The 288358-nt window shown below is 47.0% G+C and overlaps 1 protein-coding gene and 4 long non-coding RNA genes across 7 annotated transcripts; 3 read left to right on the top strand and 2 right to left on the bottom strand.

The window, feature by feature from the left end:
- The first annotated feature begins 50926 nt into the window (after window positions 1–50926).
- LOC125757875 (uncharacterized) lies at window positions 50927–62397 on the top strand. The gene is made up of 5 exons (XR_007415553.1): window positions 50927–51344; window positions 52182–52303; window positions 54012–54151; window positions 57413–57513; window positions 62045–62397. It is a non-coding gene; the product is annotated as an uncharacterized LOC125757875 (long non-coding RNA).
- Window positions 62398–76573: 14176 nt separating this feature from the next.
- On the top strand, window positions 76574–79374 carry LOC125757870 (uncharacterized). Its single transcript, XR_007415550.1, has 3 exons — window positions 76574–76663; window positions 76732–77144; window positions 78601–79374. It is a non-coding gene; the product is annotated as an uncharacterized LOC125757870 (long non-coding RNA).
- Window positions 78702–80554, bottom strand: LOC125757871 (uncharacterized). Of its 2 annotated transcripts, none has more exons than XR_007415551.1 (3): window positions 80178–80554; window positions 79655–79727; window positions 78702–78787 (listed from the first exon to the last, which is right to left on the bottom strand). It is a non-coding gene; the product is annotated as an uncharacterized LOC125757871 (long non-coding RNA). The 2 variants fall into 2 exon arrangements; XR_007415552.1 differs by having other exon boundaries at window positions 79655–80272; window positions 80335–80554.
- A 1645-nt stretch (window positions 80555–82199) lies between these two features.
- Window positions 82200–83451, bottom strand: LOC125756985 (uncharacterized). Its single transcript, XR_007414972.1, has 2 exons — window positions 83083–83451; window positions 82200–82354 (listed from the first exon to the last, which is right to left on the bottom strand). It is a non-coding gene; the product is annotated as an uncharacterized LOC125756985 (long non-coding RNA).
- A 6363-nt stretch (window positions 83452–89814) lies between these two features.
- On the top strand, window positions 89815–205775 carry LOC119390671 (E3 ubiquitin-protein ligase parkin). Of its 2 annotated transcripts, XM_037658328.2 has the most exons (10): window positions 89815–90116; window positions 109971–110118; window positions 118555–118670; window positions 124636–124835; window positions 128565–128695; window positions 137985–138046; window positions 156540–156677; window positions 169488–169568; window positions 199371–199485; window positions 205111–205775. In XM_037658328.2, the coding sequence occupies exons 1-10, from the start codon at window positions 89844–89846 to the stop codon at window positions 205218–205220; spliced, it is 1374 nt and encodes a 457-aa protein (XP_037514256.1). In that variant the 5' UTR covers window positions 89815–89843; the 3' UTR covers window positions 205221–205775. The 2 variants fall into 2 exon arrangements, with proteins under 2 accessions (XP_037514256.1, XP_049270074.1); XM_049414117.1 differs by lacking the exon at window positions 156540–156677.
- Window positions 205776–288358: the final 82583 nt, after the last annotated feature.

The following is a 288358-nucleotide window of genomic DNA, read 5'->3' as shown; positions in this document are numbered from 1 at the left end:
GCCAGTGATAATTGTTTGGCACGGTCGTGTTGCAATAGCACAATCTTGTATCTCAAGATACACGATACATTCTTTAATATATCGGAAACACAGATACTCGTTTTGCGAGTCGTATCGCGATACAGATACAAGATACCCAAACAGTATCTAAGAGACTGTCTAAGATACATATAATGTTCCACACTACCCAGCACTGAAGTCTGAAATCAGTTGCACACAATGTTAGACTGGCTACGCTTTCGAAAATATATCACTGGAAGGTTGTCAACTTTTCATTGCACACTTTTTTGAGAAAACTGTATGGGTAGGAACGAATAAAACCACTATAATAGCACGTTTAGGAACTCGTGAGTACGAAATAAACTTTGCAAGCATACCGCTTATCCTGAAACGGGTGGAGAGAGCGCCAAAACCTGATGAAAAAACGATACAGCGCGTGCAAGCGGAATGGTTCGCTTGGAACACGGCTAGGTGCTGGAACCTTGCGAATAACATAGAAATAACTACCAAAACCGCTTTCTAGAACATCCACGCGGCCGCACTAAAAGTCTAAAAGCAATCGATTCTGTTGTTTTGATCTAAAAAAATAGAATATGGCGAAGAGAAAAGTGGGACATCAGTACAGTGGCTAGAATACTGTAACATCAGCGTCCCACTGCCCCACAAAGGGTTAAAGCTTCCCACGCACTACAAAGTGCTCAGCCCATAGACGTATCTACCGGGGGGCAAGCAGGGGTGCCAGCCCCCCCACTTTCGACAGCGGTTATTGTCGGCTGCAGACTGGGAAACCAACAAGTCAGGCAAACTTTTACTTGAACGCAGCAAGAAGGTAATTATGTTATAAAATTTATCCTGCGATTCTGCTGTGACGACTGTCCTCCGTGTGTCATGACCACGCACTGTAGGCTACCAGCGGTGCGGGCTGCCTATTCCACGTATGCTTGCGCGCCTTGCGCTCGAGCATTGCAGAGGAGGCTATCCATATCGCTCATCCATATCCATAGGCTAATCCATATTGCTCAGCAGGGGCTCTATAACATTATGGCAATGTGTGACGATTTTATTTTGTTCTGGCTGGCCTGAAATGTAAGTAATCGGCGACGCATATATGAGCGGGAACCAGTAAACGTTTTGTAGCCCGATCAAACGCTCTCCTTATTCAGGAAATTCAGTTTCTTTCTTTGAAAATGAATGGCATCGCCACTGCTCCATATCCAAGCTACTGTGAGTTGATGAGTGTGCAGAAGTGTCCAGTATTTTAGTTGTGCCTAGCCATGACAGCTAAAATACATTCCCACTTTAGTCTCCGATTAGCCTGCTTCAATTCGCTTATCATATGGAAGCCTGCAGCGATCGCGGCGGCTTGTAACAAGGCAGTGGACTAGAGCACATTGAGAAGCCCAGCTTTCAAGTGTTCCCCGTTACTTGATCTACCTCATCAGGGAGATGATCAGCGTCCACGGTTTTCTGGACTAAGAAGGCTGCCCACCTGCAAAGGATTGTGTCTGTTCCTAATAATGTTTATTTCTCTCTCTACCTCTCTGTCAGCAACGATGAGTTCACAGAGAGTTCACAGCGCAAAAACAGCTCAACATCGTTATACTACAACTGAAAGTATCTGTTTATACACAATTGCACATACGAATCCATCTCGCCCGCTGCTATAGGCAGCCGCTGCCAATGTGATTGCCGGGCAGCCTCCTTAAATTACGTTCAGAAAGAGACACTGTCTGGCTATTCCGAAAAAAAATTAGTTATTGATCAGCACAGTAATGTGCTGCTTATTTTGCACACTTCATTTCAACGCCGCTATTGCTTTCGCAGACTTGTGATGTCGCGTAACAAGGAGGCGATTCTGTGGCACATTGAAAATTTTTAGGAATAGCGAAGAACCAATGATGAACAATACGCCGTATTGAAAATAGTTCATCATTATTATTTTTACCCAGTCATGCGTACGTGGTAATTACGCGGTGGATCACTTACGCGTCATTTGTTGCGTCGTTTTACGAGCAAGGGCTGTGAGCATGACCCAGAAAATTTCGACCATTCATTAGCAGCTAACGACCTATACGGAAGGAAACAATGCGGGGTAGTTTAACGTTATAATCGCACATTTTTTCAAAGAAAATTTGAGCTTACACAGTTTACGTAGGCTATTTACTTCGAGGAACCGGAGGGGAGGAGTAAGGGGCCACTTCACCGCTTTCCCGTCCACCCCCACCCAAACTTGGAAAAGTAGGAGGGCAAGGAACAACACCTAGCACATAAATTCGTAGTCATTTATTACCAGCTCAATGTGGTTTCCTTAAGTATTAATCCACTGAACTTGGTCTTCTTTGTTAGAAAGACTTTATATTAGAGGGCTCTAACAGTAAAGAAATTAGCACTCGGCTTATCGTGAAGACTTCTGCGAAGTACATTACTTCATCAGCCACATGTTTTGTTAGGTGAGAATTTAGGGTACTAGAGTTGTAGCAGGTTCTTCATACTCATCGTATCTACTACGCCAAACTAAGACTGGGAAGTTTGCTGATGCGATGCTCAGATGATCAGGTTAAATTTGGGTGTACTTTTTAAACTTAATTCACGGTAACATTTCCAAATTGGTATTAAACACTGCTGTGTTGTCGCGGTTTAGGGCAGCCCAGACTGCGCAGTAACTCTTTCTGTAGATTCTTCCTTCATTTAAAACAAACAGTTTTGAAAAGAAAGTCATCTGATCAGCTCTATGAATATATAAATCACCTCAGGATAACTACATATATATATATTAATGACACCTAACAGACAATAATGCCAGGGAAAGTATAGGGGGTGTTATTTGTAACAATTAGGATAGAAATGTGAAGAAAGTAAAGTGGACGAAAAGATAACTTGCCGCAGGCCGGTTCGGCGGGATATATATATATATATATATATATATATATATATATATATATATATATATATATATATATATTGTTAAGGTGTTTAATAGACAGCACTCAACGACAATGAGTAATGGCGACAGTCACGGCAAGGCACGAACTCCCTGCGCGAGCGGCGTTCTTTCTTCAAGCAGCCAAAGAGGATGACCCACTAGAAGGCGCTGGAGAGGGTAACCCATTACCATGTCCCAAGGCTTCTCTACAATTACCCCGGGTACGAAAAGGGAGCCGTCCGGCGACCTAACAGCTCGTCACTATGAGTGGGTCATAGTAGGCCTTGAGGCGCTCCACGTTGACAATGTCCCAAGGCTTCTCTACAATTACCTACAATTGTAGAGAAGCCTTGGGACATGGTAATGGGTTACCCTCTCCAGCGCCTTCTAGTGGGTCGTCCTCTTTGGTTGCTTGAGAAAGAACGCCGCTCGCGCAGGGAGTTCGTGCCTTGCCGTGACTGTCGCCATTACTCATTGTCGTTGAGTGCTGTCTATTAAACACCTTAACAATTTGGTGGAGAGGGTAACCCATTACCATGTCCCAAGGCTTCTCTACAATATATATATATATATATATATATATATATACTGGCTCAGCCATAATTCTTCATCGTTATCAGCCACATGCAGCATCAAAAAAGTGCACATAATGCCTTACAGATCTGTAGCGGGTACCTCGCTTATGCACAGAAAGGCGAATAATGGCATAGTGGGTGCTTCCCTACTTCATAAAAATTATGATTTGTGACGTAGTGCATGCGTACATTGCATGTGTACCCTTATGTGTATTAATTTCCCCAAGAGAGTTTCATACGGGCTCTAGAAAGGCCACTCTTCCAGCTTTCGCTGTGACTGTGCTGAGAGCTCCGCGCAGGCCTGGCGTTTTATTTCTTTTTTTTTCTGTCGAATAGCAAGCTTTTTTTTTAATAAGCCTTGGGCCTGTGCTTATAAACCTCAGGTTTTGTTTGTCCAAACTCTAATAGAACCTTTAAATGAAAATATACGCGAGATCATTCCGGCAGACAAACCGATGTTCAATGTAAAAACAAAATACGATGACATATATTTCCATAAAATGCCAAACTCCTGCCCTATTAGGTATTTGATTGGCATGTTAGAAGACCACCTCTCACAATTAGGAATTAATCATGTAATTACCACTGATGCATCTATGAGTGATAATAAAGCATGGGTTGACATTTTCTCACAGTCATTATCCTGTTCATATTCATTACACCTCCCGAATTATACACCCATATTTGAAGCTGAGTTAATGGCAATTATTTTAGGTTTTCGTAAAGTTTTAGTAAATCATTCGACAGCTGTTAGAGCGACTTACTGTTTTAGTATGTTCATCGCTCACTTCATCTTCAGGGACAGGTATACTGAATACATTCAAATCAATAATCCCTGTAAACATACGTATAGTGCGCAGGCCCGTAGCCAGGAATTTTTTTCGGGGGGGGGGGGGGGGGGGGGACTTGAGAAAACGTTGACTGTTTGAGAAAAACACCTATTTTCATTATTTATTTTTGGTAAAAACACCTACTTCACCAAAATTTCGGGGGGGGGGGGGCCTAGCCCCCCCTCCTGGATACGGGCCTGATAGTGCGCTTGCTATGAATACCAGGATATCGTGGTATATTTTTAAACGACACGCCTAACCCACTCGCACGAATATCTCTTGATGGTCCAGTTTTGTCTGTTTGGCCATACAGTTAAGTTATTGCGGCTAGGTTCAGCAAATTTTCTCTGCTTGGAGACTCATCGAAAGTTAAAATACCGAATCCAGAATTTTCGCAATTGTATTTTGCATGGGATAATAAATTATGTTTCACGCGTAAATTGGAAGTATCCATCACAAAGTTACGATACGGTACTCCGCCGCTTAATTTTTATTTCAACAGGTCTGGTTTGGTGTCATCCCCTTTACGTCCTAAATGTAACAAACCTGAAAACATCGACCATTTTTTTACTAAGCTGCCGTCGTTTCAAAAGTCAAAGAAAAAGTACTTCGACATTTTATTCGGAAATTTAGGAATTCCGCTAAGTACTCAAAATATTCTTTCCTTTGAGGCTGCTTCATTCGCATATAGTAACGGGAACGTCTGCGAGGCCCTCTGCGAATTCCTGGGTGACACAAGGAGGGTACCTTTTTAATACATTATTAAACATCAATTCTTCGGTACTTCAAAAAACCACCGATTTTTTAATCGTGCATTAGGGCTTATTACTTCATTTATCGTAATATTTTTATTTATGTAATTATTTATTTTTCCCGTATGGCTAAAATACGATGTCCCATTTCTATAAATGGGAATTTTCCCCTTGGCCTGCCTTTGTATTAACGTTTACATTTACAATAAACGTCGGCTTCTTGGACAATCCCCCATAATGGGTAGGAGCCAGTACTAAGGAGCAAGCAAGCGAGCCGCGGGGCCGCTGCCACGACGTGGTTCTCGTCCGCGCAAGCTGGCGAGAAGGCCCTCATCGCAGCCGGCAGCATGGGTCACGCGAACACCATGCTCTACGTGACGCGAGTCAGCTTTTGCATCTTTGTCTTGTTTGCCATGTACCTTCTCGGCATGTTGTTCTACGCGCGGACAAAAGCGCGTCCATCAGCTCCTGTGATCGTCTACCAGAGGGCCGCTCCATGCCCGTCCGTCGTACCGTTAAAGACGCCCACGAACACTACTTCGACGCCCCTATCCACCACTTCGAGTGGCGCACCGACCCTTGCATTGTTCTCTGCACCCGAGCAACCTAAAAACGCGGTGCCGCTGTATCACCTATTCTGCTTCTTCAACCGGTCGGAACAAGAGTCGGTCACGAGCTTAGACGTCTCCCAGATACCGGTGGGCTTGTGCACTCATCTTGTCTACAGCTCTGCGAGCATAAACTCTAGGGACTTTACTCTCAACGACGCACACCGAGGTGCGATCGAACGGTTCGCCGCATTTGGACAGCCTAGCAAGCTGTTGATTACAGTGGGAGAATCGCGCCAAGATTGGCGCGCTTATCAAGACATTGCCTCGGACCGCCACATTGCCAGTAATTTCGGGCTCAAATTGCGCCACTGGCTTCACGATCGAAAGCTCGACGGTGCAGTCATTGACTGGCCTGTGCCCGCTAAACAGAAAGACGCGACCGTGCTTGTGCGTCAAGTGAAGCAAGCTTTGGATGACGATCAACTGCTCGCTATTCTCCTGCCTCACGATCAGAAGAGACGCCGTGCGATGTTCGACGTGAGACGACTGGTCATGTTTGCAGACTTCCTCCTCTTTCGCATGTACGGCTCACACGGGCTCCACCGCACAGAGTACCCAATCACCGAGCAGGACGTCTCCCTCTTCCCGAAGGCCGCGCGCTCGGAGACCGGCCGCGAGGCCTTCAAGAAGGCTTGCATGGTTCTACCGTTGTCAGGTCTGAGCTTTGTGCGCGACGTCTCTTCAGCGTCGCTTGCTCCCGGAGGTCCGGCCAGGGGACCGGGCCCCGCAGGTCGCCAGTCCCGAAAAGCCGGCAGCCTCGCCTACCATGAGCTGTGCACCGGTAACTGGACGCAGGTTCGCGCGAGCCATTACGGCACGGCGGCCTCTCGCGGCTCCATGTGGGTCGGCTACCACGATTCCACCCAGCTCGCCCGGATCGTGCACGTCCTGCGGCGACGCCATGGCGCCAGCTGTTTCGGCCTGTGGACGCTCGAAGACGATGACTTGACCGGTTCGTGTGGCGCCACCACTTTCCCGCTCCTGCGGGCCGTCGCAGCCGAATGCAGGGCCGCGTCTGCTTCGTAGCGAGGTGCATGCGCTAGACAGGCGTGGTTGACACTTATGGACGAGCGCCACTCTCTTCAGCATTCGCGATGCGGCTCTTTTCCAACACGCGGAAACGCTGCTATAGGGCACACAAACCAAGGCGCGTCCGTGTGAGGAAATTTTCAGTTCTCCACTACCGCTGCTGCGTCTGTATGTCTAGTTGTCCATGTACAATGGTTCTCAATTCATTCGTGGCAAGTTAAGATATTTTAACGCCGCTTTCATAAAATTCTGTTGCTTGTAATACTTCTGCTTCCCACTTTATGCTGCTTACAATTTTGTGAATTAGCGTCCCTGTGTGTTAGTTTTTTTTCTCTGCTATTATGGCTCTGAGAATTATCGCGATTACCGATACAAACTAATCAAACCAACAGACAATTAAGCAAAATGGTTTCATCAGGTTGTGTCTAACCAAGAAGCGAGCCCTCGATCAATCCCCCCAGTTGCGTTCGTGATTACTGAAGCCGTTGAAGCCTATAGAGTCATGCGGTTCTAACGTTTAATAAGCTTTTAATAAGAAAACCTGTAACGCAACCTCATGCGTTTCCGATAGGGCTTCACAGTAAAGGTATGGGGAACATAAATTGGTCTGTTTAATAAGGACTAGAACCCAAGATTTACCAATTCTGCAGTCAGCTGAACCCTCTACCATCCCAGAATGTATGGCATCAAGCCAGGCCCGTTGCCGGGAGGGGGGGGGCGCACCCCCCCCCCCGGAATTTTTGTGATACATGGTGTTTTACCGAAACTAAATAATGAAAATAGGTGTTTTTCTCAAATGGTCAAGGCTTTCAGCAAGTGCCCCCCCCCCCTCCGAAAAAAAATTCCTGGCTTCGGGCCTGCATCAACCTTATAGGGAAAATCCCTGGAACCTTTCGGCGTATGTGCGGTCAAATGATGGTCATTACTAGATAAAATGCCGCAATGCGTACGCACACATTGGCGATTACCAAGTTTATTTCTATTTTGATTATTTTCTGCCCGTAGGCGGCGCCCTCAATGAGTGTAAAGACCGAGACGGTAAACCGGATACAAAGGATGGAAACAAAGGTGAGGGAGAATGTGCAATAACGTAGGAAACTTTTGCGCAATACCAAAGATCAGGGCCCTATTATTTGAGGTTATTATTTGAGCACAAAGAAAAGAGCATAAAAATTAGAACACCTCACTCCAGTTGTGTATTTCCACAAGGCTGTTCACACTCGTGAGCAAGAGAAAAATGATAATTTTAACGAGATAGCGTTAAAGAGCTCTTTTCGCAGAAATACCGGCGTCGGTGTCGGCGTCGGCGTCGTCGGTCGTGAACGAAAAATTTTGTCCGTGACCGAAAAATCGAGAGAGGCAAATAAAATAAATAATAAAAAGCTTCGGGGTCGAGTGAGAATCGAACCCAGGTCATCTGCGTGGCAAGCAGGTGTTCTACCACAGAGCTACGCTATCTTTCGAAACAGCACCGGAAAGCTATATATATATATATATATATATATATATATATATATATATATATATATATATATATATATATATATATATATATATGAATGTCATGTACTGGAAGGAGTCTCCTTAATGCATTTGATATTGCCTGGCAGAAGCGTAGAATCGCGCCAGGCGTCGAAACATGCGAATTGCGCAACGAGTGGGTGTTTTAAAAGCCCACCCATTACAAAGTGCTCAGACATATTTATTCATCATCATCAGACAAAGCATCAACAAAGCGAACAGCTGCCTGTAGGATCGCGTGTTGCGTTACGTATATGCGTTTTTTTTTGTGCTTGAGCTGACGAAATGTGGAATAACTGTACCGAAAAAATAAAAAAAGTTCCTCGAAAGGGCGTAGACACCACCTTCACTGCCGGCGTCATCTGCTACGGCCACCGATATTGAAGCCACGGGGGCCGAGCGCGCTGTTTTGTAAAAGGTAAAGAATCATTTTGGGTCGAAATCAAACTAAACATCTATGGGCTTTTTTAGTGTGTGCTTGAGGCAAAAAAAAACATATTTTAGCTGCATGAAATGCGCGCAACGTGACCACTGTGTAACTTCAGTCATTTAGGTTCGCACCTAAAGACAGGTCGCAGTTGACACAAGAAAGAAATGGCATGAGCAAATTGGCATTCCTCTTTAGAACGCATAGCCTTATAAAGCACTATGCAAGCTCTTACTCCCCTTTGTGGGAAGCAGCCCAACGTGCTTATAGCTAGATGCAGCCGCAACCTATCTCACATTATTGGAGGCAAACGCACAAGAGCTATATGCACGCGCTCGACTCATTCAGAGTTGTAACTAGATAACATTTTACATGGGCACAAGTTTGTCTGCGACATAGTTTTAATATTTATATGTTGCTCCTTATACTGCGCCACTTTTCTATGGTTGCCACAGGGTGCATTTTAGATCGCCATCGAGCCACATCGGTACGAAAATTCTTTACGATTTACTCCGTTCTGAAGTTTGCATAACGGGGTCAATCGCGATCGTAACATACGGTCCCGATAGGGCTCGATTGCGATAGTAAATGCACCGTGTGCCAGCCGGCCGTGTTACTTTGCGCATTTGAATGCACTAGCATGCTGCAAGGGGCGGTGGCGTACTATGGCCTAGATGGCAATATTATGCTTACGAAGCGCGAAAAACACGGGGACGAAGCAGAGGTACACACAGGATAAGCGCTTGTCCTGTATGTATCTCTGCTTCGTCCCCGTGGTTTTTTTTTTTTTTTTTCAATTGCGTGCTTCATAAGCATGAACCGATTCCAACTAAGTGATATAGGTGTGGTGTCAATTTTATTTTTCAGTGAAAATACCAGTGTCCGGCATTTACAACTTCATTGATAAGCAGTACGACACTTCGCGGCTGCTGTTAGACGGTGAATCAATGCTTGAGGCCCGTGCTCTTAGATTGAGGGGATCGTTAAAGAACCCCATGGAGGTGGCCGAAATTTCGTGAGCCTTCCACTACGACGTCCCTCATAATCATATGATGGTTTTGGGACGTGAAACCCCAACAACTGTAGAAGGTGAATCAGTGTTTGAAGCTGGGCACGTTGTCGCAATCTAGCGCAACATAAATAAGTCACATTGGATGGGCTCATTCTAAAGACATCCTCTATAAGCACGGAACCCCATGAGCTCGAAATAACAATAAAGGAATGCCAGGTGATAGTGGTATCACGCTCTTGCAAAGCAGGGTGACGGTAAAAGTAAAAGCTCACGCTAGGCTCGCACTGTGGCGCGGAGCAGTACAAACTACACCATGCGGCCGATAATCTTGACTACACTTTCCCTGATTGCGTAGTCTCTAGGTGTCCGCGCGCATGAAGTGAGAGCTAAACAACGCTGTTCAAAGGGGAAAACGCCAGAAATCGCGGTTTAGAGCAACGCGTTCAACAGTCCGCTTCCCTTCGCCGGAGCAACGCGAGATCACGTGATCCAACCCTGCACGTCACAATGACCGCAGCGCCCGCGTCTCCAGTGGTGGGCCTCGCGCCCAATACCGGCGGCGTCGAGGTGTCATTCAAGACCGGGACGGTGTACCACGAACCATATGTAAACAGCACGACGCACGAGCTTAGAGCCATGGAAAAAGACGTTTCCCATGGGAAAAACTGCAGATGGGCAAACCGTATGAGATCACCTTAGCGGGGTTATCACTCTCGCTCACTTGTGATCACGGTCGTCTGTATGCCAACTTTTGTTTGTTTGTTTTTTTACTTTCGTTTTAGTTAGCCGCTGCTAAGGTTATGTTCTTGGAGTGTTATCGAATCGGTGAATCGCTCGCTGTCCTAATTTCTGAATTCAACGCTAATTTCTTGGTCGTACACTTTAAACTTGGTAACCGATAAATGTGATTTTGTGCGCAGTTAGTAACGGTTACCAAGTTTAAAATTTAGGCACTCAAAGCTAATATAACCTTTGCTTTATAGGTGCACAAAATTGAATTTATCAGTTACCACGTTTAGAGTGCATTGTGCCCTAGCCACTGATCAATCTTGGATACTTGTGGGCTAATTGTTTTCTTGTTGTTGTTGTTGTTGTTGTTTTTTCATCATTCGCATTATTTTTGCGCATCGCTGTTTCGCTTCCTAATCCAGTCTTCGCATAATGAACGTCCAACTAACTTCAAGCTTGTCGTTCCTCTTCGACGACGCCGAGTGACCGCGACGCACATTATGGTCCAGACACTCAAGTTCACACACCTACATATGCTGACACGCCGGGGACGGTCACCGTCAGGAGCACACTGACAAATCAGCAACAGGGTTGAAACGTTCTTTCAGCACAGCAGTATATAATTTATTTTCATGATGTTCCTGTAGTGAAGATGGTCTTCCGTGCGGTAGGTTCTCTGCGGAGCAAGCCACCTACGCGACGATTTCCTGCCTTGGGCGCCAGCTTTTCGGAACAGGCCATTGCTGAGCAGAGCCTCTATAACGTCAACTTACTCCTTCCTCTTTTCATTTCGTTCTGCATGACGTCAATATTTTACATCACCGGCGACGCAAGAATCGGGGCGACGCGAGAAACTTCTTATGAACATGATAACTGAACGCTTCTCCTGTTTACAATAAATTCTTTTTTCTTCTTCGGAAACACTGCAGATAGCCCTGCCTGCCCCAACTCAGCGGCTGCTGGGAGTCGATCAAGTGTGAAGGCGCGCAGAAGTGTTTCAATTACGCCGACTTCGCAGAGGTAAAGCAAAACACCATCTCTAATTAATCTACTTGACCTTGCTTGTTATGCATCAACTCGAAAAGATAGCGGCGGCTTGCCACAAGGCGTTAAAAAGATGCTTCCCCAGCAAATAAGAGTTCGCAGGACGTGGTCATATATGCACTTAAGCGAATCGACAACATTATGCAACCATTCAATATGTTTAAGATGTATAATTGCATTCCGGCAAGCTGCTATGACTAGCCGCTGCAAAAATGATCTATAGGATGCCATCTTCTAATACATTCGGTACTAAACACTGTCTGGAACTTCGCGAAAACTTTAGGCGCTTCTTGGCATACTTATACGCATATTAATACGCTGTTAAGAAGCACTGGTGTCGTTTTGAAGAACATACGACTTGGACAGATCGATTAAATGGTACCTTAAATAAACTTCCGGAAATTTCAGGGATGTCACAACTCGTGAACGGGGTGCAATCGCCGATCAGATTCCAAGAACTTAAGAATCGGTTCCCCGAAACGCACAGCGAAAGCACAGACAACTTAAGAGTAGATCATTTTAGTGCGCCAGCGAACGCTGGTTGTGGTCCGAAGGGTTCGAAGTCCGAGTCGGAGCATCTCACCGATCGCGGAGGCAGTGCAAGACCAGGTGAGATGTAGAAAGCTCACAACGCCCCCGATCCCGGAGGCAGCACAAATCCACGTTCATACCCAGCAATTCGGGACGTCGCTCACCGTTTTTCACACCACGTAACCTTCTCCTTTAAAGCATTTTATCTAAGGGGATTTAGTTTGAACTACATTCCTTTCGTTTCGCAAGCTCATAATAAAATGCACTGCAAACAATTTTTTTTACGCAGTTGGCACGCTACAGAGCCCAATCTCGCGTTTCTTCTCAGTGTTTCTGAAAATACAATAAACGCGAGTAGACTGTCGTATACACGACCCAGAAACTCACCTCGTTGCCACAGTGGATATATATGCAGATTTGTTCGAAGTCGTACATTGAAACCGCGTCGTCGCGGCCAGTACGAACAAGACAAAAAAAAATCGCAGCATATCTACGTGGTGAATGATGATGAGTGGGGCGAAGCGAACTCGCGTCGCAGCACGGCGATGGCATTGGCGCGAGCCTGGTCCTTCTTGATGGAAGATATTGCGACTAGATTGTTTGAGAACCACAATCTGTTGCACACACCGCAACTATGGCCGAAACCGTTATCAAGGAAGCAGGGGCGTAGCCAAGGGGGAGGGGGGGTTGAAACTCCCCCCCAAAATTTGTCAGTTTTGCTTGCGTATATATACACGCACACATACAAACGCACGCACGAACATACATAAAGTATGGTTGAACCCCCCCCCCCCGAAAAAAACTCGAACGGCGGGGTCCTCGCGCCGCGGGCGTCCAGCTTGTCGAGCAGCTTCGGCCTCGCGGGCTCGAACGGCGGGGTCTTCGCGCCGCAGCCCTGCAGCTTGTCGAGCAGCTTCTCCTCGCGGGCTCGAATGGCGGGGTCTTGTCGCCGCAGCCCTGCAGCTTGTCGAGCAGCTTCGGCCTCGCGGGCTCGAACGGCGGGGTCTTCTCGCCGCAGCCGTGCAGCTTGTCGAGCAGCTTCGGCTTCGCGGGCTCGAACGGCGGGGTCTTGTCGCCGAAGCCGTGCAGCTTGTCGAGCAGCTTCGGCTTCGCGGGCTCGAACGGCGGAATCTGCTTCGCGGCGTCGACGTGCAGCTTCGGCCTCGCGGGCTCTCACCTCAGGATTCTGTCTGCGAGCGCGCGCTGCCGCCGCCTTCCGTGCCCTCCCACGGCCGCCTGGATCATCGGCGTGCGGCGGTGAACACCGCCGCGCGCCCCGATCCAGGCGGCCGTGGCCCTCCGTTCCGCAGCCTTGTCTTCCATCTGGCGACTCCGAGCTAAAGAGAAAGCGTGCCAAGAGGGAGCCTCATGGCGCGTTACTTCTGAAATGTTGTCTTCGGGTGTCATTGAAAACACGAGACGTAGTAAAGAAGAAAGAACGCCACTCAGGCGAACACGCACGAGAGTGTCACTCGTCAACCTCGTCTTCTTCTTCTTCTACTGCATACCAGAACGCGCGCAGTAAGGAAGAAAGAATGCCACACAGGCGAACACGCACGAGAGTCTCACTCGTCAATGTCGCCTTCTTCTTCTACTGCATACCAGAACGCGCGCTTCTCACGTGCTAGAGGTGGCTACTACAACGCTACAAACAAACGGAGGATGGACAGACCCACGGCATAAGGAGCTTCGCCCCTCAAAAAAGCGCAGCTTGCACGTGGCGCAACGCTGGTATACTAACAGTGTTCGAACTATCTTTTTTTTTAAGTTTTTGATAGTGATGTCAAGCTTTTGCCAGAGATGCTACAAGTATTTGCTATTACTACAAACTATGGTTAGGCTTGGCTATCCTACTCCAGTATCGTCCGGTTCATACTAATAAGCAGCGCGAAAGAAACGGAAGACAAAGACGAAGAACTACACAAGACAAGCGCCCCTTTTGTTTCTCATTTTTTTTTCGGCTGGTTCCCCACACTACCTACGCACGTGTCACGCGGTTTTGGCGGGAACATGTCACGTGCTAGCAGTTACGTGATGTTGTGGTTTTAATCACGTGACTTGCTGTTAAGTGGTTCTTGGCGGGAACATATCACGCGACCGGCTATTTTAGTCACGTGACTAGGTGTTACGTGATGTTTGTTACGTGATTTTAGTCATTTGACTAGCTGTCACGTGATGTTACGTTATTTTTAGACACATGAATACGTTACGCGATGCAAAGTGTTTTTAGTCGCGTGACTATAGCTCTTACGTGGTTTTGGCGGAAACATGCCACGTGAGTCGATGTTACGTGGTTTAAGCGGGAACATGTCCCGTGATTAAGTGTTACGTGATCTTAGTCGATCGTGACTAGTTACGCAACTTTATTTGTGTGACTAGTTGTTGCGTTATGTTACGTGATTTTAGTCATGTCACTACCTTTTACATATTTTTGGCGGAAGTCATGTCGCGTGACTGGCTGTTTTGTGAAGTTGCGTGGTTTTTCTTACGGTGCTTAAATGTTACGTCTAGTCACGGGACTACATATTTATTTTTATTTATTTATTTACAATACTGCCAGTCTCTACTGAGACCATAGCAGGTGGGCACTATGTACAGATACTATGAATACTCATCATATTGACCAATCAGCAATACATAAAAAAAGAAAAAAAGAGTAACATCAACTTTTGATCTCTATACATATGCAATTTACACTACATAATATATAAACAAAATACGAGTAGATGTAAATGACAGATAAACATTACAAGCTGCATACACGACTACATGCACAATGTACAAGTACATATGCTTGTTGCATGAATGATGCTACTGACAAATTGAACATATTATAGGATTTTTCGAGTCAATGTCTGACTCAAACTGAGACAGTGACTCAGTGTTAGTGACGAAAGGCGCTAACATATTCTATTCACGGATGGCAACCGGAAAAAAAGGAATATTTAAACACATCACTGTTGCATTTGTACTGTACTAATGTGTTTGTATGTTTGTGCCTGGTAGCTCGAGTTTGTGAGTAGGAAATATAATTTGAAATGTCTATTTTATAATAATTATGTAGGAGTTGATAAAGAAATTTTAAACGTGCCTGTTTCGCTCTAGCTTCTAGTGTAAGAAGTCTAGAAATACCTAGAAGGTTAGTGGGCGAGTCGTCACGTTTAAATTTGTTGTGGATGAATCGTATGGCCTTCCTTTGTACTGCTTCTATTTTCTTTATGTTAGTCCGGGTATGAGGAAACCATACGGTATTTCCGTATTCGATGATCGGCCTGACAAATATTTTGTAAGCTAGGAGTTTTGTTGACAAGGGTGCCAGTTGAAGTGATCTGCGAAGAAAAAATAATTTTTGCATGGCAGATGAAGTAATGTGATTAATATGCTCGTCCCACCTTAAATCTGACGTTATCGTTAAACCTAGATATTTATGTTTGTGTACTCTGGTCAAAGCTGTGCCATTTATAGTGTAGCAAGAGCTTCAAGGGTCCCTTTTCCTCGTTATCATCATGCAAGCTGATTTTTTTTTACGTTGGTTGTCATCTGCCAGTCTGAGCATCATTCGTCAATAGTATTGAGTGATTTGTTGAGCGAGTAGTGATCTTGGTCATTTTTAATTTCTCTATAAATGATACAGTCATCCGCGAATAACTTTATTTTACAGTTTACATTAGTAGTTATATCATTAATATAACGTGATTTTAGTTATGCGACTGGATGTTACTTGATGTTACGGGATTTTTAATCACGTGAGTAGTTGTTACGTGCTGTTTCGTGATTTAAGTCACGTGACTACTTACGAAATAATACTTGAATTCAGTCACGTGGCTAGTAATTGCATCATGTTAGGTGATTTAGACACGCGACTAGATCTTACGGGATCTTAGTCAAGTGACTACTTGTTACGAAATGTTGCGTATTTTCGCCATAGGACCACTTTTACGGGATTTTCTGTCGCGCGACCTCTTACGTGATTTTAGTCGTATGAATACTTGTTACGCGATGGTACGCTATTTTTTGGTCCCGTAACACACTCGCCGATCATAGTGAGTGCGTTCCGCGGCCGGACAAATCGGCGCACGTGTTGCGCGAGCGAAGCAGAAGATGAAGAAGAGGAGGAAGTGAGCGCATGCAGGTTGATTTCTATTCGCACTACCCGGCGCAACGAAAGGCTTTAACAGCTCCGTACGTTGTGAAGCACGTGAAAAGGCCTCTCACCAGGACCCGTTGGTTGTGTTTGGAAAAACGTTATTGAAAATTTTTTAATACATTCTGAAGGTTTTTTTCTGTTGCTGATGTAAACAAGAGACCTGTAAGGGTGTCGAAACGTATTTGTTCTAGTTCCCTGTGATCAATGTTTGTTTACCGCGAGGAAAACGTATGTTCTGTGCGAGAGGTTCCTTCGAACCCTGGATTACACCTTAAGTTGAAGGAGGCAAACAGGTAAGTTTTAAGCATATGATTTCGTAAATCAGTTGATTATAGGAAGAGTTGCATGATTTCTAACTGTACTGTTACCGCATTTCCAGGAGACGAACTCCACTGACAACACAGGCACTCTGTGTCTTTGCCTCGGCAAGAGTCCGCAAGCGGAGTTTCTTTTTCCCGGCTTTCTGGTAGACACCGCAGCCTCGGTACTATATTCACGTGACGATCCCACGTGTTTTTTTTTTTCGCTGTTTTGCTTCGGGGCGCAATTCTACTGGCGGCATTGAGCGCCTCAGATTAGAAGGTTAACAGAAGTTGCGTGTCATAGTCAGTGACGCTAAAATCACTGCGTTGAAGTGCGTAACTAACATTCGCGGGAAACTCGGCTCCCTCGGAAAGGCATGACCTTGTGTTTGAAATGTTGGCCACCTTTGTGCCAGGCAGTAATTTCAGGTTTTAATATTATCTGGGGTTTTACATCCCAGAACGACGATATGTTTAGGAGAGATGCCGTAGTGGAGGGCTCCGGAAATTTGGACCACCAGGGGTTCTTTAATGTGCACCGACATCGCGCAGTACACGGTCCTCCAGCATTTCGCTTCCATCGAAATGCGACCGCCGCGGCGGAGAATGAACTCGCGACCTTCGGGTCCGCAGCCGAGCACCGTAACCTCCACAACACCGTGGCAAACCAATTTCAGGTTTTGTGCTCTTGCTCCCAACGTAATGATGTGCACTACCCCTTTATTTGCCTGCGGTGCGCAATCGTAGCGAATAAATTCAAAGTACGATACTCACGGATTCAAGCGCGACATCAGTTTTTTTTTTTAATATAACGACTGGTGTAATAATAATCCATAATAGCTTGCAGCGCACTCTGACACACGGACGAAGAAGAGACACGAAGACAAGCGCTGACTTACAAGTGAATTTTATTTCGATGGAACACACATGTATATATACAAACAGAATTGCACATGCGCGAGTACGTGCTGTCGAAAGCTTCTTTTGACAATGATAACACGTAATCATTTATGTCACTCAATGTTAAGAAATGCGTGCATGACAGTTCGCTCCCCGCAAGAATGATAACTCCTTGGGGGATATAGCACGATTGAAGGTTTACTAATCGCCTTTTTTTCCTTCAGTTGCCGCAGCTTCAATAATCAGACTTTTTTTTTCTCACATGACGTTTAAGCAATAACAGTAGTGTCACCAAAGATAGAGTGCAGCCGCACTCAGAGCAATGCTACGCCAAAAAGTCATCTCTACCTTTTTCCGTGTTTTGACGGTGCTCTAGCCGACGCACGTTGAGACATCTTCCTGTTTGTCCCACGTATGTCGCACCGCATGAAAGGAGTATGTAATATAGACCACGTGTTTAGTACACTCAGCGATCGGGTTCCTACGCCTAATATTGCAGCCTTCTTTCTTATTCAAAGGACAGGTTTGCTTACATAACTTTAACAGCTTATTGGGAGCGGAAAACAAAACCGTCACGTATGATTTCTCACCAATTTTCTCTAAGCGGTGCCAGATCTGCCAGGTTCGAAAAGCTTTCGGTGGGTGGTAGGGCAGGATCTAGATTACGATTCTAGATTACGAGAAGGCATTTGATTCGATCGAGATATCAGCAGTAATGCAGGCACTACAATCAGGGCGTCAAAGAACCATATATAAACCTGCTGAAAGAAACCTACAGCGGCTCCACGGCCACCATATATCCTCCTTAAAGAAATCGACAAAATCGCAATAAAGGAGGGTGTAAGGCAGGGAGACACGATCTCCCCAATGCTATTCACCGCGCGCTTACAGGAGATTTTCAGGGTCCTAGATTGGGAAGAGTTAACGATACGAGTTAATGGAGAGAACCTGTGATTCGCTGATGACATTGCATTGATGAGTAACCCAGGGGACAAATTGCAACTCACGAAATATGCAGGAAACTAAAGTGGTGTGTAACAGGCTCGAAAGAAAACAGCGCTTTGCGATATATAGGTAGCGAGGCACTGGAATTTGTAAATGAATACTTAGGGCACGTAACCGCGGAGCCGAACCATGAAACCGAAGTAACTACATGAATAAGGATGGGATGTAGTACATTCGGCAAGCATTCTCAAATCATGAATGGCAGTTTCCACTGTCACTCAAGAAGAAGGTACACAGGGTGTTTTTTTTTTAGACAATGCAGATTTTTTTATAAAAATCCTATGACAGTAAGGCTCTTGTCGTTTTCGCACACTCACCCCACGTAGAGGCGGAAAAGCTTTGCCGTAGTTAAAATGACACTGTTACCAGTAATTAACAAAAGCTCGTTAATTAACTTTTCTTAATTACTGACTTGAGCGCAGGTGTTTATATTAAAAAGTTGTAGCGCGTACCAATTTGTGGCATACCTATTTTTTACAAATCACAAAAGTTTCACGTAGTTCGAGATATTCTTCATCGAACGTAAGGGCGAAATCAAAACTGATCGCGCAAAGCGCGCACGAAGCGCGATCGTTCTGTTACGTCAGACCGTAACTGCCCTTCCGTGATAAGTGAAGCAAGTGAAGTGCGCGTTTCAAAAAGAGTGACCAAAGGCGCCGGCGCAAGAAAAGAAAACACGGGGCTGAGATGTGGCCAAGAGAAGAACGTGACCAGGGCGTGGGAGTGGCGACCGGCAGAGTTCCTGCATCGAGGCCGCTGCGGGCTCCCACCTGGACCCAAGGTTCTTCAATCGTCTGACGTTGGCCAGGCTTCTTCTCAACGTCTGGCGTTGGCCAGGCACGTCTACGTCTCCTGCTCCATCTCCAAGCGTGGGTGGACGAACGCCGAAAGGTTGCTGACCTCGATTCGCCCGACGCCACTTTCCCTCCGTGCGGCGCCTTCATCCAAGCCTAGTCATGAGAGCGTCCCAACCGCATCTTCCAACATCGCCGTCTGCACTACTACGTCTCTTCTGTGGGGCTACGTGTACGGAACGGTGAACAGTCTTTTCCTTCTGAACTTACAACATTTGTGCACGGTTACCATGTATTAAGCGTTTCATAGCCCTGTTAACCTTCTCTATCTCTTGCATGTTTTGTTCCCTTTTCTATCAGTTTCTCTCTTTTTCCGTTTGTTTAAATATACTGAGTGTTGGTTTTTATTTCGGCGCAAATGGTCTGGTCTCTCCTTTCTGATGACGGTTGTGTCACCAGGTTTGGCTACATGAACCTACACGAGAGCTTGTTGATTTAGCAGCCTCGTGACACCGTCATAAGGGAGCGGCGAAATTTGAACGAGGGCGCGCCGCGGCCGTATGTATTCGTGAAAAGCTGCAAGTCATCTCACTTGCGCCCGCGCATCGCCTTATTCTCGCGCGTAGTGTTTGATGCTTATCCGTTTCTTTCTAACTGTACGCAAGAAAACTGCGATATCAACCTTTTTTTCTTTGTCCGGTAAGCATAAAACACGGGGGCTGCCACTTCGGCACTTCTTCTTGCAGACACGCCAAATAGTTTAGTTTAAGAAAGAAACACAAAAGTACCACCCATCGCACACAAACATTAAGCTGTCTACTTCTGTATTTCAGAATGTTTGCCGATTTTCCTTGCCAGATTCTGCTTCTGCGAGCTTTCATTCGAATTTCGTCACTTCCCTATCACGTGTCGTCCCGGTGTTCCGCCGCACTTTGTGCGCGCTGGGCGCGATCAGTTTCGATTTCACCCTTGAAATTCGATGATGAATATCCCGAACTACGTGCAACTTCCGTGTTTTCTAAAAAATGGGTGTGCCATAAATTGGCACGCACTACAACTTTCTAATATAAACACCTGCCCTCAAGTAAACACTTGCCTCAATATAAACACCTGCCTTCGAGCATCTCGAGCGCCCACAGGGACCAGACGTTGGTGTAGTTCTTGTTGGGAATTTTGCATGAACGAGCATATCTTTAAAATTGGTGTTGCGTCTGTAGGCGACCTTAGGCAGTTCGGGGGAAATTTTTTAAAAGTTTTTGGTTGGCTGTTAGAATTTCATAGTATTTTGTGAGGATGTTGTTTATGTTCGGAAGTGCGTTTGAAAATTTTGTAGTGAGAAGAGGCGTTGTTGTTGTTGTGGTTTTAGGGCGTGGTTTGAGTGTCTCAGTGTGGTCTAGTTTTAGTGCGTCAGTGTAAGCCTTACGAAGGAACGCGTTGGGATGGCTTCTGTTTGCTAGTGCCCCCTAAAAGGAACACTAGCAAACAGAAGCCATCCCACAGCGACAAGCGCCACAGCTGGACATGACGTCAACACTAACCCTTTAAAACTTAACACGCCAAGGATGATAAGGCGTCTTTGACAAAGATAGCTCCACCTATCGAAACGTCGGCCAGCCTGCTCTGAGGCACTTTCTACTGTTTGAAACCTACCCCACTCCGTGTATTCATGTGTCGGCTCCCTTCTTGACCTTGGAAATTCTGTCCTAGGTGTTATTTATTCTATGGCGTCTGCACGAATGAAAATTTTCTATATCTAATCGCAGTTATACTGGCCTCTACAGGAAGGACAGAAAGAATTGGACCATTCAATGCAGCTCGCGCTAGTGAGTCAGCCATTTGATTTCATTCTAAACCAGAGTGGCCAGGTACCCAAATAATTTTAAGAGCTTCAGCTGTGGAGGAATTAGCGTAAGCAACGTCTTTAGGGCAGTTGCTTTTAATGAGGCTGTAAGCGACGTGCATACTGACATGGAGTCTGTCATTATTATTGCGCTATGGGCGTTCAAAGCTAGTTTACGCAGGGCTAGAATAATTGCCAAGAGTTCAGTTTCGAAAATGGGGGTGAAGTCCGGTAGTCTTAAGGAAAATGACCAGCCAAGCGAAGGGGAGTAAATGCCTACTCCTGCCTTTTCGTCTATTACTGAAGCGTCTATGGCTAATACATTGTTTCCACGTGTGCAAGATAATATTGCCGCCGGCTATTTATTACCCTGTATGGTTGAAATTTAGGTTTGGAGGGGAAAATCTCATCATATTCTATCTTTAGGTTCTGGTTGGACACATTTAATGCAGGCACATCTCGAATTTTCGAGTTTATCCGGTCTAGCTATTTCTGAACAAAAATAATCTGTGGTGTACGAAAACGTGGCCAATTAGCAAGAAAAAAGGAGTCTTGGTCTTTTATAGAAGCATATTCAGATCGTCTTAACGAATAGCTATAAAATTTTCAAAATGCCTGCACCATTAGGATGCAGAATCGACAAGGCAATGTTGGCAATCTAGCTTCCTGATACATAACATTGTTACCTACAAACCTAGGGAGCCCTAGACATAATCGCAAGGCTTCTCGCTCCAGCATAATCAGAGGCTTATGTTTGTAAGTAGGGCCACCTGAGAACAATACACACCCAAATTCTAATATTGGGCGCATGTACATTTTATATATCATCACCATTGTGTCCCTACGTAGTCCATGTCGTCTGCTGCTCAGTCTGCGTAGTATGCCTTAGATGCAATGCTCTGTACGTGAGGAGTCCAGTTTAGCTTGCCATTATAAATTATCCCCGAATATTTAAGCGATTCAACCTGTGGAATGAGTTCTTGTTTATAGCATATTGAAATTGAGATAGGGTCTGTTAACGGAAATATTAACAGTGCGCTTTTATTTCCATTTAAGGACATGCAAATTGACTCTAGCCATATCTATAGCATATTAATATATGTCTGTAGTTTTTGATATAAAGAATGAATGTCACTATCTGACGCGAAGAATGCAGTATCATCTGCATAAGCATATACTTGCACGTCCTGGCAATTGGGGATTGAGCTCATTAATATGTTAAATAGTACAGGAGACAAGACTGGACTCCGCGAGTCTGTTTAAAGTTTCGCGATGCGCATCCATCCTTAAAACAAGAAAATTCTCTAGCCTTCAAAAATTCCCTCAACCACGCAATCATATATTGTGGGAGATTGTGGCTCTGTAAGATGTCCAATAAAACTGAATGTTCCACACTGTCGCATGCTTTGGCTATTTAACTGTGGATATATCTACTAGCGCGAAAAACACAAAGGAAGAGGTAAAGACGGCAGACAGGACACAGCGCTAATACGCACCAAATAGCCCAACTCACTTCTCTAATACTGCTACTTTCTAGTACAATTGGGCCCTGTTTAGCGCTGTGTCCTGTCTGCCGTCTTTACCTCGTCCTTTGTGTTTTTCGCGCTAGTAGATATGTCCACAGTTAATACGCACCAACTAGCCCAACTCACTTCTCTAATTTGGCTATTTCTAGTGTCACTATAGAGCAGCATGTTGCCTTCTTTTTCGAGCAAGTTGAATGCGGCTGTCTAAGTGTGCGTGTGCACACCATATTGAGCACTCTACTCTAAAGCCAATTTGATTTGGATTTAATACTACGTTTTCTGCCAGCCAGACTGTAATTCTCTTTATGTAGCACCCTCTCTGTGAGTTTTACCATATTCGATGTAAGAGAAATAGGTCGTATATTTTCTATGTTATAGCCTAATCCATGTCGTTTTTGTATCGGAATTATTTTAGCTAGTTTCCAATCGTATGGAATGCAGGCGTAATTTAACGAATAATTCACAGTGTTTAGGAGGTCACATGGTGACAATTTGAATAGTATTTTTATCATATTAACTGTTTTCCGTCCGGACCTGGAGCTGACGAGGGCACATCTTGAATCACCTGAGCCAATTCTTCCAATGTAACTTTGGTAAAATCTGTCATTAACGCTGGTATTCGCAAATTGTACGGCTTAGTTGACGTAAATCGACCCTCCAGGCCTTTAGCTGCAACTTCCGAAGATTTCTTCATTTCCTTTGACGACATAATTTCACAATCTATATTAGTTGGGGATGGCAGAATTTTACGTGATCTCATAAATCTAAACAGCGCATTTTTGTTCTAACTTCTTAGGTTTTGAAAGGTATTCATAGTGTTTCCTATCATATTCCTCTTTAGCTAAAGAAACTGTGCGTTTAAAACTTGCAGCGTAAAACTTGTAATCAGACCAATTTTGGGGGCACTGGTTATAGATAAGTTTTTTCCAAGCTGCCTGTCGTCGTAGGAAATCACGTGCACAGTCTAAATTCCACCAAGGACTATAAGTTGCACCCTTTACAGATTCGACAACAAATTCTGCCTTTTTGTACGTTTTTTTATCAATGCACTAAGTCTCATAGCTTTTGTGTCTTCTTGTTCTTCAGAATGGGTGGTCAAAGCAGTTTCTAGATCTTTTTTAAATTTGTTATAATTAATAAACACTCGAGTCTGAGACCATGACGGTGTTATTGTGCAAACAATCTCAAACATCACTGGAAAGTGATCGCTGTTGGTGGCACACTCCAAGGCTGTACATGATACACTAGTGAGTGACGAACTCACAAAGCTTACATCCAAGGCTGAGCGAGATATATCACAAATAAAGGTAGGCGTTCGAGAGTTCAGGCAACGCAGGTTGTTATCTGCTGTCCACTCCCACAATCGTTTACCACACCGATCAGTGCGAAAACCCCAGCACGTATGATGCGAGTTGGAATCGCCAACCCCAATTTCATCCTTACAAATAGATGTTATTGCGGCGTCCAAGCATCCAGTTTCTTGCACACCTGTAGGGATGTATGCAGTGACTAACAAGAGAGGCTGGCATCCTGGCAACGTTATTTCCAGGGCAAGTAAACATGCAAGTACAATACAAGTAACATGCAAGGTACCCACTACGCCATAAATTGTCGCAATTTTTCTCAAGTAGCGAAGTTCCCACTATGCCATTTTTCGACATTCTTCGGAGAATCGCGGTACCCGCTACACATCTGTAAGGCATTATCTGCACTTTGTGCTGTGGCTGATAATGAAGAATTATGGCTGAGCACTTTGCAGTGGGTGGGAAGGAGTGTTGCAGAATGGGCGCCTCCATTCCATTCCAATTCCATTCCGGGGAATTAGAATTTGCCGCAATTCCATTCCTTTCAATTCCTCGGAATGAAAAAAAAACTTAGCCCATTCGCACTCTGGGAATGGCCTGGCAGTTCGATTCAATTCCTGTAATTCCTCAACGTAGGAAAGGCATCTTGATAGTTTTATCGAGTTAAGAATGAACGCCCCATAAAGCTGAAGTCATCAGACGCATTAAGAACTGCAAAAGTACGCAAAACACTTTACCAAGGTCGAGGGATAGTAGCTTGGTGACATATTGTCACGTGGTCGTGACGTCGACGAAGACAGCAGTCGGCGTTTGCAGGATGAATTTGTTTATTTGGCCGAACTTGTGGCCGGAAAATGAGAACTAGAACTACAGCAATACACGCTGTACAATGATAGCGGCGAACAGGGCGTCGTCCGTCGATCAACTGACAAGCGGTCAAGCGCGTCGGCTTTTATACAGGCGCTATGGAACTTTCCAGCAATATCGCTGGTGGCGGCGTTATCTCTCGACAAAGCTGGAACATTCGCGTGCGGCGCGCAATCTGAACAAAACGATCTACCAAAATCGTGAAGCTTATCCAACACTGCTTCGGGGCCAGCGTCAAGCGTTGATAACCGTCCTTGCTGGTCAAACTCGAACACATCAAAATAAAAGAAGAATCGGGCGTGGCATTGCCCCCCTCTGAAAAAGCATCGTCCCGATGCTTGCAACATGGAAAGGAAAAAAAAAACAACTGCATACACAAATAAATTACAATAACAAAGGAAAAAGTAGTGCCCAGGTTCGCTAACGCGCAAAAAACGGCTTAAGGCGCACGACATGGACGACTTCAGGTCGTGCGCGGCGTCGCTGGGAGTTCGTAATTCCGTCCGGGACGACCTCGTAGTCAAGAGCGCCGTGACGTCGAAGCACCTTGTATGGCCCGAAGTATCGCCGAAGAAGTTTTTTGCACTGAGCCCACGTCGGCGTATCGGCGTCCAGACCCACACACGGTCACCGGGTTGGTACTCCATGTGGCATCGTCGAAGATTATAGTGACGGCTGTCGACCCTCTGCTGGTTCTTGATGCGCAGGCGGGCGAGCTGTCGAGCTTCTTCGGCGCGTTGCAAATAGGCGGCAACGTCGAGGTCGTCTTCGTCGGTGGCGGTTGGTAGCATTGCGTCAAGCGTCGTTGCCGGGCTCCTTCCGTTGACCAGCGTGTACGGCGTCATTTGCGTCGTTTCTTGCATGGCCGTGTTGTATGCGAAGGTCACATACGGAAGGATGGCATCCCACGTCTTGTGTTCGACGTCGACATACATGGCCAGCATGTCGGCGATGGTCTTGTTTAGCTGCTCGGTGAGGCCATTGGTCTGTGGGTGGTACGCTGTGGTCCGGTGGTGGCTTGTTTGGCTGTATCTCAGTATTGCCTGAGTTAGGTCAGCAGTAAACGCCGTACCTCTGTCGGTGATGAGGACCTCTGGGGCGCCATGACGCAGGAGGATGTTCTCAACGAAAAACTTCGCTACCTCGGCGGCACTGCCTCTGGGTAGGGCCCTTGTCTCGGCGTAGCGGGTGAGGTAGTCGGTAGCTACGACGATCCATTTGTTTCCGGTATTGGACGTCGAGAACGGCCCCAGTAAGTCCATCCCAATTTGCTAGAACGGCCGTCGAGGTGGCTCGATAGGCTGCAGAAGTCCGGCTGGCCTAGTCGGCGGTGTCTTGCGTCGCTGACAGTCCCGGCAGGTCTTGACGTAGCGAGTTACGTCGGCGACAAGGCGCGGCCAGTAGTACTTTTCCTGTATTCTTGCGAGCGTGCGAGAAACACCCAGGTGTCCAGACGTCGGGTCGTCATGCAGAGCCTGGAGAACCTCTGGTCGCAGTGTCGAGGGCACTACGAGAAACCGTTGCGCAACAAAAACGACGTCAGTCCTCGCGTGAATACCCTGGGAACAACGGTGGTCCTGCCCTCGAGGTATTCCACAAGGCCCCTGAGTTCTGGGTCCGCTCGCTGTCGTTCGGCGAAGTCTTCGGCACTTATGGTTCCCAAGAAGCAGTAATCCTCCATGTCGTCCTGCGGCGGTGGGTCGACGGGGGCGCGAGACAGGCAGTCAGCGTCGGAGTGTTTTCTTCCGGACTTGTAAACGACGGTGATGTCAAATTCTTGAAGTCGTAGGCTCCACCGTGCGAGGCGACCTGAAGGGTCCTTCAAGTTAGCTAGCCAACACAAGGCGTGGTGGTCGCACACAACTTTGAAGGGCCGGCCGTAGAGGTGGGGGCGAAACTTCGATGTAGCCCAGATGATGGCCAGGCACTCCTTTTCTGTTGTGGAGTAGTTGATTTCTGCCTTTGATAGCGACCGGCTAGCATAACTGATGACCCTTTCGAATCCGTCGGTCTTTTGCACAAGGACGGCGCCGAGTCCTACGCTGCTTGCGTCGGTGTGGATTTCCGTATCGGCGTATTCGTCGAAATGCGCAAGTATGGGAGGCGTCTGCAGGCGTCGTTTAAGTTCTTGAAATGCTTGAACTTGCGACGTTTCCCACCTGAATTCGACGTCGGCCTTCGTGAGTTGCGTCAGTGGCTCGGCGATCCGTGAAAATTCCTTGACGAAACGTCTGTAATAGGCGCACAAGCCGAGAAAACGGCGTACGGCCTTCTTGTCGGTGGGCGTCGGGAAGTCAGCGATGGCAGCTGTTTTCCGCGGGTCCGGGCGAACACCATCCTTGCTGATCACGTGACCCAAGAACAAGAGCTCCTCGTACGCGAAGCGGCACTTTTCAGGCTTCAAGGTGAGTCCGGAGGTCTTGATTGCTTGAAGTACAACTTCAAGGCGCCGAAGGTGTTCGTCGAAGTTTGAGGAAAACACAACGACGTCGTCCAAGTACACGAGACACGTCTGCCACTTCAAGCCGGCCAGTACTGTATCCATAACCCGTTGAAAAGTCGCAGGTGCCGAGCAAAGACCAAAGGGTATGACCTTGAACTCTAACAGGCCGTCTGGTGTTATGAAAGCAGTCTTTTCTCGGTCTCTCTCGTCGACTTCTATTTGCCAGTAACCGGTCTTGAGGTCCATCGACGAAAAGTACTTTGCGTTGTGTAATCGATCCAGGGTGCCGTCTATCCGGGGAAGGGGATACACGTCCTTCTTCGTGACTTTGTTCAGGCGACGATAATCGACGCAAAAACGTAGAGTCCCATCCTTCTTCTTCACTAGCACCACCGGGGATGCCCACGAACTCTTCGACGGCTGGATGATGTCGTCGCGTAGCATTTCGTCAACCTGTTTCTTCACGGCCTCGCGTTCTCGCGTCGAAACTCTGTACGGGCTCTGACGGAGTGGTCTGGCGTTTTCCTCTGTTATGATGCGATGTTTTGCCACGTGAGTCTGCCGAATTCTTGACGACGACGAAAAGCAGTCCTTGTATTGCAAGAGCAGGGTTTTGAGCTGTTCATGTTTGTGCTTCTGAAGGCTGGGATTGATGTCGAAAGCTGGTTGCGGCGCTTTATTCGTCGGAGTAGGCTCGGGAGAATCGGTGAGGCCGAAAGCATTGCTGGCTTCTACGATTTCTTCGATGTAGGCGACCGTCGTGCCTTTGCTCACGTGCTTGTACTCGTTGCTGAAATTCGTGAGCATAACTGTTGCTTTCCCTGCCCGCAGCCTGCTACTCCTCTTGCGACGCAAATCTTGCGGTTAATCAAGTGGTGCTGGTCGCCTTCAACAACGCCTTCCAGGTCTGCTGATTTTTGAGTGGCGACGGAAATGATGACGCTGGAGCGAGGGGGAATGGTGACCTGGTCTTCCAGCACATTCAAGGTGTGCTTTCTTGGCGGACTGTGCGGCGGTAGTGCCTTTTCCGTGGACAGTGTTATTGACTTAGACCTCAGGTCGATGATTGCACCATGAAGGCCTAAGAAGTCCATACCAAGGATGACATCTCTCGAGCAACGCGGCAGGATTACGAAGTTCGCGGGATAAATCCGGTTGTTAATGGTGAGTCTCGCTGTGCAGATTCCCTCCGGGGTTACGAGGTGACCTCCAGCTGTCCGGATTTCGGGGCCTTCCCAGGCTGTCCTAACTTTCTTCAGCTTCGTGGCGAACGGTCCACTGATGAAAGAATAGTCGGCTCTCGTGTCGACGAGGGCTGTGACGCTGTGGTCGTCGATAAGAATGTCGAGGTCGCTAGTTCGTCGTCTTGCGTTGCAATTAGGTCGTGGCGTCGGGTCACGGCTACGTCGGTTTGTTCCGCTGCTTCCACGTTGCGTCGTCAGGTCTACTTCGGTCCGCGAGGTTTCGTCGTCAGGGGTTCGCGTCGTGTCCTGAAGCCTTCGTCGTGGCGGCGGCGTCGGCGGCGGAGGGTCTTCGGTATTTCGTCGTACAGCAACCGCACCTCCATCGGTTGCTGCCCTTAGTTTTCCGGATGCGGGCTAGGTGACCGGCCCCGGGTTGGGCCAGTGTATGGTCGGCGTTGGGGAGAGGCGTAGCGGCCTGGCGACGGCGATCGGGAAGGTCCTCGGGGGGTCCACTGCGCTCCTGCCAGGTAGTCGGCGATGTCACGTGGTCGTTCCCCCTGCTGTGGACGTGGCGCGTCGACGGCGAACCCACGCAGTCCCATCTGTCGATAATGGCAGCGGCGGTAGGTGTGGCCGGCTTCTCCGCAGTGGTAGCAGAGTGGACGATGGTCGGGGGCGCGCCAAACGTCGGTCTTCCTCGGTGTGTATCGCTGACCGGCTGGCGGGCGGTATGACGTCGGTGGTGGCGGCGGTGGTGCCTGGCGGCGGAACTGCTGGGGCGGCGCGGCGTCTTGACGTGGGCGAGGAGGGGGGGCGTTGCGTCGGGCTGCAGCAGCATAGCTCATAGCTTGCAGCTGCGGCGGTGCCGGTTGAGGAACACCCAGTGATTGTTGGATTTCCTCGCGTACAACGTCCGCAATCGACGTCACTTCGGGCTGTGCAAAAGGTGCGAGCTTTCGCAGCTCCTCTCGCACGATGGCTCGGATCGTTTCGCGCAAGTCGTCGGAGCCGAGGGCATGAACTGCTGCGCTGTCTTGGAATGCGCGGCGATTGTACTGCCGAGTGCGCATCTCGAGCGTCTTCTCGATTGTTGTTGCCTCCGCGAGGAATTCTTGGATGGTCTTGGGTGGGTTTCTGATTAGTCCCGCGAACAGCTCCTGCTTGATTCCTCGCATGAGGAAGCGAACTTTCTTCTCCTCGGGCATCTCAGGGTCTGCGTGGCGGAACAGTCTCGTCATTTCTTCTGTGAAGAGTGCCACGTTTTCGTTTGGCAGCTGCACGCGGGTTTCGAGCAGAGCCTCGGCCCTCTCCTAGCGGACAACGCTGGTGAATGTTGCCAGGAACCTGCTGCGAAAAACGTCCCATGTTGTCAGGGTTCGCTCTTGGTTCTCGAACCATGTTCTAGCTGCGTCCTCCAAGGCGAAGTAGACATGCTGTAGCTTGTCTTCACTGGTCCAGGCATTGAAAAGGGCGACACGGTCGTAAGCTTCGAGCCAGCTTTCTGGGTCTTCGAACGACGTTCCGCGGAAGGTTGGCGGCTCCTTGGGCTGGCGAAAAAGGATTGGCGCAGGCTGCACGTGGTCGGTCATCGTTGCTGTGGTCGATGTTGAGATCTGCGGCTGCCTGGGTTTTTCGGGAAGGAGCCCGTGCTCTGGCTGCAGTCCCTTCTGCCTGCGGCTTGTTCGACGATCCGGGATTTCCTTGCCGTCGTCCTCGTCGCGGTTTGGGCTTGGGTTAGCGCTCGGCGGTGGCGTCCGGATCATGAAGCAGCACCTCCACCAGATGTCACGTGGTCGTGACGTCGACGAAGACAGCAGTCGGCGTTTGCAGGATGAAACTGTTTATTTGGCCGAACTTGTGGCCGGAAAATGAGAACTAGAACTACAGCAATACATGCTGTACAATGATAGCGGCGAACAGGGCGTCGTCCGTCGATCAACTGACAAGCGGTCAAGCGCGTCGGCTTTTATACAGGCGCTATGGTACTTTCCAGCAATATCGCTGGTGGCGGCGTTATCTCTCGACAAAGCTGGAACATTCGCGTGCGGCGCGCAATCTTAACAAAACGATCTACCAAAATCGTGAAGCTTCTCGAACACTGCTTCGGGGCCAGCGTCGAGCGTTGATAACCGTCCTTGCTGGTCAAACTCGAACACATCAAAATAAAAGAAGAAGCGGGCGTGGCAATATCTCGTGCAGTACAACCACCCTACTAGAGTGTACTAGAAAGGTTGAGTGGCACGACCGCCGCTCAACTTCTGAGGCGCGGCGCGCGGAAAGAATAGAGGGCGCTGGGAGCGAGCTGGCTTGGAGGAGCAGGGTAAGTTGCGCTGCGGCGCCGCGCTCATCGGCTGCGTTTCTGCAGAATTGCGTCGGCGACTGGCACTGTTCATGAGAGCCGACACCTGATAAATAAAGGAAAAGTGCTCGTGCACGGCAGCAGAGGTTATTTCTAGCCAAATGCGACCCAACTGTTCTTGCGAGAGCTGCTTGGCTGTAGCGTCTGCTACGGTGTCGTTTCAGTGATTATTCTAACTTGGTTCAGCCTCAGCAGTCACCCACACAAGCTTGCATAAAGATTGGCTGCGTCTTTGAAGTGCAAGCGCAAGTATATTTTGACCCTGCGGAAGGGACAAACTCAAACAAAAGCAGGCATGTTCTTTTCACTCGGTGCACCGATCGCTGGGTTCACCGAGTCCCCCAGATAAAAGCTTAGAAACTTAAAGTCCATTACGTTTCCAGTTTCATCTTTTGGCTAACTATAGCTACTTTAGTCCAATTCAGTTGCAATATGCCGCTTACTGTAATGTACATGGGCCACAGTGAAACGCTCAGTCGCGGCCGATTCAAAGCTTATGACAGACGTTTCAACTTTCCTTACCCAGCTTTCACTCGACATTCCTTCAAAAGCTAAAGAATAATTTTTTATTTGTTACTTTATCAGACTTATGTGCTAATGTCACCAAAACATAACTACTTGGAATTATTCTACTTTTTAATACACGCGTACAAGACGTGAACTCATTTAAATGATTGCTATGGTGTATGCAGATAAATGAACAGACATGTGCAACGTGTATAATTCTGAGCATTATGTGACAATCTTTATTTGAAAGCAGCGCTTGTGCAATAGCAAACACACAAATGAATTATCACAATAACATTATTACAAGGTTACAACAGTACTGCAATATTATAACAGTACTAGAGAAGTATATCATACAGAAAGCAGAACAAAAGACTGTGGATTAGAAAACACAGACATTTGCAGGTCTGGAGCTGAATGAAGTAACAAACAAATGATACACCTATGCACTTTCACGTCATTTTAGTGATTGCTTAGCGTAATGTCATCAGATCAATAAAAATGTGGGCAACATGCATGTAATTCTGAGCATAAAATGACCGTTTTTTTTAAACAGCACTTGCGAAACAAAAAGCAAAATGAATTGTCACCATTAAAGAGCTAGAAAGTAAATGTCACCAAAAAAGTATATCATACAGCAAGCAAAAAAGAAACTTTTGAACACAAGAAACAGAAACATCTACAGCTTTGAAGCTAAATGAAGCGATAAACAAAATCACACACACCTACGCACCTTCAAGTGCTGCAGCATCTTCCGCCGCTCTTCTTTGGCCTTGTTAATTCCCTTAACAAAGAAGTGCAAGCGCGTAACAAGATAAAACTTGACTACGTTTGCCTTCACTTCTGCCTCATGCAGAATACAGCCAAGGCTCTTGTCTTCAGCCCTAATCAGGGCAAGCACATCTAAAATGCTCTCAGTGTGAAGCTTGTTTACACTGAAGCAGTCAGTGAATGCACTTTCCAGGTATGCTACAAAATCAAAAAGCTGTTTTGATGGGTATAGCAAGCCACCCTTGTCACAAAAGTTAGTGAACTCAGCACACTCAAGAGTTTTGCCCTCAGCTGAAGGAATAAGAAGAAGGGAACAACAAGTGCTACAGCCAGACTTTCTGACGCATTTTCTGGCCACATACCCTGCCATGTAATACACTAAGCGGGCGTCGCTGGATTTTTTTACAAGGCTCAGATGCTCTGCGGGAAGGCACTGTTGCGCAGCACTCTCAACACTAGCAAGATTCCCTTCGGAAATGTGTTCATCTATTGCTTCAAGCATACTTGTTGCCTGAGCAGTGCGCAAGTCTGTTGTGTCAAGAAGTGATGTCAGTACCACTGGCTCAACGCTTGTACCATGTACTGGCTTAGCCAAGCTATAGAAGCTCAAGCAGTTCACAGTAATTAGGAACTGTTCAGGGGTCGGGTGATCATTGCACCCTGATGACTGACGTACCACACCGAACAAGTTCTCAATAGGGTCTTGGCTGAGCCTCGAAGTCATTAGGTATTGGTAGCCAAGGTCTTTGGTTACATAATTTAGCAAAGAAAGCACGCTGGAAATCGTAACCCTCAGGCCTGTAGCTGTTGGCTTGCTCAAGAATCCATTGCCTTTGTTGGTGTGCTGCTCCCACTTGGAGATGTAGTCAAGGAAACCGGAAAGCACAGCAGCACCATCCGAGTCGGGCCAAAGGGCTTCAGACTTGAAACGAGAAGTCATGGCTTTAATGAGGCGATTCATCATCCTGCAAATGTAAGGAATTGCTATTAAAATGGATGAAAATGACGCATACAGTCACACTGGGGCTATAGAAAGGCGCACATTCAGAATGCTTAGGTATACCTAAAAAATGACTCCGTTGCATCAATAGCGCCCTTTCCATAACTTGCTTCAAGTTGGCTTTTGTAATGCTGCAGGCCACGTAGAACCGAGTCCCCGAAAAGTTGAAAAGCGAGTGAAACTCGCATTTTCTCAAAACCGTTAGGATTGAGGTGACTGGTCGTCAACTTCGGCATTGCCTTCAGAGTGACGTTCTCTTTGTCAAGGTTGAATGCTTCGCGGACGAAGTACATGGACACCTGCAACATTAAAAAAAGTCAAAATAAGTTGCTTGACAAAGTGTTACGCCACGACACATAAGCACAGTATGAAAAAGATTGTACCCGGCCACTTGGTGTGTCAAAGCCGCCTTTCAGGAGGCAATTGCGGAGGCACTTGATTAGGTGAGGGAAGTCTGAGAGAAAATGGAGACTCCTCTTTTTATCGACGGGGTGCTTCACCTTGCAGACAGTTCTGCTTGCAGTTCCCTGAATACCCATCAGTGTCCACATTCTCCTATTCCACGACGCCCCATCACAAGTGATGAAGTCCACGAACAGTCCTGCCTGTTCTGCCAAGATTGTGGCTTCAACCAATATTTTGCAGAGCAGTTCACCTTTTACATTTGCATGCGAAGCAAACACGGCTAAAATTTGAGAGCATTTTCCAGCAAATGGTACGAACATAACTACCATTCCATGGTCACACGGAAGGTGTGCATCTTCGGGCTGTGTAAATGGACCAATGTCCACAAAACCTTGCAGACGCCCACATTTTTGAACGGAGAGATGTTCTGAGAGCTTTAGCTCATCAATTAGAATGCCACCATGACGGCTGAACTCGTCCATTGTGCTTGTTTTCAGCTTCAATGTTTCTAGGACTTTCTTGTTGAAGCCAAACCCACTCCTATATGAGGCAGTGTATTTTCGGAGTGTGGTGTCACCTGGGAGGACAAGGATGTTGTGCATTCGGATGTGTCTGTAAAGCTTCGGACTTTTCATTCTCATCATGATGCATTCGAGCATCCATTCATTTGTGAAATGCATCCCGTTGGTGCTCTTTCTTCTCGATGCAGCAAAACAGTGTCGTACACTCTCTTGTTGCTTTAGTGGCAACTTGGAAATTTTCGCTTTCAGTGCCTCCTCTTCCATAGCAGCATTCTGGACTCTCATGTTTTCAATTTGCGCTTTTAGGCTCACCACCTTTCTAGAGAGGCGCCGGTGTTTTTGTAGAGTCGACCTTAACTTCTGGGTAGCTGTCCTGATCTTCTTGCGACGATGGCACTTTAGCCAGGAGATTCTGGTCAGGAGAGCTTTTCGGAGGTAGCGGCAGGACAGGCAAGGCATACCTGAAAGAGTATGACATTGTAGTGTGTGTTAGTAGTTATATTGTGGCAAGCAAATGATCACTAAAATGTACTAGAACAGTGTCCCTGTGAGGGAAAGACATTGCAACAGCTCAAGCATAAATACCTTTGCCTCTTTAATGATGGGCAAAGTTGACAACTGTCATATTTTTATGAGCCCCCTATACACTAACAGACACCAACGATGCATATTCCCATGCAATTAGTACTTCAGCTGCGTTTTCAAGCTTACCTTCTGTTGTTGTTGTGGCCACGCATTTTTTGTTGTATATGGTTCCCTCCTTGACGTCTGTCTTATTCAGAAGCGATTTTGTCATATCGTCTGTGAAAATTGCGGACGCGGACATGGCACCAGGACACGTAATTAAACATTCGGCACGAAGTAGAGCCTCTTCAGCTTGCTTTATCGTCGTCACAGCTCCCTCAGACACCAGTTTCCCCTTGAGAAAGATCTGGAAGGAGACTTCCTGTGTTGTGCCGAGCTTAAAAAGGACCGCTCTGTCCGAATGCACTGTCCCTGTATGTGTTTCTAGGTTTGTCAGAGCATACACAATACCTTCGAAGTTTTGAAAACGATGCACAGACCAACAGGTTGACGGAGCTTTTAGCTGTCCTAAATTCTCAGCGTCAATCCTTGGCGAGCTGCAGTCGTCGTCATCGTTGTCTTGTAACGCTGTTGTTCCGCACGGGCTGGCATCTCTCTTTTTCTTCCGCCTTTCACTTTGCAACTGTGCAGACGGTTCCCGTTTGCGAGGTGCGCGTTCGGCCGGCACTTTCTTGGTCAAGTACTTTGGCGCATTTGGCAGTATTGTTGGCACTGCATCACACGTGAGCGCCGGCACTCCGCGTGGTATTCGGACTTCTTCCCCGTTCACAACATGGATGTAGTCACGTAGAATGTATCGGTCTTCGAAATGTAGCTCACAAACGGCACATTGGTCGTCCAATGGCTTGTCGCTGCGATGCAAGTTCTTCTCCCACAGCTTCCGGCGGTCTTCGTCCTTTGGGACGCTGAACAAGGACACTTTCCGCGTCACTTTAACGCCCGAATAACCGGTGCGACAGCCTGGAGCATAGCAGTGCCGATGACGGTTCTTCGGCATACTGCCAGCGGCACGGCGAACACAAAAAACAATGAGCAGCGAAGCTTCTTGCACAGCTACTACCACAGCTACCTTGCATCTGAGCGCGCGCGACTCGGCGCTTCCCAAGCCACCTCGACCGCAGCGCCCTCGCGTCAAGTGTCCGTGTGGAGAGAGTCGTTTGAAAGCATGGGCGCCGGCAGGGGACCGCGGCACTCAACCTTTCTAGTACACTCTAACCCTACTAGTTGCCATAGGGGCAGCGCTACCTATAGTATTTGCGCGGTCAACATGTTTGAACGAATGGTGGTGTTTCGATATTGTTTAAGCTTAAATCTGTTAATGCTAAAATGACGAAATAGCGTATTTTTATGCTGACAAAAGCGCCTTTGCATCAAATACGGAACACTGGGCCGCACTGCCCGTCAGCACACACGCTTGTCAAGCGCGCCTCGCAAGCACGGATGGGGTGATGAGAACTTTCTGTGTTCGCCTGTGCGCAGGTATGCAATGTCTTCCTTGTCGCAAAGGTTATTTACGTGTGTCAGGTACTAAACTGCTCGTGAGATAAAGATCAGGCTGTTCATAGAGTATTCGCCACTTTCGTGTGGGGGTATCAATGGAAACCAACGCGAGGGGTAATTTGTTTCTCCCTTTGGTATCTGCTGGGATAATGCATTTGTTTATACACTAACTTACGCCTCCGTTTGTAGTAGGCGCGTTGCTTATAAATGTACCGTGCTTGTAATCAGCCAAGCCATTTTAAGAATACTGCTCTAGTGTTAATTTGCGAGGCTCTGACTTACTAACGTACGAAGTTTGAAAAACAGCGCGTAGACAAAAACGTCCTCTATTTTTGGAAAAAGACGTAATTCCATTCCAATTCCATTCTTCCGAGCGTTGTCCCCATTCCATTCCGGGGTCGCGAAAATGTGGAATGATTCCGGAGTCATTCCAATTCAAGAGTGGCAACTCCGCAACACTTGTGGGAAGCATTAAACCACACACTCTTTGCGCTATTAGTATTGTGTGATGACTGGTTGTTATTTTACTCTTCTGCAACGCTATATTACATATGTTAACGCGATTCGCTGCCCGACATGACGCGTGTATAGAGTATTTTTGCGATGGAGTTATAAGCAGCAGCGTGACACTGTGGTGGAAGACGCGACTGCCACTCAGAGGGCGCGGATCCTAGAAATTTGTTTCTCATTTAATTTTTTCTTATATCACCCGATGGCGGTCACGTACACCGGCGGCGGCGGACAACTATGGCGCCAAAATCGGCTGTTGTGATCTAATAACAGCTTTCGCTGTAACAAACTTTAGCGCCGACAATGCCCTCTCCACTTTGGCCTGCTTGACAGACGCGCAAAAGTCCACTTGCGTTAATATAAACATCTCTGGTTGCCACTGTTTTCGTTTTTCACACAATTTCAACATATCTTTGCTCTGGAATTCCTGTCTGAGGTACGCGCTAATACTATACCCTGAGATATGCTTACACTGCATGAGCTCAGTTGTTCCGGATTGCGAAATTTTCTCGTGAACCGAAAAACGATTGAAAAAATTTCGGTTTCACTCCGGAACGAAATAATAAAGTTTCGGTTACGTTTTTGTTCCGGTCAAAAATATCGTTTTTTTTTTTCGTTTTTCGTTTTCGGTTTTCGTTCCGTTCCGACACTCTGATTTTAAGTGACCCTATGGTTTCGCTAAGATTGACTTGGCGACTGCCTTGCTTAAAATACTTTTTTTTTTAGAAAATCGGCTTTAGACAGGCTATCCTTCTGGTACTTCTTGGTGTTTGAGTTGATTGGTGTAGTACCTTTTTTAGCCAAAGGGGATCGTGGACGCTTTAGCGATCGGGGATCCGTCTCCATCTCATCTGAGTCCTGCACGTCATCCCTGATAACCTCACTTTGATCATCATTCACTTCGTGGAGATGCGTTCGATTTTTTTTTACTGCAGAAGTGGCACCTTGCGCCGTCCGCATCGTTTCGAGATGCGCGCCGTTGAAACGAGCGAAAGGGCAGGCTGCCGGGTGATATGGGACGAGCGTGCGCAGTACGCGCTCCCGGACAGAGCCGTGCAGCCGCCAGAAGGCGCAGCGACGCGCCTCGGCACGCGCTCCCGTGGTCTCTAAAATTATGCACTCGACTGTACAATCTTTTATATATCGAAACGTATTTGCTGGTGTACACATTTTATAACCTGCCATTTATGTTCGTCACGCACTCATGTCATCATGCCATACCAATTTTCGCGTATATCCAGTTAACAAAACGGCCGGAACCACACCAAAACAGTGTCATGTAAATCATGCCTACATGACATGCATGTTAGATTTATGTGTAGGACCTGTCATTTATGTTCGTCATACATTCACGTCACGCAATACCAGTTTTGTTGTACGTCAAGCTGCGCAACAGCTGCGAGCAGACCATGAGCGTGGAATGTGAATAATGCTGTACATGAAATGCATGTCATGATTGTCATGTAACCACCTGTCATTTGTGTTCGTCGTACAGTCACGTCACGCAATACCAACTTTGGTGCTTATCAAGGTAGTGAAACAGCCGCGAGCGCACCATAAGCGTGGCATGTAAATCATGCTGTACATGAAATGCGTGTGATGATTTTCATGTTAACACCTGCCAATTATGTTCGTCATACAGTCACAACACGAAATAGCAATTTTGGAGTGTACCAAACTAGCGAAACGGCCACGAGCGCACCATGAGCATGGTATGTAAATCATGCCCCACACGAGATGCATGTCATGATTTTTATGTTATCACCCGTCATTTATGTTCGTCATACAGTCACGTCACGAAATGCCACTTTTGGGCTATACCTAGCTAGCGAACCGGCCGCGAGCACACCATGAGCGTGGCATGTAAATCATGCTCTACATGACATGCATGTCATGGTTTTCATGTTACCACCTGTGATTTATGTTCTTCATACAATTACGTCATGCAATACCAAATAAGGTAGTACATGTCAAGATAGCGAAACGGCCTCAAGCGCACCATATGAGCACGGCATGTATGTCATGGTGTACATGACATGCACGTCATGATTTTCATGCTACCACCTGTCATTTACGTTCGTTATACAGAAATGCCTCGTCGTGCCAATTTTGGCATATATCCATCTAATGGAACGGACGCGAACGGTTCATGACATGCATGTCATGATTTTCATGTTCCGGCCTGTCATTTATGTTCGTCATACAGTCATGTTATGCCATACCGATTTTGGTATATATCCCATTAACAAAACGGCCATTAGAGCACAAAGTCATAGATAGATAGATAGATAGATAGATAGATAGATAGATAGATAGATAGATAGATAGATAGATAGATAGATAGATAGATAGATAGATAGATAGATAGATAGATAGATAGATAGATAGATAGATAGATAGATAGATAGATAGATAGATAGATAGATAGATAGATAGATAGATAGATAGATAGATAGATAGATAGATAGATAGATAGATAGATAGATAGATAGATAGATAGATAGATAGATAGATAGATAGATACGCTCAAAGTCGCAGAAGTTCGCTAAGAAATGCTTCGCATTTAATGTCTGCCTCTCGCAACATCACGCTAACATCCCAAGTTCGTGCTCATGAACACACCGAAAGGACTTTATGACAGATAAGTTTTCGTGCCTTCTTTCTTTTTCCGCTGTTTTGCATCTATTCAGTTGTTAGTCGGCGTTTGTGGTGTCGTGACTTCTTTCTTGTGTCCGTGTTTGCACGCCCTGTCTTTTTAGAATGAATACTTACCAACTAGCTCAGCTCTCTGTTATTCTAAGACTTTATAAAATCCAAATTGTTGTTAGAACGAACGAATCATAGTTATGTAAACGCAATACATGATACTTGACACTTAGAGTGATCGCTGTAAAATTTAAATCTGCCCAAGCGTTCAATACGCGAACCATACAACTCCTTTTTTCAGCGTATCAAAATGATTTCAACGTTTGTGCGCCTGAAAGGGCCACATTGCACAACGAATAATAAGTCTGTGTCAGTGGTACGGTTGGGACACATGTACACTGTCAATTTTTATGAAAGGGAACACGCGAGCGTGTGGCCCGCGAGCTCCGGCGGCTGCTTGCAGCGCCTTCAGGCGTGCGCGAGAGCAACCACGATCTCTTTTCGCGTCATCTAGTGATGAATAAAACAACCAGTCATGGGTAATATGCAGCCAGCTGCAAGATTGCAACCCCCTCCCCCTTCAAGCCGATTACGCAAGAGGCCGGTCCAGCGGCGTGTCGTCTGCTGCTTGTAAACTGTTTGGCACGCGGGAGCAATCGAAACGCCGAAGCTCTGCCGCTTGGCTTTCGCGCGTTGCACTTCGGCCGATTTAGAGCGATTTAAGCGACAGCGGTGCAGTCAAGTGAACTTTCGTTCCTGGTTTCCGGTTTTCAAATCTCGCATCGAATGCTGTGGAAAACATTTTTCTGAGTAGAATCCCACTTGGCCGAGAACGTGTCACCTGTCGTTAAAAAATGTACTGGCATGTCTGAGCTCGATGCTTTAAAGTCATGCATAGTGACTTTCGCTGGGTTCGTGATGAGAGCGCGAAATGGCACTGCACATCAAAGAGAAGTATAAAAGGCTTTGTCATGGTTGTAATGATTTTGATCGATAATTATCAGTAACATAAATGACGTGAGCATGAAACATGAAAAAAATTTCAATGCGTTTATTGAAACTGGAAAAACGTCGTCTTGCTTTTGACGTCAACATTAAAAGTAAAAACAGATTATGTGAATTGTTAGTACCTGGTGGCGTCACCGTTTGCGGCCCTGACAGCTGCCATTCTAGCTGGTAGGGATTGATAAAGAGCGGCGGTTAGGGACCTGTCTCTTCTCAGCTTCTCCCACTCCTCTTTAATGACAAGCGGCAGAGCTTCGGCGTTTCACCAAAAGCCAAGCGGCAGAGTTTCGGCGTTTCGATTGCTCCCGCGTGCCAAACACAGTTTACAAGCAGCAGACGACACGCCGCTGGCCCGGCCTCTTGCGTAATCGGCTTGAAGGGGGAGGGGGTTGCAATCTTGCAGCTAGTTGCATTTTACCCATGACTGGTTGTTTTATTCGCCACTAGATGACGCGAAAAGCGACCGTGGTTGCTCTCGCGCACGCCTGAAGGCGCTACAAGCAGCCGCCGGAGCTCGCCGGCCACACGCTCGCGTGTTCCCTTTCATAAAAATTGACAGTGTACGTGCTGTAGAGAAAGACAACCGAACGGCGTGAATCCATGTCTTTCCTCGCTGGGGTTCTAGCCACCCTATCCATGTACACCATTGTATACGTACACTGTAATGTGCGGCATAGAGTTTCTTACTATGATGTGCGGAATGTTGCTGTTGGAAGTACTGCATTTTCTATAGATTGCAATGTCAAAACGTGGTGTTGTCGAAGGTCAGAGTGTCCTTGCTGTCGAGTACCTCATTTTTGTTGTCGCGAAGGGCAAGGTCGATGATGAAATAAATGTTGTTGCACAGTTCATGTGAACGTCCGGACGCACAATTCCCAGTGCGGCTGCGAAGTGTTTTTACTAAGCCTGTGATCTCCGATGGCCAATGCTCCTGCACTGCAGGTTTTTTCGCAAAGTGCGAACACGTATCGGCCTTTCTCATCCGTTGCAAGGTAAATTCTGCTGTGCTGTCGCAGGCCGTGTTATTCAGCAAAGCAGACAAACTGTTCGGCATTGTTTCGTAGGTAGGTGAGCTAACGCGGTCGGCAGTTGTAAGTGGGCATCGTTTATCAAGTGCTGATCGCCTAGAGCATCACGGCTACACGTCATTATTTTGAAGCGATTAGTCTGCCGATTACTTCGTGAGGCGGTGCCGGTATACACTGAGCGATATAACAAGGTTTCGTGTTACATATTCGGCGTGACTACAAGGTATACGAAGAGAAACAGTCACTGCTAGCTGCTAAAAAAATGATGGCAGAAAACTTGTCCACCATTTATTTGTTATGGTTATCATCTGCTAGTCATGCCTTGCACTCGGAATACACACGCAGCAGTCCACGTGCTTTATTCGCCGACAATCGACTCAAACCGCCTACGGCGGAGCGCCGCTGCGTACATAAATTTGTACACACGCCGCCGACCGCCTATCCACACAAGCGCGGCGACGGTGCTGCCACCTATAGGTGGATCTCGCCGCCTCAAAATTCTAGCGCCACGATGTCTCCGACCGAAAGCACAGATTCGCCCAGCGATAGTCTAGGCATGTTCAAGTTCGACTGTACCGAAAGCCACGTTTTACGCTGTTCGCCAGGGGCGTAGCCAAGAGGGGGGTTGGGTGGGTTCAACCCCCCCCCCCCCCCGAAATTTTTCAGTTTTGCTTGCGTATATAGGCACGCACACATACAAACGCACGCACGAACATACATAAAGTATGGTTGAACCCCCCCCCCGAAAAAAATTTCTGGCTACGCTCCTGGTACTTTTGCTTCCTGTCGTCTTCAAAGAACAACCATCGGCCTGTGTGTAAGCTTACGTAAGGCCACTGCATAATTTGTGAGGCGTCATGCAGGCCGAAGCTGAACACCTTCGGCTCCAAGTTCTTCGGTTTGTCGTGTCGTGCCGTTATAAAAATGATAAACGTGTGCCCTCTTGAGTGCTTCTCCATATATCTACAATGCTTCGCTCGCCCGAAATTCGTGGATACCAGCGTGACAAAGGTATCTTCAGTTGGCCGAACGTATGTGCATTCTATGCGCGTATGCCATGGGGCAATTTTAGTAATTTCTGCCGCGAGCTGCACGCGTCCAGTGGTAGCAGCGTGTTCTGAGCTGTTCTAAGACCGCTTGTGTTTGCATTGTAGGGGTCTGGGCCGGCCGCCGCGCAGAACCCCGCAGACACGAGGACGAGACACTGAGCAACACGTCTTTATCATTCCAAGCATAGGCGTACCTACCGGGGGGGCAAGGGGGGCGCTGGCCCCCCCACTCCCAGAAGTCGGGGGGGCTGAGCCCCCCCCCCCCCACTTTTGTGAGCGTTCACTGCCGGCAGCGCAGTGGCAAACTAACTTTGACGAAGTTTTCGTTCGGCACAACTGTCAAAAAATTAGATTAGGTGATTTAGAAGTATCCCCAGCTTCTGCAGTGAAGATCGTCTTCCGTGCCTCACCACGACGGACCGTAGATTCTGTGCAACGCTTTGATACCCTGCGCTGTTGCATTGTGGAGGAGGCTACAGCTGAGCAGGGGCTCTCAGGCGTCTGTCTTCCGTCCTTTGTTTATTCCGTTCTGCTTGAAATCAAATTTGCAACTCCGCCGACGCAAGCTATAGGGCGGGAACCAGCAGCATTTATGAAGATTTCAGTCAATAAATGTTACTGCAATTCACAGGAAATGCATCTGTTTTTTCTTCGAAAACGTACAGCATTGCCTGCCATATCCCCTTGGCGGAAGTGAGTCGATGAGCGCGCAGAGGCGCGAGTGTTACTTGGGCAGAGCTGACGCGGAGCGGCGGTGGATGAAGGTTCCGCCTGTGTTTCCGAATTAATATTATTCGCCTGTCTGATCGTACCGTAGCTTGCAACAACCTTAGCAGCTTAGATTTGGGCGATAAAAAAAAAACGCATCCTCAACAAAAAGAGCTTACAGAACGATGCCGTATACGCGCACAAACGGTTCAACACCATTATATAAGCCCTGCAATTATTTATTTTGCGCAAATAAATCCATTCTCGCCGCCTGCTACGACTATAGCCTCTGCTAAACCATCGTCGCGATGCCATCTTCTCTTTCGTTCGGAACAAGACGAAATAAATCAAGTTTTGCTCGACATATTAACACTTAGGATGACTGCCGGTTGGGCATGTTGGTAAAGGTTCATGATGAAACAAGCGCAATAAGCACAAAGACTCAGAAAAGAGACAAGACGGAGCGCTTCTTTTCCTTTTTTATCGCATGAATGCACGTCACCGCAAACCTCTTATTATCAGAAACAGCGTGAATCAGCTAAATACCGCTATGATAACCGATGGCATACAGCAGGTAAGCACGTGTTAACCACAAAAAAAAACAAGAAAAGAAATGACCGAGTCATGTCACGTCCAAGAAGGCAAATTCAGAATCTGTTAGCAGAACAGACGCCTGGCTGACGCACTTATCGCCTCCTTTCTCAATTCGAAACGCTTCAATTATTTCTCTTGTTGTTCGCTTCTCGTGCTTGTCGATTATTTCTGTTTCTGCGCTCCGTCTTGTGTCCTTTCTCAGTCTTCGTGCTTATTGCGCTTGTTTCATCATGAATATAAACACTAATGCGCGGTTTAGTGCGTACTCGTAATTCTGACGTCGCCAGTTTCGCGGTTTTGTGGCGTTGCGTGACAGGCAAGCTATTTTAGCACCGACCAACGATGAATAACCAAGAGCGAAGTAATGGCGAGGAAAGACAGTATCAGAAATAATTTAGTACCTTGATCTTCTACCTAACAATACGTGGGGAGTCACTTAGAGATGGGACGTTTTAGCGCCTTTGGTTGCATCGCGTTACGAACAGGCGCTGTGGGCATGACGCAGAAGACTTAGACCGATCATAAACAGCAATTGCCTTATACGAGACAGAAAAAAAAAAAGAAACGGACAACTTTGTTGTTATGCCAGTCCAGATCTAGTCGATGCAAGTGTGAGGTTCTGACGATAGCCATGTTTACTGAGAGGAAGAGTTGTAAGGGCACACTTGCCCTCCTTGCCCCCGCTCTCAGAAATAAAAGGTGAAAGTGCGACGCCGAAGGTGCCATTCGTTGACCTTTATAATCTTTTAGTTCCCATTCAATACTTTTTCCGTAAAATCATATCGACGAAGCTTGCTCTTCTTGCTCATGAGGTTAATTACAAAACTCAATGTCACAAAGTGGCACACGGCCTATTTTTAGACATCTCCAAAGTCGTTCACTTCGTCAACCACAATGTTTTTTTTTTTAAGAATGTTGGAATTTTATGGTACTGGATGCATAGCAAGTTTTCGAACCTCATCGTATTTACAACGTGGAACTCAGATTGTAATATTTGCAGGTAAATTCTCAGGTGGGCAGTACCACACAGGGAAGCGCTTTGTGACCTTTCCGTTTACACTCGCTATTTACCATATCCTAAACATTGATAGCAAAGCTAGATTTGTAATCTATGCAGATGGCGCGACTTTATCTTTTCTTAGAAATTAGTGTTCAGGGCTAGTAACAAGGGTTAACACACCCAAACTGGTATTAATCTGCCTTTACGAACACATGATATGTGATAAACACATCACGAGTATGATGAGTAAAATCTGTAAAAGAATTGATATTTTACGCAAAAAAATTTTGTGTGCCCTACATCAGTCGGCGCGCTTCTGCACAAGGCACGTCTTTACAAAATAAATATTTCGCATTGCTCGTTCGAGCAATAACCACCAATAAAAATATTACCACGTGGCGCTGTTTCAAAACCGCATAGTTTATGCAATATGAAATGCGTCCTACATACCCTTTTCAGTGGCCTTTTTATAATAAACCCTGCACCATTTAGGTTAATTCCATGTACACTGATAATGTTCCAGAAAATACAAAGTTGGGCTAGTTGATAATATTGGTGAATATATTAACAATAATTATAACATGACAGAATCACTAGCTGGACTAAAAGCAAACAAAACAAAATGTAGAGGCAAACCTCTAGACTGGCAAGTAGTATGTCAGTACTAATTGAGCAAAACCGAGGCTGCCGTTTTTGTTACCTCTGTTACTAAACACAATTAAATGTAACGACTTATTGATAGAAAAGAAATGTCACCAATTTATCTACGAAATGTACTACTGAGAGCGACACAAGTAACATATGCTCAGTCACTTTAAAATGCGTTGCTGGGATAGCTGGTGCATGGATAAATTCTAGGAAAGCGGCGCATCAAAAGACAAGTAGAAGAGATCAGGTGCACTTGTTGCCCGATCTTCCGTGCTAGTCTTTTCCTGCGCTTCTCACCATGCATTTTTTATCACAGAGCGCCCCCCGTGTCCTTTCTTGTGAATGTGCTCCTTCGTGCTTAAAAGCAAACATGAACGTACACAAACTCGCCCAACGAAAATTTCTATATATATATATATATATATATATATATATATATATGTGTGTGTGTGTGTGTGTGTGTGTGTGTGTGTGTGTGTGTGTGTGTGTGTGTGTGTGTGTGTGTGTGTGTGTGTGTGTGTGTGTGCGCGCGCGCTTCGAGGCCCCCCCCCCCACTCATGAACAAGTTGGTACGCCACTGAAATTTGCAAGACTCGGCCGCGACTCACTGTCAACGGCCAATGAGCGCGAGCGTGCCCGTGTCCATCCTTCTACCGTCGGCGCGCTCGCGGCTGCCGCTCCCATAGTCATAAGCAGGGTTCCCCATCAGGCCGGTGGGGGGCGATTTGGTTCGTCGCAGCGCCACCCCCCTCTCCTACTAAGTCGATGTACGAGGCAGATTTTGCGCTGTTGTGCCTCAGCACAAAGGACACAATGTCGCCGACTTTCCGACAAGGAGGAGTCCTGGAAAACGGCGTCTTGGCCCAGCCGGCCCCGACAGCTGATACCAGTCGTCATGCTTTCACGCTGCCTGACGACTGAGAACAGCATTCCTGAGGGCGATGGAGGGAGCAGACATGTTGGCGCATCCCAGTTCGGAGAAGAGTCGACACCTTCGGAGAAAAGTCGACACCTGCGTGTTGCTAATGCCGGCGCATCCCAGTTCGGAGAAAGGTCGACACCTGCGTGCCGGCGGATGGTCAACAGGACAATGGACGGCTAGAGGATTGAAGGCCGTGCCGGTCAGTCGATCGGGAGGGAAGAGACTCGAAGGGAGTCGAACCAGCCGACGTGGTCGGGCTGACAGTCATGTTGCCTGAGAGCGAAAATATGTAAATAGTCTGTATATAAAATCTTTTCCTTCTTCACCTTGCCCTTACTGGCTACTCCGAGCACGATGCACACCCGTGTTCGCACCGGCCACGCAACCCGAGTCCCAACAGCGGTTCCAGAGGTGGGGTACAACGACGCGTATTCCCAGCAACGAGCCTGAGGGACGACATCGGACCATAAAGGTGGCGGTAGCGATGGGCCACGCAACCTCATTCCTAACAGTGGTGGCAGCGGTGGGATGCCACGCCCTCGGATCCTACGCCGCGCACTCGAGGGGCGCTACCCCAGTCGTAACAGTGGTGGCAGCGGTGGGATCGGCCAGCGTCAGCTACCCTGGTGTGGTGAGTGCCTGAAGTTTACCTCTCTTATTGCCAGACCTAGCTAGCCCAAGTTATTGTTAGCAGGTTTTGTTGCAGACTTGTAACTTTGTTTGGTCAGCCAAGAATTGGATGGTCTGACCGCTTAGTTTAAGTAGAGGGTAAACGAGGCGGAGTGCAGTGTCAGTATGGAAAGTTCAGTGTGCAGGACCTCCTTGAAATTTGCAAGGAGCTGGGCATTTCGGTTGGCTCTGCTAAACGGAAACGGCAGATCCTCCCGATTATGGAGGCAGAGAGGGTAACTGTCGAGGAGGCCCAGGAAGCTCATGAGGATATTCGAGCTAGAAAAGAGGAAATAGATCAATAGAACAGAGAGAAAGAGAGAAAAGAAAGAGAGAAGAAAGCTGCCGAGAGGCAACATGAGTTGCACCTAAGAGAGCTGGAACTTCGTATATCCGCCGCAAGACAGGTTCCCATAGTGAGGGAGTCCGTAAGGATGAAAGACCTTTTGCAGCCGTTCAAAGTTGGCGAGGACATCGCACTTTTTCTTGTTAATTTTGAGCGAACGTGCGAGAAGGCAGGATTCTCCCTCGAAAGTTGGCCGCAAGAGTTGCTAACTCTTCTTCCGTGCGAGGCTGCCGATGTAATAGCGAGACTCAATAGGAAGGACGCTGCATCGTATGACAAGGTCAAAGAGGCGCTGTTGCGCAAAGGTCGCTTGTCAGCAAAAGCATTCAGACAGCGTTTGAGTCATACGCGCAAAGCTAGGACATCGGACGAGGGCACGCATGGGGGAAGAGGAAAGATGGCCAACAGGCACGCAGAGTGCCTCGGACGTGGGAAAGGCTCAGTTTTAGCCTTAGTGTCAGACGGCCTGCAGGAAGTAACGGAGGTTAGGGATACGTTGTTCAGCCAGTGTGGTAATGTAGGTTCGGCCGAATGTAAAGGTCAAAGAGAGGGGTCTCTGAAAGGCAGTGATAAAGCCCGAGTAAGGGAAGAGACTCTTCAGACCCAGCTGACTAGCTTAGAGAGCGTCGCGGCTGTCGTTCAGTCACAGGACATAACTGACGAAGACCGCGAGGGTAGCTCAGTTCAGCCGTTTGGAGCTTTGACTCCACAGAGTTCCGTACATGCAAGTACACTGCAAAAACTGTCCTTGAGATTCCTTCAGATCCACGAACAAGATCTACGTAGAACTTACAGATGGTTCACATTATATGGAAATAGGGAGTACATGTTCGTAACTGCCAACGGACATATTGCTTTATTTTTATTTAGGGAGAGAGTGTTCTAGAGTCCTAAAGAAAAAGAAAGTCCTAAAAGTCCTAAAGTCGAAAAGTCTTAAAGTTGACTGCGCTGTTAAGTTATTTTCCAACCAAAGACCGTCACGTGGCTACTTTTCTTGCGATAGCAATTATATCGGCACTCTCGACGGGTTTTTGTCGTCGCCGTCATGTTCAGTATAAAGTCCAAATTGATAACATCCCACCACGCATCGTAGGTTCTACCCGTGAGCAAAAGCTCGCGAGCAGCGGCGACGATAGCGGCTGATGCAGAGATCAAACGAGCTGGCCTATCTGCGTCACTCGGAGGGCGCATGCGATAACATCCCCCCGCGTGTTAGACCTGCCGCCGATGCTGCTCAAACAGAAACGAAACGCCCCGCCCGTCTTGAATGAGCATGGAGGGATGCGAGGGGGGGGGGGGGTTGAGCAGCAACTGCGAACTTTGATCCTAAAAGCGCGTTCACGATCGCTTGCGCGCTCGCTATCTCGCAGGCATCAGCAAACGGCTCGTATACTCTTTTACGCGCGCTCTCAACGCGAAGAGACTGCGAAAAGCGCACCTCTCCCTGGAGCGGCCGTATTCTCTTACACCAACGTTTTGTATAGTTACGCGAGATCGGATCCAAAAGAGTTAGCTGCCAGCCTTCCTTCGTATAACATTACAACTTGTTGCCTTCGCATTCATTGCTTCGCGCTTGCGGTGAAACTGTGATCTTTTTTTCTTCAGACACGATGCGTTTACAGAAGGCCTGGGGAGCGTGCAACTACCACTGTTCTCTATGTGAGCGGTTTAAATCTTTAACCTTTTTTTCAGGTCAACCGAGAGTGGTTAAATTTGTTGTTTCGTGCATGTTACCCTCGCGAGCAACGAGGGTAGACAATATTTTGCTGCCGTCCTGACATACTGGCAGACTGTCTGCGTCTGTTTGCCGCGAAGTAGGCATGTGCGAATATTCGAGCGCTAGGAATGTTCGAAGGAATATTATAGTATTCGAATTCGCTTCGACATGAATTTAAGGTTCCGAAATTTCAAAGTATTCATAATGAACGAATAGGCGTATATTGGACGGCATGTAACCCACCTGTGAAGGTGGTTTCACTGCAGCCTGAAAGTGCAATGCCGTGAAAGCACCTAACCAACAAAATTGCGCAATGCCGCGAAGCCCCACTTCAAGGTTAAATTAACATATTACTCCGACATAGATTAATCATTTTCAGGAGCGTAATCAGAAATCTTTGTCAGGAGGGGGGGTGTTCAACCATACTTTATGTATGTTCGTGCGTGTGTTTGTATGTGTGCGTGAATATATGCGCAAGCAAAATGGAAAAATTTCGAGCCCCAACCCTCCTCTTGGCTACGCCCCTGATCATTTTTTAAGTTTAAAAGCTTGTTATACGGGCTTATATGTTATAATATGTTATATGTATAGTAATTTTTAAAGTGTGACGTATTTTATCGGTTATAACTTGCATCTTACTGAAATTGAAATTCTGCTGCTATTTGATGCTACTAAACGCTACTAAACGTAGCATTTAGTAGCGTAACGCTTAGTTTAGTAGCGTTTACTTGCAGCAAAAAGAATGACAGTCGCACATGCCTCGTTCCAATTAAAAAAAAAAAACGCTGTGCAGGTTAGTTGGGCCTCGACAATATTTATGCTAATTTTTTTTTTTTTTTTTTATAATGTGTGATACATACTATTCGAACTATTCGATTCAAAATTATTCGACGTAATCACTGTTCGCTTCGAACCTAAAATTTGCTTTTCGGACATCCCTACCGCGAAGGCTTCTGTGCGGCGTTCCACGGTGCCTAATAGACAAGGACACAAGGAACATGCGGCGCTGCTTCGTATTGGTGAAAAGCGTCCCTTTATGAAAGCCTCCTTTCGGGACTGTGGCACGGGAGTACAAACTGGTTCGCTGCAGCGGCGGCGGCCTGCGCATCAGCTTCTCTGCAGTGCACGATTGCTAGCGGCGTTTCGAAAACAGATGAGCAACTCCGCCACATAAGAGTAACATTTACAGTAACTCTAGGCTGCAGTAAAGCTTTAGGGTGCAGGCGCTCGCAGCGACCCGTAGCGGCCGCCGCTACGGTCGTCGAAAATTAAAGGGGGGGAGGGGGTAAGGGCACCGGTACCCTGTTCCTCTTAGATCCGACCCTGGAATTTTCGTGGTTGTTGCAATTTCATTCCGAGCTGCGTCTTGAGAGGTTCGTGCATGCTCGTGTGCGACTGCAAATCTTTCTAGCCTCTCCAACGCAACATGCTTAAAAAGAAAAAGACAACCTGTTCCATGACGTTATGCAAAAGAACTCGTGCAATGAAAAGGCATCGATGCTCATTCAGAACTTCTACGGATCCAGTATGTCTGCAAGAGTGGGCGTGAAACATCAAGGGAGGTCCCTCATGCGTACATAAATTTCATTTGACTGTTCGCTGATTCTTACTTTTAATTAATTATTTTTCTTTTTTATATGCACCTATCTTTTCCTTTCACTGTTTACTCACATTCTGCGCGAAAATATCTGTCTTTGCGTCTCATTCACTGTTCATTTTATTTTTGTTCTTGATGTAACCGCTATAATTGTCAATGAATATTTCAATCATTGTACTCAAACATTACTGCGTGAAAAAGAATGTTAATCAACTAGAACGGAAACCCCGAATCTCCTACATGTTTGTTCTCTACGCCAGCATGTGCCGTTCAGAAGAAGCTAACCTGCCCGCATAGTCTCCAGAGTTTTCTTTTCTTCGTTTTACAATTTATCAGCGCCATGTGTGGCCTACACAACGAGCTTATACCGCAACTACAAAGCTTGGTTGGCTTGGTTTCAACGGGAAACTCCACAGAGCGCAGGCTCACACGCGCGAAAGCACGCCAGCGAGCGGAAGCGCCGTCTGCACGCTGGATCGCGCAATCTTTCCACCTGGCAGGCGCGCTCACGACACTAAGGAGACCTTCCTAGCCCGTATAGTTCTGCGTTCGTGTGATCGTCGTGCCGAGTTCTGTTTGTGCGGTCGACTTTTAACGCGCTGCCTCGCATAGTGTGTATTGTGTGTTGTATTTCGTGGTTACTGACGTAAGCGCAACTATACGCGGTACCAGGCAAATAGTCACCAGATGCCGACCGTGCGACTTCAATCTCTGCGACTGCTTTGTTCGGTGTGACCGACGGACGCGATTCATAGTTTTGAAGAACACCTTCTTCAAATGTTTCCGCACGTCAGTGAGTAGCAGCGCCGCAATTCTTTGTCGACGACGCGTTCTGTGGCCCTGGAAAATGCCTTGACGCTCGGGGACGGCCGGTAGCTCGGCGATTCCTCGCTTGGCGCACCATTGAAAACCGGCGGTCATCCAGCAGTGTACGCTGCCAGCGTATTTTTTATTGCCAGAGGTAAGTGAACGTTACGCTTCGTACATTGTGAGTTATTGTTATTGTAGTACGCCTTGTCGCCGAAGAAAATCGCATAACGTGTTGGTAGTGTATGCGGTTGTAGTTGTGAGGATTGTGCTCGCGCATGACATTTGTCAAGAACGTAGTCGGTAGCGTTATAAAGTTTTGGTAATTAGCTCACTTGCACGCACTGCTCTACGCTAATATTTGCTGAAAGGAGACAACATTTTTGTCAGGCTCACCACTGTCATGCGTTTTATGCATGTCTCTTGACAAATTACTTGGAGTAACGCCGTGAAACCGAAGCTTCAACATCCATTTCGTTCGCACGAGCTCTGAAGGAATAATCATCAGCCACCGTGTGAATCGTGAATCGGTACAGTGGGAGAAATAAAGTGTATTTAGGGATGTTTTCTTTAGGCGTGCATTTTATTTGTCATTAAGTAACGTGACCTTCAAAAGCGTTTAGGTTAGCATTCTTGGACATTGCTTATCATCTTTCAAGCAATAGATAACATAGATTTGCTAAAAATGCAATTTCTGCAGCATGACATTGTATTTTGTTCAGTTGGTTTCTTTATGCACGTTGACCTAATTTGACAAGCCGTACTTTCAGCTGAATTTTCAATTGCTTTTAGCACTATATGTGCGTCCGTGTATTGAAGTCCCACCTCTCATCGCATAATAATAGCTTGTGAAGAACAACGCTTGTCTTGAACTAGCCATTTATCAGAGCTCTTCCTCCCTCCTCAAAGGGCAAGGTGCTGCTGGCACACCTGGTTCGGCTTTTCTTAACCTTTTTTTTTTAATGCTGAATTTTTTTGCAACATACTGCAGGTAGCAAACAGCAGTGCTACAACAAACAGTGGAGTGCTGACCATGCAGTCCAGAAGGTGGCTGAGGCAAGTATGCTATAGGAGGTGCTTATTCAGGCAGAAGCATCTGTAGCCAACGTAAAGGTAATGTACAAAGTTCCATTTAATGAAGAAGAATCTTGTTTTGAGCTAGTCATGTCGAAGGGAAACAATGAGCGCTAGATAATTGAGATGGAAATGCAGAGTAACAATGTTATGTATGCAAGCAACCAACTTAAGTTTTTTCATGCAAAAGGGTTATTACCAACTGGTTCATTTGGGGGAAGAGCCCACAGTTTCCACAATGGGCATACCTGGTAGCCGTTGCACATCCTGTTACTGTGTTCTCGCACTCATTATTATGTGCCACTTACTCTTGTGACGTTCCACCAAGGTGAAATTACTTCACATAAACAGCAGCGAGAAGGCTCTTGCTAGCCAGTTCAATTAAGACAGCGTTACCGTAGCTTTTAGTTCTAGTAAACCAGCTAAGCTGTATAGAAGAGCGTACTCCATGTTTGTCACCATGGACAGTGCATTTTGCCTGGGAACATGGCTTAGTTTTGCAAAGGAAAATGTTGCCTTTCTGTAAAACGTGGTACTGGGAAATGGCATTGTGCCAAAAATATTAAGGTTTATGACTTCTTGCAGCATGCATTGTTGTACAGGGATGTTAGCGTTTTCATAAATGCAATGCATGGTGCCTGAAGAATATAGCGGCCCACTTCAAAATTTATAACTTCATGATTTCGGTATCTGGGACAGACTTTACTGTATACGGTTTGTTTCTGGAAAGCTTCAACCTATCTTGCAATTCTTCAAGGCCAATACTGAATTTGCTGTGTACATTTGGCTGCACATTCTCATCACTTATGCTAAACAACAGGCTTGAGTGATGTGTGGAATTCTTGTCAATCAATTTTATTGATTACCTCGGACGATCTATTCTGCTTCCCACAGTTATTGGGTGCTTTGTGTGCATGTGCTATGCATGCTGGAAATGAAAACAGGGAATGCAGCTGGCAGCATCAACGAGTACAATGCCCATAGGCTATTATGAGGTGCGAAATGTTGCCACTGTTATAATTTACATTATGTGTGCATGGTACAGCTGATTGTGTAATTTAGCACTTTCCAGCTACTTACGCAGTTGGAGCAGATGTCGATCATGTTTACTGTGGTATGGCACGGCCACCAAGTTCGTGCATTCTGCATACCAGGAAACCTGACACGAAGCAACGTATTACTGTGATGGCAGCTAAGTGAGAACGAATGAGTTTGTCTTCTCTGTACATTTGTCAATACCATTACACAGGCTTGTTAAGTGCATTCAAGCGGCTTTAGCAATGCACTTGCAGCTACAGAGCCAGTAAAGGCAGCCAATTTCATCATCAGAGTTCACTCTGCAAATCCCACTTTCCATAAAGTGCATTGTTTTGTGATAGCTTAAGGTCAAAACTTGCTCAATTAAACACTTCTTGGTGTCTGACATTACATGAATTATGATAATTGTTATATCTTATGTGAAATTATGCCATTGTTTTTTTTTTTCATATTCTTACTTTGCATACACACTTTACGACTGCACCCTCCCCAACCGAATCTTTACTAGTGCTACATTCTGTTATGGGTGAAAACAATTATTGAACTAAAAACCAGGTCAAGGAAAGCAGTATGATGCCCTGTAATGTAGGAGGATGCCGCTATTGCAGTGTTTAGTCTAGAGCTGAATTTAATGAGAAAGGGCAGCAATGTAGGTCATCTGTCGATATTTGCAGACCATAATTGTGTTGTGGTCATTTTGTTATCGCAGGAAGCATCTTCAAAAAGCAGTGCTGCAAGGATGTGAGCAGCAGTTTCCCTTCAACGAACGGGTCAAATTCATGGAAGCCACGTGCCTGCTGCTTCTGGCCTACACAAACATGCAGCCACCATAATAAAGTTCTTGCAAAGGTGTGAGACATCCCTATGCTGCATCGATTGAGCATGTTAATTGCCTGTTTTTTATAGCTTATAGTAATATGTCTACAAGTGTACTTCCTTCTAGTGTATATTTACATTCTCTTAAAGGGCCAGTCGGCAGGCTCCGACTTCTTTTTTTTACACCTCCCAAACAAGCTCGCTAATTCGTACAGAGGGCCGCAGGAATCACATTGTGCGAATGTCAGACACTCCACTTCTAAAAACAATAACCGCGCCTCCTCTTCAGCGCTTGACCAGTCCTCTTTGCTAGCGAAGTGGTGTAATGTTGCCTATGAGCAACATTAAGTAACGCTGACTGTTGAATAGTCCTCTGCAATACGAAACGGCATTTTGGCTTTGTGATGATGCAGTATCTATGGTTGTCACAAGTGTTGCGAATTGGTTTATCTCGCCAGTGCTTTGACTGTGCTTCCTCACCGCATCGCTCTGGCACAGTGGCACACCGAGGAAGCCCCTCTTCAGGATGGTCAGGCTGAGCGAGAAACTGAAACCAGCTGGAATGTTTGTTCTATCCCCTGTGGCTTCATTATTACACCACTTAATCAAAAAATTCATGTGACAACATGTTCACGTTGTACAAGCGTGCAGTTGTCACGAATTTTAGACTCCGGGGTTGTTTAGGGGCCCTTTAGCCTTAAATTACGAATGGTAAATTCACACGTCATGTGGTGTTCTTGCTTTATTTTTTGCAATGCTGATTTTTAAAATAGCATGTCAGGTTCTGTGAGTGGTAATTTATACATTTATCATACAAAACATCCTGCTATATTCAACAAGTGTTATTATAGATTTTTCATGGCACCAGAGCCACCTGCTTTTTGCCGTGTGGCAGCTACATGGAAGTTCATTGCTATGCTGCTTTGTTTAACTGATATCTTTTCAATCAATGCGTTTCACAGTCCAGGGTGTTTGGTGTATTTGCATCTTGATGTGGTTAATATCGTACAAGTGATGGATTTTTTTCTGTCTTCTAGTGTTTACTTTGCAGCTATTTAACTGTGGTTTTCAGGGGCATATCTAGACAGGAACATCAATTCTGCTAAGCTTTGGTTCGAAAAGAGACGCTGAACAGGAGTTCCTTAGGTGCATGCCCTGAGCACCAGCCCTTTGGATTACAGAAATATCTAAACTGCATAATGTCTGCAGCTCCTTGCTTAATTGCATGTCTTTCTTCAACCTACAGCTCTTTCCATAATCCTTAACATTAACCTACATTACCAAGTGAACATCCCCCGCTGCAATACAGTGGTTATAATGGTCAGCTGCTGATCTGAACTGTGCGGGTTCGATCCTTGATGGAGTGGTTGCACTTTCGGTGGAGGTGCAAATCCTAGAGGTTCCTGTGCTTTTAATTTCACGTTTACATACAGAACCCCGTTGTTATTATTACATCAGCAAGTGGACAGAGTGGTAATTCTAGATTGTATACATATTTAGTATAACAGACAGCTGAGCTGGTTGGTAGGTATTCATGTTAAAAAGGCAGGGCATGCAAACATGGACACAAGAGAGAAACCAAGACACCACTAACGCCAACTGGAAAGGTGGACAGTGGCACAAAATAAAGTAGACACAGAAACTTATCTGTGCATGCCCAGGCAAGAGGCGATACCTATCAATCTGGCACGCACAATAGTCTACGTGAGAGATAACTGCTCAAGCATTTGATTTCTTCTTTATGCTAGTTAATCGACGGTTTGCTCTCTTGTGCACTGCCATTATTGATATGCCAGGCCTCGACAATTGGACGCATTTCTTCATTCATGTGCTTGTACAAAACTGCATTCATCGAATTTTGGCGTGCATTTACGCTCTCGACAATGTAAAGGTAGATTAGGTGATGAGCCTCCAGTTAGTGATCTCAGCGTTTTAGGTGTCTTGACTCTCTTGTGTCCATGTTTGCATGCCCCATCTTTTTAACATGTTTTCATATAGTGCGTAAGAGAAATAGGTTATCTAGTGAGTTATTTGGAAAGTAAGTTTAGGGCGAACACCAATATAGCAGTGTAAATTAAATTTAAGCGATGAATGCATCGGGCTGGATTAGGAAACGATATACAGTCGCCGACCGTTTATTCGGACTCGGCGGGAACCACCGAAAAGTCCGAATAATCGGGAGTCCGAAAAAAAGGATTCACCAGAAAAAAGCACTTTTATTGGCCCGGCGGCCGGAAAAAACTTGTCAGTGCGCGTCTGTACACATGTACGCTTACGCGCGACCAAGTCGGCCTGTATTTCAGCCAATGTTTGGCCACCCGTGATGGTCGGCAGTAGCACTGTAACGGCCTATGCTAAATCCGCATTTGATGACTGGTGTGGGTGGTGCGTCATCACGGCAGTCACTGTCCACATGCGCTGGTTCGAGTAGCTGACTGATATCTCATCGCCCAACTCGGCGAAAACTCCCAAGGAACTTCCACCTGGTGAATAATCGCCGCTTTTTTCGCCATCGTCACGGCTTTGTAGTTTCCGCGTTTCTTTAGTTCCGACGGCGCACATGGAACGGGCAGCGCTTCTGTTGTCGTACTCTCTTTGTCCGAATTAGGATCCGCGTCGTACTCGTACGCGCTGTCATTCTCCTCAAACGCCGCACCGAGCCGATTACAATCTTGGCTTGGCTTGGCCTGCTGTTCGGCCGTGATAGCCGTTCAATGGATACTTGACTGGCTAAAGCCAAAAGGCAACCGTTACGTGTAGCCAACAAACATAGCCTTCGAGATCGGTAATTTCTGCGTGGATTTTTGACACTGGCACGATCTCCAGTTATAGCCAGTGCAACATTTCAGTGCTGGCAACCTATCAAAATTTTGTAAACATTGATCAGCCAGCCGGAGTCCGAAAAATCGAACGGCGGACTGTGGGGCGTCCAAATTTTCGGTCGTGAGTTTACATTAGTTCAATGGGACGAGTGGCGGTGCCGCGAAGGTGTCCGAATAAACGAGCATGTCCGAATTTTCGGCGTCCGAATAAACGGTCGGCGACTGTAATGGCGAAATATAGCCGCTTGCTCTTTGCTTATACTTGTCTCAGTTTCTTGTCTCGTATGCTTTGACAATGACCAGGTGTCGTGTTGGATGCTACTAATTGGTTATGAGCTATACATAGACAATGCAGCGGCTGTTTGGATGCTTTCTAAACAGCTACCTTATGGGGAGAGAAAAGTTAATTTGGGTTATGTGAGGCATGCTAAAAAAAGTCGACTTGTTTCTGATGTTTTTGTTTTCCTGGCAGACATTCTACACGAACTTGCCCAAAGGCGGAAGGAAAACACGCACAGATGGACGCACAGAAATCATGGGGCTGCCGAAGAAGCTGTGAATGAGCATTAACCTGTGAGTATGTGTCTTAAACATTTTGCAGAAGCCTTTTATTTTGGCTGAACATTCTTATTGATGCTTTGTATTGTCTGATTTGTAGTGCAATATTGTTACACCTTTGCTTTCACAACAGAGCTCTTTACTCTGCTACAAGGCCCAAAAAGTTCGACCTAGATGACCAAATTGCGGCAGCCAGTTGTTTCCACAATTAATGCATTAGTGTAAAAAAACGCAATAGACTGAGCACAAGAAAAAGGAAGACACAAACAGTGCTGTGCTCGTGTGCTCAGTCTTCTGCACTGCTTTGTTTACGCTCTGTCATAACAACACACACAAGCATCCATTTTAGCTTATGTAGTAGTCCAGCTCATACACTTGGTAACGTTCTCCAACGGCAGGATTACCGGATATCTGGCTTGTGAAGTCAATCTAAAGTGCATGCCTGTTCGTGTAGACTTGTGTGCATCCACCATTGAGATGGAAATGCAGCTGTGTTTTAATATTTTAGCCAGTATAGCTCGTGAATGGAATTTGGAGCTGTGACAGCAACACTTTTATAGGGGGCGAGTTACTAAATTATTGTAGACTTGTGTGCATCCACCATTGAGATGGAAATTCAGCTGTGTTTTAATATTTTAGCCAGTATAGCTCGTGAATGGAATTTGGAGCTGTGACAGCAACACTTTTAGAGGGGGCGAGTTACTAAATTATTGTGTATTTCTCGATGTTTGCATGTTATAAAAACATAGCTGGTTAAAATTAGTCCAGATTTTACGCTATTTCTTAACATATGACCTTCCGTACTGTTCGAAGGCATTGAACCACATGAAATGCTTTGTGCCTTTGTGTGTGTGCCGAAGGTTAGGAGTCATTATACTAGAGATAGATAAAAATAGGTCAGAGGTTAAAGTAAATTTTTCGCAATCAACTTCTTGTGGGCAGTTATTCAGAGCAGGGTTTTGAAGTAATTTAGCAATACAAGCAGATTAGTGCTTCATTTTAGTGTGACAGTGCACACTGTTTTATTTAGTACCTATTTGGGTCATTTCACGCCAGTGTGCCAGGTCGTTTTTTTGACCATTTCCAATATTTTGTAAAACTGGTGCTGTTATGTTTCAGTGTGGGAAGTAGTCATTCAAGTGTTATTTTCGGGGAAAGAATTGCATGATGCAGCAAAGACCTTTCAAACTTCGCATGCAGAAATGAAGCTGTGTCAGGCAAATTAATTGACACATGGTTATTGCGTCGAGCTATTACTACAAAGCATTTGTTTCTTTAACATAGTCACCAATCTTTCATGACTTTGATAGTCGAATTTATTTCGATTTCAATTTATGCTATTTGCAGTCATGAGGAAACATTGCAAAATGCACCATTTTTAGGTATATTGTAAAAAAGACTGAATGTTTTATGTGAAATATATTCACAGTATGCGTTCAGTGCATATACCAAGGGTTGAAAATGCTGCTGGCAAAAAGAAGCAAAAATGTCTTCAAAATTGGCACTTGGAAGAAGTAGTGTTTGAACCCATATTGCGGGCCCTCTTTCACTGTGTAGCAATCCCAGCTAAAATGTTGCCTACACATCATAGTGTGCTTTCCTCGTGCGATAATTTAGACAAAGTTTTTAAGGTGTAATATTATCTTCAAGCGAAAAATAATTTTTTCAAATGAAAAATAACAAGGCTGTGGGAAGTTTCTTGGAGCTTTGCCTTCACTGCACAGCACATCATTGTTCTTGCATGGTATTTCAGACAGAAGTATTGCTTAAATCTGCAACATTTAGACTTGCACTATATGAGCACAGGGGCACCCGCGTGAATCTTGTGCCAATGTGCTGTGCAGCGAAGGTCAAGGAACGAGACTCTGTGCAGGCTAGGGATTATTCACTTCAGTAAATTTTCCTTGCTTACAACCAAGCAGTATATATTTTTTTTAATGGAATATAAATTGCCAGCAAAGTATACCACACAATAATGTCTTGGCGACATTTCTGTTTGGAATGCTACATAGCAAAAGCTAAGCTGCAATATGGGTCAAAAGCTATTTTTTTCGACTGTTGCAGTTTGGGTGGAACATTTCTGATTATTTTATTTTCATAGTAGTTTTATGACAAAGTGCATATCTGTTTACTTATTTATTTATTACTTGACAATACTGCTGACACCAGTAAGCAGTATTGCAAAGTGGGCTACAGTGATAAGTTACACATAAAATGATCTTGCTAAGCAAAAACAGGAGCATAACATATACAAAACACAAGATAAACCAAGAACATCTATACAACCGTCTTAAGGAAAATGATAAGGTAACAGCACGAAATACAAACGCAATGAACTTTAGAAATCAACCTTCGGTATTCCATACGAAAGAATTAGTCTTTCTCCTGATAAATGTTAACATTAGAACTTCAGCATTTTGCAGTGTTTCCTTATGGCTGAAAAAATGTAACTTGAAATGCAAATTAGTAAACTATTTTAGCCATGAAACAGTGCCATCTTCAGATTAAAGAAAGAAATATTCTGCATTAAAACGGGAACAAACAGCGTTGGACACGGGACGAAGAAAGAACAATAGACGAGGGTGCTGTCGCCTTCGTCTACCTTTTTTTTCCATCCCGTGCCCAGCGCTGTTTGTTCCCGTTGTAATCATGTACTAACCAGCCCAGTTAGGTGCTCTCCTGAAATATTTTGCTCTAATTGCTCAAAGCAATAACTTTGTATAAGTTATCTTGCATGACGCAGTTTCACATCTGTAGATGGATGGATGCTATGTGTGTTCCCTTTAAAGCGAAGCATTGACATGCAAGTGGCCAAGCTCAATTTTTGAATTGGCTTAATGCCTTTCCTACCTGAATTAAATTTCTTTCCTTAAAAAAACTTATAATAGGTAGCTTATTTTTCGGCATTGTACATAAAGACCCTGCAAGTTTGTTTTTGGCTGTTCTCGCTGCTTTTCCACTACCAATCCTCCATCTGTCTTTTACTGATTTCTCTTGTGGATGTGTTCATCTTTATCAAGCTTTCTCTAAGCCTAGGGCTTCATGAGAGCTAGTTCCCAACACGCACATGGGTGGACATTTTTACATTTATTTAAAAGGTGGTCCGTCATTTCCATATCTCTCTCACAACCAGTGCATGTGACGCCTACTTACTGGATCTCACTTTATGACTGCATATTCTAAGACAAGATTAACTCGCGTCAGACATTGCACTAGCTTATCATATGCTTCCCTCCTTACTTCGTCCTTATTCTTGCGATAGTTACTCAGAGCTTTTCTTTTTTAGTATTTGCTATCCATTAAATCATCTCCACCTCTCTGACATTGCACCTAACGCTTATCGTGCATAAAGTTTAATGCATGCTCTCAGCATCACGAAATTTCGTCCTGGAAATTATCACTTGACTACAGGTATGATGTTTTTAGCAGCATGATCTTTTTCAACAGCAAAGGAGTTCGTTAAAAAAACACCTTTTATACTTAAAATGGGGATGACTAATTCCATACCTTGTTTATTAAAGTTAACCTCTTTCAATTTCCTTACGCTTGTTCTTTGTGTTGTGCTTGCCTCATGGTTTGCACTCTTTATGAATCTGGTATATTTAAAGAGTTGAATAGCCAGTCACCTGCTTATGACACTGCAGCTTAAGTATTGCACCCACTATCATTGCCATAGTAGCATTTGGTACAGTAGAGGTTTGTAATGAATGTAACGAGATGTACAGCTCATGAAATAATTGTTGAACAACGAATGTTGTTGGAGCTAGTGATTCAACAAGAGGACTCCTCTTTAGAGGGGCAACGAATTGCATCAAGGTTGCTGCAACAACTTAGACATATCAATTTGTTGAAACATTGGCTCCAACAACACGCTTTGTTCAATGGTTTGACATTCATTCAAGCCGCCATCTTCAGCTCAACTTTTGTCGCGTTAAGATCTACAGGATATACAACTGTCATGTTGTTTTCTGATAGAATTCAAGAGCTATTGACAGCAAGCCTTGCTTCTCAATTTAATTCTCATCCTTTACGTTTGCGCTTTAATCTTTGTCATCTTCAGCCTTATTATATGTGCACTGCAGCAGTAGCCCTTCGCAGTGGTCTACAATTTGCCTCGCCTTGTGCGAGCTGATTCCATTTTACACATGCGCAATTCTTCATTTCTTCACCCACATAACTCTCGGCCTTCTCGGCAGCATTAAGTACAAAAATTGTAACTGTTAAGACTTTTGCTTCAACATCATGACAATAATTGAATAGAATTGGTAATGCACGTAAATAAATACTCTTGCAGTTAGAACGTAGTGTGTTTAACCCTGAATTCTTGTGTACTATAGCAATAAGTTTTCGTGAAATCATGCTGCTTGTTCTTCATATGATCAGAACGAGTCCAGAAATATCTGCAAAATACCGTTTCTGCTTTTTTGATTTCTGAAACAGTGATGCTAAGGGAGGCCATGTGCACATGCACCATGGAAATGTTTAAATGTGTATAAATTCTGAACATTGCTGTTGCTCTAGGTGTTTTCTTTCACTTCCTTTTCAGACGTACAAAAAGGAGCGAAGTGGAGATGTCCATGGGCCGTGCACACAGTTTCATAAGCAAGCTTGCAACACTTTTGACAAATATGTTCCTGAATACATCTGCCAAAGTGGCATTTAAAGAAGCATGTAGTAGTGTACTTCGCTGTTTATTTGGCATCAAGCAGCAGGTATGCTTCCCTCATCAGCAAGTTCACACAGTACAGTGCATCTACACATGGCATGCTACCCCCACATCTACCAGCTCGGGATGTGTAGCTTGATTGTAAAATGTTTACTTTGACTTAACACAACAATTATTAACAAAATGACATGAAAGTTTTGCCACCTATGCAGGCGACATTCTCAGTATACGCTGCCAAATATAAGCGGAGTTTGACCAGTCCATTAGTCGCACATTTCCTTGTAAACATCTCGTAGAGGGCCGCTGTTGTTGTTGCAAGCCAATGCGCCGTGATGAATGAACCATGATTCCAAGATTTTTCTTTTCCTCCGACCTTTGTACACGAGGTAGCATCATCGAATTGATTAGGTCAAAGTTATGCCTTGTCATTCAGCAACGTTCAACAAGCTCCGTTTTAGAACATGTTGCATGGGTGGTTTTCACAACATCCTCTTTGTGTTCTTTAACCTTCGATTACCTTCTTCAACCCATTTCGCCTATGCAAGTTGTGTCGCAATCCCCACATTGTACTTCGTAGATGATCCCGCTCTAATCTTCGGCGGTGTTTGTGTATACCTTGTCCTTAGGACATGTGTTCACAAAGCCCAAAGACCACACACCTGCGGATGATTAGAGCAGGGTACTCTACAGAGTACGTTGTGGGGTTCACGACACCACTTACATCGGCGAATTGGGCAGGAAAATGCCAAAGACGTTCAAAGAACACAAAGTGGGAATGTTGCTAAAGCCACCCATGGAGCGCATTTTAAGACAGCTTGTTGAATACTGCTAGACGACAGGTTATAGCTTCGACCTTAACAATGCGACGATGCTGGCTCAGGAACGATGGTGGAGGAAAACTATTGGAATTATGGTTCATGCGTCATGAAGCATCTGCTTGAAACAACAACCACAGACCCATACCGAACGTGTACGTGGACGTATGTGGCTAGTGGACTGGTCGACCTCCGCTCACTTGTTGCCAGCGTATACCGAGACTGCCACCTGCATAGGTGGCAAAGCTTCTATGGGATTTTATGGTGCAGTTGTGGTACAAAACCATTATTTTGCATTAAGGCAAATGGGCCGTATTATATTGGACAGTACGGGCAGACCATTCTTTAGTATCTTAACGTAGGAGGTACGTAAGAAGACCTTCTTTGAAGGAAATTGTTTTATTCTGGTCACGGAACAGTGTTCTCATTCAAACAAAGGGACGGAGTGCTTTGTTTTATCTGTGGTAACGAAAGCACTTCGTAAGAAGACTCATTTTTAGAGAAATCGTTTAATTCGGATCGCGGAAAAGTGCTCGGCACCGCTATACCTTCAGCTTTGTCCGTGTTTAGGGGCCAGATTTTTTGCAGTGTACGAGGGATAAGCCGCCTAGTATGGCGAGACGCTAGAGGCTAAGGCCAGCAGTGAGGCGTGTGAGGACGAAGCGCGTCGAAAAGCGCAAAACGAGGCGCGCCGCAGAGACCAAGAGGTCGAGAAGCGTCGCGAGGCACAGGAGGCTGAGGCCCGTCGCGAGGCACTTCAGGACGCAGAGGCGCGTCACAAGGCCCTAGAGGAGGAGGCGCATCAGAGAGAACGAGAGGCTGAGGCGCTTCGAAAAGCGAAAGAGGCGCGAGAACAAGAGGCACTACACATAGCGCAAGAGGCGGAGGCACATGAGGATGAAGCACTTCGTAAGGCGCAAGACGAGGCGCGCCGCGGAGACCAAGAGGTCGAGATAAGTCGCGAAACGCAGGACGCAGAGGTCGCCTTCGGAGGCCTGAGAAAAGGGGCTATCCAGGATAGTGATAGATCACCCGAAACTAAAGAGACATCTCAGGGCGAGCTAACTGAGTTAGAGAGTGTCGAGACTGTCGCTATGTCAGAAGTACAGACACCTAGCGACGACACCGAGGATAGGCTAGTTGAGCCGCCTGAGATTTTGGCGGTGAATATCGAGGGCAGCGTACTTGCGCGCGCGTGCGTCGAAGCTGCCAGCATACCGAGCCGTTCAGTGAGGAAAAGGCGCCGGCGAAAGAAAAAGGAGAACGACTCGAACGGAGTCGAACCAGCCGACGTGGTCGGGCTGGCAGTCATGTTGCCTGAGAGCGAAAATATGTAAATAGTCTATATAAAATCTTTTCCTTCTTCACCTTGCCCTTACTGACTACTCCGAGCACGATGCACACCCGTGTTCGCACCGGCCACGCAACCCGAGTCCCAACAGCGGTTCCAGAGGTGGGGTACAACGACGCGTATTCCCAGCAACAAGCCTGAGGGACGACATCGGACCATAAAGGTGGCGGTAGCGATGGGCCACGCTACATCATTCCTAACAGTGGTGGCAGCGGTGGGATGCCACGACCTCGGATCATACGCCACGCACTCGAGGGGCGCTACCCCAGTAGTAACAGTTAGCGCCCACCCCCCTCTTAGGTGACTAGGCGGGTCAATATATGGGGTAGATATTGCGCTCCCTCTTCCTTAGGTGAATAGGGGGGGGTGGGGGGGCGCATCCCGTGCCCCTGCCCCCTTCCCGTGCACACGCCTATGCCCATAGCACATAAAATTTTCGCTACGGTCTAAGAAGGGTCTGTTACCTTATGATAAGGTAACAGACCCTTCTTAGACCGTAGCGAAAATTCCCAGCAAACATGGTCAACTCAATTAAAAAGCTCGGTAACATCTAAAAACTGCAAATCATCATTGGCTGGTTGTTCATGAGTGAATGATAATGAACTTCAATCGAGTAGACCATGTTTGCTAGGAATTTTCGCCACGGTCTAAGAAGGGTCTGTTACCTTATGATTGATCTCACAGTAAGCTCGTAAAAAAATAGCTATACTGCTATTTCCTGCCTTAGTTCATTGCTGAAGAAATCTTGTCTGTATAACATAAGAGCATAGTTTCCGCAAGCAAGTCGTCTGCTCAGCTCGGATTACCCTGACAGTCTGCTAGTTGCAGTAGGTGGCACGTTGTTAAAGAGGACAAATGCTACCAACACCCAGGATAAAAGGAAAACAGAAAAGATTGTGGTCACGTTGTATTGGCATTCTGTGTAGCATGCACAATTTGAAGAAGATTGGTCGCAAGCACGGGGTTGACGTCGTGCTCACAGCCCCCTGCAAACTGGCCAAGCTGTGCTCCATGGTTAAAAATAATAGGAAGGGAAATGTGAACCAGAAAGTTTGCACAAAAACACGTGCCGTGTACTTTGTTCCCTGTACCGATGAGGTCGTGTACAGAGTTTTGTTGATCTGCCGAAAAGTGTACATCCTCCAGACGGGCCGATGTCTAAATGACAGACTCAGATAACATGCATCGTCATGGAAGGTTCTCGCAGGGGGCACGCACCTCTCTCTGCACTGCAGAGATTGCGGGTGCAATCTGCAGTTTACGAGCACTAATGCTCATAGCAAATCAAAACACAGACTGACCACCGAGATCACGGAAGCTGTACAGATTAAAGCGAACTCAACCACGTGCATCAGTGCTCCCTCGGTAGCGCTGAATGATAAAGAAATAGGCTTTCTAAATAGTTAAAGGGCGGCAGTTCGGATAAGCAACTTTCCTGTTGGCCATGTCTTTCTTGTGATAAGGTGGCTGCACTTGTGAGAAAAATTTCCAATAAACTGCAGTAGGAAGTTGAGCATCTGTCCTGTCCAGTTCTTTCCTTCTATTCCTGCTGTTTTCCGCTTATACAATCTACAATGTGTTGCACCAACTGGCTCAGCGTACCATCTTATTGAACATTTTCATCCTTCGTGCAGAGGTGAACACACTTGTCTAGAACACACGAACGGCACGCTTTGGACTGCGCTGACGACGTTTGCGTGCATGGCTGCTTAGGGTGAATGCTCGAGCGTGGGCTATCTGAAATTGAGCGTGCTGTTACAACATTTTAGACAAGTGTTAACCTCTGTACTACAGCCATGTAGCTCATTTTCCTCAGTCTTGTCATATTTTTCTTTCACGCAGCATGTCTGATTGCTGACGCAACGCGGAACAAAGAAAGAACCCTAAGCAACGAGAATATATCCGCGACCTCGTTCCCTGAAGCTGAAGCACAACGGGCAACAGTTTGACAACGAATAACCTTGGTAGCAGGAATTGTAGAGCTGTACTATGAGGCCCCCTCTGTATGAGATGTTTTCACCGAGCAACTGTTGTGTAATAAAGGCTCTTCGTGTTGAACACCACCTAGTTTCAATTGGGTGACCATTTACGATTAGCTGGATTGCCAGTTGAACACAAGTTCACTTTAACTGGTTTCCCATTTGGACACCAGTTAGCTTCAATTGGATTACCACATTTATTCAATTGGTTAACCGATTGAACACCACCTACCTTCAACTGGCTGAACAGTTGGACACCAGTTCTCTTCAACTGGTTACCCATTTGTGCACCAGCTAGCTTCAACTGGATGACCAGATCTATTCAATTGGTTAACCAATTAAACACCACCTAGTTTCAATTGGGTGACCATTTACGATTAACTGGATTACCAGTTGAACACCAGTTCACTTTAAGTGGTTACCCATTTGGGCACCAGTTAGCTTCACTTGGATGACCATGCGTGTTCAAGTGGTTGACCAATTGGACCCCAGTCTATATCAACTGGTCAACCAATTACCACTAGCTCTACCCAAATGGTTTACCAATTGGATATGAACTGGTTTACCAATTGGATGTAATTGGTACGTTCCAACGGGTGGCGAAATTGCAATTGGTCGAAAACCATTTGGTGCCAATTGGTATTTTTCCAATTGGACCACTTGACTTTTTTTGACTGGGCTTCTTGCTTCCGGCTGTTGAACTTCGCCCGCTCATATATCACGTTCGTCCGCGGCACAAAATGTTTCGCGAACGCTCGTGTTACCGCGTTGTAGTTGTTTCTCAAGCGTCGGAAAGTTTGAGCGACGCCAGGATATCTTCTTCTTCACGGACCATCGCGTAAATGAGTGTATTCACCTGGGTTTCGTCGTCTTGTTTCTTCAAACCTGAGATGACGCGGTACCTTTCCCATCGTGTAAACCACCGCCTCCACTCCTCTGGTCTCCGAAAGTCGAGCTTTTCCGGCAGTTCGACGACGAAAGGGTTGAGCGGCGTTGCAGGCTGAGCTGCGGGCACTGTAGGCGTTGCCATGGGTGCTGCAAAGTTCCGTGTTGCGGTGCCGGCGTTTGTTAGGCCTACTTGTCCTGCTCTTATGTGGCTTATGAGACGGTGGTTGTCGAGGCGTTTGAATTACCCCTTGCCGGCGCTGACGTTCGGCTTCCGGAGCCTTCCTCTGCACCGCGGCGGTGGCGCTGCCGCTGCAACTAGCGCCGACGTTGTTCATGGCGTTTCGCACACAGCTGTACAGAGAGAGAATGTAGGACGCACAGCGAACGCGCGCTTTCGCAGCCTCGCAGCTTCGAGTTTCGCTAGCCGGCGTTGCCGTTTACGTTCAGCTTCGCGAGTGTCCATAGCGCTGCTGCGAAGAAGAGTGCAACGGGAGCGAGCGCGCGCCGCATTATATACGAGCGCACAGCTGTGGCGGAGAGAGATGAACGGGAGAGGAGAAACGAAGCGGAGGCAGCGCTCACGCCACCCCCTCCACCCCACCTCCTCGCGCTCACGCGCGGAGAGGGGGGAGAGTTGGCGCATGCGCAGTATTAGAGTCACTAGAAAAGTTTCAGAGCATCGCATTTGTTTTCCGCGCGCCGCCGCCGACGCGATTGGCTTACTCGCATCACGTGACCTCTCGCCGCCATATCCCTTCCAAGCGCTTTGGGTGCAGGCGCGTTGAATGCAGAGCGCGGCCGGACATTTAGCAGTACCACGGTCCCTAGAAGTACTTCGTCGCTTTTTTAAACGCGCCATGCAGATGCCAGAGAGTAGCTCACCAATAACCGAACGTTGCTGGTGAGCTACTCCGGGAATTTCGTATATTTTTGCATTCCGTGTGGAAAACATTAACGTCAAAAAGCGTCGTTGTACGTGGCTGCATAGTTGGCCGCGGAATGAATTCGCCCCCCTCGAAGAACACTCCTTTCTGCAGTGAACTACACAAACTTTGCTGGAAAAGCTCTCATGCAACGGGATAATTCACCTTTTCGGTTCGCTATGTTCAGCGATATTGAAAACTACATACCTTTCTATTTGCTCGCCTGTTTATATTTTATATCTCAATCTGTTGAACAGGTTGTGCACGCATTTCGAGTTATAAGGGTGTCACGCACGAGAGCGAAATCGAAGACTTATTAAAACAATAACTGTTTACTGTATACCTTGAAGGCAATTGTCGCATGATCATTTGCCAATGCGCAAAAATGAAGCGTGGAACTCTATTGATAAACTTGGTATAAGGCAATGTTATTAAGCGTATTTTACTTTTTTTAAATGTTATTAATGCCGAATTGCGCCGAGCGTACCCTTACAATACTGTTTAGTGGGTGAGAAATGGTCACAGCAAAAAAAAAAAAAAAAAAACAAATCGGCTTATCTCCTCACGCATTGAAAGAATCGATTTCATGCGAGCCCGATCAGGGTTGCCGTTGGGTGGTTTTGAAAATGAGCCTGAATTCAATGTAAAGGTAGCCAAAGTAGCAGGGTCATCTAAGTAGTGTGTTGCAGTAGCATGCGCGTTACAAATTTTCGGGATGTGCTATTTCTGATCAAAATAACATAAAGCACTGCGCCGAGGAAGTTTTAACGAAAGTGCACTACAAAAAAAAAAGAAGGTTGAAAGTAAAAGTAGTGCAGAAACCGAAGCGCAGCTGTTTACGCGCTGGCAACGCAAAAAAAAAAAAAAAAACTGTCGGAACACAGCAAAATTGAAAATTCACTGCAACGTTGGGAATATTAAGGAGACAAAAAATAGGAAATGAAACTGAGTAGTGACGTCAATAATTTTTGATGGCCTATTTTCTACGTATCTGTTAGGAAATGACAACGTATTCGCACAATAAGATGCACCTTACCTACCGCACGCCGATTCGCCCGTGCGTTCGGCTGCTGGCGTTCCGAACCGAGACACATACTTCACGCACAACTTCCACTTACCGTACACACACCACTTATATTACAGATAACACCCAGCTGAACAGCAAGCATGGTGCGCAAGTAAGGTATGCGTCAGCGATCAGTCGAAGGACGCAATGCTGAATGTTTTCGATGTTCGATAATGTTCTCGAATGCGCTATGAAGTGAACCTGAACACTGACTGCAAAGCTAGCGTAAACAGTCAGCATTCACCAAGTGTCGAAGTAAATGGCATCTCGCACGGTCATTACCCTAATGTTTACAACTCCGGACCTTGCGAACACACCCGGCCGTGAAACAAAAAGAGACCGATGAAGCCACGAAGATAGTTCGCGAGCACATGGCAACATTCGCCGCACGTTTCTATTAGCTACACCGCTTACCGCACATTCGATTCATGACTGTCGATGACTCGAAATCACTTCGGATATCCTTTTGAAGAAACACACACACACACATATTGCAGTTACGCGGAGCGTAACACGGCATCGAGGCGAAAAGATCGGTCACTTCTCAACACACGCTACCAAGGCGCCGGACGGTCCGGAAGGGAAATGGCCGCCGCCGCCCAATGTTGCCCGCGTGCAGCCTACCTTTGCGGTACTATGAAATTTTCCAGTGACTCTACGCAGTATGGGTGCGGACGCCGCAGAACGGACACTGCCCCAAGCATAAGATGTCGCATCTAAAAATGAAGGCAACAGTAAGCCCAACAAATGGCTGCGAAGCGACGGCGGCCCCGAAGCGACGGAAGGCCTACGCCAGCGACGACGTGCCCGTAGACTCATGAGAGGTGCAAACGCTTGGTTTCAGCGCGAGGTTCTGTCTCTGCAAGTTCACATCCGCATCGTGCCTGTGACTGTCCGTGGTTTACCTCGAACCTCTTAGCGCTGAGAATCAACGTAGAAACAACCTAGCATCACCTAGCTAAAGCCTATCAACGACAGAAGCGACCTTGAAACAACCTGCAACACCTACCTAAGGCCCAGAAACAACCTAGAAGCAACCAGATTAGTCCTCATAATCGTCCAGTTTCGCTGTTTCAGCCTTGCGCGGCTTAGCGCAAGCTTCGCCAAATTTTTTTTTATGGTACGTGTTTTGCAACGGCACAGAATTGGAACGCCGAAAACGCCGAGAAACCTGAATATTCTATACGCAGCGCATGCCGCAACTTGTAGCATGTGCTCCAAATAACCTAGAGTTACGTTTCTAGTACACTCTACTACATAGTGCACTCCCTAGCTGCAAACAGTGGGAGATGAGCGCGATAGCGGTTCGTTTCTGCGCGGCGTTTCGCTGCGCATGCGTGAAATCCGCGCATGCGCCGCGCCTCGACATGTTCCACTAGTTGCCGGGAAGCCAGCGCCGCTTCTCAGAGTCCAACTCCTCTAATCTCGTAAAACAGCAGAGAATAGAGCGGGGATGGATAACATACATACTCTAATTTTGAGCAATAAATATGGCGCGCAATAAAGCATCAGCTCGTCAAGGCTATTCCGCTAGGCTGCAGGACACACCGGTTTCTTGTAACTTCTAAACGCGATTTAAAAATGTAAATCCTACTCGTATCGCGAAAAGGATGCTTGAATCTGTCACTATAATTCACGGTCTTTTCATTTCCACCAGCATTTAATTACACGTCCTCGCCAGTTGTCGAACCCTTTAAGAGCGTGCTATCCGCAACACGGAAGACGACGGGGCCCTCAGGAGGAACGGGGTGCGCTTTTTGAACTTGATGGTAAGCCCGGCCTGCTTCCCTGGTGATCAGCACAGATACATATCCACCGCGACCTGCCCCCCCCCCCACGCGCACGCACACACACACACACACACACACACACACACACACACACACACACACACACACACACACACACACACACACACACACACACACACACACACACACACACACACACACACACACACACACACACACACACACACACACACACACACACACACACACACACACACACACACACACACACACACACACACACACACACACACACACCAACCGCCCATCCCACAGACCTCTCTTTTTTGGCTACGCCTTTTTGTGCGTATTTTTTTAACTGAACAAGCGCCAACTAGTTCAACTTGCCATTTTTTACACCATCTTATAGAATAGGCAGCCTGTCCTGAGGTGGTTCTGTTACTTGGAAAACAAATTCGTGGTAGTGGAAAAATGGTACACTTGCAAACGGGATCGATAATATACTTCGGTAAATCATTTTTATTGGAACAGTTACAATAACAAAACGACCGAACGCAACATAATCAGCGCTCACTTTTCATTGGGTCCATCACTCCCCAGCCCCTTCAGACTTTCCGCAATTCCATCCACATCCGTGTTCCCTGATGCAGGCTTTGCATGGCGGAAGAGGTCGGCCCACGTCTGTACAGAAGTCGCAGATGGCTGGCCACCTAGGGGCTGGTTATTTTGTGTAGCATGGGCAACCCGCGGACGGCCAGCCTGGGCACCAGGGGACTGTATGACCTGGGTGCCGCGGGGCTGGCTGGTCTGGGTACCATAGAGAGGGCAGTCCTGGGTGCCGAGGAATGGGCTGTCCTTGGTGCCGCGCAAGGGGCTGTCCTGGGCACCACGTGCCTGTCTGTCCTGGGCACCACGGGACTTTCTGGCGTGGGCGCCGCCGGTCTGTCTGGTCTGGCTGCCGCGGACCTTGCTGGCTTGGGTGCCGCCGGGCTGTCTGGCCTGGGCACCAGGGGTCTCTTTCGCCTGGGCACCACGGGCCTGGTTGGCCTTGCTGCTAAAGGGCCCATTGGCCTGGGTGCTACGGGGCTGTCTGTCGGTAGTAGAGGCAACCACCTGGGCCCAAGATTTTCGGGTCGGAGCGTGGCCGGACTGGGCCTGAGCGGTCTGGGCACAGGTGGGCCAGTTGACATCGTCGAGAGCTGTCCTAGGAGAGGCAGGTTCGGCGTTTCGAGGCTTTCTGTCCTCGGCCTGGGCCCGAACAGCGTAGGTTGACTGGTTGTAGCAGGTGGCCTTGTCCTTTGGCTGCTTTGGAGGCGCATAATCCACTTGATTTGCAAAAAGCGAGCGGTAATAAGCACGTCGCTCCGAAGAACTCAAACCGTGCACTTGTCGGAACACTGGGGGCACAGACGGCTCCCGTGGTTCGGATGATGTAGGGGCCCCCACTTCCCATTGTTCTTCGGGTTCATGAACAAAAGGGCTAGCGCAACTGGCAACTGGAACCACATATTCGCTCTCAACGCTCTCCTGGCTTTGCGGCACCGGCAAGGTCGAAGACCTGTCTGGGCATGTCTCCAGGTGTCTGTAGAACTCAGTTGCCTTGGACGACACGAGATGACCAGGGTTGAAAAGGCACGGCCTAAGACATGGGCGACCCACTTGTCTCCTGCACCTTGATACGTGGCTATCAAACCGAGAGCGCTTAACCTTGTGCTCCGGGTTATAGGGGCACTGGACAAGGCCCAGTTGATCGTCGCTGAATGAGGACATAACCTCTCAGAACTGGGGAATAACTGCAGTGTGTTCAATGCTCGCCTTTACACTCAGTAGCCTGGTGCCTCGAGACAACGTGGCAGTAAAACAGGATGGCGATAACGATTGATGATGATAACGATGCTGATGCTTCTGGGATGATGGGACATACGAAGGCTCTGCATGCATGTGCAGAACACTTGTTTTCTCTTTGAACATACCCTTCCCGATCAACTGTTTATTTTTAAAATATGGTTTAATAAGTAGCCCTTCAGAAGGCACAACTCAAAATTTTGGGCTCCAAGGCATCGTCTAGGGAAAGTTTTACAAGAAGAAAATTCTCCCGCACCCCAATAATGGTTCAAAAGGAAAAGCAGAGCTGATCTCTAAGGCTGCGCTTCTAATAAGTGCTTGCGCCGGAAGCGATTTTAGCGCTGAAACAGGCCGAGGCAATGATCTGAATATCAGCTTTTGGAGGGAGAAGTAAAGAAATCAAGTATCATACTACCATGCCACAAGGTGGCAAGAGTCACTAATGTACGCAGCGAAAGCTTCACAAAAATAAAATTCTCGCAAACCCAAGTGACCAAATCTGTCGGGGAAGAAATCTCGAAGGCTGCGCTTTTGATAAGTACACGCACCGGAAGCCATTATGGAGCTGAAATCACGCTATAGGCATGCCCTGGAGATTACTTGTATGATAGATATACATATATAGAAGTTCGAACAGTCATTTTACCATGCCGTCAGGCGCCGAGAGTGCCTATAATAGCAATTTCCTAGAACCACACCGGTGCGAACCGGGGCGCCCAGGCGCAACAATGATTTGACGAGACGATGCACCAGGGCACAAGGGTGCGATGTGTCAAATTTCCTATAATGTAACACCAAAGTACCTGCGGTTAAAGGGACTGCCTTCCGCTCGGGAAAAGTTTTCTGATTGGGGTAAAAATGAGAAGATCATTCGTCACATCGGTGGCAACAAGCATGATTTTGCCCCATAAAAAGCGAATTATATTTTTAATTTGATGTTGAAAATCGTGAAAGAATGACCGCTAGCGTCACCCAAGAGCGAAGTTGTCAATCTACTGGTAGGACAAGAAATCCTCGCAGGTAGACTCATTTTGCTTGAAAACAAACATGTATAACTTGAAACTGTATTTTATGCACTTGAGGCAGCTTTCGGTTGCGTCAGAGAGTGATTTTTTGCTTTCTTTTACTCACGTATCCAAAAAGGCGCCCGGTGGCGCTGCTTGCGGCGCCGTCTTCGATTTCGTCTGTTTCAACTGATGCGCTATGCCATGCGGCGCTCCACGCTAGTCGTACTGTGTCGCTGTATTGTTGTTAGAATTGAAGTCCCTGATTTTAGTTAGGATGTCTCACATGTACTGCGCTGCGAAGACGTGCATTTATCGCCTCTTTTTGGTGAATCCACGTAGCTTCGATTGCGGCAGCAGTGCTAAAATAAACGCATAGACTACGATTACAGCAAAACAAGTGTTCCGTAATCGTATAATAAGGCTTCATTTAACCGTTAGCGCATTGAAAACGACTGTTACATTGAATACATTGGTGTTCAGCGAAAATAAAGTAATCCTACAGAAATCACATGTGCTTTTGGTTTCAATTTTTACCGGCAATACAATCGTCATCACGTCCACCAACCAGTGTTAAGGATATGTTTCACGCCAATGGAAGAAGACCGAACGCAGATCGAAAAATTCTGTTTTAAAAATTTCTACTCACTTTCCAGAGAAACCGCTAAAAGGTTGGACAGTTCAGACGGTATTCTTTTTATTGCTTTAGAAAACAGAAAAGCGATGAAGGACGGTAGACAGTCGCTTTTAAAAACGCCACGGGACACATAGAGTTTCCTATGGAGGGAGAAATAAACGTACATTCGGCGGCTGGTAGTATTCGAGCAAGGAAAAAACTTGCTGGAGTGGAAATTATGCCTCGAAGAGGAAGCTTGGACCTCTGCCATCTCATCAGGGGCACGATAACTTGTTAGCGTGCCGCAAATTAAGAGTAGTGATTTCCTCATACTGGTTTATTATGTGTCTATTTTGCAGATGCGCACCGGGATCTGATAGAGGTCGCGTCATCAAGTCGGTCGCTAAAGTCACTGGAACGAGTCTCTTCGCCGCCGCGCGCTCCCCGCTCCGCCCCCCTAGCGCGCTCGCTCGCTCGCCATTCGCTTTCCGCGGTCACGTGGTCATTTCCATAAATGGTCCGGCTCACTCGCCTCGCTAGAGTGACCTAGAATAGGGGGAGTGTCCAAAGGGGCGATCGGAGATCTGTTCGTTCCGCTTGTTCGTTCTCCTGGGGGAGAACAAGCGCGCTGATTGGCTGAAGCCGGACAACTCACGCCATTCTAAGGGGCGTGGCCATTTCTTTTTTATCCTTGATGTTTTCTTTTTTGATGACGTCATGCCGCGTCATAACGAGCATGTCGTCTGCTAAAAGTGAACGGAGAGCGAGCCCGTTCGCTCGCGTTCTCTCCAGCGAACAATGGCGTCGCACGGCATGTATTTCGAGTGATGCGGCGGTTGCGGCTGCCGCAACAGCTGATTTTGAGGAAATGGCGCTTGCAACGGTGCTTCCTTGCTACGTTGGCGTTTCTCGAAGCAGATGGTGCGAAATGCGTTTGAAGAGATGAGCGAGTGTGAATTCCGGCGTCGCTTTCGTTTCTCGAAACATACTGTACCTTGGTTGTGCGACGATCTCGGCCCCGTCATCGGGTGCCAACGAACCAGTGGGATTTAAACAGAGCGGAAGGCGTTGTGCGCGCTGAGATTTTTGCGATCGGATGCTTCCAGCGAGCTGTCGGCTGCGAGGAATTCAGCGGCCTGTCGCAGTCGTCCGTCAGGAACACGCCATTACTGTCGCTCACGGGCAAAAAACGGTGGGTGGCCTTTTCCGGAGACCACAGACGCGAAGAGCGAACAAAGGCGGCGTTCGCGCGGCTCGGGCAGATTCCCGTTGTGGTCGGGTGCGTGGATGGTACGCTCATCGCAATCCCGAAGCCCCATGGCCTGAGCTCCGCGGACACGACGCATTACATGTCGGGGAAGGGACTCTACGCATTCAACACCACGATCGTGAGTATTATTCATGCATTGTATGCGTAACGAATTGTTTCATTTATATCGCTTAAACTTTCCGCTTTACTGAGGCTGTTGCAACTGAGTATAAGTGGGAGCGGTATTTTCGATCTATCCAGAACGGGAATTGGTTCGTTTCAGGGCACTTCGCTTAGGATAAGCGATGAAATCATGTGACTCGGAGTACACTTTGGTTCAGCGGCCTGCACAGTGCATAATATTACCGTTGCTCGTTCGCCATGTGTACCCGAAGCTTGATTCTCGATTTGTATTTGTTGAGATTAGCGCTCCCAGAATGTGCCGTAGTATGTCCTTATTGTTCATTGTCGTGATGGACGTTACATGGATCAATACATGGATGGATGAATAAACTTTATTTCGGTCCCTCGGAACGCGCCCTAGCATGTACATTAAATACGCATTGTTTCATAACCCTTTCTTCAGTCGAAGTTTTTCGTGTTGTAGATATTTTGTGATACATTGCCTTAAACATACAGCAATAATTTGGTTAAAAGGCTTTGGTGGCTGAAAGATGGGTTGTTCCAAGCAGTAAACATGCAGACTACCCTTTGACACTGCATTGTCCTCGTGTTAGAACTTATGGTACAAGTCCTACCCTGTCGATGATTTGTCCATAGCTATGTTTCAACAGTCAGTAACGGTGAAGACAGATGTAGTTACATTAACATAATACCCAACATTGTACCCAAGGTCATTTATGGGTACAATTTTGACTGAATTGAATTCTGCAGACATGTGATGCCGACCTCTGGATGCCAGTCCATGTTTCCTGGGGTCATGTCATGACTAGTGGGTATGGCGGGGGAACCCTCTCCGTCAGCACCTGGAAGCAAAACTTCGGCTTGCTTGGTAAGTGCTGTCAATGCTTGCCACATTCAAGACGTTATCACTACAGCTGTCATGCCGACCTCGTGCAGGAGACTCCAGCTATACATTAGAACCGTGGTTCCTGACACCAGTGCCCGGACGACCAGCTCGTGGCACCCCTGATGACCACTACAACAAGGCCCACACCGCCATGCGCAATGTTGTGGAGTGGTGCATCGCTGTAAGCTTGTGCACAGCTGCTCAAGCATCATTGCTGCTTGTGCAGCTCTGCACGACATTGCGTTGGCGGCACATGAGCCTGTTCTCGAAGGAAACGATGACGACACCGACGATGCTGACTGCTGCCAGCAGCAGCTGAGCTACCACCACCACCACCACCACAACGGGAGCCAGCAGCAGCGCAACCGTGTAGTGAACCTGTTTCGAGAACTACAGGGCCTGCATGCTTGAGCACCTGCGCAGAGTACGCCGCCGCCTGCAACGACCTCGGCAGCATTGCGTGGTGCGTGTTTGTCTTTGTTCAATGTGTTTGTCACTGTTTTTTTTACTACGCTTCAAATGTTTGCTACACATATCAACGAAACAGCGTTCTCCTATCAATGAATAACCCCCTTGAATAGGTTGGCAAAAAATGTGAAGCTCACCCTGACTCACTCGTGAAATATATTTTGCTCTTGGGGCTCACTCAAACTCAGACTCACCAAAATTTTCCTCAAGCGGATTCACTCGGACTCAGGCTCACTAAAATGTTTTCACCCGGACTCGAACTCACCAATGTATTACTCACTTGGACTCACAGCTCGATCTGAATCTGAGTGAGTCGACTCATGAGTGATTTTGCCGACCTATGCCCCCTTGTCACACAACGCCATGCTGATGAAATGCTTCGACCAGGTTGTAAAATATGGCGCTTCACACTAAGCACAAGTGAGAGCTCAACTGTGAATGGCACATGGTGCCATTCACAGCCAAAGTGGTAACCGGAAAAGGCTGTTTGAATCAGGACAGCAAGATGCGGTAGCTTTAGTGCAACAAGAATCGTGCTTGTAAATGAAATGAACAACAAGGGTGGTGTCAGAATTGAAATTTTATTACAAGTATCACGAGCAATGCACATAAAAAGCAAATAAATAAATATCCTTTAAATTTAATGCCAAGGAAAAGAATACAAAAGTAGCTTCCTTTTATAATATACAAATGGAGTTATTACAAAGTGCCTGCTGCTCCTCTGCAACAACACACGCGTCTCGCAGCACGAAAGTCATTGTATTACATGAAAACCAGGCACAGTCGAACCGGTATTAATTGAACTCGCTAAAAAATGCAAGTTGTTGGTTGCTGATATGTCTTCCTCTATTATTGATTTCTGTTTGTACCCAATCCTGTTATCTAAACACTTCTAAGCAACAGAACACGTATTCGTCAACTGTTTTTTGGTCTTGCAATATTTCAAAATTGTGCAACCTAGACCTTTCACAAACGCTTTTCTTTTTTTCTAGGACGTGTAAAAATCGATAGAAAACGTACAGTGTGCCACAATATTCTACACGTATACACTATAAACATAAAGATACACTACAGTGCACTATGTGCATATACTACAAAATTGCTCAATGCATGACTTTGTATAATGAGATTTTAAAAAATGACATGGCAAAACATGATTTATAAATGAAACCACACTGTGCTATGCACATGTACTACAAAACTGCTGAATGCATCACCTCGCACGACGAGATTAAAAACAAATGACATCGCAGGACACGATTTACCATTGATCTACACTTTACTATGTACAATGAAACAGCACATCAGTGCTTCTGATATGCAGAAAAAGAAAATTAACTGAAAGAAAATTGCAGGGCACCATTGAAGCAAACCAGCGTATTATAGCTCGTGATGTGAACAAAAATAAATCTACATATATGTACAACTAGTCTTTACAAATCACTGTGCAGGTGCCTTCCGCTGCAATGAGGGCCCGGGCGAGGGTACCAACGCCTTGCAATTTGTGGACCGCGTCACCGAGAAGTTGAACCTGGCGCAGCTTTCCAATGATGCCTGGCCCTGCCGCCTGGTGTTTGCGGCTAGTAACTCCAGCGCCTCGGCCTGCCGGTTGCCCCCATCTCGCAGCTGCGGCATGAGCTGGAAACCAAGAAATGTGTTGCCATTATCATCTATAAATTTCCTGCTACCGACTCTTCGCTGGAAGCTTCTGTTCGTGAAGAGTTTCAGTGTGTGCAACAATTTCCTCTCTGTTGAAAATCCACTGACCCAACGGCATCCATGAATGGTGCTTGGTTCACCGCACAACCGCACCCCAAGTGCAGGGTAGCCAACCGAGCCAAAGCTTGGTTAACCTCCCTGCCTTTCCTCTTCGTATCTCTCTCTCTCTCAACGCACTTCGTTTGGACGGACCAAAGCGGTGCCGGAATTCATTTTCGCTCATCTCATCAAACGCATCTCACGCCTCTAACCATCTCTGCATGAGAAGCAACCAAACAGCCCTTTTCAGGGCTACACAATCGTTTGCCCGGCTTTACGCGATGACTGACACAATCTCCTTCCGAAACCCTAGCTGCTGCAGTATGCAAAACATACAGCAAGCAGGTGTAACACAGGTGCAAACATGTGCATTTGTGTATGATGGTATGTGAAAAAGTTATATAACGAGCTTGCTTTTTGAACAGTATATTTAGCAATAGCACATTTTCAGTTTCACTTTTGAAGCAATTGACAAACAGGGAAACATTTCAAGATGTTGAATATTTTTGCAATGCTACCTTTTTGCTACATTTCACCATAACTGCAAGGCAGGACACCTGTTTATTCCATCTGACAGTTATGCATACAACTAGCTCCTGCAACCGTTTGCCAAATTTTTTTTGTGCAGCCTTTTGTCTTTATGCCCACAGATGTCATCTCTTCACAAACATATGCCTGCACGCATGAGCATCACCTGTGAGCATGTAACACCATCTACAGTTAATCAAAAACATCAGCGAAACTTACGAGTTGGGGCACGGGAAAGATCCTGGGCCACATCCTCTTCAGCCACACCAGTAGCAGCTGGAGCAGGGCTCACCTGTTATAGTAAGAAGTTTCTTGATTGACACACTGAGTGCAATAAGAAGTATGGAATGGAAGTGGACAATAGCAATGTTTTTTTAGAATGTTTCAACAGCGGCATGCTATGACACACAGACTTCGGAGAGAGGGGTGGAGGGAGGCAAGCCTACTGGCTACGCACCTCACTCGACTCGAGGGTCTGAGAAATGGGTTGGAACACGTAGGGTGCTCTAATGAGCTTCGAAATATAGTTCGCGGCTGTTCTTTCGTCATCACCGCAAATGTGGCTGTTTCGCATTCTGTTCTGGGCGGCGCAACGTGTTAGCACCTCAGCTAACGCGGCGGCCGGGTGATCCACTCGATATTGTTTGAAAAAGTAAAACTAACAGCGCGTAATGGCTCGAAGCAAACGAGCCCACTTGTTCGCAGCATACAAGTAACAATGATATTCTAAGCCAGTGCTTACCGATTCAGACCACACGAACTATGGGCCTCGCACACTCGTCCCTGTCAAGCACGACGCGGCCGCGGTAATCCGAAATCTGGCCGCCTCGGGTGCCGCTGTAAAGCACAAGCGGGACGTGTAAGATGACCGACCACAATACAATTGTGCTCGCACTCACCTCTGCTGCCCTCCATCGGGCCTGCCACTGGGCCCTGGTGTTACGCGCAGGGACTTCTTCGTTCAAAAGCGCTACTAGCTCCTGCCACATGTCGTCCCGGTCCTCCCTCGTGAAAGACGGCTCCAGCGGGCACGACAGCGTCGCGATCTGTGGGTGCTCTTTCACAAAAGCCAGCAGAAGCTCCTTTTGACGATCCGACACCCGAGAACCAACGCATACGTTGCGATCGGACGACATTTTGAAACTACGTCAGCCGCTACTTTTCTCTTTTTTTTTTCGCGTGCGCGACACCATCTAGCGACGACGTCAAAAAAAACTACCATTATTAAATATCATCACTCAAAGCTGTTGCTGTTTGAAAGAGTGTTTGAGCTTGAGAAGCAAAAACAATAATTTTCTGTAAAGTAATTATATTTATTAAAAGGCGAGAAACGCTTCACGGTCCCTGTGCCGACGTCACAGGATGCGCGTCTACTTCCGGAAAGCTGTCCGCTTCACGATTGGCTGTTCTCTTCCTCTCGGCGGTTCTAGGCGGGAGCGCTGCGCCTCCTCTCACTTCTGTGACGTAGGCACCGCAGAACGAACGCGGAACGAACAGATCTCCGATCGCCCCCCTGGCGCGAATACATTGGAGGAGTGAGGGCATTTTGCGGTGAACTTCCGCCGCTTCCGCGCCGCGGCGCTGCCGTGCCGGACCCGTGGTGCCCGTGGGCTTCCTCCGCGGCGGAAGCCGCGTCAAAGCGGCGAGCGTCTGCTACGCGCGTGATATTTTGGCCGCTATTAGCTAAAATTGCGGAAATTTGGGCAATATTTAATACTGCGTCACTGCAACATAATACTGTAGCGACTCATCACAGAGAGAACGCGTTTGTTAGTTTGTGTGTTGTGAAACGGGGATTTTGTATATATCCTTTCAGCTGCTTTGTCACCGCATTGGTCCACACTTCCGCGGCTGTTTGAGGAACGCATCCTGCGCGCACTTCATCGTGAGAAAAGGCGCTTAACTTACCTTCGTGTGGAATGACGAACGTAAACTTGCTGCAGGAGAGAATAATCAGGAGATAACCAGGAGAACGTAGCACATAATGCACGTAGTAACTAGCGATTGAATACGGCTACAGCGCGCGCCCAAAATGGCTCTCCGCGCCGACCGCGCCAACGGCATGCACCGTGGTACCTCTAGGGACCGTAATACCGCTGCGCTAGAGTGTACTAGGACCGTTTTGAGTGGGCTGAACGACCACCTCCGCGCCAGCTTGGGTGTCAAAATATTATGGTGGCGCTACGGTCAAAGTGGATAGGGATGCGTTGTGTCACTGTTGTGCGGGCACGCGCTTCTCGCCAAACGTTCTTTTGGGACCGGGGCCGCGCATGGCAGGGACGCCGATGGGCTTCTCTCGCGGCGCACTCGCAGGTACCGTGCAGTCCCGCGTTCCTCGATAGGTGAGGTGGCCATGCAGATTGGGTATTTCAGGCCCACGGTTCCCAGGTGAAAATTTGCAACTGGGAATGCAACTGGTCCCAACTGGTCCCAGTTCAAATGGTTTATGGAACAATTCCCAGTGGGGACCAGTTGGGTCCCCACTGCAACTGGTCCCAGCTGATCCCAGTTGGGACCCACTGCAACTGGTCCCAGTTGCTTCCCCACTGCAGCTGGTCCCAGTTGTTTCCCCACTGCAGCTGGTCCCAGTTGTTTCCCCACTGCAGCTGGTCCCAGCTTGTCATTGTTTTTTGCCCGCTTGTCCTATTGTCCTTTTTTGCCCTATTAGAATTAGCCTTGAGTAAGTGTTTCATGGGTGTCCCGTCGTCATGCAGAAGGCCTGCAATATAGCAGCGCCCATGCAATGATAATCACAGTGGATGAATGAGGCATACGTTCAAATATATTTTCATAATCAAAACTACAAATGCTTATGCTGGCCCTTCATGATGTCGGCGACCATTTTGCCAAGGCAACTATGTCTTGTGTCACTTTCTTCTGGGCAGCTGCAGCGGCACTTGAGGAAATGCCTCCAAAATTCTGAAAATAAACAGAGCCATGAAATCAGAAAAACTGTAACACTTCTTTATTGAACTTTAACTTTGATAGCAATGTGTACAAAGTTGGGGGTACAGTGAAAAATTATCCAGACCAAAAATTATCCAGACTGTAGTCAAGGCAGCCTAGTTTCCATATCGTTGCAAGCCCAACACAGCAGTCAGGCTGCAATGAGTTGGCTAAAACACGTGCTGCACGTTACATGCTTATGCAATTAAGCCAACAGCATTAATAAACCGCACCAATGAACATATGTTACGCACATTTTGTAACGAATTATATCGTTCTTATGATGTTATGTTGAACAAGTTTGATAAGCCGATTGGTGCGCACGCCAACGCACACACCGCATCGACTAGAGCGTTTTATTAAGAGGCGATAAACGCGTTTTTGGCTCAACACACACGCAGCATAAAGTACACAAAGGGTTTGCGAGACTTCAACTACACTCACGAGCAGGGCACCGGTCCTTCAGCTCTGATCTACGCTTATGTTTCTTTGTGCATAGAGTCAAACACAACAACAAACTGCAACAATATATGTGTGCAATAATTCAACCTCGCTGGTCTCGCTGTCATCAGATACCAGAGACGGAGGACGAGGGACTTGTTTTCCCGATCTTTCTGCTTCGTCCCACGTTTTTAATACAAAAAATAAGGGCAATATCAAACAAAGACTAAATAAGAGTAAATATCATGCACTCAACTCACCGAACAATCGGAGCACATGGGCCTTGACGTAAGCTTGTTGCTCGTCTTGCCATTATTCTTGGTGCCACTTTGTAGAGTCATAATCCAAGACATTTGTGGCTGAGTTCTTATGGTGCACGTTGAACATAGCCTTCACGTTCTCGTCGCGGAAATACACTAAACCAAACACCGTGTAAGCAGGCTTACGTGTCGAGATTACACAAAGCGTGCGCCGAGTTAGGCCACCCTAGCCGAGTTAACTATTTGGCTTAGCTTGGCTGGCTTGGCCGCAAGCTCGGCTTGTCTTCGTATCGGGCGAGCGCGGATGGCGCGCCGGACGCACGACGTTTGCACCTGATTTGCACCACATTATTTTCTCCTGTATTTTTATAGCGCTACTTGTCTTGCTTAGCATAAATTGCTGTAAAAATTTAAATATTATTCAAGGCTTCTTTTTAAGGTTCGGACATTCTGTAGAAGCAAGGAACGTGAAAAAGTTCATAACAATTACCACGCAGCATCTCTGACGCCACGTCGCGCACCGGTTCACTTTTTTGGTCAATCGGCTGTTTCTATGCCGGTTGCGGTCTCATGGCAGTTTCTATGTTATTATTCTATGGTGTTTAACAACACCTTCGCTATTTAGGCGCTGCTGTGTCGTCGATTCATTCGCAAGCATCGTGCGTTTGCACATTTTTCTTTAGCGTGCTTTACCAGTGCCTGTTTACCGCAGGGCAGGTACGGAGACACTGTACTGTCGTGGTAGACACGCAGTTTTTCTATAACATTATAGCCGCGCGAGTTGCTGACAGCGTACGTTAACGTGAGTAGATTATCAAAGTGGCATGATTAGAAAAGCTACGTGCCAACCACGACGGTAAGTATTTCCGAACGGTAAAGCGGCGCTGAAAAACCCTTTCGTTGCGCCACGTGTGTCTCGTCACCCTCGCTCGATCATGATCTTCGTTTCAACATGAGAAGCCGATCGAGTGCTCTGCTCAACCGCGGTTAATGAAGCGGAATCACTGTTTATTTGGAGCCTGGATATCAGGCCCATAGCCAGGAATCTTTTTTTTTGGGGGGGGGGGGGGGGCACTTGGTGAAGGCCTGACTATTCGAGAAAAACACCTATTTTCATTATTTTCGGTAAAACACCCCCTTAGGCAGCGCACAATTGGGACCACTTGCTTCCAATATAACTGGTTAGGGTTTCCAACTGGGACCCGCTGCTTCCAGTTCAACTGGTCATGGTTCCCATTGGTGGCCAGTTGAGTTGTAACTGGGACAGCTGCTAACTGGAACCAGTTGCAACTGGAATCAACTGGGACCAGTTGAGTTGTAACTGGGACAGCTGCTAACTGGAACCAGTTGCAACTGGAATCAACTGGAACCAGTTGAGTTGTAACTGGGACCAGCTGCTAACTGGAACCAGTTGCAACTGGAATCAACTGGGACCCATTGGTTTCCAACTGGGGCCAGTTGGACTGCAACTGGGACCATTTGATCCCAGTTAACACCAGTTGAAACCAGTTGGATTCCCAGTTGCACATTTTCACCTGGGTTGGGAGTGACGCGACATGTGTAAATGAAAGAACGCGCGCGTCCTCCCTCTAGCCCGACTACTATAGTACGCTCTAGCACGTTGGGCCATGTTCGAAGCGCATTCTCACAGTCAGAGTTCGTGTTTTGGCAACAATGGTACTCTTAAGCTACATTTTTTTATTCTGCATTTTGTAACTGCATTTTTCGCCAATCCGAAATGGCGCCCGGAATACAGTTGTTATTGAAGTCCCTATTCGCCACCGTAAATCAGATTAACGTGCATAACATCTGTACGACAGGTCTCTTGTCATTGTTTCTCCGTCTGATCAGTTCATCCGGATAGTAAGCGTGGTCTTCACTAGCGCGTTGACGTATGACCTCGACGCTAGCGGATTATCCTCCCACGGACGCACACTGCCCATTAGCGACACCGACCGAAATGGGCGTCCATGACGTGCTGTCTACGAAATGGACAGACGCGGAAGGGACGGCGATAGTCGAACATTCACACCATGCCGCGCGCCGAATCTCAGAGCGAATTAACCTTAATGTAAGCATTACCACTCTGAAGACTGGGCAATGAAATATAAGAAATGCAGTGGTGCAAAACCTCGTACCTCTGCGCCGGCGGTTGCCAATCTATTTACACGCCTCGGTCGTCGAAAGCGGTAAAAGAGGGCATGCGAGCTTGGGCCGAGCTCGTCTGGACAGTGCGAAGTGAACCCTTCCCCCCTACCCTTGGGGCAGCAGCGCCCGTTGCTGCTTCGGACCCCACGCGCTCGTTGCAATACCAGCAACGGTACAGCGCCCGCGCCCGTGCAATACCAGCACGTCCCGGCGCATCGCCTCCCGGAGGCCGTCGTATCACCAGCGACAAACGAAGAAACTATTTACAAATATATACAACTGGGTTACTCCGCTGTCCGTTTGCAGCTCTTCCGGCCACTACAAAAAAAAAAAAAAAGACAAACCCAGAGCCCAGATGGGGATGGTTTGTCTTGTCTCCCCCCGGCCGGCTTTCCGTCACGACAGCCTCCTCGTCATGGTCACAGGGTTGCAGGGACGCGTCCAGGGGCGTAGCCAGAAATTTTTTTCGGGGGGGGGGGTTCAACCATACTTTATATATGTTCGTGCGTGCGTTCGTATGTGCGCGTGTATATATACACAAGCAAAACTGAAAAATTTCGGGGGGGGGGGGGGGGGGGGGTTGAAACCCCCAACTCCCCCCTCCCCCCCCCTCCCCTGGCTACGCCCCTGGACGCGTCCCCTTCTGCGCACGCGACGGGGGGTGCCTGAGGCGCTCGCCTGTTCGCGGACCGGGCTCGTTTTATGACCCGTCTTTGTCCGCTCGGCGGTTGTTCCGCCATTTTCGCCCTTTTGCTGGCATGTGCCGAAATCGTGACCAACAGCAACACGGTGCGCGAAATAGTGCTCAGAGAAAATCCGTTGGACTCACCGAATCGCTGAATCAAAGGCAGAACAGGGGAGGTCAGTCTCCCCGGAACGGCATGACGAGGATCTCAGGTTATCCAACGAACTCCCGCCACCAAGAACGAATGTTGGATCTTGGTGGCCACTTGCAGCACTCCTTTCCTCGTCCGCGCTTCGCAGCAGAAAGTTTGAAGCGGGTGCCCAATACTTCTTGAAAAGTGGCGCTTGCCTCTTTCCGTACCACGTTACCTCAACAGAGACCGGGCCTAGGGTAATTTACGCTCGAACGATTCATAAGACAGGCAACTCTCAAGAAAAACGGCGGATGAATGCAAAGAGAGAGAAGAAAGATACGAATGTACACGGACGCACTGAACTTGACGCGACAACCGCACTCCGCGTAAAAGCTCGGTTTTTCAGCGACCAGAGGCTGATGCCCCTGGCCCCACGTTGGGCGCCAGAATGTGGTGTCGTCGTCTTCACTCCCGGCGCGCACGGTCCTCACTATATACTCTTTAGCCGTACGCCCCAAACACCACCGCGGTTCGAGCACTGCGAACTTCATGCAGGCTGCCGCATCCTCGTTCGTCCCGCGCCCGTGTACCGTTCGAACTGCTGCGCGCGAGAACTCGGCCCGTCACCGCGAAGGGACGGCGAGCCGTCGCGCGCAGCGAGGGAGACCCTAGGCGACACTCTCCAGATTAGTGGTTTATTACGGGGATTTTAGTACAAGAGATCAATAATTCGATACAGCCAATCGTACGTAACATAATTACACATGGCACCAATTAGCTAATACAAGTTACAACCGCGAATGGCACACCTATAAAACAAGCAACCAAAGAACCAGGTTTGGAGAGCCGACCTACCCTTCGGCCAGCGCTCCCGCGATCGCGCACCCCAGAGCAGAAGAAACGGAACAGACATAGGAACACTTAAAAGGAACATATACGGTGCACGATCGCGAGGCGCTGCCTCGGGACTTCGAGACCGCGGAGGGGAGCGCGCGCCCGCCGAGGGCGGAGCCCCGACAAGACGATGTAACCGCCGGCCAGCGACGAAGAACAAAGAACAAAGGATCGCCGCCGGCTGGAGCGGCCAAAACGCGTACACACCCTTCGAGGTCCCCAAGTGGTCTCCCGGAACCTCGGCGCGCGCCCCCGCGTCTAGGTGAGCGCGAGCCAGGTCCGAATCCCGCCAAAACTGGGCCAATGGGACACCGTGTTTAACCTTCGAGGGCGGGGTGGCAGCAAAGTGACGGCGATTTATGACCAGCTGCCACCCGTCCGGTCGAGAGGAGAGAGACACGAGAATTCTCCAAACGAAGATGGCGTCGAGCCACTGGGGCGGACGCCTGGATTCCCGCAACCTCAACTTGTTTTTGTAGTGAAATGAAGCCCCGAAATTATTGCGAGAAAAACGTGAAACTAAACAACATGATGAGTGAGCGAGTACACAAGAAAAACAAACCTGCGGCAGCATTCTCGGGCGAGCGCTTTCGAGATATTTTGCGAAGCCCAATACGCATGCGCTTTCGTAATCGTGCGCGGGGCTTGGTACACTGGCAAGAACGCTGTCCGCCGATCGCGGATGTATCCGATGCAAATAACACTTGTGGAGGCGAAGCCATTTTTTCAAGGAATCGCCCGTGAGCAACGCAACCTAGTAATGTGAATAATGTGTCTTGCGTGTCAAGACCACATGATTGTGAGACACGCTGCGGATTAATTTTGACCGCCTCGAATTCCTTAACGTGCTCCTGTATCTAAGCAGAGGAATGTTGCTTCTCACACCCGTCGGAATGCGGCTGCTGTGGTAGGGAATCAGACCCATCCCCGAAGTTAGCTGCGCGACACAACAACCACGGCCGCTCGGTCTCCCGTAACAACAAACCTGATGACCCCTTTCAAAGTGTGCACGACGGCGCGCGGGCACCGTTGGGGACTGTGAAGAAAAAATGCATATAACTCTTTGTCGTTTTACTATGAACATTATCGATGCTGTTTTCGTCATTCATCTGGAGCTTGAGACAGGCTAAAAGCGAACGTAAACAGTGCAACAGCGCACGAAGCAAGCGCGTGATATGCCGGCGCGTCACGGCGGGCTTGACGGCGGGCGTCAAAGAGTCCTTGCCGCGACGTCATCCACGCCTCCCGCCAGGTGGCTCCACCCCAACTTCTCGGGGCTAATACACCTTTAAATACACCACCTACACCCGGCCGATTGCATGCTCGCAAGCGGCCGCTACAATTAATCTGAGGGGACGTCTAAGAGGCAGTTTTATCCATGCAGCCACATGAAGCGCTCCGGAACGCTAGAGTGTACGGAACGCGCCAATTTTACTCGGTTAACGCAGCACTACGTCAATCACACGTTTCAATGAAAGCCTAATCACCCAAATCGCAGCCCTCTGATCTGTCGACGGCCGCCGCCTCACTTTTAACCCCTTCCGTTCGGCCCACCCAAAACGGTTCTAGTACACTCTAGCTGCGCTGAAACCTGGAAACAGCGTTGCCAACACTTGGCGGTTCTGACGTCATTTTTTTTTTCGTTTTAGCGGTTTACTTTGCAAAAGCCGTCCTTCAGAATGAGTGAACAAACTTTATTAAAAGTCCGGTCCTCCACGCGAGGCGGGGGGGGGGGGGGGGGTGGAGGGGAAGAGGGGATTAACCGCTGTCCCTTCCCAACCTCCGTCGATGATGATGGCGTCAGGTGACGGCTCATCATCATATTTTCTCTGAAGGTCAGGGGCGTAGCCAGGGGGGGGGGGGTTGGGGGGGTTCAACCCCCCCCCCCCCCCCGAAATTTTTCAATTTTGCTTGCGTTATAGGCACGCGCACATACAAACGCACGCACGAACATACATAAAGTATGGTTGAACCCGCCCCCCCGAAAAAAATTTCTGGCTACGCCCCTGCTGTTCGCGTTTCTTTTTATCGCGATAGTGCATTACCACGAGCCGTTCGCGAAAGCTAGGCCCCCAAAGACTCAGTTCTGAGACAACGTCTGTTGCAGTGCGTCTTCCTGTACTCAGAGCCTCGATAAACCGTGCAAATCAACATTCTTGACGCGGACGCCGGGGAAATCGATGCAGCCAGCTGCATCTGAATTTACGTATCCTCCTGCGTCTCGCCGAGAAAGTTCATTGACTCTTAAAAATAGAGCCAATTCTGAGAGGGTCATCAAAGGTCCAATATCAAAGGGCAGTTGTAGCATAGGCGTGCGCAGGGTTCCCCTTCAGAGGGCGGGGGGGGGGGAAGGTTCGTCGCTCGCTACCCCCTCCCAATTATGTCAATGTATGGCGCTGACATTGCGCCCCCCGTCCCTATTATGTCTATGTGTGGGGCTGACTTTGCCCCCCCGCCCCCCCGTGCGCACCCCTATGGCCTGTAGACAGGACCACCAGCAGCGCAGCAGCAGCAAGTCCAGCTGTCAGGAGGCCGATGGGGAGGCATACTCGCTTGCCAAGTCGGTGCAGTCATGGCATATTCAAACGGCGCGCCTAACCGGAAAATTCATGACGTCACTTACGTGCGGTGGAGCCGTTTGTGGGAGCGGCTCATGCCGCTCATGCACCGCGCGAGCCATGAACCAAAGTCATGAACCAAAGCAAGTGCAGTGATGACGTCATAAAAAAAGCAGTTGATTCGCTTATTGAGTACGTTGAGTACCATAGAGTTGGTAGCATTAGTAGTCTGTACTATGTTGAACACATTTCTCGTTCACTCACTGAGCCCTGACAACGCAGTGCTATTGAACTAGCCAAATCCAGACCCATTTTACGGCTTTGTTTATGTTGGAAGAAGCGCATGGCGCTTCGTTCGTTGCTCGATGCTTTGGCGTCGTACCTGTGGCGTCGGCTAGCCTTCTGGTCTTTTCTTCTGAGGCAGCCAAAGATACCGATGAACGAGATCACGATTAACGTGCGTTTCTCGGCGGACCTTGTGATACCGCTGAGGCTTGAGCGGGATGCGACCGCAAAGGATGTCAAAGAGCGGCTCGCCCAACAGCTTTCCGTGCCTGTCCACGAAATTCACATCATCTTCGCTGGCAAAGAACTGCTGGATCAAGTCTCCATCAAGGTGACTGGCATGCGCTTCTCTAGGGCGGGTTGCGTTTCATTTCAGCGAAAAAGGTGTATTACATGAGGTTGGTGTAACACGATAACTGGCAAGTTAGATTAAATCTCGCTCCAGTCTTTTGCTGCTCTGGGAAAAAAAAAGAAGCAGTACGGGGCGAGGAGCTTGTAGTGCACGGTTAGTGCGGTGAGATCATGTGAAAGAACGTGTGACGTGACACTCGGCTCTGAGGGTGGAAGCACTGATGTCATATGAATACGGAGCACGGTTGTCAATTGGTTCAGGAATATTTGCGAGACCTACTTCGGGTAGGTTCCAAATGGGAGATCCATACTTTGACCTGATTGGTAAGCAAGAAGTTTTACGTGACCCGGAGGAGCATAGGTGCCGACTACGGAAGAAACGCGTCTAGCACAGCCATAGGTCGGCAATAAAAGCTGGAGCTCACTCAAGAATTATATGTTGCACTTTAGGCTCACTAGGACTGAGACTCACCAATATTTTGCTCAACCGGACTCACTCGGAATCAATCTCATCAAAATATTATTCACCCGGGCTCACTCAGACTCACGGCCCGATCTTAGTCTGAGTGAGCCCGAGTGAGTCGACTCATGAGTGAGTTTGCCGACCTATGAGCACAGCTGTGCAGCGGACACAAAATGCACAGGAAAAACAACAATGTAATAAATGAAGGCGGATTAAGTAAGAAGCATGTGTATTTACTAGAAAGAAATGTCTGGCGATTATGATACTCCTTACTGTGAAATTGGAGTGCAGCTGTTCACGTGCTTTCGTTTCATGATGAATTGAGGCAAAGAATTTCAGAGATACATGTGGTGCGTACGGCCCCAGAAACCCTTCATATTAAAAAGTGCATTTTCAGTGCCATTACATTTTTTAGCTAATGCGGTCTAATATTGACTCTGTGACCTGCTTTCTGTGGTGCCATATTTATTCAATGATAGGTCCACCTTTTCTTTCCGAAATTGTCACCCGAAATCTGCTGTCTACCTACATTTGTGACCAAGGGAACTTGACCTATATTCGAGATTAAAGCTACTCAGTGGACTGCCCGCCGTTCTTCAAGCAGTGCACTGGCACATTACATATGAATATTTGTGGTAAAGGGGTGCTGACATAAAACTTTAAGCTCGAGATGTGCCCTTCATTTCATTGCTCGGTATGCATAAGTCTTTTTGGCCAAATTTGAGTCACGTCCGTCACCTGGAAGTCATTTGACTTCGCGAGCAAACAGCCAACAAAAGCTCAGCACTCTGTGACATTGACATTACTGTGACGTGTTTGGTGTGGCCCATACCACCTTGAGTGATGTTGACGATCTCAGTGTTCTTATTGTGGCGTTAATTGGCGCTGCTGCCTGGCAACACTCACGCTCCCAGAGGCTCTCCTCACTCCCCATGCCTGATTTTCGTCGCACCGCTTCGAATGATTTGTCGTGTGCTCATCGTTCAGCATGTCAGTGAACCACTGTATGCTGCAGTCGGGCTCTTCGAAGCACGGAAAAGCCAGAAAGAGTCTGTCGTTTCATTGCACGTATGGTATGGTACATGCCAACATGACCACAAGCCAGTATAGGAACGTAGGGTACAGAGAAATATCATCGCCAGCAAGTAACACGCAGATAGCATTAATAGAGAATTTTAGTTTGTCCGTAGACTTCCTTACAATACTGTAATACTGAATTAACGTTGTAAATGTGAGAGACCAGGGACATGGGTCAATCTGGCGGTCCAAAAGGGAACCTGGCAAGCACAGAATTGTTATTGTAGAAAACTAGTGCATTCTACTTCTGTGCTGGCCTACATTCACGGCAGTGGCGTAATTTCGAATGCCTTGTTAAACTATTTTTCATCATGGAAACTCTGCAAAAACAAAGAAAAGTATATATCTATCATTGTGGTTGTCCAAAGCGTCACAACATTCCGATATCATAGTCTGGTAACCCGATATTCCCTAAACCCCTTTGCGTATACCGCATTGCCCCTACACAGTAAAATTCTCTAGTACAGCTGATTGGGACATACCAGCGAGCATAGCCCAAGCATGCGTCCCCAGGCGCCTCCTCATCGCTGCTTGGAACGGCGTTCATTTCTGAATCACTGCTTTGCAAACAGTCCAAGCACAAATGATTTGTGACGTTGCGAATCGTGGCAATTCCTAATTACAGAATGTTGTCTTCACCACTCGTCGACACTATTGACGGCGACGACGGGGATGCTGTTGATGACATGACTGCACATGGGCACCCAGTAGATGAAATGTCAGCTGTACTTCGCATTACTTCTTTCTCTGGTCACATGATCAGCTGAGGCGTGATCTGGAGGTGACCGCTACAAATAGGCAGGCTGGTTTTGCATCGGGCTCAATACTGATTATGTTAATCAATATAACAGCTACTTATTCGTCCCTCCGTTGCATTTTGAATTGCTACTAGGAGTTCAGTAACTACTCGTGTATGCAAAAGTATTGACATACGTACATTTGATGTCAGTGCTCCTTTAGTAACTCTAGTTAAAATGTTTGGTGTCTCTAGTAATAACTCTAGTAAAAACGTTTGAATGCTGCTGAATACAGTTCCGACTTTGCCACCGTAGCTGCACACACTGGCACACTCAGCCAAGATGTTGTGTCGATGGATAAAACCATGCAAATGAGAGCGGCGTCAGCTACTGTATGTGATCCCGTCGTCACGAACAGTTGGAGGCATTAAAGAACTAAACATGGCAGCACACTTTCATGACAACTCAGAAAGACAATGCAGTCAGACCACGGGAAATATTGAAGCACCTCCGATGATGACAAGCCCACGCCACTGCTCTGGACAATAGGCACAGATCTAAAAGGCCATGTACTTGCACATGGGAATCTGACTCGTCATGGGTTTTTGCATGCTTATTGTACATAAGCCATGGTTATTGTAAACGAAAGTGCATCCACCTTTTCCTCTTCTCAAAAGATATGGATCGACCTATATTTGAATAAGCTTTTTTATTTCTTGGAGAGCACTCTATATGGGGGCCAACTTATATATTAGAGTAAATACGGTAGATAAGCATTTATCTGGCCATTTTAGAAATGGTACGCTGGCGTTGTGTCCATGATCTGCTTTGTGTGACTTGTGCATGGCTTCTCAAAAGCCACATCGTGAATGGAACACACCCTGTAGTTTATCCTACCTTCTCTTACTTCTCTCAGCCTACCATCGGCAGCACTAGTGCAACTTTTTTTCTTCTCATTCATGCGAGTGGTGCACGGAGTGAGTCTGGTGATGTTCAGTTGGTATTGGCCAGTGCAATCAGCAGCTCATCAAAAATCCACTGTCTTCATGTCGCCAGAGTTGAACAAAAATGCTGTGTGCTCTGAGCCTGATATCAAAAGTAAGAAGTTCTAATTAAAACAGCTAAAAGTGCTTCACATACTTAAAGAAGACTGGCTCCCATGGAGTGTTTTGATTGCTCTTTTTTGTATGCAAAGATGTTGACAGTACATGAACAGTCAATATTCACTGTTAAATTTTGGCACTTGAAGCGTGTATGAACCCTGTGTGTATATGTACATTTGCACACAGCCCTTTATTTTCCACATATACTCTTTCCTTCCAGCTGTGGTGATTAGCTCTTACTTTGGCGGTGTGTACCTCTGTATTCTGACGTCAGCACCACTCGTTGCTCAGAAACAACTGGTGAAAACCTGATCTGCGGGTCAAGCGTGTCAGCTTTTATATGTGGCTCGTTGAAGGTTCCAGAGTAATCATGTGGCTTCCAGAAAGTGCTACACAATTCATGTCGCGCATACAGTCATTACGAACACTATGGTGCCATCTTGTAGCCTCGTGCGGCACTCTGCCTTTGTCCTCATCTTTTTGCTGTACTCTTTGTGCTCCATTTTCGCTTTCGTCTTTTCTCTGTGCTCATTTGCTTGCTAAGGGACAAAGAAAGGCGAGGCATGCCGGTGCTTACCGCAGGAAGGAGTGCTTAAGAGCTACACACTCCAGGCCTGCATGGTACACACAGCACATTCACAGCTTAAGTTTGAGGAGCAGCTTCTATGAGCCCATGGTAAACTCTTTTTAAGGCACCTACTGCAAGTGCGCATCATAGTGTAGCATTCACACATGTGCGTGCATCAAAATACTGTCAGCTGTGCCTTGTGATCTGAAAAGTACTTTGCAAAAGATGTTGAGTTTGACACTAAGGACAAATTGTTGTTTATTAACATACAGTCTACGAATACCGACACCTCAGCAGGGGCATGACGATAGCATATATAGAAGAAATCTTGGCCGTCAGCGATGCGTTTGCCTTTTCAGGTTCTGACAAAGCTACGACAACCCCACTCAGGGTGTCTACCGACCGGGAAAACCGGGAATTCTCAGGGATTTTGGGTAGTCTGGAAATTCTCAGGGAAAACTCAGGGAAATTGTGCTCCCATCAGGGAAAATCCACAGTAACTTTATTGAAAAGCAACTAAAGTCGCGGTAGCGCTGGCTCGATATTTTGCGAACGCATTTTTCAAATCAAACGGCCGCTGCGGCTGCGGGGAAGTGGCGCATCTCGATGCTGTCATCGCCTTCGGAGCGGTGGAGTGGGAGAGAATCAGGCTAATGCGCGGCATGCGGGAACCATGAACCACGACACATCGTATCGCGCAATGTTGTCAGGGTGTTCTGTGACTACGCGGTGTAGTTCTGTATTCTTTCTCGCGCGTGGTGTGCGTTAACGCCCAATATGGTGTTTTTGTTATCGCCGCGTGTCAAGTAACAAGCATGATCAGTTGTAGAAGCGGTAGCAGTAGATGTAACGAGCTTGAGTTATCTTGCAAGCGATCGCGATCGTTCAGGAAGCGGATGTCTTCGACAAGGCTGGTATCTGGCAAGCCATCCCGATCGGCGAGAAAAAAGACGACGCTTGTTGGCTGTTATCGGAGAGCCCACTCGCTCGGATCCCGAGCTTCAAATATGCTATTTAGGACTCCGTGAAGAATAGAATAAATGTCCAGGCAAGAGCTAGCGTAACTCACTGCAAGTGAAAGCTTTTTTTTTTTTTTTTTTTTCCCCGATGAGGGCACATGCTGAAACAAGTTTTAGGCAGTCGACCGATATTTTGGGGGGCTGCAGCTCGCAATTACCAGCCACACCACGTGGATGTTTGCTACAAAGCCGAATTACAAAACTTTTCAGAGCCAAGGCATAGCGGCGACCGAAGTTCGCGACACCAGCACGGGTCCCATTGGCTCGATTCGGCGCGCGATGTCGGAAAACAGTAACGTTTCCACCATAATCGGATGTGCCGTAATTCAGGCTGTTACCGTGCTTTCATGAGATCTTAGCCCGCAGCTATATTGCTTTTTTTTTGCGAAAGCAATTGTACAGACACTCCGACGCGAATTTTATGCCTTCGCCATGATCTTCCTTATCAAGTCCAAATCGCGATTACATCACCCACGCGTCGTATGCTCCATGCGCGAGTGAAAGCGCGCGAGCGCTGCCGACGAACGGGGACCGTCTCGTTCGCGCGATGGGCACATGCATAGGAGCCAGCGGGTTGGGGGGGGGGGGGGGGGGCTGCGTGAATCCGACAGGAAGTGCGTACTTTGTACCAGCGGGCGTGGTCGCGTGTGCTGCGGTATCTTTATTGGGGATCAGCAGACGGCTCATACCTTTGCAGGTGTTGTGCTCTAATTGCAAAACTTCCGTTGAAGCCATAGCAGTGGCGGATTCAAGGGGGGGGGGGGGGCGTAGCGGCGATCGCCTCCCCCCTTAAGCCAGTCCCCGCCCCCTTCCTTCAGTGCCTGTCGTCCACCTCCTTTGTCAGGCTGCCTTTTGAGTTTGCCCCCTTTTTCAGGTTGCTTTGCCTGCCACTGCCCAAAAGGGGTAAAGAGAATCTTGTCCCTGCTCTCTACCTCTCTCATCGCTCTACCTTTTCCTGCTTCCCTATGCACATTTACAACGAAGGCTTCTTATGCATTGCCATTTTCCCCTCTGGGCTGTTGTAAATATGCGTGACCCACCAAAATGCACTTCTGAGCGGGGGCTTCATCCTTTGTACCCCCCCCCCCCCCCCATTAGGTACCTGAATCCGCCCCTGAGCCATAGATAGGGCACTTCTCTCAGTGCAGCGGCTGCGTTTTCTGAAGGAGCGAGCTGCCAGCCTATATTCATATAAAATTCCTCTTTGTTGCTATCGGATTTATTGTTTTGCACTCGCGGTGAAACTTTGACTCTTTTTTTTCTAACGTGGGATGGTTTTCGATGTTTTGCATTCGTGGAGGGAGAACAAATGGTTCGGCTGGGCAACATGGTAGCAAAGGCGTTACACTGCTCTGGGCAACGCGCTTTGATTTGACAACAACCCGCAGCAGCAGAACAAGCGCAATTCCACAGTGCATTAAACCCGCATTTTTTTCGTATATACATGTGCCACTCGGCGAGGCATTTAACTGTGACTGCTGCACTTCACGCTTAACAAAATTGATTTTTTTTTCACGCAAAAAATAAAAAAAGTTTTTTCATGTTGCCATATTAGTTGAGCATTCTTGTGGCATTTTCAGTTTAAGATTAATCCTTCAGTTACTATGCCTTGCATGAAAGGTCAAATTTCAGTTTAACGAAGTTTCTATATAACGAAGCGAGTTGCCGCTTTTACCAACTTCGCTATATTGAGGTTTAACTGCTCTATGTACTATTCAAATGGGATTAAGTCGTTTTTATTTTCTAACGTGCGTATTAGAGAGTGACATCACCGAGCGATATGGTCTCTACCCATCTTGACATAAAACAAAGTTCTGCTTCACTCAGGGAATTTTAGCAAAAACACTCAGGGAAAACCTGGAAAACTCAAGGAATTTAGAAAAGTCAACTCGGTAGACACCCTGCCCACTGCCTCAACCATCCTTCGATGTCAACCCGAATCTTCCCGCTCACCAACAGCAACAGCTCTGATGCTTTTTGCAGCGATACAAGTATTGTTTCTCGTCGTCATCAAGGGTTCGACAAACACCACTTGCTAAACACTGCATCATAACGGAAGGAAGTGCCTGACCATTTCGCCAGAGCCTGTACCGAGTTTCGATGCGAGAACACGAGGCCGTAAAGAAAGAAGTTGACGAAATGCTACATGGCGACATCGTCCAGCCGTCCAAGAGTCCGTGGGTGTCTCCCGTGTTGCTAGGGAAGAAGGATGAAACCCTACATTTCTGCGTCGATTATTGTCGCCTGAACAAAATCATGAAGAAAGATGCGTATCCTCTTCCACGGATAGACGACGCCCTGGATTGACTACACAACGCGAAGTACTTCGCATCGATGGACCTCAAGACCGGCTACTGGCAAATCGAAGTCGACGAGAGAGACCGAGAGAAGACTGCCTTTATAACACCAGACGGCCTCTTAGAGTTCAAGGTCATGCCCTTCAGTGTTTGCTTGGCACCTGCGACTTTCTAACAGGTTATGGATACAGTACTACGGCTTGAAGTGGCAGACTTGCCTCGTGTACTTAGACGACGTCGTCGTGTTTGCCTCAAACTTCGACGAACGCCTTTATCGCCTTGAAGCTGTACTTCAAGCATTCAAGGCCTTCTGAACTCACCCTGAAGCCAGAAAGTGCCGCTTTGCGTAAGAGTTCTTGTTCTTGGGCCCTGTGATTAGCAAGTCTGGAGTTCGCCCCAACCCACGGAAAACAGCTGCCATCACTGCCTTCCCACCACCCACCGACTTTGCTGATTCACAGTATAATGAATTATGGTGTAGTACGCACTTCGTAATTACACTTGCAGTAGGCATGCATTCTAGGAGAGTTTCAAAGGCCAATGTTACATGCACAGATGTTTCTTTCTATGTGCCATAGTTGAGATGTCCACTAAAAAGCAAAGCCTCGTAAGCGAATGAGAAAGATGAGGCGAATCGTGCCCAATCGTGCTATCACATTATACTCTTGAAAGCAAAGCTCAAGCATCCTTCAAGTTTTGAGGTTGTTTCCCGTGCTAAAGCTGCTTCTTGGGCGAGTTGGTTTCCCATGCTAATGCGTAGTTAGGCTTAAGGCATATAGGATGTTGTAACTGCAATCAGACATGTTGACGTACTGTAGCTAGCAATCAGACATGTTGACGTAAACTTATGAAAGGTTCGCGACACTTTTCATGGCCCCCAGCAACGTATTTCTTCTTGGAACTCGCGTTATCAGTTGACGATAGTGCAGAGAAAACAAATGGGCAAGCGTGTTGGGAGTGCAGTGAGCATTTGACGCGATCAAGTGATAACACTCAGTGGTATTGAGAGCACGCTTTGCTCGTATTTTCAAAATGCCTGGCGAAACATAACCTGCAGAAGCGTGCAAACAAGTACCCTGTGCATTCTGCACGATGAAAAAGGGTTTTTTCTTCCTGCACATTAATTCCAAGCACTTGAAGAAAGTTTTCATCGGTTATAGCCTCCCGGTTGTGGCTGTACGTGGCACTCTATTGCGGATGCCGGTGCTTGTGGATCTCAAGGCGCAGAGAATAATGTTGAGTAATGTACCGCTTTGCATCGTGGCAGCATAAATGGTGATGTGTCCAATGCAGCAATCCTTACAGCACGATGCTCGTAAAAGAAAAGTGTGCTTGTTTGTAATCCCCTTGTGCTCTTTCGCAGTTTGTTCTCCTTGCAGTTTTCCTATTGGGCTTGTTGAGGAAAACACAGAATTTGACAACAAAAATCACTTTTTTTTTTCTTTGCAATTTGGGAAGTGTGTCTCTTTGTGCATATTTTCCATATTCGTTCTTTTCTTAAAAAGTATTTTTTTGTGGCTGAAAACTAGTTTTTCCCAAAGCAAGTGGTGAGTAAAGACACATCCCAGGACAAGCCCCCCATATGCGCTTTGTGCTTACGGTCTATTTTTAAAAGAAAAAACTTAGTGTACGAAAGCCAAAATGCTTGTCTGGAGTCAGCTGTGTATAAGAAATTGCTGGGTAACTTCTAAGGCAGTCCAAAGACACTGTGCTCTTTTTTATTTGCACCTGTTCTTCGGAACATGTCTGCTCAAACACTCGCATCTTCTATAGCTTCATTACACCTTGTGTCTGTCGTGCCTGTCGATAAGTTGAGTTGTTGAGGGTAAAGAGTGTCTTCAGCAAGTGTGAATTTCCGAATAAATGCCGGCGACGTGCTGATGTGGCTGAATGCTGAACCATCATGCTCTTCATCGTTGAACCCCTCAGCCTTTTCAGCGTCCTTCGAAATGAATCGCGTGCAGGGTGACAACGGGTATGCTCTAATTAATGGACATGAATATTATTTGTGATGCAATTAGACTGAATTGCGGGTGAAAACTGTGCGGTGCAAGTGCTGAGCTAATGGGAATTGCGTCGCAGAGTCCTTGCTGTCTTTTTTTAGGCTTTAGAGTCATCAGGATTGTGACATTGTATGTTGTTCTTTTGTTTAATGATGGCAGTATCGAACAAGCCAAAATTCTGAAATAATTAAGATTGAAGCCTGGCCAACATACGGTCAATTTGCTGGAAAAAGTTGGCCACAATCGAGGATACATTGCGGATAGAGCTGCACGAGTGCTCTCAAAATAAGCAAGGCAAGCAAAACAACAGGCTCGAAAGTGAAAAAATGACTTTGAGAATGATTACCAAGCTTGTACTTACTAAATAAAATAGTTGAATGGTGTTTCTGGCAAAGTATGTTCGCTTTCCAGCTGTTTTCTAACTTTAAGCTCTATTACCTCAAAGCTATTTTTTTATTACTTATGTACCATTATTTCCCATGCATTCCAAGACAACCAGTTGATGATTTTTCCTTGTATTCTGCATAAGTGGATACAACTACTGTACCAGAATTGAAGTTATGCACTTGATAGTTTTTGTGTTACAAATTTTGAAAGATGCAAGTTAACTCAAAATTTAAATGCTAGTGGTAAAAAATTAACCAAATTTCTAATATTATAGTCAGATTTTAATAAATCTGGTACGGTTAAAAGATAGGAAAATTTGGAAAAAAATGACAGGTATTATGTGGATATCTCTTTCAGTCACTGAGAAAACGGTTCCTCAAAACGGTCAAAACTGCATGGGACGTATGGGGCTTACCCTGTGCCGCATTGTGATTTGCATATTTCAGCTGACACTGACCGGTGGAACTTCGCATGGCAACAACAGCAGTGTACTTTGGTGCCACTACAATACAAGAGGGCTGCTTGCATTCACGAAATATTGACTGTGCCGCTTTATTCTTGCTTATTTTTTTTATTGTGAAAAATAAATAGTTCAGTTCACAAGGTGTCTTCCGTCTATTTTCCGGAATTGCACGTTGCCCAGAGGGCAGCTGCAATGGCAGCTTGTGAATAATCCTGGCAGTCGTGTGTATTCTCACGATGAAAGGAAATTTTCTCACTTTAGCCATTGAGGAAAATAACCCAGAGACGGGTTCCAGCAAAGAGAAAAAGAAAAAACTCAGCCCAACGTAGCACACTCCAAATTTCAAAGTGTGCGGGCCTGAAACTGAAAATGAAAGTTTCGTACTTTCACAAACGGCCACTTAGTGTGCCCAGTGCATTTTATTGGGTAAGGGAAGCAGACCCACAATTTTCTTTCTCTCTAGTTTGGCTGCATGGCTCTATGGCAGTGACCGCTCTTTACACTGTTTCCCTTTCTCTATGGCCTGCATAGAAGGCATTCTAGGCACTATAATAGGAAGTGAGCCATGCGGACACAGATGTGCCGTGAGCCACAGTTAACGTGATCGCGCACTCGTGTCCCTAACAAAACGCTGTTTAAACAGCTAACATCTTCATCACTCAATAAGTCGCTGTCAACAAGACATCCCAGCTGATTCACACTTGCCACATACTGCACTTGTGAGAGCTCACAGCTGAGTCGTGGAACCCAGTTTGAGAACCCCTGTTCGTGTAGATGCGACTCGAATGAATGGAGGGTCGTCAGGTATGCAACCCCCTACCGAAAACCCGTGACTGCATTCCTTGCCATTCGACCGGGTGCTTGATTGCCCAAGTGATAGCGCTTCAGTTGAGTGACGTCAATGGTATCAGATGATCACGCTATGGTGGTGTCAAGAGGTTTGACTTGATACGTGACGTCGGTCACTTGGTGCAAGACACGGTACGGACCGGAGTACGGTCAAGTCAACTTCTCGCAAAGGCCAACTTGCCGTGATGGTGTGCAAAGAAGCACCATGTCGCCAGGGTTGAAGTGGATGTTGCGGTGGCAGGCGTCGTTGCTTTCATTGCGAAGTGTTAAAGGGGTCCTGCAACACTTTTTCAAGCAATCATCGCATGGCTTCATTAAAAGAGCTTATTGCCTCACGAATCGACTGCCACAAAACTATTATTGCGACAGCAATTATATGGACACTCTCGGCGGATTTTTGCCGTCGCTGTCATGTCCCGGATATGTATATGTATATATATATATATAAAAAAGGCACAAAGAAAAATAAAGCAGAAGAAAAAAATTCTGAAGTACCCGACCGGGAATTCAAAACCAGCGACCCTTCGCTCCCCAGTGCGCTGTGTTAGACAACTCAACCACACGCCATGTATGCGCCAGCGAAATAACAGCGAGCTATTTATGTTCACCATTTACCGCTGGCGGTACGCAGATCTCGGAGGAGCTTGAGCGTGTTTTCTATCACGCAACGCGCCTACATTTTCTTTCAGTTTGAAAACTGCCCTTGAGACGCGCACGACAAAGTAGCCCCTTTCTGTACCCACTCATGCTGTGGAACGGAAAAAAAAAAGAACACCGGGAACACCTTGCGTCAAGACGCCCCCGTTTGGCAGAATATGCAGAGGGGTCAATTGACACGCTGCAGTTTAAAAGAAAAGAAGTAACTAAGAGCGTCTGATTCTCCATTGTTGACATGCAGTCTTGGCCACTCCCCCAGAGTGGGTATGTGCCGTAATATTGAGGAAATAAACAAACATTGTTGACACTTGCAGCGCGTTGCTCGAGCACAAAGACTTAACAACTGTGACACTTGGTTCTTCACGCTTGTCCTGTGTATACCTGTGCGTTCATTTCGGGCGTCCTTCTTTGTGCTTCAGTGGTTCGCTACAAGCATCGAGCTGCTTGTCGTTCTTCGTGTGACATTCCAGTTTCTTGCTGTCGCATTCATTGCTTTGCCCTTGTGGCGTAACTGTGACTTTTTTCACAGCCCAAGTACGAGCGGAGTTACGGGGTTTTGACGTACGCTTTAAGCGCTTTTTCTCTGCTTTCGTGCCAGTGAGCGCGCTGAAAGCTATGGAGGGGAGATGACACGGGGCCAACTCCGTTCGTCAGGGCACGTCATGACCTTGAACCTCTTATTTTCTTTTGTTTTCCTTCGAACACGCGGCTTACTTTCAGTGTGATCGCGAGCGCATGCATGGGTATTTGGCGGCATCCTGTGGTAGCTGTGCAGCTCGCGATGCTCAAATCAGCCAATGGCCGTGGACTTTGGGTTTATGGCATCATTTATAGAGAGTTTAAGAATTAATATAGTTCCAGGCTGCTTGCTGCACTATAATGTTTGGCTCACATGTTCGCAGGAGCCGCGACTACCAATCGGCAGCGTTTTTTGACCATGCTGAAAAAGTGTTGCAGGGCTCTTTAAGATGAAGGTGGGCGATCTCGTGGGCCTCTGCAGCTCTAGCGATGGCATCTTGAGCATATTCTGATGTCGTTTGAAGAACGGCAGGAAGGAGCGTGTCGAAAGGCGGCGTGGGTTCTCGTTCGTACAAGAGAATAAATGGATCAAAACCCGCAGAATCATGCTGAGACGTGTTTTAGGCAAATGTTACGAGCTGGCGCTCTTTGGCCATCAAATGGCCCTTGCACCAATAAATACCATATATCATCATCAAATGTTACGAGCGTGAGCGCTTCGCCCCGCCACGGTGGTCTAGTGGTTATGGCGCTCGATTGCTGACCCGAAGGTCGCGGGATCGAATCCCGGCCGCGGCGGCTGCATTTTCGATGGAGGCGAAAATGTCTGAGGCCCGTGTACTTAGATTTAGGTGCACGTTAAAGAACCCCAGGTGGTCAAAATTTCCGGAGCCCTCCACTACGGCGTCTCTCATAATCATATGGTGGTTTTGGGACGTTAAACCCCAGATATTATTATTATTATTGAGCGTGAGCGCTTCGTCCCAGTCATGATAGTCTGGAGAAATGTACATGGCGAGCATGTCTGTTATAGTTCTGTTCAGCTGCGCTGTGAGGTCATTGGTCAACTTGTGTCTTGTAGCGCAAGAGTGCGAGATGTCTTGGACCACCTTTGATAATAAGTATTGACCCTTATCTTTAATGAGTTATTGAGGAGCAAAGTAGGATGTCTTCAAGGAGAAAGTCAGCGTCGTTGGTTGCACAACTGGTAGGGATAGCCCATGTGATCGCATACCGAGTGGTATAGTCTGTGGCAACTCCTATCCACTTGTTTCCACTGATGGACAGAGGAAAAGAGCCGATGAGGCCAATACCAACCTTGCAAAATGGTTCAGATGGTATCTCAAGGGTTGAAGGTGCCCTGCTGGAAGGTTGAGGCTACGAAGCGCTACTAGAGATCAAGAAGAAGACTGTATGGAAGAAGACAATGTTTCCTGATATTTGCATGGTTTTGTCAGGATGACAATGCTGTTAGTGTCGGTTGGTTGCGGCGCGGTTGGTCGAAGCACAGTTGGTACAGTTTCCGATGCATTCTCGTTCTCTTGTCTTGAGTCGGCATCGCAGATGCAGCCAGGGAGCATCCGCTGCATAAATCTGTCGTGAATGTTGAATGTGGGAGTACCCGCACTTTCCACCAAAATGTTACGGGGAGAAAAGGCGTTTCAGAATATTATAAAGGTGATTTATTGAGTGTGTAGCTGGTCGCTGGTCGCGCAATGCACCGAGAACAGTTCGCTAGCTCGAGCCTCTGCTGCACACTCGATGATGTGCAACGTCGAAAGAAGGGCGATAGTGCTGAAGGATGGTGAGAAGCTGTGATCGCTGCGAAGGTGTCAAATCTTTGGCGATGAATGGTCGAAATATATCTGTAGATGCTGGGTCAGGCGCGGAGAGGGCACCCAGTTCACAGGCGGCCGTAGAAGACACCTCATCGGGGACGGAAATGATTCGTGAGGAGTTGACCGTCTCAACGTGGCCAAGGCATTCGTGACAAAACAGGGACAGTGCTGATGAGTGATGATTATAAATGGGCATCGTGGTGAAATCTTCGACAAGGTCAAGAGCAGCAAAAGGCAACGGAAGGTCTCGTCGGGTAACAAAGATGTGGGATGGCGTGAAGACCGTCCCGTCGGATATGGCGCTGCACGAGACTGGTACGAATGCCGAAGAGCACGGAGGGATGTAGGTGTCGTCATGGACGACAAGTTTAGCGGAAGATTGAGGGTCGACGGAGGCTGGGTCATCGAGTAAGCATAATTCAACCTCAGCCCGAGCACAGTCGATTACGGCGTTGTGGCGCGACAGAAAGTTCCATCCTAAGATAATGGCATGGGAGCACGATGGAAGAACGATGAACTCTATCGTGTACAGAACGTTCTGAATGGTCACACGGGCTGTACAGACTGCGGTCGGTTGAATGGGCTGAGCGCTGGCTGTACGAAGCGACAGTCCGGGGAGAGGCATCGTGACTTTACGAATTGCGTGGCAAAATCCAGCATCGATGACAGAAACAGCAGCACCGGTATCTACAAGAGCGACTGTAGTGACATCTTTGACAAATACATCAATAACATTGGCAGGACAAGAATGAAGACTTGGGCAAACCGAAACTTGTGCAGTTCTTGCCTCGGGAACTGCGTCGTCTAGTTTCCCTCGTCGGTAGGTGCGGGCCGTCAACGCATAGGAGAAAGCGAGCGGCGGCGGGGAGAGGGCGAACAAAGATGTTCCATTCTGGGGCGGTGATCAGCCTGGTAGCGAGCTTGCGCTGGCGCGGAGGGAGTGTAATGCGCGTTGGAGTCAAATGGGAAGTAGGGCTCTCGGGGGTTGTCATCAGTGGCTTGAACCCGGCGGCGGCAGTACCTTGCGACGTGTCCGGGGCATCTACATGCGAAGCATATCGGACGATTGTCGAGCGTGCGCCACGGGTTGGCGGCGGCTGTACTGGCCCAGTGAACAGGAGGTGGGTGGTAGTTCAGAGGATGCTGGAATGGTGGTGCAGGTGCTTTGCGAGTGGGCATGGCAGCAACCGCAGCGTATGTGAGTGGAGCAGCCACAAGGTTTTGCTCGCGGGCAGCTGGCAGCACCTCAGCGACCTCTCCTTGAATGATGCCACGGAGGGACGATGGTAGTGTTGTGGTAGGTTCCTGAGTGAAGGGCACCAGAGAGAGCTGTCGCGCGACTTCTTCGCGGACAAAGGCTTTGATTTCGGCTATCAGCGACACGTTGTCATGGCCGTTGGTCAGACTTGACAGTGATGCCAAATCGTGTGCGGGAGGACGTCTTGTCAGAGCTCGCTGCTTCCGCAATTCATCATAGCTCTGGCACAAGCTAATAACATCGTTGACTGTGATCGGGTTCTTCGCCAGCAGCATCTGAAAAGCGTTATCATCAATCCCTTTCATTATGTGCTTGATTTTTTCAGTTTCCGTCATGGCAGCGTTCACGCGTCTGCACAGGTCGACAACGTCTTCGATATAGCTGGTGAACGGTTCACCTGTGTCTTGTGCGCGTGTGCACAAACGCTGCTCGGCTCGGAGTTTTCGGACGGCGGGTCGGTCGAATACAGCCGTGATTGACGTTTTGAACAGCGGCCATGTTCTGACATCTCCCTCGTGTTTCTTGAACCAAAGACTGGCCGCACCTGCGAGATAGAACGACACGCGTGTTAACTTGTCCGCGTCCGTCCATTTGTTTAGAGCGCTCACCCGTTCGTAAGTCGACAGCCAATCTTCAACGTCGTTGTCATCTGTTCCGCTGAAGATTGGAGGCTCTCGCTGCGGAACAGTGCCAGGACAGGTGGCAGGTGGCGATGGAAGCGTCTGCTGGTTGGCGTCCGGCATAGCAGAAGGTAGCCGCCGAGAACGGAGATCCAGGATGGTAGGGCGACAGTAGAGGGAACGTTACCCCGCACCTCCACCAAATATAAAGGGGATTTATTGAGTGTGTAGCTGGTCGCTGGTTGCGCAATGCACCGAGAACAGTTCGCTAGCTCGAGCCTCTGCTGCACACTCGATGATGCTGCCTCTGCGCCGGAGTACTTCCTCTTCGTTACAATATATTTACAAGGTACGCACAGCGGAGCCCTTGGAAACAGGCATACTAGATAGAGCCAAGTCTGCGTGAATATCAGGGAGCGTAGTCGTCTTTCGTGCTGTCTTCCTCTGCAGTTCTGCTAGCGCTTCGCAACAATATTATGGTCTCGTGATCAGAGTACCTCTACTCAGTAAATAACATAGCCCCGGCCTCGCTTCACTGCTGGTTGGATCTGTCACAGTTCTTTCAGCTCCACAGATGCCCCACAATTGTTTTGCTTGAAATCTGCTCCAAATCCTAAACTAACTGGACCACCACTTCAAACGCACTTCCCTTTCAAATGAGCACGTCCATTGCATTTCTCCAATAGTTGATACTGTGTATGACAAGAGTTACATTAAGATGACGAGACCGTGAAAGTGCTTGATGCAGCGAATTGCCATGATCCACTCTTTCCACTTCTGCTCCTTGCACCACTTGCATGGTAAATGGTAGAACTTGATGGGCGGTTTTCGGCTCTTCGTTTTTTAGAAACTTTTGTGACAGTTCACAACGCTGCATTATTGCATGCCTGCTTTTGAGGATGTCGAAAGAGCAGCAGCCATAGCTAGAAAAACTTCATATAAAAGCCTTGAGAAGCACGTTTTCCACACGCGTAATGGGAAAATCAAGCATGCGTGACGGCTGCGAGTTACCAGTAGTTCGATCTCTCTCCGCTGGGGTGGCAGACAGCTCTGCACAAACTTGAGCGTGGGCTCCTTGCAGGGTCTTTTTTTCACAGCAGTTTCAAGTACACTTCCACGGAAAACACCTAGGTTTGATTCTGGCTTGGAACTTTTTTCTGGCGCTCCTTGCTGGTGATGATGTTAGTGGTGTTTGATACCATAGTCGGGTGACTGGGCTCGCGGTCATAGTGCACGGTAGTGAGGACACAGTAGCCACTTTCAGGGGCATAGGCACACTTACGACACAGGTTACACGCTCTACCTTTTATTGTACAGTTTAGTATGTGTAATGCCACCTGGTGGTGCCAGCTACCGCTATTCCTCTCCCCTAAACACAGCAATTCAACAGAAGTTAAAACAGTTACAGTTTAGGAAGAAAAGTTACAGTTCAAGTTCATGTTGGATTGCTCCAAGGTGGCCGACAAAAACAGCAGCATGAACTTTTTTTTCCCTTATTGCTGACAGACTCGCACCCGTATCAAGTACCATTTCTAGCGATTTCTAGCGGCAAGCCCTTAACGATAACTGTAATACTTGGAAGGATAGCGCTGGTGGACACGGACTAAAAGAAGACGCACGGACACGCACTTCCGTCTGCGTGTCCGTGTGTCTTCCTTTAGTCCGTTTCCACTAGCGCTACCCTTCCAAGTATGAATTTCCAACTCGCCCAAGAAACAGCGCTCCTAAGGTAACTGTAATGTTCGCTGGTGTGGCCGTCCTAAGTGCCCAAAGGGGGTATGATCCCAGCATTTCACCAGCATCGTGTGCCCCAAGCATTTTATCCACAGTATTCACGTGCCTGAAGTCTTCGTGGTGCAATTAGCATTCCCCACACATTTCTGCAGGTGCGTTTGTCATCACAATAACTTGCGGGGATTCTTGAAGGGATTAGCCCGCTCTATAATACCTGGCGTCACTTTCCTCTGTGTGAAAAGTCAGGTGGGGGACAAAGTAGATTGTACAGCACAACGAATCGGCGGAGAACAAGAAAGATACACACACAACAGAGCACTCTGTTGTGTGTGCATCTTTCTTGTGTTCTGGTGATTCGTTGCGCTATACAATCTACAATGGTACTACCCACACGCCCAGTCTTCAACTTGAGCCACTTTATCAGGTGAGAGTAAGAAACAAGTATTGTACGAGGCCTGCAGTGCCTAGTTAGCTTGCCATGAAGGGGCACACTTTTCAAGCCCCTTATTTTTTATTTTATGGCAATGTAGACTAATATAGTTAGTTCTTTGCATAGGTAAAATCATTTATATCCACATAACATATATAAAATATTTCATATAAGTATTTTAATCATACAAAGAAATCCATTTTCGATGGAGGCGAAAATGTTGGAGGCCTGTGTACTTAGATTTAGGTGCATGTTAAAGGACCCCAGGTGGTCGAAATTTCCGGAGCCCTCCACCACGGCGTCTCTCATAATCATATCGGGGTGTTGGGACTTTAAACCCCAGATATTATTATCATACAAAGAAATCGCTACATTTCAGGAGTGCATAGTGGCACTTGCTGGAAGCATTTTTCACGAAAGTGGCATCACCAAATCTTCATTCGCAATTGGTTAAGAACAAAGATCAGTAGAGCCTTATCCTTGTGATTTACAGCGGACTGCAAATATCAATTCTTCAGCCATGTTTGTTCCCATTGATGAGGTATTATATCTGGAAAAAAAATATATATTTTAGGCACTAGTGCTAACGTTTTTAATGCCTGCAACCAAAAATGAATTGTAAAATAGCAGCCTGAAGAAAATTATTGCTCTGGCCTCATGCAAATAAACTTTTCACTAACACAGTTAATTTTTACCCTAAGAACACTTATTTAGCATCTACTAATTAAGCATTCACCAAATAGCAGTTTATTAGAAAAAATTAGCCAGGCAGTATTTCTTGGTTTGGATTCAAAGCATGACAAAACTAGCACAGTGCACAAGACACAGGTAAAAAGGTCTTTCATTCGGTGCGTTCATTGTCGAAAGAGTGAATTATTTTGGAATTCAGTATTACGCCTGTTGGAAGGGGGTGAGTACGTGGCTGAAGGGCAGCTTTTTGGAGAACAAGGAATATAAATGGGAAAAGGAAAACAAAAAAGCCCCAGATAACAAACAGAAATAATGTGAATCAATTAAGAAAATCTTCAAATGAAACAATACAAGAGAAAAGGAAAGCCGTCGATAATGAGATATGTAGTGTATAAAGTTTTGAGTTTATCGTAATTGACACCTACTATGTTGAAGTGTTAGTGAGAACCACTTGTCCTTGGTTGCAGTGATATTCACGTCACTTCAGACCTATGTCTTGTTTGGATTTCTACTTTTGTGGCACACACATGAAGTAACCCTTCAAACTTTCTGAAAAATAGCTGCTTTGTTTACATTATCTTTCCCCACTTGTTCACATTCTTCCATAAAATATTCCATTGAAATTAATGGATAGTGTTGAAACTCCCTGAAGTAGCGTGCACTTTTTTTGTGTGTATGTGTATTCGAATCCCTGTTTTCTCTTCTCTTCCCAGTTTGTCACTGGTTAAAATCTTCAGGTGCTTTTGTCACATCTCAGAATGACCGACTGTGCATACACGGATATGTGGAACAACATTACTTAGTCTGCCTCTATTTCCAAACCGTGCGAAGAATGCCTCTCTGGCATGTAAAGGGTAAATATAAGGATGCCCCTTATATTTTCTGCACAGCTCACGCTACTCAGTAGCAATTAAGAAATACAGAAGGTTTTTCTTTTGGTATTGTGCTGGATAATGTGTGCAGTGGTAGCGCTCTTTTCATCTATCTGCACAGCTTCTGCTGCCTGTGTATAATTTTTTGTGCAGTAAACCTTGGTTCAAGTTTGTTAAGGCACCATCTCAGTCATGTTTCATCAAGCGTGTAACCAACATCTATATGACTTGCTACTCAATTTTGGGGCAGGACTACAATGTGGAGGAGCAGACCACGGTGCATGCAGTGCGCTCAGCAAATGACGGCGCTTACATGGACGCAGAGGTGAAGTGCCCCCTTGGTGAAGGAATCATCACATCACAGCTCACTGAAGAGGAGCATCTGGCACGCAAAACAGGCATGCACGCCATCATTACTCTCTATTTTCCCACTTATGCAGTTTTTCAAATTCTCAATCCCTGCAATGCTATCAAGAAAGCTGGCATCATTTCATTGTGGTGCTTTTATGCACTTTGTGAGATAAGATAATAATTGTTGGGGTTGAACGTCCCAAAACCACAATATGATTGAGGGACACCATAGTGGAGGGCTCTGAAAATTTTGACCACCTGGGGTTCTTTAACGTGCACCTAAACCGAAGCACTGATTTTTATCGAAAATTCGGTGGCTGTGATTCGATGCGGCTACCTTTGCATCAGCAGCATAAGCACCATAACCCCTAGACCACTGTGGCGGGTACTTTGTGCAATGCCATTGATGATCATTCAAGGTGATGTGCTATTCGTGTCACAAAATATTAGTGCTGCTGAAGAAGAATTACAGCATTACAATTTACAGCTATTTTAAAAGTTCTGTGTAATTTTCGCACCACGGGCAATTTGTTGCATTCATGGGAATGATTGCGTCGACATGCCAAGCATATGATGCACAGGGGTTCTACAGCTGTGCCACTTGCTCCGGAGCACTCCATTTATGACTTTCTTTGCCAAGTTGAACCAGAACTGCAATAGTCCCTGAAATTGCATCACACTGCTCCACAACACCGAAACTGGCAACCGTGGATTTGTTTTCGTTAAGCTTTAGCAGAAACAGACAGCTGTGTCAATGACTTTGCTTTGTCTCCGATTCCGGAGGCAACGTTCTGAATGAGTAGGCCTAAGATATGACTGCGCCGCACTGACTTTTGTAGTGTTGTATAAAGCCACATTTTTGGCTTGACAAAAAGCCACCAATTCCATGCAGACATGTTGCACTCACGATCCCAGGAACGTTGAGAAATTGGCCGGATGAGTGGATTGCCATGGCTATGCATACGGTACGCCATCTCTGTGTGACAGTGTCGTCTGCTTCTTAAGCAAGCTCTTTCAAGTTCATGCACCAGTGAATGCACGAGGCTAGATCATGTCACGTGATTGCCGTGTAGTTTGGGCTCAGATTCACTGGCCGTGCTCAGTGCACACACTTCTGGAAGAACAACTTGCACTGCAATGAAGACGATGAACATACATTGTAATAAATAACCACAGCTGCTGCTGAATCTTATGCGGTCCAATGAACAGTTTGAAAAGCTACCGAACAAGTGTGTGTTGATAATTTAGTGTTTTTAGTGCCATAATTCAGTGTCTTCGGTTCGCTAAGAAATGCTTTGCACTTAAAAAAAAAAAATTGTTCTCTTTTAGCTAGGTATCAACCAACCCATCAACATTTTGTTGCTGAGTAGTTTGTCTAATTTAAAAGTTTTTCTGCAACACCTTGTGAAAGACTTTGGAGAAATCCATCGGTATGGCGTTTGTTTAGTTGCCATCGCCAGTACATTTTGCAAAGTCATTTACAGCTAGAAATATATTGCAACAAGGTGGAGAGCTGGGCTATTTGGTAAACATTCAGGATCAAATATTATTTTGAAGCACACCGAAGATGCGGACACCGAAGTGCTGTCCTGTCGACTTACGTTGTCCACGTCTTCGGTGTGCTTCCAACTAATATTTTGTCCCGAATATGTACGGCATCAACAAACTGAGTGCAGGTTGAAAGACCTTTTATGAATCTCGTTGGGATATTGTGTTGGATGGGATTGTGCGTTATATGTGCCATTATTTTGCAAGACGTTAGCGAATTTGGTGGATAGTTTGCAGTGTGGTTTTTGTTTCCTTTTTTATGTATTGGGTTAAATGTGGCAGTTCCCAAATCTTGTGGTGGTTCACCATCATGTACTGATTTCCAAAATAGTGGAATATTTAAATACTTAGAGGCCAATTTAGCATATGGAATGATGAAAAGGGCATTATGGATGCCATCAGGTGATCTTGTTCGTATTTAGTTTTAGTAATCATAATAAAACGAGGTAGGCATGCAAGCATGGACACAGGAGAAAAAAATGGGACAACACATGCAGGCTATTAACTGAAAGGGTTCGCTGCAGTGGAAAAGAAGGTAGACACAAAACTTATCTGCACATGCTTAGGTCACTTGTCAACTGGGTACACGTGCGGAATTGCTCGAGAAATAGCTGCTTAGGCATTTGAATTCTTCTCTGTGCAAGTTGATCGGAGGCTAGCTTTCGCAGGAGTTCCTGTAACTATGCTTAACCACTTTTATTTATAGCTTTTCAACTATTTTTGGAAATAACAAGCTGTTACAATGAGATGATGCAGCATTATACACCTTCCCTGTATTTGTACCGCATTGTGTGCGCATGCGTCCAAGGTTGCCTGCGCCTGTGTCATGCGTGGCTTGTCCCGGTGTTGTTACTCTCTTAGAGAGAGAAACAACTTTATTGACGGCACAGCGAGGTTGTTGAATTTAGCTTGCCGGTGGTTGGAATGCACGAGCCAAGCCAAATCATCGAAAATGTCACTACGCATACGCGCGGCCGTGCCGAGTAGCAGCGCGCATCCTTTCTGAGACGCAGTGTAGGTAGCAAAACTATGTCGCTCCAAAATCTTAGCGACCTGGAAACTGCGTGCACGGTTGCATGAGCACGCTGAAAAGTTGCTCAATACGCGCTGACGAGCATGGGATCATTACGTCACGCGAAGGCAGCGCCACTTTATTGCATACTACTAACGCAGGCGTATACTCAAACCTCGATATAACGAACACGGATATAACGAATTATCGGTTATAACGAAGTAAATGAAGAATAGTCTTGTCATAGATACTGTATTACAAATATACGTTTATAACGAATTTTTGGATATAACGAACTTATTTTCGTGTCAGATGCGACTTTGTTATATATAACGAGGTTTGAGTGTATGTACATTTTTATGGAGTAATACTTTTTAATAGAAAGAAAACGAACTGCTTGTAATAAAAAAATTACATTTCATACATTGCAAGACGTAATAAAATGCTGCTTGTGCATTTCTGTTTCATTCATGGAAAAAAAGAACTTGACGTTACCAAGGAGAACAGCGCAGGTGGTTTAAATGTTCCGTTTTGGCCGGGCTGCTCTCTGCTCGCGCGGTCGTGTCTCAGTCGCAGTTTCCTTATCGCGTACTGTCGCGTTTGCTTTGCATGCTCATGAAAGTCGCTCTAACGGAAAGTTTGACAAAATGTCACGTCCCTGTTATAATGCCAGGTGCCTGAATGGTGTGCGCCACTTGAGCAACAGCAGCCACAGCAAAGAAATCGACGTGACTTTCCAATAGGTGCCGCAAATAAAAAATAAACCCCTACGCCAAAGTGGCCGAGTGCCGTGCCTCTGCGACAGTGTGCTAAACAACCAAGAAATTTGCATGTTTGCTCACTGCACTTTCGTGCAGAGGATTACGAGATCAACCGCAACTTGGGCAAAGCTTGTAATGTGCCCTTCAGAGCAGAAACCGCAGCGTCGGCTGCGGGGCAGTAAAGGCAGGCAACATTGGGCGAGGCAATCGCTACGTCAGGAGGCCCTTTCCAGGCGGGCGATTTGAAGTGCACTAATGCTGTGCGTACCACTGAAATGTGATTTTCTTTCAAGATAAGCATTTCCTTAGCACGAAACAAGCACTGCGAGGTTTCTGGAACGCTATTTCAGCAATCAACGTTGACTTAACATTTGCCTTTAGTGTCCCTTTAATACAGTCTTTAACACAATTGAGCTACCCATCATGCGGCAAGGAGTAGTAGAGGTCTTCATTGTCCATACTAAAAGCTGCACCACCGCTGGGATTCTCCTCAGTCAAAAACTGAACTAATGCAGTGATTCCACTCCTGCGCCAACTGCGCCAAAGTGCGCCAAATTGTATTTACTGCGCCATCCTGATAATATCCACGAAATTTGCGCCAAACTGCGCCAAAGTCTCTGGTTTGGGGGCGTCTATCACCGGCAATCGCACCGCCGGCGCGCCAGAACATGTGCAGCTCGATCTTGGGGCTGCCAATAAAGTCGCAATTACGGACCCAGAATTATTCCGCTGAATAAATAGCGCTCGCGCGTGCGTTCCGATCGGAACGCACGCGCCACGATGCCATGCACGGTGCCGACGCAGCCAACGTTACTAGAACAAACTCAGTTTCAAAGCTCCGTATCTCCGCCAGCGGAGGAGGGTGGTCCGAACGGCGGTCGCGAGAACTAGCGGCGCTGCAGTTCCGTCTTGCGCTACTATCGGCGCGTCGTCTGCTGCCACGGCATAACGCTGCGGTCGCCGCGCAGTTGCTCGCGGCAACTGCGCGGCAACTTTCTTATTGTACTAGTTAGGTGGATACTTAGGTGGATATGCATGAGGTCATCTGAACGCATTGGCCCGCGTGCGTTGTTCATTGATTGGCTAAGAATCGATGTTCGGTCTATTTGCCACGCCCACTTCTTGTTTTATTTTGATGTATTCGGGTTTGACCAGCAAGGACGGTTATCAACGCTCGACGCTGTTCGCGAAGCAGTGTTCGAGAAGCTTCGCGATTGTAGTAGATCGTTTTGGGAAGATTGCGCGCCGCACGCGAATGTTCCAGCTTTGTCGAGAGATAACGCCGCCACCAGCGATATCGCTGGAAAGTTCAACAGCGCCTGTATAAAAGCCGACGCGCTTGACCGCTTGTCAGTTGATCGACGGTAGATGCTCGGTTCGCCGCTATCAGTGTATTACTGTAGTTTGACTTTCAGTTTCCCGGCCACATAAAGAGTTTCATCTCAGACCTGCTGACTGCTGCCTTCGTCGACGTCATGACCCTGTGACAATATTTGAGCTGTCTACATTGCGCTTAACTTCCAAGCATAGGAGCGTAATTAATCGAGATACAAAAACGTCCTAGAAAAACAGTATACTCATGTCGTCTACAATTTATTGAAAAAAACTTTCTCAAAAAACATCACCAATGCTTTGCAATGTTTACAAAACACGTTTTCGCGACGGCTAAAGAGATACTGACCCTAAATCGGAAAATTATACGAGAACTCGGTAAATGAAATCTCAATGTGCGATTACATCAAATAGATGTCGTCTCTGAGCAATTTTTTTAGCGGATAGTTGTATTTTCGGTGCCTCATCTTTCTACGTCGCCTCCTTCTACGGTGCCTTAAACAATTCGAACAGATCGGCCGTCGCGCGTACTCTGTCGCTAGAAGAGTCGTCAGTTTTCAACTTCAGTTTTTCAACTTCACCGAGCAGATGTTCCATGCCCGCAGCGCTTCTTACACTGTGCGACAGCCGTTTGCGTTTCGTGCTGTCGCCGTTCACTACGCAGTTAAACTGCTCGTCAACTACAATTATCTTTTGCACAAGTAAGTCTCCGTTCCCGAAGCAACGTGTGGCATTGGGCTAGTTGGTATTAAATTATTAAACTGCTCAGCGCAAAAAAATCTGACACGGTACAGATAGAAAAGACGAGGACCAGCGCTGGTCCTCGCCTTTTCTGTGTGTACTGTGTCAAATTTTTGCGCTGAGCAGCCCGTTCCCGAGACGGCGAGTGTAAAATATTCCGCACATCTTGTTCGATACCTCGTCGTAAAATCTCTCGAAAATCTACTGCTTTGAAGGCATAGCGACAGCTGAGAACTAATCGAATGTCAGTGTGATGCAACTCTCAGTCTCGGTAGCCTATATAGGTAATCGCCTGCCTTTCGTTTTGCTGTTCTAATTCTGGCGGCTCCTCCAAACTAGGCACTGAGCTTTCGCGGGACGCCGTGCGTTTTGTGGGGGATTTGCGCCTAAACCCCGAACATTTTGGCTTTGAAATCTGGGGTGGAAGTGCTGGAAACAAGCGCGGCACGGCACCGGGCGCGAGTTCCCACTTTTCACGTGCGATCAAAACTTCTTGTCCCGCAACGACACGACCATAGTGCTTTACAATGTCGTCACCCTCAAAATGAACATCACAGACCTTGCATTTCGCAGCAAGCTTTCCAGCTTTGCGATGCAAAGCTTGAATGGCGTAGGGTCTTTTGGAGGTCCGAAGAAGTGTCGTGAAGCGGAGTCGTCGTTGCGGCGCAAAGCAAGTCGGCATACCGCACTGTGAATCTGTTCGCCCTCGTTACGCTTCGTACATCATGCACGTGTCTTCGTACAAGACGCTAAGCTTGGTCAAGAACAGTCGCAAAAATGACGAGCTAACAAAGCGCAGACGACGCTGTAACCCACGTCCGCTCGTACATCGGCGGCGCCGATCACAACAAGCGCCAGCCGCGGGAGCTAGACGTGACTGCAGCGCCACTAGTTCTCACGACCGCCACGCGGACCGCCTCTCCGGCGGAGCTTTTAAACTGAGTTTGTTCTAGTAACGTTGGACGCAGCTTCTGTTCTGCAAGTCGGCTCGACAGCAAAACGCGCTCTCCGCAGAGGCTCGTGACGTCTAGGCCTATCGGTAGCGAGAAAGTGCGACGGCGATTCATCGGCGGACGTCGTCTGTTCCAGAAACGCTGCTGATAGCTCGTTTCAAGCGTCGCACGGCACGTAAGGAAAGCAATATTCAGTAATAACTACATGTGTTCTGCTAAGATGTCTGTCACTTCTGTTTCCGGACATCGCGGATTGAAATCTGGGATCGCTCGCAGTAGATATATGGGACAATATCGAATTTTCCTTGCTTCGCGTTTATGGAAGAGCACGCGAACGGTGGAAACGCGTTGACACTTTTCCTCAGATATACTTTATCCATGGATCTTCATCCAGCTTTTTCGTAATTCCTTCCGCCAGCACGTCTGAGTTTGTAATCACTCTGGGGTAAATATCCCCTAAAAGGCCCTGCCCTTTCGAGCTCACGTGCTAGGGTTCCAATTCGAATTTTTTGCTTGCTTTTTTTTAAAAATCATTAGTAAAATCATATCTCCTGGTCGGAGCAGTCGCAAATGCGCAGCTGTCAGTAGCGGGCCCGTCGCTCCGTCGCTGACGGCCCACATTGAAGCGGCTACGCCATGTTACACGTCCGCCCCTCGCTTTCGGAGGTCAATATAGCTAACGGTTAAAAAAAGCCAGTTTCGCTTAAGAGCGAAGCAATGAATGCGATACCAAAAAATTGTATTGTGAAACGAAGTAAGACTAGCAGCTAACTCTTTTGGATCCGATCTCGCGCAACTCAACAAAACGCTGGTGTAAGGGAATATGGCCCCTCCAGGAACCGAATCGTTTTCTTGCTCTGAGTTCTCTAAACACGAAGTAAGCGTTGAGAGCAAGCACAGCAAGTTTACGAGCCGTCTCCTGATGTCTCGAGATAGCGCGCGCGCAAGCGACTGCGCCCTTCGAACGATGGGCGCTGAGCCGTGCCCCCACGACGGGAGGCAGAAAATAGCGCCCCTTTTCATTTCTTTCACGAATCACTCTCTCTTCGAACGATGCAGTCCCCCCCCCCCCTTCCGCCCCCCTGGCGTCCCTTCATGCTCCTTACGAAAGACGGGCGGGGCGTTTCCTCTCTGTTTGATGAGCAATCGACGGCAGGCCCGCACGCGGGAAGATGTTATCTCATGCGCTGTCCGTGCGGCGGAGACAGACGGCCGGCTAGTTTAATCTCCGCTTCAGCGCGTTCGTCGCCAGCGCTCGCGAGCTTTTACCCGCGGCTAGACTGCGCGTGGTGATGTTATTAATTTGCACTTTATACGGAAAATTACGACAACGGCGACGGCAAAAATCCGCCGAGAGTGTCCATATAATTGCTATCGCAAGGGTCAATGTACAGGGCAGATTTTGCACCACCCCCCTCTTAGGTGATTAGGGGGAAGCGGCCGCCCCCCCTGCCCCCCCCCCCCCTGAGCGCACGCCTATGTTCCTGATATGATTTTTTCCATGAGATTTGCAGTGAATCGAAATATTTCTAGCCTTCATAAGAGCCCCATAATAGTACTCAGGTGCTTGAATGTTAATGCAATATGCTTCTGTATTGCACTCCAGGATGTAAAAGTGGCTGCTCCAAAGTGCTCCCAGATGCAAAATTATCTGCTCCAAAGTGCTCCAAGTTGAAAATTTTGCTGCTCCAAAGTGCTCCAAAACGGAAATTTTGCTGCTCCAAAAATTGCTCCAAATCAGAAGTCCTTGGTAGCATCACTGCTAATGCCTCTAAATTACGCATGTGAAAAGGGTCTGAAAATTTCAGTGAAGCTAGGCATTTCTGCAGGTAAGTAGAACTAAACTTGAAATATGTCCCCCCCCCCCTCCCCGCCTGATCAGCAGAAAACTGACTCTATAGATTAGAGTTGCCAGTTCCCCTGATTATAAGCAAATTTGGCCTTTTTTCATGGAGTTGCTTGTAGAATCATCCAGTCGCATGCCACGTTTTTTCTGCAAATATAGTTATTTTGCCTATATATAGATTATTTTAGCTATATATAAATATATTTTGCCTATAAATATAATTGCCTTTGAGCCAAAAAGATACCTCCACATGACAGAGGTTGACCCACTAACCTCTTTGTGTGTTGCAGAGGCAGACAAGGCCCTGTTTTTCGTCTACTGCAAGCAGCCATGCAACCGGGTTCTTCCAGGCAAGCTCAGGGTCTGCTGTGCCTCCTGTGGTGAAGGCTCCTTCATTCTTCAAAAGGTTCATCTCACTTTCTCAATTTAATACTGATAAAGAGCTTGTCTATATATGTATTATCGTTCAGGGTCACCACAACCATGGGTGGCAAAATTAATCTGGTAGTGTCTTGTGACAGTTTGTTAAATGTCTTGCAAATGTGTTAGTTACATGAGTAATAATGGTAAAAGAAAGGCTTCTTGTTGATGACACATGATATTGAAAGCTACTTGTCCAACCGTGCCTTCAGCATCAAAATCAGGAGCATGTTGTCCACCCAGGAAACATGTACCCTCTTCATCATTACCATCAGCCGTCTTCTACTTTGTCCATGTTGATGATGTACAGATAGGTTTCAAATAATGCAACTGTACAATCTGCAAGCACCATATCCATCTCTCCTTAAGGGGAGATGCGGGTCGAAAAACGCGAGTTTTCTAAAAAATTATCGATTTTTTTGTTTTCACCTGTTTTGTTAAGATTAGTACCTCTACTGTTCTGAAAAAAACAAATCAATGTCGAGACTCAACTGGAAATGCTTTAAAATTGCGTCTAAAGAGCACAAGGTGGCTGTCAAAAGGCCGAAAGTGTGTCATCTTCGAGCACCTTGCCGCTGATAATGCGCCGCCGCTCGCCATTGTCGACCGCATGAGGCGAAGAGCCGAGCCTCACTCTTCAAATAACGACGGTTTGCCGCGCTGCTGCAGCACAAGAAATAATAAAGAGCACGCTTTTGCCGCCTTTTTCGAGCGCCGCGACTGGCTTTAAATCACGTGGTACGGATCGGGAGCCGCCATTGGCCACTGCGCGCCTGTGTGTGCTGTGAAGCCTACTTGCAGGATCCGTGTCTCGTCGAGCAGCGCTTTTCTCGAGTGCTTATCCGTTATGGATGAAGAAAGCCGTAGGAAGTGCGGTCACCGGCCTGTGAAGTTTCACGCGGCACACAAATTTCGAGGACGCCGGCGCAAATCAAAGCCGAACACTCAAACCACGAAAAGATTGTCTGCTGCCGCAAGGCGTAGTGGCAGTGACGCCGATGTGTCCGACGAGTTTGCCGCAGCATTCGAATATGTGAGTGCCTCCCAGAAAAAGATCGGACTCTTCGAAGACGAAGAAAAATCACAGAGCGACGAGTCTTCATTGATTGCTGATATGACAGCACTGAACATGTTGGTTTAATCAAGGGCACTCCAGTTTTGAACGTGTTCTGGAAGAGCTTGGCGTGCTACCACCTCATGATCTGGTTGCTCTTGGCTCATCACGGGACAGCACACGCCAGAAAAAAATGTCTCAAAAACTAACAGGAGAAGCAAGGGCTCGTCGGTGTGCGCTGAAGAAAAAATCTCCTGTCGAAGAGTCAGCTCGAAAGAGCCGTGAGGGCCAAACCTATGGTGCTGGCGCATTTTAATGGCAGTGGCCACTACAAGGAGGATTGTTCTTTCTTGTGTACAAATTTCGTTGCAGTCAATGACATCTTTGATAAATAAACATGCAATTTTGACTTTAAAACTCGTTTTTCTCAAAACACAAATTTTGCCATTTTTGTCAATGTGCCCCTCCTTTTTCGGGTACTTCTGGTGCTCAGATCTGCATGAAATTTTTCCCAGATTTTTTCCAATGTACGAGAAATGCAATTATCTTGTTTAAGTTTCAATATTCTTATTATATAATAAAAAAAGGTTATGTAAACTTTTACTAGGGTAGGAGAAATATGAACTTCCCACGTTAAAATTTTTCACGTCTAGTACATATTTTGTATGGACTTCCTAATTAGTTATTTGCATTTGACACCTTATTTGAAACATTATGAACTATCAATTGTAAAAAATTATTGAAGTTTAGGTCTGAAAAGAGGGGGGGCAAAAGGCTTAAGTTTTTCACTTTGTCATGTTGCAGAACTAAAAGTATGCAACTTGCGAGAAAACTAATTATATATTTGAAATCAGCATAAAAAGTTCTATAAGCAGCTCAAGTTTCATTGCTCTAGGGTGAATATTAAAGAAAAAGTGTCTTCGAGTAGCATCTCCCCTTAAACAAAGTGGCCAAATGGGCAGATGAAAATTGCTTTCGACTGAACTCTCAGAAAAACTCCTGCATACTCATTACAAGAAAGAGAGCGCTAGTTCCAGATACGAATACTACAATGCATGGGCAGCAACTTATGACGAACACAGAGCACAAGGTTTTGGGCATGATACTTGATTCTAGACTGACTTTTACACCACACATAAAGCACCTCATGGAAAAATGCTTAAAGGCAATGAACATACTGAAAATCCTTTCACATCTGTTGTGGGGAAGTGACAGAACATGCTTATGAAACCTCTACAAAAGCCTCATTCAATTGCGATTGGACTATGATACAATAATCTATGAGTCCGCTGCGCGAAATGTTTATAAAATGCTGGATCTTGTTTACCATCTTGAAAGTCTCAACGTAGAGTCGAGTAAGGCGGCAGTGCATCTGCAGAGGGCATGTTCCAGCTTTACATACTTTTTGAAAGTTAACTCCGAACATGCTACCCATACAACAATACCACAAGTGCCATGCTTCTTCGTAACCGACCTCGAGTGAGGGAGCCCTTCAAAGTAGGGGTGTTGCTTCTTGAATACAATCTAATCTTTTCTTTCTTTCTTTTTATTATGCCGATCCCCCTTGGCTCGCTCCCCCCCCTCCCCTCCGCCCACTGCCGTACACCGTTCTTTGTTTTTTTTTTCCATCTGTGCGCTGCACGTCCCTCTCTTTTTGTACTTGTTTTTTAAGTATCCGTGCGCCACAGCAGGATTCACGAACGGTGCGAGTGTAGAGACATCGCGGCTCACAAGCACACAGCGAGCGAAGGTCATGAAACTGCCCACGCCAGCCAACGGTCGCCTTCTGCAAATACGAAACTTTAAGGAGCCGGCGGCAACTGGCGGCGGGAGCGCGCAGAGACAGCTTGCAGAACATAGCGCCATCTACCACCAAAGCGGCTCAGTTTCCGAGGCCGGGTGGGACAGCCAATCAAAACGACGCTAGACAGTGACGCGTGCTCTCTAGCATTCTAGCCATTCTAGCCCTACTTTTTTTTTGTTCCTGCCAGCTATTCTCACTTCGTTGTGAGTTCGTTTTTAGCCTGTCTTGCGTTTTGCCATGGATGATCGACCGAAATGCGAGCTACACAGCCGGTTTCAAGCTGCAGGCTGTGGAGTACGCTCTTAAGCATGAGAATTGTGCTGCCGGTAAGCATTTCGGAATTGACGAAATCTGTGTGCGATACTGGCAGAAGCAGCACGACAAGCTGTGTGCTACGAATATAGGACGCGGCATGCCTTTAGGGGACCGAAGACCGGAAAGTTTCTTGCTGTGGAAGAAAAAGTCTTAGAATACGTCCGGGACCTGCGGAAGGAAGACTGTGTCATTTTGCACGAAATGATCAGGACGCATGCACGAGCCACAGCCAGGAAGCATGGCCTCGCGACCACCCCTTTCAAAGCGAGTAATGGGTGGACGACATGCTTCATGCGGCGCAACGGACTGTGCTTTAGGAGGCTCACATCACTTTGTCAGCGACTGCCTCATTGCTACAAAGAAAAGGTAGTGGACTTTCACAAGTTTGTGATACACCTGCGGTGGGACCGAGAATTTTTTCTCTCGCAGATCGGGAACGCGGACCAGACACCCATCGATTTCGACATGCTGATGAGCAGGACGGTCAATGAGAGAGGAGCACGCAGCATGCTCATTAAGACAACAGGCGCCGAGAAGCAGCGTTTTATGGTAATGCTGGCTGTCATGGCAGACAGCAGGAAGTTGCCACCGTACATTATCTTCAAGTAGAAAACCGTGCCGAAGGTCAACTTCCCAGCCGGCATACGCCCTGCTTCTCCCGTCTCTGCTTGCGCTCGACAGTTTTCGCGGCCACCTGGGAGAGAACGTACGCCAGGAACTGAAGGAGCTGCGCACCGAGATAGCCATCATTCCAGGTGGACTCACTTCGGTGCTGCAGCCCCTTGATGTTTGTGTGAACAAGCCCTTCAAAGACAGTATGCGCCAGTTGTATACAGACTGGATGGCCCATGGAGGGCACGCCCTGACGCCGACCAGCAAGATTAAAAGGCCATCCGTCGAGCTGGTGTGCTCCTGGATCTTGGACGCATGACGCTCGCTGCCAGCTGCTTTGATGGCAAAGAGTTTTAAGAAGACTGGAATTGCAAATGTGCTGGACGGCAGCGAGGACGACCACTTGTGGGAGAAAGATAACTTAGTGGCCAGCGACCTGGACCACGGGTCTAGCGATTCTGACGAAGAGTGAATGGCAATAAAAAAACTGTTTCCAAATAGTGTACGCATATGTTTACTGCAAAAGGTAAGCTACCTAACTTTCTTTCTTTACCGTATTTCTTGCTCATCCCGAAAAAGTTGTCGTAAAATTTACCCCGCATAATAAACCCACTCCCCAACTTTGCTTCGGTTTTTTGAAAGAAAAAGTGCATTCATACGCGAGTATGTATGGTATAACATTCCAGTTTCTTGCTATCGCATTCATTGCTTGACCCCTTGCCACGAAACTGTGACTTTTTTCTTTTTTAGCTCTTACTGAGCTGGTGTTCGCTGTCAGGAGTTCCACTGCTGATTGCAAGAGCGGCTCCTCCATCAACAGTTGACACTCGCATAAGAGCTGTGCATATGAAGTGTTGATTGTTGATGGCACCATATTGATTGAAGAGCTACTGTTCCAATCAGCAGCAGCACTCCCGATGGTGAATGGCAGCTTGGCAGGAATTCATTTGGGTGGGGGGGGGGTACTGGAAGTCTATGGAAAAGTTCTTTTTGACATGTTTTATTACAGTTAAAAGTGTTTTGTGACAGCCGCATGCCAAGGTTTTGGCGGGCTGAATCCTGGACACTTTCGGGAGCTTGCAGCACGCATGAGCAAACTATGTAATTGGTCTCTACTAGTGGCATGTGAAATGGTGATGCAAGGAGCCTGTGTCTTCACTCTGGAAACAGTAATACCGAGGATTCATTTCAAGGCCAGCAGGGCATCGACGTTCATGAAGCTTGACAATGATGAGTGAGTGTGTGCAGTCAGCCCAGCAACTACGTTAACAGTTTTAGAGCGATAGTTCTACTCCTCCAGGTACAAACCCAGAAAATGGCTGGTTCCACGAATCTGACCTTCAAGCTCAAGCAAGGTTATGCCAATGTCTCTAAGGTTTGTGAGCGCCACAGAAAATTGTTTACACATTGCTTGCAAGACTGCACAAAGTTCTCGCCCATGAGTTCGTGCCGACTTTTCTCCTGTCTATGAGCACGTTGAACGCCTTCTTTGTTCTGCACAGCTCGCGTGGACTCCGTGCAGGAGGGCCAATGCTGCCGAGCAGCATCTGTGTGCTGTCTTCTTGTGCAGTTGTCGATGCTACTACAAAAGCATCTGTCTGGCACCCGCTTTGCCAGAACCAGGCGAGGAGGAAGAATGAGAAGGAGCAGGGCGACCGAGCCGCGAGACTCACAATGAGTATCGCTGGGAACAGCAAGTCGAATCCGATCACCCAGCCAATAGAGCTTGAAAGCCTCGAATGTCTTGTCCTTTCCCAAAGCAACCAAAACTCAGCCATCGCTCGACAAACTTGGTTTGACCACATTCAACCACGACAGTTTTTTACGTTAAGGAATGTGCTCACATGTCTTTTTTTTCCTTTTCTGATGTACGATATAAGGGGTCAATCTACATTCAAGTCAACTTACAATAGTCTAAATAAGGTATGTAAATTCATTTATGGTTCGTGTGTTACAGTGCCACGTACCCATTGGCCATGAATGGGCACAGTGGCACACTAGAGTAGGGTAGCTGAATCGGGAGAAAATCACTGTTGAAAAAGCTGCGCCATTTAGAGGTCTGTGTGCTTTGGATATAGTACTTCTGAGCCGATGAATTTACCAGTTACATCTGTCCTCGTGTGATGAGTAAGTCATTGTACGCAACTTAAGTGGCATTGTGCACAGGACCCATCCTGCTGGAAAGATGTACTCGAACCTGGTCGGCTGTCGGGACAGTGCCAGATCTGTCGCCAAGTGCGGGCTGCGCGCTTCTTTTTCAAGTGCACGGGCACGATAGGTTCGCACGAGGACCAGGTGCCGATTGTGCTACAGATGATACGCTACAACTACCTGCAGGTGCCTTGTCTCGCCTGCCTGGATGTCAGGTGAGACTCCTCTCGGAGGAATCGTTGATTTTATCACTCGGCAGTAGTTTCTTTCTTGCTTGTCGTGCTATGGCTGCATGCTTTCAGAAATGCATGGTCGCCATTTGTGATCACCTTTGAGTATATGCACTGATTGAAAGTATCGCATAGTGAACTCTGAAGAACGCGGGTTAGCAGGACGAAGCACCACTTCCGACTGTTTTATTTTCCATACGATGTTCACATAGAGCATAAAGTGGACAGGAAAGCCATAGGAAAACACCACCCTTGCCATCATTCTTTTGTGCATCCACCGCCAGAACAATTTCTGCATATGACGTATTTGTGGCTAACACACTGACGTACCTTCTGGCTCCCAGAGAGGCCATGGTAGCTCCTTCATCAACTACTCTCTTTTTGTCGTTTTTCATTTGTTTGATATTTTTTTTTCTAAATTCATGAGTATTGGTTACATAGTGTGGCTAAATGTGTGGGGCCAGATGTTTATTTGCAATTTTATTTATGGTCGCTAAGTTGTGTTCAGTTTTTTGCGTGATTCCTTCAAGCAGCAAATACTCATAGTTGACATGAACCAAGTGGTTCTAGTCATTGCTTTATAGACATTGATCATTGCATTTTTGGTGGCCCAGGTTTCACCGGCACAACTTGCACCAAACACTAGTTTTGTTTTGACTTGGTGCACATAGGCCATGTCTGTGCCTTCAGAACTGCATGGACACTGTCCAGGATTGCATTTCTAGTGACAACAGTTTCTCCTACCGCAGAAGTGCCAGTCAGTAATCTTGTTCTGACCCAGTACAGTGAGCTTGCAATGTGACAAACAAGGCAGAGGCTGTTGAGGAGGAAGAACAATTCTTGTGCACTCCGCATGCTCGTTTCAAACGGTGCACAAGTACTCATGGGAACAGTGTGTACACCACAGCAGCCGCTGTGACGAGTGCGCGGACCTCAGGCTTTAGCTTTTTACCTGTGCTTTGCCAGCACTTCTCAGATCAAGTATTTTGGCAAGGTGCAACATATTACTGCGTAATTCAGTCATGAACTTCTCTGTGTAGCCGCAACAGCCTCTTTACGATTTCCATCTGTCTAGCATTTCCGCATGCTCCTGTTGGACCAGCTGAGTGGCTCCAAATTGCTTTTTTTTGGTGCCAGAATGCCCTACGGCATAAATTAAATAAAAAAAAGATTCAACTCGATTTGCTAGATGAAGTCCAGGAGCTGCCTATGCAGTTTACGGGTGCATTTGCAATCAATGTCCGTCGACACTGTTGACGAGCACAACATGAGCTTCCGATATTTAACCCGTTGAGGGTCGAATTTTTTCGCGAAATGCACTCCGAAAATGTGTATTTTTTTATTGATGAATTAAATTCTTCAGATGATTCTATTTTTGAAAAAAATTGTCTAAAATTTTCTTGCGTGACCGTAAAGTGACAAAAAAGTCATTTTTGCTGTTACATACACATGGTTTATTCGTGATTGACATCAAGCAAGATCCTAAAGAAACACTTGTACGATTTTTTATAAATAAAAATTATGCGTTGTATAAAACATAGCTCACAGACGTAGAGAAGTACACTTGGGAAACAGTCCACATCGGATGAATCGCCGCTGGACTCACTAGCAGCACAGCAACCGGCGTGTAAGCCACCATGCCATGCTCGGTGCCGACGCATCTTCTGTTGTGCAAGTTGGCTCGATGGCAAAATGCGCTCTCCGCAGAGCGCTCTCCGCAATGCGCTCTCCGCAAAATTCGCTCTCCGCGTGACGTCTAGGTCAATCGGTAGCAAGATAGTGTGGCGACAATTCATCGGCGGACGTTGTCCGTTCCAGAAACGCTGCTGATAGCTCGTTTCAAGCGTCGCACGGCACGTAAGGAAAGCAATGTTCAGTAATAACTACACGTGTGCTGCTAAAATATCTGTCACTTCTGTTTCCGGACATCGCACAATGAAATCTGCAAACGCCAGCAATAGATATATAGAACAATATCGAATTTTCCGTGCTTCACATCAATGGACGAGCACGTGAACGGTGGGAATGCGTTGACACTTTTCCTCAAATATTCTTTTATCCATGAATCTTCATCCAGAAGAGCTTTTTCGTCATTCCTTCCACGAGCACACCTGAGTATGTGATCGCTCTTGTGGTAAATACCCCCTAAAAGGCCCTGCCCTTTCGAGCTCGTGAGTGCTAGGGTCCCAGTTCGATTTTTTTGCTTGCTTTTTTTGAAATTTCATCTCATTATTAGAAGCATGCCTCCTGGTCGGAGCAGCCACAATTCGGTTTGAATATGCGCAGCTGTCAGTAGCAGGCCCGTCGCTGATGGCCGTGGTGTTGCAAGGCCCACTGTGAAGTGGCTACGCCATGTTACACGCCCACCCCTCGCTTTCCAGGGTCAATAGCTGACGGTTAAAAAAAAAAAAGTCACAGTTTCCCTTAAGGGCAAAGCAATGAATGCGATACCAACAAATTGTATTGTTATACGAAGTAAGGCTAGCAGCTAACTCTTCTGGATCCGATCTTGCGTAACTCAACAAAACGCTGGTTTTAGGGAATATGGCTGCTCCAGGGACCGAAGCGGCTTTCGTGCTGTCGGTTCTGTAAACGCGAAGTAAGCGTTGAGAGCACAGCAAGTTTACAAGCCATCTCCTTGATGCCTCGAGATAGCAGGCGCCTCCGACTGCGCCCTTCGATCGATGCATGTAGCCCCCTCCCCTCCCTTGGCGTCCCTTCATGCTCCTTACGAGTCCCTTCAAGCTCCTTACAAAAGAGGGGCGGGGCGTTTCCTCTCTGTTTGATAAGCAATCGACGGCAGGCCTTGCACGCGGGAGGATGTTATCGCATGCGCCGTCTGAGCGATGGAGACGGCCGGCTCGTTTCATATCCGTTTCAGCCGCATTCGTTGCCAGTGCTCGTGAGATTTTACTCGAGGGTATGTGCGGGGTGATATTATCAATTTGGATTTTATACGCAAAGTCACGGCAAGAGCAATGGCAAAAACCCGTCAGGAGTGTCCATATAATTGAAAAAGAAAAAATATTTAGGAGCCATTCCACTCTGTGAGGTAGATGACTAGCGAAGCTGTTTAGCGCGCGGCACAGAGGTAGCAGGGTGGAGGCCAGTTTGGTATGTAAGGCCAGGTTGTTGACAGCCAAGCTGTTAACGTACAATAGTAATTATTTTTTGCATTGCTCCCTAGAGGGCACTAGGGGGTTTTCGGCGTTATGGTATATTGAATGTTCATGAGTGAAATTCCAGCTTGAAATTGACTCACCCGCAAATGTTCAGCATACCATAACTCTTGTTCAAGTGGGTTTAGAACATCCATTTTTGTTGTGGTGCACACTGCTCTGATTCCATGTTATCATGATACACTGATTTACTTTTCAACTCACTCAGTTTAGAAAATATCTTGCTGCCCAAAAGGCACATATTTTGTATTTTAAAAACTACACATTATACCAGAAAAATAATTGCATATTTGAAATCAGCACACAAATATACATAAAGTCACCAATTTTCATCAAAATCGATCAAAAAATAAAGAAAAATTTTTAAGAGCAGTGTCCCCCCTTAAAACACCTTGCTCTTGACGTGTCTGATTTACAGTCGAGTCGGACTGGGCAGGTGAAATTTTTTTCTGTGCTCAGCTCGGGTCTCTTGCTCGAATCATTGCTCGAGTGTGAGTACTGTGTTGCCCATGCATTTTGCTGAATGTCCATGCAGCCGGCTTGTGTTGGTGTTCAAGTGTGCACACGTCACCTGCCTGGACTGCTTTTGTGCATATTGCCGGAGCCGACTTGATGAGCGTGCCTTTGTCCAGCATCCAACCTTGGGCTGGACACTTCCCTGTCCTGGTGAGTGCCATATCATAAGCAGCTGTAGATCTTATTTCTAGTGAAGCCATTTTTTTTAGCAAAGTTTAGCAGCACGAAGGACGAGGACGCAAGAAACATGAACACACAGGACCAGTGCTGAGCTACCAACTGGTCCTGTGTGTTGATCTTTTTTTGCATCCTCGTACTTCCTACTGCTTTAACTTTGCAGATGTCGCACCAACTTGCCCAAGCCAAAGCACTCCTATATCATTTTTTTAGGTATGACATGATAGGTCATGATCCCCAGTTATATGTGTAGTTATCTCAGTATAAAAGGGTTTGATATTTTTTTTAGGCTTGAATTATGACACTCTGTCAGAAAAAAATGAAAAAAGCTTTCGCAACTTTATTTCAAAATACTCAATATACAATTACAAGGAAGACTATGGTGGTAGTGTGGGCATACCTTGGAGTTTGTACTTATACTTAGAGCCATAAGTACCGACTACAGGAGGTTGGGAACTATCCTTCCTCCCTTGCAGAGATTATTTATGTATTTATTATTTAAATCGTCATGGCCAAAGGAGAGTGATTAGCGCAAACAATAGAAAAAACAGAAAACAGACAGAATGTTTCAGTACAGAGGCTTCCGATTATGTAGTTTTAGTAGAGTTAACAAAGGCATAGTACGTGATCCCAGAAAAGTAAAAAAAAGAACTACGGTTACAAACATGTACACTTCATTTCACGCATGAGGTGCAACACTGTTGAAGCTTTGCAAAAAGTTTTGTCGGTTTCTCACAGTTAAGTCCACAACTGTGGGAAACACTTGCCACGCTCGCCACAAAAAAAAAAAAAGGACCTTTGGAAGCCAGATAGCATAGGCTTTGTTAAAAGCCCATGATTTCTTGTCACAGGTGCAATTATGCAAGAAGCACTTCTTACCTGAGACAGCTGTGATAGGGCTGCTAAAGTGAAAGTACACGATAGTAAGGCCACCAGTAGCAGTGACAAGGGAGCAATGGTGGCCACTTCAACCGGGGCCTGACAGAGCAACACCAAGTTGCCAAGTAGCTGGGTTAGTGTGGGAAATTAATTTTTGTGTCATAGCCTTGGGAAAGACAAACGCTGGCACGCAAAAGAAGGACCAGGACGTCTTAAGGGGCTAGAGTTAGTTCATTCTATGCAGGGAAATAATTGCGCTAAACTTAAAAGGGACACCACAAAGAAGACACACGAACAGATCGAGTGCATTCTTCTTTGTGGTTTCCCTTTCAAGTTTCGCGCAATTATTTTCCTGCATACAAAAAAGGACTCCGACAGCACTGCTATAAACCACAGGTTTTTAAAATGAGGCAAGCCAGCAGGGGACCTTGAGTACAGCCTGTACCTGCTGTTGGGCCAAGTGTTATTGCAGGACAATAACCAATTTTTGGGTTATTAAATATGCCATGTGCCTTTTAGACTTAACGTTTGTGTAATATTATTTGTCTACAGCAAAGGCACTTTATTAGACAATTATTATATTTCTTTAGCTTGCAGGGCACTGATACAGGCCTGTGAACTGGTGAATTGTAGTTTCTCATGCTGGTCCTGGGTGCAGTACATGGCTTTATAGCAAGATTTAACAACAAAGCTATAAAATGACATTGCTGTAGCTACATTCTAGCCAAAGTTACAGTTGTGTAAATCTTCAGATGCATTTTTTTCATTTTAATGATGTTTTTGCTCACAGCCTTATGGGCTTTTTTTTCTCCGTGTTTTTGTTAAATGAAAATGACAAATTTGGTATCATTGGTGTTGAAACGATCTAAGGAGGGATGATGCTATTTGCATTACTCTAGCATATTTTAGCAAATTACTAATAATTAGGGATGGGCAAATATTCGGGCGTTTCGAATATTCGAACGAATATTACAATATTCGAATTCGCTTCGATACGAATTTAGATTATCCGAAATTTCGGAAGTATTTGAAATGAACGAATATACGCCTAGTGCGCACCGACGGAAGCGCCATAGGCGGCGAACTCAATCATTGCTCTCGGGAAAGCAAGCGGACGGCCGCCGTGGTTTCCTACGTCGTTGTACGTGTATTTCCGCGTTGTTCACGTTTCCGTAGTGAAATAAGCAACGATCGTCGTATGTGTGGTGGCCGAAACTTCAAGGGATGTCGAATAACAATTGCTGTGGAGTGGAGTGCTCAAACACCTACAAAAACGCACCCGGAACACTGTTTTACTCACTTATCGCAAGGCCTCCTGAGCAAGAGCGATGGAAGCAATGGATCGCCGCTGTTCGCTGGCAAAGACGAGCTGCTTCGTCATTGTGCGGATTAACACGTTGCTTGTTGTTCTAATGCTTTCGTTCTTTCATATCGGTGCTCGCTGGATGCACTCGATCATGTTGACACTGGTAGACGACCAAAGTTATCAGCCTGAGCATGCGTTGGTTCGGTTCGACTGCCGTGCAGGGCACTTCGCTCAAACGTTCTATATTTCAGAAGTGTTGTAGTTCGGGCGAGTTGGTCATCCATGAACTTAGCGTGTACTAGCGCGGTACATGTACCGTGGTATTACAAGCTAAGTTCTATATTTATTATTTACAGAAACAGAAATGCAGCAATGGTTGACTTCAGAAAGAACAAGAAGTGATTGAGACGTCACCTTTGTAAACAAAACAAAGCGGATGTTCACCACGAGCTGCACCTCATAGCTGGATCTTGTTACGCTGGTCTGCGCGACGCACCTTTGATATTCACCGGCATGACGATTCACTCCACGCGGACGTTCGTTCTCCTCCGCAGTCGGTCATCACATGTCTTCTCGGCGACCCTCTTCAAAACTTGTCACTGTCATCTCGATACTTAACTCACAGCACTAGATCATCAAACGTGTCTTCTGCGGTCGAGCGGACGATGCTATCACTAGAACGACATAACTTCATCGCCGACTAACTCCTCACTGACTGACTCTGCACCCGCGCGCTTGCTGCGCTTGCATTGCCTGTATCTGCTCGCGCCTGGGTTCGGGAAGGTGCGTATTATTCGTCTGTGCGTAGCACAGGGAAAGCTAGGGAAAGGGCGAGATTCTCTCACCGATTCGTCTGCAGAATCAGACGGCGCCGCTGGCTCGGCTTTGCTTTCTCGAATATCCCGATCTTTCGCGTTCGTTGGCTGTGTCGGTGGCGTCTTCTGCGGAGGGGGTAAGAGGCGCGCGGGCGCGCTCCCGGCGCCTTTTTATACTTGTTTTTTCGATGCGCACGCTCTGTCGCGCACGAACCGTCGGCGCCATGCTTTCATGCCGTCATTCGAAATCGGCGACGTGCACTTAGTTAAGCGCTCGTTCGTGACAAACATCGTGCACAAGTCCACTTTCGTAGAGGCCCGCGCCTTTCCTGCAGCTGCCAGTGCAGAATTAGTTGTCTGGCACCCGCATGAAGGGGAAATAGCAGCCGCGAACTTCATTCATTTCCTCACAGCAAAGCTGTGCAAAGCGCTGTCGTCTGCTCGGCTTCCCGCACGTACTGTCGGCGGCGCCCGCTAGGTGGCTATCAGTGGCGCCTCTATAGGCGGTGCACAAGGCGTATATGTATACATTTGACCGCACATAACCCCCTGTAAAGGTGGTTTCACTGCTGCGCCTGGTTGCTGTGCCGTGAAACAACCTATCCAGGGGAAATCTGCACTGCCGCGAAGCCACACTTCAAGGTTAAATATACATATTTTTTAAAGTTTAAAAGCGTGTTATATGCGCTTATATGTGCTAAGTACTATAGTAATTTTTAAATTGTAACGTATTGCACCACTTATAACCCTACTGCTATTCAAATCTTGATACTATTCAAGGCTGCTTCATTTCAAACCAAAAAAGTGACATTCACTCATACCTAGTTTCAGTCCTTAAAAATATTGTGCAAGGGTCATGACAAAAATGCTCATTTTTTTTTAATAATATGCGGTAATTACTATTCGAACGACTCAATTCGAAATTATTCGACCAAATCACTATTCACTTCGGATTCGCTTCAAATCTAAAATTCACTGTTCGCCCATCCCTACTAATAATAAGATTAATTTAATTAAATAAATAATTGAAATTTACAATAATAAATGATAATATGAAAAAATAATCACAGTAAGTGTTTGTCCATTTTCTTATTTACATAATGCTTTCAAAGGAATAAAATAGCATTACCTTCTACAGCATGACATTGGCATTGTGGCCATACGCTTACATTTTGGGTTTAGCACAACAAAATTGCCAAAAAGCCCTGTAATGGCAGGCACTAGTTATTTTTTCACACCTCAGTTTTTTGAGCCAGTGCAGTTATTAAAAAAACCTAACTAAAGATTTGAAGTCAGCATGAAAAACTGGCCAAGACATTGAAGATTGGTTTGTATAGCATAAAAGCTTTTTGCGACCCCCCTTAATACTGCAAACTCTAGCAAAAAATTATTAGACTCATTTCCTGGACCTGAAAATTTAATGAAAATTGATCCACTGAAGACAAAAGTGGTTGGGTTCCGGTCAAAAAAAAAAGCATCCTATGAAAACAATCTTTAATTTGTCCTAGCAAAGATATTTTAGATTTTCTTCCAGTTGAGACCAACACATCGTTAACATTTGAAAAAACTGTGGTTAATGTTGACATATCTTGCCCACAAAGATTAAACCACGCATGCCCTCTTTTATTCTGGCGTAACTTACTGCAGGTTGGTGTGGGCTACCTCATCAAAGGCTAACATATTGAAATTTCAAACATTACAAAAGAAAGTGATAAGCCATGTAGTTGCTAATGTAGATTACCTCACACAGTGCAACTTGCATGCCGATGTGATCATGTTATTAAAATTCAAAGCATATACAGTATAACCTCGTTACAACGGATCTGTTTACAACAGACATTCGGATATTACATACCAATTTGCGGCGTTATGCCGACCTCCGTATTAGTTCCATTGATTGAGCTTCGTTTACAACGGATTCTGGTACAATGGACATTCGGATATAATTGACTAAAATTTCAGGCCAGCAAGGTGGTCAGGACTCCTTTAGAGCGGACTTTTCTACCACGGTCATTAACTTCCGACTTCAAACATCGCTTAGCATACTTTCGGGACGGGAGCAGCGCACCGCTGATATCGACGTACCGATTTAAGAACGAAGGCCGCCGATCCCCGGTCTGTCAATGATCAGCTATGCCTAGCTGTGGCGACAAAAAAACGGCGCGCAGCGTGCTTGGTGTTGCGTTTGGGACGCTGACACGCGAAATTGCGAGCCGCTGCCACCGCTTCTCCGCGCGGTCGCTGCGTGGCGAGCTTGGCCGGGGGGTCTGCTGCCGATGCGCAAAATGCCCATCCGCGGTTCTGAGGAGCCAGCGGGCAATGCGATTCGTTGCTTGAGACGAAGGACATTACGGGTTCTTCGCTTTCGCATGTCCGCTAGCGCGATGTTCTTGCCCGCAAAGTTCGGATTTGGCTCGTACATCGGTACCGTGGACGGAGTTAGGCCTAACCACAACATCTAGTAGAAAGCTCGGTTGCGATGTGCGTGGCCGCGGTGCCCGATGTTTCAAAGTACGTCATGCTCGTTTGCGAGTACAAGGAGTTGTCCCGCGGTGGTCTTCGTCATAAGCTTCGAAGTGCTGATAAGAAGAACCTCAGCGGGTCCAACGAGTCAACGCTATTAGTCGCACGTCTGCGATGTTCGCGACCAGTGCGGCGCGCTATCGTAATCTGATGATTGAGCTTCCGCTTGCAGCTGCCTAACTAAAGCGTTCCAAATTATCGTCGACCCGTAAACACAGAACGAGTGCGAACGCGTCACTAAGTAGCGCAATTTTTGACAGCCACGACCTCGCGACGCACAAGCAGCAGACGACGATCCCGAAGCGAGCGTTAACACGTTTTGGCTGCTTCTGCGGTATTACCGCAGAAGCAGCCAAAACGTGTTTCGTACGCTTGTTACTGAATGGAGGAGCCAGCTGAAACGGAGAACTTGAACGCGGAGAAATGCTCTTTACGACGAGCCCAAAATGGTGGCGCCCAGTTGCGCCGTTGCCGAGCTATAATTTTGAAAAACGCCTTTTTTTATATTTCCGCAATTTTCGCCAAGTCGGCAGACGCAAAACAAATTTTTTATAGCACTTCTACGTAGTTTTCATTGAAGATATTTTGGAATCAGAAATGGGCTACAGAAACTGAAAATGCGATTTTCCAAAAATCGCATTTTTGGTCCCCCGTTAAAAATAAGACCATGTTTGTGACTCGTAATTCTCTCCGGTTATAACAGACCCATTCAGTGTTTACATGAAAGTCTGTTGTAACAGTACTTGGATTTTACATACTCCCTTTACAACAGACCAAAATCCTCTTCACTATGAAGGTCTGTTGTAATGAGGTTATACTGTACGTTTTTTGCCTTCTTTGATCCTGTTACTTCAATTTTGATTCGTTTAAAGGGGTCATGAAGCACCCCTTGGGCTTGTTGAAAAAACACATCCTGCGGAAAGCTGACACGGCCATGAACTGCTCTGCCAAATATCGCAGTCGTGCGCGCCGCGTAAAGGCTACAAGCGGAACGCGAAGTTGCTGTTTTTTCAGAAGCCCTCTTTTCAAACAGAGGCCGGTTCTCACTCTCGTCGGTGGGTAGGGCGTCTGCCAATTGACGTCGCAATCTGCATCGACACGTCGCAAGAGACATAGCGTGCTTATTGGCCGATAGCCGACGTAAATCGAGAGCGGCGTTTGGATCAGATGCACTTCTTGCCACGGGGTGCCGCCACTTGCCGGCGCCGCACTCCTCAGTACACGGTAGCCGCACTCGCGCATGCGAATCACAGCGGGAGAGCGATCGCGTTTCATGACGCGCGCTGACGTAACTTCTTTCCCCCATGCCATCCCTCCCTGTCTAGCTTCCAGTGCGCTCGTCGGCACGAGAAAAGAGAGAAAGCGCTGAGAGTGTGCGCCAGATCCCCGTAACTCCGCTCATTCTTGATGGATTCGAGAAATTTTTGCGGCAATCGATTCGGGAGGCAGTAAACTCCGATACTGAGGTCATTAGATCATTACTTGGAAAAGTGGTTCATGACCCCTTTAAGCCAGCTATATAAAGATACTACGCGTCTAGCTGCCAGAAGTGTTACCTCATACACAAGAAGCACTGACATTTGGCTTTTTCAAAGATTTCACAACAGTTACAAATTTAAAACAATTCACTACAGTTTGCCAATAATTTTCAATAAATAGAGTCTTGTAAGGTACTTCTCACTGAAGGAACTGCAGTTTTTTTTTTCTAAATAAGAAATGAATGTGGTAACATAGACTACTTTGTGAGATTTCCTTTTTCTTTTTCTTTTTTGTTTTGTAGCTTCATGATTTTATTGTACATTGTATCATACAAAACACATATAAAGAAAATGGCATTTGTATAAATATATTACTTTGCGTTGCCTGCTAAGCCCATGCTGTGCTGAACCTAGATACATTTAAACCTCATTATAGCACAGTTGCATTTGACACGAAAATAACTTCGCTATATCCGAAAATTTGTTATAAGCATATATTCGAACCACTGTATCTATTACCAACGCTATTCTTCATTTACTTCATTATAACCGATAATTCGTTATATCCGTGTTCGTTATATTGAGGTTTGAGTGTACTAGGTTGTGTTGACTACGTGCGTGTTTGCCATCACAGTGCCTTTGTGCCGCTCCTGATGGGTGCGTTGTGTATCTGGTTGGTCCAGTGCTGCTTTTGTTTATGCAGCTGATGCATGCTTGAAGCAGTCCCACAAAGCAGTCGGGTATTAAAGGTGTGCATTATGCTTAGAGTGTAAGGTGCGTTTGTTGGTATTATCTCGCTTTTCGATGCTTGTCCATATCGTGCCAGATCACTAGTCGACTGGTCTCTGAACTTACCGAAAAGGCCTGAGATGTTTTCTGGCACTTTGTGGCTGAGAAGTGCAGTCACTGGTTAAAAGTGTTTGCTGTACGCACTAACCAGTGTTCACTTACTACGAACGAGCCACTGTGGCTTAAAAGTGGATAGTCATTATTTAAGCTCAATGGAAACCGAGCCAGACATTTGTCTCAACTACATTTAATGAAAACCTATGGCTTAAGTCATTGAACAAGGTTTTTTTCAATGTTACTTGCCTCAGAAATGTTGTTCTCAGGAAAAAAAATTAATGACTTGTTTCCATGCGCTGTCATGCAGTACACAAAGCAGATGATTAGTCACACTAATAAGTGCAGTACATACTGCGTAAAGAAGGAGACTTTATGTCCTTTTAGTCCACATCTTTTTTACAGCATAAGCTGTTAAGAGCTCACAACAACAGCCAATTTTGCTGGCATTGTCGTCCGCCGCTGCTGCTAGTATGGCCACAGGCGTTCGTCGCAGCTATCAGCCTCATGTTCTGGTATGGTGGCTCGACACGCCCTGTGACTAGCGAAGAGAGAGGCGGTGGCGAATGCACCGCGCTTGCACCGCCAGTGATAAGGAGGGAGTGATGAGTCAGCGCGCATTACCAGATGTGTAAACTGAGCCATTGCTTGGCGCGTAAACTGAACAGTGAACGGCGTTGGCGGTAGCTCTCATCGTTCAGTTCATCGCCTCGTCTGAGCTGCTGTAACTGTTTACAGCAGGCCACTATGCCAGTTAATGCACTGCATGGCCCTCGCAAAGTACCTACTTTTTAAAAAACACACAACTGACCGCACTTACATAAATAAATGTATGCACATTGAACTGCTACTTTCCTGGCTCTGTGCTTGCAGAGTGCTTCCCAAAACAGCTGGTGACGTGCATCTATGAGGCCGCTCCTTGAGCTTATGCCGTGACAACGCTGCATCTGCCGCGCAGACCTCACGTTTTTTTAAATTTATCTCTTAAGGCCCCTAGTAGGCATTTTAAGAGCAATAGAAATACGTGGTCACAACAGAAACAAATAACACGAAGTAATGTGTATATTGAAAGAATGCAACTAGGGCCATTACATAGCATTATCAGACTGCAAGATATGGTGAGTAACTGAACATCAACTGGGGTATGGTTGACTGCGTAGATGGTTAAACAATGCTTCTTGGAAACTAGCAGGGTTATGTTCATTTACAATTTAATTATTGAGTTTATTCTACTCAGCAGTAGCAACTGAAGAAATGATTAGCTAAAAGCATTAGTTTGGCTTGTATGAAGGTTATAAGCGTATGTGCCTTGCAGACACACTTGTTGATGTGTTTGTATAAAAGTTTGCTTCATACTTGACTGCCTTGTGTTTGATCATAGTGATTCTTTCCAACATCTCTGGTGTTGTTCCTTGCAGTGGGCTGTGCAGAATCGCTCATTGAGGAGAGTCACCACTTCTACTTGCTAGGAAGTGAACAGGTGAGATTTTTCAATAGTAAATGCAGGGTGCTTCCAAATGGAAGGTGGGGTTAATGCTCTTCTCCGCCGCATTTTCTTTGCCACTGTAATGAAACAGAACACTCTCAGGCTGATTTGTTGGCCTGTGTAAACTTATTTAGCACAATTGACGGCATGTCGCAAAACAGCTTCTTTTGAAGTTGTTCCACTGTTGAGCAATGAATAAAGATGGCACGACTACTGTAGACAGACATTTGTTCCTTTTGCATTGCCTGTAGCAATTAATATTTGGAAGCCACAGTCAAATTGAGGCCAGTTGTAATTGTCATTGAACCAGATTGTGTTCAAAGGAAAGGAAGTTTGGCATTGTGGTATTTTGTTTTACACTCAAACCTCGATATAACGAACATGGATATAACGAAATATCGGTTATAACAAAGTAAGTGAAGAATAGTCTTGCAATACAGTGCTAGGAATGTACGTTTATAACGAATTTTCGGATATAACGAAGTTATTTTAGTGTAAAATGTAACTTGGTTATAATGAGGTTTGAGTGTATTGTGATGTCACTTACAGTCCAAGCAAAAATTCAGTGGCCTGTACAAGCTCTATGTGCGATAAGGTGCGGTCCAGTCGATAGAAAGGTGCTGACAGCACCTAGGCAAGTAGGGGTAAGGGGTGTTTAGTCAGCTTGCCATGGAGCTGTCAAAGTCATCAAAGGTGGTGCCTTACTTGCAAACAATCAGATTTTTCTCTGCTTCAAGCTGAACTTAACGCCATATCTGAGTGGTGTAACCAATCGCACTCAACTCAACTAAATGAAAAAGCATGACTATTTGTTGCCCCTTCACCACTCCGAGTTCTCTCAACTACATAATTAGCGGAAATAAATTAGAGCGTGTGTCATGATGCAAGAGATGTGTCCTTTGTTCGATTGCTCAGCATGCATAAGTATTTTTGACCAAATTTGAATGGCGTCCGTCACTTGGAAGTTATCTTATTTTGAGGAAAAGCAGCGTACGAAAGCTCAGGGGGTGTTCAGCACCATGTGACATCGGCATTACTGTGACGTGTTCAGTGTGACCCATACCATCCTGAGTGGCAGTGTGCTAGTAGCGATGACATTATTAACCTGAGTGTTTTTATCATGTTTATCATGGCGCCAACTGGTGCCGACGCCTGGAAATGCTCTCACTCTGAGTGGCTCTCCTCACTCCTCGTGCCTGATCGTCGTTGTGCCGCTTCGAGTGGTTTGTCGTGTGCTCATCACTCAGCACGTCGGGGAACCACTGTGAGCTGCAGTGTTCTTCGAAGCACAGAAAAAGCGGAAACAGTGTGTCATTTCATTACATGTACGGTACACGCCAACACGACCACAAGCTATCAAAGTGGAGTAGAGTATAGGATAATGTCATCGCCAACAAGTAACACGCAGACAGCGTTAATAGAGAATTTTAGTTTGTCCGTAGGCTTCTTTACGTTAGCAGTATACCGAATTGCCGTAGCCGTAAACGTGAGAAGCCATATAGGTAGGGCCATCTGGCAGCGCAAAGAAGAACATGGTAACCACGGAATTGTTATTGTGGAAACTTGACTCCTATTTATGTGCAGGTGTACATCGCGGCAGTGGCGTAATTCCGAATGCGCTGCCTTGTTAAACTCTTGTTTCATCACAGACACTCTACAAAACAAAGGAGCGTATGTATCTATCATTGTGGTTGTCCAAAGCGTCACAAAATGTTGATGTCATCATTTGGTAATTTGATATTTCATAAACCCCTTTGCACATACCAGTAAGCCGTGCATGCTAAAATTCTCTAACATAGCTAATTCAGTACAATGCCTTCTAAAAAATTATGCCTGGAATGTGAGACGCAAACTCGTTCTCCTGAGCACTTGCCATCACGTGTTTCCATGTGTCAGGAGGCGTGGCCTCCGTGATTGGCTCCAGCAGGAGGCTTCCTATGGAAAAGAGAGCAATGTTCCAAGCATGTAGAGGAGGTGTCTTTGAGTCATTCCAGCGAGCATGGCCCAAGCGTGCGTCCCCAGGCATGTCCTCGTCTCTGCTTGGAACGGCGTCCATTTCTGAATCGCTCTTTTGCGAGGGGTCAAAGCAAAAATGATAGGGGCGTGCGAATAGTGAATCTTAGAACCGAATCGAATACATATCGAATAGCGATGACGCCGAATCGAATATGAATATGAATCAAATACTATTCGAATAATTTTCTAATTGTAAGGCAACCATTCTCAAAGCAGCCATAGAATGGCAATGTAGTCATTTTCAAAATAACCCAAGAATTCCACAACATTTTATTTGAAACAAATATTCACTAGCTTTAATGAAAGAACATTACGATTGCTTTTAATCGACAAAAAAAAATACAGTAGAAGCTCGTTATCACGAAGCGGGATATAACGAACTAATGGATATTGTCACGTGGTCGTGACGTCGACGAAGACAGCAGTCGGCGTTTGCAGAATGAAACTGTTTATTTGGCCGAACTTGTGGCCGGGAAAATGAGAACCAGAACTACAGCAATACACGCTGTACAATGATAGCGGCGAACAGGGCGTCGTCCGTCGATCAACTGACAAGCGGTCAAACGCGTCGGCTTTTATACAGGCGCTATGGAACTTTCCAGCAATATCGCTGGTGGCGGCGTTATCTCTCGACAAAGCTGGAACATTCGCGTGCGGCGCGCAATCTTAACAAAACGATCTACCAAAATCGTGAAGCTTCTCGAACACTGCTTCGGGGCCAGCGTCGAGCGTTGATAACCGTCCTTGCTGGTCAAACTCGAACACATCAAAATAAAAGAAGAAGCGGGCGTGGCATTGCCCCCCTCTGAAAAAGCATCGTCCCGATGCTTGCAACAGAACATGGAAAGGAAAAAACAAGTGCATACACAAATAAATTACAATAACAAAGGAAAAAGTAGAGTCCCCAGGTTCGCTAACGCGCAAAAAACGGCTTAAGGCGCACGACATGGACGACTTCAGGTCGTGCGCGGCGTCGCTGGGAGTTCGTAATGCCGTCTGGGACGACCTCGTAGTCAAGAGCGCCGTGACGTCGAAGCACCTTGTATGGCCCGAAGTATCGCCGAAGAAGCTTTTCACTGAGCCCACGTCGGCGTATCGGCGTCCAGACCCACACACGGTCACCGGGTTGGTACTCCATGTGGCGTCGTCGAAGATTATAGTGACGGCTGTCGACCCTCTGCTGGTTCTTGATGCGCAGGCGGGCGAGCTGTCGAGCTTCTTCGGCGCGTTGCAAATAGGCGGCAACGTCGAGGTCGTCTTCGTCGGTGGCGGTTGGTAGCATTGCGTCGAGCGTCGTTGCCGGGCTCCTTCCGTAGACCAGCTTGTACGGCGTCATTTGCGTCGTTTCTTGCATGGCCGTGTTGTATGCGAAGGTCACATACGGAAGGATGGCATCCCACGTCTTGTGTTCGATGTCGACATACATGGCCAGCATGTCGGCGATGGTCTTGTTTAGCCGCTCGGTGAGGCCATTGGTCTGTGGGTGGTACGCTGTGGTCCGGCGGTGGCTTGTTTGGCTGTATCTCAGTATTGCCTGAGTTAGGTCAGCAGTAAACGCCGTACCTCTGTCGGTGATGAGGACCTCTGGGGCGCCATGACGCAGGAGGATGTTCTCAACGAAGAACTTCGCTACCTCGGCGGCACTGCCTCTGGGTAGGGCCCTTGTCTCGGCGTAGCGGGTGAGGTAGTCGGTAGCTACGACGATCCATTTGTTTCCGGTATTGGACGTCGGGAACGGCCCCAGTAAGTCCATCCCAATTTGCTGGAACGGCCGTCGAGGTGGCTCGATAGGATGCAGAAGTCCGACTGGCCTAGTCGGCGGTGTCTTGCGTCGCTGACAGTCCCGGCAGGTCTTGACGTAGCGAGTTACGTCGGCGACAAGGCGCGGCCAGTAGTACTTTTCCTGTATTCTTGCGGGCGTGCGAGAAACACCCAGGTGTCCAGGTGTCCAACCTGCCACCCGTAAGCATCTCGTAGACAGACAGCTTTCCTTCTGCGTAACTGTTTGCAAATAATGTAGACTACTTGCCTATCGTATCATATTCACTGCACGCGGTGGCATCAGAAGGAGCTCAATTGGTTGTGGTCAGATGAAAAGATTGTTACATATGCCGCATGCTGCATAATATGTATGTTTTATTTACGACAAAACGCCAATTAAATTTTGCTCGTTGGCCGTGGTTTCCACTGGTGGCCCTTACTATCGAATGAATCTAGCAGACACGCGCAATTCGGTTTAGAAACCAGCCCGACGCCACAAGGCATACTGTGCTCGCCTGACTACCGGGATGCAACGCCGCATCCGTTCCTATTCATGTTTTAGAAGGAAAAACATAGAAGGATATATCCTCCCTCATTTCTACGTATTGTAGCACTTGAACGCGCAGCAGTACCGCCAGCAGTTTTGTTTTGTTTCGGCGATACGCGCCCGCATCGCCTCAACCAGTCGCCACTCTCGTCCGCGGGAGCGGCTGGAGTATGCGCGCTTTGACCGCCAGGGCGGCACTGCCCACACCGCGGAAACTCCAGCGCTGGTTCCCTATTTAGCGGCCGACTTTTAATTTAGCGACCAGCGACTTTTTTAGCGGAATGTTTTGAGGTTTTGGCGAAAATTTAGCGACTTGAGCTTTTTGAAATAATTTTGGCATTTCGAAGTGGCACTCTCTTACCGCCCTAAACTAATAATAAAAGAAACCTGTTTTTCACAAAATACACCAGAGGGCATCACATGCTGATGGGCTACATGCAAATTGGGCTACTTTTTTTTTTCGAGTTGGCGGGATTTTTCATCTTTTGCTATTTGGCTATATTTGGGCTATTGCCTGGCTTCGCCTCCAACACTCGTATTGCATTGTCTTTTCATCTTAGTCGTTGTTTAGCTTTAAGATCTTCGTGAATGTGCATCAGCAGACATTTTGTGCCCCTTCTTTCTGCCAAGAAAAGCAAGGCGTGCCTTACTCCTAAACAAATAAGAAAGAAAAAAGAGGGGGGTGCTGGGGTCGTACAGTTGGCGCTAAGTCGCTCTGCAAGCTGAGCGTGTCCCTCCCGGAAAGGATGAAGGGGGAACGGAATGTGCCGGCTTTTAGCAGTCGTGTCGTGTGTCAGTGTCGCTGAGCCGTGCCCCCCAACAAGAAGCAGAGAATAAAGACTTCCTGGGGCAGAGGAGCAAAGAAAGGGAGCGTGAGTCCTTTTGCCGATGCATCGGGACAGCCCACAGCTTGCTCCTCGGGAGGGAACAAGAGGGCCTTTTCACGTGTGCATGAGTGTCGAATCCCAGCTTTGTGGAGAACGAAAAATGAGGACCTTGTTTACCGGAAACTGACTATGGCATTGTGACCCCAGTTAAAAGAAAACAAATAAATCAACCAACACTACCAACAACATTAAGATACGAATACTCGTGCATTCTCAAGCAAGCGGCATGTGCGTGTAGTTGTGTGCATATGGGCGGCTCACTACAAAAGACCGCCTTCCCGTAGGCAGCGAGGTGCTCTCTGCCCACGCCTTTTGTATCTTTCGACCAACTATCGCCGATGCCGCAGAAGGACGCTGTGCAAGCTGTTGCGGGATAGCATAGGCGGGTAAACTTAAGTGCCACTTTCCTGGCCGACAGCATTCACGCAACTTTTCTGTTCTTTCTCTTGCGCTTGCTTAGAATTGTTTGCACGGCCACCCGCAGAGGATGGAAGCGAGACTATTTCGACGTGCGGGTCGAAAACCGAAACAACGTTTAAGTGCCTCCATATGCACACTACCTGTGCTTGTAATTAAACGACCCTCCTGGCCGCACCGTACACAGCTCACCTTTCTTTCCGAAAGCGTGCATACCTTAGAGGCATACACACATGTTGGAACATTTGTGTAGAAGCGACGGTTATTTCTCTGGCGCTTAGAACTGTCTGAACATGTGTGGCTACCTGAAGGGGATGGAAGCGAGGCCATTTCGACGCGTGAGTCGAAAACCGAAACAACGTTTAAGTGCCTCCATATGCACACTACCTGTGCTTGTAATTAAACGACCCTCCTGGCCGCGCCGTACACAGCTCACCTTTCTTTCCGAAAGCGTGCATACCTTAGAGGCATACACACATGTTGGAACATTTGTGTAGAAGCGACGGTTATTTCTCTGGCGCTTAGAACTGTCTGAACATGTGTGGCTACCTGAAGGGGATGGAAGCGAGGCCATTTCGACGCGTGAGTCGAAAACCGAAACAACGTTTAAGTGCCTCCATATGCACACTACCTGTGCTTGTAATTAAACGACCCTCCTGGCCGCACCGTACACAGCTCACCTTTCTTTCCGAAAGCGTGCATACCTTAGAGGCATACACACATGTTGGAACATTTGTGTAGAAGCGACGGTTATTTCTCTGGCGCTTAGAACTGTCTGAACATGTGTGGCCACCTGAAGAGGATGGAAGCGATGCCATTTCGACGCATGAGTCGAAAACCGAAACAACGTTTAAGTGCCTCCATATGCACACTACCTGTGCTTGTAATTAAACGACCCTCCTGGCCGCACCGTACACAGCTCACCTTTCTTTCCGAAAGCGTGCATACCTTAGAGGCATACACACATGTTGGAACATTTGTGTAGAAGCGACGGTTATTTCTCTGGCGCTTAGAACTGTCTGAACATGTGTGGCTACCTGAAGAGGATGGAAGCGAGGCCATTTCGACGGGTGAGTCGAAAACCGAAACAACGTTTAAGTGCCTCCATATGCACACTACCTGTGCTTGTAATTAAACGACCCTCCTGGCCGCACCGTACACAGCTCACCTTTCTTTCCGAAAGCGTGCATACCTTAGAGGCATACACACATGTTGGAACATTTGTGTAGAAGCGACGGTTATTTCTCTGGCGCTTAGAACTGTCTGAACATGTGTGGCCACCTGAAGAGGATGGAAGCGATGCCATTTCGACGCGTGAGTCGAAAACCAAAACAACGTTTAAGTGCCTCCATATGCACACTACCTGTGCTTGTAATTAAACGTCCCTCCTGGCCGCACCGTACACAGCTCACCTTTCTTTCCGAAAGCGTGCATACCTTAGAGGCATACACACATGTTGGAACATTTGTGTAGAAGCGACGGTTATTTCTCTGGCGCTTAGAACTGTCTGAACATGTGTGGCCACCTGAAGAGGATGGAAGCGATGCCATTTCGACGCGTGAGTCGAAAACCGAAACAACGTTTAAGTGCCTCCATATGCACACTACCTGTGCTTGTAATTAAACGACCCTCCTGGCCGCACCGTACACAGCTCACCTTTCTTTCCGAAAGCGTGCATACCTTAGAGGCATACACACATGTTGGAACATTTGTGTAGAAGCGACGGTTATTTCTCTGGCGCTTAGAACTGTCTGAACATGTGTGGCCACCTGAAGAGGATGGAAGCGATGCCATTTCGACGCGTGAGTCGAAAACCAAAACAACGTTTAAGTGCCTCCATATGCACACTACCTGTGCTTGTAATTAAACGTCCCTCCTGGCCGCACCGTACACAGCTCACCTTTCTTTCCGAAAGCGTGCATACCTTAGAGGCATACACACATGTTGGAACATTTGTGTAGAAGCGACGGTTATTTCTCTGGCGCTTAGAACTGTCTGAACATGTGTGGCCACCTGAAGAGGATGGAAGCGATGCCATTTCGACGCGTGAGTCGAAAACCGAAACAACGTTTAAGTGCCTCCATATGCACACTACCTGTGCTTGTAATTAAACGACCCTCCTGGCCGCACCGTACACAGCTCACCTTTCTTTCTGAAAGCGTGCATACCTTAGAGGCATACACACATGTTGGAACATTTGTGTAGAAGCGACGGTTATTTCTCTGGCGCTTAGAACTGTCTGAACATGTGTGGCTACCTGAAGAGGATGGAAGCGAGGCCATTTCGACGCGTGAGTCGAAAACCGAAACAACGTTTAAGTGCCTCCATATGCACACTACCTGTGCTTGTAATTAAACGACCCTCCTGGCCGCACCGTACACAGCTCACCTTTCTTTCCGAAAGCGTGCATACCTTAGAGGCATACACACATGTTGGAACATTTGTGTAGAAGCGACGGTTATTTCTCTGGCGCTTAGAACTGTCTGAACATGTGTGGCCACCTGAAGGGGATGGAAGCGAGGCCATTTCGACGCGTGAGTCGAAAACCGAAACAACGTTTAAGTGCCTCCATATGCACACTACCTGTGCTTGTAATTAAACGACCCTCCTGGCCGCACCGTACACAGCTCACCTTTCTTTCCGAAAGCGTGCATACCTTAGAGGCATACACACATGTTGGAACATTTGTGTAGAAGCGACGGTTATTTCTCTGGCGCTTAGAACTGTCTGAACATGTGTGGCCACCTGAAGGGGATGGAAGCGAGGCCATTTCGACGCGTGAGTCGAAAACCGAAACAACGTTTAAGTGCCTCCATATGCACACTACCTGTGCTTGTAATTAAACGACCCTCCTGGCCGCGCCGTACACAGCTCACCTTTCTTTCCGAAAGCGTGCATACCTTAGAGGCATACACACATGTTGGAACATTTGTGTAGAAGCGACGGTTATTTCTCTGGCGCTTAGAACTGTCTGAACATGTGTGGCTACCTGAAGGGGATGGAAGCGAGGCCATTTCGACGCGTGAGTCGAAAACCGAAACAACGTTTAAGTGCCTCCATATGCACACTACCTGTGCTTGTAATTAAACGACCCTCCTGGCCGCACCGTACACAGCTCACCTTTCTTTCCGAAAGCGTGCATACCTTAGAGGCATACACACATGTTGGAACATTTGTGTAGAAGCGACGGTTATTTCTCTGGCGCTTAGAACTGTCTGAACATGTGTGGCCACCTGAAGAGGATGGAAGCGATGCCATTTCGACGCATGAGTCGAAAACCGAAACAACGTTTAAGTGCCTCCATATGCACACTACCTGTGCTTGTAATTAAACGACCCTCCTGGCCGCACCGTACACAGCTCACCTTTCTTTCCGAAAGCGTGCATACCTTAGAGGCATACACACATGTTGGAACATTTGTGTAGAAGCGACGGTTATTTCTCTGGCGCTTAGAACTGTCTGAACATGTGTGGCTACCTGAAGAGGATGGAAGCGAGGCCATTTCGACGGGTGAGTCGAAAACCGAAACAACGTTTAAGTGCCTCCATATGCACACTACCTGTGCTTGTAATTAAACGACCCTCCTGGCCGCACCGTACACAGCTCACCTTTCTTTCCGAAAGCGTGCATACCTTAGAGGCATACACACATGTTGGAACATTTGTGTAGAAGCGACGGTTATTTCTCTGGCGCTTAGAACTGTCTGAACATGTGTGGCCACCTGAAGAGGATGGAAGCGATGCCATTTCGACGCGTGAGTCGAAAACCAAAACAACGTTTAAGTGCCTCCATATGCACACTACCTGTGCTTGTAATTAAACGTCCCTCCTGGCCGCACCGTACACAGCTCACCTTTCTTTCCGAAAGCGTGCATACCTTAGAGGCATACACACATGTTGGAACATTTGTGTAGAAGCGACGGTTATTTCTCTGGCGCTTAGAACTGTCTGAACATGTGTGGCCACCTGAAGAGGATGGAAGCGATGCCATTTCGACGCGTGAGTCGAAAACCGAAACAACGTTTAAGTGCCTCCATATGCACACTACCTGTGCTTGTAATTAAACGACCCTCCTGGCCGCACCGTACACAGCTCACCTTTCTTTCCGAAAGCGTGCATACCTTAGAGGCATACACACATGTTGGAACATTTGTGTAGAAGCGACGGTTATTTCTCTGGCGCTTAGAACTGTCTGAACATGTGTGGCCACCTGAAGAGGATGGAAGCGATGCCATTTCGACGCGTGAGTCGAAAACCAAAACAACGTTTAAGTGCCTCCATATGCACACTACCTGTGCTTGTAATTAAACGTCCCTCCTGGCCGCACCGTACACAGCTCACCTTTCTTTCCGAAAGCGTGCATACCTTAGAGGCATACACACATGTTGGAACATTTGTGTAGAAGCGACGGTTATTTCTCTGGCGCTTAGAACTGTCTGAACATGTGTGGCCACCTGAAGAGGATGGAAGCGATGCCATTTCGACGCGTGAGTCGAAAACCGAAACAACGTTTAAGTGCCTCCATATGCACACTACCTGTGCTTGTAATTAAACGACCCTCCTGGCCGCACCGTACACAGCTCACCTTTCTTTCTGAAAGCGTGCATACCTTAGAGGCATACACACATGTTGGAACATTTGTGTAGAAGCGACGGTTATTTCTCTGGCGCTTAGAACTGTCTGAACATGTGTGGCTACCTGAAGAGGATGGAAGCGAGGCCATTTCGACGCGTGAGTCGAAAACCGAAACAACGTTTAAGTGCCTCCATATGCACACTACCTGTGCTTGTAATTAAACGACCCTCCTGGCCGCACCGTACACAGCTCACCTTTCTTTCCGAAAGCGTGCATACCTTAGAGGCATACACACATGTTGGAACATTTGTGTAGAAGCGACGGTTATTTCTCTGGCGCTTAGAACTGTCTGAACATGTGTGGCCACCTGAAGAGGATGGAAGCGATGCCATTTCGACGCGTGAGTCGAAAACCAAAACAACGTTTAAGTGCCTCCATATGCACACTACCTGTGCTTGTAATTAAACGACCCTCCTGGCCGCACCGTACACAGCTCACCTTTCTTTCCGAAAGCGTGCATACCTTAGAGGCATACACACATGTTGGAACATTTGTGTAGAAGCGACGGTTATTTCTCTGTCGCTTAGAACTGTCTGAACATGTGTGGCCACCTGAAGAGGATGGAAGCGATGCCATTTCGACGCGTGAGTCGAAAACCGAAACAACGTTTAAGTGCCTCCATATGCACACTACCTGTGCTTGTAATTAAACGACCCTCCTGGCCGCACCGTACACAGCTCACCTTTCTTTCCGAAAGCGTGCATACCTTAGAGGCATACACACATGTTGGAACATTTGTGTAGAAGCGACGGTCATTTCTCTGGCGCTTAGAACTGTCTGAACATGTGTGGCTACCTGAAGAGGATGGAAGCGAGGCCATTTCGACGCGTGAGTCGAAAACCGAAACAACGTCTAAGTGCCTCCATATGCACACTATCTGTGCTTGTAATTAAACGACCCTCCTGGCCGCACCGTACACAGCTCACCTTTCTTTCCGAAAGCGTGCATACCTTAGAGGCATACACACATGTTGGAACATTTGTGTAGAAGCGACGGTTATTTTTCTGGCGCTTAGAACTGTCTGAACATGTGTGGCCACCTGAAGAGGATGGAAGCGATGCCATTTCGACGCGTGAGTCGAAAACCGAAACAACGTTTAAGTGCCTCCATATGCACACTACCTGTGCTTGTAATTAAACGACCCTCCTGGCCGCACCGTACACAGCTCACCTTTCTTTCCGAAAGCGTGCATACCTTAGAGGCATACACACATGTTGGAACATTTCTGTAGAAGCGACGGTTATTTCTCTGGCGCTTAGAACTGTCTGAACATGTGTGGCTACCTGAAGAGGATGGAAGCGAGGCCATTTCGACGCGTGAGTCGAAAACCGAAACAACGTTTAAGTGCCTCCATATGCAGACTACCTGTGCTTGTAATTAAACGACCCTCCTGGCCGCACCGTACACAGCTCACCCTTCTTTCCGAAAGCGTGCATACCTTAGAGGCATACACACATGTTGGAACATTTGTGTAGAAGCGACGGTTATTTCTCTGGCGCTTAGAACTGTCTGAACATGTGTGGCCACCTGAAGAGGATGGAAGCGATGCCATTTCGACGCGTGAGTCGAAAACCGAAACAACGTTTAAGTGCCTCCATATGCACACTACCTGTGCTTGTAATTAAACGACCCTCCTGGCCGCACCGTACACAGCTCACCTTTCTTTCCGAAAGCGTGCATACCTTAGAGGTATACACACATGTTGGAACATTTGTGTAGAAGCGACAATTATTTCTCTGGCGCTTAGAACTGTCTGAACATGTGTGGCCACCTGAAGAGGATGGAAGCGATGCCATTTCGACGCGTGAGTCGAAAACCGAAACAATGTTTAAGTGCCTCCATATGCACACTACCTGTGCTTGTAATTAAACGACCCTCCTGGCCGCACCGTACACAGCTCACCTTTCTTTCCGAAAGCGTGCATACCTTAGAGGCGTACACACATGTTGGAACATTTGTGTAGAAGCGACGGTTATTTCTCTGGCGCTTAGAACTGTCTGAACATGTGTGGCTACCTGAAGAGGATGGAAGCGAGGCCATTTCGACGCGTGGGTCGAAAATCAAAACATCGTTTAAGTGCTTCCTTATCACACTACTTCTGCTTGTAATTATGCGACACTCAATGGCCGCACCGTACACAGCGCACCTTTCTAGCCGAAAGCGAGCATACCTTAGGCATGCGCGCATATTTGAACACTTAAGTAGTGCACAAGGGACGGTTCTTTCTCTAGCGCTTAGATGTGTTTGAACATGTGTGGCCACCCGGAGAGGTAACTTCCTGCCAGAAAGGTATAAAAATCGGAGACCATTTCGATAAACTGCACAGACCTCTCTTGGTAGTTTTCTGTGATCTCTGGCCTCGTGGCGCTCACGTTTCCGACGCAGAAATGCCGAAAGTCAAGTACACTCAGAAGTTCAGAGATGAATGGCTCAAGGATCCAATGCTATGCAAGTGGCTAGTTTGCAAGACAAAGCAGGATGGGACTAAAGTAGCTGAGTGCAAATATTGCAGATGTGAACTTGGAACCAAGTACTCCGATCTCGGAAAGCACCGACTCACTGAGAAACACAAAGCCGCCGCAACATCCACGGCAGCGACGCAGTCACAGATCACCTTTCCGAGGGCGGCGACCTCTTCATCAAACGTGGCTGAAGGTAGAGTAGCACTTTTCGTTGCCGAACATTGCAGCATTGCCACTGCCGATCATTTGTCCGGTGTGATCAAAAAGTCGTTCTCGGACAGCCATACAGCAAGGAACTACCGCATGAAATGGACTAAGTGCGCTTCGTTGTTAAAGAATGTGCTCTACCCCCATTTCAAGGATGACCTTTCTGCGGACATCGGAGGCAGCAAGTTCAGCGTCATCATCGACGAGTCGACTGACGTGAGTGTGAGCAAACTTTTGTCTATCGCCATCATATACTACAGCACAGCGAAAGCGAAAATCGTGACAAGCTTCCTTTCCCTCTGTGTCCTTGAAGCATGCACTGCCGACGGTATAGTTGAAGGCATCAAGCACACTTTGAAGGACTTCAAGATTGACTTAAATAACATGGTTGGCATTGGAACAGACAATGCAAGTGTTATGACGGGAGTAAATAATGGGGTGCATCAGAAGTTAAAAGCAGAAGTGCCGAATCTCATTCTTGTACGCTGCGTCTGTTACTCCTTACAGTTGGCAATTTCCGCCGCTGTGGCAGACTGCCTCCCTCGAAGCCTTGAGTACCTTGTCAGTGAAACATACAAGTGGTTTGCAAGGTCAGCTTCACGGCAGCTTGCCTACAAGAGGCTGTATAACTCGCTAAACAATGGAGAAGACCCACTGAAGATTGTACAGGCATGCTCTACACGCTGGCTGTCAATCGAACCGGCTGTCGCAAGAATTGTTGACCAGTGGCTGGAGCTGAAAACTCACTTTGAAATTGCGAGATCAAGTGAGAGGTGTTACAACGCCGAAATGCTGCATGCAATGTATGCTGATGACGCCAACTTGGCATACCTACATTTCTTGAAGCCTGTTCTTGCTGAAGTTCAAGCAGTGAACAAGTCATTTGAAGCAAAGGATGCTGACCAGACGAAGCTGCTGCAGGATCTCGAGCGCCTCTTGGTATCTCTGATACAAAAGGTCGTCCTTCCGACAACAAGGATATCCATTTTAACCACAAATGTAGAAGACCACTTGGATCCCCAGCCTTATCTGGGTTACCTTTTTGAGAATCACGTCAAGGAAATGCGAAAGAAGGGTTTTCTTCCTCAGGATGAAGACACACTCCGAAAACGGTGCATCAAGTTTGTTGTTTCTCTTGTGCAGCAAATACGCCAAAGGCTACCTGACAACGTAGACACCCTAAGCGAAGTAGCACAGCTGTCAGTTAAGAAGACGTTGTGCGCGGTAAAGCCATCGCTTATTCCACTGCTCGAGTCAATGGGGCTGGATGCTTCTGAGATCCAACAAATCGAGAACCAGTGGAAGGCGATTACAAGTGTGACGTGGTCGAAGACTAGTAATACCACAAAAGATTTATGGAGTGAAGTCAACACGTACCAAGACGCAAGCGGACAAAACCCATTTGGTGCTCTAGCTAAGTTTGCATTGACAATGCTTGTGATGCCGTACTCGAATGCGGAAGTTGAGCGCTCTTTCAGCGAACTCAACTTGGTGAAGACCAAGCTCCGGAATAGGATGGCTCCCATGATGGCAAATGCAATCATTACAATAAGAGCAGGCCTTAAAAGACACCAGAAGACATGTTTTTAATATGAACTCCCAGAGGAAGTTGTGCGTCAGATTGGTTGTGTTCAAGTCTACAAAAGCGCCAGCGAACCGACAAGTTTGGTTAGTGATGATACTGTCGAGGAAGATTGTATTTTGGATGAAGCATTTCTGTAGCCAATTGCCTGTGGAGTTTTTCTGCCATGATTAACATGACAGGTAGCGAGTTCTCATGGCCTTAGACGTCATGATATTTGTACGCACATTCCGTCTATTTTTGAAAAATAACACAATAAAAATGTTTGTTTGCGTGAAGTGTGACGTGTGACTTTGGGATACGTGCTAGGATAAACAGATAACTTGCCGCCCAAGGCAAAAAGAGTGAAGGAAAGGTCAGCTGTACCTTGGCTGCAACCAAAACTCGGGAACTACCAAGCATTGCATCGATAAGTATGTGATCACGACGCATGCGGATTATACGCGCGAGGTCCAACACGTACGCGTTAACTGTGTAAACCTTAAAAGTTGTCAAAAAGGACTGTCACGTATAAACTAACCGCAGTGTCGCGCACGTGCACGCACTACCGGAAAGATATCGCCTTTATTTTGAGGTCTATTCATCCCTTGATCATGCGTGAAGCAGAGTTCTTCAATTATACCAGTTGCGAAACTGCATTCCAAAACCCGGATATGCCATCGGCCGAGATTGTGGGAGCCAGCAGATATTTGTGTCATCTGGGAGCGGCACGCCGCACACAACGCTGGCGTCGTTTTGCGTTTGTTAGTTTGTTTTTTGGCCGAGAGAAGACGCCACCATCAGCAGATTCCCATAGTTTCGGCCAATGGCGTGTTCGGATTTTGATACATGGAGTGAAGTTCACAAGGAAAATTAACGAGGGAATTTAATTCGGCTAGCATGGCAGGCCACCGAGTACCAGACAAACGCGCAAAACATGAGTAGATCAAATAAAGCATACTTAACCCATTCAACGATGCAGCGTTGGCTACAATTTTTTTTTTTTTATCAAACTATCATAGTCGTCACAGTTTTGATAACAGATCCTAGTTCTCATCTTAGGGCTCTTAAACACAGTTGGACTTCAAATTGACTTGAAATGTGTTTAACTATAATATAGTTATAGCTTTTAGAATGTTAGCGATATTTTAGCGACATTTTCGAAAAATCTAGCAACTATTTAGCGACTTTCCGACTTTGGTTTAGTGCCACGTGTAAAAAAAAGATGGCAACACTGACCGCGCGGCGCGGGCGCCGGCCTTTTTGGCTGTTGTTCGCTGCGTGTGCATCAGAACAGCGTCTCTCTCGGTTCCCGCCGCTAGACAGGAGATGGACAACGGCAAACGAAAGCGCGAAATGATTACAATCGAGCATAAGGCAGCTATGTTGAAAGCCGTTGAGTCCGGCGTCAAGAAGAAAAAAAGTTGCCGAAGATTTTGGCGTAGCGTTGAGCACGGTACCGCAAGCATGTAATTGACCGAATTCTACTCAATATGAGCATGAAGCGCGTGACTACAATCGACCTCTACATGGCGATCGAGATGCTACAGGCTGCTTGGATGTCTGTAACAGCAAGCACGATCGCAAACTGCTTCCGGCATGCCTCATTTGGCGTCAACAGCGGCCGTGATAGCGAAGATATCGGTGCTGCCGCCAATGAGGGTGCCGCGGGTGACCAAGACCTGGCGTCGTGGGACGCTCTCCCTGACGCCGGAGTTGTGCCCGACTGCGACACCTTCTGCACATACGTCAGTGCCGATGCTGACGTGGTGACAACCGAAGAGCTGACAGAGGCTGAAATTGTGCGCGCGGTGACAGGGTTGGTGAATGACGACAGTGACGAATGTGTCGACGACAGCCCGGAGTTGGTGAAACCGGTGGTCGATGTCCGCGCAAGCGCTGGGTGCGGCAGACCTGCTGCGCCGTTTCTTCGGCGCTCACGATGACGGTGAGGACGGACTCGACATAGCGGCAGCGGCCGAAAAAGCCATCATACGTCTGAGGAAGACACGGCAGAAGTCTATTAAGGACTATTTTTCTGCTAAGTGAGCCGCCAGCTGGTGTGCCGAGTTTGGCGGGAATAAAGTAGCAGTTCTTTGCTGTTCTTTCTATTTTTTTTTCTTTTGCTAGTTTTTCTCCGTGCGACGGCCGTTTTTCATTTGCGTGGCGGGCTGCTGTGGGATTTGGTGGTCAGTACATCCTCTCTTGCGTGCTAATTGTCGGTAGAAATGGATATTGGCTATAACGAACTAATGGTTATAACGAAGTAATTACGACTCCCCCTTCAACTTCGTTATAACGAGGTTTTACTGTACCACAATATTTGTAAACTGAGGTAAGCTTGTATACAACAGCAACTAGAGCCTGAGAAACATTTTGTAATTGCAGGTTGAAATACAGGAGTGACTATAGTACTCATTACAAAAGAAATGAGTGCTATGTGTGATTTTCTGCATTAAACTCGAACGGCCCCAAGTTGGTATAAAGCCTCAGTCGCTTCTGCCGAAGGTGAAGAGATGAAAAAAATCCTGGAACCAGGGGTGCCAACATTTCGACAAGTGCACTTGTCTTCATTAACCCTGCCGAGCTTTTTGGCCAGAAACGATACAAAAATATAGATTTTTTAATTCACCTATTTGATTTTACATGTCTTGAAACTATAAAGAAACTGTTTATAGGTGCTTTGTTCGCAAGATACAAGCAAAATAATTTTTTTGAAAACACGCAAAGGAATGGTTTCACTGCACTGCACCACAAGAAAGTGCCCTAACCTCTCCTGTCTTCGATGCAGAAAATGTCTCTGAAATTTAAAAAATAATGCGCAGGAACAAGGGAGCCTGCGAAAAAAAAAAAAAAACCTTGGACGTGTCTGTGGGGTTTGTTTACATCTACTGGCGTCCACTGTCGATACATTGGGATGCGGTCGGTATCCGAATCTGATTACGTAGAAAAAATATGCTCTGTGTAGTCGCTGCTATACTCTCAGGATAACTGAAATAATTTCATTCCACAAAACCTCGGCAAAGAGGCGTTTTCCTCTTGTTTCTGAAAAGAGCTGTGGCCGGTACGCGTGCGCCGCTTGTGCCCAGAGGAGGACGCCATTTTCTAATTACGGTTACCAGAATCCAGTCCTTTCCGACTAAAATGCATCGTTTGAACGCGTTTGCTGCACCATCTGTTCAAGCCAAGGATAACTGAGCAAAATGAATCGGGGTAGCTTAATTGCGGTGCCCCCAAACGCTTCTTCCAGCGTGGACGAGCCCAGCTCATCTTTGGCAGGGAAAGGGTTAAGGCAGCAACAAGTACAAAAGTTAAAAAGGCGTATCTTGCATCTTAAATACTTGATACTTTGTACGATGTATTGGAAATACAGATACTGATACTCCACCCAAGCAGGATCTCAGATAGAAGCATCTCTGAAGATACACGTATCTTCAATACTGCCCAACCCTGTGTCAAAGTAAGGTTGAAGATAAATAGGCAGAACGCAAAGATAATGCTAGGTGGTCCTGTGACTGAACGAGAGTGCTTGATAGATAACCGGACGCTTGAATCAGTAGAAGAGTATGTCTGCATCTAGGCCAAATATTAACAGGGGAACCTACTCATACAAATGATAGTAAGGATGGGTTGGTGCAAATACAGCAGACATTTTCATCACCAGTAACTTACCACTGTCACTAAAGTGTAAAGGGTACAGCCATTGTATTTTGCAAGTTCTCGTGTGGGTAGGAAACCTGGGAAATAACAAAGGAACTCGAGAAGAAGCATGGGACCACACAACGTGTTATAGGACGAAAAATTATAGGTGCAACAGGAAAACAGCAGAGTGGATCAGAGAAGGAACTGGGGTATCCGATAAGAGGGAAAAAATGGACCTGGGCAGGTTTCGCTGTGAGGACAGGGCAGGGTGGGTTGGAGGTCATTAGGTTTGCCCTGCAGTGGACATAAGATGATGATGATCAAAATTTCACAATTTTTTCGTGAAAATGCAGTACCAGCGATACCAACGCTTTGCTGCCGAGGAGTGGGTCCTTCAGGCAGGAGGGGTGCTGTGTCCTCGGCCCGGATGTGGGCAGGGACTGCTGCCTGAGCCTGGGTGTGACCGAGTGAAATGTGATCGTGGATGTGGGGTGAGTAACCCTTAAAGAAAACACCATCTTGAATAGTGTAGTGTTCCCGAAGGGCGGTACACAAGTAGTCATCACTTGAGAAGTCCGCAGCGAGACCACCAAACAACGATTACTTTTTGTTAAGTACAAACCCTTGTCACCTTGATGGGGGCAGCACTAACACATTAATGATTGGCGACCTCACTCGCCGTGGTGGTCTAGTGGTTATGGTGCTTGACTGCTGACCCGAAAGTCGTGGGATCGAGTCCCAGTTGCGGCAGCTGCCGCAACTGGGACTCGCCTTTCGATGGAAGCAAAATGCTAGAAGCCAGTGTGCTTAAATTTAGGTGCCCATTAAAGAACCCTATGTGGGTGTAATTTCTGGAGCCCCCTCCACTACAGCGCCTCTCATAAGCCTATCGTGGTATTGGGATGTAAAACACCTACAACAGATAAAGATTGGCGACCTCTATACCTCCCCCCCCCCCTTTCATTAGTTCAAGCGGTCCGGTTGAACAACACGTCGGCCACTACACGTGCACAACACAATCACGATCCCATTTCATTGGCCATTTCAGTGGTTGCCATGAGAGCTGAATTAGCTACTTACGGCTCAGCTGGTTCTGAGGACGCCTGTGATGCTGACAAGGTGACATCTGTTGCACCACGAGACACCGCCTTCCCGTTTTTAAAGGACCCCTGACACCGAATTTGGAAACTCGAGATGCTTGTGTTGTTCGATAGTCCTGCGTGCGGGCGCACTTCTGACCGATTATGAGTGACGAGCGTTGCCTTTAAGATATTTTCATTTGGTTTTAAAGTAAGCCTGAGTGCTCATCTGAATTTTGAACTCCTATCAACATAACCACTAGTATGACGTAGACGTAGGCCCCTTGTGACGTTGCAGAGGTAAAGCAAGTGTTGTCGACGTCACAGACGGAAATATGCGCGGTGCATGCACTGTGGTATATTGCGAAGCATGTTTGCTTTCCCACCTTCTCCTTCTTCGGTACGTGTCGGCAGGCAGCGTGAACTCTCCGTGTGTGTGTTCTCCAACTGGCAGTTCAACAAGCGCGTGGCTGACGTCACCCAATACTGAGCGCACGTCATCACGCGTGCCCCGAGGCGCGACCGCCGCGGCGCGGCGCTAGTTTCTTATCCTCGTTCGGCGCGCGTTTTGAACCTACACTAAAAATGACCACAATTAACGCTGCTAGGATTATTTAGACATCACGTTGGAGGATTTACGGTGTCATTCCGTGATTACAAGACATAGACCTACTTATTACAACATAAATGTTCCAAACAAGAAATCGGCTGTCAGGGGCCCTTTAAGATGTAGCTCTTGGCCCTCGGCACTAGGCTTAGCACCGTTCCTTTCACGTTTTCCGACTGCAGCCAGACGATGCATCATCCGGCCTGCTGGAAGATGCATTTGATGTCTGGTTTGTTGGCACTTGTAGCTCCTTTCCGGCTTCCTTTTGTAGGATGCATCTCTCAATGCTGCCATGCTTGGCAGTGGCCAGTTCAGGGGCAGCAAGTTGTTCAGGGGACCGAATGACTGCACGAGTGACTCTGCCCGTAACAACAAGAAAAGCCTTTATTGCTGTCTGCCTGTGAAGTATATAGGTGTCGAAAGGTGCCCCCCCCCCCCTGCTCACAGCTCCATCTCATAGCTGCAAAGTACAGCACATAACAGTGACCACGACAACTTTCTTCCCGAGATAGCCTGCACGGTAATCCCACTAAGAGATTTTATCACGTCTGCTTCCATTCATGTAAAGGCGAACTTGCTTCCCCAGGCAGCCCCTGTAGTTCAAACGAGGGGCGGGTCCCTTAGTTCACTCAGGTGATGCACAAGAAGAACATTGTGGCGATGTTCCTAGTATTGAGGGCGAGGCCACTGCCACACGTCTTTGAATATTCTGATCTGCTGAGAAAGGCACCAGATAGCGACAATTCCTCTGCAGAACGCTGCCAGGCATTTCAACCTGTGATGCAGGTTCTTTTTTACCATTTGTAACAGCGCTCTATGGCTGATCCTCTGAGAGTCTTATTAAGGATAAGGCCATTTGTTTCACAAACTGCACTAAACTTTTAATTAAGCATTAAAGCGGAAAAAATCGAAATAAATCCAAACACTGAGCAAAAGGTTCACACGTTAACATACCGAGCACAACTAGAACACAAGTTCAGAGAGTTAAGCTGAGCTGTACAGTTCGGCGCAGATGAGCGGCAGAGCGGTGGCAGAAATGGTGGTCATTCTTACCCTGTCGTTGAAGACTTTGCCAGCGCATTCACAACCAGAAGCGGTGGCTCTGGCTTATGTAGTGGGTGCAGGCTGGCTGGTTATGATGAGGGAGTGCTGGCTGCTGGGCGACACGCTGAGATGCCTGGGGCGGCCTGGCCAGGCAGCTCGACGCACAGCTCAGACTCATAGCTGAACTGCTGCCGCTATGTTGCTTGCCAGCACTAAAATTCGCAGGCCATGAGCTGGAGTTCGTGTACCATGGTTGAGGTCTCCTCGCACAGGAACGCAACGGCAGGAGGCTCCGGCCACAAAGAGCTGTTACAAATGGTAAAAAAGAACCTGCATCATGAATTGGCATCCTGTCGTGGATGTCATTTTGGGACAGGTTTGGTTATTGAAGCAAGCTGAATTAGATCTGAGATCCTATTCTCAAACAAGAGATGGAGGTGAGCGTTTGATTTGAGAAACGAAAATATATTTGCATACACTGGAAAAAAACGGAAAGCAAGCACTACAATCAACAAAAGGTGAACTAACAAGTGTAAGCCTGACCAAAAATAGATACAGTTCTCATTAGTTGAGCCGAGCAAAATTAGTCTAAATAAAGCAAACCTAATCGAGGCCAATTAATCCAAGTCGACTTCCCCATGAGCCTCGAGAAGCCAAGCCCAGGAAGATACTAATTACTAGGGGTGTGCGAATATTCGAAATTTTGAATATTTTTCGAATAGTGTTTGCTATTCGATTCGATTAGCACTCGAATTTTAGTATTCGAACTATTCGAACTTCCCAAAGACAAATACAGTCAACGTCCAATTGAAAGTGACCCCTTCAGATTTTCAATATACTTCACCCCATCGCACCCCCCTATTGCGGCAAAGCTGCCTTTCAAGCTCCGTTACGGTCGAACTTAGCCAAGAGACAGTCAACGTCCTATTGAAAGTGGTCCCTAGATTTTCAATATGCTTCACCTCATTACACCCCCGTATTGCGGCAAAGCAGCCTTTCAAGCTCCGTTACGGTCGAACTTGGCCAAGACAGTCAACGTCCGATTGAAAGTGGTCCCTAGATTTTCAATATGCTTCACCTCATCACACCTCCGTATAGCGGCAAAGCTGCCTTTCAAGCTCCGCTACGGTCGCAAATGTATTAACTCAAGAAAACGCTGGTTCCAGCAGGGAGATAAAAGATGTGGCAGAGGGGGGGGGGGATCAATTAATGCTGTTTTGGACCTGAAATTTGGGCAGGAAGTCAGAAAAATCGGACGCCGAAGCTTTTTAGCATCCAAAATTTCAGATGCTACATGTAGGCTGCCGGAGTGCATATTGTCGGCACGCGCGTCGACAATATGCACTCCGGCAGCCTACATGTAGTAATATCGATATCTACGAGGCAGATTTGGAACTCCGGACTTGGAGGGAGCACACCCTTGTCCGCCACATCAGTTGGGCTTCCACAGAAGTTGATGGCATCTTTGCCTATGACATGTAAAGTGTTGTCGGCAACACTTTGGTTGCACCAAACCACGTACATAAATACCGTTCGGCCTCTACATTGCCTCATTCTTGATAAGACAACTATGAAACACCACCCCGCCAGCGCTTCATCTACCTAGCGAAAAGAAACACTTTAATGTTGCTATCTCATAAGAATATGCTTAGGAATCCTCTCCAACTTTTTTTTTCTGCAATTTTGCTTTGAAGTATTCGAGAAACATTCTAGAAATATTCGAGAAATATTCGACAAATATTCGACAAATATTCGATTCGATTCAATTCGCACTCAGACTTCAATATTCGAATTCGCTTCGCACCCATAATTTTGCTATTCGCACAGCTCTACTAATTACTCCTTACCAACTCCATACGAATTAAGCTCATTTATATCTAATTAGTGTTAGTTAAGAAGAATACTAAGTGTGCCTGACTAATTAGCCTGAGATCCAACCTAACACACCCAAGATACTGGAGCATCACGTGGCAATTACCGTATTTATTCTATTCTACCGCGCCCTCGATTGTAACGCGCACCCGTTTTCCGTGACCAAAAAAAAAAAAGTAATACATCGATTGTAACGCGCACCCATTTTACGTGAGAGAAAAGAACAAAAAAAAGTCCGTAGGTGTCAAACTTCGCACATTCAGAAGAACAAGTATGAGTTTTAAAGAACTAAAGTTTCAAAAAAGTAAAACACAAAGTCAAAAAGCGGGCCTTGCCGCTAAAACTGCAACACTACGGCGGCGATAAGAGTCGCGTAATGGATCAGTCCTCGTCGCTGTCGGACAACTCCTTGTCGCTGTCAACGCTCTTCGATTTCGGGAAACCGGCCCTGCTTTGGTCCACTGAAACCTTTTCGTGAAGCTTTGCTGTAAAAAATCTTCTGCTTCTGTTTGCGCCAGTCTCGCACGCACGTTTCGGGAACTCCGAACGACCACGATGCGGCCCGATTTCCGTCCGTCTCTGCACACGTAATAACTTTTCTTTTAAATGCGACATCTTGGTGCACTCGTTGAGCATTTGGAGTCGGCACTTCCATGCCACCGATGCGAACGCAGAACGGGATGAATCTCCTCAGCACACGAGAAATGGCCAAGACGCGTAGGAGGCGGCCATTTTGAAACGCCGATGGCAATATGATAACCGAGTTTTTTGTTTTTTTTTTCGGTTCTCGATTCTAACGCGCATGCGATTTTCGGACTCGTTTTACCGGAAAAAAGGTGCGCGTTAGATTCGAGTAAATACGGTAGGCTAATTATGCATAACTAAGCTAATTAGGCAGCGCCAAGGTAAGTGTAAATAAATCTGATTAAGTATTGTTGATCATGGCATCATCAAACTAATCAGATCATAATTGGGTCTAATTAAGCAATACCTCATTAGACCTAATTAATTGAAGTAATTTAAGTCAAATTTCCTTGAGCTCAGAGAATCCAAGCTCAGGAAGATACTGATTACTCCTGACCGAGTCGAGTCTCATTAAGCTAAATTAAATCTAATTAGCTTGAACACTAATTATAATGATCACTGATTAATGTGTGTGACATCGAAGCCCACCCGAGGTACTCGAGTTCGATGTCACAGAATTATGCAAATTATGCCTAGTTATGCATAATTGAGACATCTGCCCCTCCACATCTCCCGCCGTGGCAGTGGCAGTTTATAAACTGCGATGCTTCTTTCGTGGAAGTTACCAAGCACGCGCCAGTTGCACATATCCGTACACACTTACTCGAATTACAACACAAATACTCATACCCTGAATTCTTTACAGATGCCTCAAAGTCTAACGCTTCTGTGTCGTACGCAGCGGTTTGTCCATCCTTTTGACATGCCAGCGTTCTGCACCCAAATACAAGCATCTTCACAACAGAGGCATACGCCGTACTTGCGGCCGTCAAACACATTAAACAATTAAAACTACAAAGTGCAGTGATATACACAGATTCCTTAAGTGTAGTGAAAGCTTTAAAAACTCTGAAAAAACACATACAGTATAACCTTATTACAACAGACCTTCATAGTGAAGAATATTTTGGTCTGTTGTAAAGGGAGTATGTAAAATCCAAGTACTGTTGCAACAGACTTTTATGTAAACGCTGAATGGGTCTGTTATAACCGGAGAGAATTACAAATCACAAACATGGTCTTATTTTTAACGGGGGACCAAAAAAAATGCAATTTTTGGAAAATCGCATTTTCAGTTTCTGTAGCCCATTTTCTATCAGGTTCCAAAATATCTTCACTGAAAACTACGTACGAGTGCTATAAAATTTTTTTTTTTGCGTCTGCCTACTTGGCGAAAATTGCGGAAATAGCAAAAAAAACAGTGTTTTTTTTTTAAATTAGAGCTCGGCAACGGCGCAACCGGGCGCCACCATTTTGGGCTCGTCGTAAAGAGCATTTCTCCGTGTTCAAGTTCTCCATTTCAGCTAGCTTCTCCATTCAGTAACAAGCGGACAAAAAGCACATGTTTGAAGTTCAATTCAAGGCCTCCGATTGGCTGCTTCTGTCGTGATGCTCGCTTTGGGATCGTCGCCTGCTCCTTTTGCGTCGCGAGGTCGTGGCTGTCGAAAATTGGGCTACTTAGTGACGCGTTCGCACTCGTTCTGTGTTCACGGGTCGACGATAATTTAGAATGCTTTAGTTTGGGAGCTGCAAGCGGAAGCTCAATCATCAGATTACGATAGCGCGCCGCACTCTTCGCGAACATCGCAGACGTGCGTAGAACGTAACAGACGTGCGACTGTAATAGCGTTGACTCGTTGGACTCACTGTTAGAGGTTGTTCTTATCAGCACTTCGGAGCTTATGACGAAGACCACTGCAGGACAACTCTTTGCACTCGCAATCGAGCATGACGTACACTGAAACCTCGTTATAACGAACCCGGATATAATGAATTATCGGTTATAACGAAGTAAATGAAGAATAGTCTTGTCATAGTCAATGTTACAAATAAACGTTTATGACGAATTTTCAGATATAACGTAGTTATTTTTGTGGCAAGTGTGACTTTGTTATAATGAGGTTTGAGTGTACTTTGAAACATCAGGCACCGCAGCCACGCACACCGCATCCGAGCTTTCTACTTGATGTCGTGGCTAGGCCTAACTCCACTCACGGTGCCGATGTACGAGACAAATCCGAACTTTGCGGGCAAGAACATCGCGCTAGCGGACATGCAAAAGCGAAGAAGCCACAATGTCTTTCGTCGCAAGCAACGAATCACGTTGCCCACTGGCTCCTCAGAACCGCAGATGGGCATTTTGCGCATCGGCAGCGGACTCCCCGGCCAAGCTCGCCGCGCAGCGACCGCTCGGAGAAGCGGTGGCAGCGGCTAGCAATTTCGCGTGTTAGCGTCCCAAAACGCTTCGCCAAGCGTGCTGCGCGCCAATTTTTTTGTCGCTACAGCTACAGCTATGTGCTACAGAGCACATGTGATAGGCACACACAATATAAGCTACAGCTTATCAAGCCGCACCTTGGTAATTGGCCGCCAATATCAAAGTCACGCCGCACAGAAGTAACACTTACAAGGCTAAGGACAGGACAGACACGCAATACACACTCATACCTTCTGGTCGGTGGCGATCCACCGTTGTGACAGATGTGGTGAAGCACTAACCGTACTTCACATTTTAATACAGTGTAAAGAATTAGACACACTTAGAAAACGACAATTTCCAATACTCTACCAACAACAAATACCATTTCACCCATCATTTTTCATCGGTAGGGAACCGGTTTTTAAACATCAGTCACTATTCGCGTTTTTGGAAGAAGTTCACAGCTTTCACGTTGTATACCCAGCCAATCCGTAGCACGACCACTGAAAAGAGGTTGCTGCGGTAGCTACCTTACAGAAAGCACCTGCCTCCCTGCCTTTGGCCTCAAAGGCCTTGAGGAGGCATTCGTGCTATTTTCCCATTTCTCACTTGTAGATATCATGCTCACTTGTAATTAATTCCACATCCACAGATCACATCACGTATCACTGCCATAATTTTATACTCTATACACACCTTTTACGCTTCTATACAGCGCGTGATTTTAGGCCTCTATACAGCGATAATACACCCTGTCATCGTAATCATTGGTCATCGCTAACACCGTATCAAAGACATGGCACTCTTTGGCCACCGATGGCCGTTGCGCCACAAAACCCCACTAATCTTCATCAAGAGCCCCTGCTTTATTTCTCGCATGAGGAAGCGAACTTTCTTGTCTTAGGGCATTTCAGGGTCTGCGTGGCGGAAGAGTCTGGTTATCTCTTCCACGAAGGTTGTCACGTTTTCGTTTGGGAGCTGGTGTTTCCAGGAAAGCGGTGGCTCTTTCCTTTCGCACGACGCTTGTGAACACTGCGAGGAAGCTGGTCTGGAAGATGTCCCACGTTGTCAGGGTAGACTCCCTGTTCTTGAACCAGGTCCTGGCGCTGTCTTCCAATGCGACGTACACAAAGCACAACTTTTCGTTGGCCGCAGTCCTCTCGTACGACTCGAGCCACGTTTCTGGATCCCCACACGATGATCCCCGAAAGATCGGCGGCTCCCTTGGCTGCTGCATCACGATCACGGGCGGTGGCGCAGTGGCTGTCATCATTGGCGCAGTCGTGGTCATGGCCTTGGTCTTCTGAGTCTTGTTGGGTAAAGGCCCGTACTCCGGTGGTAGACCTTGTTGCCTACGGCTAGCTTGCTGGTCGTGGTTGGCGTCAATATCTTCACAGTGACGTGGGCTGGGTTCACGGCTTGACGGGGGCGTCCGGAACATGAATGAACAGTGCCTCCACAGGTGTCACGGGCTCCTGACGTCGATGACGACAGCAGTCGGCGTGTCCAAGATGTACCTATTTATTTGGCCGAACTTGTGGCCGGGAAACGGAAAGTCAAACTACAGCAATACACACTGTACACTGATAGCGGCGAACAGGGCGTCAGCCGTCGAAAAACTGACAAGCGGTAAAGCGAGTCTGCTTTTATACGTGTGGTATCGAAGGTTCCAGCATTTACACTGGTGGTCGCGTAATCTCTCGAAGAAACTAGACTATTCGTGTCCTGTGCGCAATCTTAACGGAATGATCTAAACCAATTGTGAAGCTTCTGAAGCATCGCGGTGCGGTCTTCGCAGAGCGTTGCAAACAGTCTTTGCGGGTGAAGCCCAAATGCATCAAAATAACACGCGTGGTAGTAGTATGAACGTGAGTGAGTGCCTGTGAGTGTAGGAAAGAAGTGTTATTTCAAGGGCTCGTTTTCTTTGTTATACACAATATTAATGAGAACTAACAGACAATAATGCCAAGGAAAGTATAGGGGATGTTTTTAGTAATAAATGTAAGGTAATTGCGAAGAAAGAAAAGTGGACGAAAAGATAGCTTGCCGCGGGCAGGGACCGAACCTGCGACCTTCGAGTAACGCGTCCGATGCTCTACCAACTGAGCTACTGCGGCGGCCATCCCCCCGTCCACTTTATAGGGTATATGTGTGCATTTAAACGTGGGAGCGTCAGTCGGCGCCGCCAGTAGCCATGACGGCGAGTGTGGAACACTCTTTTTCTGCCTGTTGGCGTCACGTAGCACGTGAACTTATTACGAGCTGGCAGCTGACCAATAATCCCTCGCATACTACCTGAAAGCATCAAGTCTGCCAGAACGAGACCCTCGCTATGAATGAAGGAAAGAAGTGTTATTTCAAGGGCTCGTTTTCTTTGTTATACACAATATTAATGAGAACTAACAGACAATAATGCCAAGGAAAGTATAGGGGATGTTTTTAGTAATAAATGTAAGGTAATTGCGAAGAAAGAAAAGTGGACGAAAAGATAGCTTGTGAGTGTGAGTACACATAAATATGAACATGAGCGAGTGCCTATGAGGATGAGTACACGTGAGTATGAACATGAGTATGAACGTGAGTGAGTACCCATGAGTGTGAGTAAGAGTGAGTATGAAAGTGAGTAAGTGCCTATGAGTGTGAGTACACGTGAGCATGAACGTGAGTGAGTACCCGTGAGTATGAACGTGAGTGCCTATGAGTGTGAGTAGGCATGAGTATGAACGTGAGTGAGTGCCTATGAGTGTGAGTGGGCGTGAGTATGAATGCGAGTGAGTGCCTATAAGTGTGAGTAGGCGTGACTCTGAACGTGAGTGAGTGCCTATGAGTGTGAGTGGGCGTGAGTATGAACGTGAGTGAGTGCCTATGAGTGTGACTTGGCGTGAGTATGAACCTGAGTGAGTGCTTATAAGTGTGAGTAGACGTGGTGACTCTGAACATGACTGAGTGCCTATGAGTGTGAGTAGACGTGACTCTGAACGTGAGTGAGTGCCTATGAGTGTGAGTAGGCGTGAGTATGAACGTTATACCCCTGTCACACAGGGCAACTTAAGTGCACTTTGAGCGAGTGCACTTCGCCGGTAGTGTCATTTGCACGCTGTCACACAGGAACGCTTAGTGACACTCGCTGCAAAGTACACTTGCCGGCAAGTGCGTTCGCCAAACTCACTTCGCTACGACGGAGTGTCTATCCTCGGCAGCAGTGGCTCGCAAATAAATACGCTAATGCAAAACGCGATGATCATGGTATTTTTAAACCATCGTTCTCGTTATTAGGAATACTGCCATGTATTCAAACAAATGATACTACAACAAAAAACCTCGCTACTCTCGCCCTCGGCAGTTTGCGGTCACGTCCGCTAGGGGTATGCGGGAGCACATGTCGTGCAATGGCTGCATCCGTCCCGTTGTTTACTTCCTTGCACATGTGCAGGTCAGTCATTCTTTAATGATTCGCGATGGCGTGTGCCACGGGTGCCACTTCCGCGAAGACAACGTGGTCTGACGCAGAGACGCGGGCGCTCATACGCCTTTGGGAGGAGCAAATGATTACTGCCAAAACACGCTCCAAACGCCCGTCACCACTACGCGTCCCTTCTGTACCGGAGTCTGCCATTTTTGTTTTCAATTCGTCTTGGATATGATACTGTCTTGTCTCGGCTCGCGATGACGAATGACGTTATGTGGTTGCAATATTTACTTCGTTTACGCGCAAAGTTCATTGTAAATTATGTTCATGCCTATAATAAGCAATTAAACTGCGAGCATTGCCAAAAATAACAAATATATGTTGCGCTACTGAACCACTAATTGCCACTGCCATCATTTCCAAAGCACACTTCTCTTTCTCGTGTAGCAGCGCGCCACCAAAGTGACACCTCTGGTGACACTCTGTGAGCGTAAGTGCACTCGCTCAAAATGACACTAAATTTGCCAGTGTGACCGGGGTATTAGTGATTGCCTATGAGTGTGAATAGGCATGGGTATGAGCCTGAGTGAGTGCGAAGGCTGAAAAAAAATTTGGATGAGTCAGTATGAGTGAGTATCTCTTGGAGTGTGCCCACCTATGGGGGGTACATTATGGGTTTTGGCAGATTCAGAAATCATCATCATCGGCCTGTCTACGCCCACTGCAGGGCAAAGGCCTCTCCCATGTTCCGCCAATCAACCCGGTCCTGTGCTTTCTGCTGCCACGTTATACCTACAAACTTCTTAATCTCATCTACCCACCTAATTTTCTGTCTCCCCCTCACGCGTTTGCCATCTTTTGGAATCCGGTCAGTTACCCTTAATGACCACCGGTTATCCTGCCGACGTGCTACGTGCCCGGCCAATATCCATTTCTTCCAGATTCAGAAATGGGGTACACTTTTCATTTCAACGTATACACGGGAAGCTACCTAGGGTGCCCAGCACCAACCACAACAAATTGAAAAATACCAGAACTGCAAACTGTGCTACGAAGAAAAAAAAGTTGAACAGAAAAAAAATGTTTTCTGCGAAACACATGTAGCCAACCTTTGTTTCACCACGTCGAGAAGCTGCTTCGCGCGGTGGCACGATAGGCACTAGTGCTTATATTTTTGTATGTATGTAAATAACCTTTGTACTTACAGACCTTATATTTGCAGTATTATTCTATAAGGGGTTGTGTTCAAGACGTGTATTTCCAATTTTTTTTCTTTACCCTGTGCAGAGTAGCGATGATGTTTCTATGAATTTTTTTCTTTTTATTATATTTTGCTTTGTTTTCATAATTTTTTTATTAGAAATAGACCTGTTGTTTGAAATCAACTCTGTTGGAAAGACCAATTCTTCCTCATATGATATCATATGATACCCTACACTTTAGCATCAACCGACTTCTGTGACAGGAAAGAAAAATATTTCCTGGACTACCAAAAAACAACCGATTTTTTTTGCGGTCACGAAAGTGTGAAGGGAGTGATGCCATAGGTCGATCGAGTGTTTGTCAGTGGCACAAACTGTTTGGGGAGGGAAGAGAGCATGTTGAAGATGAGCAACGGTCAGGACCGCCCTTCAACGGCAAAAAGTCACTAAAATGGGCCTCGCCACACCGCATTTGCTGTCATGGACTTCCTGAACAAAAATAGCATCACACAGCTTCCCCAGCCAACACCACCTAGAAGAGAGGTGGTGGATTTAGGTGATGTTGCCCCAGCCCAGATCTTGCTCCTTCAGACTTCTTCCTCTTCCCCCGACTGAAAAGAGCCATGAAAGCATGGCACCATGGCTCTGTTTAGACCATTCAAGATTCCGCAACGAGGGACCTGAAAAGCATTCCAGGGAGCCTGAAGTGATTGGCAGAGTTGCTGGAAATGCTGTGTTGATTCAGAAGGTGCATATTTTGAAAAGTGTTATGTCGATGTGTCAAAATTGCGGATAAATGTATATTTTTTTTAAATTCAGTCCTACTACTTTGCGGACAAACCCTGTATGTGCCTAGTGTTCTTTGTAGTTCATTTATTTCGTTGACTTTTGCAATGTTCCTCATTAGGCATCTTTTTCAAGAAGCTAGATGACCTTCTAGTGTGCTAGATGCGAAATCCTCTTAGTTGCATGGAGTCCACATTTTGAAAAATTTACAAAGGCAGAGTAGTCGGAGCTGAAATTTTCCAATCTGTTTTGCAGCTGTGTGAAAGAAATGTGCTGAAACCAAGTTTGAACGTAAAAGAAGAAGGCTGGAATTGCCAGAAAGTGAGAGAGTGATATTATTGACCACGTGTCCTTGCAGTTTGTGTTTTGCCGGCTGTGCCTCCAGGGACACCACTTGGGGCCTTGCACTAGCAGCAGGGAAGCTGGCGAGGAACGAGCCGTGAGTGTTTTATTTATTAAATGTGGCAGGTTAGAGCAATGTTTGCTGTTGACTCCCACTAAGCTCAGCTGTGTAGTATGGAAAAATATATGGCCTACATAAAACACAGGCACACATAGATGTGCCACTTATACGGCAAGGCCACACACTGTGGAAGAGTACTTATTTAATGTTTGGTGTGGAGAACTGTAGTAACCAAGCTCAAGAAAGAATTTATTGCTTCTTTGTTTGGCTGTTACGTTGACAAGCATGCACTCGCATGTAGTGCTGCGAACAGTTGAGGGTCAACTACCCCGCGGTTGTGTCCACACATATGCAGGGTTCGTAGCGGTCCTTGAAACCCTTGAAAACCCTGGAATTTTCAAATAGCATTTTCAAGGCCTTGTAAACCCTTAAATTTTTGTAGGTCCTTAAATGTTCTTGAATTTTGTCAATACACTTTTGTTGAGCCAATTTTTAGTAGTTGCACTTTGGGTAGTTCTGTGCGAATAATTGAGCTCATATTACACAGTTCCAATTCGCTAACATTAATTTAATATTTGAAAGTATTTAAAAAGAACGATTAGACATATTCTACCATGTGTAACCCTCCTTAAAGATTATTTCACTGCAACATGGAACTTCTGTATCGAGAAACCACCTTGTCAGGGGAACTCTGTCCCAGCGCGAAGCCACACTTCTGCACGTCAGTCATTCTTTTTATTAGCATCTTATATTGCCTAAATATGAGAAATTTTAAAGCCTAAATTATTTTTTCACGTATAATTTGCATCCTACTACAATTGAAATCCCACTGTGATTTGAATTCACTTCAAAATTATTCGACACTAATTGCCATTCACTTTGAGTCTAGAAAGTTATGTTCGCACGAGCCTACTTTTGATCAGAGGCTGACACCCCTGTCACACGGGGCAACTTAAGTGCACTTTGAGAGAGTGCACTTCGCCGCTAGTGCCATTCGCACGCTGTCACACGGGAACGTTTAGTGACACTTGCTGCAAAGCGCACTTGCCGGCGAGGGCGTTCGCCAAACTCACTTCGCCGAGACGGAGTGTCTAGCCTCGACAGCAGTGGCTCGAGAATAAATGAGTTATTATCCAAAGCCGAGTTCATAGCATTTTTGAACTATCGTTTTCTTTATTAGGAATATTCTTATGCATTAAAACATACTATAACACAAAATACTACTTTGCTATTCTCGTTCTCAGACAGTTTACAGCCACAACCGCCAGGGGCATACCCAGCGCACGCCGTGCAATGGCTGCAGTTACCGCGTTTGTACGTAAAGTTTATTTTAAGGGCTGGTTATAGCTGTAACACAGTATTTCTTAAAAGACATTGCCTGAAAAAACAAATATCTGTTGTGCTACTTTATTACCCATCGCCGTTACAGTCATTTCCAAAGTGCACTTCCCTTTCTTGTGTAGCAGCGCGCTGCCAAAGTGCCATTCTGGGGGCGTAAGTGCACTCGCTCAAAATGACACTAAACTTGCCAGTGTGACCGGGGTATTAACGAGGATTTTATTTTGTGGCAGTGGAGAGGGAAGGGTGCCCGACCCCTTTGCAATTGTGTGAGTTTGTGTGCATATATGCTCATCAGGTGAACGTGTTCATCGCCTAGTTGGTACTTGCTACAGTATGTGACATAATTGCCCCTAGAATGACACAAATTAAGTTGGAAGCACTGCCCGTGTTGTCATGTTTGTGCTTCTTCCTGCGTTTTTGTGTTGTATTAGCGGCGATTATGTCATCTATATATTAATGTAAGGTTAAAAAATTCTAAGGCTGGCAATGCACATTTTGTGTGTGTGTGTGTGTCGCGTGCACACGCACTCACGCAATACATCCATATTGTGAGGTGAATCAGTTTAAGCAAACTAGCAGAAGAATACTGAAACCTGCAGTAAACAGCGTAAACAAAATATTAGCGAAAAAGGAACTGTGAGAATTCCTTTAGTTAGCTATTAATTGTGAAAAAGTACCTGCTTTGGCTTGTGTGCCATGAAGGATATACTTCATGCTGTACAAGCTCGTGTTTCCTTTTTCTACGATCTCGACAAGTGTTGTTTCAAGTCCTTGAAAATTCTTCGTTAGGTGCTTGAAAGTCCTTAAAACCCTTGAACTTTTTTTTTCAATGTTGCTATGAACTCTGATATGTAACTTATCTGCTAAATTAGTGTAGGCTGTAATTTTATTTCACGAGTCATGCCAAATGCACCAGCCAGAGGTGTGGTTATATCTCTTCTATTTCTCTCTGCATTGTTTCTGCTCAGAAGCACTTTACACGCGTAAGCATGCCTCATCTGTGAAATTGGTGTCATAGAGCGTGTCCGCCACTGAGCAACATCATCTCGTCGCAAAGTGAAAAAAGAGAAAGACAACAAAGGATTGCGGAAGAGGCACGTGTAATCCAAGAACAACAACGCGGATGTTCTCATACTAATTAAATGAACTAGAATGGTGTCTGGTTGCACAGTTAGGCAAACACGGAACACATTTCTCCGGATGACCCTCCCAATGCTGGGTTCAAACAGCCAGTCCGCTACCAGCAAAAACTACAGGGACTCTATGAACTCGGGCAACACACAAGTGAATGGGTGCGGTCGCAACTGCCAGAGGAGGCCAGCAGAGCGCATCCACCTACACGGACCTTTCCCCCTCTTCCTCTCTGGGCTGACCAAACTGGCACCTGCGCTGTGGTGTCGCGTTAACAGCAACAGGGGGCCTCATTGTTGTCTGTGGGATCATATGTGTGTGAAACATCATTTCTGTCAATGATGCGTGGGTTCCCGTGGTGGAAGAGAAGTTTCCCTAGGCTGGCATAACAACATTCATCATTTGAAGCACTTGCCAAGGCTCGCTCTGGAAAAGTCAGATCCCTTTTTCTCTTCTTCCAATGCATACGTGTATCTGCACAAGTCGCATCACTTGCTGAAGCTCAACTCGGTTGTGGAGTGGCTGATGTCCCCCTGGATGCTGCTTACACAAGTTTGGCAGCTTCTCTGCAATGGCGGCCGTTGGGGAACATGTCCGTAGAAACTGATACCATGCTTCGTGCACCCACTCAAACAATGAGGACGAAGCCATCCTGGTTAAACTAAAGAGGGGAATGCACACGAGGATAACAAGGGGAATGCACATGGGGATAACACCCATTTGCTTGCGCATCAACTGCGTTCACGAAGCGAAATGACACACTTTTGCAGCGTTAGCTACACTTGCCTAGCCGGAGCCAATTTCGTGTGGATCCTCATGAGCCGTGCTGCGCATGCGCGAGGATCAGTGATGTCACACAGCTGGGTCACCGCTCTCCGCCACCACCGCGCGTGACTCGCTGCTGCTGGTCTGCGTCTTCGAGAGGAGTGACGTCGTAGCCATGGAAGACACACTGGCGCCAGCATGCGCGCAGCTATTTGCCTTCGCTGTGCAGTCGCCGTGTGGCACTGCGCTGGAGCCGATTGATAGTGCCTCTGACTGGCGTTTGCAGGTGGGTAACGCCATGGAGAAGGAGAGCGCAAATGCTGCTCAACGGCGCAGAAGAGCCCAGAAGCTTATCTCATCGGATCCCGAAGTAGTTGCCTGGCAATTAGCGGTTCAGCGTACGAAGAATGGACAGAAGAAGGCTAATAACCCTAGACAACCTGGAAAGCTAAGAATAATCAAAACCTTTGCTAACGCTACGTATATCCTGGCATAGCCAAGCTAAGCCACTGCAAAATTTTTTTTTTAGTTGTCTGAACTAGTTGTACTATTTTGTTGGTACAGTGCTGTGAATACTGAAATTGAATTGTGGAAAAGAGAAACTGTCGTTCGAAGAGTAGTTTAATTTAATTTAGTTTTAATACCTTAAAAACCCCACTCGGGACACAAACGCAGGTGCTTCAAGCATGTTTGCGCAATAAAAAGCAGGTGTTGCAGTGACATGTTTGCACAGTGTCCAGACATTCGGAATGACTTGTTCGGCAGCAGCATTGTGGGGCAGGTCATTCCGGTCTCTGGCAGCTCGAGGAAAAAAAATTAGGCTTGAAATGTTACAGTTTGTGTTTGAGGATGGGTAACTTGCAGTTGATGGCTGGTGCTCTGTGACGTGCATGAAGGTGAAGGCATGATGTAAGGTGGGCGGTTTAGCGAGCTCTAAAGAATTCATGAAAAAAGAGCGCGTGGCAACACGACGACAAAAAGTGAGGGATGACAAGCTAGATTCTGCCCTTAACCATTTGTATCTCAGCATCCGCATATGTGGATAAAACATACCAGTGAAGTGGGATCAGGCTAGCCAACACATTGCCTTGACAATTGATTTGAAATGTTGGCATTACTCCAGCATTTCATAAAACCATCTATATTTGTCACCTTCTGTGAACAAACAGCAATAAGTGCGCACAGAACAATTGCATTCTTCTCAAGTCACCTGTAGAGGTGTATGCCTACATTTTTTTTAACACGAAAGTGTTTTATGCCGGGGTCCACCACGGCTCCACTGACGTATTTCCGTCACGGATATGACGTTGTAAAATATACTCTAACAGATGGCAAAGAAAAAAAAACTAGAAGAAAATGTTCCGTAGTCGGGAGTCAAACCCACGACCCCTCGCTCCGCAGCGCGCGGTGCTAACCACTCGACCACAGAGCGTACGTTCTCCAGCTTAATAACGGCAAGCTATTTATATACACCATTTACCGTTCGCGGTACTCGGAGCTCCGTGGCTTCAGCATGTTATTGTTATCACTAGCGAGATGGCGCGAAGATCGCGCAGAACGCGCTTTAAAGGTCGTAGCCCCGCGTGTCGCGATGCGAGCCCGCTTCTACAGTGGGTGCCTCTTGCGCGCGCGCGTTTACCTCATGATGGGGCAGTTTGTACCTCTTGTGTCCTTTCACCACAAGTTTCCGTTGACGTTAAAGGAGAGCGCGAAGGTCACTTCACTCGCTGCAGCGGCCGCGTTTCCGAAAGGAGCGCGCTGCTCACACGCAAAGAAGTAACAGTGGTGACAGTTGTTAGTTCGCACTCGTCCAGTGTATGTTCTTTTCGTGCGTCCTTTCTTCTTTAGAGCGCGCTGCAAGTTTCGAGCTGCTTGTCGTTCTTCGCGTGACATTACAATTTGCTGCTGTAGCATTAAATACTCTGCCCTTGTGGCAAAACCATGCACAATAAACGCTCAACTACCCCTGTGAAGACATGTTTCACTTTCGTGTTACACAGATTCCTATGAAAGGGGGATCAGCCATGTTTTTTTCATAAGTTCACTCTAAATTCGTGAGAGTTTTTAAATGATTCGGCCTTATTCCAGAAAAGGAAGAGTTTAGCTTGTTTTGTGACTTTTGTTGCACTGTGAGCTACCAAAGTTTGTAAATTCAGTTGTCGCTGTGGCGTCCACGTTTGTAGAGGTCCTGCCATACCGAATTCGTGTAAGAAGCTGATAGAACGCCGCATGGTGGTAGGATCCGCTTCGTTGCCGTGCGGCTTTGTAGAAAACGTCTGTAATGGAGCTAAATATGCCTTTTAGAAGTTATTTAGAATTGTATTTGCTTTATTCGGGACGTGGATTAAGTGGGGAAGACATGCATGCCATAATTTTCTAGCTGACTAGCGGAAGCGAATGTTCCGATTTGGAGAGCACCGATAATTAGCGCGTTGAGGCAGAGCCATCAACAAGCAAAGGCCTCTTGAACAATGCTACTGCTAATGATGAAAGCATTCAGTTAGAACGTAACTGTTGCGAAATGCTCAGGAACGAAGCATCGAGGAGCGTGCAGAACTATCGGAAACATGAGAAGTTGAGAAAGGCACGTGCAGAAAGGGCAGTTTTCGCCTCCACGATTGATAAACTGGTCATCTCTCTCTAGCGTCGGCTGAACCAGTTATTCGTTGCATTTTTTGGTGCCGAAACCCGGGATCCGCCCCTTCATAGACTTCCCTTCACGTCACGGTCATGGCGAACTCGGACCAGCTGCGCAAGAAGCATGGTGTGCTCAGGGCTGGCGTCACAAGAACGCTGACACTTTTAACGGACCTACTGCAGCAAACGGATCCCGATGGCTCTCAAATTAACAGCCGCATGGATTAGCTCAAGGACAATTAGGTAGCACTGTAGAGGCTCGACGACGTCATCCTTGCAAGCACGGACGAAGAAAACCTTGACCAGGAAGTAGAAACAGCACACGAATATAATGAAAAAGATTCTCTACGCCGTGTCACGCGCCAAGCTCTGACTACAAGAATGTGAGAGGACAGCCAGAACGCAGGCTCGAGCAACTGAACCTGAGCCAAGCAACCTCGGATCTCCAAACTCCGGCGACGCAGCAGGCCAGGTGAGCGAGCACCGTCAACTACCGAAGTTCAACTACCGAAGTTCCAGATACCAACTTTCGATGGTAGCCTGCATGGATGGCAGTCTTTCTGGGACAATTTCGACGCCACAACCCACAAAAACACTGAGCTGCCGCGCATTGTAAAGTTTAAGTACCTCCTCACCTACTTAACTGGCAGCGCAAAGCGGGCTATCAAAGGCATCCGCTTAGTCGAGCAAAACTACGACGTCACGATCAAGACGCTTACGGATCGCTTTGGACGCCGGGGTCTGCTTGTGAATGAGTATGTCGATCATCTCACGCTGAGCCCCGTGAAAAGCTCATCGGAGGTCCTGAAGCTCCGTCTGCTTCACGACACAGTGCAGTTCCACGTCATTGCCTTAGAAGGCCTTCACCAGACCACCAGAACTTCACCAGACCAGTATACTGTGGTGTTAAACCGTGTCTTGATACAATGTCTGCCAGAGGATCTTGCTATCACGTACAGGCAAAAGACCAAGGAAACGAACTGCGCATCCAGCATCGCCGAAACTCCTGAAGACGGAACGCGGCGAGCCAAGGAGATCTTAACTTTCCCCCGTATCCAGGTAGAAATCCGGGAGGAGGGCCGGCTGCAGTCGCATCGAGTACTGCAAAATGAACACAGGACCCACACATCTGAAAGTATTTATGGTGTAGAACATGTACCATCATCGTCAGCCCTAACCGGGTCTACCTTGCCAAAGCAAGGATCATGTGATCGCTGCCTGCAACGCCAACCTATTGGCTGAAGAGAAGCGAGCAAGGCTTGAGTACGCCAATTGCTGTTTCCGCTGTGGAGCACGCAATCACGTCACCAGATTGTGCAGAAAATCCATCAAGTGTGGTACCTGCCAGCGACGCCACCTGACGATTCTCTGCGAGTTAGCGAGGTCAGCCGAAGATCCACAGCCAGACGCTGGATCCCCGGCGTTTCATGAACCACCGCCGCCAGACATGCAAACCGTCACAACTGCCCAGAGTCGTCTCGTGGAATCTACTCCTGTATTGTTGCAGACAGGCCGAATTTGGGCAGAGTCTGAAGACAGACAACTCCTTCTGCGGATACTGTTGGACTGCGGCAGCCAGCGCACAGACATTCATGCAGACGTGGCAAAGATTCTTAAGTGCTCGGTAGTAGGTAAAAAAGAGCTCTCCCTCGTCACCTTCGGAGGGTCCAAGTCACGAAGACGAATCTGCACCGAGCGTGTCAATGTGCGACTCCGTGGCCAGTTCTACGAATCGGCAATAACCTTGGAAGCGTTAACAATTCCTGATGTATGCACTGTAACAAGCCCACCGCTCGACCCCAACATTTTGCACCTGTTTGTCGAACGAGAGTACAACGTAGCCGACAGCTTTCAACCAAATACATGGCAACCAGACGAGATAAGTGTCCTCATCGGATCTGACGCGTATTGGCAAGTTGCCTGTGGGAAAATTGATCGCATCAGCACAATTATAACAGCGATCAAAACTACATTTAGATGGATGGTGCAAGGCCCTATTGAGTCCAACATCCGCTCCCCATCAAGTGCACTGTTCGTCGCAATTGACAAATCTGAATCAGAGAAGCACGACGTATCGTCACTGTGGCGTCTTGATGCCATCAAGATTGATGGAGCCTATTCACAGACCCTAGAGAGCGACCCTCACCTGTCTGCATTTAAGCAGGGCATCTCCAAGCAAGATGGCTATTATCAAGTGCCACTGATTGTTGAACCGCTAGTGTTACCATCCGGAAGCAACAGTCGCCGATTGGCCGAATGTCGACTGCGAATTCAGATCAACCGGTTCCAGGAGCAGTCATCACTGCTTGAAAAATACGACCAGGAAATTTGATCTTATTTCAACGATGGACGTGCGGAGCAGCTGCCCAAGGACATCTACTACATGCCCCATCACGCTGTGGTTTGTTGCGAGACTGTAACGACAAAGCTTCGTGTCGTATTTGACGCGTCATCGCACGAAGCTGGTCATGTTTGCCTCAACGACGTACTCTGAAAGGCGTGAAACTTAGTGCTGACGTCATCCAGCTCCTACTTAATTTTCGCTGCCACCCTGTGGTTCTCGCCAGACATAAAGAAGGCATAGCTACAGCTTCTTATTCGGCCTGAAGACCGAAACCTGCTACGATTTCTGTGGCTGGAAGGATTACCAACGAAAGAAGAGCCCATGCCACCCACTACGACATGGAGAATCACGAGGGTTCCGTTTTGAGCCGCATCAAGCCCATTCCTTTTGGCCGCTACACTTCGACACCACTTATCTTCATGTAGGCAGAACTACCCAACCACAGTAGCCCTATTAGAACCCGCATTCTATGTGGATGACCTCATTGGACTACCCAGAGCCCAGGAGGCATTGAAATTGTATGACTTTTAAGAAACACTGCAGATATTCAGGGAGGCCAGCATGGAGCTTCGCAAGTGGGCTTCTAATTGCGACATCTTGAAAGAGAAATTCCTCCGCGATAAATGTGTCATTGAAGATGAAGCGGAAGACGGTCACACAGTGGAGGTTTTGGGAGTTCCTTGGGGATGTTTTGGTGACTGCTTCCTCCTTAAGGCTCAGCATGCTGCTACTTTCACAGCTGTGGATCCTGCTACTAAACGCATAGCATTGCAAACGTTGGCAAGAGTTTATGACCCCTTGGGATACCTCACCCCATTTACCGTAAAGGCCAAGATTGTATTCCAAGATCTCTGGAAGAACCTTTCATGGGACGCTAGCATGCCAGATGAACGAATCACGTGGAACAGCTGGTGCTCAGAGCTAAATAGCGCCACGTGTGTCCGCATCCCACGATACATATTCTTAAGCGACGACATCAAGCCATTTACATTTGAGGTGCATACCTTCGCGGATGCCAGTCCTAGAGCATACGGCACGTGCATCTAAGTCCGAGTAAGCTCAGAACCTGACACATGCTTCTCACAACTGTTAATCAGCAAAGGCAGACTTGCTTCTCTCAAGATGGTATCTCTTCCTCGCCTGGATCTCGCATGCGTCATCGCAGCGTGGTTAAGCTGCTACGTGAAAAAGGTACAGTTCCTTCAGCATGCTCCAGTTTTCTTTTGGACAGACTCGCTGGTGGCGCTACACTGGATAAAGGGCTCATCAACTAAATTAGATCCCTTTGGAGCACATCGGGTCCCACTGTGGCAGCAAGGACAATCCTGCAGACGTTATCACTTACGGAGCATCATTTGCTAATCTAATCGAATCTACCATGTGGTGGCACGGCTCAACTTGGCTTTCTGACAAGAGGAAACAATTTGAATGTGCAAGCATCAAGAATTTCACCGCAGTGTCAGAGATAGCCTTTTTGGAGGGACCAAGCAGTGATCAAGGCTCGTCTACGCTAGATCCATCGGGCATTTTCGGTCGTCAATGCGTCTTGTGTTTGGAAGACTGCAGCTCTATTACAAGGCTGCTTCGAGTCACAGCATGGATCAAGCGTTTCATCTGTAATGCTTCGCCGCAGCTCCCATCAGTATCCAGATCTCTCACAGCGGAAGAGTTATTACAGGCTGAGCGTTATTGGCTGCAGACTATTCAAGACCACTCCTTTCCAAACAAAGTTCTTGCGCTACGTCAAAGTCAGCTGTTACCCACAACATTTCGTGTTCTTCGCATTTGTCCGTTTATGGATGCGTTGTCCACCTACTTCGCGTTGGTGGACGTCTGCACCAGCTTGATGCTGATCACGACATACGCCACCTGATTCTCCTGACAGATGATCGTAAGCTCACAAGCCTTTTCGCATCAGCGGCATACGCGGCACTATTTATGGAGGTGTTGAAGCAACATTAATTGGTTTGAGAGCGTTTTTGGTTGCTGACGAGACGTCAGACAGTAAAGAAGATAGTTTCCAAGTGCAGAATGTGTAAACGATTGAAAGCAGCAGCAGCATCTGCACTAATTCTCTCCCACGCGAGAGAATTAGTGAAGCAAGCCCATTCACCGTTGCCGGGCTCGATTACTGTGGGCCCTTATATGCAAAGCTAGCAAGTGGTTCAAGGTCCTACATCCTTCTGCTTTCATGTGCCGTCGCACATGCCATCCATCTGGAGCTCACCTCAGGCATGACCGCCGCTACAACATTGCTCGTCTTCCGCCGTTTCCTCGCACGGCGCGGAGTTCCTTCGATGGTATACGCTGACAGCGCTGAAACTTTCCGTAGCTTTCGCTAAAACATTTGCATCTGCACTACCAGCTCTTCGGGAGCACACGGCAGAGCTACGGATCCAATGGAAGTTCATCGTAGAGAGAGGTCTATGGGGGGGAGGGGGATGGTGGGAGCGCCTTATTCGCTCAACAAAAAACTCCCTGAAACTGTCACTGGGACGCAGCAGCTTCGATGTGTAAGCCCTCACAACTGTGCTGTGCGAGATCGAAGCAGTAATCAACAACAGACCTCTAACGTATCTTGAGAGCGAGCCCGACAAGCTCCAGCCATTGACTCTATTGCATTTGCTTTTGGGAAAGTGCAGTATTTCCCTGCCGCAACACATTCGCGTCTCGGAGCTTTCGACTACGGTTGACTTGAAACGCAAGGTTTTTCATCGCCAGCGTTTAATGGACGAACTTTGGAGGAGATGGAAGCGAGCCTACCTGCTACGACTGTGGTCAGCGCATAACAGCCCAAGTCGCTCATCAACCAAGCTAAAGATTGGTGATGTAGTACTAGTCTTAGAGGATAACACACCTGCAACGTACTGGAAGTTAGGCCGAGTGATCACTTTACTTCGAGGAAGAGACGGCATAGTGCGCACTTGTTCAGTGCGTCTCGCCAATGGTTCAATAAACGTCCGGTGCAAAATATCTGCACCCTCAAAGCATCAGATTAATCTTAACCCGCCCCAGAGGATGTTGCGAAATGCCCACGAACGGAGCATCGAGGAGCGTGTGGGACTATCGTGAAGGCGAGAAAGTTGACAAAGGCACGCGCACGTGCAGAAAGGGCAGTTTCTGCCTCCATGATTAATAAATGGGTCATCCCGTCTAACGTCTGCGGAACGAATTATTCGTTACAGTAACCATGAACGCATTTCTAATGATGATCAACGACGATAAAGATGATGACGAACACGTTGAAGTCGAGCTGTGGGCAAGCAAATGGGCCTTGAATGGGGATGATGGTGATGATGAAAGCGTTGAACATGATGATTAACGCGTTGATGGCGCAATAATGAAAGTATTGAATCAGCGCCGTTAGCAAGCAGCTACATGAACATATGTTATTATTATGATGATGATGTTATTAATGATGAACGCATTGAACTGATGATGAAGCCGTTGATTACAGTAACTAGTGGTGATGATAATGAATAATGCGTTGAAACAGGGCCGTCTGCAAGCAAAGTTCCCATGTATGACGAAGAAGGATGATGGACACAGTGTAACTGGTGTTCCCAGCGTCCACATATGTAGACGCTTGTTTTCTTCTATAGAACTAAAGCTAAAATTTCCTGGTTTTCGGTTTATTCTTGCTTTGTGATATATTGTATTTGCATATATGCAAAAAAAAAAATACTTGCGCAACTAGATTGGCCATGGGATACAAAGGGTTAAGAGATAAATGCTGATGTTATATGAATATGAGGAATGGATGAATCTTTTGGCACGATTCTCAACTGATTCAAGTTCATTGATGATATATGCTTTGTGAGGGTTCCAATGGCAGCAGCATATTCTAGTTGTGGTCTGACAAATCACTTTTGCAGGAGTAGTTTAACACACTGCAGAGCATGATGGAGGTGGCGTTTCACAAATCCTAATGCCTTGTTCGCTGATGAAATGACATTAGTCGCATGTGCATATTAGGAAAGGTCGTGAGACAGGGTTATGCCGAAGTACCATAACTGTCAACTACGGGGGGAACGGCTTCATGGCCTGGGTTGGGATTTGTTTTTTAAGAGCTTGGCTTGTGTCCATGCCCATCGAAATTGGACTGTTGGCCATCCTATGGGGCAGCTATTTCACAGGGGATTGTTTATTCCCACTTCTTTTCCTTTCAGGCTTTCAAAATTTAGATCTTGGGCCAGTGATGGGTCAAACATTCAGTGGGAAAGGCTGCTCAAATGGATTTATATGCGTGGAATATGTTGTCCGGGTGAACAGCTGAAGTCCCCACTTCAGCTATGGCAGGCAAAAAGTCTTGAATCACATAACGACATTTCTTGACTCTAAGAATAGAAAACATCCCCAACACAGTGAGTCAGTGAACACTTTCAAACAGACTTGCTTGCCAAGAAAAGTGTAATTTCTTGGATGTCTCGTGTCTACAAATGGGTGCCCTTTCGACCTTCCCATAGAAGTACAGAGAAAAGAAGATGGTACGAATTTTCGATTGGTCAGTAAAGGGTTTTACCACCAGTTCTGTCACCGAACGATTGTTCAGAAAACAACTTTTGGCGAAAAAACTCATAACCCTGGCTTCACACCCGGTGTGTCATGCCAAATAGTATTTGCAACCATCTGAGAATTATATTTGCCCATATTAAATTCATTACACTCGTATAATTAAAGCTTGCTGTGCCCGCATTACCACACTCTCCCCTTGCTGGTGCATGTTTTAACAAATTAAGCAAAGCATGACAATGAAAAACACCCGAGAAGCCGAATAGCGGCATCGCAAAACACAACAAAAAAACGTGGCTGATCCCTCTGTCATAGGAATCAGTATAACACGAAAGTGAAACGTGTCTTCACAGATGTAGTTGAGCTTTTGTTGTGCATTGTTTCGGCGCAAGGGCAAAGGAATAAATGCTATAGCAACAAATTGTAATGTCACGCGAAGAACGGCAAGCATCTCGAAACTCGGAAGGCGCTGCTCGAGCAAAGGACGCACGGAAAGAACATATAGGATGAGCATGAACTAGTAATTGTCACCATAGGCGTGCGCACAGGGTGGGGGGCAGCCGCCCCCCCTAATCATCTAAGAGGGGGGGCGCAAAATCTGCCCCGTACATTGACCCTTCTATCACCTAAGAGGGGGGGGGGGCGCAAAATCTGCCCCATACATTGACTTAGTAGAGTGGGGGGGAGGCGCTGCGATGAGCCTTTGCCCCACCCCCCCACCCCCTATGGGGAACCCTGCGCACGCCTATGACTGTCACAGCTCGACATTAAAGCCCGCTGCTCAAACAGAGGACGCACGAAACGGACGCACAAGTATACGCAGGATGAGCGCGAACTAACTGTAACAGTTGTAACTTATTTTTGTGTGAGCAGCGCGCTCCTTTCGCAAAAGCGGCCGCTGCAGTGAGCGAAGTGACCTTCGTGCTCTCTGTAACTTCAACGCAAACTTGCCGTGAGAACACAAGACGTACACCCTCACCCCCCCCCCCCCCCCCCCCCCCCCCCCCCCAATTCGAGATAAGCGCGCGCGCACGAGCGACCACGCCCTGTGGAGGCGCGCGTTCATCGCAACGCGCGGCGCGGGGCGACGACCTTTAAAGCACGTCTTTCTAAAGTCACGGAAAAGTACCGCGACCGTCATACCCGCCGCCATATTTGGTCAGCGCGGCAGAAGCTGCGGCGGCGCGGTGTTGATTTCATGCGGGGTAACGCATGTTTTACGCATTGCGTGCGCTTTTGCAGCCCCGAATGAAGCATACCGTTGTTCTCTGACTGGTTAGAAAAGAAATAGCGGCAGTTTTCACTTGCCTACACGCGCACGCACGCGTACTTACGCGATAAAGTAATGCCAACTGCGCGGCATTTACGCGCTCGGCTGTCGGCATTTATCAAATGCGAAGCATTTCCTAGCGAACTTCTGCGATTTTGAACGTATCTATCTATCTGTCTGCCTGCCTGCCTGCCTGCCTGCCTGCCTGCCTGTCTGTCTGTCTGCCTGTCTGCCTGTCTGTCTGTCTGCCTGTCTGTCTGTCTGTCTGTCTGTCTGTCTGTCTGTCTAATCTAGCCGCCCACGACTTTGTGCTCTCCTGGCCGTTTAATGCAGTGATTCCACTCCTGCGCCAACTGCGCCAAAGTGCGCCAAATTGTATTTACTGCGCCATCCTGATAATATCGACCAAATTTGCGCCAAACTGCGCCAAAGTCTCGGGTTTGGGGGCGTCTATCACCGGCAATCGCAACGCCGGCGCGTCAGAACATGTGCAGCTCGATCTTGGGGCTGCCAATAAAGTCGCAATCATGGACCAAGAATTATTCCGCTGAATAAATAACGCTCGTGCGTGCGTTCCGAGTAAGCCACGATGCCATGCACGGTGCCGACGCAGCTTCTGTTCTGCAAGTCGGCTCGACAGCAAAACGCGCTCTCCGCAGAGGCTCGTGACGTCTAGGCCTATCGGTAGCGAGAAAGTGCGACGGCGATTCATCGGCGGACGTCGTCTGTTCCAGAAACGCTGCTGATAGCTCGTTTCAAGCGTCGCATGGCACGTAAGGAAAGCAATGTTCAGTAATAACTACATGAGTGCCGCTAAAATGTCTGTCACTTCTGTTTCCGGACATTGCGGAATGAAATCTGGGATCGCTCGCAGTAGGTATATGGGACAATATCGAATTTTCCTTGCTTCGCGTTTATGGAAGAGCACGCGAACGGTGGAAACGCGTTGACACTTTTCCTTAAATATACTTTATCCATGGATCTTCATCCAGAATTCCAGAACAGCTTTTTCGTAATTCCTTCCGCCAGCACGTCCGAGTTTGTAATCACTCTGCGGTAAATACCCCCTAAAAGGCCCTGCCCTTTCGAGCTCACGTGCTAGGGTTCCAATTCGAATTTTTTGCTTGCTTTTTTAAAAATGTCATCTCATCAGTAAAATCATATCTCCTGGTCGGAGCAGCCGCAAATGCGCAGCTGTTAGTAGCGGGCCCGTCCATGGGCGTCCGGAGGGGGGTGCAAGGGGGGGCAGCTGCCCCCCCTTGGAATTTTGGATAATTATTTTCTATGCAGTAGCAGTAAGCTACACAGCTTGATTAGCACACTCCAGTCCCACATATCCGCGTGAAACATCATTCAGGATTACCAGCCAACTTTGCACGTTACATACTGCTATGGACTAATCTTGCCGGTCATGTCACGGCAATGAAACAAAAGCTACCTATGCTACATGCCCCCTCTCCCCCAACCTCTGCTGATGCACCCCCCTGGAAAAAGTTCTGCGGACGCCCTGGGGCCCGTCGCTGACGGCCCACAGTGAAGCGGCTACGCCATGTTACACGTCCGCCCCTCGCTTTCGGGGGTCAATAGCAGGGGCGTAGCCAGGGGGAGGGTTGGGGGGGTTCAAACCCCCCCGAAATCTTTCAGTTTTGCTTGCGTATATATACACGCACACATACAAACGCACGCACGAACATACATAAAGTATGGTTGAACCCCCCCCCCCCCGAAAAAAATTTCTGGCTACGCCCCTGGTCAATAGCTAACGGTTGAAAAAACTCAGTTTCGCTTAAGAGCGAAGCACTGAATGCGATACCAAAAAATTGTATTGTGAAACGAAGTAAGACTAGCAGCTAACTCTTTTGGATCCGATCTCGCGCAACTCAACAAAACGCTGGGATAAGCGAATATGGCCCCTCCAGGAACCGAAGCGTTTTCTTGCTCTGAGTTCTCTAAACGCGAAGTAAGCGTTGAGAGCACAGCAAGTTTACGAGCCGTCTCCTGATGCCTCGAGATAGCGCGCGCGCAAGCGACTGCGCCCTTCGAACGATGCGGTCCCCCCCCCCTTCCGCTCCCCTGGCGTCCCTTCATGCTCCTTACGAAAGACGGGCGGGGCGTTTCTTCTCTGTTTGATGAGCAATCGACGGCAGGCCCGCACGCAGGAAGATGTTATCTCATGCGCTGTCCGTGCGGCGGAGACAGACGGCCGGCTAGTTTAATCTCCGCTTCAGCCGCGTTCGTCGCCAGCGCTCGCGAGCTTTTACCCGCGGCTAGAATGCGCGTGGTGATGTTATTAATTTGGACTTTATACGGAAAATTACGGCAACGGCGACGGCAAAAATCCGCCGAGAGGGTTCATATAATTGCTATCGCAAGGGTCAATGTACGGGGCAGATTTTGCGCCCCCCCCCCCTCTTAGGTGATTGGGGGGGGGCGCCCCCCCCCCCTGCCCTCCCTGTGCGCACGCCTATGCTCCTGAGATGATTTTTTCCATGAGATTTGCAATGAATCGAAATATTTCTAGCCTTCATAAGAGCCCCACAATAATACTCAGGTGCTTGAATGTTAATGTAATATGCTTCTGTATTGCACTCCAGGATGTAAAATTCGCTGCTCCAAAGTGCTCTCAGATGCAAAATTATCTGCTCCAAAGTGCTCCAAGATGAAAATTTTGCTGCTCCAAAGTGCTCCAAAACGGAAATTTTGCTGCTCCAAAAATTGCTCCAAATCAGAAGTCCTAGGTAGCATCACTGTTAATGGGATGTGCACCAAATTTGGTATGGCATAACATGACTGTATGACGAATATAAATTACAGGTGATAACGTGATAACATGAAAAAAAAACTTGGACCATCTTCCCGAAGGCAACCCTGATGGGATGCGAAGCAGCAGCGGTGCGCACGGCGTTGACCCGGTTGAAACGGGTGTCGACGCGGGTGCTGGAAGAACGGTTTCGTTTGAAGCGAAACTCGGTGTAGCGTTTACTCGAGTAAACGTTTGTTTGAAACGCAAAGACACGGGAGGCGGGTTGGGTTTCGTGTAAGTTTCATTAAAGCGTTTGGCAAGACTTCGTAGTCGTTGTTTCTTCAGAGCCAAGACACGGGCGCTGGACTGGAGCAGGCGCGCGTTTCGCCTTGACTACCACGGGTGAAGCGAGAGAGAAGTGACACGTTCAGAGGTGTTGCGAGTGGGCGGAGAAGCCGGCAGCTGCGGGCGCTACGGCGAGCATGCTGCGGGCGAGGGGAGAGAGTGACGTCAGCGCGCACCTGCGAGGGAAGCGTGCGAGGGGAGCGTGACGTCAACGGAAAGCTGTGGCGTGACCTACTTGGCAACGCTCCAACGCCTACGGCGAGGGGAACGCGTTGCGGCGCATTCGTACGGGCGCACGTAACGTACGGCGTTACACACGTGAGTCAAAGAGCTGCTTCGCATCTAATAATGACATGCATGCCATGTACGACATGATTTACTTACCACGCTCATGTGCGTTCGCGGCAGCTTCCGCTGGCTTGATACACACCAAAATTTGTATGGCGTGACAAGAATGTGTGACGAACATAAGTTACTGGTTAAAACGTGCAAATCATGACAGGCATGCCATGTAAAACATGACTTATATGACATGGTCTCGGGGCGCTCGCAGTCGTTTAATGAAATGCATATATACCAAAATTCATATGACGAGATATTTCTGTATGACGAACGTTAGTGTCAGGTGGTAACATGTAAATCACGCCTTACATGACATGCGTGCCATTATTTTCATGTTACCACCTGTTATTTATGTTCGTCATACAGTATCGTCACGCAATACCGATTTTGGTGCATATCAAGCCAGCGAACCGGCCGCGAGAGCATCATGAGCATGGCATGTAAATCGTGCCTTACATGGCATGCGTGCCATTATTTTCATGTTACCACCTGTTAATTATGTTCGTCATACAGTCACATCTGGCAATACCGATTTTGGTGCATATCAAGCCAGCGAACCGGCCGCAAGAGCATCATGAGCATGACATGTAAATCATGCCTTACATGGCATGCGTGCCGTTATTTTCAAGTTACCACCTGTTATTTATGTTCGTCATACAGTCACGTTACGCAATACCGATTTTTGTTCATATCAAGCCAGCGAACCGGCCACGAGAGCATCATGAGCATGGCATGTAAATCATGCGTTACATGACATGCGTGGCAATATTTTCATGTGACCACCTGTTATTTATGTTCGTCATACAGTCACGTCAGGCAGTACCGAGTTTGGTGCATATCAAGCCAGCGAACCGGCCGCGAGAGCATCATGAGCATGGCATGTAAATCATGCCTTGCATGACATGCGTGCCATTATTTTTATGTTACCACCTCTTATTTATGTTCGTCATACAGTCACGTCAGGCAATACCGATTTTGGTGCATATCAAGCCAGCGAACCAGCCTCGAGAGCATCGTGAGCATGGTATGTAAATCATATGCCTTACATGAAATGCGCGTTATTATTTTAATAATTATTATATGTGGGGTTTAACGTCCCAAAACCACGATATGATTATGAGGGACGCCGTAGTGGAGGGCTCCGGAAATTTCGACCACCTGGGGTTCTTTAACATGCACCTAAATCCAAGTACACGGGCCTCAAACATTTTCGCCTCCATCGAATATGCAGCCGCCGCAGCCGGGATTCGATCCCGCGACCTTCGGGTCAGCAGTTGAGCGCCATAACCACTAGACCACCGTGGCGGGGCCGCCATTATTTTCATGTTACCACCTGTTATTTATGTTCGTCATACATTCACGTCACGCAATACCAATCTGTAGCAGTCAGTTTTCATGGCGCGCTGATCGTTATATGTGAGCCCAAAGGCGTCAGTTTTACGTCAAGCATAATTAAGAGCTGCCCGGCAATGTTATTGTGCATGAACCTTCTGTGGCAACCACGCGAAACAAGCTGCACTAGTGCAGGGGAGATGCAAGCATTTCCCGAAACAACATTCGCGAATTCTCAATGAAACGCTTGCATCACAAAGACGGGAATCAGTCGTGGGAACAAATTTTTGCCGCCGTATTCTGTGCAGCCACACAGCCCGTCGCTAGGCATCCTTTTTCCCTCTGGGAATAATAAAGATGGCTTTGCCCGTTTCCCGCTGGTTGCTGCACCTAAAAGCGCAGCACTCAGGCATTCTTCGATGCCTCGACAGGCTTGCGATGAAGTGTCAAAACGATAGGGTATGTCGTAATCTTCCTGCACGCTTTTCTGAGGCCATGAAAACAATCGCCCTACAAAGCGCCGTGCGTAGGCGGCCGGGAGACACTGGCGAGGCGAGCGAGCTGGACCATTTCCGTGGCGAAGCCGCCAAAAGGGCGCGGCGGCGAAGAGAAAACGAATGCGGTACTTTTCCCATTACAGTGACTTTACGCCTTTCGGGCCCTTCGCGCCATCTCGCTAGTGATAGCGAAAACATGCTGAAGTGCCACCGATCTCAGAGTACCGCCAACGGTAACTTGTGTATATAAATAGCTCGCCGTTAGTATGCTGAAGAACGTGCCGTCTGTGGCTGAGTCGGTTCGCGCTGTGGAACGCGGGTCTTAGGTTCGACTCCCGGCGACGGAACGTTTTCTTCTAGTTTTTTTCTCTAGCATCTGTTAGCATAGGTCGGCAAAAAAAAAAAAATTGGAGCTCACTCAGACTCGCCAATATTTTTCTCAACGGCACTCAGACTCAAACTCACCAAAATATTGCTCACCCGGACTCACTCAGACTCACGGCCCGATCTGAGTCTGAGTGAGTCCGAGTGAGTCGACTCATGAGTGAGTTTGCCGACCTATGTCTGTTACTATATATTTTACGACGTCATATCTGACGGAAATACGTCAGTGGAGCCGTGGTGGACCCCGGCATAAAACACTTTCGTGTTAAAAACAAAGGGACACTGCTTTCAAACAATAGCCTGTTGGGAAGCGAGCGGATGGCTCTCCGGATGATGCGCTACTCATGTGCGCTACGCTTTGATCATGCGCAGAACTAGTTACTTCCATGGGATAAAAATAAATGTGGAGTCTCCCACTAGAGCGCTTGATAACGAGATTGTGGTGCCGGCACGTAAGACACTAAAGTTAAGTTAAAATTGTGAATTTGGATGATTCAGACGCTCCAAAAATGTTGTCGCATTCTACTGCTCAGCAATGGGATTCCTTTGCCGTCGCTCCCTGGCTCGAATAGATTTGCGCTAAAGGGGAAGAATAACGCAGCGCCGACTTGTCGCACTGGCGGTCGAAATGCTCAGCCTATAAATTTGGGCTTAATATAAGTCACATACAGTCAAATCCCGCTACAGCGAAATTGACGGGACGCGTGAAAAAGTTCGTTGTCGCGGTATTTCGTTGCAGCGAAATTTCATCTATAGACCACAAAAGGTAGGAAGATCTGATGATCATGACTCATCCTTTGGTCCTGGCAAGCGCATGCATTTTCTTTGCATTTAACTCTCGCTAACTCGACGCACTTGGCCGCACACCGAGTGAATGTATTTTCTCGCGTATAACACGCACAAAATATACAGAAAATTTAGCGCTAAACTCGGGGTGCGGGTTATAAGCGAATTTCGTTGCGCAAGTTGGCTTCACGGCAACGCAAAGAAGGTGGCTTTGCGTCAATAGGCGAGTTATACACGTGGGTTATACACGAGCAAATACTATATGCAGGCTACCCTCGAATCGTGCCGAGCGCGTAGCGCCGCGAAGGAGCGTGCCAAAGTTCGCTAGAGGCTAAGTGAAAACGAAGTGCCGAAGCTCCGCACTACCACAGTCATAAGCGAGAGAAAGGAAAGTCGAAACGCTTCGTGCCGTTTTACGACTTTGATGCCTTTAATCTTTCTTCCGGTGTGTTAGCTGCGTACCTCAGCATATTCGCTATCGATGATCGCGACGATAGCGACCGCGGTCTCTGCCGCGGTTTTCTGCGCAGCGCTTGCGGCAAACGGTAGCAGACGGTAGTTCCGTTTTCAATCTGTGCGCGCGCTGGCCGTGCGCGTGCCTTCAGAACTGCGTCGTTGCTATCAGTGATCGCGTCTACCGCGGTTTTGGCCGCAGCATTGCTTTGAGTCGGTGCGCGTACGTTCGATGGATGCGCGCGTACTTTCGTGGTCGCCCGTGATCGCGTCGACACGACCGCATTTGTGTTAGTAGCGGTTGCGGCAGAATGTAGTTACGCTTGGACTAGATGCGCGCTGGCCGCGCGTGTGCCTTCAAAACGCCGTGGATGTCATTCACGATCGCAGGGCTTGCGACGACGAGCAGTAGTTTTGTTTTGAGTGCTACGTCAAAACAATGGCGGGAGTTCTTGAAGAACGATTCTCCCGCGGCCCGCACGCGCATCAAACCCGCCGGCAGCATAATGGCGGATGGACGATCTGTCGCCGAGCATCTCAATGGCGAAGAATTTACCGGGATGTGCGGGAGGTGGCAGAAAGCATGTCTCCGATGAAGACACGGGCCTTGCGATGCGGCCGCACGGCTCTGGCAACGAGAGGCAAGCTCCTTTTCCTTATGTGGTGGCACTCGCGAAAACTTCGTTCAAGTGGAAATACCCAGAAAAAGTATTCGTTGTGACGAGACATTTTTCGCATTGTTTTCTATGGCTGACGGGGAATCGAAAATTATTCGTTGTGGCGAAATTTTGTTGTAGCGGTATTCGTTTTGCTGGATTCGACTGTAGTATATATTCAGGGTGTTTTTTTTTAGATAATACAGGTTTTTAATACAAATCCTACGACAGTAAGGCTCCTGTCGCTTTCGCACACGAACTCTACATCATGGCACAAGTACTTTGCCTCAGCTGAAATGACACTGTTGTGACTAATTAGCAGAAACTCGCCTAATAACTTTTTTATTATTAACTTGAGGGCAGTTGTTTATGTTAGAAAGTTGTAGTGCATGACAATTGATGGCTACCAATTTTTTAGAAATCGCAATAGTTGCACCTAATTCGAGATATTCATCATCGAATTTCAAGGGCGATATCAAAACTGATCGCGCCCGGCGCGCACGAAACGCGACGACTCTGTTACGCCAGACCGGAACTATACGCGCGACAAGGAAGTGACGGAATAAGAATGAAGGCGCGTTGTGGCTGTGTCTTTTCTTTTGAAAGCGGCAAGTTATCTCACTTTCGCCAGTGGATCGGCTTACCTTTGCGTGTGGTGTTTGGTCCTCATTTGTTTCTTTCGAACTGTGCGCAAGAAAAGCGCAATATCAACGTTTTCTTTGTCTGTGAAACATAAAGCTCAGGAGCAGCCACTGCTGCGTGTCTTCTTGCAGACATGCGAAATAGTTTTTCGCGCCTGTTTGTAGTTTAAGAAACAGATAAGCATCACAGATCGCATCCAAAGAATAAGCTGTCTACTTGTGTATTTCAGAATGATTGCCGATTTGCCTGACTGGGTTCTGCTTTGGCGCGCCTTGATTCAAATTTCGTCACTTCCTTGTCACGTGCAGTTCCGGCCTTACGCAACAGAAAGAACGCGTTTCCTGCGCGCCATCGCTTTCGGTATTACCCTTAAAATTCGATAGTAAATATCTCGAATTACGTACAACTGTCGTAATTTCTAAAAAAAAAAAAAATGGGTATGCCATAAATTGGCATGCACTACAACTTTCTCATGAACAACCGCCCTGTAGTCAATAATTAAAAAGGTAATTAACAAGATTTTGTTGATTAGTCCGAACAGTGTCATTTCAGCTGGGGCAAAGTATTTCCGCCTCAACGTAGAGTTCGTGTGCGAAAAGGACAGGATCCTTACTGTCATAAAATTTTAATTAAAAATCTGCATTGTCTAAAAAACACCATGTGTGTGTGTGTGCGTGTGTGTGTGTGTGTGTGTGGAGAAAGGTGGAAAAGCATTGTGCCCCCCCCCCCCCCCCGAAAAATGAAAACTCCCCTATGCTAAGTACTTCGGCACATTAAAACTGATCCGACTAGGACATTCGCAATTGTGTAAGTAGAAAGGAATGGATTGCGACTGAGGGAAACTTGTGCACTTTGGTGTTCACAGTGATTCCACTCCTGCGCCAACTGCGCCAAAGTGCGCCAAATTGTATTTACTGCGCCATCCTGATAATATCGACGAAATTTGCGCCAAACTGCGCCAAAGTCTCGGGTTTGGAGGCCTCTATCACCGGCAATCGCACCGCCGGTGCGTCAGAACATGGGCAGCTCGATCTTGGGGCTGCCAATAAAGTCGCAATCATGGACCAAGAATTATTCCGCTGAATAAATAGCGCTCGCGCGTGCGTTCCGAGTAAGCCACGATGCCATGCACGGTGCCAACGCAGCTTCTGTTCTGCAAGTCGGCTCGACAGCAAAACGCGCTCTCCGCAGAGGCTCGTGACGTCTAGGCCTATCGGTAGCGAGAAAGTGCGACGGTGATTCATCGGCGGACGTCGTCTGTTCCAGAAACGCTGCTGATAGCTCGTTTCAAGCGTCGCACGGCACGTAAGGAAAGCAATGTTCAGTAATAACTACATGAGTGCCGCTAAAATGTCTGTCACTTCTGTTTCCGGACATCGCGGAATGAAATCTGGGATCGCTCGCAGTAGATATATGGGACAATATGGAAGAGCACGCGAACGGTGGAAAAGCGTTGACACTTTTCCTCAGATATACTTTATCCATGGATCTTCATCCAGAACAGCTTTTTCGTAATTCCTTCCGCCAGCACGTCCGAGTTTGTAATCACTCTGCGGTAAATACCCCGTAAAAGGCTCTGCCGTTTCGAGCTCACGTGCTAGGGTTCCAATTCGAATTTTTTGCTTGCTTTTTTAAAAATGTCATCTCATTAGTAAAATCATATCTCCTGGTCGGAGCAGCCGCAAATGCGCAGCTGTCAGTAGCGGGCCCGTCGCTGACGGCCCACAGTGAAGAGGCTACGCCATGTTACACGTCCGCCCCTCGCTTTCGGGGGTCAATAGCTAACGGTTAAAAAAACTCAGTTTCGCTTAAGAGCGAAGCAATGAATGCGATACCAAAAAATTGTATTGTGAAACGAAGTAAGACTAGCAGCCAACTCTTTTGGATCCGATCTCGCGTAACTCAACAAAACGCTGGTTTAAGGGAATATGGCCGCTCCAGGAAACGAAAAACGAAGCGTTTTCTTGCTCTGAGTTATCTAAACGCGAAGTAAGCGTTGAGAGCACAGCAAGTTTACGAGCCGTCTCCTGATGCCTCGAGATAGCGCGCGCGCAAGCGACTGCGCCCTTCGAACGATGCGCCCCCCCCCCCCTTCCGCTTCATGCTCCTTACGAAAGACGGGCGGGGCGTTTCCTCTCTGTTTGATGAGCAATCGACGGCAGGCCCGCACGCGGGAAGATGTTATCGCATGCGCTGTCCGTGCGGCGGGGACAGACGGCCGGCCGGCTAGTTTAATCTCCGCTTCAGCCGCGTTCGTCGCCAGCGCTCGCGAGCTTTTACCCGCGGCTAGAATGCGCGTGGTGATGTTATTAATTTGGACTTTATACGGAAAATTACGGCAACGGCGACGGCAAAAATCCGCCGAGAGTGTCCATATAATTGCTATCGCAAGGGTCAATGTACGGGGCAGATTTTGCGCCCCCCCTCTTAGGTGATTAAGGGGGGGCGGCCGCCCCCCCCCCTGCCCCCCTTGTGCGCACGCCTATGCTCCTGGGATGATTTTTCCATGAGATTTTCAATGAATCGAAATATTTCTAGCCTTCATAAGAGCCCCATAATAATACTGAGGTGCTTGAATGTTAATGCATTATGCTTCTGTATTGCACTCCAGGATGTAAAATTCGCTGCTCCAAAGTGCTCCCAGATGCAAAATTATCTGCTCCAAAGTGCTCCAAGATGAAAATTTTGCTGCTCCAAAGTGCTCCAAAACGGAAATTTTGCTGCTCCAAAAATTGCTCCAAATCAGAAGTCCTCGGTAGCATCACTGTGTTCAAGATCCTTCTGCCTGGTCTGACATGTTAGTTACAGTGTGATAAATGACACAGTCGTCATCGAACATTCGAATAGGACAAGTTACATGTTTTGGAAGATTGTTAATGTATATTAGGAAAAGAAGCGGGCCCCTGACTGAGTCTCGGGGGACGCCTGAAGTGACAGGAAATGGCTTGGTTGAGTGGCTATGTACAAGGAAGGATAAACTGGGTACGGTTAGTAAGGAATAGTCTAAGGTCAGTAGGGATAATTTCATTTGTAATCGGTTATGAGGCACTGTGTCAAAAACTTTATAGTAGTAAAAATAGATTACATCTGTTTGAGCATTGTTACCAAGATTAACTTGGAGATCGTGAAGGAAGACGACTAGTTGTGTTTCACAAGAAAGCCCCTTACAAAAACTGTGTTGAGAAGGACGAAAGAAGTTTACTGAATCTAAAAAAGGCAATGATATGGGAGTATATGACATGTTCCATGATTTTGCAAGGGCCACTAGTTAATGAAATGGGGCGGTAGTTTATGCGGGAGTCTTTGTTACCTGCTTTGGAGACTATGACCTTTCCCACTTTCCAATCACATGGTAAGGCACCTGTAGACAATGACTGCAGAAACAATACGGTGATACATGCTGCAGATATATGAGTAGAACATTTTGCTGGGCTAGTTGGTGCATGTTTAACGAAAGGAATCAGGCGCAAAAGAGACGAACACAAGAAGTGACATGGACGAATGCCTACTGACAACCGATTAGAAGAAAACGGGAATACATATAGGCTCACATTTCGACAGCGCTAATCACATGGTGTTCTTAAAAGCGATAAAACTATACGTGCTGACGTGTCTTTAACAAAGAAGGACATATGATCAATGACACGTGGTGTATAAGGCCAAAGCAACATGAATATGAAAGATATATGCTTAGTATTCATCATAATGAGTTAGTTTTGTCTACACCTGAACACAGTACACAGTTCGCTTTTTTTTTCTATGATTGACAGTGTGCCATCAGTAGAAAACATAACGGGTGGCATGTGCGATGCTGTATTAGTAGGCAGCGGAATGACTGGAGTGGTAGTTTTTTTTGTAAACACGAAAAAACAAATGCTGCATTGAAAATATCAGCACACTCTTGGGGTCCGTGGCTGTTGCGCCTTCTGTACTCGTCGCACTGATAGAGCCGGTTTCCTGGGGATTAAAAATGGTCCATAACTGCCGACAATTATGAGGTCAAAATTAAAAAAAAAAAATTTAGCAGTGACTCAGGTAGGCATTCTCCGCCATGTAGTAGTTCAACCATGCATCGGTGCTTCCAAGACGCGTTGCTAATCAGAAGATACATTTCTTTTTATTTTCAATTATCTTTAGGGCTCATTGTCATTCTCGGTATATATTTGGTTACGACGATATTCTGCGAAATTCGGAAGGCTCCCATGTGACCAAACATTTTTCCTCTCCGAAATATTCTAGCGATTCACCGTTTTCCATGCAAGAAAACAGCACAGCTTTTTTCAAGTGCATTTGAGATGGTCGCCAAAATTGCTGGTACGTTTGGCATCGAATTACCCAGCTTGATTATCAGGTCAAGCGTTAGTCTCTCTGTCAGCAACAGTAATCAACGGATAACATCACAGCACTGAACAACGATGGAAAGGCGGGCGTGGCAGCTGCAGGAGTTACTTAGCTTTGTGAAATGACTGTGTGCTTTACCAACCTGCACGGCGAACATGAGCGGAGCTGTGTTGCCGCACAGCAGCCAGGCCACAAAGCGCCTCCGGCCGCGCCTGCTCTTTTTATAGTTGGGTGTATTGATGTCGGTGGCAATCGGCATTCCAGTTGTACATCGAGTGATGCTGCCAAGGGTGACGGGGTGCAGTTCAGTGAAGCAGCCGGATAGAGGAACGGTGCCGGTGGCCTGGGAGGGATGCTGGAGGCCATCGGATGACAGAAAGCAATGTTATTGAGGAGCATGCGAACTTGAGCTTGTTGGTACACATTCATAGTAAAAAACAGCGCGAAAACTACAAGGATGAGACAGATTAAACAGGACATCGCTAGTCCTGTTTCATCTGTCTCGTCCTTGTAGTTTTCGCGCTGTTTTTACTATGAATGTCATTGTAGTTGATGTACCTGGACGGATGCGGTTGGGGACATCTGAAGAAAGCACAGCCAGGGCAGGAAACAAAACTTGGACGATCATGTGAAGTGACACCTGCATGGCGAACATGAGCGGATTAGGGTGCTGAAGCTTTTATATGCAGAACGTGATCCAGAAAAGAATAAAATTACAAAGAAAGGAAAACTCTACAGGGAAGGTGGAAGCTTTGTTTCAGTAACTTAGATTTACTTTGCATTGTCCTTTTAGGCTCCAACATTTTATGTATCTATAATTTGATCAAAAAGGCTACTTTGGGGCACCTGTGATACTTCTAATAAAAGCTTTGTAATGAGCCACCGTTCTTTTGTTAAGCATTTTTGGTCTCTTGTTTCAATAAATATCTGGGTAAATATTCTTACATGCCTGAACAATGAGATGCTGAAGGAAATTGATCTAGAAGTTGCGAAACCAGCATTTTTCTTGTGCTAGAACTGTAATTTTTGTGGTCTGTGTGAAAATTATAAAATTATATAAATGAAGTGTCAGTCTACCAGAAGTTGCGTTGTCACAGTGCCCTGTATCACATGGCTTAGTGTTTGTGCTTCCCAATCTGTAAGCCTTTTTTGAAAAATGCCTCGGCCAAGATTTATGACATTTCTTTGCAAGAGACGTCTGTGACTGACCATATGTAACAGCAGTGATTTCATTATTTCATGTTATTGAGGGACAAGCCACACAAATTTTTGAAGGCGCCATAACTTGCGAGGTTGATTTGTGTGGATACACACACACACACACACACATAATCTACAAAATATCGGTGGCAAATATATCCTAGAACATATTTAAAATAAATTTTAGAAAGTGTGAACCCAAACCCTTCCACTGTGAAAGTGGATGACCAGTGTAACTTCTTAGCGCACAACGCTAGGGTGACACAGTGGAGGCCAATTTGACATCAAAAGCCAGCGTGTGAAAGGGCTCATCAACGTTCGAACCACTGTGCAAACTATACCGCAGCATATCAACGACACCACCGCCTTCGAGGTGCACATAAAGCGACGTTTGCTCGTCAAGCCCACCTAGAAGATCGCATTCTCCGCTTGGTGACATGAGTAGGCTTCACTGCAGCACATAGTGTGGGAAAGTTAACTTACTAAGACCAAGCTTACGCCGATTACCCTAAAGTCGGCTTCGTTTCTGAACACAAATGCATTGCTGCTAAGACATCCTTGTCGGGACAAGATAAGCCATCTTATCAAAATATGTATGCCCTAGGATTTTTTTTTCATTAATTGTTTGCTGTTGCCCCGAGGCGCGCACATGTCATGGCAGAGCGTGTTCAGCATGGATGACTACCGCCTACTCAGAGAGGCCGAGCAAGGTCACCACTTGTCCGCTGACTGGACCCTAGCCGAATACATCTTCCCCGTAAAATGTTGTGTGCCGCAAGATTGAGCGCGGTACACAGCAGCTCATGGCGTTGACATCAACTTGGTTTGTACGTAAGCTACAGTGCAAGAAATATTTTAGGTGAGCGAACACCAAGACTACCCGTTGCGCAACAATGTTCTGCTTCGCAAGAAGCCTGAGAGATGGCGCTACCAACTTTGACCCGGTAGGCTGCCATTACAACCGCGCGCATCGAGACGCTCTACGACACGGGCAAGCGGACGCAACGTCACCGTGTGCACAGTGGCCGGAGCCTGCGCGTACTGTTGAAGCTCTTCCAGTTAACCAGTGTGCATATAGCGAATATGATGAATGCAACGGTGCCTGAAGTGTTTAGCAGAAGAAATAGCACCCTCTTATCACGTTATATTATCACGTTGTTAGGTGGCGGCCTGAAAAGCGGGTACTTATTTTTGCAAGATCTGTATCCACTATTGCAAAAGGGCACAAAGCACTTGCCCATACTTCCGCGGCACAAAAACATTTTACCACTATGACATTTTCACAAACGAGCTCAAAAACAACGGCAGCAACAAGAAAAAGTGCATGCATTGCACGGCTAACGTAGCACGCGGACAGAGAAGGCCAAACCCGATATGCGCGAAAATGCACTGCACAGCAACGAGCGACAAAACGGGCCGTTCGCGCGACGTGTCGGGTGGTTGATATTGCGCGATAACTCGGTGTTTCCTATTTGGAAACCGTCGCCCACGTGCTGGAGGTGCTTTGTGGAATTTGCCAACAGCCCGCCACGGTCCTCAGTCCGGTGCGCCATTTCTCGGCACACGGAAAACGAGAACATTAACTGCCTCTCCCCAACAAGCGCTCCCTTCGCGTCGTTCGCTCACCTAAGTATTTCTTGCACCGTGACGTAAGCAGAGGTCGGCCACCTGTCACGAGCCTCCGGATGAGAAACACAGCGCGCGGCAGTTTTGTGTGGTCGCATGGTCAGCTGTGTTTACCTTCAAACATTCTTGGGCATGCCTTGACATTGCTTCATGGGGCAAATACCTCGAGCTGGCGTGAGAAAAATGGCTCCAAATAGTTAACTATTGCACGCCGGAGCAAGCAAGCTTTCCAGCCGTGATAAGTGGCTCATTAGCTTCCTATTGCAGCAACAACAAAAACAAAAATTGCTACAAAACTTTCATGTTGGTGCTCGTTTAAGGCAGCTGTTGGCCCAAACTAGAAATGTTTTGATGCTGTGTGAATAAGCTTACACCATACCAATAACAAGCAATACGCACTCATTTCATGTATGCACATGTGTGGTTATATGATGCCAGTGATAGATGTACATTGTTGTGCGAGCAGAAAAGAGCCACCACGTTTTTTGCAGGCTGGGCAGAGGTTCCTGGTAGTGCAAGGTAGCTCATGGGATGAGGCCAGTCGACTGACTGTGCAGGCTACCACCAAGCCATGCCCGAAGTGCCGGACACCTACCGAGCGCAGTGGTGAGTGGCAGGTTGTCTCAGGCCAGCAATGAAATTGCTGTACCTCTAGTGAAATTGGCATAAATCTAGCAAGCTGCGTACGGTGCGTGCTTGTGGCAAGTCACTTGCAAAGTAATGTGTAATCAGTTCTTAACCCTTTGCCGCCGTGTGGTTTTCATTCGTTATGAAATATGTAAATTGCGTTAGCACCTCTATGCTGACCCAACTGAAGCCTGACTGTCACGTATATGTATATAACAAAATAATTTCAATGGCAAAAAGAAAACACATTGACAATGCTGAGTTCCATACGTAGGACCCCACTCTAAGAAGCTGAGTGTCTTACCCAGTTGGCTGAACGACCCACACTTGCAGCTGCATGGTGAATATATCTTAACCATATGAATGTGTTGTATTGGTGTTACAAAAATGTAAAAGGTGGGAAATATTTTAGAAATCCTTTCCTTGAAAAGATTTGGTGATTGTTGACCAACAATCTTTCTCTAGGATATGTAAAACTGACTTGAAGCGCTGTAGCCACTAGAAAAATTCAAACTTCGCAAAAATTTAATGTCAAACACGCCCATCCCCAATGCATTTTGGGAGGTTGTGAGATGCGCCTCCTGCTGGGTTGTTCTTTTACAATACGAAATGCTACTCGTTAATATAGATTATGGAAGAAACAACTCAAGGAGGCTGCACAGAGCGGGGAAATACAGCAAGACGCTGACGAAAGTAAGAAAAAGGTGACATGCCGCCTAACGGCGACGTTCCAGGGACCGCAACGCAAAACAAGCGTGGGAAACACAAGGCCATGCGAAACATGGGAACGAAGAGCGCACTACTTTCCTCTTCATTGACATTTCATGCTGGTCTCGCTTAACCTTTTGGTGTTGCAACTCTTTATGTTATGGTTCTGAAACCAAACACACCGCTTACCCATAATTTAAATAACCCTCAGACTAGGTTCCACACGCGCTGGCCTGGCAATTTAGAAAGTGAGATGGACTGGGAACTGATGTTAGTAACCTTAATCCTAAGGATCTCCTTCTGTTTGCCGTATGAACACTGTTAAAACATTTTGTTCTTGTGTCGAATTTCCATCCTGCCCAACCCTCCACTGTTTGATTTGTTAGAAACGTGTCTACACTTTGTAGTTGTTACAGTAGAACTTTGTTAATTATAATGTGTACCGTCCGGGAACGAGGCATAACTACACAATGATCATCAAGTACAAATTTGTGTTTCCCACTGTGTGCATCTCCAACTAACGAAAGAAATAAATGCGATGCCACAAGTGTCAGTAAAAATGTTTGCTCTCGCACAAGATCTGGTGGTGCTGTGCGAGAGCCAGTCGTCGCTACAACTGCTATTGCAATACAGACTCGCCGTCTTTTAAGGCAAGTATAAGAGAACAATTTAATGAGCGCTCTTACGAGACACTCATGAAACTATTTTGACGTTCTCAGTTGACTGCATTGTTCGTCCCCGACCGGAGATGGATATATTTGAACCATATAACTGTGTTGTACCGGAAAAACTGTTGGAATACGCTGAAGAACACATGAAAGAACTGTAAAGACGTCGTGTTGTGCAGCCTGACTACAACGTTCGAGGCAAGGCTGCAATGGAGAACAAGCACGAGAAATACAAGCGTGTGGCACTGGACAGCATCACGTACAAAGAGTACATTACTCGCCCCTGTACAACAGAATACGATGATGAAACAGCAGGTGATTATTAGCAAGCTTTTATGCTTGCACAACTCCCAGAGCGTGAAAAGAATTTTTTTTTTATATGATCATGCATTGTATTTTGACAGAGGGCTTCTTGTTGGGCATGTTCGTATCTGTTCATATTGGGCGTGAGGACATACCGTGGCGCCGCCACGCGGAAGCGTCCGTGTGACGTGCAAGGTTGCATTGCTCCGCCAGCCCTCTCCCACTCAGCCTGCAGCCGCTTTCGCGTCTTCTTTTTATTATTGTTGGACTTCTCTTTGACGAAATCAGTAAAATACTGCTGTGGCTTCGTCACTGACTGTACGAAATGCGAAATAACTGCTCCGAAAAAATGCGTTCCTCATAATGACTTAGACACCACCTTGACTGCCGGCGTCGTCTGCTACGGCCACCGATATGGAAGCCACGGAGGCCGAGCGCACTGATTTTAATAATAATAATAATAATACTTTATTGACATTTGGCACAGTAACAATGTAATACAATATTGGCCTGCCAAAGCCTCATTGGGCTTGAAGGACAGAGCCGACAGACAGCATGCAGACAACAGGAATTCATTTACCTAGGACCACTCAAATGCAGATACCTTTTTTTTTTATCTTTTCACGCATATATGCAAACAATAGACGCGCGTGTACAGCAGTGCATGAAGAAATAAAACTTATGGTAACGCATATAACGTCACCTAGCCTTACATGAGTTGACCATTCGTACGTGCAATGGCAAAAATACAATAATAGAACACCATCATATTTTCGGTGAAAAAAAAACACGGGAAACCATGAAAAACAAAAGAATACATGATAAAGCAATGTAACATCATTGTAACCTGTAAAGAGAAAAAAAAATTCTAATGCCTTTAATACATCAACAGCTATGCGCAGCCTGAAATACATAGTTACCCTTAAGGTTTTGATACCGCAGCGGTATTTACCGAAGGAAAAGTACAGATATCACGAAAGAGTTAAAGATTAATGCGACGAAGAAGTTGCTTCAGCTTGAATCTTGTTTTGCATGAAAGACACTCGGGGGCAGTTGATTAAAGCAAGACGGTATAAAGTAGCTACGAGTGCGCTGACCATATCTGGTGGAGCAGCGAATCACCCGAAAACGGTTTTTAGGTCGGAGGCAGCGTGTAGGGACGTAAGGAACTTTATACTTGTTGGACCAAAAATGCCTCAGGACAGCCGTCTCAGTCAGAAGGGCATCAAAGTTAAAGCATCGTAATGATTTAAAAAGGTCTGTGCCTGAGGGCAGTCTGAAATAATAACTAATCACTTTCAAAATAGAACTAAGGATAGAGTTTATTCTATTTTTCCAACGATTCCCGCAGTGTCCGAATGCCGTAATACCATACCGAAGAACACTATAACCTAAGGCTTGCAGTATCATTTTGCGAACTGATAGTGGCGTATAGTATCTGACAGTGTATAATGTACGAGATACTGCCCGGAGTCTTGAACATACATACGCCAGGTGAGAATTCCAGGCGAAGTCACTGTCAAGAAGTACACCAGGGTATTTAATAGATTAAACATATGGAACAGGTGTACAAGAACATGATAGTTAAAGAACCATTTTGTGTCGAATTGAAACGAAGCATCTAATGGGCTTTAGCGTGTGCTTGAGGCAAAGAAACGTTTTTTGCTCCAAGAAATGCGTGCAATGTGAAACCCGTGTAACTTCATTCATTGTACGCTCGCATCTAAAAACGGGTCGCGGTTCACACGAAAAAATGGCAGAGGGAAATTTGCATTCTTCTTTAGTATGCATAGCCCTGTAAAGCACGACGGAAGCGGTTTCTCTGCTTTGTGGGAAGCAACCCAACATACTAAGAGCTGCATGCAGCCGCAACCATTCTCATATGATTGGAGGAAAACACACAAGAGCTATATGCCCACACGCGCCTCATTCAGCGTTGTAGCTATAGGTAACATTTTACATGAGCACAAGTTTGCCTGCGGCACGATTTTAATATTTTATCTGTTGCTCCTTATTGCACGAATTTTCTACGGTTGCCACGCGGTGCATTTTCAATCGCCATTGAGCCACATCGGGATGAAAGTTTTCGACAATTTACTCCTTTCTGCAGCTGGCACAAAGGGACCAATTGCGATCGAAAAATACGGTCCCGATAGGGCTCGATTGCGATAGGAAATGCACCGCGTGCCAGCCGGCCATCTTAGTTTGCACATCTGAATGCACTAGCATGCTGCAAGGGGTGGCTTACTGTGGTCTAGATGGCAGTTTTATGTTTCTGTGAAAATACCAGTGTCCAGCATTTAAACCTTCATTTATAAGCAGTATGACACTTCGCGGTTACTGTTGGAATGTGAATCAGTGTTTGAAGCTGGCCACGTTGTCGCCTGTAGCGTAAATCGACATAAAGAAGGTACACAGTATGGGCTCATTCCACATATCCTCTATAAGTCATGAGCTGGAAATAAAAATAAAGGAAAGTTAGATGACAGTGGCATCACGCTCTTGAAAAGCAAGGTGACGGTGAAAGTGAAAGCTCACGCTCGGCTTCTTCGCATATGTAGCGCACTGTGGCAGGGAGAAGTAAAGTACCATGCCGCCAATAACTTAGACTGCACTTTCCCAGATTGGGTAGTCTCTAGATTTCCACACACATGAAGCGAGAGCAAGACAACGCTGTTCGAAGAGGAGAACGCCAGAAATTGCGGTTCAATGCAACATTTTTAAAGGGACACTAAAGGCAAATATTAAGTCGATGTTGATTGTTGAAATAACGGTCCAGAAATCTCGTAGTGCTACTTTTGTGCCAAGGAAGTGCTTATTTTGAAATAAAATCACGTTTTAGTGGTCCGCATCGCGTTAGCGCTCTTCAAATCACCCGCCTGAAAGCGGTGTTTCTCACGTCACTGCTGCCGTGCCCAACGTTGCCCGCTTTTACTGCGCGGCGGCGTGCGCCATTCCGGCATCCGGCAACATTAAATGCATGCGGCATTTTGTCGAACTTTCTGTCAGAGCGACTTTCACGAGCACGCAAAACACACGCGGCAGTACGCGATACCGAAACTACCACTGAGACGCGACCGTGTGAGCGAAGCAGGGTGCCGGGCGAAGCGCAGTTTGGCGAAAACGGAACCTTTGAACCACGCGCACCGTTCCCCTTGGCAACGCCAAAGAGGTTCTTTTAGATGCGAAGGATCTTATGACGGAGTTCAAACCGGTGGTGGTGGTGGTGGTGTGCGGAGTGACCACCCTTACTGCGCATGCGCGAACCCTCTCCACACACCTCCTCTCCCACTTCCCCCTCTCCCGTTCCCCTCTGAACCGCGGGCTCGACATGCCAAAACGCTGCTTCGCATCGCCTCATGGTCCCCTTTTTTTCCATGAATCAAATAGAAACGAGCAAGCAACATTTTATTACGTCTCTTGATGCACGGAAGGTTCTTTTTTTATTGCAGCTAGTTTGATTACGAGTGATTAATTGTAGTCGAACTCTCTCACGTCATCGGGATCATTTCCAAAATGTGCCGCTCGTGGCACTCATCGTGTGATACATTTAGCTTAATTTCTCGGTAAGTAGGGAACTGCTGTTGATAATATTGCCGTTTTAGACTTTGTCATACATTGAGCTTTCACTCTGACATAAATTGTTATTTGCCTTTTGTGTCCCTTTAACTGTCCCCTTCTCTTCGCCGGAGCAACGTGAGGTCACGTGATTCAACCCTGCACGTCACAACGATTGCAGCGCCCGCGTCTCCAGGGGTGGGCCTGGCGCCCAATAATAACTGCTTTAGGCACTAAAGAACACACAGACCACACTGTCCCGTCGTCTTATGGTCTCTGTTTTTTAGCGTCCAATGCAGTTATCATTTTTTTGACGTGGTGGTATGTTCAAATTGTTCATTGAGTGCTTGCATTCTGTGTGTTGCAGGTGGCTGTATGCATATGGTGTGCAGCAGGTCACAGTGTGGTTTCCAGTGGTGCTGGCTGTGCCAGGATGAGTGGACGCGGCAATGCATGGGGGCCCACTGGTTCGGATGAGGGTGCTTTCACGGACAGCTGCTTTAGCTAACTCATTCTTGGGTGTCTTCAGAGAACATTGCGCAGCCTGTTCGTCCTGTCAACGAGAATGCTTCAGTGGGCTGTGACGTGAACTTTGTGTCGACGCACATGTCACTCGAGGACACATAGCCAAATGTGGATGCAATTTAGCTAGGCGCACATTCAAGAGTCATATTTTAGCGTGATGGGGGTGCTGTGTGCTCAGAAATGTGGCTGCAGTCTATTTTTTTATGTGCTCGGGGCTAAGTTTCGTTGCCTACATTTTAAAAGACCAGTAGGCATTCACCTTTATACTGTAGTGTACAAGTACTACAGCTGCAGCGGGTAGCCAAGTACACTCACTGCGATGATAAAAGGCTGTAGTGCTGAAGCATCAGAGCTGCATATATTGTGCACTGATTCTTGACATTCATCCCTATGGTTCTTCACAGGTGGTTGTTGCGGGTTTATTCAGAGCCAATATTTATGCCTCCTGATATGAAACTTTAGCTTTATGAAAAAGGCCGTTAGCAATAAAGTTGTTTTCTGTTGCCAGCTTGCTTGTTATCTTGCCTAATATATGATGACGTTCTTCTTGTGACAAGTACTTTCAAGCTATCTCATCGCCTTCAACTGCTGAACAGATGGTACGATCCGGTATCCAATCGTACGTTCGCTTCTAAGTGTTCTGGTTTGTGGCAAGCAACAATTTGGGACAAATGGCATCTGAACGAGTTAGTGGCACATAGGCTCCACCCAGATCCACGGTCTATTTGAAACTAGCCGGCATTGGCACTCTTGTTCGGTCTATTTGCACCTCAACAGCTCAGGGTCACGTGCACTGAGCAGAAATGCCACACGACATACATGTGCTGCACAATATGAATGACCGGCAAGGTTCTGCCTGCCGTTGCATAAGCATTGCTGCTATATCGTCAGTGTCAGTGGCACTGGCAGTATCCGCCTCGTGCATCGGTATGGTGGCGCCACCGCTCGGCTAAGGCGGTTGTACCCTCTCCCAACCCCCCATAGGATCCCATGCATTTTGAATGAAGTTTGCGATTTCGTTGCGCAAAAACAAACTAGCGCCATCTCTCGACAATACGCCACACCGACGACGCCACACTTCCTCTTGCTTCCACCGATACGCGATGCTCCTAGGTGCCCCTCTCTCCACTTTCTTTTATTTCTTTCGGTGGCCGTGAGAGCGCGCGCTGTGCACTGTGCTGTAGCGCACCCGACAAGACCGGCTGGGCTCGTCGCTTTCGTCGCGTCTTCCTTGAACGTTGCAACGTTAATATTGTGTTAAGGCGGTGGCCACACGTCGGACGATGAGCCCTGATTTCGTTCAGCTGCCATCTCATCAACGGCAATGTTTCAGACGCCTCAGTTGTGTACTTTTGTCCGTTGGTTGCGGGACAAGATGGCCTCCTGCAAGACCGCGTTTTTCCAAGTCAGCTGTGTGCGTAGTTCTCGGCGTCGTAGCAGTTTGATGACGCGAGGACGTCAACTGGTGCTATATCGTGGGAACCGCTGAAGTGACTGCAAGCTTGACGACATTGTGCCAGGATATTCTAGCGTACTGTACGCGCACGATTGTGCTACACTTAAAATACCGCGCTTGGCCTCGAGCGTCAACCTGGTACGCCTGTGTGCAACAAGCGTGTTGTTATCGTTGTTGCGTCGGTTAATATTGAATTGCAATTGGAATACCGTTTTTGCAAAGGTAAGTGAAGCTGTAAGTAGTTGTCCTGCTATATGCTCGCTACTCCACGAACATTACTTCTAGAATCGCTTTTTATGTTGAGCTGCACGTACCAAAGGAGAATCTAGCATACGAGATACACTACACGCGTGCGCATTTCCTGTATAAATCTGAGTAATGCCACGCGTGCGCATTTCCTATATAAGTCTGAGTAATGCCATGCTCAATTTAAAGCGCATGTGTTAGAGGATTGTGGCTTCAATGGTAAAAGGGATTAGATATTCCGAAATATGTGATTGCAATGCAGTTAGAACTTTCTCATATGTTAATACGGTCTGTGAACAAAAAAAAAAACGCTGTGTGAATGTTTGTTGGTCATTTGCTACAGTACTTTCACGCATTAATATGCAGCTGTGTGACGGCTGTTAAAACGTTCAGCAAGTTAGATTTTGGTTTTCTTGGCCTAGTTGAGTGCTACGAGTGTTGGGCGAAGATAAAATCGCGTGTCTTTTGTGCGTTTCTTAAGCAGGCATACAGCCGTAATAGTCATTGTTGTTGTACTGTTTGGGTTGTTCAATAAAACAAGAATGCTGTTTTGTACTGCAACAATTTTTATTTCATCTGTGTTAACAGATCACGCAAACAACTTGGACACATGCACGTAAGAAACGTACGCAGTGCATCGCGCGCACGCATAAAAAAACGGGCCTGTCATTTTAAAACAAATAATATAGAACAATCGACGTAACAGACGGCATGGTTGTCTAGTGGAGCAGCGTCGGCAGTACAAATATCAAACCAGAATGAAACATGAATAGAAAAATGGAGAGTAACAGGCGCTTTGCCCACGGCTTCTATGAGCCGCGCATATCCACCTATCGCCACCGTCCGCCGTTGGTGGCGCCACCAGTACCACTGAAAGCAGCAGCGCACGAGGCGGATAGTGATGCCGACTACCCTTGTTACAGGGTTGTCAGCATCACTATACTGCCAGGGTCGCTCTACCAGTCACGTTTCCGCTCAGGCCACTTGACAGCCAGTTGTTGAGGTGCAAATATTCTCCCCAGGTCGAGTGGCCTAGTGTTAGAAGACATCATGTCACTGGTGTTAACTAAGTGCACAGGGGCTGCGTATCGGTTCAAGCCTCACAAATTCCAGGGTTTGTAACATTGCTTGATGGGGGTTCACAAGCAGGTGGACACAGCATACTATTAAAATTTTATTCTAGAATAGGGCTGAGATACTCAAATGTAGTGTAATAAACAATGGAAAGAACCCATCCGAGAAGTATTTTTTAAAAAACCTACCTGTGTTGAATGAAAACGTGTGTATAAAAACATGCAATACCCAATTTAAAAATTATATTAAGGAGATAATAGAGCTAGCTCGTTTCTGACATGTACAGTATGTCAGCAATATAATCTGGAATCCAAACTTTAATCACACAAGGCAGTGCAATATTGTTGAATGCGTGAGTTCCACGAGCGGAAGATGAAAATGTGCTATTGTTTAACAGGGTGTCTAGCGACCGGAAAACTGGGAAAAGTCGGGATTTTCAGTAATCCATCGAGACATGCCAGGGCTCTCTTTGGTGTTGCCCGTATCTGGGTGGTGTACGAACTCGCCTCTCAGCAACAGCTGGGTAACTGGCACCAACCACAAAAGCTATATGCGTCTGGCGAATGAATGAGCAAAGCCGCCGCAGCGCGACGCCGGCGAGTTGCGGGAGCGAGCGCAGGCGCAACGTCGGCGCTCGCAACATTTGCGTCGCCCCATGTAGTGCATGACTCGATGACACGGACTTTCCTTTAGTTGCCGACGCGGTACCGGATTCCACAAAGCGTTCGACTTTTTATTGTCCGGCGCAATCGTTGCCTCGTCTGAGCCTAATTTTGATAAGCGCCTCCTCTCTATCGTCGCATGTGATCAGGTTGAGCTGCGCTCGGATCTCCGCCGCCATGCGAGTCTGGTTTCCAAGTTATCAAAACTGAGCGTCGATTCGCTGCTGTTTACGGTCGCGAATTGTTATCCAAGCGGCGGATTGGCGAAGCCTTCATATCAAGCCTACGGGCGAGCACTCAGCTGGTAGCGTCGGTACCCAATTCTCCATAGACACAGCCAATAGGGGAAATTCATAATGCTTGGTGCTCCGGCAACACTGGGCGCGTATGCCATTTTTGTTGGGCGCTCGCCCAAGGCCCTACCCAGGGCGCCGTCGCGGAATCGTCTGGTAGCGTCTCCATAAGGAGAGGCCGCAGAGAATCTGAGCCGCAGTGGGCGATGCTTTCGGACCAAGAAAATGCGGCTGTTTCTTTCGTCATCCATCGCCGAGCGGTCAATGGACCTCACTGTGCTGCCGCAAATCGACGGGAACTCAATATTGGAGTTCTGCGCGTTTAAAAACTCATCCGGACGGCAGCTGCAAGAGGCGTACCTCTTCGCAAAGCCGAACTGCTGTTCTCTAGTGGCGTGCGCTTCCGATCTGAGGCAGGCGTTCAAGAAAAGTGTTCGTTGCAGAGGTTACGTGACTGTCAAACTTCTAAGATAACCTTGCACTGCAGGGTGATTCCACGAGAGATCGAACATGCCTGTCCGGTCGCAATTTTTGTTTTGCCTGGGTTTTTTATATGTTATGTGGGCACATTCAAAGTGCACGGAACCGAAAATTTTATTTCCAAGAAACGCTCCCAGCCCGCCAAAAAAAAATATTTGAAGGTGGCGGCGCGGGCCTCCTGCTTTTGCTCGCTGCAACGTTTTCGGATTTCACGGCCGAATTTAACGCGAACTATAAACGATGTGTCGAAAATTTTTTTTGCTGGTTTTAATACGCATTACTGTGAATTATATCCATGCTTTTTTATGCCGTCTTCAAAAAGGAGAAAATGGGAAAAAATGGCAAACACGGCCGAAATCAAAAAAAGGTCCTAAGTTTGAGGACGCCTGGGCGCCTTTGCTATTTCAAACAGAAGCTTGAAAACAATGTCAAATATAGAAAAGAGCGTTTGCAACATTTATACGGAAGATAATTTTCCTACGGGCAGCGCAAAAAAAAGAAAAAAATAGTTAAAGAAGCGAGTTTTTTCAAAAAAATACATTTTCAAAAAATAAAATAAAAAAACTCCGGTCTCAATTTTGACGACACTTTTTTATCGAAGAGCGCTTATGTCAGTGAACACACGGTTTCAATATCATATGTCCTCATTTGCTTTGTTTACGAGATATAACTGGCCAAAATGACCCTTGCTGTGCGTGCTCACTTCAGTGCGACTGATGGTTGTTATTAGCTTGCATTGTGCGTAAATCTCACTTTTAATTATTCTGCTGCAGCAAAACCTCGATCTGATGGCTTTTCGTCAAGAAAAATGTGTTCTCAGATTTCATTTGTGTCTAGCGTGTGCAAAAGTGGGCTGCCGCCCTCTAAATGGCTAACGTGTAAACAGTTTGCAGCCTACAACCACGCCTACAATCATCAGAGGAAAGATGGGCGCGCCTGTTCAAGATATCAATCGCTTGTTCTTCCTGAAGAAATGCCTGGTCTACCTCATCGCGGTGAGATGTAGACAGGTTTTCCTTGAGGAGCGTAAAGCAATGCAAGCAGACTTCGCAGGTGTCGCGAAGATCCTCAGCCTATGACAGTAGCTTCTTGAGGTAGGCAACAACAAAAAGAGAAAAGAAAAATATTTGCGCAACGAAAATGTTTTCCTCAGCAATCTTCTTTTTGCGAACGCGTAAATAATCGGCACAGAATAATCGGACGTAGCCATGGGTCGCGCGCATCGCGTGTAGAGAACAGCAAGACCTAGAGCAAGTCGAAACGTTTATACTGAACGCAGTGATTCCACTCCTGCGCCAACTGCGCCGAAGTGCACCAAATTGTATTTACTGCGCCATCCTGATAATATCGACGAAAATTGCGCGAAACTGCGCCAAAGTCTCGGGTTTGGGGGCGTCTATCACCGGCAATCGCACGACCGGCGCGTCAGAACATGTGCAGCTTGATCTTGGGGCTGCCAAAGTCGCAACCATGGACCAAGAATTATTCCGCTGAATAAATAGCGCTCGCGCGTGCGTCCCGAATAAGCCACGATGCCATGCACGGTGCCGACGCAGCTTCTGTTCTGCAAGTCGGCTCGACAGCAAAACGCGCTCTCCGCAGAGGCTCGTGACGTCTAGGCCTCTCGGTAGCGAGAAAGTGCGACGGCGATTCATCGGCGGACGTCGTCTGTTCTAGAAACGCTGCTGATAGCTCGTTTAAAGCGTCGCACGGCACGTAAGGAAAGCAATGTTCAGTAATAACAACACGTGTGCTGCTAAAATGTCTGGCACTTTTGTTTCCGGACATCGCGGAATGAAATATGGGATCGCTAGCAGTATATATATGGAACAATATCGAATTTTCGTTGCTTCGCGTTTATGGAAGAGCACGCGAATGGTGGAAACGCGTTCACACTTTTCCTCGGATATACTTTATCCATGGATCTTCATTCGGAAGAGCTTTTTCTTAATTGCTTATACCAGCACGTCCGAGTTTAATCACTCTGCGGTAAATACCCCCTAAAAGGCCCTGCCCTTTCGAGCTCACGTTCTAGGGTTCCAATTCCAATTTTTTGCTTGCTTCTTAAAAATGTCATCTCATTAATAAAAGCATATATCCTGGTCGGAGCAGCCGCAAATACGCAGCTGTCAGTAGCGGGCCCATCGCTGACGGCCCACAGTGAAGCGGCTACCCCATGTTACACGTCCGCCCCTCGCTTTCGGGGGTCAATAGCTGACGGGTAAAAAAACTCAGTTTCGCTTAAGGGCGAAGCAATGAATGCGATACCAACAAATCGTATTGTTAAACGAAGTAAGGCTAGCAGCTAACACTTTTGGATTCGATCTCGCGTAACTCAACAAAACACTGGTTTAAGGGAATATGGCCGCTCCAGGAACCGAAGCGTTTTCTTGCTCTGAGTTCTCTAAACACGAAGTAAGCGTTGAGAGCACAGCAAGCTTACGAGCGGTCTCCTGATGCCTCGAGATGGCGCGCGCGCAAGCGACTGCGCCCTTCGAGCGATGCGGTCCCTTCCGCCCCCCCCCCCGCTCCTCTGGCGTCCTTTCATGCTCCTTACGAAAGACGGGCGGGGCGTTTCCTCTCTGTTTGATGAGCAATCGACGGCAGGCCCGCACGCGGGAAGATGTTATTTCATGCGCTGTCCGTGCGACGGAGACAGACGGCCGGCTAGCTTAATCTCCGCTTCAGCCGCGTTCGTCGCCAGCTCTCGCGAGCTTTTACCCGCGGCTAGAATGCGCGTGGTCTTTATACAGAAAATTACGGTCATGGCGACGGCAAAAATCCGCGGAGAGCGTCCATATAATTGTTATCGCAATAAACATTTAAAAAAAGGTGAGGACCCATTTCACTCTGTGAAGTGGATGATAAGCGAAGCTGTTTCGCGCATGGCAAGGAGGTGACATGGTGGAGGACAGTTTGGTATGTAAGGCCAGGTTGTTAACGTTCAATACGCAATATTAATGCGAAAGCATCAGATGCTTTACCAAACACGAAAATTGACCGTCGGCGGCGTCAATCGATTGATGCAAAAGATAATCGTGTGATGGCGTCATCATCACGTCATAGATCGTCAATACTTGTGACGTCATCATTGCGTCATATATTGTGATGTGACCATCACGACATCGTCGCTTTACACTGCTTCCGTAATCGGTGCGCCGATCATGGAGCTAGCGAAAAACCAGGTGAGGTGAAGAAAGCTTGCAGAGAGAGAGGGGGAGGATCAACCCGTCGATCGAGAACAAAAAGAACCTGGCTTTCGCCTTGGAGTTTTCTTAGGGGAATGCACCAGGAACAGTGTGGCTCTTTGGCATTGAGGCACTGCTGTACATCACGGCGTTTGTCTACCACGTCTGCTGATAACCACATAGATCTATTTAGAGTGTTATTTCATAAAGGGCAATTTTATTGATCTGGTATTCTGTTTATTTGCTAGTGTCGAAAATAATCGCTGAAGAGGTTAATTCAGAACACTCAACTGCATGAGCCCTTATTTTTTCATTAGCGAGTGAAGTATGGAGTTCTCCTGAGATGATTTTTTCCATGAGATTTGCAATGAATCGAAATATTTCTAGCCTTCATAAGAGCCCCATAGTAATATTCCGGTGCTTGAATGTTATTGCAATATGCTTCTGTAGTGCACTCCAGGATGTAAAATTCGCTGCTCCAGAGTGCTCCCAGATGCAAAATTATCTGCTCCAAAGTGCTCCAAGATGAAAATTTTGCTGCTCCAAAGTGCTCCAAAACGGAAATTTTGCTGCTCCAAAAATTGCTCCAAATCAGAAGTCCTCGGTAGCATCACTGTGAACGGCGCCGCACAAATTATCTCACATCTGCGCAGCTGTCATGAATGCGTTTCCAAAGCTGCTCACAGTTTAACATTTTATGACTAAGGGTGTCTAAGCGCTTTGGGTTGTAATAATTAATTTGTAGGCCACACTCATTGTCAAAACTAAGGGCCGTCTGGCGCCACCAATGAACTCTGCCGACCTCGACGTGGGAAAGCACTTTAGTAAAGTGGCAACAAAACATCGTCAATTGGGCAGCTTCGGCCACTCATGGCTTAATCATGCGGCACCGCACGTTTTCTGGCTGTTGAAACGCTGAGGTAAAGGTCTAGGTGATACAGAGAGACGTTATCTGCGACGCCGAAAACGTGATAGCGGGAAGTGAAATAAACGGCTCGGAAATGATTGAGCTAACTTTTTACAAATGTTGTTTGGGCACAGTGTGCGTCGAATGGGGAAGATGGTTAGAGCGTACAATGCAAGTTACAGTTACAGATTAAGTTGGCCTTCGCTGCATGCAGATGCTTTATTCTGTGTACAAGGAGAGTTTTGACAAAGTGACCATCATGTGTTCGCGGTGTCTCGCGTGCTTCTGATTAGAGAATACTGGCGGGGTAAGTTGAGGTTGTAAGCTGCAAACTGCGCAGGCCTTTAGAGAGCGGCAGTAGCCCACCCCCATACACGCTAGACACAATTAAAGTTTGAGAATACATTTTTCTTGAGGACAAGACACCAGAGCAAAGTTTCACTGCAGGAAAATAATTAAAACTAGATTTACGTGCAATGCAAGCTGATGACAACTATCAATCGCACTGAAGTGAGTACACACAGCAAGGGTAATTTTGGCCCGTTAAATCTCGTGAACAAAGCAAATGAGGACGTACATATTAACACGATGTTTTTACTGACATAAGCGCTCTTCGACAAAAAATGTCGTCAAAATTGAGGCCCGAGTTTTTTTTTTTTTTGAAAATGTACTTTTTTGAAAAAAAACTCGCTTCTTTAACTATTTTCTTCTTATTTTGCACTGCCTGTAGGAAAACGATCTTCCGCATAAATGTTGCAAAGGCTCCTTGAAATACTTGACACTGTTTTCAAGTTTATGTTTGAAATAGCAAAGGCGCCAAGGCGCATCAGACTTAGCGAACTTTGTTGATTTGGACCGGGTTTGTCTTTTTTTCGCATTTTTTTTCCTTTTGAGGATGGCATAAAAAAGCATGGTTGTAATTCACAGTAATGCGTAATAAAACTAACAAAAAAATTGCGACACATCACTTATAGTTCGCGTTAAATTCGGCCGTGAAATCCGAAAACATTGCAGCGAACAAAAACAGGAGGTCCGCGCCGCCACCTTCAAATATTTTTTTGGCTCGCTGGGAGCGTTTCTTGGAAATAAAATGTTCGGTTCTGTGCACTTTGAATGTGCCCACATAACATAAAAAACCCAGGCAAAACAAAAATATCGACCGGACAGGCATGTTCGATCTCGTGGAATCACCCTTTAGAGGGCGGCAGCAGCCCACTTTCGCACACGCTAGAACCAAATAAAATCTGAGAACACATTTTTCTTGACGAAAAGCCACCAGAGCAAGTTTTTGCTGCAGCCAAATAATTAAAACAGATTTACGCACAATGCAAGCTGATAACAACCATCAGTCGCACTGAACTGAGCACATACAACAAGGGTCATTTTGGTCAGCTATATCTCGTAAACAAAGCAAATGAGGACATATGATATTAAAACCCTGTATTCACTGACATAAGCGCTCTTCGATAAAAAATTGTGGTCAAAATTGAGACCGGAGTTTTTTTTTATTTTATTTTTTGAAAATGTACTTTTTTGAAAACCTTGCTTTTTTAACTATTTTTTTCTTTTTTTGTGCTGCCTGTAGAAAAAATCTTCCGTATAAATGTTGCAAAGGCTCTTTTCTATATTTGGCATTGTTTTCAAGTTTCTGTTTGTGATAGCAAAGGCGCCAAGGCGCCTCAAACTTAGGACCCTTTTTTGATTTCGGCCGTGTTTGCCATTTTTTCACATTTTCTTCTTTTTGAGGACGGCATAAAAAAAGCACGGATGTAATTCACAGTAATGCGTATTAAAACGAGCAAATAATTTTTTCGACACATCATTTTGTTGAGAGTTCAGCGCTGTGTGCGTCCCCTTCCTGTGTGTCCTGTGGTTTTGCGCTGGTTTTCTAATCATGTACAACCAACAAGCCCAGCTCTCCGCACTTTTGGAACATCATTTATAGTTCGCGTTAAATTCGGCCGAGAAATCCGAAAACATTGCAGTGAGCAAAAACAGGAGGCCCGCGCCGCCACCTTCAAATATTTTTTGGCGCGCTGGGAGCGTTTCTTGGAAATAAAATTTTCAGTTCCGTGCACTTGGAATGTGCCCACATAACATATAAAAAATCCAGGCAAAACAAAAATTGCGACCGGACAGGCATGTTCGATCTCTCGTGGAATCACCCTGCAATACATCTCCATCGTATTTCCCACTGATTTTATACACGCGTCATAAACACACGTCAGATATCGACACCACGTTGTTTCTGGGCGACCTGTGCAACGCTGTGCTGCTTTCCTCCGCTCATTTCTTTAGACACAAGTATCTCTACACCCTTCGCAGCAGCGTGTGTCATAATTTTTTTTTTTAATAAACAAGGCATGCACATGTGCATGAGCGGGTCGCCGCAAACCAAACAGAACTACTGATCGCGCGTTTCAACTGTATACAAAGAGAGTGGCCCGAGTAATGCTCTTTACTGCACAATGGTTGTTTATAATGCCTTGTGGTAGTACTCTATCGCACGGATTTAGTGTTCTCGTTCTGGCTTTTTTTAACGCTGTTTATTTCAAGACAAACTTTCTCGCTCAACGTCGTTTAAGTAAGATGCGATAAACGATTGCCACATTGCTTTCCTCGAGTCTGGCAGTCGTTATGACTGTCGTGGACGAAAAAAATCACAGCATATCCACGGAGTGAATGATGATGAGTGGGCGAAGCTGCGGAGGTTCATCGGTAAACCGTGAATCTTCCGTGAATTCTGCCCAGTACATCATCACCGACGTGAGATCGGGCGCGTTTATACTAAAGGTTCGATTAGAGTTATGACGACTTGCAGCTCACTTTAATTTTACATGTGCGCTGTGAATTTTCATTGTTTAGAAAACCATTGCTTTAGAAAACATCTGGCGTCTTTCGTTAAGCAGCTGGCGTCTTTTCGTTTTGCTTTAGAAACATCTGGCGTCTTTTCGTTTTGCTTTTAGAAAACATCTGGCGTCTTTCGTTGGTTTATTTCATCAATCAACGGCGTTTTGAACAAAATTTTTATTGTTTAATCACGCACAGGAGAAATCTCACCAGGCACTACCTTGGAGGTAAACAATGGCTGCTAATGGGAATGAGAGACAGAAGAAGTCGGCTTTTAGATAACACTTACACTTCTACTTCTACTAACGTTTCCTACTGGAACATGCCAATGGCTGCTAATGGGGAATGAGAGACAGAAAAATTCGGCTTTTAGTTAAGGCGCACGCTGCCAATTTTTTATTGTTCAACAACGCACAGGAGAAATCTCCCACCGGCACCGCCTTGGAGGTCAAGATCTGGTACTAGCGTTACGACTGGTTACGCACTACGAGGGACGAACGGGTGCCGCTTTAAGGAGCTTCGTCCCTAAAAATAGGTTGCCGTTGGCAGGCGCCAACCTTCGAACTACGCGTGGGTTTTTCCTTTCGGATCCCGTCATATCGTCTACTAGTCCCGACCGACGCTGTCGAACTATCGATTCCATGTACAGCGAACGTGAGCACCGAAGAAGAATAAGATTTTTCGTATTCCTTTGCTATTATCAAGGAGACTTGTGCAGCAAACGAAATTATGGGTCATCCCTCATCATCCTTTGTCGTTTTAACGAATAGATGTGGTCGTGTATCTGTATTGATGTAAGGCTTCGCTGCGTATTTACATAAAAATGAGTACTGGAGCGTAGCCAATTCAGTGAATAATTGCGATATGTATGTTGGTCTCTATACACGTCGCTGAATCATTATGGGATTGTACCGATTAATATGAAATGCTTGTGCACTCTCTGTGCGAGTATGCTGTGCTGCAAAAGTGGACGAGCTCAACTTTAATATGCACTCGTAGCATGAATAATTAAGATGTTGTTTTTTCAATCAATACAGCAGGGCGCATGTTTAGAAAGCACACAAACGTCTCCCTTCACTCACATTGGAACAAGTTGGCCCAGCGAAGAAATGGCCCAGCGTAGGCATATTCTTTTGGGTCAAGGCGATTTTTCTGTTCAAAGAACTAAGGTGAGATGTTGCTTCATGGTTATCCTGTAGAACATAAACAATTTTTAATAAAGAAGCCTTGCTGTGCAACGCTTCTTCATTAGAAAATCTTTCAACATGGCGAAAAATATTTTGCGTGCTGGTGTGAGAGAGGTATTTTATAGCATGTTACCTCAAGTGGTCATTTACTCAATGTTCTGTTTCGCCGATGTCCACAACACAAGGACATGGCGTAAACCACCCCTCTAGAGCACCTAAGAAATGCTTGTTATGCCTAACAGCCTCGTCTGCCTTTTGCGCACAGCTTTGTAAACTTGTTGGGAGCAGGACAAACAAGAGCAATACGTAGCAGGCTTGCAACCTCATTAAGGTTGTGCTGCAGCTTGTGCAAACACGCTATAACCTCTTGCTTAGGCCGTTAGACCTTTTCTCCTGCCCTTTGTGTTGGCAGTTTCACTTTTTGCAGAAGAGACCTGGGCACAGAGTTGACGACAGACGAAGGGAAGCCAGCTGCTAAAATGGGGCCTACTTGACTTGCATTAGTGCTGATTCCAAGCATAGCATAGCTATTTCTCTCGTCACCACCTTTGAGTGCGCAGGATCAATAGGTAACAATTTCTTCAGCGCCCGTGGCTGATACGCCCAGCAAACGTGACCATCAATTAAATACAGCTCTAAATGTACCAACTCCTGCCCTGTGACGTCAGGTAGCTCACGGATAAAAACAACGCTTTGGCTTTCGGAAGTAAATTCGCCCTGCTTGGTCAAGAGTACAAAAAGGTAAGGGCGTCCGAATAATAAATTTTTAACTTCTTATCGAAGTCGACTAATGAAATGTGAGTTTGAATCGAATCGAATATTTCACGAATATTTTCAAATATATTGCTGAAGAGAGCGTGCGTCGGCCGAGTTATATATTGCGTTGCACGCGCTAGAAAGGCACAGGCCATTCGTGATGATTGCAGTTAATGCGAACGCGCAATGGCCTAACGAAAAGCATAACAGCTCCGCTGTAAAATTACCTGCTTGATATGTTCTGAAGATGATCGCATTTGAAGTGCTCTAACAACGCTAATATAATAATAATTATTGGAGTATGACGTCCCAAAATGGCAAAACCACACTATTGACTTGTGCAAATTTTTTCTCTCCATCAACCAGACATGAAAACGTACGCTTGCTGTACAGCAAATATAGTACAGGAAAATTACGCATCGTGCGGCACTACTGCTTACCACGTCTGCAGTTATTTATTGTTGCCCTGAAAGAAGGCTGGTATGCCCGTCGTGCATGCACAACGAAAACAGCCGCTCAGTAGACACCATGTGCTTCAGAGTGTCATCATAGCTTAATGCTCAAGACATGCGGTCGTAGTTGGGAGGAGCAATGGCAATCGATTCTCACGGCAGGGCCTTCAACCCAGAATATTGTTTCGCTTCTTCAGTTTCGCGCATTTTTTTCCTTTCGCTATGGTTTGTTGGGATGCTCTTAAATGCGAAGCATTTCTTAGCGGACTTCTGCTACTTTGGGCGTATCTATCTATCTATCTATCTATCTATCTATCTATCTATCTATCTATCTATCTATCTATCTATCTATCTATCTATCTATCTATCTATCTATCTATCTATCTATCTATCTATCTATCTATCTATCTATCTATCTATCTATCTATCTATCTATCTATCTATCTATCTATCTATCTATCTAGCCGCCTAAGACTTTGTGCTCTTCTAGCCGTTTTGTTTATGGGATGTATACCAAAATTCGTATGGCAAAGCATCACTGTATGATGAACACAAAAGACAGGTCATAACATGAAAATCACGACATGCGTGTCATGAACGGCATGCTTTACATGCCACGCTCATGGTGCACTCGCGGCCGTTTCTCTAGCTTGATATGCACCAAAATTGGTATTTCGTGACGTGACTGTACGACGAACATAAATGATAGGTAGTAACATGAAAATCATGGCATGCATGTCGTGCAGGGCATGATTTCCATGCTAGCTCAGGGTGCGCTCGCGGCCGTTTTGCTACCTTGGTATACATCAAGATTGGTAGTCCATGACGTGACTGTACGACGAACATAAATGACAGGTCATAACATGAAAGTCATGACATGCATGTCATGAACGGCATGATTTACATGCCAGCTCATGGTGCACTCGCGGCCGTTTCGATAGCGTGATATACACCAAAATTGGTATTGCGCGACGTGACTGTACGACGAACATAAGTGACAGGTAGTTACATGAAAATCATGACATGCATATCATGTACAGCATGATTTACATGCCACGCTCATGGTGCACTCGCGGCCGTTTCGCTGGCTTGATATTGCCGCGGGACGCCAGAGATGAGCACAGTACGGAAGAAGACGACGCTTGGTGACGCTTGGTGATAGCAGCTGATGACACGAACCGTGAAAAGACGGCATATATAACACCTGACGGGCTGCATCAGTTCAAAATGATGCCGTTCGGTTTATGCAATGCCCCAGCTACATTCGAACGAATGATGGACGCTCTTCTTCACGGTTTTAAGTGGTCAATCTGCTTGTGCTACCTCGATGACGTAATTGTCTTTTCGCCGACCTTCGAAACCCACTTTGAGCGTCTCTCGACAATTCTTTCTGTTTTCCGCAAAGCAGGACTTCAGCTAAACTCGTCGAAATGTCACTTCGGCCGCCCGCAACTCACTGTCCTCGGGCACCTTGTCGATTCTTCTGGTGTTCGTCCCGACCCAGAGAAAGTTCGCGCAGTCAAGGATTTTCCTGGGCCGACCTGTGCGAACGACGTTCGAAGCTTTGTGGGCCTCTGCTCCTACTTTCGCAGATTTGTGCGGAATTTCGCTGACGTCGAACGCCCCCTCACGGAACTACCCAAAAAGGATGTCACTTTTCTCTGGGGATCTGAACAAGCCAGTGCGTTCGCTGAACTGACCACCAGAATCACGACGCCACCGATTCTCGGACGCTTTGATATGTCCGCTCCTACGGAAGTGCGCACCGACGCCAGCGGCGACGGCATTGGAGCTGTTTGGGCCCAACGACGGCATGGTTGTGAGCGTGTCATTGCATACGCTAACCGCGTTTTGTCGCCAGCGGAATGCAATTACTCAATCATCGAACGCGAATGCCTCGCGTTCGTCTGGGCAGTGGGAAAATTTCGGCCATATTTGTACGGCGGCCGTTCACACTTATCACCGACCATCACGCCTTATGCTGGCTGTCATCCTTAAAAGATCCTAGTGGACGTCTCGACCGGCGGGCTCTACGACTACAAAAGTACTCATCCACGGTTGTGTACAAGTCCGGCCGCCAACATGAAGATGCTCATTGCTTGTCGCGTCATCCCGTATACCCACCAGACCTTCCTGAGAGCGGCGAGTCTACTTGCGTGTTGGCACTTTCCGCGTTCAGCGCCATCGGAGATGAGCAACGCCATGATCCTCAAGAGATATCATTCTTCGGCTGAGTAGTGCCTCAACTCCTCCGTCTTCCCCTATGTTTGTGCTCCAAGATGACGTATTATATTGCTACAACATGCATCCTGACGGACCTGAACTGCTGCTGGTCATACCCAAGCATATGCGTCAGACTGTACTCGCGCAATTGCACGGTATTCCTACGGCTGGTGACTTGGGAGTCTCTAGGACTTATGACCGTGTTCGACGTCGCTTCTTTTGGCCCGGTATTTACCGGTCCGTCTACCGTTACGTCGCTTCGTGCGGATCCTGTCAGCACCGCAAAAAAAAAAAACAAAAAAAAAACAGCAGCCCTTTCAACAGGACGCCTTCAGCCCATTCCAATACCATCTGAACAATTTTATAGGGTAGGTCTTGACCTCCTTGGCCCTTTCCTTTTATCGGTCAGTGGAACAAGTGGATAGCCGTTGCCACGGATTACACCACTCGGTATGCGATCACGCGGGTCCTTCCTACCAGAAGTGCAACCGACATCGCTGACTTCCTCCTAGAAGACGTCATACTTCACAATGGCGCTCCTCGACAACTGCTGACCAATCGGGGTCGCTACTTTCTATCCCATGTTGTCCAAGACATATTGCAATCTTGCTCCACGAAATGCAAGTTCACAACTGCGTACCACCCTCAGACCAACGGGCTCACAGAGCGGCTCAATCGAACCATCGCAGAAATGCTCGCCATGTACGTTTCTTCCGACCATTGTGACTGGGACGCCGCTCTGGCATTCGTGACATTTGCCTATAATACGTCCCGGCATGATACTGTTCTACGGACGAGAACCCACGCTACCTTTTGACACGCTCCTTCGTGCCATTGCCCACACATCAGAATACGCTCGTGATGTAATGTCTAGAGCTCTAGAGGCATGTGAGACTGCCCGCTTCTGTCTTAGGACTTCGCAAGGAAAGCAACGACTCGCCTACGAAGCCCGTCACCGCGATGTCCACTTCATCCCTGGCGACACGGTCCTTCTCTGGACGCCGTCACGGCGAGTTGGCCTGTGCAAGAAGTTGACTTCGCCGTGCTCCGGTCCGTACCGTGTCGGGCGCCAAGTCACCGATGTGACATACGAGATCGAACCTCTTCACACCACTATGGCACGATCGTCTTCTGGTATTGTTCACGTCAATCGGCTGAAGCGATATCGTTCTGACCAGCCAAACACCGGGACGGTGCCTTCGCCGCCGGGGGTGATGCCACGGGGCGCCAGAGATGAACACAGTACGGAAGAAAACGACGCTTGGTGATCTCTCGTGCAGACTTCGCTCTATCTTGTATGTCTGCCTCCGAGTGCTGTGTATTCGTTGAAAATATATTTTTGAAACGCCTTTTCTCCCCGTAACAATATACACCAAAATTGGTATTGCGTGACGTGACTGTACGAAGAACATAAATGACAGTAGTAATGTGAAAATCATGACATGCATGTCGTGTAGGGCATAATTTACATGCCATGCTCATGGTGCGCTCGCGGCCGTTTCGCTAGCTTGACATACAGCAGCATTTGTATTGCGCGACGCGACTGTATGATGAACACATCAAATGGCAGGTGGTAACCTGAGAATCATGACATGCATTTCATGTACAGCATGATTTACATGCCAAGCTCATGGTGCGCTCGCGGACGTTTCCCCAGCTTGATGATGATGATGAAATAAACTTTTATATTGGTAGTGGGCGACGCGACTGTATGATGAACGCTAATGACAGGTGGTGACATGACAATGATGATATGCATTTCATGTACAGCATGATGTACGTATCACGCTCATTGTGCGCTCGCGGTCATTTCCCTACCTTCATATATGCCAACTGTATTGCGTGACCTGACTGTATGACGAACATAAATGACATGTTCTAACACGCAAATAATAACATGCATGTCGTGTACGGCATGATTTACATGACACTGTCTAGGTGCGCTTCCAGCCGTTTTGTTAACTGGATATGCAGCAAAAATGGTATGGCATGACATGAGTGTGTGACGAACATAAATTACAGGCCATGCATTGTATATACCAGAATATACGTTTCATTATATAAAAGATTGTACATGCATGCATGCATGACAGACATGGGATATATAGTGAACTAGATGTCATGATATGAATGACTTCATTTCCCTCAAAGAGCAACAAGGCGATGTTGCAGCTCTCTGCTGGCTGCTTCGTGTTTCATCGATACCAAGAGTGCGTGGGATCTTTTGTTTCATCGTTACCAAGAGTGCGGATTTTCTTTTGGGCACTCTGTTGCAATTATGTGCTCGGTCTCGCACACTGCCATGGCATTTTGGTTGATTTACCACCTTTGAGCCTTATCGATCACCAGGGTTCATGTGCCACAAGTGCTTCTTGACGGCACTACACCAGATGCGGACATTCGAATGCCTAGCCGCGGTTTCGAAGAGTCGGTGCTCGAGGTCGTACTGTTCGAGGCGCCGAGGTTGACCCTAGTTCTGTGTTGCAGTGCAGAACAGTTGGTGCGCGATGTGCTTCGTCGGGCAGTCCAAAGTGCGGATCTGTGAAATGTTTAGCCGCGGTTGCGTGGAGTGCGACGCTCTTTAGAGCGCAGGTTGATGGCGCCGGTGCACGTGATTTGTGGCTGCAATTCTGTCAAGCGATGTGCTTTGTCGCAGTATCCGGCAAGTCCGCGTTCAATGTGCCTCGTCGCGCAGACCGAGGTTCCGAATTGCTGTTAATGATTTGGCGCATTCTTTCAAGGAGTCATCGCGTTCCGAGGAGCCTTCTGTGGTGTTCGCGACGAGTGCCTCGCGATATAGTGATTGCATTTGATTTATTTCTGACCACAAAATACCCGACTACCAAACTGATGCGCTGCGCAGTTAAGATCGCTGACGGAATGGGTGCGGCGCCATTAGCGTCTGCGTAAAGTGAGGAGCAACGAGTGGATGTCGTTCTCGCGGCAACCCGACCAATCAAGTGGTGGTAGTGGTGAAAAACATTTATTTCGACTATGTACAAGTGAGAGATAGGGGCGGTCTTAAAGGGACACTAAAGAGCAAAACGATTTTTCTTGCATTAGTAAAGTAGTCTTCCACGATACCAAAAACACCACGCTTACTGGGAGAACACGCTTAAATACAGCTGGCGACGCCACCTTGGAATTCCCGCACCATTTGCCGTGACGTCACATATTTTTGACGGCGCCTGCTTGGGCCTGCGTAGTTCCTAACCGGTTAAATCGAAGTACATTGTCCTCTGAGGGGGCCAGAGACTTGACATAACGAGTTTGTGGAAATTTCGTCGAGCCAGTGGCGCCAAAATACGTTAAATGCTCTTTGAAACATTTTACGTCACGAATTACAAAGTTCGGCGCGAAATTTAAAAATGAAACTTTGAACTTTGTTTTCTCCTCTAATAATGAACCTATGGTGGTGAAATAAACTACACAAGAGTTCTCCGAGCACACTTTATCAATCTAAACCAATTCATTGTTTCTCTTCAGTGTCCCTTTAAGGGCCGGCCCTGTACAAACTCTAGGAGGTGTCCCTAGTCCGGGACCCCTGTGGCTTCCGAGGCGGCACGCGCCCTGGCCACGAGGGCTCTTTGGCCCTCCAAGGCCGGGCAGCCGAGCAGGGCAGCCTCCCAGCTCTCTCGAGTAGGGGGTGAAGGGGAGGTGATTGGGGGGACCGCCGGGTTAGATGGGCATGCCCACACCATGTGGAAGGTATCCTCAGTCAGGCCCGGCGCCGGGGGCGGAAATCGGAGCCTGTTCGATTTGTACATCGCTGTGATGTCGCGAAATGAGGTGACCGGATTAGGTTCTGGATCGTCAGACGATGGAGGGCGAGGAGGTTCCCGTGAATCAAGCGTGCGGGCCGAGGCATCGGCAGCCTCGTTACCACCTAGTCCTGCGTGAGCTGGGGTCCAGATGACTAAACGTGTATTTGGGCAGTCCAGATAATAACAACCTTTTAGGATTCGAGCAGAGCGAATGGTGATGCGACCTTTCGTAAGATTTTGGCACGCACTCCGCGAATGGGTAACAATGATCCGAGATGCGGGGTCCACTGCGGCGAGAGCTATGGCGACTTTCTCCGCGTGAGTAATGTCCGGAGCACGAAAAGTGAGCCCTTGAATAGGCACGTTTTGATGGACTACGGCTGCCGTGTACCACCCCCCATGGTGAGGGCCAGACGCGTCCGCGTAGAAGGCTGCAAGACGGGACCCATAGCGTCCTTGCAAGGCTGTAACCCGTGCAGTTCGCCTGCCTTCGTGAGTCCCCCTAGTCATGTTTTGGGGCAGAGGCTGAATAACCAACGCACCAAGCCAGTCCTCTGCGAGACATCTCCCAGCGTGCGACTTGGTAAGCCGCAGGAACTGTTTGTTAACATATGGGCCTCTTTGAGTTCCCCGTACGTGTTGGTCATGCCCAAATCTGCAAGACGCTGGTTAGACGTTGAGGTCGGGAGGTCGAGGGCGCGCGTATATCTTGCGGAGAATGCCTTCGAGCGTGTTCACATCACATTTGCGCAAACGTAGGTAGGGTGTCGAATACAGGATTCGACTGGTCACGAAAGCGTTGGCGAGGCGCAGAGCATCGCGGCTTCTGAGACCCCCTAGCTTGTTCGAGACCCGACGGACCATGCGGCCCACCTGATCCCCGACCGTACGTAACTTGCGTAGGGTTGTATCGACTTTCCGGCTCGTGTGTATGAAGGGCCCCAATCAGGAAGCGCACTGGACGCGGCCAATGAGAGCGCTTCGAAAGACCTTCAAGCATTTGGTTTTTTGGGGTGGGGCTGGCGGAAGCGGCGTGTTTGAAGCCCTAGAAATGCGCTTCCCGACCAGGCGAAATGAAACCAACAACATATGATTTGGTGTCATCCGGTGCTCGTTAGGTTATCTTTTACACTGCGTTTAATTAGTTAATTAAGTAAGATCAACTATACGAAACTTTTAATATTCGCTTTATGAGAAAGTGCGTTTCGTTACGTAGTAGAGGGCATTCTAAAACGACCGATCCAATTTTTGTGGCAACGTGCCTTGTCGCGATTTTTTCAGGCGTTTAAAGATATCCCGCGAAATATGAAATGAAACCATGTGACTGCGCACACGCGCTGCCGCACTGCGTCGCTCTCAAACCAACGCATAGAAATGTTTTGTTGTATGCGTAGGTTGAAGAGTTTAAAATTTTAGTGGTTATTATAGGGGGCGTTTCATTATTTTTTTTTATTTACAAATACTGCAGGCCCTACTCGGGCCCAAGCAGGAGTGTGTACATGAATATACAAAAACAATACCAACAACAATAATTACAACTGTCGCAACGTACATTGCCGAATACATGTTTACAATCAATAAGCAAAAAATGTGCTTCGCAATTCGGCACATAACAGTAACATGACAGTAAGAAAAATATGTACATACAACAATTCAACACATCAGGCAAATGTATAAATAAGGCTATGCAACGCATAAGACTATGCATCAGATGAAAGAGCGAACGCAAGAAGCAACTACCTTCATGGCGTCACACAGTAGAAAAATAATTTTACACGGCAAAGGAAATGTTATTTAAAAGCTGAACGAACGATTCTGATGTGTTAGCGTTAACTACTTCCTCTGGTAATTTATACCATAGTGAAATTGCATGGGGAAAAAGAATATTAATGTGTGTTAATATTACTAAACGGTTGCTTAATTGTTTTATTGTGGTTTGTACGACCAGACCACATGGCGGGCTCTTTCTCGCGGTATTTTGTAGTGACCGTGGTACAGCTGATATTTGATGCGAGATGCAGTTCTGCGATGTGACAGTTTCTTCAATTTTGTCGCGAAAAAGAGACACGCTTGAAAAACGCGAATATGTGGTGTGTATATGAACCTCAAGGCTAAATTTTGCACTCTCTATATTTTTTTTATTAAGCATTTCTGATGCGGGCTCCAGTTGAGATCCCCATATTCTAATTTTGGTCTGACGAGAGCTTTGTGCGCTGTTAATTTTACGGTCCATGAGGTACGGCGCAATTTACGTTTAAAAAAATGCCAGTTTTTTCAGCGCGTTGCTGCAGACATTTTCTATATGGGGTTCCCAACTTAAATTGTTTGTGAGTGTAACACCTAAGTACTTCACTTGATGGGGTTTTTTTTTTAATATAAGCATTATTAATGGTATAAGCAAATTCTAAGGGTTCTTTTTTGTTGTTAAATGTAATACTTGCCGTCTTCGCGGTATTAATTAAGCTTCAAACCCCATGTTTCACACCTTACACTAATTGAGTGCAATGCATCATTGAGTCTAACTTGATCCGAGTGTTGACTTACATCAGCATAAACAACACAATCGTCCGCAAAGTGTCAGATCTTCACAGGCGATTGAATAGACAAATAGATATCATTTGTATAAACATTAATGTAATTTATGTAAGAACATTAAAGGACCGAGCACAGACCCTTGTGGTACTCCCGAGTGTACATCCAGTGTATCAGAAACGCAGTCATTAACAGCCATGCATTGTTTTCTTGAGGACAAATAACATGCTATCCAACGGACGATATTGTGTTCAATGCCCATAGAGTGCAGTTTAGTAACTAAATCAGCATGCGGAACAACATCAAACGCTTTGGAAAAGTCCAAAAACACTGCATCACATTGACCCCTCATATTCAGTGCATTTAAAAATCATCCATTATCTCAGCTCACTGTGTTATTGTGGATAAACCAGCCCTAAAGTCATGTTGATTTGCATGAAGTAAATGATTGTTCTCTAGATGCGTCATAATTGCTTTAAATAAGATATGTTCTAGCAGTTTACAAGTTGTGGATGTTAACGAAACTGGTCTGTAATTATTTAATTCTAAAGGCGAACCGGACTTGTGAACCGGAACTATCTTTGCAGAGCGCCAGTCATCGGGTACCACACAGGATTCTAAGGACACTTTATATATTCTTTGTAAAATTCTTTGTAAATCAGGCTCCTCTCGTTTTCGCACATGAACTTTATGTTCAGGCGGATATACTTTTCCCCAGCTAAAATGACGTTGACGCGAATAATCAACAAAAGCTTGTTTGCTAACTTTTTTAATTATTTACTTGAGTGCAGTTGTTTATATTAGCAAGCTGTAATGCGTGATAATTTATGGTATACCCATCTTTTAGAAATCACAAACGTTGCACGTTGTTCGGGATATTCATCATTGAATATCATGGGCAAAATCGAAACCGATCGCGCGCTCGAAACGCAGCCTCTCTGTTACGTCAGACCGGAATCACCCGTGGCAAGGAAGGGATGAAATTTGGATGAAGGCGCGCCGAAGCAGAATCTGTTCAGTAAAATTGGCAATTACTCTGAAATACACTAGTAGACAGCTTAATGTTTGCGTGCGATGGGTGCTGCCTATTTGTTACTTTCCTAACTGTTAAGAGTCGCGAAAAACTATTTAGCCTGTCTGCAAGAAGAAGCGCCGCAGTGTTCGCCCCGGAGTTTTATGCTTCCCAGACAAAGAAAAGGTTGATATTGCGGTTTGCTTGTGCACAGATCGAAATAATCAGATAAACACCAAACACTACACGCAAAAGTAAAGCCATGCGCTGGCAGAAGTGAGATGACTTGCAGCTTTTCACGAAAAGATACGGCCGCGGCGTGCCTGCATTCCAATTTTGTCACTTCCTTTTTACGAGTAGTTCCGGTCTGACGTAACAGAAGGGGCGCGCTTTGTGCGCGTCGGGCGTGATCAGTTTCGATATCGCCCTTAAAATTCGATGCCGAATATCTCGAACTACGTGCAACTTTTGCGATTTCTAAAAAAAATGTGTATGCCCATAAATTGGCACGCACTACAACTTTGCATTATAAACACCTGCCCTCAAGAAATTAATTAGAAAGTTAATTAACGACCTTTTGGTAATTAGTCGCAACAATGTCGTTTCAGCTGTGGTATAGTATTTCGCCCTTTAGACGTTCGTGCGCGAAAACGACAGGACCTTACTGTCCTAGGATTTTCATGAAAAAAAAATCTATTTTCTTACAAAAAGCACCCTGTATAGAAACTAATGCAGGAAACTTAAACCTGGCAAGATTTTACCACGCACACGTGTGCTCCTATTTTTCGTGCCGTGTTCGGAGCTTCATAGATAATATGTCGTGTATAATCCGCTCCAAACGTTATAATTTTCTTATTCGAACGACACGGTAATTGATGAAAATCTGTTGAAAGCGGTGATACAATAAAATGTACATCGCGCACGTGCATTTTAACACGAAAGTGTTTTATGCCGGGGTCCACCAAGGCTCCACTGATGTATTTCCGTCACGGATATGACGTTGTAAAATATAAAGACGAACAGATAGCAAAGAAAAGTTCCGTCACCGGGATTCGAACTTACGACCCCTCGCTCCGCAGCGCGCGGCGCGAAACGATTCGGCCACAGACGGCACATTCCTTGCCATGCTAACGGCGAACTATTTATATACACCATTTGCCGGTGGCATTACTCGGAGATCGGTGGTACATCAGCGTGTTTTCGTTATCACTAGCAAGATGGCGCGAAGGGCTCGAAGAGCGCGCTTTCAAGGTCGTCGCCCCACGCGGAACTTTGCGTATAGAGCACGAAGGTCACTTCGCTCACTGCAGCATCCGCTTTTGCGAAAGGAGCGCGCTGCTCACACAGAAATAAGTTACAACTGTGACAGTTAGTTCGCGCTCATCCTGTGTATGTTCGTTCCGTGCGTCCTTTCTGCTTGAGGAGTGCGTCGCAAGTTTCAAGTTGCTTGCCGTTCCTCGCGTGACATTACAATTTGTTGCTGTATAGCATTCATTCCTTCGCGCTTGGGGCGAAAGAATGCACAACACACGCTCAACTACGATTGTGAAAACACGTTTCACTTTCGTGCTACGCCGATTCCTATGACAGAGGGATCAGCCATGTATTTTTTCTTACGTGCAATACTTCTCATTGTGGGAACACCCTCACCCGTGAAATGTGCCCTCTTACTATTGCAGAAATAAATAGAGTCGCGTTACGTCCAGCAGACTTACATGTATTAGCTGTGTCACAGACAAAAATTCAAGTTTATCGTCTGTTAGTACGTACTCCAGCGCAACGTAATTTTGTTTACCGACCAGACAATTTTGTCCACCTTTCCACCAGAGGTTCAACTAAATATAGACTGTTACACTTTCTTAAAGGGACGCTAAAGAGCAACACGATTTTTCTCGTATTAGTTGACTACTCTTTCACGATACCAAAAACACCGCTCTTCCTTCGAGAAGACGCTTAGTAAGCGAGAAAACGCGCAAAAAGAAAATGTGGGTGGCGACGCCACTTTGAAGTTTCCGCACCATTCGCCGTGACGTCACACATTTCGACGGCGCCTTCTAGATCCTGCGTAGTTCCTAATCGGTAAAAATGCAGTACACTGTCCTCCGAGGGTGCCATAGACTTAACATACCAAGTTTGAGGAAATTTTGCATAGCGAATGGCCCCAAAATACGATAGATACACTTTGAAATCCGTGACGTCACACGCGGAGATTTCGGCGCGAAATTTACAAATGAGACTTTGAACTTGATTTTCTCGTCTATTAATAAACCTATGATGGTGAAATTAACGACATTAGAGTTCTGAGAGTACAGTTTATCGATCTAAACCAATTCATTGTTTCTCTTTAGTGTCCCTTTAAGACTACTAATAGGACGAATTTGCAAGAAAACTAAGTAAACATGTACACGGATTGCATAACCCAATGATGCGTGATGCATGTATTAATGTTAGGATGAACTGCCGGTGAGCAAAATTATGTGTTATGTTGACCGCATACGCCACTGACTAGACCAATGAGCGAAGTGTAAAATTTCCGTTGGACTATAGGATGCTACCTGATGCTACTTAGACGGCGTCAAGTTTTGCGTTTGAGCCCCTAATGTATTTCTTCGTTTCCAAAGTTGCATAGATATTCATTCACCCGCTACGCAAGGAGACACATTAAATGGGTAGGAGTCGGGAAAAAAATTACACCATCTCCCGCTAAAGGGAACCATGAGGCGATGCGAAGCCGGAGCACTTGCACGATCGCGTTCCGTTAGCGTTCGCTGGGCATGCTACCAACCTCGCGTCGTGGAACGCGAAGAGGAACACTACGCGCGTCGTGTCTTCCCTCTAGCCTGGCCGTTAATTCTCACAGGGCGTGCGGGGAACGTCGACAGGCGCGCGAGAGAGAGGCAGCGTAGGAGAGGAGAGAGAGGGGGAGGGGACGCGCATGAGCTGGCCCTCATCGCGGCGCTGCGCAGGAGAGAATTTCGGCATGTCGAGCCCGCATTTCAGAGGTGCCAACCGAGGCAAGCGCTGGACTGAACGCGCGCAGCGCTCTACCACATGAAGGAGAGGAGACTAGAGGTGGAGAGTAGCGTATGCGCCGTGAGAGCAGAAGCGAGAACGCAGGAGAAGCGCAAGCAGGCGCTGGTAGAGAAGTAGAGAGAGTAACGCGCAGCTGTTGGAGAGAGGGAAGGAGGAGAGTCGCGCATGCGTAGTGTGAGTGCGGACCACAACGCTGCGTGCGGATGGCCACGCCGCCTTACATACCCCCGAGCAAGAGATAATTCGCATCTAAAAAATGATGGCTGATCCCTGCGTCATAGGAATCGGTATAGCACGAAAGTGAAACGTATCGTCACAGAAGTAGTTATTGTGTATAGTGCATTGGTATATGAGGGCTCGTACAATGTCTACTGTTGTTTGGCAAATATAGCACTACTTGATGTGGATGCATCTCACTCACGTTGACGCCTAGTGGCACATCTCCGTACCGACGACTAACGCCCATGATCATGATTTAACCCTTGCGGTTGCTGAAGTTCTTAACAGAGTTCTGGCGGGACTTCTTGCGTCTGATGAGATTACAGAGCAGTTTTTCCTGGTGGTCTAGTTCTGCAGGCAGAACGCAAGTAGGTTGATCTATACCAGCTGGGGGTCTCAAACTCACCTCCAGCGGGCCGCAGTCAGTACATGATGTCCCACAAGAGCCGGGGCAGTGAGGAAGGTTGAAGCGCCGGAGGGGGGGTGGATTCGAGAAACATCGATACCGATCTGCAGAATTACTGAAATCTGGAATCTGCGCGCCGATTCTGAAATCTAGAGTTTTTGTTCTACGGCTCTGTTCCACCACACCGTGGTTTCAACACATGGTGTTGCCTCACAAAAATAATTCAACCAAGGCTCAAGGGCTACTGGCCGCCTTTAGGCCGGAACCTGGTCCCAATAAAGTTATCTCTCTCTTTTGAGACCAGTCATGTATCTGCAGCTCATGGACATACTTATTAAGAAAATGTAAAATAAATATGGAACTAAGAGAGACATGTGCAGGCCGCGGGCCGCTAGCGGAAGGCTCGCGGGCGGCGTGTTTGAGACCCCTGATCTATACTGTATACTTTGTTGCAGACGCTGTTCCTCAACTAGTCGTTCAGATAAGGTTAGGAGGCCAGCGATACCGGGCAGCGCTAATTTTTTATAGGTTCAGCTTCAATATCATACTGGACTACACCTGCGCTAAATGACCTTTCATCTCCCCAGGCCCTCCATTGGGTTAGAGGGGACCTCGATATGTGTCCAATCACGCGTACTTCGAATCGCTCTCTGTGGGCGCTAGTTAGTGTCATGGCGCAGTATTTCACTCCACCGCTCACAGATGGCGGCACCGCCAAGCGTAGCCCCGCCAGCAGAGAGAAACGTGCGAGAGATACTCTGTGAGAGATATAAGGCGCGGTCGTGGAGCCTTGGGCATGTGCCCCGGTAGCGTAGTCGGTAGAGCGCCGGGCGCCTATCGTCGCGGGTTCGATTCGCTGCGGCGGAACTATTTCTTGTAGTTTTTTTTCTTTCTTTCTCATCCGTAAGTGTGCATTTTACCAACGTCATATCCGTGACTGAAACACGTCAGTGAAGTCCTGGTTGGACCCCGGCATAAAACACTTTCGTGTTATAAACGTTGTAAAATCTGTGATGTCACCCTGACATATCTGTGCAGAGAATTGGGCGCACAATGCTTCCTCCTAACGTGCATAGATTTCTCATTGCGCGAAGCTCCCCCCCTAACGTAAGCGTTCAGTTTTATTGGAGGTAGCGGCCATCCCCAGAACGCTGTTTTCGGGCAGAATCGGCATGACCTCTTTCATGTTATTTCCAGCGTTCGTCAGCCTGCAGAACAACCCAACGAAAGGACCATCATGCGTTCAAGGGACACTAAAGAGCAAAACGATTTTTCTCGCATTAGTAAAGTAGCCTTCCACGATACCAAAAACACCACGCTTGCTGCGAGAAGACGCTTAATAAGCGAGAAAATGCGCAAGAAGAAAAAACAGGTGGCGACGCCACCTTGGATTTCCCGCACCATTTGCCGTGACGTCACATATTTTTGACGGCGCCTGCTTTGGCCTACGTAGTTCCTAATCGGTTAAATCGAAGTACATTGTCCTCTGAGGGGGCCAGAGACTTGACATAACGAGTTTGTGGAAATATCGTCGAGCCAGTGGTGCTAAAATACGTTAAATGCTCCTTGAAATCTTTTACGTCATGAATTACAAAGTTCTGCGGGAAATTTAAAAATGAAACTTTGAACTTGGGTTTTCTCCTCTAATAATAAACCTATTGTGGTGAAATAAACTACACAAGAGTTCTCCGAGCACACTTTATCAATCTAAACCAATTCATTGTTTCTCTTTAGTGTCCCTTTCATGGAAATGCGAGTCAGCAATGAAATTTTCTCAAAGTCTGAACTTTCCTGAGATGTGCACTTCCTGAATCGACCTTACACGTTGTATACCAATCCCTTGTAGTCAGCGAACACGAAATATTTCAATGAAGCTCCCATATCAAGTGTACTGCTTCCCAATTGTTATTTGCGTCGTCGGTAGAATGCATTCTGATGCTTCAGTTAAGGTCACATCGGGCAAGCATGGGCGCGTGGCCAAGTGGTGAAGGCACTTGCTTTCGAACCGGGGGGACCGCGCTTCGAGCCCCAACTCCGAAACAACAATTTTAGTTTTATTTATTATTTCTTTGGTGCGTGCTAGCTGTGGCTGATGATGGTTTTTGGGTGAGCGCGTGACGTGTTTTTTTTTCTTTTTTCGCGGGGATGGGTTTTTTTGGAACACCACGATCACCAGCTTCACAGGTCAGCCAATACAAGCTTCGCTTGAATATGTTCAAGAATATTACAGCAGGAAGAAGTGATAAAACTGCTGCTTGGGCGAGTTGGTTCATGATTAAGATAGATTTGCCAGCGCAAAAAGACGAAATACTTAAGAAGGAACACACACACACAGCGCTGAACTCACAACTGATTTATTACTTTGAACGCAAGGCCTTTTTTAAGGCACGCATCGAAGCAACAGAAGGATAAATAACATCATGAAAAGAAATGAGAAAGATAATCTGTAATCAGCGCAGTGTCACCTTTATTTGCTGTGTACGGGCACGATACGTGCCGTTTGCCAGTCAACCAGTAGATCTGAAGGTGCTGTAGGTGCACGAAAAAAGCATGCCTGGAATGGACCGCGCATTTCTGAAGCTTCAGTCTTCAGGTTATATCTACAACCTTTCCTGCGTATAAAGTTGAAGGAATAATGGCACTTAGAGTGGGATAAAGAACAAAATAAACTGCGTTTTGTAAAGGCAGGTAGCTGGGCCAGTGAAAGGAAGGCGAGGCAAACAGATGTAGCACTCATCCGATCGAGAGTATGCGTCATACATTTGGGGCACACTGTTATCAAGTTACAGGTGTGAGGAAATGTTGACTGTCGTACGTGTCCTAATTGATTGCAAGCCCCTGGGAAGGAATAGAAAGAAACATTTTTCACGAATCTTTAAAGAATGCACTTCACTACATGATGCGCTGTTCCTTGGAAAGGAGCCACTTTTTAATTCAAGCACAGTGAGGGCATTCCTCAGTGAGGTTCGCACATTGCACATTATATCTACACAAAGCTCCTAGCGACTACTACATGTCTGCAGCCTTCCTTTCTACATTGAAGGGAAGGGTTGCTACCCCCTCATAAATTTCGCTTGCCTCACTGCACCTGCCTGGGCGTTTGTATGACTAATGCTGAGACTAAGTGATAACCTCCAGCCCGCGTAAATAGGAAGCAATTCAGAATGAAATTTGTTCGTCATCGCACCGCTAACCAGGGACACGACATAGTCTTACAATGGCTGCCGGGTCACTGTGGTCCAGTGGTAACCACCTCGCCGAAGACGCTGCCCTATGTGCCCACGATCGAGCGCCCACGCTGTCAAGAGTAGACGCTGCAAGAGAACTTCGCCACATCGCGCATAATGCCACGCTAACGCACTGGAATTCTTCACTAAACTCCAATCGTCGCCCACAGAACCTTGAACCGTTACTTCAGCTGCACCTTTCATCCAAAATTTCTCGACGTGACGCTACAATGCTGTGCCAGTTGTGGGTTGGTGGAGCGGTGTCAATTCATTCAGCTATCGCATTGGTATGGCAGATTCTTTCATGCACGATAACTGCAACTGTGTAAAGACTACTGATCATCTCTCGGGCCACTGTCCCCAATTTGACTCTCCAGTGTGCCTTGAGGAGACTCGATGAACAGCCCTTTACTGAAGGAAAGATCTTCGGAGCCTGGTCTCATAGCACATAAGCCCAGAAAGCCACACGAGCCCTCCTGGAGTACTTGAAGGCAACAGCATTGAGCGACCGCCTGTGAAACCCTGCACTGTGTGGGTGTTGTGAAATGCGTCTCTCCTTCTCTCTTTCTCTTTTAATCCCTCAGTCCCCTCACCATGCATATGGCAGCAAACTGGACGTAGTCTTGTTAACCTTCCTCTTAACCTTTCTTTCTTTCTTTCTTTCTTTCTTTCTTCCTTTCTTTCTTTCTTTCTTCTTTCTTTCTTTCTTTCTTTCTTTCTTTCTTTCTTTCTTTCTTTCTTTCTTTCTTTCTTTCTTTCTTTCTTTCTTTCTTTCTTTCTTTCTTTCTTTCTTTCTTTCTCTTCCTTTTTAACCTTCCTTTCTCTGTCTCACTCTCTTGCATGCCCATTTACGAGCAGTGTTCTCATCTTGCTTATCTTCAGCTATCATCATCGAATAAAGTGGCATTTACCATGCTACTTTATTCACGTCCATGCGTTTACTACATAGTTGTAAGTTTACAGCCGTTTACAGCCAGGCTATAGCATATACCACCTTACGCACCACCAAGTCAGAGCATTAAGAGCATCGCTCTGGTGCTCTTTGGCCACTATTGTTCCTAAAACCACATATCATCATCATCTGCCTTCAATGGAATTTTTTTTTACAAACGCGACCTCCTGCTCAGAAGCCGCAAACACCGCACAGAAGAAAGTCGCCGGTTTTACCAACCAAACCACACAAAAAAACCAGAAATAATTGGCCAGCATCTAGTAACCTGTCGTCAAGGGATGACACAATCGAAGAAGCTTCCGTACTGTGTAAAGACCAAAAATTCAGCGCTCGCGCTACGAAACAGGCAATTAATTGTGGAAAATTTTGGATATAGCTCTTTTAGGAGCTTGCTCCTTATGATCGGGGCTTGTCCATCGCCGTAGTAGCATGGCGCAGTGGCGTAGCCAGGGGGGGGGGGGTCACACCGTGCCTGTGCCCCCCCCCCCGAAAATTTTTTTCCTGTGGCATACAGAGCCCAAAATGACACTTCAGATCTGCCTCTGCCCGGCCCCCACTTCAAATCAAGGGGGTGCCTCCCCCCCGAAAAAAATTTCTGCCTACGCCCCTGGCCGGGCGTAACGCAGGTAAAGTATAACCATCTCAGCGCACGCTCGCGCGAAAGAGAAGTCTTCTTCCTCTTGTTCTTCGAGCGCCTTGATGATGATATTAACGCAGGCAAAACCACATATAGCATAGCCGACTGTAGCATGCGGCGCTCGCTCCATTCCGGCGCGTGCTCTAGTTTGACAGGAGACCGCTAGAGGGCCATAACTGCGCGCATCCTCTCTCTTTCGACAGTCGTCAGTCAGTGCGCTTGGATACTAATAACATGAACGAAGAAGACAAGGCGGTGGAGCGGAGGGCTCGCAAGGCAGCAGCAATGCGGGCTCGCCGCCAAGACCCTGCGGTGTGAGCTCGCGAGGCCGGAGACGTCAGATTCGTGTGGACCCCGAGATACAAGACCGCGAAGCTGAAGCAGCGCGGAAGCGGCGGCAAGAGCAACTCGAAGAGGTACGGGCGCGGGATGCAGCGGCCAAGCGCCGAAAGCGGTCGCTACCTGAAGTTGGTGGCGCCGACGCGCGCTTCAAGCTCCATTTCCTCAACCACACGTTCGGCCACAGCTGCAAGGTCTGCGACCGCTTGTGGTTCGACAACAACCTGACCACAATCGCTACTGTAACAACGTGTCACGTCTTTATATCACAGTAGAGGAATTGTACGGAGCATTCACGGTTTACCCTGTTATCTCCGAGCGAGCTCCTCTGACATCATTCACTTCGTGGATATGATACAATTTTTTTCACTCGCATCAGAGTTTATTTTTCGGGGGCACTTTAGGTGCTGCAAGGCTTTTTTGTTCGGACAACTTTACCAAATGAAATGGCTCTGTACGGTTTCTTAAAATGTACTTGTGGGATAGTTGGTTCATCATTACGGCATAGAGCAGCGCACACCGGGTGACACGCCGGACACGAGTACAAAATGGGACAACACTAGCGCTGCAAGCTTGAGTTGAAGCTTGTGTTCAGGGGCGTAAGCAGGGCGGGGGGGGGGTGTTTATGGGGCTTCAGCTTCTCCCTCCGAAGTTTTTTCGTATTGTCATGTACCGTCGACCGAAGCAGCCACCTGCGTCGCAAATCATTCCGGATCTTTTTTTCTAGAATTCATTTTCAGAGTCAAAAAGACACTTTGGTGCAAACACTGCTGACCCCTGACGGCCCTTTATCTGGCTGTGCAGCGCATGACCGTCAGAAGTGCCCTGCAAACAAAGGCTTAGTGCCACGCATTGCCACTTTGTTACGCAGCGACACGCTGATTAACGGGCTCCGCTCTCCCAAGCTGAGCCCTGCTACCGCGAAGTAGTAACTATTGCTGACGAACCAGACGCTCGGGATTAAGCTGTAGAGACGGTATTGTGAATAGACCTTTTCGGCGTGTACGTCTTTAAGATGAAAGGATTATATCTTGCTAGCGGAGGGCCCAAAAACGGGGTGGTGATCTCTGACGGTTTGGCAGGGACATTTCGTTCTCTTGCCTCTGTACGGATAGGGCAGCGAGGAGTCGTTTTTGACAGAGACGGCCGTCTTTATACCTACTGGCCTTGAGGACATAGCGTGTCCCCACCTGCGTTCTGACGTCACTCATAGGATGCGGGGTTGTGTCGTCTGCCACAAAGTAGGGGCGTTTGACCTCTACAATGCCTTCACCACAGCACGAACAACTGACAAGGGCATCTTGGGATGCACCGAGATGGGGATACTTTTTACTTTAACACCAACTCTCCTGAGTGTCATATAGTTGTGGTGTTGCACTGCTTGTTTCCTGTATGTGGAGATGGCAGCACCTTCATGCGTATGTCCCCATTCTGTCGCTGCAGAAGAAAACTTGTTTTGCTCTGGATAACATATTCTTTTTCATAAACTGATTGACGGCTGGCTCAGGCTTGTGCTGCATACACACTTCATAACAAAAGCTGTAACTCGGCCTGCTCTATATTCAAACCACTCGGCATAACTGGACTGTTCTCTTGTTGTGGCTTCCACCTGCCGCACCATCTCCTCTGTTACAACTATTTCTTTTAAAAACGCTCCAGCCCGGTGCACCAGGGCAGACAAATCCTCAGAGGTGGCCTCTTCACACATAAGGCCACGGAGGACCACAGGTTCTTTCTTTCGTGGAGGCTGAAAAAGCGCACTATATTTTTCATGCAGCATGAACAGTGCTCGTTTTGTCCCTGCTTTTGCTATTGCTGCAAAACACTGCTGAATCTCTGCATTCGTTGGAGCTGAGATTGGTTGTGGATACGGGGCTTCTTCAGCACAACTGTTGCTTGTAATGCTGTCCATTTTCCTCTTCTCCATCTTCGCTGATGAGAAGCCTCCCTTAGCCTCTTAAATTCAGCATTCCGGCTATGAGGTCGTAGCCATCCATTTTTCTTTTCTGAGATAACTGATATTTATTCTCCAACCAAAGTTACGAAGACACGTAAAAACCCGACGTTTCGGAACCAGCTCGGTTCCTTCCTCAGGGGGGACTGCGGCGGCTTGGCAGCGGCCTCTTTAAGGCACTCTCGCGGCGGTTAACGACCCCACGCATTATCGAGGAGCGTAGCCCATGCGCATACACCGGGGGGAGAGTTCCGAGTGAACGGTTGATATTTTGAGTGGTCCTCTGTATATGCCACGACTCCAGTAGTAACCTCCTCCTCCACTTGGTTTCACTTTCGAGGATGGCGGTTCCGTTGAAGTCTATTCTGTGGTCAAACGTCTCTGCGTGCTCGGCGACGGCGCTGCGTTCTTTGTTGAGTTTACGGACGTCGTTGACGTGTTGCCTAATCCGTTCGGGGAAGTTTTTGGTCTCGCCGATGTATGACGAGGGGCAGTCGGCACACGGTATTTTGTAAACGACGCCGGGCGCCCTGTCTTTTGTTGGTCGGTCTTTCGGGCGGGGAAGGAAGCGGCCCAGCGTGCATGAAGGCACGTGCGCGATGTGCACGCCTTCTTTCCTAAAAATCCGAGCCAACGCCTCGCTGGCTCCCTGGACGTATGGGACCGACACGCGTTTTGGAGAGCTGTTCGTCAATGCTGGCTGGGAGTCGCGTAACCTCTTTTTCTCTGCGCGGCGGGCGACGGATCGAATGAAATTTCTGGGATAACCGTTTTTTCTGAGGTCCGCAATTACGCGGGCCTCTTCTTTCCGGCGTTCCGTGTCAGTGGAACATATCTTTTTGGCTCTCTGAAGTAATGTGGACACAACGGAGGCCTTGTGGGTGGAGGGATGGGACGAATCGTATTGAAGGTACCGGCCGGTGTGCGTCGGCTTCCTGTAAACGGAGAACTCCAAGTCACTGCCCCTTCTTGCCACCTGGACGTCGAGAAAGGGGAGGGTGCGGTCGCGTTCACACTCGACCGTGAACTGTATGGCGTGTCGCGTGTCGGTCCCAAAACGCGTGTCGGTCCCATACGTCCAGGGAGCCAGCGAGGCGTTGGCTCGGATTTTTAGGAAAGAAGGCGTGCACATCGCGCACGTGCCTTCATGCACGCTGGGCCGCTTCCTTCCCCGCCCGAAAGACCGACCAACAAAAGACAGGGCGCCCGGCGTCGTTTACAAAATACCGTGTGCCGACTGCCCCTCGTCATACATCGGCGAGACCAAAAACTTCCCCGAACGGATTAGGCAACACGTCAACGACGTCCGTAAACTCAACAAAGAACGCAGCGCCGTCGCCGAGCACGCAGAGACGTTTGACCACAGAATAGACTTCAACGGAACCGCCATCCTCGAAAGTGAAACCAAGTGGAGGAGGAGGTTACTACTGGAGTCGTGGCATATACAGAGGACCACTCAAAAATATCAACCGTTCACTCGGAACTCTCCCCCCGGTGTATGCGCATGGGCTACGCTCCTCGATAATGCGTGGGGTCGTTAACCGCCGCGAGAGTGCCTTAAAGAGGCCGCTGCCAAGCCGCCGCAGTCCCCCCTGAGGAAGGAACCGAGCTGGTTCCGAAACGTCGGGTTTTTACGTGTCTTCGTAACTTTGGTTGGAGAATAAATATCAGTTATCTCAGTTTACTTACCCAACCAGACAGACTTCTGTCTAATGTTTACCTTCATTTTTCTTTTCTGTGCAAGTCACAGAGTCCCTCAGCTTCACAGCAGTTTCTATGGCGAAAAGTGTCGCAGCAACGTGAGAACATGCCTCGCCCACGCCTACCATGCAAGTGCAGTGTGCTGTAGCAACAGTGCCGTCTACTTCGGCCAAAATCCACACTTTCAGTGGAGTCTCTCGTAGGCGCTGGGGATGGTTGACCTGAAAGGTTGAATGAAATTTCTGTAAGTATTGTTTTTCGAATGACAGCTTAGATTTACAGAGCTGGCTTGTGTGGTTCCATATCGCCTCATAAACAAACCTACGTAAAATGTTACAGGAGCTACATGATTTTACTTGTGCATTACTCGTTTCAGGGAAGCTCAGAAGTAGCCTCCAGAAATGAGCATTCAGCTTAGGTTTCCATTTGCCAAGTTTATAAATTTACTGACATTTCGATGGTCAATTCTCAGAACTTATGCATTTTTTCCTGACCGCTGGCTAATGTTTATCAAGCTGCCGCGTGCGGCCGTCTAAGCCACGAAACAATAGCGCACAGAAAGAAAACAAACCACGCATTGCTACACTATACCGCAACGAGAACAACTGCGGTGATGTCTGAACATGGGCGTCAACAAGATGGTGCAAAAGGGGCATTTGCGCCTCCCAAACAACACCAACACTTCCCCCATGGTGATGCATCACGCGTTTGCACCCCTCAAGACAAAGTCCTGTCGACGCCCATGCGTCTGGACAAAGATGAAGTTTTACTTCGACCGTAACGTGAAAGAGCGTCGTTAACTAACCTCGCTTAGAACGACAACATGCTGCGATGGAAGCTGCTTCGCTGCTATGCTCTTCACCTATCCGCTGGTGAAGTAGTTGTGGCCGTCCCGCGACTTGTATGCCTTCATTTATTGCAGCGTGACGTCGCTTGTTGAAAGCACCAAATAATTCACAGTCTCCGTGTGTCACGGCCGGCACCAGATCGAAGTTCGGCGCAGCGTCCTTACCGATCCGCAGTTCGTAAGGGTCCATGCCATTGCACATTTCAATTTTAGTTCTATAACGTACCCGAGTCGGTCCCACGAGCTCTTCAGAGTACGACGGGCAAAGCGCGTGCACGTTTTTTTTTTTTTCGCCATATCACTCATAATAAGTCGATTCATGTCATGACTGCCGGGTCATGACATGAATAACGTTAAAATCTTGTCGCGTACGTCGTCAAACCCTTTCCACTAGACACGTGTGGCACATACCCGTTTCCCACGGGCCGCGGTGTACGGGTATGCGCCACAGGTGATTGACAGTTTATATCTACCCAGGAACCGCGAGAACAGACATTATTAACTTAAATGCTAGAGCGTTAAGGAAAACCAACATCGACAGCGTTGACTCAACGAATGGAAAGAATGAAAATTAGGATCCCAGCAGGAATCGAACCCAAGCATTCTGCGTGGCAATCAGGTATTCTACCACTGAGCCACGCAAGGTCTATAAACTGGTTTGGAAAAACAGCCTATGCAGGCGTAATAGCGGTGCAACGTCAATTGTGGTTGTGGTCTTGCTATCTAATTTTACAAGAAAGCAATAAACACTGCACGATACTCCTACGATGTCTACTCCTACGATACAGGCGTCATATCAGATTAACGTCTGTAGTTCCAGTGTTGGCTCCGCTTTTATAGCAGTCTAATAAACATTACGTTTGTATTCCTATGATTCAGCAAGCTATATTGGAGCATTGCTCGACCCCGGAAGAATACATTAACGAAAGTTACATATGATATCCACATCACCGCACCGTAAAGTGCACTTAGTCCGCCAGAACGACGCAGTGTGCTCTTCAATTCTTACAAGGCTAGGCGATGGCCTCATGCTGACCGATGATGATGCCAGATTGATTGACAGCCGCTTTGTAGACTAGGCTACGTAGGCCACATATGCCCAGGTAGTCTACAAATACGACAAACACCATTCACTGATGTTGGTCTACGTAGCACTATCCAGGCCTAACAGCATCGATGGCCTATACCTCACCAACGCGAAGGGTGGCTTCAGGTTCCGACAGGTCGCCGGCTCTATCGACAGACAATTTGTCGACGAAATGACCGAGGCATCCACGAATTCCAACAGCTCTATTATACCACATACTTCACTACACATGAACCCCTCGTCACCACGATCACGACCGGATCCTATAACAAGTCATGACCAGCTGCTGGTGCTCACTGATCACGGTGATGCCCTTGTTCAAGAACTGTCAAGAACTTCTTGCACACATGCACATGGGTTTGTGAAACGTGCGCGCGTTCTCGGGACACCTATAAGCACAACATATCAGCTTACCGCTTCTGGTGTTGGTAATACCCACGTTGCCATTGGCAGCGTTACCCAACCGTAAACAACTGGTTATATAACACATATGCGGCTCTTCAACATGTATAAGTGTGCGTATAAAATTTATACAAATCTTTAGCGTCATTTTGTAACGTGTCCGCTCAGTAAAAAAAGGTTACGCCACAGTCACATGCCCGACGCATGCTTCGCATAACATCGACTCCCACGGTACGTGGGATCTGCCGAATTTTTTTTCCTGGCATACTTATAACGGTTTGATAAGTAATGCCGTAAAAGTTTCAGTACGTTGCCTCGTACAGCATACTTTTCCGATTTATTAATCAATAAGTTGTGGCACACAGAATCAAACGCTTTCCTCAGGTCTATAAACGAGACCGAATGTATACATTCGATTTCCAATATTTGTTATTATTTCGTGTTTAATATTAAGAGCTGCTTCACAATATTTATTTTTGGAAACCGTACTGCATATCACTGATTACATTATATTTATTAAAGAATACCTATAGTCTAACATTCAAGGTACTCTCAAATACCTTTGATAAGACTGGTAAGACAGCGATCGACCGGTAGTTTGTCATTAAATGTTTATCTTCTCCTTTGTAGACAGGGCACACTCGTGCTACTTTTAGAAGATCTGTAAATGTACCGCTTTCAAACATTCTGTTTATAATGTGAATTATAACAGGTGCGATAATATCCGTAATACACTTCATCGGTGCTGGTTTGACATCGTCATGATCCGCAGAGACATTGTTCTTCACTTTGAGAAGTTGTTACACAACTTCAGGCGGGGCAATAGGTGTAAGTATCGCTGAGTTAGAGAGGCTGAAATTGTTCCTCCTTATCAGGACACTGGGCACTGAAAACAAAATATTCATTCAAGGCAGCTGCTGCTTCGGCACTTGGCAACACGCCAGTGGCTGTCTTTGTGTTCATGTCAGTGATCTGTCTTTTCATAGAAATGAGGTCTCTAACTTCACTCCAAACTTTCGTAGGGTCATTCTTCATTTTGTCAAGTAATTGTTCGTAGTACCTAATTTCTGCCTGCTTTAGCTGGGCGTTGACCTTAGTTCTAAAGTTTCTGAAGTCAGTAAATAGTTAAGCACTCCTGCATTCTAGAAACAGGTGATACCTTTTGTTCTTGTTTGTTAACACTTTTAGCAAATCCCCGCTATCTATTAGGTTCCGCAATCCGTGTACATGTTAGTTTTTCTTCCAAATAAATCTTCTTAGTAGTCTTACGAAAGCGTAACAGTGACTTTTATTGCGATAGCAATTATATGGACACTCTCGACTGGTTTTTGCCGTCGGCGTCGCCGTCATATATATATATATATATATAGAAGCCATTCAGAAAAATACTTTCCGACGAGAACAGGCGACCTCTCGCTCCGCAGCGCGCGGCATTAGACGGCTAGGCCATGAAGAGTACCGTCTTTCTGCATGCTAACGGCGAGCTATTTATATGCACCATTTACTTCAGCGTGCTTTCTTACTCACCAGCGATATGGCGCGAAGTGCGCGAGGGGCGCGCTTTGAAGGTGATCGCCTCGCTCGTAGCAATGTGTGCGCGCCTCCGTGCACTTCGCCCTACAGGGCGTGATCGCCTGCTCGCGCTTATCTCGTGGAAGGAGGGGGGGGGGTGTTGTATGTCTCGTGCTTTCACTGCGATGTCTGCGCTGAAGTTACAGAGCGTACGAAGGTCACTTCACTCGCTGCAGCGGCTGCGTTGACGAAACAGAAATAAGTAACAACTGCGACAGTTGTTAGTTCGCGCTCGTCCTGTGTATACCTGTGCGTTAGTTTCATGCGTCCTTCTTCATATTTGAGCAGCTCGTTTTAAGTGTCGAGCTGTGACACTTGATAGTTCGCGCTCGTCCTGTGTGTGTTCTTTTCGTGCGTCCTTTGCACTTGAGTGACGCGCTGGAAATTTGGAGCTGCTTTCCGTTCTTCGCGTTACATTCCAATTTGTTGCTATCGCGTTCATTGCTTCGCCGCTGCGGCGAAACTGTGACTTTTTTAGTGGAACATCTGGTGGAAAGGAGGACAAAACTACCTGGTGGGTAAACAAAAGTGCGCAGTCTTGCGCTGCAGTGCGCACTAACAGAAGATAAACTTGATTGCTTTGTCTATGACACAGCTTATGCATGTATGTAAGCCTGCAGCACGTAACCCTGCTCTTTTTTATTTGTTTCTGCAATAGTAGGCGGGCACATTTCACGGGCGACGTTGTTCCAACAATGAGAAGTATAGCACATAAAACAAATGCGCGTGCGCGATGTAAATTTTATTGTATCGCCGTTTTCAACAGATTTTGATCAATTAGCATGTAATGGGAATAAGAAAATTATAACGTTTGGAGTGAATTCTACTCGACCGATTATGTATGGAGCCGCGAACACGGGAGGAAAAATAGGAGCACACCTGTGCGTGGTAAAATGTAGCAAGATTTAAATTTCCCGCAATAGTTACTATATTTTACATCTATACTAATAAATATATGTTTTCAAAATGACTTCCTGGCGTGACGGAACTGAAATGATCAAGTGAGGCTAACGTAAATAATCTAGATTTCGTACATGAAGACTTTTTTCCAGTAATTACATAAAACATGCATGATGATTGCGGCCGCGTAATAGATCCTGATGGAACTAATGTTAGAGGTAAACTGCTGGAGAGGAAAATTATGAGAGCCTTCTTCTCAGGCAACGTGTTATGCAGCTACGCCGTGTCATTAGAGCAAAATGTAAAATGTAAAATTTCCGTATTACTACAATGCTGCTTGAACAAGCGCGCGCTTTTGCGAATGAGTCTAAAAGTTTGAAGTTGTTTCCAGAGCTGCATATAGGCTTTCGTTCGCTCAGTTGGGCTGCTTTACGTAAAGGTCTCTTCTTTTCCCCTTCACGAGAGAGGCGCTGCGAACGATGAGAAGTATGAGACAAACAACTATGCATTCTATACGTCTCTGTGTATATATTTGTAATGAAGCGTTGTTTCATTTTTTCCAGTTGCAAGACCGACGAAGGCCGGTCCGGCGGCCGAGACGTCAGCCTTTTCTATGTGATTGAACACACGCCTATATATATATATATATATATATATATATATATATATATATATATATATATATATATATATATATATATATATATATATACACACACAATTTCTGGCTATTCCGCTGCTTGGGCACGGTATCAGCAATGCCTGCGTAAAAGATGCGCTATTCCGCTGCTTGGGCACGGAATAGCGCATCTTTTACGCAGGTTGGGAATCAGCCTATTTTTTAAGGTAAATGACCATGAGAACAGAATGCTTCGGGCTGAACAGTATTCCCGGAGGGCAAATGTCGAAATTAAAGGCATTCCGTACTTGGCAGCAAGGGCGGCAGCAGGCTTCACGTGTGCTCACAGACTCTGCGCATCTTTTACGCAGGCATTGCTGATACCGTGCCCAGCATTCTGGCTGTGGTGGCTGTACTACCGTTTCAGCTTGCAACGCCGCGGATGGGAAAGCTGTGTTTCCGACGCTAGCATCACCTTTCAAGCTACGGAAAGTTGACTGCGACACTGCCCCCCCTGCCCCGTTGGATCGTCATCTGTTCGGACAGTACAAAAGCACCGAGCGCACCGTCTGCTCCTTCACTTGGCAGCAAGGGCGGCAGCAGGCTTCACGTGTGCTCACAGACTCTGCGCATCTTTTACGCAGGCATTGCTGATACCGTGCCCAGCATTCTGGCTGTGGTGGCTGTACTACCGTTTCAGCTTGCAACGCCGCGGATGGGAAAGCTGTGTTTCCGACGCTAGCATCACCTTTCAAGCTACGGAAAGTTGACTGCGACACTGCCCCCCCTGCCCCGTTGGATCGTCATCTGTTCGGACAGTACAAAAGCACCGAGCGCACCGTCTGCTCCTTCACTTGGCAGCAAGGGCGGCAGCAGGCTTCACGTGTGCTCACAGACTCTGCGCATCTTTTACGCAGGTTGGGAATCAGCCTATTTTTTACTTTACTGCTCTTGCCGCTGCTGTCATTGCTGCCATTTGTATCATTTGTATCATTTCTATTTTTGGCATTGCTGTTTCATTAGAGGATGTCGAAGGAGATCAGAGCACTTTTTGATGAGCTGAAGCGTGAACTTAGGGCGGAGTTCAAAGATTTCAAAGAAACAATCGAGCGAGACTTTCGCAAGGAACTAAGGGATATTAAAACCTTTCTGGCTACGGCAAACAAGGAATATGAAGAAATTAGAAATGAAAACCAAGCCCTGAGAGCCTCAAATGCTGAGTTAAAGGTGCAGTGCTCTGATCTCGCACGGCAGGTAAATGACCATGAGAACAGAATGCTTCGGGCTGAACAGTATTCCCGGAGGGCAAATGTCGAAATTAAAGGCATTCCGTACGAATCCTCCGAAGACCTAGTTGAAATGGTCATAAAAATTGGAAAAAAGGTGGGCGTGCCACTTGTCGCGACTGATATCGGACGAGCACACAGAGTTCCAATGGCACACAACCCAAGCAAAAAAAAACGTGGTTGTGCAGTTCGAGCAGAGACAAAGGCGGGATAACTTTTTGATGAATGCCCGCGCAGCAAGCCTGAAGTGTTCTGATCTCGGCATCGACTCTCGGTCAGCGGTGTTCGTAAATGAACATCTGTGCCCAGAACTGAAACGACTTCTTGGTCAGGCTACGGCACGCAAGCGTGAGACTGGTTGGAAATATGTCTGGGTTCGCGATGGAAAAATCTTTGCGCGGCAGACTGAAAACGCACCCAAGATCAAAATCGAAAGCAGTGATGACGTAAACAAAATGAACAGTTCTTCGTGAAAGCAGTGCAGCGAAAAAGGCGGTTTGTGTTGTGGGCACAGATATTGCGGCGCCGCTGTAAACGAGAATTTCGGTTGTTTGTTTCATGCTTATTTTTTGTTCCTAAGTGGGTCAAGTACCACGCATGCTCATGAAGTTGGGTTTATGTTTGTTCATGAAATATATGCTTCACGATATCACAAAAAAATTTGGGCGTGTGAGTTGTTATTTGAGGGAATACATTTCACTCCCTCTTATTGCCTTGGGATGCACCAGTGCTCTTGCAGTAGCTTGTTTTCGTTACTATTTTTCATTGATGCTGGCTATCCAGTTTGTGGCTATAAGATTTGTTCGATAAGAATAGTTGTCGCAAATTTCGTCGTTGACCTGTCGTTCCAACGCACGGTTTATGTGGCAATGAATATAAACTTTACAATGCACGATTTCCTGTTGACCCATCAGCATCTGAAATGAACACTTCTAGTGTTACTCCGTCAGAGTTAAAGCATAATACGGTCGAGAAATGCGATTCACCTCTTACTTTTATTCATTTAAATATGCAGTCAGCACGAGGCAAACAGGATGAATTCTGTGTATTTCTGAGTGATTTCGGCTTCTCGTTTTCTGTAATTATGTTGACAGAAACGTGGTTTTCGGCTGGTGATGACATGCACCTAGAAGATTATAATGCAGTTTTCTTGACAGACCCATTAGAAGAGGTGGAGGCGTATGTATGTTTATTAAACAAGGTATTAATTATGAACTGCTTGATGACCTATCTTTATGTACGTCAGATATTGAGGTAATATGTTTGAAATGTGGGAAGTTTCTTTTGCGGTGGTGTACCGTCCACCTGATGGTAATTTAGGTGAGTTCTTCGAGCAGCTAGACGCGATATTCTCTCATGTTAGTATACATCAGTATAAATTGGTCCTAGGTGGCGACCTAAACATTGACATGCTTTCAAATACATCAAAACAGTCCGAATTTTGTATGCTTCTTGATTCGTATTTGTTATCAAATGTGATACTGCAACCAACTCGCATTTCAGCAACTAGCGCTACGTTACTGGACCTTTTTATTACCAACTTACCACGTGAAAGTCTGTTTTCTGGGACAGTCAACATTACACTTAGTGATCATTTGCCGATATATTTAGTTATTGATAAGTGCCGTGCCGTATCAAACCCAACCTACAAATTCCGGTGCCAGAATATAACTGAAAACTCTCTTTCGCAGTTTAGAGATGAAATCTCCAGAACAAATTGGGCAGCAGTGCTCTCGTGCTCATCAGCAAACGCAGCATACGACAGTTTTATGGAGATAATTTCCCGTATTTACAAGCGATGTTTTCCCTACAAAGAAATAAAAAGTTGAAACGTTCGCGGAAACCATGGGTCACAAAGAACCTGATAAAAATGATAAATGTGAAAAATAGCATGTATCAACTATTCTTGAAGAATCGCGATCCAGACGCATTGGATTCCTTTCGGAAATATAGAAATAATTTAACTAAAGTTATGAAAAAAGCGAAACGCAGTTATTATTCTTGCATGTTCGAGGGCGTCTCAGGGGTCAAGGAGATGTGGAGCAAGTTAAATTCAATTACTGCATTACATAAAGGTAATTTTAGTGTAGAAGAGATAACTGAAGGCGATCGAACATACAGGGGCAGAGCATTGGCTGAGAAATTCAATAATCACCTTACTTCCTTAGTAGACAGTGTCAGTGACACTACCGCACTACATTACATGTCCGCACAGACAGTAGCTTCGTCGGTTTATCTTTCCCCAACAGATGAACACGAGGTTATGGGTGTTTTCAAAAAACTAAAGAAAAGTAAATCGGAAGATATTGATGGGTTAAAGATGGCCCCAGTCTGTTCTGTCATAGACATATTAGTCATGCCCTTAACATACATTTATAACCTAATTTTAGGCACAGGTATTTTCCCAGAACGTATGAAGCATGCAAAAGTTACAGTGCTGTTTAAGGGAGGAGACAAAAATGATTTGAAGAACTATAGGCCCATATCTGTTCTACCATTGTTTTCAAAGCCCATAGAAAAGTTAATATTTATAAGACTGTCGAACTTCTTTGCAAAACATTCGGTAATTACTCCAGCCCAGTACGGTTTTAGGTCAGGGCTGTCGACAGAGGTAGCATTGTTACGTCAAAAGGAAATTATATTAGGTAATATAGAGGACAGGAAAATTACGCTAGGCATATTTGTTGACTTCTCTAAAGCCTTCGACCGGATAAATCACAATACCCTCTTACAAAAATTGCCCTATTATGGCATTAGAGGAAATGCGCTAAACTTAATCACCAGTTATTTGAGCAATAGGCTGCAGTGTGTAAGCATAAACACAGAACAATCATCTTTGAAAAAACTTGCTCAAGGTGTACCCCAAGGTAGTATATTGGGGCCGTTACTTTTTATCACTTATGTCAACGACATTATAAACATAAATCACACAATCAAATATGTCATATATGCGGATGACACTTCCTTGTTTTTCACAGGTGTGGATGTAAATGACCTAATTTCAGCAGCAAACACGACACTAGATGACTTGTATGCATGGGCGACTGCTAACTCCCTACAAATCAACTGTTCAAAAACCAAAGCCGTCCTATTTCGTTCAAAAGGAACAACGTACGAAGCTACTTCAAAACTACACCTGCACGATTCTGTGATTGATTTTTCTTCGACCGCTAAAGCATTGGGAATTGTTTTTCATGAGCATATGTTATGGGATTCACAAACCGAAATGGTAAGAAACAAGTTAAGTAAGGTACTAGGCATGCTTAGGAGATGTCAGTCATTTTTACCGACTACTCAGATGCTAATGATATACAACACGCTTTTTTCTTCCCAGTTACGCTACGGTCTTTTGGTGTGGGGTACTGGCACCTTGCACTCTAAGCAGAAATTACTCACACTACAAAAAAATGCATTGCGTTCTATTGCAAATGCCGAATATAATGCACATACCTTGTCTTTATTCAACAAATTCAGAGTCGTAAGATTTGACAACATGTATGAATATTGTTTACTAGCGTCTTTAAAAACTGAAATTAACAAAGGAAGTAACAATCTTATCTCCATAGCATGCTTAGAGCGCAGCACCTCGTCTCGACCTACTAGACAGAGCGATTATTGGAAGGTTCCTCGATGCCGAACAAACTATGGTCTACAAATGCTGAAACATTCACTCCCCCACATACTAAATAAATTCACTTTTTCATTGGAGCGATTGCGCCTTCTTTCGCGACAGGATATGTCGAATACTTTTTTACCTTCATGACGCAAGAGAGAAAAAAAAAAATTTTTTTTTTGCACAAATTTAGGCAGTTCCAAAGATTTGTTTTTTATGTTCTGCTTATTTCTTTTTTCGTATTTCTTCAAACAGTGCGATCCTGTCAATTTCTTAAAATTTTATGTATGTAATATTTCTTATTGGTGCCACTTTAAACTATGTATTTGTGTCCGTTTAGTTCTTTCGAGGACTTTATGAATGCTGTCACTTTTTCTGCCTTGTATTGATGGGATGTGGGGCTAGTCAAGCTGCGTTTTGTATCGCAGCTTTTTTCCCGCATTCCACACCACACATTGTATCTTTGTTTCAAGAATGTCTGAAAAAAAAAAAAATGGTGTAACACTGTGGTGAAATAAACTTCAACTTGTTGTAGCTTTTGTAGCGCAGTAGCTTGTGTTGTCCCTATTTGTTTTCGTGTTCATCGTTTCACCCGGTGTGCACTGCCATATGCCGTTCTGTACGGTTTGTGAGCTAGAAGATGAATTTTGTATGTGTATTCATGGTTTGTATGTGTATTCATTCATGCAACAAGCGTGTTCTCCCACAAACACTTGTTATTATTATGTAGAAGGCGTGAGTCAACCAAGCTGGTTCAGGCAGAAACCCGGCGAGCACGAACCACACGAACGTCAACGTCTTCTTTCACGCTGGCACAGAGCTGACACCGATATGCTCCGGTACAATTACTCTCCGCGCAAAAAGGAGCCATCCTGGCGACCTAAGGAGATGACACGACAGGAGGGTCGTAGCACGGCTTTAGCCGTGATACGTGAACTGTTTCACGCCCTCGACAGCGGTGGTCAGATGGTGGGTCGATCGGCTCAATGTCATAGTTGACGGGAGATGTTTGTTGCACCACACGGTATGGGCCGTGGTATTTCGACGAAAGCTTTGTGGAAAGTCCGGGAGTAGTGGACGGGACCCAGAGCCAAACTCGCATTCCCGGCGAATAGTGCGTACTAGATGCAGAGGCGTCATGACGAGTTTTTTGGCGCCATTGTTCTTGCGCGGTAAACGAGCGAGCGAGCTGACGACACTCTTCGGCATAAGCAGCTGCTTCGGAAACAGGCGTGGCTTCGGAAACATTGGGTCGGTAGGGGAGAATGGTATCCATGGAGCACGAAGGTTCCCGTCCGTATAGAAGGAAGAACGGAGAGAAGCCGGTGGTAGTTTGTGGCGCAGAGTTGTAGGCGTAAGTGACGAAAGGGAGCACGCGGTCCCAATTAGTGTGATCGTCAGACGCGTACATCGCGAGCATATCTCCAAGGGTACGATTAAAGCGTTCCGTCATGCCATTCGTTTGAGGATGGTATGCCGAGGTTGTGCGATGGACAATGCGACATTCCTTTAGCAGTGCGTCGATGGCGTTCGAGAGAAACACGCGGCCACGGTCGCTTAGCAATTCACGAGGTGCACCGTGTCTCAAAATCAGGTGGTGAAGAAGAAAGCAGGCAACGTCTTTCGCGGTGGTAGCTGGCAGCGCAGATGTTTCCGCGTAGCGTGTGAGATGATCTACGGCGACAATGATCCACCGGTTGCCTTGAGGAGTGTTTGGAAGAGGACAATAAAGATCAATTCCGACGCGGTCGAACGGTCTTGCCGGGCAGGGTAAGGGTTGCAGAGGGCCAGTTGTGCTGTGAGGAGGCGTCTTGCGGCGTTGACACGCGGCACATGACCGAACATACTGGCGAACGTGCCGATACATGCCGCGCCAGTAGTACCTTAGACGAAGGCGGGAGTAAGTCTTGAATACTCCAGCGTGGCCACACTGGGGGTCATCATGGAAGGCAGCGCATATGTCCGAGCGCAAATGACGGGGAATGACAAGCAGCCACCTACGGCCATCCGCCAGGTAATTTCGGCGGTACAGCAATCCTTCACGCACAGCAAAGTGTTTTGCTTGACGACGGAGGGAGCGTGAGGTGGATTCTGGCGAAGGGCGAGAGAGGACGTCGAGCAGGGAGGCGATCCAGGAATCCTTGCGCTGCTCGGCCGGCATGTCAGTGACGCTCAAAGATGATGAATCGCTGGTGGCAGTGGGGAAGCAGACAGGGTCAGGAGGGAGCGGAGAACGTGATAGGGCATCGGCGTCAGAATGTCGGCGTCCCGAGCGATAAACAACACGTATGTCGTATTCTTGAAGGCGTAAAGCCCAAAGAGCAAGGCGGCCAGTAGGGTCTTTCAAGGACGATAGCCAGCATAAGGCATGGTGGTCGGTGACAATATTAAACTGGCGTCCGTAAAGATAAGTGCGAAATTTCCCTATAGCCCAAATAATGGCCAAGCATTCCTTTTCGGTTACAGAGTAGTTTGACTCTGCCTTCGTTAGGGTACGGCTGGCATATGCGACAACGTACTCGTCGCAGCCATCCTTGCGTTGAGCGAGAATGGCACCGAGACCGACACCGCTAGCATCCGTGTGGATTTCAGTAGGCGCATTGGGATCGAAGTGGCGGAGTACTGGTGGAGATGTGAGGAGCCGGCGCAACGTCGTAAATGAGTCGTCGCAACGGGAATTCCAGGCCGAGAGCTCAGCGCTGCCGGAAAGAAGCTGCGTCAAGGGAGCGATAATAGAGGCGAAATTACGGATGAAACGGCGGAAATAGGAACACAAGCCGACGAAGCTACGAAGCTCCTTTAGGGCTTGGGGTACTCGGCAACGGCACAAAGTTTGGCAGGGTCTGATAGAATTCCTTCTTTTGAGACGACATGGCCTAAAATTGTAAGCTGGCGAGGGCCAAAATGGCATTTCTTCAAGTTTAATTGCAACCCGGCTGCTGTAAGGCACTGAAGAACTTGCTCAAGGCGGGTGAGATGAGTCTCGAAATTAGGAGAAAAGACAACTATGTCGTCCAAATAGCAAAGGCAGATGCGCCACTTAAGTGCCCGGAGAATACTGTTTATCATCCTTTCAAAAGTCGCAAGCGCATTGCAAAGGCCGAAGGGCATTACATTAAATTCATATAAGCCGTCAGGGGTAACAAACGCCGTTTTTGTACGATCTGGTTCAGCCATCGGCACTTGCCAATATCCAGAGCGCAAATCTAGGGAAGAGAAAAATTCTGCGCCTTGAAGGCAATCCAGGGCGTCATCAATGCGTGGCAGGGGATAGACATCCTTGCGTGTGATCTTGTTTAGTCGCCGATAATCTTCGCAAAATCTGATTGAGCCGTCCTTTTTCCTCACCAAGACGACTGGAGAAGCCCAAGGACTGTGCCATTGCTGAATGACGCCACGTTGCAGCATGTCATCGACGTGTTGAGTGATGACGTCGCGCTCAGCCTGGGAGACTCGGTAGGGACGCTGGCGCAGCGGAGCATGATGACAAGTGTCAATATGGTGAGCAACAACTGACGTGCGTTCCAAGGCAGGTTGGCCGTGGTCGAAGGAGGCGCGTAAACGGTCAAGGAGTTGAGCGACCTGATTGCGCTGATCTTGCGTAAGCGCGGTGTCCACGCTGCGCAACAGTACGTCTTCGTCAGGTAGTGAGGGTGCAGCAGCAGACGTGACGGCATTCACGGGCATTAGCGTCGTGTCGGAAGGGGCATCGAAAGGGAAGATGGCATCATAAGCGTCAAGACGCCCGATACATTCGCCTTGCAATAAAGTAGAAGGGCAAGGGAACGGATTGCACACGTAAACGGCACTGGAACCACCGGCAAACGTGAGGACGGCAAACGGGACGACAAGGTTCCGGCGACGAGTGCATTCCTTAGACGGCATAAAGAGGGCGGTCGAATCAGAAACAGAGGTACAAGAAATGGACACCATGGCGACAGAGAAAGCAGAGATGGCGACGTCAGCAGCGACAACCACCTTTTCGGGCGAGCAAGCGAGATCTACAGTTGTGGTACTGAACGGAGACAAGGCGAGTTGTGCACGAGCGCAGTCGACAACCGCATCATTAGCAGAAAGGAAGTCCCATCCGAGGATAACTTCATGAGACGCATGTGAAAGGACGACAAAGTCGACTATGTAAAGTACGCCTTGAATCACAACACGAGCAGTGCATGTGGCCGAAGGTTTGACGTGCTGCGAACTCGCTGTGCGTAGGGAAATGTCAAACAGCGGAGTCGTCACTTTTTTCAGTTTGCGGCACAGCACTTCACTGATTACACAAACAGCGGCGCCTGTGTCGACAAGAGCGTTTGTGGCGAAACCGTCGACAAACACCGCAATCTCGTTAGGGGGCGGAAGATGAGGCCTTGAATATTTCGTCGGTGGCGCAGTTCTTGCCTCAGGAACTGCGACTGCTAGTTTTCCTCCTGCGCGTGGTTGGAACGGCGAGGCATGGGGGAAATAGACCGGCGGCGGGGCGAAGGAGATCGACGTGAGGTGAAGTCGGTTCGACGTGAGGCGAAGTCGGGTCGACGTGAGCGGGAGTCAGGCGCATCAGGTGTAGCATGGGGTTCTGGTTGCTGAGGGATGTAGCCGGAGGGCTGAGCATCACGAAAATAGAGTCCACGGCGGCGACAATAGCGAGCAACGTGCCCCGGAATACCGCAGGCGAAGCAGACGGGCCGGTTATCCGGAGTACGCCAAGCATTCACAGGTGCTCGGGGAGGCGAGAAGGGTACATTTAGCGGGTGTACCGGAAGTGGCGACCTGTAGTAGTTGGTGGTTGGGCCGAATGAAGAGGGCGTCGGTTGGGCACGAGCTCGGGTGACGGCTTCGGCATAAGTAAGCGGCGCAGCAACTTGTGCTGGCGGCACCGGCGAAGGGAGAGCCTCAGAAACTTGTGTCTGGATAGCACGACGAAGTGAGTGGTCCAGTGCAGTGGGGGGCTCGTTGATGGTGGCCACAAGGGAGAGCTGACGAGCAACTTCCTCACGGATGTATTGCTGAATTTGTGGCAGCAATGCGGTGTAGTCAGCACCAATACTCCTGGACCCCAGAGCTGAAAGGTCCGCTGTTTGTGTGTTAGCGCGACGTGTAGAAATTCGCTGCTTGCGCAGCTCCTCAAAACTTTGGCAGAGCTGAATTACATCGGTCACGGTCTGTGGGTTTTTGGCCACAAGCATATGAAAGGCGTCATCGTCAATGCCTTTCATTATATGTCGGATTCTGTCAGCCTCCGACATACTCGCATCCACACGCCTGCAGAGGCCGATGACATCCTCAATGTAGCTCGTGAAGCTCTCACCAATTTGTTGAGATCGTCCCCGCAGGCCGTGTTCAGCGCGAAGTTTCCGCATAGCTGGACGACCGAAAAACGACGTCACGGTCTCTTTAAAAGCCGACCAAGTGGGGATATCGGCTTGGTGGTTGATGAACCATAGGTTGGCCAAATCATTCAAGTAGAAGATGACGTGAGTCAGCTTCGCAGGGTCATCCCACTTGTTAATCGCGCTGGCACGTTCGTAGTCTGCCAGCCAGTCCTCGACATCACGATCTTCAGTGCCGCTGTAGACTGGAGGGTCGCGCAGACGAAATACACCAGAGCACACGACAGACGGGGGGATGGAAGAGGCTTGTGAGGGATCGACGCGCTCGGTCATTCTGGAATCGGATGGTAGCGTACGGCTGCGGAGCTCCAGGGCGTGGTAGGGGACTACCCAGCGACTCCACCAAATGCAACAAGCGTGTTCTCCCACAAACACTTGTTATTATTATGTAGAAGGCGTGAGTCAACCAAGCTGGTTCAGGCAGAAACCCGGCGAGCACGAACCACACGAACGTCAACGTCTTCTTTCACGCTGGCACAGAGCCGACACCGATATGCTCCGGTACAATATATATATATATATATATATATATATATATATATATATATATATATATATATATATATATATATATATATACTATTTCTGGCTATGCCACTGCTTGTTGTAGCTTTTGTAGCGCAGTAGCTTGTGTTGTCCCTATTTGTTTTCGTGTTCATCGTTTCACCCGGTGTGCGCTGCCATATGCCGTTCTGTACGGTTTGTGAGATGAATTTTGTATGTGTATTCATGGTTACCTAAATCAGTCTGAAAGTAAATCGATCAACGGGCTCTGAAGTTCAAAAGGCCAGCTATGGAATGTACAATGTAACCATTAGCTTGCACGCCGAGCAGCAACAGAGGCGGTGCGGTCGACAAAAATAGACACTATCGTCCTCGCCTTTTGACGCTTGGTTACAAGTTAATAAGGTCGCAGGATCGAATCCCGGCCGCGGATGGAGGCAAAATGCTAGAGGCCCGTGTGCTTTGATTTAGGTGCACGTTAACGAACCCTGGATGGTCGAAATTTCTGGAGCCCTCCGCTATCGCGTCTCTCATAATCATATCGTGGTTTCAAGATGTAAAACCCCAACAGGTATTGTTAATATTAGTGGTTCTAAAGAGATACAAAATATTTTTGCCAGTAACTGGACTTTTTTTTCTGGGCCCTAACCCAGTTGCCGACGCCACACTTCAATTACAATGTACATTTGTACATTACTCAACTCTTATGATTAGGTCTCGCGTAGCTAAGTGATGTAATGCAATTTAAGGCGTCCACTAAGCGCTTCTAGTGAAGGTAAAATAAGCAACGTAATTAACGGTTTTTTTTATGACAAGACCTGCTCTTCTCTAGCTACATAAGTTGCCACTTCATCGGCAAGCGTAGGAAAGTAAAAGTCTGATATTGCTTTTTGCGCAGGGATCGCCCCGGACAAGTCACTGGGCGTTCAATGTGGCAGTCGCCGCTGCTTGTACAACTGGCTTCCTGTACCAGGCGGTGGGACTCGTGCTGTACTTCCGCGGCTACCCTGCCCTCGTGTCAACAGTACTCACACACGATGCCGCGGAGTTCCCGGCTGTCACTCTCTGTCTTTCTTCCTGGTCAGTAGCATAACAGATCCATGTCTATTGTGACTTTGAGCACTTGGACTCACCGTCTTCATTTGCAAACGACGCTCTAGCGATTTCGATGAGATTTTTAATACGCGCTAAAATGTGGAGGAGCGCTTAAAAACAGTGAGGGAAACACAATTGCAAAAGTCACGGTTGTGTCGCTCAGCTTATATTCTCCCCTCATGCCAATATCTCAAATGAAAGTTAGCTTAATATAATTTTGTGAAATTGTAAAGCAATTGTGCCGCGCACAAGTGCAGGAATTGTGTTCTGCGATTCGTTGCGATGGAGCATAAGAAGGAAGGGAATGTACCAGATCGATATAGCGTTGCAGTAGCATGAGTTTATTTTACAGAAATATGAGCATAATGATGGTGTGTCAAGCAGGTTACGTAAATCAGGTGATTGCCTAACCCCGATTAACACACTGCCTGCCGTAGCGCGCATCCGATATTGTAGATGATGTCCACCTAGTGAGTTAGTCGGAACGCGCTTGTGGAACGCCATGAGTATTGCTAGAGCCGCAGACAGTATGAGCCATTGTGCCACGTCTCTAATACTATCTGAGCATGCCAGAACAACAACAACAAAATAAATATGCCAATTGAGGCCTGTACAAGCAATTTGTACAGGCCCCAATGGTGATGCGGCGTCCCTGAAGGCTGACAGCAGCGAGTCGTCATAAAACAAGTTAACGGTGCTTGTCAGTACCAATGTCGGTTCGACCTTGCGAGGCGGGAAGAACGGAGGGACCGCTCCTTTCTCGACTACACTATAAAAAAAAAGAGAGTCGAAAGAGGGTCACGGCACCATGACCCTCTTCGGCTATCTATTTGACCCTTTTTGGAAGGTCGAAGCAGAAAACCCCCCGCAGGGGCGTCTGCGCAAGCAGGCGTTTGGTTATTGGCGTCACCACGGACCCGAGCCAACGGGAGGGTTTAGACCCCCTCCCACGCCTCGCCGTGCGTGGCTTAGCCGTGTCCGGAAAAAAGGGGATCCTGGGGGTTGAGCCAACGCCAGGTGATTGGACCTTTAAGGCCCCCCGGCAGAGGCAACACACCCCTTTGGCCCCGGCTTCACGTAGACGACACCCCTGGGCTGACCCACCCAGGGGAAATCGGCAGTCGCCTTTTCCTGTCTCTCACCCTCCTCACATCTTCGTCTTTTCCTGTCACTTTATATCTTTCCTGTCTACTTCTCTCTTCCGTTTACTTCCGATTTTTCGTGGTGGTGAGGGTTAACCCTGTGTGACGTAACCAACCTAAGTTATATCATATTTGGTTATAGTGGCAATGTACAGTCGGCATGTCAGGGATCGCTCTCAACCTCTGCCATGCCCCTTCGTTAGGCTCGGTGGTGGGCGACTGGCATTGTCGCCGAACAAATCAATATTTTTGTGGGATCCTCGAACCCTTCAACTGATCGTACCCTGAAGAGGGTCCACACCGATGCATCATTTCTGTTTTCGCCAAAAAACAAAGGAACGTTCCCGAAGTTCCATGTGATACATTGCGAACAATCATCTAAAAAGGCTCGAGCTATTTCACCATTTTTGGTTGCTAAGTGTCTAAGGGAAACTATTGGAAGCGGCTATAAGGCTACTAAGATGGCAATCGTGGATTTGCTCCTCGACTTAAAAGACAAGGACCAGTATAACAAGCTTGCACACCTCGTGGCGTTTGGAAACAATCCTGTCTCGGTGAGGGCACACCGGACCATGAATACTGTCAAAGGTGTAGTGTCAGACGAAGATCTAATGAAACTAAGTGATGCAAAACTCCTGGACGGATGGACAGATCAAAATGTAGTCCATGTGCAGCGCATCACAATCAGAAAGAATGACATCGAAATCCCGACAAAGCACATAGTACTGACCTTCAGCTCAACTACCTTACCCGAAACTCTGGAAACCGGCTATGTAAAATTGCATGTCAGACCCTACATTCCCAACCCTTGGAGTTGCTTTAAATGCCAAAGATTTGGGCAGGCGTCCCAGGACTGCCGAGGGCAGCTTACCTGCGCAAAATGTGGAACAACGGGACATTCTGTTGACGACTGCAATCATGATGAGACGCACTGTGCAAACTGGGATGGCCCTCACCCTGCGTACTCCAGAGCTTGTCCAGCCTGGAAGAAAGAAAAAGAAATTATTACTGTTAAAGTCAAAGAAAATATTACGTTCCGTGAAGCACGACAACGTATTTCACCGTCCTTTGCAATAAAAACATCTTTCGCCGAAGTGGTGCAACGGGGGGCGACACCACAACGGCTTTTGGCTTCACAACACCACAACGGCTTTTGGCGGGTGGCGCTGGCCGAGGCCAGCGCCACCGGCCCCCACGGCGGGAGCAGCCAAGGCTGCCCTGCCATCTCCGATCCTGACCACACCAGTGGCGTCCACGAGCTGCAGCAGCAGCCAAGGCACCACAAAGGCCAAGGAGGTCCCATCGACGTCCGGCCAGGTGGGGTCCAAGACTTCGTTGCTCGATACGAACTCTACGCAGCGTCGACATCGCTCTCTGGAGCGATTGTCCAGAACCTCTCAAGAGGCTATGGACACCACTCCAAGTCAGACGGCGCTGGCAGCGCCGAAGGGGCGGTGGAACTCTCTCGACCGCTCCAAAAAAGACAAGACGCCAATTACGGGGCCTGAAAAAGGCCCCGTAAAGTAATTGAACCTGCAGGTTCTTGCAATATGTCACCTAACATTCCTCTCTTCCAGTCACTTGTAGCAGCAAATCTTACCTTTTAATTTCAAAATGGGTCATTCCATGCCAACCGTCCCAACCTCCGGCGCACACGCGCAATGGTTCAAGGGGCTGGCAATATGCATGTAGCATAATCCCCGGCGGCAGAAGCGCCGTCTCGGCGCATCAGATGTCAACGTCACTGGAAGAGTGGTAGGGTTTCAAGCGTGCGACATGTACGATATCGCTGGCCTGTATAGAAGATGAAGGTGACGAGGCGACAGGAGCGATTTCATAGGTTACAGGGGTAACGGCACGAAGGACTCTGTATGGACCTGTGTATCGAGACATTACTTTTTCCGACATCCCAACGTGACGGGTGGGAGACCACAGCAGGACCAAAGAACCGGGCGAGAAGTGCACGTCTCGGTGCCTGCGATCGTACAACCGCCGTTGGTTTTCTTGAGAAGTCAAGAGGCGAGTGCGGGCGGTTTCACGTGCATGAGCAGCCCTGGTGATAGCGTCAAGGGCATATTCGCTGGTCGGTACGGCGGGAAACGGGATGATGGTGTCTAGGGGCAACGTTGGATGTCGGCCGAACAACAGAAAAAATGAAGAGTAACCGGCAGTGTCGTGGCGCGAAGAATTGTACGCAAATGTCACGTACGGCAAAGCAAGGTCCCAGTCAGAGTGGTCGGAGGAAACATACTTCGCAAGCATGTCTGTAAGTGTTCGATTGAGACGCTCCGTTAGGCCATTTGTTTGCGGATGGTAGGACGTAGTGAGCTTGTGTCTCGTTTCACATGAATGCAGAATGTCGGCTATGACCTTCGACAGAAATGTGCGGCCACGGTCCGTAAGCAGCTGGCGTGGAGCTCCATGTTGCAAAATCACGTCGTGTAGGAGGAAGTCGGCGACATCTGTGGCGCAGCTTGTTGGAAGAGCTCTTGTGATGGCGTAGCGCGTGGCGTAGTCTGTGGCCCCAGCTATCCACCTGTTGCCAGAGGAAGACAGGGGAAACGGGCCAAGTAGGTCTAAGCCAACGCGAAAGAACGGTTCTGACGAAATGTCAAGGGGTTGAAGACACCCGGCGGGAAGCGTCGATGGTGTTTTGCGGCGCTGACATTTCTCACACGCCGCAACGTATCTTCAGACGGAGCGTGCAAGCCCTGGCCAAAAGAAGCGTCGGCGGATCCGGTCGTAAGTGCGAGATACACCAAGGTGACCGGCCGTTGGAAGGTCATGAAGTTCGTGAAGGATAGCCGAGCGGAGGTGTTTCGGAATAACAAGCAGCAGCGCTGGTTCATCTGTGTGAAAATTGTGGCGGTAGAGGGCACCATCTTGGAGGACGAACGAGCGGTGGGACCGGTCGGTAGACGATGATTCTAGGCGTTCGATGATAGTACGCAAGGACGCATCTCTGCGTTGTTCGTCGCCGATGTTTGTCAGTAAGGAAACGGAAAAGACGCAAGCGTCGGCGTCGGTGTCAGGGACGCTGCTCGATTCATCGACCGGGTAGCGAGACAGGCAGTCGGCGTCCTGGTGTAGGCGGCCCGACTTGTACGTCACTGTGTAGGTATATTCTTGGAGTCGCAGAGCCCAGCGACCAAGCCGGCCCGTAGGATCCTTTAGTGACGAAAGCCAACAGAGCGCATGATGGTCCGTTATTACAGAGAAATGCGTGCCATATAAATATGGGCGGAACTTCAAGACTGCCCAGACAAGAGCAAGGCATTCACGCTCTGTAATGTAATAGTTGCGCTCGGCATCTGTAAGGAGGCGGCTGGCGTAGGCGATAACGCGGTTGCGTCCCTGTTGTCGTTGGGCTAGGACGGCTCCGATCCCGTGACCACTAGCATCGATTCGGACCTCCGTCGGAGCGGATGGGTCAAAGTGAGCCAATATAGGCGGCGTTGTCAAAAGTGTGACGAGGCGAGAAAAAGCGGCGGTTTGAGCGGGACCCCACGTAAAAGGCACGTCTTTCTTCAGAAGTTCACTGAGTGGTCGAGCGATTGTTGCAAAATCTTCCACGAACCTTCTGAAGTAGGAACAGAGTCCCACAAAACTCCGGACGTCCTTCGCTGATTGGGGTACAGGAAAACTCGTGACTGCACGAGTTTTCTCTGGGCCCGGCTGCACACCTGAAGCATCGACGAGGTGGCCCAAGAGTGTAATCTGCCGGCGGCCGAAGTGGCACTTCGACGAGTTCAATTGGAGGCCAGCTCTGCGGAAGACATCAAGAATAGCTGCCAAACGCCGAAGGTGGGTCTCAAATGTAGGCGAATATACAAGGACATCGTCGAGGTAACAACGGCAGGTTGTCCATTTGAATCCTTGTAGCAGAGAGTCCATCATACGCTCGAACGTGGCTGGGGCGTTGCACAGACCGAACGGCATAACCTTGAAGTGGTATAGGCCATCGGGAGTTACAAACGCAGTCTTTTCTTGGTCTTTCTCATCCATAGCTATCTGCCAGTAGCCAGAGCGTAGGTCTATTGAAGAAAAGTAGCGCGCGCCGTGTAGGCAGTCAAGAGCGTCGTCAATTCGGGGCAAAGGGTAAACGTCCTTTTTCGTAATTCGATTCAGATGGCGGTAATCAACGCAGAAGCGCCACGTGTCGTCTTTCTTTTTAACCAGCACGACGGGGGACGCCCAAGGGCTCGATGAGGGTTCAATAATGCCTCTGGCTAGCATCTTGTTCACTTCTTGTTGAATGACCGTGCGCTCTGCGGCAGACACCCGATATGGTCGGCGGTGAATGGGAAGAGAATCACCGGTGTTTATGCGGTGCTTTACAAGAGAAGTCTGGCCTAGTGGTCGATTATCGACGTCGAAGATGTCGCGGTAAGAAGCCAAAAGGCGGGTTAGAGCGGCTGACTGCTCAGGTTCGACGTCCGGGGCGATCATGTGACGTAATGCCATGTCGAGGTCGGTGGTATTCGGCGGCCGACAAGGAACATCTGAGCACACGTCGGCAGCGAAAATGGTGACGTGGTCATCTGATAACGATCGGAGCGTGGCGACTGAGATGCCTTGGGGTAGCACTTGCTTCGTGAAGCCCAAATTTACAACAGGGAGATGTATCCGGTTAGCGGATGCGGTGACAACGCAGTGTGGTACAGTGATGTCGCGCGCCAGAAGGACATCAGCAATAGGCGTGACGACGTAGTCTCCGTCAAGCACCGGTGAAGACGTTGCCAATTCGACGAATGTTAGGGCTTTATGCGGCATGCGGATAAAGTCTGTGGTACAGAGGCTGTTCTGTAGTTTGGGGCTAGTATCTGGCAGAAGAGGAAGTTCCAAGCAAAGAGTACCGGCAGAACAGTCAATCAGGGCAGAATGTGTCGAGAGGAAGTCCATTCCTAAGATGAGATCGTCATCAGCTACAGCACAAAGTGCACATATTGCCTTACACATGTGTCGCAGGTACCACGATTCCCCAAACAATGACGAAAAATGCCATAGTGTCTGCTTCGCTACTTCAGAAAAATTATCGTGATTTATGGAGTAGTGGGTACCTTGCATTACTTGTATGTACTTGTATTACTTGCCCCAAGAGAGTCTACAACGTGCTCTAGAAAGGCCGCTCTTCCAGCTTGCGCTGTGACTGTGCTGCGTGTTCCTCGCAGGCCTGGCGATTTTTGACACGAAAGTGTCTCATTCCGGGGTCCACCAAGATTTTCATGACGTATTTCCGTCACGGAAATACGCTAACAAAATGAACGCCATCAAATGGCAAAGAAAAAGAAAACTATAAGGGTCATTCCACGCCAAACGTCCCAGACATTGCGCTCGACCCTCTCCAATTGTATTGTAAAAAATTATGGACGTTCATATCAGTGCACTATTTGCCCTCGGAAAGTATTTTTTGGAAAAAAAATTTTTCTTGTCTGTTACAGTGATTTGAATTTTGCCGTAGTGGGTGAAACATGGGTTGCGAAAAAATACTCTAAAAAATACAATACTTTACGGAACGCTTTAAATATTTGCTGTTTACTTGAAAAGGAATGCCACTATCTTATTATCACCCACTGACGACCACTACTTTGTCCCAAGATGTGCTTTGTGGTGAAGCAATGCTGCAATTCTGTGCCCATTTTGATTATTTTTTAAAAATTCTACGAATATTACAGACAAAATAGGACTATATCACATGGCTGGATAGTTGGCAGTAAGCGTGTCAAAAAAGTATTGAAGTCGATGACCGAGTAGTTTCGAAGTGGAAGGGGCGCAAACATTGAAAAATGTGTGAAATGCTCCACGTTCAGGCACATGTAGAGTGGTGATGCAGTCCAAGTAAAAATGCACGCTTGGTCTCGTTAGGAAGAGTAAACAAAGGACATTTATTTGTGAAAGTTTCATCGGAGTGTTTTTTTGTTTTGGGCGAGAAACAAAAATTTATGTTGAGCGTTCGCGGCGTGCCTGGGCGCGGGCCCGTAAGTCCGCTTCACTGCGCCGCCACTGTTCCTTGGAGCAACGGAAGTATGCAGCGCCCACGCGGGTGGCACGATCGTGTGCTTCTGTGAGTTTTCACGTTGCTGAAAACTTGCAAACAGTGTATATGGCTGGCAGAATGTTTCGGAAGGGCACTAAAGGCTGCCGGTAGTAGTCGGAGCAGAGCACGATTTCATTGCCACGTCACTGCATGCACACGTACGACAGGCGCAGAGGTTGGGTTGTGTTTTCGATCTCTGCGGAGGTTGCAGTTCTTACTTCCGTTGCCGACGTATGGTCTTCGCCACTTGAAATGCCTGTGTTGCTGAGTAGGTGGCGAGCCCGGGATTAAGAGTGGTCAGTGGTGATTGCACGAAAAGGTGAAACGTACGCGTACCTTTGAGGGAGATTGCAGACTCAAACCTTGCTGAGAGCTCAACTTTCTGCCACGCTGCATGCGATGTTTTCACCTTAGTAATCGCCTTGCGATTACTAAGCGAAGGCGATAGACATATAAAAGGACGAAGCGGCCTTAAAGGCGGCTTCGTCCTTTTGTGTACTTATTGCTTTCGGTTTCCGTTGTACAGGCTCTCCGTCTAAAATATGACACGATAGCAGTATACTAGCCATTCGCAATATTTATCTTACGCGCTGCCAAGGGATGCGGCCGAAAGACGAACCTTCGAGTGCCGCGTGCTCGCTCGGCGACGCGATCACCGTAGCAAAGTTCACCTCTGCCGAAGATCCGAGCGTAAGAATACGTAGCACCATTCGGCTCCGAGGCACGAATGGCGCGAGTCACGTGCAAGCGAGCTGCCCATAAAAAGAATTATAAGTGTATTCCCGGTGCATGTTAGCCACTTTTATTATATAATAATATATTTTAAACGAACCATCACTCGTTTTCCCTGACACTTCGTCGACGGCACTGCGGAAAGCCGAAGAATGCGTGTTGAAACGTGAAAACTCACAGCAGCACACGATCGTGCCACCCGCGTGGGCGCTGCATACTTCCGTTGCCCCAAGGAACAGTGGCGGCGCAGTGAAGCGGACTTACGGGCCCGCGCCCAGGCACGCCGCGAACGCTCAACATAAATTTTTGTTTCTCGCCAAAAACAAAAAACACTCCGATGAAACTTTCAGAAATAAATCTCCGTTGTTTACTCTTCCCAACGAGACCAAGCGCGCATTTTTACTTGGACTGCATCACCACTCTACATGTGCCTGAACGTGGAGCATTTCACACATTTTTCAATGTTTGCGCCCCTTCCACTTCGAAACTACTCGGTCATCGACTTCAATACTTTTTTGACACGCTTACTGCCAACTATCCAGCCATGTAATATAGTCCTATTTTGTCTGTAATATTCGTAGAATTTTTAAAAAATAATCAAAGTGGGCGCAGAATTGCAGCATTGCTTCACCACAAAGCACATCTTGGGACAAAGTAGTGGTCGTCAATGGGTGATAATAAGATAGTGGCATTCCTTTTCAAGTAAACAGCAGATATTTAAGGCGTTCCGTAAAGTACTGTATTTTTTAGAGTATTTTTTCGCAACCTATGTTTCACCCACTACGGCAAAATTCAAATCACTGTAACAGACAAGAAAATTTTTTTTTCCAAAAAATACTTTCCGAGGGCAAATAGTGCACTGATATGAACGTCCATAATTTTTTACAATACAATTGGAGAGGGTCGAGCGCAATGTCTGGGACGTTTGGCGTGGAATGACCCATAAGAAAAAGTTCCGTTGACAGGAGCCGAACCCATGACCTCTCGGTCCGCGACGATGGCTGGCGGGCTCTTAGCCCACTGAGCTACCGCCAAACATATAACGGAGGCTACATGAACGCGCCTTCTATCTTTCACACTTTCCTCTCACAGTACTCTTGCATGGATGGGTGGATGGATGCTATGACCGTACTCTTTATAACAGGGTGGTGACGTGTGTGCCACCAGGCTAGAAAAAAAAAAAAAAACGCGCAGTTGCCGCAACCGTCGCATTCGGCGCGTTTCCAATAGAAGTGTAATTTCGTTTAACACACCGCCAGGTGGTGGCTTCAGCACAAGCCTCGCTGATGGCGTCCATCCTTATCAAAAAATAGCTCTCAGACGCTCGCCTAGCTGTCGCACCGCGTTCCCCGCTCGCCCTGTGAGAATTAACTGCCAGGCTAGAGGGAAGATACAACGCGCGTAGCGTTTCCCTTCGCGTTTCACGACGCTTTGGAGGAGTGCATACCGAGTATCAGTGTTTATTATGTGCTTGTTGTTGCCATACTTGCGCGGGATTCACCATATGCGGTTTCGCTGTTTACAAACACAGGTGCTGGACGGCTTCCGGTTTTGTGCGCCGACGTAGCCTAGTAGCACTGGCGGGAAACAAAAGCCTTAGCGAGTAGCTAAGGCTTTTGTGACGACACGTTTCACTACTTCTGTGAACTACTACTGTAACGACACGTTTCACTTTCGTGTTATGCCGATTCCTGTGACAGAGGGATCAACCATCTTTTTTTATCAGAACAGTGGTCTCGCACATCAGAAAGTACACTCAATGACGTGATGCTTCTAAGATCGTTCTCACTCCCTTGACACAAAGCATTGAGCCCGCTAAAAAAAAGTCACAGTTTCGCCGCAACGGCGAAGCAATGTATGCGATAGCAATAAATTGTAATGTAACGCGAAGAACGGAAAGCAGCTCGAAATTGCCAGCGCGTCGCTCAAGCTGAAAGGTCGCACGAAAAGAACGCACACAGGACGAGCGCGAACTAATGCGTCACAGCTCGACACTTCAAGCGCACTGCTCAAACATAAAGCATGACGCACGAAAGGAACGAACAGGTACACACAAGACGAGCGCGAACTAATTGTCACAGTTGTTACTTATTTCTGTTTGAACAGCGCGCTCCTTTCGCAAACGCGGCCGCTGCAGCGAGCGAAGCGAAGCACCCCACCGGCCGCCCCTTCTTTCCTCGAGATAAGCGCACGAAAGCGACCAGGCCCTGTAGAGGGAAGAGCAACGGCGTTCGCAGGAGCGGGGCGACGATCTTTAAAGCGCGCCACACGCGCGCACGTCGCGCCATCTATGTGGCCACTAAGAAAGCAGTTACACGGTGTATATAAATAGCTCGCCGTTAGCAGGCTGAAAGACGGTGCTGTCGTGGCCTAACGTCTAACACGGCGGGCTGCAAAGCGAGAGGTCGCCCGTTCAATACCGCGCGTCGGAAAGAATTTCTGAATTATTTTTATTTATGGCTTTTCTATATATATACATACTTATAAATATACGGTGAATGACGGCGACGGGGACGGACATTTTCCAGCCGAGACTGTCCATGTAATTGCTATCGCAATAAAAAATCATAATTGACTTTTGAGAAAATAAATACTATGACTTTGAAGGGTATAGTGGTTTGCGCTAGTTGGTAGGAATTCGTAGTACTGTTACTACCGCTCTTCTGAAGAACGTGGGAAGAACCTGTTTTACCCCTGTCCCACTCTCTTAAGAGGAGCGCAAGTAACTATACGACAAATCCAATGTTTTTTTTAATTATTACTTTAACTTCAAATTTTTGCATACAAATAAAAACCGTTACGAACCGTTACGGGATACTTTTTTGTTTCGTTCCGGAACAGAAACGGAACGGAACTTTTTGCGGTGGAACGAAACTAAAACCGAAACGAAAAACATTCCGTTCAGACACCCTGAGCAGAATATGGTCAGAAAAAACGGCAAGCCGTCCCAAATACCCAAGTGGACCTCTTATTCCTTGCGTTCGGTGTGTAGTGCTTATCTGTTTCTTTCGCGCAGTACCCAAGAAAACTGCAATTTTCACTTCTTTTTTTCACTGTACAGCTTAAAACTAAAAGGCAGCCACTGCGGCGCTACTTCTCGCAGACAAGCGAACGAGTTCTTCGCATTTCTAGTTCCTTTCCATGTCTTTCGATGTCTTTTTTGAATCCATTTGTTTTATATTGTAAAGGGCTACACGCCAAACGCAAAGACTAAGCGCTCCAATTGGGTGTTTCAGACGACTTTCCTGACCACATTTTTCCTGACCATGCTCTGCTGCGACGCGCTTTTCTTCAAAAATTGTCACGTGAGCTTATCCGGCCTGACGTGCAGGGATGACGGACTTCCTTCGCGCCCGGTGCGTTCAGTTTCGGTTTCGCCTAGATCGGGGCCTTGAATTTCGGTTATTATTATCCCAAATTAGGTACGTTTCTTGCAATTTTTTTAAAAATGGGCTTGTCATAAACTTTCTCGTCCTATAATTCTCCCAATTAAAAAACGGCCCTAAAGGTAATCGTTAAAAAGTTAATAACGAATTTTTCATTAGTCATTTGAATGTAACTTTAGGTGCGACAAAGATTTTCCGCCTCGGCGCAGAATGCGCGACTGTCCAGCTCAGACCTGGCCGATCAGCAAGCGCTTATCGACCAGGTTGAACGGGCGGCCAAGGCCAGTGGGGCCCTCGACGAGGGCTCCCCCCAAAATAATTTTTATTGTGAATAAAGTTTATCTCTCTCTCTCTCGTTTGCGAAGAAGACAGGGGCCCGACTGTCATAGCATTTTTATTAAAAATCTGTATTGCGTAAAAAAAAAAACACCTTGTATATCACCCAGTTTGCCCACAGTAACAAACAGCTGACCACCTTAAGTTAGAAAAAATTGAGGCGCTCTTCGTTGCACGGCTATTTTGAGCAACGCAATAATAGTGTTAAATTCTCTAGGCATAAAATCCCTAGTTTAGAGATTTCAGATTGGTATTTTGACAATTACATGAGTAGTTCTTAAAGAGTGGGTGAATAAACTTTATTTAAAACTGGTCCGGCAGTTTTTCGTTTGGTGAGGCCGGGGGAAGAAGGGCCCCTGTCGCGTCCCACCCTCCGTCGATGATGATGGCGGTGGAGGGCTAGGTGCCTCAGGTGACGGCTCGAAGTCCTTGGGCCCGGGCGGCATCTTCGCCTTGCACACAAAATTATTTTTAAATAACTCCATCGCATTATAAAGAAAGAAGTACTAGCGGCTGCTCCAGTGAAGTGGGAACAATGTGTGCTATAGTATCGCTGCGCGTAACGCCGTTCCTATTCTATTCTGGGAAATCTGCTGACTCGTTCATTTCTTTCCGACAGGTAGTACGTTCTATCTTTATTTGCAGGTACAACACTACCAAAGTTTGCGACTATTTTCCGAGGAACTGCACAAAGAATGACATCGTGAGTAGCCTGAGGGAGAACTTCTTCATTCGCACTCAGTTTCGTGTGATTTTTGATATACCGAGGCAGAATTCGCTTAGCTGTGTTTAATGACATTATAAAACAAGTACAGTCAGTTCTACGTAGCATACACTGGGACAACCATACATATGCGTGTTATGCATGTAATAGTATCACAAGGAACACTTGTTGTACATTAAGCATTCATGAATACAATTATGTCAATGGCGGCCTTCCCAGTAGTATAGATTTGTATAATTCAATAAAATTTCTTTAATGTGCAAAAGCTGCTCACTAATAATAGCGTTTTTAACGTCGGTAGCAATAAGTGCACCTTTTCTTTTCATTAATTAGTACTACACTTTCTTGCAGGTATTCGGGTTTGTGTATATATTTTTCCGTGTTTGTTCCTAGCCGAAACAGTGTTTCCAGTGCGCTTTATCCTTATTACTAATATTATATTACTAGTGTACTACCATTGTTGTTAACTTGGCAATCACAAGTTTCCTGTAAAAAAAGTAAGAATTTGTGGTATTAGAGCCGTAGTACATTCTTTATACTGATCGTATTTGTATTTGCAACATTGCTTGGAAAGCCCTCCGGCACCTCCAAGTAAATACGCCTATGCTAACGGTGTTAGTACCAAGTTTTGTTGAAAAATGTGGGCGATTATAACGTTAAACTACCCCGCACTGCTTCCTTCCGCATTCGTCATTAGCTGTTTATGACTGGTCGAAATTTTCTGGCTCATGCACACAACACCTAACGCGATGCAACAAATGACGCGAAAATGATGAATCGCGTAGTGTCCGCTTATGCACGACTACTTACAAAATAAGAGAATACACTATAATGAATACGGCATATTTTTGCCCATTAGTACTTCGCCATTCGTCAAAAATTTTTGGTGTGCCACAAAATTGCCTGCTTGTTACGCGACGTCACAAACCTGTGAAATCGCATGGCGTTAAAACGACGTATGCACAATAAACAGCGCATTAATATGCTGAACAATACCTAAACTTTTTCGGAATAGCAGGAAAGTGTCTTATTCAGAACGTAATTAGAGATGGCTGCCTGCCGATCACACAGGCAGAGGCTAATTATAGCAGCTGGCGAGCTGATTCATATGAGTATAATGAATATTTTTAGTTGTATAACGATGTTTGTGCCCACGGTGAACAACACGGTGAAGTCATGCTTTGCTCAGAGAGAGAGAGCGAGAGAGAGAAATTAACGGCGCTGCTCGTGCGTAGTTCTTTGCCGTCCGAGTTGTATTTTGCGCTGTACAAGTCAATTCAAGATGAATCAAGATCGACTAGCCCGGCTGTCAATTCACTTTTCTTAGTCCAGAAAACCATGGAACTTGACCGCCTCCCTGGTCTGGTAGAACAAGTTGGTGGGCAAGCTTGAAAGCTGGGTTTCCCAATGCGCTCAAGTTCACTGCCTTACTCATCGCCTTGTTGCAAGCCGTTGCAATGGCTGCAAGCTAACGTATTGTCACGTGGTCGTGACGGTGAAGAAGGCTGCAGCAGGACAGGGAAATACGCAACCATTTATTTGGGCGAACTTATGCCCAGTAAGTAAACTCAAAATACAGGCGAGATTCTCGCCGCTATCAGCGTTGTGCACTGATAGCGCCGAGAACAGTAGTCGGCCGTCGAGTAATCTGATCATCGCTGGAACGCGCCGTCTTTTACACATGTCACACCCGAAGGTCGCGGGTTCGATCCTGGCCGCGGCGGTCGCATGTCGATGGAGGCGAAATGGTAGAGGCCCGTGTACTTAGATTTAGGCGCACGTTAAAGAACACCAGATGGTCGAAATTTCCGGAGCCCTCCACTACGGCGTCTCTCATAATCATATCGTGGTTTTGGGACGTAAAACCCCGGATATTATTATTATTATTATTATTATTATTATTGTTATACATGTCATCGAACCTTCCAGCGTTATCGCTGGTGATGCTCGCGCAAGCTCTCGAATAAACTTGACTCTTCGCGCTCTGCGCGTAATCTTAACAGAATGATCTCTAACAGCCGCGAAGCTTCCCGAACATTGCGTCGCCGTCAGCGCCGGAGCGTTGTTAACAGTTTTTGCTAGTGAAACCCGAATACATCAAAATGAAGCAAGAAACGCACGTGGTAATATGATAAGCAAGAAGAAGCAGGTTAATCGGAGACTAAAACGGAAACCTTCTTTAGCTCTCCCAGTTCGGCCCAACTAAAACACTTAACACTTCTGCTCTCTCATCGACCCACAACAGCTTGGATATAGAGCAGCGGTGGTGCTATTTCGTTTCGATGAAAGAAAATGAATTTCCTGAATCAGGAATAGCGTTTCATCGGTCCGTAAAGCGTTTACTACCTCCCGCCCGTATTTGCGTCGTCGATGATGTAAATTTCAGGCCAGGCAGAGTAGAATAAATGCATGTGGAGAGCGCTCTAGCGTTGTAAAGCCCCTGCTCAGCGCTAGCCTCCTTTAGTATGAGCGCAAGGCGCGAAATCGTCGCATAGGCGGCCTGCACCGCAGAGAGCGCGGTCTTTAGTCACCGAGGACAATTTGCACAGTAGAAGCGTAGGACACATTTTGGTATAGAATGACATCATTGCTGTGTTGAAGGAAAACTTCGCCACAGTTGTTCGTTGCCCAGTGTACAGCCGGCAGCGACCACTGTCGAACGAGGGGGGGGGGGGGCTCCGCTCTCCTAACTATTTTCAGTGGGGAGCTCGCGCCCCCTTGTACCCCCCCCCCGGTAGATACGCCTATGGACGTAAGAGCATGAGCAAGTGCTATGAGTGTGCGTAGGTGTGAGCGTGAGTGAGTAGGTATGAGAGTGAGTGCACGTGAGTATGAACGTGAGTGAGTACCGGTGAGTGCGAGAGCCCATGTAACACAAAACCTCTAAAAGACGTCTCGAAACGGCTACGGACGGCTATAGACGTCTTGGTTTACGAGAAGATCAAGAATAGACATTTTTGCAAAATAAAGCACTTGCCTCTCAAATATGCCTGCGTACTGTTTATTACCGTTTTCAACTGCTACGATATAGCCAGAGTGTATTCTGCCAAAGAAGTCCACAACGTCTACTTTGAGACATTTTTAGACATTCTGCCCATGAAACACAAAACCTCTATAAAACGTCTTTAAAACGTTTAAAACCTCTATAAAACGTTTTATAGAGGTTTCGTGTTTCGTGGGTGGGGGAAGTGCGCGCGCAACGACTATCTAAATGATTCTTCAAATGTTTTGTCCACGAGCGCAAAGACGCCAAAACGGCATGTCTAAAGAGCGGTGACTGTCGCTTTTAGTGAAAGAAGAGACGCAGAAAACAAAGCCCTCAAAATAATTGGTTTCGCTCCGCAAGGCGCGTTTCTATCAGCAGTTTGGTAAGTATATTCTTTTCAAGCCAAGGCGGCTAAGGCCGCGCAACGCTCGCGCAACAGCGAACGACAACAGAAGCAAACGCAGGCAAGCCAGGCAAGCATGATACTGATGCTACGCAGTCGGAGGCTCGCAGCGGGTGTTGTCGAAGCGCGCATGTTTACCCCTGCATTCAAGAACATCTTTTCACTCGGCGCTCCACCTTGACTCAATATCGATGGCAGACACACCTATTGGCAGGAATGTTCACTAAATATTGAGCAATAGGCGGGCTTATTTTGTGAGAACCGTTGTGTCTTTTCTGTTGAATGGTGACGCTGTGCTCAGCTCGGTCAAGTGAAGGGTGAGGCTTGTTTCAGAATACTTGTTCCTTCCTCCCCCTTTCCCCTCTTCCTCCACTAGTTCGCGCCAGCCGCCAGTTCGCGGCGGCTCGATCGGCAGCAGAGCTGGGCGACGGCCGGCGGTGATTTGCGTTTTGTGTAGCGTTGTCAGCTTTTGTTTGTGAACGGATGAACGGATTACGGGCTGTTTGGCATCAAGTAACGGTGATCATACTGTCTGTCACATATTTTCCATCAGTGTTTGGTGAAACAAGCTTTACTGTGCTTTTTGCGACGGTACGTTCGTCGGTACGTTCGTTTCAAGAAGCGATTGTTCTGCTCACCACCTTTGTTGCAGCCAGACAAACAGCTAAGAACGTGTGCACGTTCGGATAGAGTGCTTTTTTCGGTAAGTGCACCTGACCTTTCGTCGTTTTTACTGAAAGGTTTTAGCATTGTGATTAAACTGTGAACAGTTCTTTGCTAGGTTGAACCGCGTGGTCGAACGCGAAACTATACTTGCCGGTGCGACTCGCCCTATTTTGAGTAATTATGTTTTGCGCGTTACAGCTCGTGGCTCCACGCACGCACGCTAGTGATAGGCCGACATAGTTTAGGCAAGCATGTCGCTGACAAAGTGCAAAGCTTCTACCGTAGGCGCCTCGCCTGTAGGTGCGGTTATGATTGATTGTCGTTTCTTAATACGTGACAGCATTTTATCATATCTGTAATTGGAAATGTTTCTTTAGAGTGACTTGATGATCTGTTATTTGTTGTAAATCCTGCGTAGCTTACTTGCTTTCTCTGTATGCAGCTTTTCTTCACTGCTGTTTGTGCAAGATATTGGGCCTGAGACCACGCCAGCTAATGCGGAAGCCAGTGCAGTTTCTTTGACGAGACTTGGAGTGCATTCATGCGGAATTTTATTTACGTCGCTGCCGTGCCACTCAGCTTCACCTTGTGCGGTCACCTTCCGACGTGTTTTGCGCCACATTTGGTTGTGCTTTATTCATTAATAAAGCCGATTTGACAACATCATGGGATAATTTATTGTTGCTGAGAAGCGCGATTATTTATTTGCGCGCCATCCGCTAAACGTCATTTATGTAGTACAGTATACGTGTTGATCCCCTGCGTACGTGTTCAAATTTATTATAAACCGATGTCTTTTACATGAAAATTGGATATATGTATGGTGTGCTGAAGTAGCCAATAATTCACGCGGCATATATGAGCGACCGCAACAACTTGATTCGGTCCGCAATAAACGCGAGTAAACTCAGCGTCGAAAACTTATATATGCAACAGTGGGGACACGCGTGGGTGAACAGGTATGTACGTATGTTAGTGATCTTGCTTGATTGGTCACTTGCTCGACGACTGACATAGGAAGTGTGAGAAAAACAGGAAAGTGCTCTCGCGGGAGCTCTTTCGGTCCCTTCAATCTCTATCTTCCTGTAGCCGTCAGGCTGCCGACCAAACATCTGCAAAGACAGGTATATTAGTTTATTTTATATTTCGAAAGTCCAAAATTTCGAAAACGGCGAAAAGAAAAGAACGTCTATAAAACGTCTTATCTTGGTCTTTTCAAAACGTCTTCTAAAGACGTCAACTAGCGGGACATTAGCACAGCTATCAGACGTCGGATAGACGTCTACGGCTACGGGAATGTCTTGACCAAGACGTCTATTAGCCCTTTTTGATAGCCGTTCAAGACGTCTTTTAGACGGGAAATAGCTTCTTTTGTGTTACATGGGAGGCGTTGCTGAACGTGAGTGAACACTTAGGAGTGTGAGTGGGCGTGAGTATGAACTGGAATTAGTACCGATGGGTGTGAGTAGACCTGAGTGAACCTGAGTGAGTGCTTATGAGCCTCAGTGGGTGTGAGTATGAACGCGAGTGAGTACCGATGGGCGTGAGGTCTGAGCATGAACGTGAGTGAGTGCCTGTGAGTGTGAGTTGGCCTGAGTATGGACTTGAGTGAGCATCAGTGAGTGCATATTAGTGTGAGTATGAACGCGAGTGAGTGCATTTTAGCGTGAGTATGAACGCGAGTGAGTGCCTATCAGAATGAGTAGGTGTGAGTATGAACATGAGTGACTACCAATGACCTTTACTTGGCGTGATTATTAACCTGAGCAAGTGCGTGTCAGTGTGACTACACATGAGTATGAACGTGAGTGAGCGTCTGCGATTGCGAAAACAGGCAAGTATGAACACGAGTGAGTGTGAGTAGGTGTGAGTATGAACGTGAGCGGCTACCAATGGGTTAGAGTGGGCGTGAATACGAACGTGAATGAGTGCCTATGAGGGTGAGTACCCGTGAGTATGAACGTGAGTGCGTGCCTATGAGTACGAAAGTGAGTGAGTGCCTATGAATGTGGTACACGTCAACATGAACCTTAGTGAGTGCGTATGAGTGCGAGTAGGCGTGAGTATGAACGTGAGTGAGTGCGAAAGCTGCAAAAATTGAGGTGAGTGAGTATCAGTGAGTATGAAGTGCCGAACTATGCTCACGGGTGGCACATCGCTCAGTGAGTAAACGGCCACCGAAACGGATTGGGCATGTGGCTTGCTTGGCATTACATTTTCGCAATTTCGGAATTTTCCGGGTGTGTGGATGGCTTCATATGTTGTCGAAGAGAGGGCTATTTTTTCTCCATCATGAAATCTTTCCACAAAGCCTTCATAACTAGTGCCATCCTTTATACATTTTCACTGTACCACCAGTACAACGAATTTTTATGGTTCATATATACTGACTTTCTGCGAGCGTAGCTGTTCTGCCGAGTGGGAAAGACACTCTGCGGGTTCAAAACCCACTAACAACCTCTCTTTCGCGTTTATTTCCTCTTATATATCACATTTCTGCTGCGCTCTGCACTTGCTCCTTTCTATTTTCCCTTGTGCGAATAATTTCCTCGGGTAATGCGCACCAGACGCCGCGAAACCGGGCGCTTAAAGGGGCCCTCTAACACTTTAAATATCTTTTCTCTTACTTGCGTATTACGAACAATCCACAGATAAATATAGCAAGAACGGCAACGATAGAGGGACCAAGTCCGAAGTATTCAGTGCAGAAAATTCAAAACACAAGAAAAAAATGAGTACCCTTCACTGGAATTTTGCGGGGTCGCGTGTCCTGATTGTTCTCGTTCATTACTCAACGATGCGCAACCATTGACAGAGCTCGAAGCGCCTGCATAGCGGAAGTCAGCGACCCGTGTTTGAATGGTGCTTCCAGCGCACCGACCACGCCGTTACCACAGTAACTGATATCATGGCGTCGCGCCCCTTGGAAAAAGGGGAGAGAAAAACAAAGGGCCGTGGTGAGAAACATTCGCTTCGTGAATAACCTTCATGAGCGTACAGCACGCAAGATACGAAACTGCTCACGAAAATACACATACCAGAATGAAAACTCGCACAGAGACAAAACTCGTGTGTGCATTTATGCTTGCTCGGGCGCCACAGGCGATCAAGTAGCCGTACTTTGTAGTTCTAGGGCTTACTTATTTAAGACCGTGTATGTTTGCGTTAATGTAAAAAAGTACAACAAACCATACAAAAGAGATCTCCAGCAAGCGTTTGCAGGAATGAATTTATTACCTGCAACTTTTGTTTTTGACCAATTACGGATGAGCGCTTAGTGTCGTCACATCCGTCAGAAATGCTTCTGGTGGGCGCCACTACGCGCCGATGCGGTCGGCAGCGATGTAGACATAGCAGTGACAAGTACTGTGATATCGATGTTTCTGTCTGTGCGATAGGCATCTCCGAATGTTAGCTCACATTACCCGCAAATGAAAAAATCACAGCATATCCACGGAGTGAATGATGATGAGTGGGCGAAGCTGCGGAGGTTCATCGGTAAACCGTGAATCTTCCGTGAATTCTGCCCAGTACATCATCACCGACGTGAAATCGGGCGCGTTTATATTAAAGGTTCGATGAGTTATGACGACTTGCAGCTCACTTTAATTTTACATGTACGCTGTGAATTTTCATTTTTTAGAAAACCATTGCTTTAGAAAACATCTGGCGTCTTTCGTTAAGCAGCTGGCGTCTTTTCGTTTTGCTTTAGAAACATCTGGCGTTCTTTCGTTTTGCTTTTACAAAACATCTGGCGTCTTTCGTTGGTTTATTTCATCAATCAACGGCGTTTTGAACAAAAGTTTTATTGTTTAATCACGCACAGGAGAAATCTAACCAGGCACTACCTTGGAGGTAAACAATGGCTGCTAATGGGAATGAGAGACAGAAGAAGTCGGCTTTTAGCTAACACTTACACTTCTACTTCTACTAACGTTTCCTACTGGAACATGCCAATGGCTGCTAATGGGGAATGAGAGACAGAAGAATTCGGCTTTTAGTTAACGCGCACGCTGCGAATTTTTTATTGTTCAACAACGCACAGGAAAAATCTCCCACCGGCACCACCTTGGAGGTCAAAGCGTAAGACTGGTTACGCACTACGACTACTACGACTATGACTACGAGGGACGAACGGGTGCCGCCTTAAGGAGCTTCGCCCCTAAAACGGGGACTGGAAAAGTGTCAGAGGGCCCCTTTAAGAGCTGCGCTGTGGAAGAGCAGGGAGATTAACAAATGGGGTGAAAAAGAAATTACAAGAGGTAGTCAGTGTAATAACAGAGGGAAGTTCTTCCCTATCTGAAGGGCACGCTGGCTGCATGCAAATATCAGCCCCAATGATCATGCATGTGTACTCAGCCACAGGCCTGCAAACGGATGAGCATCTTGTGATGGTACAGCAGGATACAGTCAAACCCACATATAACGATACCAGTTTTAACAATATACCGGCTATAACAATGTGAAGATGTTGCACCGTCACCTTTGTATGTTTCCCACGGTGAAATAACCCGCATACAATGATGTCTTAATGGTGCATTATCGGTTGTAACACAGATTTATGGCTCATGCGTGTCCGTGCCGAAGGGTAATGGAAGGCGAGATCCTTAAAAAAAACTCACAGGGCATTCACCTAAGACAACTTGACAGCGAAAGCCATCTTCTTCTTCTTCTTCTTCCCAGTCGCTGTACTGATCCTGCCCCGCCACCCTCCCAATGGTTTCTGCGCCTAACGCGGTTTTGCATTGCCTCCAGAATCGGGGGCACCTCACCTGGTCTTGCAACGCCTCCGTGAGACCACTCGGCTTGTCTTGCACTGCACACCTTTGACCAAGCTACGATGTCATGTGACGTTAGGCCACGTGACGTGATAGTGACGTCATGATGGCGTCATAATAACGTCACAAATTTTGGCGATATGCGACTTCATGATAACGATATATGGTGACATCATCACGTGATGATGATTTTTCGCATCACTCGTATTGTCCCCGACGCCGCCGATGGTCAATTTTCGCGTTTGATAAGGCATCGAAGGCTTTCGCTTTAAAAAGAAGAACGCGAGGAATCGAAGCTGTTGCACTCCTACCTACCTCCTCAACAACCACCGCGCGTTCGTACAATAGGGCCTGTTTTGTAGAGTTCTCGGTATCGCCAGCCATGCGCGCCCTTCCCGTTGCCCTCCCACCTCCCCATGCATTAATAGGCTACACTACGACACGCCAAGTGTTGGTGACCCGCGCCGCGACAGTAACACTTTCAGAGGGCAGACTTTTGGGCTAGTTGGTTTGTTACGTTCATTGAAGCCATAGCGCTGATAAGACAGGGACCACAGAAAAAGGACGGGACGTGCGCTACTCACAGCTGAATCTTTATTTCGGAAAACATGTTGTACTTATACAGCAATGAAAACCGGCAATCATCACCACAAAACCGTATCACAGGCGCAAGCCTGCATCATCCAGATACGCGATTTCCTTAGCACTAAGAGCAATCAATAAAGAAAAAAAAAACACTAAGAGCAATCGAGGGCTCACTGACACAATTGGTTTTTTCTCTAGCAATCAGCCATGCCTCAACAATCTCCCGCGTCGAGGGAGATTGTCTCTCGGCAATCTCCCTCGACAGTCTACGCGGGAGATTGTCGAGGCATGGTTGATTGCTAGAGAAAATACCAAAACCGCTGGTTCGAGCCTGCGAGAACATCGACGCGGTAGCGGTGGTAGCTTCAGTTAATGCAGTTTCCAGCATGGGAATTGAGCAAAATATCCGAAAAATTTGGCTTGGAAGATTTTCAGCGTCCGAAATTTCAGGCGTTTCTATACATTCTTTCTGTGGGGCTTGTGGCGGTTTCATGAAAGCGTCCGAATTTTCAAGCATGACCAAAAAATCGATAGCTGTGTCATCCCTATTAGTCATGCGTATTCTCATATCCCATCCGATATTATAGTTTTCTCACAACAGCTTGCCGTCCCCCGATTTTATCTTTCTTCATGCACCGCTTTTGTAACAATTAGTGGTAATAACAATGACATTTTTTTGGCACGTCGGTTCCAATGTATTCCGTGAGCAATGCCTTTGGACGGCGTTCATCCTTTAGAGGCTCTGAGTTTCATAGTGGACAAAAGTGTTATGAACTATTCAGCGGTTCAGAAGAGCAAGAAACGCTTAGCATATCCCCAGCAAAGAGCATGGGCAGGCGTTTATGGAACCGGAACCAAAACAGGCCCATGGCATTCATACAAAAAACTCACAGGGTCCGTTACGCCTAAGATGACTTGAAGGCGAAAGCCATGTTGCTCTTTCTATACAGCGGAGCTGTTATGCTCGACGTTCGCCGTGTGTCGTACATAGAAGATTATCATTGCCATGAACCGGCACGCGCTGTCTTCGTCCTCTTCTGCTTCGCTCCCAGAACGCGTGCGCCCACTTGAGCGGCGTGGGATGCAACAACCCTGGTGGGCGAGATAACGAGTATAGAGAGAGAGATAGAAAGAGAACGAGAGAAATTCTTTGCGAGGCGAGATTCGAACCCGAAAGCGAGCGTCGTAACCACTCGGCTATCCAGGCACGCTAGCAGAGCATAGCATAGCTTTGAACAGTATACTATAGCAAAGGGGTGGGAAAGGGAAGTGAGGGTGAGGAGGGGAGAACGAGTGCAGAGAGAAAGAAAGACATAGAAAGGAAGACATAGAAAAATAGAGAGACAAAGAAAGGGAAGAAAGATAGAAAAAGAAAGACAGACACAGAAACATAAATAAAAAGATAGAAAAAAAGAGAGCAAGCATAGCCATCTATAGTACAGTATGCAAGGGTTCGGAAAGAGAGAGGTGAGAGGGTAAAAGCCTAGCTAAGCCAGGACCAGGTTGATGCCCACCAGCTCTGCTGTGACCCAGTCTTCCGTGACTCAGTGCAAGCTGCGCTAATTGTCTCTCAGTCGATTGTACTGATCGCCCTGCCCACGAAAGCCTTCTCCACCAAACTAGGTTTAGCACTGCTCCCGGGATCGCAGACCTTGCAGGATTTCTGCACCTTACGTGCCTCCGGGATCGGCCCACCTATGACCAAGCGACGATTTCATGTGATGACGTCATCATGTGAAGTTGTGTCACGTCACAGTTACGTCGCTATGACGTCAACAGTTTGGCAATATGTGGCGTCATGACGACGTCATCACATGATTCTTTGCATCGCTCGCCTTCACTTTTCGTGTTTCAGAAGCATTCAAGGGTTTCGCTTTAATAAAGTTTTGTGTAAGGATGCAGCCGCCGACGTGGCTATTGGTCGCTGCTCCGTTTCGAACATTATAATGTTGACCTTTATAGCTATAATCATCCTCATAAAATGCCTGGCATTGAAGCTGCATTTTTGAAGCATTATTCCCAAGTATTGGCACTAAGGAACACTCGTATCCACGAGTCAACAGCTTGTTATTTTTCAGATGTTCTTCTACACCCAACCAAAATTCCTGGACTCAGTTGAGATGCGCCGTTATGGATTCCCAGACATCGAAAAGCTGTTCACCTGCCAGATGACTTCTCCAGAGGAGGCCTGCGAGCCGTTCGACTGCCGCAGCGCGTATGTTATACTTATTCTGCACTTGCAACAATGAATGTGCATGGTGGTGGGATGCATACTGGCGAACTTCGTTTTCCTCGTGTTCTTGGCCGTCACACTCATGACGCAGTTGCGTTAGCCTTGTATGTGTGTCGTACGTGAAAGAAGGAACACAATAAATTACTAGAGGCATGAGAAGCACACAGGGAGGCGTATTCAAAGAAGAGCGACACCCACAAAGCCCAAGCCGCACAATATATCAGGCCCATAGTTCTAAACGATGGCATTCCTTCGCCTATTTATATTAAAATATTAAGCAGTATCGTACACGTGGCGCAAGATGTGCGCATTGCCTGCTTACAGCTTTGCATGACACGCATATAGGTCCGGTGTTCACAAAAATTACTTCCGCTAAAAATGTTCGTAAGAGAATATTTCAGCCAATCCTGATGCTGGGCATACCATTACCGAAGCCGGCCAGCCAATGGGAATGAGCACTTACGAAAAGGAAGTCTTGTGAATTCGGCTTCAGATCTGCATATAAACATTAAAAAGAATCAGGTCTTGTCCCACCGGCCATGTACCATATCTGGCACAATAGATCGTGCCTCCGATACATGCTGTCAGCAATGCCACACACCCATTGAATCACACGTAGGCGCTGACGGAGAGCCGAACTGACGGAGAGCCGTGCGACCTTCGGATGCAGTATGCTTCACAGAAGGCATAGGAAAGAGCTGGTCACTGTTCAATCAGAACTTCGAGCTGTTCTTGACGGCGACAGAACCTTCAGACCAGAGAGAACAGATACTATGTTGCTGCTTGCAACTGCATGCGAAAAAGCCATCGGGCTATTCAATAGAGAATATTCATAACGCTTTGTGCTCTGCAAACATTGGGCGCGTCCGCCATATTGTTTTGGGCACAGTGGGTGTGTTCCAATACTCACCGTAGACGGCTAAATAGACAGCTAAGGGGACAGCGGCCATCTTAAGTGCCATTCCAATTCTCACGTAGCCGGCAAAATAGACAGCTTCGAGAAAGACAAAAACGATGCAGGCTACTTTGCTGTCCAAACAAGATGGCGGCTCAGCGCAATGCTCGCGTAGCTCGGATCTCGCCGGTATGGTCGTCTGTACACCAGTAGGCGCTTTTCCAGGCGCTCAATGTAAGCTACGTTAATTTTTTCATAGGTTTGAGCACGAAAGAGGCTAAAGAAAGAACGTTTACGTTTGTTTTTCTTAGCTTTCTCTTCTCGACGCTAGGTGGCATCACGTCGCGTAGACGTCTTCTAGACGCGTTCCATTTGTCGGACAACATGACCTCGATGCTGCCTTCTAAGCTGTCAGCGTAGACTGTCTACGATGCTGTCCAGAATTGGAACACAGCCAGTAGCTGATTCCTCCCCCAGCGCCTCCGTAAGGAAACGCCACGGTTAGGTAGAGCGGCAGTCGTGTATTTCGGGCCATGAAATGCGGCTGTTTCTTTCGACATCTAGGGGCAACTGGTCAGTAAATCTTCCTGTGCTGGCACAAATCGACGATTAGACAATATCGAAATTTTGCGCGCATGAGTGCTCATCTGGACAGCAGTTGCACCGCTTCTCAACCTGAGTCTCACGCCGAACTGCTGTTCTCTGTGACGTGCGCTTCGGACCTGAGGTAGGCGCTAGAGGAAGTTCGCTGCCGAGGAAGTGACTGCCAAGCTTCTAAACTAAGCTGAGCTTGCACTTCAATACGTCTCTATTTTATTTACCATTGCTTTTATGAACACGCTTCAGATATCGAACGTTGTTTCTGCGAGGCCTACGAAACGCTGCTGTTACGATGTAGGTTCGTGCAGCAGCCTTATTGAGTGGTGTCAGAGAAGCTTTTTAGGGCAGCAAGGAAGAGGACACAACTGGCACGGCACACAAACGTATATTACGGCATAAAATGCACAAACAACACAAGTATACAATGTACCGATAGACAATGCATACGCAAAGCGCGTTTCAAAACAGTTCAAACGAACGCTTGACACAGCGGTCGTGGCTGCACTGCTGGTCTTCCTTGGCGAGAAGAGCCAGGCGGGTTGTCGCAGGTTCTGCGTCCGCTGGGCGCCGAGGCAGAAGAGCTGTCGTTGTCGAGGTCCCTCGGGCGTTGCCGCTCGACCAGGTGCATCCGTCTATGTTGGCCTCTCGAACGTGGACGTCCGACCAGGCATCGCGTCTTCTCCACTCCAGCTTCTGGCTTCAACTCCTTCGCCAATGTGGCCTGTTCTTTTTGTTCCTTTTTTTCCCTTTAGGCACGTGCAGCAAACCGTCTACCATGAGACGGTAACCCTCCTACCCTCTCGCACGTACTTATGCGTTTCTGTAGCCACTTGTTCGTCCTCGTCTTCGTGATGTCGATGCACTTCGGCAGAACAAGTACTGAGGCCGCACAGTATTCGGACACATCCGAGCGGTACGTAAGTGTAGCACCAAGCGTCGAATAGGGCTCGCGTCCGTATAGTAGAAAGAAAAGTGAAAACCCAGTGTTTGTGTGGCCATGTTGTGCGCATACGTTACGGAAGGAAGTACCAAGTCCCAGTTAGAGTGGTCGGAGGATATGCATACATGGACAGCACATCACCAAGACAGCGGTTAAAGAGCTTCGTCAAAAAGTTAATCTGTTGGTGATAACTTGCAGTGTAGCGATGGATAATACTGAACTCAGTGAGAAGCTTCTGTATGACTTGCGAAAGAAACACACGCGCTCGGTCGCTAAGCAGCTCTCTTGGCACGCCGCGGCGAAGGACGATGCAGCGCAATATGAACACGGCAACATCACGAGCTGCAGTGGTTCGCAGAGCGTCTGTTTATGCATAACGAGTGAGATTGTCAACGGCCACTGTTGATTTCGGCACAGTGATGGTCGGCAACATCAAATGGATGGCTGTACACGTAAGGGGAAATTTTAACAGCGAAGCTGTTTAGCAAATCGTTCCTTGTGAGTCGATCGCAGAAAACTATCATCATCTTAACGGGTATATGTGCCACTATCTGATAACAAGTACAGAGCGAGAGAAAGAAAGATATAAAGAAAGAGAAAAATTCTTGCCAGAACAAAATCCTTCACATGGCGGGATTCGAACCCGCGTACCCTCGATTCTAAGGCGAGAGTTCTAACCACGCGGTGTTACAGGCATGCTGGCAGAGCATAGCATGGCCTTGTATAGTATAGTGTAGCAAGGAGGTGGGAAAGGGAAGTTAGCGGGAGGAGGAGAGATGTGATGGGGAGGAGGAAGGAAAGCGTAGCACAGAAAGAATGAGAACGAGCGAAATAGAGAGAAAGAAATGCAGAAAAAAAAAGAGAGACAGAGAGAACATAAACAAAAGAGAGAGAAAGAAGTAGAGAGAGAATGAAAGATAGAAAGGAAGAGGAAGCAAGCATCACGTCGTCTAGCGACCAGATACTGCACCACCTGGCCAAACCGCGCATGCGCAGTCACTAAGCCACGCCCACCGACGGAGACATTTATTTATTTATTTATTTATTTATTTATTTATTTATTTATTTATTTATTGAATACTGCTGGCCTGAATTTCCAGTCCTTGAGCAGGAGAGAATTGGTTACATTTTGAGTACAAAGCACGTGAACAACAAAAGAGAGGTCACTTACTAACAAAACAACAGAAAAATTCAGCTGGTGTGCCGAATACGGCACTGCATGCAATAATACAATTTGTAGTGGCAAACATTCGGTATAGAAACATAAGCAGTGACGCTTTTACGCAATGCATTACTTCACACTCGAAATGACTAAAATAAAAGAAACAAGTGACTGTTTAGCGCGTTTTACATTTTAGTGCACTCCGTATTATCATAAAAGAAAAACAAAAAAAAAACGCAAGCAATGATAACCAAGACATGTGGGCGACGTTCTTGTGGCGCGTTGCTACAGCACTGGTGAATAATGGTGCTATCATTTCGTCCTCTGAAGTGCGGCAATGAAAGGGGAAACATCGCGCGCAACCTCTGCTCTATAGGGCATAGCCTGCGAGGAGGAAGCCGCGCAACTCGAAGCTAGATGTGTCGGTCGACGGGGAGTACGAGCAGCGACGGGTCCGTGCTGCCGGTAATGTTTTCTTATGCCCAAATAATTTCCAAATGTTCTTCGGTAACGGAGTATTTGCACTCTGCCTTGGTGAGGGCGTAACTAGCATGTGCAACAACGTACTCGGAGAAGCCAGGATTGTATTAATCAAGGACTCCAAGCCATATGCCACTGGCATGCGTGTGCACCTTGGTTAGAGCAGTAGGGCTAAAGTGGTGTAGAATGGGTGGCGAAGTCAGGAGATGACGTAATGTCCCAAAGCCTCAGCACACGCGGGTGGCCGGTCAGGTCCATCGCCTGTGAGCAACTTTGTCAATGGTGCGATTATAGAAGCGAAAGTTCGTCACAAAGAATCGAAAGCTTCGACGGCCTGTGCTCACACTATGAGTACAGGACGAATCTGCGAAGCCTTATCACGGTGGTAGGCTTTGGGAACTCAGACACAGCACGAAGCTTCGCCGGTTCGGTGACGCTGCCATGCTTGAGACAACGCGTGGTCAAGTATGGTAAGCTTACGACCTCTCCAAATTGGCACTTCTTGATGTTGAGCTGAAGGCGTGTGTGCCTGAGGCAGCTTAAGAATTCGTTGAGACGACCAAGGTGACTGTCTAAACGAGGGGAGAAAATGACGACATCATCCAAGTAGAAGGAGCATGTCTTTCTTTTTTTTAATATCTGGGGTTTAACGTCCCAAAACCTCGATATGATTATGAGGGACGCCGTAGTGGAGGGCTCCGGAAATTTCGACCACCTGGGGTTCTTCAACGTGCACCTAAATCTAAGAACACGTGCGTCGAGCATTTTCGTCTCCATCGAAAATGCGGCCGCCGCGGCCGGAATTCGATCCCGCGACCTTCGGACACGGAGCAACAATTCTTGAGGATGCGAAACTGCGCTCGCTCGGGCGTCCTAATAAAGTCACGGAATCGGGCATAGCACTGACGCGCCCTCTGTCGTGAGAGAACCAAGAAGCCAAAAGCCAAGGCAACGATTACAACAGGCAAAAGGACGGCGGCTGTGTCGCCCGAGACGGGCGTACTACACCAAACCTCGGAGCCGCCAACCTTCCGTGGATTCGAAGACACGAAACCTTGGCGCCAAGCGTACGACCGCGTCGCGTTTTTCAATAACTTGAGCAGTGAAGACAACCTACGGCATGCCTACTTCGCCTTAGACCAGCCGCAGTGGTCTAGTAGTTATGGTGCTCGACTGCTGACCCGAAGGTCACGGGATCGAATCTCGGCTGCGGCGGCCGAATTTCTATGGAGGTGAATTGCTAGAGGCCCGTGTACTTATAGTTAGGTGCATGTTAACGGCAGTCAAAACTCTGGAGCCCTCCATTACGACGTACAACTAAGGGGTAGCCACTGCGGCGCTTGTTCTTGAAGGCAGGCGAAACAGTTTTTCGCGCCTCTTTACAGCATAAGAAAGAAACACATAAGCACCACACATCGCACGCAAACAGTAAACTGGGTACTTGTGTATTTCAGAATGCTTGCCGATTTTCCTGACCAGGTTCTGTGTACGCTCACCTTGATTCAAATTTCGTCGCTTCCTTGTCACGGTATCACGTAACAAAGAAGCCACGTTTTGCTCTCTTGCTATTACCCTTGTTGGATGCAAAGGCTGCGAGCAGGGATAGCTGCTCACTTCTAGTTATTTGTCTCCCAGCGTACAGTGTCGAAGCTCCCATCATCATAATGAAGCGAGTGACAAGGTACCCATTCATATTTGTTCATATGTTGTTAACGCCTGTGCTTTAAACCTTTTTTTTTCTTGCTTTATTGCTTGTTTTCCAGACATGATGTACACCAACAAGCACATGGAAGTAGCGACAACAAATAGCGTCAGTACTACTGGATAGGCACAAGTGTGAAATTCTCTGAGCGCTATCCCTCGACGACCACTCAGGCGCAAGTTCCTGTCCTTTCTGAAATTCCACAAATTTGGACACACATCCTCGAAAATACTTTGATGCAGGCTGTGCATCTGGCTCGCAACATAATTCCGCCACGCAGCACGTCATAAGTAGTGGATGCTATTTAGTATAATTAAGTCAAACTGTAATTCATCTTCATCATATACGTACATAGTACTAGCGGAAATTTTATTCCATATGAATCCAAACGAAAAATTTTTCTTTACAGCCATTTGAATTACATCACAAAAATAGACGCCT

Source organism: Rhipicephalus sanguineus, chromosome 1 (assembly GCF_013339695.2).
Source record: "Rhipicephalus sanguineus isolate Rsan-2018 chromosome 1, BIME_Rsan_1.4, whole genome shotgun sequence".
Classification (NCBI taxonomy): domain Eukaryota; kingdom Metazoa; phylum Arthropoda; class Arachnida; order Ixodida; family Ixodidae; genus Rhipicephalus; species Rhipicephalus sanguineus.
This window is presented reverse-complemented; position numbering and strand designations above follow the sequence as displayed.

What these genes read in the sequence shown, in the direction of transcription:
- LOC119390671 (XM_037658328.2), top strand. Translation starts at nt 89,844, where the DNA reads ATGGCGCTTCGTTCGTTGCTCGATGCTTTGGCGTCGTACCTGTGGCGT. An exon ending in GCTCCTTCATTCTTCAAAAG is followed by an intron (nt 118,671 to 124,635) that starts GTTCATCTCACT and finishes CATTGTGCACAG; the next exon opens with GACCCATCCTGCTGGAAAGA. An exon ending in CTCGCCTGCCTGGATGTCAG is followed by an intron (nt 124,836 to 128,564) that starts GTGAGACTCCTC and finishes ATGTCCATGCAG; the next exon opens with CCGGCTTGTGTTGGTGTTCA.